We start from the raw sequence: 288358 nt of genomic DNA, 5'->3' as shown, positions 1-288358 counted from the left end.
ACCAGTTACAAATGTTGTGGAAACAAATGGAAAAACTAACAGTCGGATTGGCAGACATGCAAAGAGAGATGCTTCAGATGGCAAGGCAACCAACTTACAACACCGGAGAGTACGGATGGAGGACAGAACGGCGTAGGCCAACTGGGAACCGATGGGACCCTCTGAGAGAGTCCAGCAGGTGCCCCATCGACCAGTTCAAGGGACAGGGATGGCCTATTTATAGGCAGTGCCAAGAGGCCGGTCATGTCGAGAAAAATTGTTACCGCTCAGAGCCTTTAAACACCAATGCCCCGAGGATGGAGATCGAGCCCTGGGGAAGACAACAAGAGTAAGGTCAAACACTGAAGAATGGCGGCCCTACTATGGTAGACAATGCCATACAAAGGCAGACGGGTTAACCCCCAGAGTAAACACTGACACCCCAGTTTGGGCAAGGAAAATTTCTGGGAAGGTCATCTGGTTTCATGTGCGCCGTGGATATGGATTCATCAACCGTGATGACACCAAGGAAGATGTGTTTATTCACTATACGGCCATCAATAAAGACAGCCCAAGAAAATATTATCAAAGCTTGGAGGATTGGGAGACCGTGGAATTTGATGTCATCAAAGGAGCTACAGGCAGGTCTACAGGCAGCAAATGTCACTGGTCCGAGTGGTACTCCAGTTAAGGACAGCCGACATGCAGCAGGTCGCAGGCATTATTGGTGCAGGCCACAATGAAGAGGCTCACCGCAGCACTACTAGGAAAATGGCCAATACTGTGAAATCAGAATAAATCCCAAAGAAAGGGAAGATGTGACTGAAAGCGTTAATCAGCGGTTGATGGATGCGATCATCTGTGTTTTGATACCCAAATGTTGGATGAGTTGTTGAAAAGAACAGCAGAGCTAGAGGGACTGAGTGGATATACGTGGCGTCAGCACCGGCAATAAATCGTCAGACCACCACTTTCTCAGGAACTATCGTCTCAGTGTGAACCTACATTGGACAATACTTACCGCAATCAGGCAACTTCAAGTACAGTTGATCGGAAAAAGGACACCCAGGAAGTGTTCCACATGGTTGCAGCAGGAAGTTTGGGAGTCTCTCCTCAACTGGATGGATCAGTCAGTTATGTCGATGTCTGAACCTCTAGATCCTGTGAAGTCCTCGAGTGAAGCTACAAAGGTTGTGAAATGGCTTTACCCAGAATGGCACCAGCCAGACGAAGAGTATGCCACGATGAGTGGTGTAGATTTCACCTTACTATTGCAGCAGGCATTGAGATGGTCAGAAAGGAGATGCAAAGGGATTTCGGCCCATTAGACCTCCTGTTTCTAGATATGTTGCCTTTTCTTTTGTATATATTGCATACGTTATGTTGATATGTTCACTGTTTATACTATTTACCGTGTCCAATAATGTGTGCTCGTTCACAACATCCTGATGTAAAAAGATATTACGCATATGTGTAGTTAGTTTTCACAAAGACTTGTTCCGGGAGAGACTTGTCGAAAGGATCGCATGCGTAGGGACACGCATGTTTCAAGTAGGCGCAATTGTGGTACCCCAGTCCCATCAGGGACCCCTGCAAGATTGCCCTAGAGACCTCAGAGATTCCCTCAGATTATTCAAAATCCTGATAACACAGGGTTAATGGAACTAGAGGGGCACTAGGACCCAGGGAAGGCAGCCTCAGCTCTGTAAAGTGGAAAAAAAGAAGCCCGCTGTGTTGATACCCCCTGACCTGAGTGAGGAGAGTGTACTGAGCGTGGCAGGAAGGAGTAACAGTGTGGAGAGCGTGCAGGAGAGCCAGTGTGGACACACGTGGCACGGACCAGGAGTGACGCAGCGGCGGTGTTCCCAGAGCGGGACAAGGGGTCAGAGCTGAGTGTGACAATGCATAGCACCCACACTAGCGGGACCTGGGATTGGAGACAGGCAGGCAGCGATCGCTTCCACAGAGACCTAATATGCATAGGCAGCTGTCGTGTGGGTGCGTCTAGACAAGACTACAGTGACCAAGGGATACTGTGTGAGCCAGGGCTCGCAACATCCAGCTGGAGCTGGCAACTAGGGAAGGTACTGGGCACCCTCACAACCACCACAGGTTCGAGCCAGGGACACTGGGCATCAGCACTGCCACCACAGATTTGAACCAGGGCTATTGGGCACCCTCTCAGCCACCGCAGAACTGAGCTAGGACTACTACAAAGACACATGTCTCCCCTTCTCTCCTTCCATATCTCACATTAACACTGGGTTACCTGCCCAAAGGCAGATTCTGCTACCCAGCAAAGGTGAATGAGACAGTGACTGTGGGTGTAAACCCTATTTACAGGAATAGAGACCTAAATCCCTATGGAACATCGGAAAGGGCTGAGAAACCCATGCACTTACCAATCATTTTGGGAAGGTACATGGTTGCTCCACCATGGCTATTAAATGGTTTGTAGGTTTACAATGGATACAAGGCCATTGGCGTAGGAGAGATATATCTACCTAATTAGCCAAAGCTGAAATAAGGACTATACAGTATACGATATGGGGACCCTCCAACCTGGAGGATTAAACTTAGACTTTGAGGTGAAGTGGTTTTTATAGAATTATGATGTCTATGTGTGTATTTGTTTATATATATATATATATATATATATATATATATATATATATAAAACATAGCAAAGTGACAGCACTCAGTAAAAATCAAATAAAATTGACATGGTGGTGCAGGGTCCTGGAAATTGATACAGACACTCACTTTTGCAAAAGAAAAGAAAAAGAGACCAGCACTCAGGTTTTGATGATGAAAAGGAAAAAGGGCTTTATTCCTTACAGAAGAAACATCTGGACATGATCCTAGTAGTACAGCCCGACGGCCGTTTCAACTCTCCGTGGTTTTCATCACGGAGAGTTGAAACGGCCATCGGGCTGTAGTACTATATATATATACACACACTTTTTTTTAACATACTAGGTGACTCATCGCGTCCTACGGGCACTCTTCACACCGTCGCACGGGGCTACGCCCCCTTAACCCTTGCATGCCCTTGGGCCGTGCAATATTTAGATAATATGGAGAATTACCTCCAATCATAATTCTGTGAGTGGTTAAATATTGCATGGACAAAGGGTGTACGATGGTTAAGGGGCCGTATTCCCTTGTGACGGCGTGAACATTGCTCGCAGGGCACGATGAATCACCTAGTAGGTGCTGTGGATGGGGGAGTGGCGGGTGCGGGGGAGACGCAGATGGGGGAGAGAGTCCGGGGGTGCCGTGAGTGGGGAGGGCGTTTGCGGGGGTGCTGCGGGTGGAGGAGGGGCGGTTGCGGTGGAGCAGCGGGTGTGCCCTGGGTGGGGGTGACAGTCAGGAGCCACCACGGGTGGGGGAGCCGTGGGTGGGGAAAGGACGGCTGCAGGGGTGGTGTGGGTGGGGGTGCAGTGTATGTATGTATGTATAGTAATGCAGTGTATGATGTATGTATGTATAGTAATGCAGTGTATGATGTATGTATGTATACATGTATATATATATATATATATATATATATACTGCTCAAAAAAATAAAGGGAACACTTAACGCAATGTAACTCCAAGTCAATCACACTTCTGTGAAATCAAACTGTCCACTTAGGAAGCAGCACTGATTGACAATCAATTTCACATGCTGTTGTGCAAATGGAATAGACAACAGGTGGAAATTATAGGCAATTAGCAAGACACTCCCAATAAAGGAGTTGTTCTGTAGGTGGTGACCACAGACCACTTCTCAGCCCCTATGCTTTCTGGCTGATGTTTTGGTCACTTTTGAAAGCTGGCAGTGCTTTCACTCTAGTGGTAGCATGAGACGGAGTCTACAACCCACACAAGTGGCTCAGGTTGTGCAGCTCATCCAGGATGGCACATCAATGCGAGCTGTGGCAAGAAGGTTTGCTGTGTCCGTCAGCGTAGTGTCCAGAGCATTAAGGGGCTACCAGGAGACAGGCCAGTACATCAGGAGATGTGGAGGAGGCCGTAGGAGGGCAACAACCCAGCAGCAGGACCGCTACCTCTGCCTCTGCCTTTGTGCAAGGAGGAACAGGAGGAGCACTGCCAGAGCCCTGCCAAATGACCTCCAGCAAGCCACAAATGTGCATGTGTCTACTCAAATGATCAGAAACAGACTCCATGAGGGTGGTGTGAGGGACCGACGTCCACAGGTGGGGGTTGTGCTTACAGCCCAACACCATGCAGGACGTTTGGCATTTGCCAGAAAACACCAAGATTGCCAAATTCGCCATTGGCACCCTGTGCTCTTCACAGATGAAAGCAGGTTCTCACTGAGCACATGTGACAGACGTGACAGAGTCTGGAGACGCCAAGGAGAACGTTCTGCTGCCTGCAACATCCTTCAGCATGACCGGTTTGGCAGTGGGTCAGTAATGGTGTGGGGTGGCATTTCTTTGGGGGGCCACACAGCCCTCCATGTGCTCGCCAGAGGTAGCCTGACTGCCATTAGGTACCGAGATGAGATCCTCAGACCCCTTGTGAGACCATATGCTGGTGCGGTTGGCCCTGGGTTCCTCCTAATGCAAGACAATGCTAGATCTCATGTGGCTGGAGTGTGTCAGCAGTTCCTGCAAGACGAAGGCATTGATGCTATGGACTGGCCCGCTCGTTCCCAAGACCTGAATCGAATTGAGCACATCTGGGACATCATGTCTCACTCCATCCACCAATCCCACGTTGCACCACAGACTGTCCAGATCTGGGAGGAGATCCCTCAGGAGACCATCCGCCACCTCATCAGGAGCATGCCCAGGCATTGTAGGGAGGTCATACAGGCACGTGGAGGCCACACACACTACTGAGCCTCATTTTGACTTGTTTTAAGGACATTACATCAAAGTTGAATCAGCCTATAGTGTGTTTTTCCACTTTAAGTTTGAGTGCGACTCCAAATCCAGACCTCCATGGGTTAATAAATTTGATTTCAATTGATAATTTTTGTGTGATTTTGTTGTCAGCACATTCAACTATGTAAAGAACAAAGTATTTAATAAGAATATTTCATTCATTCAGAGCTAGGATGTGTTATTTTAGTGTTATTTTAGTGTTCCCTTTATTTTTTTGAGCAGTGTATATGGTGTGCAGCAGTGCAGTGTATGTATGTAATGTGTGCATGTCACAATCCTGACTGTAGTTCTCATATTTGGTGACTAACCCCTGCCATCTATCCTGGATCCTGCGTCTTTTATGCTCACTGGGTTAAACAGCTTGCCAGTACCATGAGTTTCCTGAGCACTGAGTTCTCTGCCAGGAAGGTAAGAGTTAATGAGCTCCACCTGTCGTGATTAACTTTCTGTGTGAATTCAGCAAGTCTCTGTATTCTGAGCCTACACAGCAATCATTGTTGTCATTCTACTATATGCCTCTCTGATTCCAGGGGTCACCAGATACATTCTCCACTGTGCTTAGCAATCTGGAGTTTAGGCCTAAAAGCCAGCATCCTCTGTTCATTTGTAGAAGTTAAGGCTTCAGTGTTCTTTCGGCCTGCTAGGCCTCACTCCACATCAGAGCCTAATCTAAAGTACTGACGTGACAGGGTCTGATCACCTGACCTGGAGCTATCCAATCCTGTGCCAAACTGAGACTCTCTGAATCACCTGTCTCTGCACACCAATCATCAAGGACCAGGAAGTATACGTCTGGAGACTTTAGTTGCAGACTCTGCCAGTTCCTTGTGTCACACACAGCTCTGTGTGAGCTTAGAAGCTGAGCTCCCTAAAGGTAACACTTGTACTTTGGTTCCTGTAAAACTCTGCTGTTTTGCTACCCAGTCTGGATTACAGTTGTGTTACCATTGATATCCAGTATTTCTCTCGTCTCATCTTAAAGACACAGCTGCCGTATTCTACAGTCTCGTCTTAAAGCCACAGCTGCAGTATTCTACAGTCTCATCTTAAAGCCACAGCTGCAGTATTCTCCAGTCTCATTTTAAAGCCACAGCTGCAGTATTCTCCAGTCTCGTCTTAAAGCCACAGCTGCAGTATTCTCCAGTCTTGTCTTAAAGCCACAACTGCAGTATTCTACAGTCTCGTCTTAAAGCCACAGCTGCAGTATTCTCCAGTCTCATCTTAAAGCCACAGCCGCAGTGTTCTTCAGCCTTGTCTTAAAGTCACAGCCACAGTCATCGTTCTACTTACAGTTGCGTTTCCAGTTATATCCGGTACCAGCCCTGATTACAGTTGCTTTCCAGTATACCGGTACACAGGCTGGTTCACAGCCCAGTTCCAGTCTCACCAGTAACCAGTCTGGTTCTCAATCTCGCTAGTAACCAGCCCAGTTCTGCGCAATTCCAGAGAACCTATTTCATAGTAACCTTGAGTACACAAGCACCTACTCCTGTGACAGTATATCCAGTTCAATCTCACCAATACATTTACCATCCTGCTATCATCACCAAGTCCCTGGTGATCCAGTGGTCAGGATACGGCTTTCTCTGCCAAGGCCCGGGTTCGATCCCCAGTCAGGGATTGCTCCTTCTTCTCACTGATTCCTACAGACCAGCCTAATATACACATAGTCCTCCAGTCACCCGCACAGACTTCACTAACACCGGATTCACAAAAACCACAGTCATGACAGTGCAGTGTATATATGTATGTATAGTAATGCAATAGTAATGCTATGTATGTATGTATAATAGAAGCACAAGCATCTTGTCTCTTTGTTAAGCCCGGAGTGCCGCACCTTAGGGGAGGTATCGTATTGTATGACTTGTGAAGGCACCGGCTGCTATTGTTTAATTTCAAGTGAGTGCCAGTCCTTGGGCTATATATATATATATATATATATATATATATATATGTAATGTGTGCAGTGTATGTATGTATAAATATATATGTAATGTGTGCAGTGTACGTATGTAGTGCAGCAGTGCAGTGTGTGTATATATAGATATGTGTATGTGTGTGTAATGTGTGCAGTGTATGTATGTAGTGCAGTGATGCAGTGTATGTATGTATGTATGTAATGTGTGCAGTGTTTATATGTAGTGCAGTGTATGTATGTATATATATGTAATATGTGCAGTGTATGTATGTAGTGCAGCAGTGTGTGTGTATTAGAGATGTGCACCGAAAATTTTTTGTGTTTTGGTTTTGGATTCGGTTCCACGGCCGTGTTTTGGATTCAGACGCGTTTTGGCAAAACCTCCCTGAAATTTTTTTGCCGGATTCGGGCGTGTTTTGGATTCGGGTGTTTTTTTTTTCAAAAAACCCTCAAAAACAGCTTAAATCATAGAATTTGGGGATAATTTTGATAGTATTATTAACATCAATAACCATCATTTCCACTCATTTCCAGTCTATTCTGAACACCTCACAATATTATTTTTAGTCCTAAAATTTGCACCGAGGTCGCTGGATGACTAAACTAAGCGACCCAAGTGGGCGGCACAAACACCTGGCCCATCTAGGAGTGGCACTGCAGTGTCAGACAGGATGGCACTTAAAAAAATAGTCCCCAAACAGTACATGATGCAAAGAAAAGAGAAAAAGAGGTGCACTGTGGTCGCTGGATGGCTAAGCTAAGCGACACAAGTGGGCAGCACAAACACCTGGCCCTGGCAGTGTCAGACAGGATGGCACTTTAAAAAATTGGCCCCAAACATCACATGATGCAAAGATAAATAAATAAATAAAAAAGGTGCAAGATGGAATTGTCCTTGGGCCCTCCCGCCCACCCTTATGTTGTATAAACAGGACATGCAAACTTTAACAAACTCATCATTTCAGCCACAGGGTCTGCCACACGACTGTGGCTGAAATGACTGGTTGGTTTGGGCCCCCACCAAAAAAAGAAGCAATTAATCTCTGCTTGCTCAAACTGGCTCTACAGAGGCAAGATGTCGACCTCATCATCATCTTCCGATTCCTCACCCCTTTCACTGTGTACATCCCCCTCCCCACAGAGTATTAATTCGTCCCCACTGGAATCCACCATCTCAGGTCCCTGTGTACTTTCTGGAGTCAATTGCTGGTGAATGTCTCCACAGAGGAATTGATTATAATTCATTTTGATGAACATCATCTTCTCCACATTTTGTGGAAGTAACCTTGTACGCCGATCGCTGACAAGGTGACCGGCTGCACTAAACACTCTTTCGGAGTACACACTGGAGGGGGGGCAACTTAAATAAAGCCAGTTTTTGCAAGGGCCTCCAAATTGCCTCTTTTTCCTGCCAGTATACTGTCAAAGTCAGAAAAAAATGTCTCTATGCACACTGCCATATTTGCACCGCACACTGGTCCGCGCTGCGCATGCGTACGCTCTCCCGTGAAGGCGCATACCCGCAATAGCGTGCACTCGCAGGCGCGGTATGCGTATTTACGGTAGAGTTTATGTAGTCGTAGCGTGCGACTCATTCGTTACATATTTTCACAATTAATGTAGTTTATAGATCATGATCCCTTTGATAGTTTCTGAAAGTTTGGTTAATATAGAAGGTCCCTGTTTAAAGGAATCCCTCTTTGTATTGTACGAAGGGTCTAACAGGAATCATACAGCAGTGTTTGGTACCCATCGGAAGAGTATTTAATTAGTAATATTCCGGTGTTGGTTTGGAGCGTATTAATCGCTCGTGCGAATAGTTATGGACATAAGAAGTTTATGTCCATTTCTATTATTTACTCATACTCAGGTATGCGGCGGGAAACCCAGTTTCCCACCCACCTGAGCTGTTGGAAATCGTCACAGCCCACCTGTATGAATCACCCTATGACCTTTTGTTATGATGCAGGGCCGAATTCCTTCGGCCAATGGACAATGGGATTGTAGGGACTATGAGATTGCATTGTGTGTGGGGCATAAATAGGCAGGCCGACCATATCCAACTTCACTCTCTCATCAACGGTTATCTGCTGATAGCCGGGAGCTGGATATCGAGGCGCATGCGATCATACCCTTTGTGCGTAAGTTTTCTCTCCGTAATCATTGTCTTTCTGTGAGCCAATTTCTCTCATCTCTCTCCGTCTCTCTCTCTCTCTCTCTCTCTCTCCTCTTTTCTCTTATATCTCTCATAGTATTGTATTGTATTGCATTTAGGTCAGAGTAGTATTGTCTTTTTGTATTTGTTGTTTAGTTCTGTGGTTAGGAAGTCTCTGTTATATTGTAGTGTATCATTTGTACTGTTATCCCCTTTATACAAGTATATTAGATATAATACAGTTAATAGGCTTTGGACCCTAAACCAGTATCTGTGTATTTTCTATAGTGTTAAGTGTTCACTTGAGCGTCGGTAACGCTCAAGCAGTTTTGTAGTTAGTCAGGTTACACAAGGTTGCACTTACACCCTGTATTCACATTAAGGTATTCTGTGTATTTCATTGGTATAAGGTTTAGACATAAAGGTATAGCATTGTGAGCGTCTGCACCGCTGGTGACCTCCTCGTGGTCTCGAGCGTAAGCTACGCCATAGCAAATCATTACTCTAGTCATAGCCAATAACGTGTCCTGTGATCACTGGGCCGCGAGCGAACGTGACGCCTGAGCGTCTCGCCTACGGCTGAGCGATCGTTACGCAGATAGCGTACCCTTACGGTACTTCTTAAGCAAACAGCGTACAGTGTTCTTAGACTTCATAAAGGGTTGTTTATACGACAAAGGAATTTAGCATTGTCAATTGGGGACTCGTCCGATCCTTCTCATATCTGCACTAGGTAGATCAGCAGACATTATCCCTCCAGCAAAGGGTGGGAGGTTGTCTCGCAGTGCTGACGGGATAAGCGTCTGCTTGCTTCGCTTAGATAAAGAGTGCTGAAGGAATCCGGGAACCGGAAGTAAGAACAAAACGCTTGTGTCTTTTAAAACTGTTTTATTTCTCTTCTGTCTTGCGTATACACGCACGCATACATATATATCTGCATTTCTGTTTCATTTTCGTATATCACTATTCCTGTTTGCCAATTTTATAGTTGATAGAAAGTGCTAAAAGAGATTTGCTGTTATTTCATAGTAAAGGTAATAGTTAAAGTATAGAACAACACACGATTTGTCTAGGAGACAAGGCAGTCAGTGTGGATTGCGGTAGATGATCAGGGATCATTTACATTGATAAAAGTATATATTGTGTTACGGTGGATCTTTGCATTGCGTACACGTGTCGCTAACAAAGACTAGCGTACGCAATCCAAAAGGCAGACGCACGCAGCGTACATTACGCAACGTAGCGTCCGGTTACGCCCACGTAGCTCAAAGTCACGAAAAAGGTGAATTAACGCAAAGGCGATAAGTAACGCACAGCGATAAGTAACGCACAGCGATAAGTAACGCGAAGCGGTAAATAACGCAAATCTATTTTTGGAAAAATCTGAAATTTAGTTTAACAGATCCTGCTCCTAATTGGTAACACTGTTGGACTGAAGACAATTTCTGCGCAGAAATAGATATAGAAACAAAAGTGTACATGTGTTGAGTGAGTGTGTTTTTATACATAAGTTTATACAACTTTAAGGTGGAACCAAAAGGAAAGTCGGGTACTCGTCAAGGGACATACGTGTAAGTGACATATACGGTGGCTAGGGAGGCATCCCTGGTTAAATAATATTTGAGCATTAGAGTATAGCGGACCACAAGGTAACAAGACCAGGAGGTCGTAAGGTACTAAAAAGGTCCGCTATAAAAGTCCAGTGGCACAACCCCTGGGGGCGTTGGTGCAGAACCCATATAGGCCATAAGCTCTTGCTGAAGGAATCGCGGCCGGAAACATCGATTCCATTAAATCTCTCAGTACATAACAGGTAGTGCTTATGTACTGAACGATTGGACCGCACGAAATTGTGTGCAGTAGTTAGTAATCTGACCTAATACCATTAGAGTAAAGTGGTCACAAACGCTATTTGTACATTCTGACGTGATTTGTGTAATTTTTTATTTTTAAAGGGAAGTTCGCTGGTCACTCAGGAACTATCTAGCAACCCCACCTTTACTGGAAAGAGTAAGTGTCCTGAGGGTAACCCTCATATGTTCCAGTAAACAGAAGGTTTTTGGTAGGGCCCTGTATCGAGTACGCCAGCACCACGTCGGTGTGATCAGGTCGTATTGGTCGAGGTGGGCGAGTGAGTGGGGTACTCGGTAAACCGCCACCGCCGGCCTACTGTGGAGTAATTTGGTTGTCTGTAAAGGCTTGCTGAAAACCTTGATACAGAAATCCAAGGAGGACTAAGCAACACCTGCAGACTATGGGGGCCAGTTGCTCAGGTAGGGGGCGATCAACCTTGGTTCAGGTTGATTCTGTGAACCGACCAGTTGGGTCGGCACGATATGTAATGTGTGAAAAATATGGAAGTCACACCGAATCTTTATGTGATGAATGGGAGAGAATGACTGTACAAGACAGGGACAAATTCCCAAGAATAGGTAGCTTTAGTCCAGAAGTGTTACAAAATTTAAGGAGGAGGATATGTCTCGTAAAATCAACAAAGAGACGAATTCAACATCATGATTATTTACAGTTATGGCACCAGGAAGGTGAGATACAGAGAGGTTTGGCTCTGGCGGCAGGATCTGGGGCAGTCAGGAAGCTGATAGCCACAGCTCCTCCTCCACCATACATTGCAGGAGAGAAGTTGATTGCGGAGAGAAACGCACTGGGTTGTAAAACACAAACACTCAGTAACTCTGTAAATGTAAATGATGTTAACCAAGTAACTCATGCAAGTATTAACCCGTGCAAGATGTACCCTGTTTTGAACCTTCCTCAGGAGTGTGATCAAGAAGAAGATTCAGCAACAATTTCAGCTCTCTCTCTTGCAGCCACCATAGCAGAGACCACAGTAGGCACAGCGACACCCACGAGATTAGTGAAAGCCCCTAGCGGAGGGATAGGTGAGGTCGTGTCAACGGGTAAGTACGGCACCATGCACTACACTGAAACAATTGTACCACAACAAGCAGTAGAATCTACACAGGAAGAGGCTGTTAGAATTGCTCCTGTAAGGGTAATAGCAGTTCCCAATGGAAAAACAGATGTGTCTGGAGCCACTCCCATAAGGAACATTGCCATGTACACTCCATTTTCCAGAATGGAATTAAGAACAATAGTGTCCGAATTTCCTGACCCCAGGAAGGACTTAGTTGCTAGCCAAAAATACATCAGGGATCTAGGTAACACTGTAGAACCCAACAACAAGGATTGGCAGATACTGCTAAGAGCTTGTTTACCTTCCAATGTCGACGCAACTCAATTTTTAGCTGACTGTGCATTGGATAAAGATGTACCGCTTACCGACGTGTACAACAAGGACAATGTAAAAAGGATAAATTTACAGCTAAAGGAGTATTTCCCAGCCGTTGTTAAATGGAACAAGATATTTTCCATTAAGCAAAAGGAGTCCGAAACGGCAACAGAATATTTTCACCGGGCACTATTAGAAATGGCAAAGTACACTGGTATAGAAGACATTAAGACCAACCCAAACCATCGAGAAGTAGCAGTATCTGTACTGATGGATGGTTTGAAAGAAACATTAAAAGCTAGGGTACAGACCACACAACCATGTTGGCGAGGTCTGTCAGTGTCCACATTGAGAGAGGCTGCTATTGATCACGACAGAAACATCACTAGGCACAGGGAATCGCAAAGTGATAAGTTGATGTCCGTAAGTATACAGGCGCTGACCACAAGGCAGCCTGCGTATGTACCACCGAATCCTGTGGGTAAGGCAAGTGTAATAACATGTTTTTCTTGTAACAGACCGGGACACTATGCACGAGAATGTAGAACAAAGAGTGTACAAAGATCTTTTCAACCCCCTAGACAACGACACGACACACGACATTGGGAGCAGGGTCCACAGAGGCGGAGTTTTGAGCCACATACAGGGGAAACAAAAAGATATCCCCCGAACAGAGATTGGCATGCCTCTGGTAGTTCCCAGCTAACCCCCGCACAAGTAGTCGCTGCCAGCGGGATTCAGGGAGGTCAGCATACCCAATAGGGGTGTGGCCATACCTGTAATCTGCACCCAGTTAAATTGATTGCCAGTCTTGGAAGCGAACCAGAGATTGCAATCAATGTAGCTGGTAAAACTTTAAACTTTCTTGTAGACACAGGGGCGGCCAAGTCAGTGATAAATTCGACAGTGGGCATGAGAACCACTGGTAGGACAATTCCAGCCATGGGAGTAACAGGGGTAGTCCAGCACTACCCTGTTAGCAAACCAGCCGAGATTACAATAGGGCCTTTGCATACCAAGCATTCCTTTTTGCTGGCTGCATCGGCACCAACTAATCTCCTGGGTAGAGACTTACTATGTAAAATGGGTTGCGTCATTTATTGTACTCCTGAAGGTGTATTCTTGGACATACCTGAGAATCACGCTCAGGAGGTACGAGACATGTTAGACTCCCCATCAAAATTAATGTCACATTCCATTATGACAAATAGGAATCCATCCCAAGTAGAAGAGATGACATCTCAGATACCAGAGTCACTTTGGACAAAAGATGGACAGGACACTGGATTAATGGCAAACGTAGCTCCAGTAGTTGTACAAGTAAAAGATGGTAGGATAGCTCCAAAAATCCCACAGTATCCTCTGAAGCCAGAGGTGGAGTTAGGAGTTTTCCCAGTAATAGAGCGCTTGCTACAACAGGGCATTCTAGTAAGAACGTCCAGCACAGCAAATAGTCCCATCTTCCCTGTTAAAAAGAGTGGGGGGAGGGGTTACAGGCTAGTGCAGGATCTAAGGGGGATTAACAAAATAGTTGAGAGTCAGTTCCCCGTAGTGCCTAATCCAGCTGTCATCCTAATGCAAATTCCTCCCACTGCCAAATTTTTCACTGTTATTGACCTCTGCTCCGCTTTCTTTTCGGTACCTCTGCACCCTGACAGCCAATATTTGTTTGCATTCACATACAGAGGAGTCCAATACACGTGGACTCGGTTACCCCAAGGTTTCATAGATAGTCCAAGTATATTTTCTCAGGCTTTGCATGATTGTTTACAGTCTTTCCAACCGGAGAGTGGATCAGTGTTGATACAGTACGTGGATGATCTACTACTGTGTTCTGATTCATTGGAGGCATCCCTGAAGGATACGAAACAGCTCCTGTTTCATCTTTCAGACACAGGTCACAAGGTTTCCAAAGACAAGTTACAATTATGCCAAACTAAGGTAAAATATTTGGGACACTGTCTAACACAAGGACTGAGACACCTGACCGCTGATAGAATCCAAGCCATTAGAGACATGACACTGCCACAAACCCAGCAACAGATCAGGACGTTTCTAGGAATGTGTGGGTATTGCCGTAATTGGATCCCAGGGTTTTCCATATTGGCGCTACCTCTGCAGGAAATGGTCTCTTCAAACAAACCTGATCGGATTTCGCATACAGACGAATCCGAAACAGCATTTGAGAGACTTAAGCAATGCCTAACGCAGGCACCAGCACTAGGTATGCCAGACTATGGGAAACCCTTTGAACTATACGGAACAGAAAGTGCTGGGTGCGCAGCAGGTGTACTAACACAAAAACACGGTGACGCCAGCAGGCCAATTGCATACTACAGCGCTCAGCTAGACACGGTAGCGCGATCCCTCCCCACATGCTTGCGTAGCGTTGCGGCGATAGCATTGCTAGTGACAAAAAGCGAAGATGTCGTGCTAGGCCACAACCTCACAATCCATACACCGCATGCGGTATCTGCCTTATTGAATTCTGCCCAAACCAGACACGTCTCATCTGCAAGGTTTACAAGATGGGAATTGGCATTAATGGCCCCAGTAAACATCACCATAAGGAGATGCAGTGCATTAAACCCTGCAACATTTCTCCCAGGTGTGCCTAGTCAGACACAAAGGGTGGAAGGTGAGAGTGATGGGGAAGGAGGATTTAATGCAAAGGAAGATACACATGATTGTATGGAATATTTGACCCAAAATTTTACCGCAAGGCCTGACATCAGTGACAATCCACTGGAAGATGCAGAACTCACGTTCTACACGGACGGTAGTTGTCACAGACAGTCAGACTCGGGAGACTTGTGTACTGGATACGCAGTCGTAGATGACCAAGGCACCATAGAAGCGGAACCGCTAGGCCCACCTCACTCAGCCCAGGTTGCTGAACTGGTCGCCCTAACCAGAGCATGTGAATTGGCTAAGGGTAAGTCAGCCAATATCTACACCGATTCTAGATACGCCTTCGGGGTAGTACATGATTTCGGAGCGCTATGGCGGCTCAGAAATTTCATGACGGCGGCTGGTACACCGATAGCGCATGCAGCTCACATAAAAAGGCTTCTAACAGCGATACAGGAACCCGACAGAGTGGCTGTTATCAAATGTAAAGCACATACATATAGCCAAGACCCAGTATCCCTTGGTAACAGCCGAGCAGACGAAGCCGCAAAGCTTGCAGCTGCTACCCCCATACGGACAGACACCACACAACTGATGGTATTTAATACCATCAACACACAGAAGTTGTGTGAGATGCAGAATTTGTGTTCCACACAGGAAAGAGCAGTCTGGAGGGCAAAGGGATATGGCCAGGAGTCCTCAGGGCTCTGGACGGATGGACATGGTAAACCAGTGGCCCCCAGGGCATACCTTCCATGTCTGGCTGAAGCAGCTCACGGGCTGACTCATCTAGGCAAGGAGGGGATGTGCAAATTGGTAAGAGCATACTGGTGCGCCCCAGGATTCTCCTCTCATGCGAGTAAAAGAGCAATGTCATGCCTTACCTGTCTGAGAAAGAATATTGGAAAAGCAATACCTACAGAACCATCCCATATCCCACCTGCCGGTGGCCCTTTCCAGGTAATACAAATTGACTTCATTCAATTACCCCCATGTCGAAATTTGAAATATGTACTTGTTTGTATAGATGTTTTCTCGAATTGGGTCGAAGCTTTTCCAGCAGCTACAAATACCGCTATGTTTACAGCTAAGAAAATTGTGCAGGAATTTGTATGTAGATATGGTATCCCTAGAATCATTGAAAGTGATAGGGGTACCCATTTTACAGGTGATGTCTTTCAAGGAATGTGTAAGTTGATGGGAATTGATAGTAAGCTGCACACTCCGTACCGTCCACAGGCGAGTGCGAAGGTCGAAAGAGTGAACAGCACTATTAAAAATAAATTGAGTAAAGTAATGACAGAGACAGGATTGACGTGGCCAGAAGCTTTACCCATTGTTTTGTATAGCATCAGAACCACTCCCAGGTCCCCTCTTAATCTGTCTCCTTTTGAAATCTTGTTTGGTCGACAACCGCATGTCATGATTAACCCTCAGGATGATTTGAAATGTAACAATGAAGTAACTGTAAAGTACTTGATTAACATGAGTAAGCAGTTGAGGAGTCAAAATGATAATCTGAAGTTGGTGATTCCTGATTTACCAGATAGTAATTGTCATGACATTGAACCTGGGGATTATGTAATGATACGAAATTTTCTACGCTCAGGTTGTCTTATTGATAGATGGGAAGGACCATACCAGGTCTTATTGACTAGCACCACAGCATTGAAGGTTGCTGAGAGAGAGACTTGGGTCCATTCATCCCACTGCAAAAAGGTTGCTGATCCAGAGAAGTCCCGTGATAAGGAACAGACGGTAGAGGTTGTATCACTGGAGTGTCTGTTCCAGGAGGACTGAGGCGGCACCTGAGCCTTGAAGACCGAAAGCAGTTGTCGACTCCCTTCTCCCTTTTATTGTTTTTCTCCACTTCCCAGCCCCTCTCCCTTAAAATTTCTTTTTCCCCCTTCTCATTCTTCTCTATTTCCTCCTCAAAGATGGACTTGCCCCAAGAGACTGTGATCCGGATTTTGATGTTAACCATGATGTTGACCAGAGCAGTCTGTTCCGGCGAGAGTACCATAGAGGTCGAAAGAGGTTCTGGAATGGGTTCCGATTATGATGATGGAGGCGTAGTTTTCCAAGATCAACCAAACCAACAAGCAAAGGCGAGTATCAGAAAACGATCCGATAGAAGAAATTGTGATGGATTGTTAGCTGAAGAAAATTGTATCTGTAGGCTCTGTGATAATCTGGTTGAAGATGGATGCATAAAGAAATGCCAATCCAGTTTTAATATCCATATGGACCGGCATCCATTGAGTGACTATCACTCCTTAGTGGGTAACGTATTAAACCAAACAGATTGTTGGGTATGCTCTCAAGTACCTCAGGGTCACAGCAAATCAGGGCTAGTACCATTTCCTTTAACGTTAGGGGAGGTACTTGAGCTAAGTGGTGGGAGACCGGTGGACCGGAGGTTTAACATCTCCAGCCCTCCTAGTTTGAAGCTCCACCAATACCATGTGGATAGGTCCCTCTTATGTTTTAATATCTCCAATCCCCGTAAGCCGGGAAATTGGGAAGTGTCATGGAGCAACCTTACCATGACCTTTTCACACAGAGCAGATAGAATGCCTACAGATACAGAGCTCGTACGCCACATAGCCAGTAGAGGAAAATCTTTCCGGTATCGATATACCTTAGGAAATAGGATTACTAGAGTTGGAGAGGTATCACCAGGATACTGTGCACATATCGTACAAACCGATACGTGCATTAAGCAGATGGAAGAATTAGGGTCAGGAGATTTCACCTGGAAGGTTTGTAACATGATCATGTCCTTCTCCGTCCCTTATGTTCTCCCCGATGATGCATATTTCATATGCGGGAGAAAGGCGTACAAGTGGCTTGCCCCAAACTCTGAAGGATTGTGTTATATTGGAAAAGTGTTGCCTGAAGTGATGACTGTTACACATGACAAAATGAAGGACATACACCGTGGTGCCCAAGCTCCTTATACTCACACTCATTACGAGCACCGAGTTAAAAGACAACTGTCAGAAAGGTTAGAGCATCCGGCCTCTGATCTTATCCATGAATCCACCGGGATTCAGGTTCTGGTAGCGTTAGATTTCACTCGTACCGCTCGAGGAGTGATGAATTATAGATACATTTCCGCACTCGCCAATTTGTTAGATAATATCACTGAAATGTATGATGACACGTTTAGATACACTGGAAGAGAACTTCAAGCTTACAAAACAGAACTAGTTCAGCATAGGATGGTTCTTAATTATCTTACAGCAGTAACAGGCGGATATTGTGTTACATTGGCAACACAGTACGGCATAAAGTGTTGCACGTATATCACAAATAGCACCGAGGATCCGGTAGAGGTCATAGACCAAAAGATGGACGATATTCTCCAATTGAAGTGGGAATTTCATCGAAAACACAATCTCACCCTTGCTGCTGTAGGTAATGAGCTGACTGGTTGGGTGTCATGGTTGAACCCGCGAAATTGGTTCTCCGGTTTAGGAGACTGGGCTCAAGGAGTCATAATGGATGTTGGAAAGTTTCTACTATGTATCTTGGGTGTCATTATATCGATTGGATTGATATTTAGATGCGGGCAGGCTTTAATGAGGTGCAAACAAAGTACAAAAGTGATGAGCTTGAGGAGTGAGGAAACCGTAATTAACCTGGATTTGATTTATGACCCAATGATAGAAACCAGAATGTGATGAAAATGCGATTATACGGTCCGTTTCTTTCACCTGTTTTTCTGTTTTTCTCCAAGATACAAAGACCCCCTTGGACGAGGAAGCTGACGAGACGAGATGTATACAGACAACAGACAAGCACCAAAGATGAAGTTTTGACAACCTATGATATGGACACTTGATGAACTTTGCCATGGATCCCCAGTTTCCCTAGTACTTTTAAACTCACGCTAGCCCAACATTTTTTTTGTAAATCTGATGGCACTGACAAAGCTTGTTGCTCATGCCTAAGGAGCAAAACAGCGCAAAGAAGACGACTCTCAACAGATACCGAACACAACTTCAACAACAGATGTACATTTCCCTGACATAGAATATCATTGCATTTTTCGTAAGTGTTCTTTATCTTCATCCCTACAACCCTCAGGTAACGACACACATAGACGATAGGGAATACAGGCACAGATATCAGCAACCACATACCTCCCCCATTCATGTATCATCAACTAAAATGTGCATCCCCATTTTGTTACAACTGAAAGCCGAAATGAGCTCGGTAGAGTTTGACAGCCCATCCACAGACCTGTACCACAGGATAAGAAGGAATTCAAATGTATACTTCGCAATACCTCGAAGCTTGATTTACCACACGTACGGCACGATGATACATGACCCTCCAAACATGGACTCATACACACATGCTTCTACTTTCTCACTAGGTCATACCCTTTTCACACCTACTCCTCTCTTCTTCCTTACCCCACCATGGAAATCAATTAACCCCTGACTTACATTTTTCTCCTTAAATATTTTAGAAGGTGGCAGTTATTATTGACTGCCAAAGGGTGGACTGTCAAAGTCAGAAAAAAATGTCTCTATGCACACTGCCATATTTGCACCGCACACTGGTCCGCGCTGCGCATGCGTACGCTCTCCCGTGAAGGCGCATACCCGCAATAGCGTGCACTCGCAGGCGCGGTATGCGTATTTACGGTAGAGTTTATGTAGTCGTAGCGTGCGACTCATTCGTTACATATTTTCACAATTAATGTAGTTTATAGATCATGATCCCTTTGATAGTTTCTGAAAGTTTGGTTAATATAGAAGGTCCCTGTTTAAAGGAATCCCTCTTTGTATTGTACGAAGGGTCTAACAGGAATCATACAGCAGTGTTTGGTACCCATCGGAAGAGTATTTAATTAGTAATATTCCGGTGTTGGTTTGGAGCGTATTAATCGCTCGTGCGAATAGTTATGGACATAAGAAGTTTATGTCCATTTCTATTATTTACTCATACTCAGGTATGCGGCGGGAAACCCAGTTTCCCACCCACCTGAGCTGTTGGAAATCGTCACAGCCCACCTGTATGAATCACCCTATGACCTTTTGTTATGATGCAGGGCCGAATTCCTTCGGCCAATGGACAATGGGATTGTAGGGACTATGAGATTGCATTGTGTGTGGGGCATAAATAGGCAGGCCGACCATATCCAACTTCACTCTCTCATCAACGGTTATCTGCTGATAGCCGGGAGCTGGATATCGAGGCGCATGCGATCATACCCTTTGTGCGTAAGTTTTCTCTCCGTAATCATTGTCTTTCTGTGAGCCAATTTCTCTCATCTCTCTCCGTCTCTCTCTCTCTCTCTCTCTCTCTCTCTCCTCTTTTCTCTTATATCTCTCATAGTATTGTATTGTATTGCATTTAGGTCAGAGTAGTATTGTCTTTTTGTATTTGTTGTTTAGTTCTGTGGTTAGGAAGTCTCTGTTATATTGTAGTGTATCATTTGTACTGTTATCCCCTTTATACAAGTATATTAGATATAATACAGTTAATAGGCTTTGGACCCTAAACCAGTATCTGTGTATTTTCTATAGTGTTAAGTGTTCACTTGAGCGTCGGTAACGCTCAAGCAGTTTTGTAGTTAGTCAGGTTACACAAGGTTGCACTTACACCCTGTATTCACATTAAGGTATTCTGTGTATTTCATTGGTATAAGGTTTAGACATAAAGGTATAGCATTGTGAGCGTCTGCACCGCTGGTGACCTCCTCGTGGTCTCGAGCGTAAGCTACGCCATAGCAAATCATTACTCTAGTCATAGCCAATAACGTGTCCTGTGATCACTGGGCCGCGAGCGAACGTGACGCCTGAGCGTCTCGCCTACGGCTGAGCGATAGTTACGCAGATAGCGTACCCTTACGGTACTTCTTAAGCAAACAGCGTACAGTGTTCTTAGACTTCATAAAGGGTTGTTTATACGACAAAGGAATTTAGCATTGTCAATACGTACGAACTGTCTGACGTGCCTACTTGGATGCTGTCACTCATATAATCCTCCACCATTCTTTCAATGGTGACAGAATCATATGCAGTGACAGTAGACGACATGTCAGTAATCGTTGGCAGGTCCTTCAGTCCGGACCAGATGTCAGCACTCGCTCCAGACTGCCCTGCATCACCGTCAGCGGGTGGGTTCGGAATTCTTAGCCATTTCCTCGCAGCCCCAGTTGCGGGAGAAAGTGAAGGAGGAGCTGTTGACGGGTCACGTTCCGCTTGAGTTGACAAGTGTTTCACCAGCAGGTCTTTGGACCTCTGCAGACTTGTGTCTGCTGGAAAGAGAGATACAATGTAGGCTTTAAACCTAGGATCGAGCATGGTGGCCAAAATGTAGTGCTCCGATTTCAACAGATTGACCACCCGTGAATCCTGGTTAAGCGAATGAAGGGCTCCATCCACAAGTCCCACATGCCTAGAGGAATCGCTTCGTTTTAGCTCCTCCTTCAATCTCTCCAGCTGCTTCTGCAAAAGCCTGATGAGGGGAATGACCTGACTTAGGCTGGCAGTGTCTGTACTGACTTCACGTGTGGCAAGTTCAAATGGTTGGAGAACCTTGCACAACGTTGAAATAATTCTCCACTGCGCTTGAGTCAGGTGCATTCCCCCTCCTTTGCCTATATCGTAGGCAGATGTATAGGCTTGAATGGCCTTTTGCTGCTCCTCCATCCTCTGAAGCATATAGAGGGTTGAATTCCACCTCGTTACCACCTCTTGCTTCAGATGATGGCGGGGCAGGTTCAGGAGTGTTTGCTGGTGCTCCAGTCTTCGGCACGCAAAGGCTGAATGCCGAAAGTGGCCCACAATTCTTCTGGCCACCGACAGCATTTCTTGCACGCCCCTGTCGTTTAAAAAAAAATTCTGCACCATTAAATTCAATGTATGTGCAAAACATGGGACGTGACTTCTGGTGGGTGGGGCATCCTGCATGGCTGCATTTTATCAGACCTCCCGACATGGGGGTAAATTTACTAAGGTCCCGATTTTGACCGAGATGCCGTTTTTTCATCAAAGTGTCATCTCGGTAATTTACTAAGCAATAATCACGGCAGTGATGAGGGCATTCGTAATTTTTTGCAAGTCCAACAAAAAAATTACGAATGAATACACCATCGGTCAAAACGCGGCTGTTTAAGTATGAATCTCGGTAATTTACTAAGAAGTGCAAAGCAAAAAAAAAAAAACACTGCCGTGAAAAATTACAACTCGTAAAAAAGTGCTTAAAAAAAACAGACCTGCTTTTTTTTCCCGTGATTGGATAGGCATGCAGGGATCCATGAGATCCGTGCATGTATATCAGTGGGAAGGGGTGGGAAAGTTGTTATTTTATTAAAAAAAATTGCGTGGGGTCCCCCCTCCTAAGCATAACCAGCCTCGGGCTCTTTGAGCCGATCCTGGTTGCAGAAATATGGGGAAAAAAATGACAGGGGTTCCCCCATATTTAAGTAACCAGCATCGGGCTCTGCGCCTGGTCCTGGTTCCAAAAATACGGGGGACAAAAAGAGTAGGGGTCCCCCGTATTTTTAAAACCAGCACCGGGTTCCACTAGCTGGACAGATAATGCCACAGCCGGGGGTCACTTTGATATAGTGCCCTGCGGCCGTGGCATCAAAAATCCAACTAGTCACCCCTGGCCGGGGTACCCTGGGGGAGTGGGGACCCCTTCAATCAAGGGGTCCCCCCCCCCAGCCACCCAAGGGCCAGGGGTGAAGCCCGAGGCTGTCCCCCCCCCCATCCAATGGGCTGCGGATGGGGAGGCTGATAGCCTTTTGTGATAATGAAAAGATATTGTTTTTAGTAGCAGTACTACAAGGCCCAGCAAGCCTCCCCCGCATGCTGGTACTTGGAGAACCACAAGTACCAGCATGCGACGGAAAAACGGGCCCGCTGGTACCTGTAGTACTACTACTAAAAAAATACCCAAAAAAAGACAAGACACACACACCGTGAAAGTAAAGATTTATTACATACATGCACACAAACATACATACATACTTACCTTATGTTCACACGCAGGTCGGTCCTCTTCTCCAGTAGAATCCAAGGGGTACCTGTTGAATAAATTATACTCACCAGATCGCGGGTCCCAGGAACCTCGGGGCATCCATTTGTAATTCACGTACTTGCATAAAATAAGAAAACGGAAAGCCGAGCCACGAACTGAAAGGGGCCCCATGTTTTCACATGGGACTCCTTTCCCCGAATGCCAGAAACCCACTCTGACTGATGTCTAAGTGGGTTTCTTCAGCCAATCAGGGAGTGCCACGTTGTAGCACCCTCCTGATCGGCTGTGTGCTCCTGTACTGACTGACAGGCGGCACACGGCAGTGTTACAATGTAGCGCCTATGCACTCCATTGTAACCAATGGTGGGAACTTTCTGCCCTGCGGTTGACCTAAAGTGACGTCACCGCTGAGCAGAAAGTTCCCACTATTGGTTACAATGGAGCGCATAGGCGCTACATTGTAACACTGCCGTGTGCCGTCTGTCACTCAGTACAGGAGCACACAGCCGATCAGGAGGGTGCTACAACGTGGCACTCCCTGATTGGCTGAAGAAACCCACTTAGACATCAGTCAGAGTGGGTTTCTGGCATTCAGGGAAAGGAGTCCCATGTGAAAACATGGGGCCCCTTTCAGTTCGTGGCTCGGCTTTCCGTTTTCTTATTTTATGCAAGTACGTGGATTACAAATGGATGCCCCGAGGACCCTGGGACCCGCAATCTGGTGAGTATAATTTATTCAACAGGTACCCCTTGGATTCTACTGGAGAAGAGGACCGACCTGCGTGTGAACATAAGGTAAGTATGTATGTATGTTTGTGTGCATGTATGTAATAAATCTTTACTTTCACGGTGTGTGTGTCTTGTCTTTTTTTGGGTATTTTTTTAGTAGTAGTACTACAGGTACCAGCGGGCCCGTTTTTCCGTCGCATGCTGGTACTTGTGGTTCTCCAAGTACCAGCATGCGGGGGAGGCTTGCTGGGCCTTGTAGTACTGCTACTAAAAACAATATCTTTTCATTATCACAAAAGGCTATCAGCCTCCCCATCCGCAGCCCATTGGATGGGGGGGGGGACAGCCTCGGGCTTCACCCCTGGCCCTTGGGTGGCTGGGGGGGGGGACCCCTTGATTGAAGGTGTCCCCACTCCCCCAGGGTACCCCGGCCAGGGGTGACTAGTTGGATTTTTGATGCCACGGCCGCAGGGCACTATATCAAAGTGACCCCCGGCTGTGGCATTATCTGTCCAGCTAGTGGAACCCGGTGCTGGTTTTAAAAATACGGGGGACCCCTACTCTTTTTGTCCCCCATATTTTTGGAACCAGGACCAGGCGCAGAGCCCGATGCTGGTTACTTAAATATGGGGGAACCCCTGTCATTTTTTCCCCCCATATTTCTGCAACCAGGATCGGCTCAAAGAGCCCGAGGCTGGTTATGCTTAGGAGGGGGGACCCCACGCAATTTTTTTTATGGATTTTACAGTGTTTAATTTTAAAAAAAAAAAAAAAATGAACCCCAGCACGGATCACACAGATCCGGCCGAGATTCATTGTAAAAAAGTCGGCAGTGTTTTGCTAATCACTGCCGTAAAAATAAAAAAAAAACACGAATGACATCGACATCGGAACAAAAGAAAAACCCGAATACGGCAGCTTAGTAAATCCGTCGTAACAAATTCAAAAAGTTGCAGTTTTGCACTTTCGATGTCATTCGTGATTGAACTTTGACCTGAAACTGGAAAATACGAATGTTAGTAAATTTACCCCATGGTCTCCAGCAATCTGCCTCCATCTAACTTCTACTGTGCTATTTAACATCCCTTACCCATCTCATCGGATAGCTTAAGTGGGGTGGACGCCTATGATATATCTACCAGGTCGGGATATTGCTTTTTCATGGAAGTCTGGCCACTGATAGTGGTGAACACCCTGGACGCCATATTTTGGCGCGAATCTCAGCCTAGCTGCTGGAGTGTATGCAGTACCGATCCGTGTGGCTGAGGATCTCTCTGCTTACCCGTGAGCTGATTGAGAGAGCCTCCTTCTTGGTTTCTACTCCTGTGCCATGAATGATCGTGGTGTGCCCACCTGGTAGTGCCGCACCTCATAAGTGAGACTGCTGACACCTGCTTGGAGGAGTGGCTGACTCGTTCCTGGGACGGAGGTGTCTGTCTGGCTGGCGGTCCTGTGCTCTTCGGCTGCTGCTCTGGGACCTGTTTGTGCCTCCGGCGGTGCAGTACTCTTGCCTCCTGTATGCCGGCGGAACTTGGTTGGAACTCTTCCCGCTACTGGGTGGCCCGTGACTTCCCTGTTGGACCCTCTGTACTGTGGCCCGTCGGCTCTCACGACTGCCCTCTAGGTCCGTCTTCTGGCTCTGAGTCTTGGTGCCGCGCTACTGGGCGTCCGTGGAGTCATTGCCCTGATGCTGTGGATGGGTGGAATCCCTGCTGCCTGGCTGCGCACTCTCCTCTGCTGGAAGCGGGTGGACTCCCGTGCTCCCTCCCTGCAAGTTGAGACGCTGGGACCTGGCGGGTGGCCGCCACCTGGAGTGACCCTGGCCGGCAGTATCCCTTGAAGAAATTCTGATTCTCTCTCTTGGCCATTGTGGACTGCTCTCTCTGGACTTCATCTCCTACTAACCCGGTATTTGTTTTTGCCCCTACTAACACCCATTTCCCTTCCTACCTTGTGTTCTGCCCTTCCCCTCAGACCTTCTCTACCCACTCCCTCCTCCATTTTTCCTACTTCGTCCTCCACACACCTCCGGTGGCCTCAATACCGGTATTAGGCTGGGACATTGCACAGGCTGCTTATTTTCATATCATTCTGCAGCTGTAAAGAGCTCACCGAGATCCTTGCTCTGTTTGGGACTGACCTGCTACTGGCCCTGCATGTGTGACATTTATCCCATTTAATTTATGCTTATTATTATGTTTCACAGTTTCTTCTACTGTGGATATATTTTCAGTGTCCACGCTTATTATTTTCTATAATATTTAGCCTGTTCTTCATGGTATTGTGATAGGGATGTACTGACACTTCTTATAGACTGTGTTGCCGCGGTTCCTGTCGGGGTGCCCGCCGCCTCATCCAGCGCTGTATAGCAGCGGCTGGTGCTATATCGGGACATCACTCTCCCAGATGAGGACTCTGTATAACACTTCCCTGATTACCAAGCTCAAGCTTTGCTTGCTGTACAAGCGATACTATTACACCTGGAAGTTAAGCTAGGGGTTGTGCAGATTACATAGTGCTGCAGCTGAGGGAATAGTGCCACCCAGTGGCTCTTTGTCAGGAGACTTACAAAGTGATTGTATATCTATTCCGTGTCTCCTTGATTATTTTAACCATATTTTTGGCTTTGCTGGCTCCTGAAGTAGCCTACATATACCGTTTGTTGTTTTTCTTATACCATCAAATGTGATATCTTTTGTTTTTCCTCTCCTGATAATTTTTCTTGTGACGTTTGTTATTTTTTACACTCTAAGGATTCTACGTTATATATTTCTATCTTTTTCCTGCTGAGAAATCTTTGTGACGTTTTTTATTTTTCTCACACTAAGGATTCTATGTGGTATATTCTTCTACTTTTCTGTCGCTGAGTACTGTATGTTACGTTTGTTATTTTCATCCAACGATTCTCTTCTATATTGCTTGACATTTCAATGATATAACTTTCTTCTTTTCTTCGTCTGCTGAGAACTGTATATGACGTTTCTTATTTTCATCCAGAAATTCTATTCTGTATTGCTTGACATGTCAATTTGTTTCTAGATATATGTTTTCGCCCCAGCTGAGAACTGCCGTGGCTTTGTTGACGGGGCCGTCCCATGGGCTTTTTCACAGGTTGCGGTATGTTCTAAATAATTAGATCTGGTTCTGCACTTCCGCCCAAGCTTCATATGTAATCACCTCTGTTTTGCTGTCATTGCCTGTACCTGTGGGATCGGTACCTGTGAGAAACACTGACTGTTCCACATCTCATTCCCTGGGGTATGGACAAATACCTCGACAAAGTCATGCCTCCGAAACAATCCAACACCTCTTATAAAGCGGGGAAGGGGAAAGACGTCCCCCCTAAATCAGGTCCACCCTCCCCTGCCGGAAATGGGCCAGAATCACCTAGCTTACCTAGTGATAAGAGATAAGACTCTCTCCCCCCCCCCCCCTCCTGACAGCCAAAGAAATTTCGGACTTTCTTATGCCCTTGCTTGATAAGCGATTTGACGACCTACAGGCCCGCTTAGAAACAGGTTTGGCTCGCATAGATTCTCATGGAAACGAGGTTGGGTGATGCTGAGGACTTAGTCCAATCCTGTCAGGAGGGGGTATCATCCCAATATAAATATATACAACTGCAGGATAAAGTTGAGGACCTGGAAAATAGATCTCGTAGGAATAACCTTAGATTTAAAGGCATTCCAGAGTCCTTCACGGGCTAAGCCCTCTCCTCCTATCTTTCTGTAGACCTCCCGGCCTCGTTGGGAATCATAGATGATATTGAAATCCCACATATCGAAAGAGCTCATAGGCTGGCAGCGATGCAGGACGGTACGCGGAAGCGTTCCCGACCGGTCATCGCTCGCTGCTTAGACTACAGGGCCAAGGAACAGGATCTCACGGCTTACCGTAAAATTAGAGAATTGTTAGTCAAGGGCCACAAGATCTTGATATTTCAAGACTCCTCGGCTGCTGTGGCTCAGAAAAGAAAGGAATTCTCTGACGTTTGTTCCCATTTACATAGTAAAAATATCCGGTTTGCCTTGCTGTACCTGTTATGAGCCACGGCTGTGGCTCATTCCTGTTTTGCATGTCAGTTAGGTATTTTATGTTATTCTTCTGTTCATGTTCCCCGTGGGTGTCATGGGGTGCTCGGAACTCACCCTTAAGGAGGGGATACTGTTATGAACCACAGGTAGTGGTTCATTCCTATTTTATGTTTATAAGTTGTTTCGCAGGCCAGGATTTCCTGTTGCTCTGTTTAAGAGTACTCTTGGTTGCTGCCGCTGGTGAGTCTGTGTAATTGCAGCTTGTTCCCATGTGTTCAGCCTCACCTGGCTGCTAATTGCATCTTGTCAGTTTGGAGTCATGCAACAAGGCAGCTGCATGAGATTATTAATTAGGCCTCTCTGTTATATGCTGGCTCAGTGCTATTCATCACAGACGATGGTGATATTTCTGGGTTTTCAGTCTACTTGAGTTCTGAGCTTGGTTCCTGCGCTTCCTGTGTCGATTCCTGTGTCAGTCCCTGTGTCGATTCCTATGTCTGATCCCGTGTCCTGCCGTGAGGCGTTCCTGTCCTGAGGTCCAGTGCCTTTGCCTATGCCTGGTCAAGTTTCTGGCTTCTTGGTGTCCACCGGTCTGTCGTTTGGGATTCTGCCTGTCCTCCAGTTCTGAGAGTCTGTGTCAGCAGCATTGGGAGTTCCTGTCCGTTTGCCAGTATTCGTACAGGTTCCATGAGTAGCGGCACTGCCGCGTCCGTCGGCCTAGGCCGCTGTATTCCCTTATTATGTCTGTCACTGGTGTTTTGCAGAGGGTTCTGCTTATGCTGTCACCGCCGGTACACAAAAGTATTGTGTCGGCGTGTGGTCAGCATTTCCTTTGTTGTTCTTTTCCTTTGACGGCAAGCCGCACATACTTTGGTTTTAGGTTTGTTAGTAGCCCCTGGCCTTGTTGTTTAATCAGAGGGTCCCTTGTTATCACCCTGTCTCGGTTCACTCTTTGTCTCTCATTAAGACCTGAGGGGGCATCGAAGTGGGGCAGACGTAATCCGCCCTTCAAACGCGGCTGCCATGGGCTCAAGCAACCATAGTCTCGCAAGAGTGTACTGACAGCACGGGCGAGACAACGGAGATAGGGCGCCAGGGGCTATTCCCTTTCCATTCCCCTTTCCCAGCATTACGTTCCAGTGCTCCGGTCCTTGCAATAAGATCTCCTCAGACCAGAGTGCTGGAATCATAACATTATCACCAGCCATACCACAAAAAAGAAATAAAACTTTTTTTCTTTTTTGGCCCAGTCCAGTGTCTAGTCTAGAATCCAGTCCGGTGTTTAGAATCCAGTCCGGTGTTTAGAATCCAGTCCGGTGTTTAGAATCCAGTCCGGTGTTTTAAAAAAGAATCCAGTCCGGTGTTTTAAAAAAGAATCCAGTCCGGTGTTTTTAAAAAAAAATCCAGTCCGGTGTTTAAAAAAAAAAAAAAAAAAATTAGTCTTGTTTTGTCTAGTTTCAAAATTCAGTCTTGCCTTGTTTAGTCTTGCCTTGTCTAGTCTTGCCTTGTCTAGTCTTGCCTTGTCTAGTCTTGCCTTGTCTTGTCTAGTTTTAAATCCTCCTATGTCTACTATGCAAGCCCTGCAGGCATCTCTCTCAGCCCTGAACTCTGCTTTCAGTGCTTTGAGACCAGAGCGACTAGAAGTTTTGCAGCAATCCTTAAAGCAACTGCAAAACCTTCTGACTAAAATCTTGCTCATCTTGCCAGAAGTCGTTGAGAGTACATCTATCTCTAAAGAGACTCTTGTTCACAGTATGGTGACAAGAGAATCCTCTGGTTTAATTAAAGAGAAAAGGTTTAAAAGTTTTCTGCGGCCGAGGCTCTCAGAAGAGGAGCGTCTGCGTCGCAGAAACTTAAACTTATGCCTATATTGTGGGGGTTTAGGCCACTATCTGCAGACCTGTGAGTTGCGCAAGCCAAAGTGTGGTGACGAGTCTTGCCCTCTGGCCAAGTTGAGTCATGATACAAGACCTACTCCTGTCTCTACTGTGGCAGAGGTACTTGTCACACAACCCACACAAAAAAGCTCTCTGTCCTATAATTGGGGTCCTTGGGCAAGGGAGCCCCATTATAGATTTAGGAATCAAAAGAGAATGTTTCTCTCCTCTCTTGAGGTTCCTGTTGAAACAGAGTTGCAGGTTCCTGGAGTGGTGCCCGATGCCCAGGTTCCTGGAGTGGTGCCCGTTGCCCAGGTTCCTGGAGTGGTGCCCGTTGCCCAGGGTCCTGGAGTGGTGCCCGTTGCCCAGGGTCCTGGAGTGGTGCCCGTTGCCCAGGGTCCTGGAGTGGTGCCCGTTGCCCAGGGTCCTGGAGTGGTGCCCGTTGCCCAGGTTCCTGGAGTGGTGCCCATTACCCAGGGTCCTGGAGAGGTGCCCGATGCTCAGGATCTTGGTGCGGTACCCGATGCCCAGAGTGCTGGAGCGGTACCCGATGCCCAGAGTGCTGGAGCGGTACCCGATGCCCAGAGTGCTGGAGCGGTATCCGATGCCCAGAGTGCTGGAGCGGTACCCGATGCCCAGAGTGCTGGAGCGGTACCCGATGCTCTAGCTTATAGAGGGACATCAAATATTTTAGCTCAGATTTCCATACCAGAAGGGGTCTCAGAAGCTGTTACCCCAGGTAGGGACTTGAAGAGCGCAACCCCAGAAAGGGTATCTAAAACCATAGTTCTAGAAGGGAACTCGAGAAGCAAAACCCCAGAAGGGATATTTGAAGTAATATCCTCAAGTGGGGTCTCGAGAGACGCAGCCTCTAAGAAGGGTGTAGAGGTCGCTTCCCCAGGAAAGAACTTAAGAGGCGTAGCATTAGTGGAGGTGCTGAAGGTTATAGCTTCAGCAAAAGTCCCGGAAGTCATAGTCCCGGGAGAAGTTTCCATAATTATCGACTCAGAGAGGGAGGCCTATGGCTCGGTCCCAGTGGGGGAGGCCGACGGCTCGGTCCCAGTAAAAGAATCTGAGGTGCTGACCCCAGCGGGGTTCCCGGAGGCCACTGCCCCAGCGGGGTTCCCGGAGGCCACTGCCCCAGCGGGTTTCCCGGAGGCCACTGCCCCAGCGGGGTTCCCGGAGGCCACTGCCCCGGGTGGGGTTCAGAAAGTCACTGCCCCGGGTGGGGTTCAGAAAGTCACTGCCCCGGGTGGGGTTCAGAGAGTCTCAGCCTCGAGTAAGGTCAATAGTGACCAGGTCCTAGCAAAGCACTCCAGTCAGTCAGATGGGAAGGAAACAGATCCTGACTCTGATATCTCAACATCCATAATCTTTGATGGGGACTTAGCCCAATTTCTGGCACTTTACAAACACTATTACATTATTATGTTGTCTAGACCATTTCTGGGCATCACTTCAGAGAACCTTGTGCTTTATCTGATTTATTCTTTTAGAGGAGAGCCTTTTGAGTGGGCGACCAGCCTAATGAAAGCTGAAGATCCCATTCTTCAGGATCCCCCAGCATTCAGTGATGCAATTATTAAAATATATGGTTCCAAAGAAATTGGTTCAGGTTCCTCTAAGTCACCCGTCTTGTCTGCTGAGAGTCCACCAAATACTGTAAACTCGGCACAAGAGTTCCAGCCCGTTGTTTTGACTGCAGGATGTGCTTTTCTGACTTCTTCTTCTTCTAATAATAGTACTTTGCCAGAAAGTTCAGCTCCAAAGGGTAAGAAACCTGTCTCTGATTTGAACGCAGCCTTGCTGGGTGGTACCATCAGTTCAGACAATGTTTGGGGAATTACCTTGGTCAGACCTAAAGAGCTTTGTAAAAAGAAGAAGAAGAAAAATAAATAATTTTTGACTCTTGCCTTGATATAAAAAAAAAAAAGATTTTTTTTCCTTATCTTGTGTCCAGTGGCCACCGTCAGGGGGAGGGCACTGTTACAAGCTGTGGTTGCAGCTTGTTTCTGTTTTCGTGTCTGTTAGACCAGTGTGTCAGGTTTTTTTTTGTATCCCTTGTTTTGGATAGTCTGTATTTTGGGGTCCTTTGACCCCACCTCAAGGGGGGGGGGGGGGTACTGTTATGAGCCACGGCTGTGGCTCATTCCTGTTTTGCATGTCAGTTAGGTATTTTATGTTATTCTTCTGTTCATGTTCCCCGTGGGTGTCTTGGGGTGCTCGGAACTCACCCTTAAGGAGGGGATACTGTTATGAACTACAGGTAGTGGTTCATTCCTATTTTATGTTTATAAGTTGTTTCGCAGGCCAGGATTTCCCGTTGCTCTGTTTAAGAGTACTCTTGGTTGCTGCCGCTGGTGAGTCTGTGTAATTGCAGCTTGTTCCCATGTGTTCAGCCTCACCTGGCTGCTAATTGCATCTTGTCAGTTTGGAGTCATGCAACAGGGTAGCTGCATGAGATTATTAATTAGGCCTCTCTGTTATATGCTGGCTCAGTGCTATTCACAGACGCTGGTGATATTTCTGGGTTTTCAGTCTGCTTGAGTTCTGAGCTTGGTTCCTGCTAGTTCCTGAGCTTCCTGTGTCGATTCCTGTGTCAGTCCCTGTGTCGATTCCTATGTCTGATACCGTGTCCTGCCGTGAGGCGTTCCTGTCCTGAGGTCCAGTGCCTTTGCCTATACCTGGTCAAGTTTCTGGCTTCTTGGTGTCCACCGGTCTGTCGTTTGGGATTCTGCCTGTCCTCCAGTTCTGAGAGTCTGTGTCAGCAGCATTGGGAGTTCCTGTCCGTTTGCCAGTATTCGTACCGGTTCCGTGAGTAGCGGCACTGCCGCGTCCGTCGGCCTAGGCCGCTGTATTCCCTTATTATTTCTGTCAGTGGTGTTTTGCAGAGGGTTCTGCTTATGCTGTCACCACCGGTACACAAAAGTATTGTGTCGGCGTGTGGTCAGCATTTCCTTTGTTGTTCTTTTCCTTTGGCGGCAAGCCGCACATACTTTGGTTTTAGGTTTGTTAGTAGCCCCTGGCCTTGTTGTTTAGTCAGAGGGTCCCTTGTTATCACCCTGTCTCGGTTCACTCTTTGTCTCTCATTAAGACCTGAGGGGGCATCGAAGTTGGGCAGACGTAATCCGCCCTTCAAACGCGGCTGCCATGGGCTCAAGCAACCATAGTCTCGCAAGAGTGTACTGACAGCACGGGCGAGACAATGGAGATAGGGCGCCAGGGGCTATTCCCTTTCCATTCCCCTTTCCCAGCATTACGTTCCAGTGCTCCGGTCCTTGCAATAAGATCTCCTCAGACCAGAGTGCTGGAATCATAACAGTACCCAGCCAAACTGCGGGTCTTAGAGAATGGAAATCAAATGTTTTGCACAGACCCAGAGGAGGCGAGGTCTCACTTTCTGACTCTCAGATCCCTATCAAGGTTGCCTATTATTTAGGATATCAGTCGATGAGGTGCAATGGGTTGAACGGTTCGGGTACTCCTGCCTCGGGCGGATGTGTGTTAACCTACCTTATGTTTCTTTTCTTTTTTATCTAGTTGATACTGTAATTTACTATAAGTATCCATTCTTACTAATTTTGTAATTATTTTGTTAGTGTTCAGTGTGCGCACCACTAAGCCTAGTTGGTGCCCACCATAGTTTTGGTTGTTAGGAAAATGTTAGAAAATAGAGTTATGAGTCATTATGGTTCACTATTGATATTTCAAATACTAAGACTGTGCTATGCATTTCATGTTACACTGGTGTTTATGCTGTTGAAATCAATGCTATCCTGGGGACCTTGGGTTGGGAGGGGAACCGCCACTGTCCGCTTGAATTTATTGCTTACCTGTCAAATATCTCACTGCTCTGTGGGGTTTGAGTAGCTATGCCGTCTGCAGTGTCTTCCTCGTCTGAGGTAATACCCCCGAAACCAATACAATTCATTTCTTGGAATGTAGAAGGACTTAATTCCCCAGTCAAGCGACGACGTGTGGTCACGCACCTTAAACGCTTTCACCCAGATGTGATTTTCTTACAGGAAACACACTGGCTGACGGGTGAGAAAAATGTATTTAAAGCTCCATGGCTTGGTTCATGTATCGCTGCTCCTTTTCGCACGAAAGCCAGAGGGGTAGCCATACTTTTTCAAAAAAACCTCCCTGTTACTGTTTTGACAGAAATCGTTGATCCCGAAGGCAGATATATCATAATGGACATAGAGCTTTTTCATTCTAAATTCACCCTTGTCAACTTATATGCCCCGAATGTTAATACACACACATTTATTCAGGACATCACCCACATTCTTCTAGGCAGAACTAACTATTCCCTAGTAGTGGGTGGGGACTATAACATGGTGGATGACCCTACAGTTGACAGATCGCCGACTATGTCGAGAACCACTGACTCCCAGAGCAGACACTTGTTGGCATTTCGAGACTCCTTAAACCTCTCTGACCCATGGAGATTGCTACACCCAACCGACAGGACGCACACCCATTTGTCGCTGGCACATGGAACATTGTCTCGTATTGACAAGTTCTTAATTGCCGATGACTTAAAGTCCCAGACTGCTGGGGTGGATATACTTGACATATTGATCTCTGATCATGCCCCCGTCACGCTGGCACTAACCCATCCCCATATGCATTCGACAGATCGTATTTGGCGATTCCCACAATACCTGGCAGACTCAGAGGACTTTAAACTATATCTCACATACCATTGGACCAGTTACGTTGATGATAATATAGATTACTGGGATAGACCCAACATTTTTTGGAATGCCTCTAAGGCAGTGATGAGGGGTCACATTATTAGTTATGTCACCCGGAAAAAAAGGGATTCCAAAATGGAATACACTACGTTAAAAGCATCCATGTCCATGGCCTTCCGAACATATACTTCTAACCCAACGGAGACTACCCTTAATGAATACAAGCAGGCTAGGCGCCTGCTTGAAACCTATTTAGCTACCCAGGCGAAACATTCCTTAGACTTTACCAAAAATAAATTTTATAGCTGGGGCAATAAGGCTGGTAGATTACTGGCGGTCATTTCCCGACCTCCCAAAAAATGACACGTTATAACCGCTATACACCACCCCAGGTTCAGTCGCGTTATCACTAAATCTCAAGAAATAGTGGAACAATTTCAATCCTATTTTCAATCCTTGTTTAGATCGGCACAAATAGATACTGATATACAAACACAGTTGCTCACAGATGAGGTACTGTCCCCCCCCTGACTAGAGACCAGAGAGAAGCTCTTGTGGGACACATAACAGCGGAGGAAATTAACACTGCTATCCCCAATATACCTCATGGTAAATCTCCAGGCCCAGATGGCCTGTCGGGAGATTACTACCGCATGTTACAGGCCCATATTGTCCCCACATTATTGGAATTGTTTCATGCCATACATGAGAGGAGTTCTCCATCTCCTCTCTTTAATGAAGCCTTTATTACACTTATCCCTAAACCTGGTAGAGACACCAATTTTCTTTCCTCATACAGACCAATTAGTCTCTTAAATGTAGACTATAAACTCTTGGCCAAAATAATGGCAATGCGGCTTCAATCCATTCTCCCTGATATCCTCACCACGACACAAATGGGTTTTGTGACTGGCAGACATGCAGTTAAAGCAATCCGCATGGCACTAGCGGCGGTGGCGGCGTCCCAGTCTCCATGTACAGACTCAAATATGCTTCTTAGCCTCGATGCCAATAAGGCCTTTGATATGGTATTATGGCCACATTTGTTTGCTGTGTGGGAGAGAAGGGGGTGTGACTTAGGCTTTATTAACTATATACAATATATCTACAACAATCCATCTGCCTCTCTATTAATTAATGGGATCAGGGGCCAACGGTTCTTTTTAGAAAGGGGCACCCGTCAAGGATGCCCTCTATCGCCGCTGCTATTTAATTTGGCCCCTAGACCCGTTGCTTAGGACATTACAGGATTGGTCTGTTTTTAGGGGTATTAAAGTGGGTGGTCAGGAAATTAAACTATCCGCTTTCGCTGACGATATCCTCCTTTATATATCTGACCCCGAACATTCCCTCACTTTGATCCTAGATAAGATCCAATTATTTGGCCACATTTCGGGTTTTAGTATTAATATGGACAAATCTAAAGCCTTATTGCTATATGGCAATGTGACGTGTCCGAGTTGGACCTCACACTTTCCCTTACACTGGGTGTCCACATATATTATATATTTGGGTATTATGGTGCCACGTTATATTTCTGAACTATACAAACTCAACGTACATAAGGCCATACACACTCTAACTGATGATATTAAGAGATGGGAACATCTTCCACTGTCATATCTACACAGGGCTAACCTGCTAAAAATGGAGGCTATACCACACATAATATACCCATTGCAAACGCTTCCCATACTGCTGACTAAGCAGGACACACAACAGATTAACAAACTTATTAGAACCTTTATATGGAAGGGGGGCCGAGCACGTATTGCTCTGCGTAAACTTGCTCAACCTAAATCCAGTGGAGGTATCAATTTTCCAGATGTAGTGGTCTATAATCATGCTGCACTTCTGAGACATTTAAGGGATTGGCTGCAAAACAGCTCAATCTATACGAATACGTCCCTCGAACAGAGCTTTCTACCGACTGTAGCTTTGACGTGTTTTCTTCACCAACATGACTGGGAAATACCTGACCATGTTAGGTCTAACCCTCTTCTGTGATCTACTGGGAAAATGTGGCACATACTGCATCATGATGCGAAATTGAATCCATACCACTCCTTACACTTACCCCTAATTAAAAACCCAGAATTTTTAGATGGCATGGCTGCCCACCCCTTCAAAATGTGGAGGGAGGATGGAATAACATCGATTTGTTTATTGGTGTCTGTGGAAGACCACCGTCTGCTCATTCTTTCAGAGGTTTCAACGAGACATGCTGTGGTCGCTTCGTCTCCCCTTCCATTTCTGCAAACACAATTCTATGTCAGGCATGTTCTTACACACTTTGCGGAAGGGGACTGGACCAACCCTCTAGATAGCCTCTTAACACACCCTGTACCGAGTCACAAGGCCATCTCCATACACTATACTTTCTTGAGAAAAATACTAGATCACGCTACTGTGACAGGTGGCATGTCCACGTGGTTGACTCACTTTCTTGAACTGACCATATCAACTATGGAAAAAGCACTACTTTACTCCCGAAAGGTCCTCCCAGCAAGTTTGTACACTGAATTATTTCTTAATGTGTATCATAACACTTATCTATCCCCATTGCGACGCTTCCATATGGGAGCGACGGAATTACATTCCTGCCCAAAATGCCACCAGAGTGAGACTGATACTTTTCATTGTTTTTGGGCATGTCCGATTGTGCAATATTTTTGGCATCTAATTAGGAGATACGCGGAGGCTAACTCAATAACCTATGTGCCCTTTACCCCCGAATGGGCAGTTTTGGGTATCCTTGATCCCACTCTCCGCATGCCATCAGAATGTAAAAAAATACCGATAGCCTTAAGTGCGGCAGGAAAAAAGACGATACTACAGGGATGGATAAATAGTACGCCACCACAGATACCATTATTTTTAAATAAACTACACCATATTTTCAGGATGGACTGGGTGGAGGCTATTGTAGATAGGGGTAAAAAAGTGGATCAATTTTTTAATCTCTGGGAATCCTATATCTCCACTTTGCCCCTTAATACGCGACTACACATTCATAACAGCCTCAAGAACACAATGTGGTACCTAACTAGATTGGCTACACAGGACCAACCTATATCTTTGGTCTAAGAGCGGACGATAGTGGCGGCTTTCCTCACGGTCACCTATACTTTGTATAATATCATCAGTGTAATGAATGATTGATTTCTTACAATGCTAATGTCTTTATTGTTGGAAAAAAGGAATTTGATGTACAACTTCCGGTTATAATCCCTTTGTATTATTACATATATATCTATGTACATCTTACCCTATGCTGTGATATTCATGATGTCTTAATAAAAAATTTAAAAAAACAAAAAACAAAACATGGGACGTGCTGGAATTTGCCCACATGTAATGTACGCACAATATTGGTGGCGTTGTCCGATGTCACAAATCCCCAGGAGAGTCCAATTGGGGTAAGCCATTCTGCGATGATGTTCCTCAGTTTCCGTAAGAGGTTGTCAGCTGTGTGCCTCTTATGGAAAGCAGTGATACAAAGCGTAGCCTGCCTAGGAACGAGTTGGCATTTGCAAGATGCTGCTACTGGTGCCGCCGCTGCTGTTCTTGCTGCGGGAGGCAATACATCTACCCAGTGGGCTGTCACAGTCATATAGTCCTGAGTCTGCCCTGCTCCACTTGTCCACATGTCCGTGGTTAAGTGGACATTGGGTACAACTGCATTTTTTAGGACACTGGTGACTCTTTTTCTGATGTCTGTGTACATTCTCGGTATCGCCTGCCTAGAGAAGTGGAACCTAGATGGTATTTGGTACCGGGGACACACTACCTCAAGAAATTCTCTAAGTCCCTGTGAACTAACGCCGGATACTGGACGCACGTCTAACACCAACACAGCTGCCAAGGCCTGAGTTATCCGCTTTGCAACAGGATGACTGCTGTGATATTTCATCTTCCTCGCAAAGGACTATTGGACAGTCAATTGCTTACTGGAAGTAGTACAAGTGGTCTTCCGACTTCCCCTCTAGGATGATGATAGACTCCCAGCAGTAACAACAGCAGCACCAGCAGCAGTAGGCGTTACACTCAAGGATCCATCGGAGGAATCCCAGTCAGGAGAGAACTCGTCAGACTTGCCAGTGACATGGCCTGCAGGACTATTGGTGTTTCTGTCTAAGGAGGAGGAAATTGACACTGAGGGAGTTGGTGGTGTGGTTTGCGGGAGCTTGGGTACAAGAGCAAGAGATTTAGTTGTCAGTGGACAGCTTCCACTGTCACCCAAAGTTTTTGAACTTGTCAATTACTTCTGATGAATGCGCTCCAGGTGACGTATAAGGGAGGATGTTCCTAGGTGGTTAACGTCCTTACCCCTACTTATTACAGCTTGACAAAGGCAACACAAATAGGAGACCACAAATAGGTTGAACTCGATGGACAATTGTCTTTTTTTTAACCTTAGATACTATGTTACTATGTAACACACGGCTTGACACCTGTTGTCCGCATTTCTGTTAAAATAATTCCACACCGAAGAGGAGATTTTTTTTGGTAATTTGACTAGGCATGTCAATGGCAATATTCATCCCACGGACAACAGGTGTCTCCCCGGGTGCCTGACTTAAACAAACCACCTCACCATCAGAATCATCCTTGTCAATTTCCTCCTCAGGGCCAGCAACACCCATATCCTCACCCATATCCTCATCCTGGTGTACTTCAACAGTGACATCTTAAATTTGACTATCAGGAACTGGACTGTGGGTGCTTCTTCCAGCACTTCCAGGGGGCGTGCAAATGGTGGAAGGAGCCACCTCTTCCCGTCCAGTGTTGGGAAGGTCAGGCATCGCAACCGACACAATTGGACTCTCCTTGGGGATTTGTGATTTAGAAGAACGCACAGTTCTTTGCTGTGCTTTTGCCATCTTAACTCTTTTCAGTTTTCTAGCGGGAGGATGAGTGCTTCCATCCTCATGTGAAGCTGAACCACTAGCCATGAACATAGGCCAGGGCCTCAGCCGTTCCTTGCCACTCCGTGTCGTAAATGGCATATTGGCAAGTTTACGCTTCTCCTCAGATGCTTTTAATTTAGATTTTTGGGTCATTTTACTGAACTTTAGTTTTTTGGATTTTACATAATCTCTACTATGACATTGGGCATCGGCTTTGGCAGACGACGTTGATGGCATTGAATTGTCTCGGCCATGACTAGTGGCAGCAGCTTCAGCACTAGGTGGAAGTGGATCTTGATATTTCCCTATTTCACTCTCCACATTATGCCAGTAATATTATTATATCAATAGCAATGACCTACTGTACTGTACAACTATATACTGTTGGTCACCAAAATGCTGAACTGTACTACTATATATACTGCTCACAAAAATGCAGCACAGCTATGGAATGGATACTTGCAGTGACACAGAGCTGCAAGATAGAGCAATGGCCTACTGTACTGTACAACTATATACTGTTGGTCTCCAAAATGCTGCACTGTACTACTGTATATACTGCTCATAAAAATGCAGCACAGATATGGAATGGATACTTGCAGTCACACGGAGCTACAAGATACAGCAATGGCTGGCCTACTGTACTGTACAACTATATACTGTTGGTCACCAAAATGCTGCACTGTACTACTATATATACTGCTCACAAAAATGCAGCACAGATATGGAATGGATACTTGCAGTGACACAGAGCTGCAAGATACAGCAATGGCCTACTGTACTGTACAACTATATACTGTTGGTCACCAAAATGCTACACTGTACTACTATATATACTGCTCACAAAAATGCAGCACAGATATGGAATGGATACTTGCAGTGACACAGAGCTGCAAGATACAGCAATGGCCTACTGTACTGTACAACTATATACTGTTGGTCACCAAAATGCTGCACTGTACTACTATATATACTGCTCACAAAAATGCAGCACAGATATGGAATGGATACTTGCAGTGACACAGAGCTGCAAGATACAGCAATGGCCTACAGTACTGTACAACTATATACTGTTGGTCACCAAAATGCTGCACTGTACTACTATATATACTGCTCACAAAAATGCAGCACAGATATGGAATGGATACTTGCAGTGACACAGAGCTGCAAGATACAGCAATGGCCTACTGTACTGTACAACTATATACTGTTGGTCACCAAAATGCTGCACTGTACTACTATATATACTGCTCACAAAAATGCAGCACAGATATGGAATGGATACTTGCAGTGACACAGAGCTGCAAGATACAGCAATGGCCTACTGTACTGTACAACTATATACTGTTGGTCACCAAAATGCTGCACTGTACTACTATATATACTGCTCACAAAAATGCAGCACAGATATGGAATGGATACTTGCAGTGACACAGAGCTGCAAGATACAGCAATGGCCTACTGTACTGTACAACTATATACTGTTGGTCACCAAAATGCTACACTGTACTACTATATATACTGCTCACAAAAATGCAGCACAGATATGGAATGGATACTTGCAGTGACACAGAGCTGCAAGATACAGCAATGGCCTACTGTACTGTACAACTATATACTGTTGGTCACCAAAATGCTGCACTGTACTACTATATATACTGCTCACAAAAATGCAGCACAGATATGGAATGGATACTTGCAGTGACACAGAGCTGCAAGATACAGCAATGGCCTACTGTACTGTACAACTATATACTGTTGGTCACCAAAATGCTGCACTGTACTACTATATATACTGCTCACAAAAATGCAGCACAGATATGGAATGGATACTTGCAGTGACACAGAGCTGCAAGATACAGCAATGGCCTACAGTACTGTACAACTATATACTGTTGGTCACCAAAATGCTGCACTGTACTACTATATATACTGCTCACAAAAATGCAGCACAGATATGGAATGGATACTTGCAGTGACACAGAGCTGCAAGATACAGCAATGGCCTACTGTACTGTACAACTATATACTGTTGGTCACCAAAATGCTGCACTGTACTACTATATATACTGCTCACAAAAATGCAGCACAGATATGGAATGGATACTTGCAGTGACACAGAGCTGCAAGATACAGCAATGGCCTACTGTACTGTACAACTATATACTGTTGGTCACCAAAATGCTACACTGTACTACTATATATACTGCTCACAAAAATGCAGCACAGATATGGAATGGATACTTGCAGTGACACAGAGCTGCAAGATACAGCAATGGCCTACTGTACTGTACAACTATATACTGTTGGTCACCAAAATGCTGCACTGTACTACTATATATACTGCTCACAAAAATGCAGCACAGATATGGAATGGATACTTGCAGTGACACAGAGCTGCAAGATACAGCAATGGCCTAAAGTACTGTACAACTATATACTGTTGGTCACCAAAATGCTGCACTGTACTACTATATATACTGCTCACAAAAATGCAGCACATATATGGAATGGATACTTGCAGTGACACAGAGCTGCAAGATACAGCAATGGCCTACAGTACTGTACAACTATATACTGTTGGTCACCAAAATGCTGCACTGTACTACTATATATACTGCTCACAAAAATGCAGCACAGATATGGAATGGATATTTGCAGTTACACAGAGCTGCAAGATACAGCAATGGCCTACTGTACTGTACAACTATATACTGTTGGTCACCAAAATGCAGCAACACTGAGCACAGATATGGAGCTTTTCAGGCAGAGAACATAGATATTTGCAGCACACTGAGCACAGATATGGAGTTTTTCAGGCAGAGAACGTAGCCACGTCCTCTCCGTTCAATCTCCAATGCACGGGTGAAAATGGCGGCAACGCGTGGCTCTTTATATAGAATACGAATCTCGCGAGAATCTGACAGCGGGATGATGACGTTCGGCCGCGTTCGGGTTAACCGAGCAAGGCGGGAAGATCCGAGGCTGCCTCGGACCCGTGTAAAATAGGTGAAGTTCGGAGGGGGTTCGAAACGCGATGAACCGAACCCGCTCATCTCTAGTGTGTGTGTGTGTGTGTGTGTGTATATACAGGTGATATATATATAAAAGAAGAAACTGAATTTTTATGGGAGCCAAACCACCTCAGAAAATCAGAACGTTCATAATAAAAATTATTTATTCGTAAAATTAGCAATTAATCTTAGACACTGTTGTGAATGTTTGTGACATCAATAAAAATTTCTTTAAGACCATAAACTCCACATAAACAGAAACATGTCATTTGACAATAAGTTGGAGAATTGAATTCTGTGGTAACAACTGTTGTATGAGATATCAAATCTTCAATTAGATATTCCAGATGTATGGTCTAATTCACATGTACGAAGAAACCCAATGCGTTTCGTCCGTTAGGACTCCATCAGGGGTTATAATCAGATATCAATAATTGTGAAATTCAATACCATATCCAGATTATTAAGTCGTTGAACTAGACAAGATATCAATTTAATTTCACCAACAAATATCAATGAACAGCGTAAAATGGAGTACTGTGAATATTTCCTTTAGAAAGTATCAATTAATCACTTCACAACAATAAGTGAAAGTGATGAATAGAGCAATTCAAGGACAAACAGGTAAGTCCCTTTACAATGCCTCAGGATTCACTTCACACACACACACACACACACACACATATATACACACACACACACACACACACACACACACACACACACACACACACACAATGTGTGCAGTGTATGTATGTAGTACAGCAGTGCAGTGTATGTATGTAATGTGTGCTGCTTCCCGGCCGCCCGCTCTGCGACAACTCCACGCGGACTCAGTGTGCCTGGCTCCAGCCTGTGCATGGTGATATGAGGCGGCCCCTCTCCGCCTGTGCCTGGGAGTCACCGCCAGCCGGGAAGGGAAAGCTGGAGCCGGGGAGAGAGGAGGAGGCAGGGGTGGGAGACACAGCGGGGATGCATACAGCGGCGGTGCTGACTGACTGAGGGGCGCCGTCCTCCTATTGGCCTACCTCTGTGACTCTGACTCCGCCCAGCATTAGCCACACAGTCACAGAGTGACAGATCTAAGTAATTATATAGGAGATACTGTTTCTATATTAGAATAATGTCTCTGTATCCATCCGAAATGAAAACCATCCGTTAATAGATTTGGGATGGCTTATTGGTTTCGATTGTCAAAGTCAGAAAAATATCACTATGCACACTGCCATATTTGCACCTCATGCGTGTCCTCGCTGCGCGTGCATGTGCTCTCCCGTGCGTGCGCATACTCGCTGTTGCGTGCACCCGCAGGCGCACGGTATGCGCATTTACGGTAGAGTTTGTATGCGTCTAGCGTGCGACTCAATCGTTACATATTTTAACCATATAATGTATTTTGTAGATCATGGTCTCTTTGATAGAATCTGAAAATTTAGTTAATGTAGCATGTTCATGGACAAAGAGATCCCTCTTTGTTTGATACGAAGGGTCAGACAAGGGTTATACAGTGGTGTTTAGTATCCATCGGAAGAGTATTTAATTAGCAATATTCCGGTGTTGGTTTGAAGCGGATAACTCGCTCGTGCGAATAGTTATGGACATAAGAAGTTTATGGACTTTTACTATATTTGCACTTTATTATCCATGCGGCGGGAAACCTAGTTTCCCGCCCACCTGAGCAGTTGGAAATAGTCACAGCCCACCTGTATGAATCAACCTATGACCTTTTGTTATAATGCGAAGAGGAATTCCTGTGTCCAATGAACAATAAGAATATAGGGACCATTGTACTGTATTATGTGTAGGGTATAAAAGGACAAGCCGATCTGGGCCAGCTCTCTATTCTCTTCAACGGTTCTCATTGCTGATAATCGGGAGCTGGATATCCAGAAGGCGCATGCGATTGTTTCCCTTGAGCGTAAGTTTCTCCGCAATCATATTGTCTTTCTTGTTATTGTGAGCCATATCTCTCTCTCTCTCTCTCCTCTCCTCTTTCTCTCTCTTTTCCTCTCAAAGTGTTATTGTACTGCTATTGTATTTTACGTGTAGTTACTTGGTTAGATATTCAATGTTATTTTGGTAGTGTATGACTTGTATTGTATTATTCTTTTGAACGTTCATTAATTTCCTTAAAAGGCGTTAGACCCTTAGACCGGTATTGTGTGTTCATTATATTGCAGTGGGTAATAGGAGCGTCTCTATCGCTCAAACAGCTTTAGTGTAAACAAGGTTAAGCAGCGTTATATCGCTATAGTGTTCCAGTACAAGGTTTACAGTATAAGAACATCATTTCTGTGTGTTAAATTCAAGGTCTACTGATTGTTATCTTGTGAGCGTCTGCGCCGCTCGTGATCTCCTCGTGGTCTCGAGCGACCGCTACGCTGATAGCGTAGCATTACGGTAGTCGCTCACCTATAGTGTGCCCGATACCAACAGCGTATTCTCGCGAGCGTTTGTGTCGCTCGAGCGGCTCACTCCCGATACAGCGTCTGCTACGCTAAGAGCGTACCCTTACGGTACCACGTGCGCCAATTGCGTACTGTGTTTCTTAACCTCTTTATAGTGTGTTATATAAGATAAATATTTGGCTTTATCAATTGGGTGCTCGTCCGGGATCTGAACCCGGGACCTCTTGCACTTAGTAACTGTATAAATGTTAAGGATAATATAAGCAAGATGAGTAATGCAAGTATTAACCCGTGCAAGTTGTACCCTGTTTTAAACTTTCCCCAGGAGTGTGATCAAGAGGACGAATCGGCAACAATATCGGCGCTCTCTCTAGCAGCCACCATATCAGAAACAGCAGTAGGCACGTCCCAACCCCTGAGATTAGTATCAAAAGCCCCTAGCGGAGGGACAGGTGAGGTCGTATCAACGGGTAAGTACGGCACCATACACTATGCTGAAACCATATCACCACAGGCTGTAGAATCTACTCAGAATGATGTTATTAAACTTAATCCCGTTAGGGTAATAGCAGTGCCAAATGGGAAAACGGACACTTCAGGAATCACTCCTGTCAGAAACATTGCCATGCACTGCCCATTTTCCCGAATGGAATTAAGAGCAATAGTGTCTGAATTCCCTGACCCTAGAAAAGATCTAGTTGCCAGCCAGAAATACATTAGAGACCTAGGGAATACGGTAGAGCCCAATAACAAAGACTGGCAGATATTGCTGAGGGCATGTTTACCCTCCAATGTCGACTCAGCACAATTCTTAGCTGACTGTAAATTAGATGAGGATGTACCCCTTACGGATGTGTATAACCAAGACATTGTAAAGAGAATAAATTTACAGTTAAAAGAGTATTTCCCAGCTGTTGTCAAATGGAACAAGATTTTCTCCATTAAACAAAAGGAGTCAGAAACAGCTGCTGAGTATTTTCATAGGGCACTACTAGAAATGGCTAAATACACAGGCATTGAAGACATCAAAACAAATGTAAATCATAGAGAAGTAGCAGTATCTGTGTTAATGGATGGTTTAAAAGAAGCATTAAAGACAAGAGTACAGACCACGCAACCATGTTGGCGAGGTCTGTCGGTGGCTACTTTGAGAGAGGCCGCTGTCGATCATGATCGCAATATCACCAGACACAGGGAGTCACAAAGTGATAAGTTAATGGCCGTAAGTATACAGGCCCTGACCACAAGGCAACCTTTGTATAAATCTCCAAACCCTGTGGGTAAGTCAAATGTGGTAACTTGTTATTCCTGTCATAGAGAGGGACATTTTGCACGAGACTGTAAAGTGAAAAACATACAAAAATCATATCAACCCCCTAGACAACGATATGACACACGAAATTGGGATCAGGGACCGCAGAGACGGAGTCATGAGCCACATGCAGGGGAAACAAAAAGGTATCCCCCAAAAAGAGACTGGCAAGTCTCGGGTAGTTCCCATTTACCCCCTTCTCAAGTAGTTGCTGCCAACGCGATTCAGGGAGGTCACCATACCCAATAGGGGTGTGGCCATACCTGTAATCTGCACCCAGTGAAATTGATTGCAAGCCTTGGAAGTGAACCCGAGGTCACAATTGATGTAGCTGGTAAATCATTAAACTTCCTTGTAGATACGGGGGCGGCCAAATCAGTGATAAATTCGACAGTGGGCATGAGAACCACTGGTAAGACAATTCCAGCCATGGGAGTAACGGGAGTAGTCCAGCACTACCCTGTTAGCAAACCAGCAGAGATTACAATAGGGCCTTTGCATACCAAGCATTCCTTTTTGTTGGCAGCATCGGCACCGACTAATCTCCTGGGAAGAGATTTATTGTGCAAAATGGGGTGCGTCATTTATTGCACTCCTGAAGGTGTATTCTTAGACATACCTGAGAATCACGCTCAGGAAGTGCGAGACATGTTAGACTCCCCATCAAAATTAATGTCACATACTGTTATGATAAATAGGAATCCATCCCAGGTAGAAGAAATGACATCCCAAATACCAGAGTCACTGTGGACTAAAGATGGACAAGACACTGGATTAATGGCAAACGTAGCTCCAGTAGTTGTGCAAGTAAAAGATGGTAGGATAGCTCCAAAAATCCCACAATACCCTCTGAAGCCAGAGGTGGAATTAGGAGTATACCCCGTAATAGAGCGCTTGCTACAACAGGGCATTCTGGTAAGAACATCCAGCACTGCCAATAGTCCCATCTTCCCTGTGAAAAAGAGTGGGGGGAGGGGTTACAGGCTAGTACAGGATCTAAGGGGGATTAACAAAATAGTTGAGAGTCAGTTCCCCGTAGTGCCAAATCCAGCTGTCATCCTTATGCAGATCCCTCCCACTGCGAAATTTTTCACTGTTATTGACCTCTGCTCCGCCTTCTTTTCGATACCCCTGCATCCTGACAGCCAATATTTGTTTGCATTTACATACAGAGGAGTCCAATACACATGGACTCGATTACCACAAGGTTTCATAGACAGTCCAAGTATATTTTCACAGGCTTTGCATGATTGTTTACAGTCTTTCCAACCAGAGAGTGGATCAATATTGATACAGTATGTGGATGATTTACTCCTGTGTTCAGATTCACTGGAAGCGTCCCTGAAAGATACGAAACAGCTCCTGTTTCATCTTTCAGACACAGGACACAAGGTTTCCAAAGACAAACTACAATTATGCCAGCCTAAAGTAAAATATCTGGGACACTGTCTAACACAAGGACTGAGACACCTGACCGCTGATAGAATTCAAGCAATTAGAGACATGACTCTGCCACAAACCCAGCAACAGATCAGAACGTTTTTAGGAATGTGTGGGTATTGCCGTAACTGGATCCCAGGGTTTTCCATTCTAGCATTACCTTTGCAGGAGATGGTTTCATCAAACAAACCTGATCGGATTTCGCATACAGACGAATCCGAGAGGGCATTTGAGAGACTCAAACAGTGCCTAACGCAGGCGCCAGCATTAGGTATGCCAGACTATGGGAAACCCTTTGAGCTGTACGGAACAGAAAGTGCTGGTTGCGCGGCAGGCGTCCTAACTCAAAAGCACGGTGATACCAGCAGGCCGGTAGCATACTACAGCGCTCAGTTAGATACGGTAGCGCGATCCCTCCCCACATGCTTGCGAAGTGTCGCTGCAATAGCATTGCTAGTCACAAAAAGCGAAGATGTAGTGCTAGGACACAACCTCACAATTCATACACCACATGCAGTGTCAGCCTTGCTGAATTCTGCCCAAACCAGGCACGTCTCATCAGCGCGGTTTACAAGATGGGAATTGGCATTAATGGCCCCCGTAAACATCACCATAAGGAGATGCAGTGCATTAAATCCTGCAACATATCTCCCAGGTGTGCCTGGACAGGCACAAAGGGTGGAGGACGAGAGTGATGGGGAAGGAGGATTTAATACAAGGGATGACACACATGATTGTATGGAATATTTGACCCAAAATTTCACGGCAAGGCCTGACATCAGTGACAACCCACTGGAAGATGTAGATTTCACTTTCTACACTGACGGTAGTTGTCACAGACAGACGGACTCGGGAGACTTGTGTACTGGATACGCAGTCGTAGATGACCAAGGCACCATAGAAGCAGAACCGCTAGGCCCACCTCACTCAGCCCAGGTTGCTGAACTGGTTGCCCTAACCAGAGCATGTGAATTGGCTAAGGGAAAGTCAGCCAATATCTACACCGATTCTAGATACGCCTTCGGGGTAGTTCATGATTTCGGAGCCCTATGGCGCCTCAGAAATTTAATGACGGCAGCTGGCACACCGATAGCGCATGCAGCTCACATCAAAAGGCTTCTAACAGCGATACAGGAACCTGACAGAGTGGCTGTTATCAAGTGTAAAGCACATACATATAGTCAAGACCCAGTATCACTTGGTAACAGCCGAGCAGACGAAGCTGCTAAGTTAGCAGCTGGTACCCCCAGACAGACAGACACCACACAATTGATGGTATTCAATACCATCAACACACAGAAGTTGTGTGAAATGCAAAATTTGTGTTCCACACAGGAAAAGGCAGTTTGGAGGTCAAAAGGATATGGCCAGGAGTCCTCAGGACTCTGGACAGATGGACAGGGTAAACCAGTGGCACCCAGAGCATACCTTCCATGTTTAGCTGAAGCAGCACATGGGCTGACTCATCTGGGCAAGGAGGGAATGTGCAAGTTGGTAAGAGCATATTGGTGCGCCCCAGGATTCTCATCCCATGCAGGTAAGAGAGCAATGTCATGCCTTACCTGCTTGAGGAAGAATATCGGAAAGGCAATACCAACAGAACCATCTCATATCCCACCTACAAGCGGCCCTTTTCAGGTAATACAGATTGATTTTATACAATTACCCCCTTGTCGAAATTTGAAATCTGTACTTGTTTGTATAGATGTGTTTTCAAATTGGGTCGAAGCATTTCCTGCGGCCACAAATACCGCTATGTTTACTGCTAAGAAAATTGTGCAGGAATTTGTGTGTAGATATGGTATCCCTAGAATAATTGAAAGTGATAGGGGTACCCATTTTACAGGTGATGTCTTTCAAGGAATGTGTAAGTTGATGGGAATTGATAGTAAGCTGCACACTCCATATCGCCCCCAGGCGAGTGCGAAGGTGGAAATAGTGAACAGCACTATTAAAAATAAACTGAGCAAAGTTATGGCAGAAACAGGATTGACATGGCCAGAAGCTTTACCCATTGTACTATACAGCATCAGAACCACTCCCAGGTCCCCTCTTAATCTGTCCCCCTTTGAAATCTTGTTTGGTCGACAACCGCATGTTATGATTAACCCTCAGGATGATTTGAAGTGTAACAATGAAGTGACTGTAAAATACCTGGTTAACATGAGTAAACAGCTAAGGAATCAAAATGACAATCTGAAGTTAGTGATTCCTGATTTGCCAGATAGTAATTGTCATGACATTGAACCTGGGGATTATGTAATGATACGGAATTTTCTACGCTCAGGTTGCCTTATTGACAGATGGGAAGGACCATACCAAGTCTTATTGATTAGCACGACAGCATTGAAGGTTGCCGAGAGAGAGACTTGGGTTCATTCGTCCCATTGTAAGAAGGTTGCTGATCCAGAGAGGTCCCGTGATAAAGAACAGACGGTGGAGGAAGTTGTATCACTGGAGTGTCTGTTTCAGGAGGACTGAGACGGCACCTGAGCATTGAAAATAATAAGATCGGAGGCAGTTGTCGATCCCCTGTTCCCTTTTATTGTTTTTCTCCACTTCCCATCCCATCTCCCTCAATTGTTTCTTCCCCCCTTCTCATCCTTCTCCATTTCCTCCAATAAGATGGACTTGCCCCAAGAGACTGTGATCCGGATTTTCCTGTTGACCATGATGTTGACCAGAGCAGTCTGTTCCGGCGAGAGTACCATGGAGGTCGAGAGAGGTTCTGGAATGGGTTCAGATGACAGAGATGGAGGCGTAGAGTTCCAAGAACAACATAATCACCGAGTAAAGGCGAGTATCAGAAAACGATCTGGTAGCATTGACAACAGAAGAAATTGTGAAGGATTGTTAGCTGAAGAGAACTGTATCTGTAGGCTCTGTGACAGTGTAGTTGAGGATGGGTGTATCAAGAAATGCCAATCTAGTTTTAATATCCACATGGACCGGCATCCATTGAGTGACTATCACTCCTTAGTGGGTAAAGTGTTAAATCAGACAGATTGTTGGGTATGCTCTCAAGTACCTCAAGGCCATAGCAAATCAGGATTAGTTCCCTTCCCTTTAACTATAGGGGAGGTACTTGAGCTAAGTGGTGGGAGGCCGGTGGACAGGAGGTTTAATATCTCCAGTCCTCCTAGTTTGAAGCTCCACCAATATCATGTGGATAGATCCCTAGTATGTATTAACATTTCCAATCCCCGAAAGCCGGGAAATTGGGAAGTGTCATGGAATAACCAAACCATGACCTTTTCATACAGAGCCGATAGAATGCCAACAGATACAGAACTTATACGCCACATAGCCGGTAGTGGAAAATATTTCCGATATAGGTATACCCTAGGAAGTAGGACCATGAGAGTTGGAGAGGTATCACCAGGATACTGTGCACATATCATACAAACTGATACGTGTATTAAACAGATGGGAGAATTAGGGTTAGGAAATTTCATATGGAAAATGTGTAATATGGTTATGTCCTACTCCGTCCCATATGTTCTCCCCGATGATGCATATTTCATATGCGGGAGGAAGGCGTATAAGTGGCTTGCCCCAAATTCAGAAGGGTTATGTTATATTGGAAAAGTACTGCCTGAAGTAATGACTGTATCGCATACCAAAATGAAAGATATTCACCGCAGTGCCCAAGCTCCTTATACTCACACTCATTACGAGCACGTAGTTAAACAGCACCTGATAGAGAGAACAGAGCATCCGGCCTCTGACCTGATCAGTGAATCCACCGGGATTCAATTCCTAATCACGTTAGATATCACTCGTACCGCCAGAGGAGTGATAAATTATAAATATATATCTGCGCTTGCAAATTTATTAGACAACATCACTGAAATGTATGATGACACATTCAGGTATACTGGAAGGGAGCTCCAAGCTTATAAAACAGAACTGGTTCAGCATAGGATGATTCTCAATTATCTCACAGCTGTGACGGGTGGGTATTGTGTCACCCTAGCAACTCAGTATGGAATAAAGTGCTGCACGTATATCACAAACAGTACCGAGGACCCGGTCGAGGTCATAGACCAAAAGATGGACGACATTCTCCAATTAAAATAGGAGTTCCGAAGGAAACACAATCTCACCCTTGCCGCTGTGGGTAATGAGCTGACCAGTTGGGTGTCATGGTTGAACCCGCGAAATTGGTTCTCTGGTTTAGGAGAATGGACCCAAGGTATTATCATGGATGTAGGGAAATTCCTTTTGTGTGTTCTGGGTGTCATCATATTAGTCGGTCTGATATTTAGATGCGTTCGGGTTTTAACAAAGTGCAAACGTAGCGCCCGAGTGATGAGTTTAAGGAGTGAAGATACTGTAATAACAACGACTGATGTGATTTACGACCCAACGATAGAGACACTGTTGTGATGAAAATGTGATTCTACGGTCCGTTTCTTTCACCTGTTTCTCATTTTTCTCCAAGGTAAAAAGACCCGCTTGGAAGAGGAATTTGATGACCCGGTATACAGACGATAGATGGACTAAAGAAGAAGTTTGACAACCTTGTACACAGACATCAGATGGACTATGCCATAGACCCCCATGTCCCTAGTACTTTAATTTTACGCTAGCCCAACACTTTTTGTAAGTCTATGGACATTGATAAAGCTTTGCCTGCGTTTATTGGCAAAAGCACAAAGAGACTACAGTCAACATGTACATCAAGACAAGACACCAGACAAGACTTCAATCGGCGAAATGTAAATTAACCTCACATAATGGTATCTCTACCCCGTAACGACACGTCTTATTTTCACCCCTACAACCTTCAGGTAATGACACACATAGTCGATAGGGAATACAGGCACAGATATCAGCACTCACATATTCCCCCATTCATGTATCATCAACTAAAATGTGCTCCCCCATTTTGTTGCAACCAAAAGCTGAAAAGAGCTCGGTAAAGTTTGACAGCCCATCCACAGACCCGTACCACGGGATAAGAAGGAATTCAAATGTATACTTCGCAATACCTCGAAGCTCGATTTAAAACACGTACGGCACGATGATACATGACCCCCCAAACATGGACTCATACACACATGCTTCTGCTATCTCACTAGGTCATACCCTTTTCTCACCTTCTCCTCTCCTCCCCTACCCAATCATAGAAATGTATTTACACATGACATATATTTTTCTCTTTTTGAAATGTTTTAGAAAGTGGCAGTTATTGGTGACTGCCAAAGGGTGGACTGTCAAAGTCAGAAAAATATCACTATGCACACTGCCATATTTGCACCTCATGCGTGTCCTCGCTGCGCGTGCATGTGCTCTCCCGTGCGTGCGCATACTCGCTGTTGCGTGCACCCGCAGGCGCACGGTATGCGCATTTACGGTAGAGTTTGTATGCGTCTAGCGTGCGACTCAATCGTTACATATTTTAACCATATAATGTATTTTGTAGATCATGGTCTCTTTGATAGAATCTGAAAGTTTAGTTAATGTAGCATGTTCATGGACAAAGAGATCCCTCTTTGTTTGATACGAAGGGTCAGACAAGGGTTATACAGTGGTGTTTAGTATCCACCGGAAGAGTATTTAATTAGCAATATTCCGGTGTTGGTTTGAAGCGGATAACTCGCTCGTGCGAATAGTTATGGACATAAGAAGTTTATGGACTTTTACTATATTTGCACTTTATTATCCATGCGGCGGGAAACCTAGTTTCCCGCCCACCTGAGCAGTTGGAAATAGTCACAGCCCACCTGTATGAATCAACCTATGACCTTTTGTTATAATGCGAAGAGGAATTCCTGTGTCCAATGAACAATAAGAATATAGGGACCATTGTACTGTATTATGTGTAGGGTATAAAAGGACAAGCCGATCTGGGCCAGCTCTCTATTCTCTTCAACGGTTCTCATTGCTGATAATCGGGAGCTGGATATCCAGAAGGCGCATGCGATTGTTTCCCTTGAGCGTAAGTTTCTCCGCAATCATATTGTCTTTCTTGTTATTGTGAGCCATATCTCTCTCTCTCCTCTTTCTCTCTCTTTTCCTCTCAAAGTGTTATTGTACTGCTATTGTATTTTACGTGTAGTTACTTGGTTAGATATTCAATGTTATTTTGGTAGTGTATGACTTGTATTGTATTATTCTTTTGAACGTTCATTCATTTCCTTAAAAGGCGTTAGACCCTTAGACCGGTATTGTGTGTTCATTATATTGCAGTGGGTAATAGGAGCGTCTCTATCGCTCAAACAGCTTTAGTGTAAACAAGGTTAAGCAGCGTTATATCGCTACAGTGTTCCAGTACAAGGTTTACAGTATAAGAATATCATTTCTGTGTGTTAAATTCAAGGTCTACTGATTGTTATCTTGTGAGCGTCTGCGCCGCTCGTGATCTCCTCGTGGTCTCGAGCGACCGCTACGCTGATAGCGTAGCATTACGGTAGTCGCTCACCTATAGTGTGCCCGATACCAACAGCGTATTCTCACGAGCGTTTGTGTCGCTCGAGCGGCTCGCTCCCGATACAGCGTCCGCTACGCTAAGAGCGTACCCTTACGGTACCTCGTGCGCCAATTGCGTACTGTGTTTCTTAACCTCTTTATAGTGTGTTATATAAGATAAATATTTGGCTTTATCACGATGAACACCTGAGAAATACATATATATAGCACCGGCACTTTAATGAAAAAAACGAAGGTTGAGATGTTGAATATGCCTGCACCTAAATATAGGATCCTGCATAACCGGAAGCAACGGAGTCCAGTAACTAAGGAAGCATATTACGTATTGCGCAAGTGTCATGTGATCAGACCTAAACAAGAAAGATGTTGCATGGGTAACTAGGGGAGTGTCTATGACGCAAAGCGCTCGGACCTTGTGACTGGACTGCCACACAGCGCTGATACTATGTAACCGGACGGAGGCTAGACACGTGGACATTAAAGCAAACCAGATGATTGGAGTTTCCATAGTGATGTTTATGTGGGCGGACCTGGCACAGGAGCGTTATGGACAATTAGGAAAATTTGTGTATAGAGACCAGCTGTGCCGGAACCAATAGGAAAGGAGGCAGGGATATTTTAAACTGGTTTATGAAACTGTGAAGGCATTCACCAATGGAGCTTACTTTGAGAAAGACCCAGGCAGGGTTGGAACGCGTGGGTGCCCCATTGGATGACCCTGGGAGGAAAAAGACGTGGTGAACAACATTGCCAATCCAGAGATGTATACTGGAACCGGAAGAAATCCCTTGCTGCAGCCAGGAGGCTCTGCTACCATGGTTGATTCTATTTCGGAGTGGGAGAAGGGACCTTCTGACGTTTCTAGGGGAGGAGACACGTCACCAGGGGGAGGAGCTACGGGCGAACAGGGTACCCGAAAAGTACCCTCGCGGGCTCGCTTCGCTCGCCACGCTTCGGGCTCGGTCGCTCCGCTCGCCACCTGATTACTAAAGGTAATAGTTGGTGGCGTGGATAGTAGAGGAACTATCCCGCTGGCCTAGCTCCTCCCCCTTGTGTCGTAACTCCTCCCCCTTACGGAAAAGGTCCCTTAGCCCACTTGATTCTAGCATCTACCCTGCTACTATTGTGTGCTTTAAGAACTGTCCGTTGTCAGTTCTTGCCTGAATCTGGTAATTAGCTATTGTCCATTCTACACCAGGATATTATCCAATTGTGAATGCCTTGATACTGTGCCTTATATCTATAATTCTTCTTCCTATTCTTTTCTTAGCTTACCCCCAACTCTTATTATCTTATTTAATTTGCACTATATTTTATGTGACTTTTTTTTAAGTGAGACATACCATATAGTTGCACTAGTCCTCATGCCTAATAACTACTTTGCACTTAATATATACTATTAGTATTGTGCAAACTTTTTAAACCTTGATGGCTTTATTACTGACAAAATGTTTCTGGATGGTTGTTGTCATCTTAATTAACATAAAGCTTTAGTCTATGGAGCCAGGTGATTTATACACCCTTCTCTTTATTCAAGAAAGTTGTCATATAACATATACATGTTTTGTTCTATTTTTTTTTATTGTGTACCTGTATGTAATATGCTCATCTGCAGGTTATTAGCAACATATACTACATATTTAATATCAGTTGTGCTTAACAAAAAATCTTTTTTTTTTTTTTTTTTTTTAATGAAAATCTGTATACCGCCTTTATACTGCTGTCTAATCTAGTCCTAAGATAAAAATTAAATAAACCTTATAACTGATACCCGTGGGACTTCATCTATTTGTCTCCGAGTATGTGGCATTAGCCCACTAAGCTACACGAGACACAGTATCGAGGCTGGTTACTATGTATATATGTAGACCTTTTTACATACAAAGCAATACTCTAAACTGATGCCTTTCCAACAAAATGTGTATATCTCTATATATACTTTTATACACTCTTTCCTTGTATAGGTCACATATTACATATATAATAGGTCACATATTATATATATATATATATATATATATATATATATATATATATAAAAAACATATTACATATATATCACATATATTACATACATAATACATCACATATATAATATACCATGATATACGCGATAAACTATATACATTGTGATATATGCAATATACGTTGTCATATACTATATATACCATGATATACACAATATACTATTTACGTTGTGATATATGCGATATACTGTATACGTCATGATATACGCAATAGAATATATACGTTGTGATATACACGATATATGCCGTGAAATACGCGTTATACTATATATGCCGTGATAGACTATATACATCATGTAATACACTATATACTATATACATTGTGATATACGCGATATATATTATTTCACAACGTATATAATATATGTTATGATATACATCGTGATATACTATATACGTGATATATTATATATACGTTATATGTGATATATTGCGATATACTATATACGTGATATGATATACATACTATATACACGTCGTGATATACACAAAATACTATATACGTTGTGATATTCGCGCTATACTATATACATCGTGATATACTATATATGTCATGATATACGCTATGGCCCTCATTCCGAGTTGTTCGCTCGCAAGCTGCTTTTAGCAGCATTGCACACGCTAAGCCACCGCCTACTGGGAGTGAATCTTAGCTTATCAAAATTGCGAACGAAAGATTCGCAATATTGCGAAAAGACTTCTCTGTGCAGTTTCTGAGTAGCTCGAGACTTACTCTTCCAGTGCGATCAGTTCAGTTCCTGGTTTGACGTCACAAACACAGAAAAAACACACGGGCAATGACTGCCCCGTTACATCGGGCGCTAATTAATTAATTAAAGAGAACACCTGATATATAATGGTTAATATAATAGCAGCTCCTACAGGGCAACTGGATGCCAAAGACAAAAATGTATACTTAATGTTCTATAAGAAACATTTAAGGAGCGCTAATATACAATAAAAAACTTTTATTATTAGAGATAGTGGAAAACACTTGTGATGATTAGTTTATAAGTTAAAAACATAAGCAGTGCAAGTGCATATACATGTATAAGAAATCACATTCACTGTAAAAATAGCTTTAAATTCACTGCAGTTGGCCTTTGTGCCAATTATTAGATATTTCAGTCCACAGTCATAGATAAGGCTGGTGGCATCCGTACTGATACAGGGGTAAGTAAATTGACTCCACAAGATAATTAGGATTTACTAATGGATTTATGCAAAGGGGTTGTTATATTTGTAGTATGCTGTTGCTCACCCCTGGCATTAGGATCCGGTTTCTCACTTGTAATTGTAGACGCTGATTCCCGTCAATAGCAAGTAGCGGAGGTGATTCTCGGCAGCCGACAGCGTCTGTAACGGGTTACCCGGCAAGGGAATACCCGAGATGAGGCGGCACCTCAGCAGAACGGGGCTTTTCCAAGCACAGCAACAAGAGTGGAGCAGGATTGGATCCAATAAACGTGATGGAAAGAGACCATACTAATCCCTTAGTAACAGTAACGGATGATCCGTGGAAGTCTCCAGCAGTGGACAAGCAGTTAGAATGACCCTCTACGCGTTTCTCCGCCCACGATATCGGCGGTTTCCTCAGGAAGTGTGTATTCCCATTTTGGCAGGTGTGGATGTATTTAAGTAGGTATCAGCCAACCAGCTTTAGAGTCTGTTTATTCACACCTGGAGATTGTAATTGGGTTTCACACTATATTTGGTCATTTGCACAGGTTGAATTAATTAGTTTTGTTCAGGTGTAGACATTATATAGATTTCAGATAATATAAAGAAATATATATATAAACTAGAGCAACAAGAATAGAAATAATACAAATAAGAATAAGTATGAACATTATATTGTCGCTGTCGGCAAAGGGTGTCGAAAAATGTGTATAGGTGGTCTAATGAATATATATATATATATATGATTTGCTAAGTGTGAAATAAGCTTAGCACTCCCACATTATAGGTTGTAATGAATTTCATATGGGGGATCAAAGTACATTGACTCATTAATAATTTTAGTACATCATGATTGAATTTTGCTTTTTTACTTTATAATAATCAACATTATTTTCGTCACCCTTATATCGAAAAACGACTGATAGTGTGGATATGGCATCCCAGAGTTTAGGCATATAAGAAACTCATACAATTTTCATGGCTGCAATATCCCAGTGGATAGAGAAACGGGCTACGGTCAAGAGGCCACCGGTTCAAGACCGAAGCCAGAGTTGATACCCTTACATTTTATTTTTTATTTTTTTATTATTAGTACATATTTATATATGTGAGGTAGGTATCTATTGTAAAAGGCGGGGAAGAATTATTATGCCGACTTCTATTGATAGGGTAGAGAACGGCTCAAATTAAAACCAAGGGCGCACAGACTATGGAGAATGGTCATCTATAAAGAGAAGAGGCATATTGTTCATAAACAGCAGCAGTTTACAGCTCGTGCCTTATTGTACACCATCATTTGGGCAGAAAAGAATTAATATGCCAACTTCTATTGATAGGGTAAAAAACGGCTCAATTTAAAACCAGAGCCGCACAAACTAAAGAAAAGGTCGTTTATAAAGAAGAGAAGCATGTTGTTCATAAATAGCAACAGTTTACAGCTCGTGCCCTATTATACGCTATCATTTAGCATAATTAGGAATCGGAAGTAAGGCTATAAGGATAATGATGAAAACAATGTTGGTAATGATAACAGTATAATATTAAATATAAAAGAAAAATCGATAGAAAAGACATTTCATTGGAGAGGAAGATCGTACCTATCCTGATAGGGAAGAGTAAGTTAAATTATAGGGAACTAGAGCCAACCCACATAGTAGATGTGTGGGTATCGAAGGAGGGGAACATCTATAGCTAATATGTGTATGGGCCACAGAGGCATCAGATACATCCATATCATCACATGAATATCTAAGCCTATGTGTTCACACACATATATCTGGACCCACAGTGCTCCACAGGGGAAGTAGACTCAGATACCGTTAAGTTCAATATTTTCATTAAGGCCCATAGGATGTAAAGTTTCTAGATTATAAATCCAGTAAGCTTCTCTATTGCAGAGGTGATTGTATCTATCACCGCCTCGTGGGGTTTTATTGATATGTTCTATCCCCTGTAGGGACAAAACCCTGCAGTCTCCATCATGAAGGGAGTTGACGTGTCGTGGTACACTATGTTTCATTGATTTATTGAGGACTAGTCTTCTGTGTTCTAAGAACCTAGTGTTTAATTGTCTGGTGGTTCTCCCCACATATTGTACCCCACAATTGCAGGTAATAAGATATATCACAAATGTCGTTTGACAAGTAATTCGACCCACAATGTTAAAAATCTTCCCAGTTTTGGATGAAGAAAATTGATTGCTCTCACTGATAAATCTGCAAGTCATACATCTGGATCTTTCGCATCTTTGGCATCCCGTTCTTAGTTTCCCATTTCCAAAAGTGGAGGTGGACATCAGCGATCTAGCCCCTGATTTCGAGATGCCAGAGCAAGGGCCCAGGGGATTATTTGATTCAACAAAGTGACTGGGGGACAGAAAATTTTGTAGGTTCCTATTTTTCTTAAAGATAATCTTTATTTCTTCTTCTAGATGGCCTGCCAAGATTTTATCCATTTTTAATATAGGAAGATTTTATTAAGAATTTTCCTTATCAAGTGCGAGGCACTATTGTATTTTGAAACAAAAATAGGTTCACTGTCTCCAAACTCTAGAGGGGAGGGGGTATCGATAGTTTTAATTTTTAGTAAATCTTCTCTGTTTCTTTGTTGTGTTTCAGTAAGAGCTCTATCTAGGACCTCTTGGGGGTAACCTTGATCTAGAAATGACTGAGTTAATTCAATACTCTGTGTTAGATAGTCAATTTCATTCGAACAATTTCTTTTGAGTCTCAAATATTGGCTCTTAGGAATATTCGTTACCCATGGGCGATGATGGCAGCTTGAATAATTTAGGAGGGAGCTACAGTCAACTTTTTTCTTAAAAGTTTTTGTTAGAATTTTTCCTGAGATTGGGTCAGTGTGTAGCGCAATATCCAGGAAATTGATATCAGTGTGATGAATGGTGCTAGTGAAGGACAGGCCAAAGGTATTGGTGTTTAAGTGATCGATAAATGAAGTGACTGAGTGATAATCCCCTTCCCAAATAATAAAAAGATCCTCTATGTAAAAAGCAAAATTCAATCATGATGTACTAAAATTATTAATGAGTCAATGTACTTTGATCCCCCATATGAAATTCATTACAACCTATAATGTGGGAGTGCTAAGCTTATTTCACACTTAGCAAATCATATATATATATATTCATTAGACCACCTATACACATTTTTCGACACCCTTTGCCGACAGCGACAATATAATGTTCATACTTATTCTTATTTGTATTATTTCTATTCTTGTTGCTCTAGTTTATATATATATTTCTTTATATTATCTGAAATCTATATAATGTCTACACCTGAACAAAACTAATTAATTCAACCTGTGCAAATGACCAAATATAGTGTGAAACCCAATTACAATCTCCAGGTGTGAATAAACAGACTCTAAGGCTGGTTTGCTGATACCTACTTAAATACATCCACACCTGCCAAAATGGGAATACACACTTCCTGAGGAAACCGCCGATATCGTGGGCGGAGAAACGCGTAGAGGGTCATTCTAACTGCTTGTCCACTGCTGGTGACGTCACAAACACACCCAGCGTTCGCCCAGACACTCCTCCGTTTCTACAGCCACTCCCGCGGTTTTCCCAGAAATGGTAGCGTTTTTTCACACACTCCCATAAAACGGCCAGTTTCCGCCCAGAAACACCCACTTCCTGTCAATCCCATTACGATCACCAGAACGAAGAAAAAACCTCGTAATGCTGTGAGTAAAATACCTAACTGCATAGCAAATTTACTTGGCGCAGTCGCACTGCGGACATTGCGCATGCGCATTAGCGACTAATCGCTCCGTTGCGGAAAAAAATAACGAGCGATCAACTCGGAATGACCACCTATGTACTATATAGGTCATGATATATGCAATATACTATATATGTTGTGATATATGCAATATACTATAAAAGTCATGATATACGCGATATAAAATATGTCGTGATATACTATGTATGTTGTGATATCTGAGATATACTATAAAAGTCAAAATATACGCAATATAATATATGTCGTGATATACTATATATGTTGTGATATCTGGGATATACCATAAAAGTCATGATATATGCGATATAATATATGTCATGATATACTATATATGTTGTGATATCTGGGATAGACTATAAAAGTAATGATATACGCGATATAATACATGTCGTGATACACTATATATGTCGTGATATACACGATATACTATAAACGTTGTGACACATGGTATATACGTTGTGATAGATGTATTATACTATATACGTTGTGATAGACTAAGTACATTGTGTAATACGCGATAGACTATTTACATTGTGATATATGCGATATACGTTATATACTATACACGTGATATACTGTACTATGGGGGTAATTCCAAGTTGATCGCAGCAGGAAATTTTTTAGCAGTTGGGCAAAACCATGTGCACTGCAGGGGAGGCAGATATAACATGTGCAGAGAGAGTTATATTTGGGTGTGGTGTGATCAATCTGCAATCTAAATTGCAGTGTAAAAATAAAGCAGCCAGTATTTACCCTGCACAGAAACAAAATAACCCACCCAAATCTAACTCTCTCTGCACATGTTATATCTGCCTCCCCTGCAGTGCACATGGTTTTGCCCAACTGCTAAAAAATTTCCTGCTGCGATCAACTTGGAATTACCCCCTATATACGTGATGTGATATACTATATACAGTTGTGCTCATAAGTTGACATACCCTAGCAGAATTTGTGATTTTATGGCCATTTGTCATATGAATGCTAACTCACAAACTTTTCTATCACTCATGGTTAGTGGTTGGGTGAAGCCATTTATTGTCAAACAACTGTGTTTACTCTTTTTAAATCATAATGACAACAGAAACTACCCAAATGACCCTGATCAAAAGTTTACATACCCCAGTTCTTAATACCGTGTATTGCCCCCTTTAACATCAATGACAGCTTGAAGTCTTTTGTGGTAGTTGTGGATGAGGCTCTTTATTTTCTCAGATGATAAAGCTGCCCATTCTTCTTGGCAAAAAGCCTCCAGTTCCTGTAAATTCTTGGGCTGTCTTGCATGAACTGCACGTTTGAGATCTCCCCAGAGTGGCTCAATGATATTGAGGTCAGGAGACTGAGATGGCCACTGCAGAACCTTCACTTTATTCTGCTGTAGCCAATGAAAGGTTGGCTTGGCTTTGTGTTTTGGATCATTGTCATGTTGGAACGTCCAAGTACGTCCCATGTGCAGCTTCCGGGCTGATGAGTGCAAATTTTCCTCCAGTATTTTCTGATAACATGCTGCATTCATCTTGCCATCAATTTTGACCAAGTTTCCAGTGCCTTTGTAGCTCACACATCCCCAAAACATCAGCGATCTACCTCCGTGTTTCACAGTAGGAATGGTGTACCTTTCATCATAGGTAGGGTGCATCAAACGCCCCGACATTCGGAATGCTTGCTGTCCCTATTCTTAAGATGTACCTTTTTAGCATAGAAACTGTGCAATTTTTTTTTTTATGTACGATTTGACTTAGGTGGTCCACCTACATATCCAAAAATTGTCTGTATTGTATTGTACTGTACTGTACTGTATTGTATTATACAAAACAACTAACTTTAGCAAAACGAAGCCAACTTTTGTATGTGTGCCATGAATGCGTATCTTACATTGATTTAAGAACATAACAAAGAAAGGGAACAGCATGAAGCCTCGTGGGCCTATCGTGGCTGTTCCCATCCAAATCATTAATCAAATCATTATTTCTTTTTCAGATAAAATAAATAGAAAGTTATAGAAATAAAATAAAACAAATAGAAAAATAGAAATTAATAGAAATCTTTAATCTTCAGGGGCATGGTGGGTCACATAAATATCATCTCAGATTCTTCAAAATTGGTATGCAATATATCCTTAACAATTCAAAAAAATGTAGCATGGGGACAAATCATTTTTCTTACTTTTAAAAATTCATGGGGCGTTTGATGCACCCTAATCATAGGCCTTGTTGGCTCCTCTCCAAGTATAACGTTTATGGTTGTGGCCAGAAAGTTCAATTTTGGTCTCATCACTCCAAATGACTTTGTTCCAGAAGTTTTGAGGCTTGTCTCTGTGCTGTTTGGAGTATTGTAAGCGGGATGCTTTGTTGCATTTGCGTAGTAATGGCTTTATTCTGGCGACTCGACCATGCAGCCCATTTTTCTTCAAATGCCTCCTTATTTTGCATCTTGAAACAACCACACCACTTATTTTCAGAGAGTCCTGTATTTCAGCTGAAGTTATTTGTGGATTTTTCTTTGCATCCCAAACAATTTTCCTGGCAGTTGTGGCTGATTTTTTTTTATATATGGCATACATGTAACATACATGTGACGTGTCATACATGTAACATGTGACATGCATGTGATATGTCATACACGCAACACATGACATACATGTTTCATGTGACATACATGTTACATGCAACATACATGTGCCATGCATGCTACATACATGTGCCATGCATGTTACATGCACGTGACACATGGTATACATGTGACAAATGCATGGCATACATGTAGCATGTAACATACATGACATACATGTAATATGTCATACATGTAACACATGACATACATGTGGCACATGTAACATGACATACGTGTGACATATAGGCTGTGTGCAACAAATATGCAACATGTGACATACAACTGACATACATGTAATATGTGACATGCATGTGATGTGTAACATACATGTGAAGTGTGGCATACATGTGATGTGAGGCATACATGCTACATGCATGAGGCATACATGAAACATATGGCATAAGTGACATGTAACATACGTGACATGACATATATGTATTATATATAGATATATAATATATATATATATATATACACATGTGATATATCTATCTATCACATATTGCATATATATGTCACATATTGCATATATTATATATATGTCACATATTGCATATATAATGTCACATATTGCATATATAATATGTCACATATTGCATATATAATATCATATATAAATTACATATATAATATATCACATATATAATATACCATGATATATACATACAATTCAGAAATGCCCGGCACTCTGATGTGCTTTGTACATCCGGGTGCCCTCCGAGGCAAAAGGTGCATCAAAATAGAAAACAATGAGGCAGCGGCACTCCGTCAATGAGTAAATCAAACGTGTAATGAATCAAAGCATAACAAACAATGGTCACGGTAAACCAACGTTTCGGGGTCCTTGAACCTCTTTATCAAGGCGTGAACAGTGTGGGAAACAAACCCTCTTACCTAAATAACACCCGGTGAGTCCTGCACGTGAAGGGAAGGCGGGCCAGACGCCGTCAGTCGCGGGAACCGCCGTAAGGCCTCCAGCGTCTCCAGGAAGCGACGTGATGCCAGGTCCGCATCGCGGCTGCCGTAGCAACCAGCGGCGCTTCCCGATACACCCGCGTCGGCCCTGCAAAGAATAAGAGTGTGACAGACAAGAACCTAGTGTAGACCAGTGCACAATAAAAAGTGGTGCAGAGCACAGAATAGTATGCAAGCAAGTTGGGGAAACTAGATGTAATGCGATCGGGTGAGAGACAGGAGTTGTCAAGGCACTGTAGATGCTATGTGGGGGAATATTAAAGCGCAACGGAATTTGCTGCGCTATATAAGAAACTGTTAATAAATAAAATAAAATAGGTTGATGCGCAAATGAGCCTCAAACATTAAAGCAGAATGGACCGCACTGATAGAATGGGGCAGCTGTGAATGAAACTATGCTCCCAGGGGCGCTGGTCTGGAACCTATGTGTGCCGTGAAAAGATGTGCAGAGAAATTAATGGATGCTGGAAAGCAAAAGGCAGATGGGGAGGGGAATGAGGAAGAGTGGAGCCGGGGACAGAGAAACAGACGGGGCAAAGAAAGGAGGTGAGGGAGAGGGACGGGGAGAGGAACCGGGAGGAGGAAGCGGTCCCGCAGGGCCGACGCGGGTGTATCGTGAAGCGCCGCTGGTTGCTACGGCAGCCGCGACGCGGACCTGGCATCACGTCACTTCCTGGAGACGCCGGAGGCCTTCCGGCGGTTCCCGCGACTGACGGCGTCTGGCCCGCCTTCCCTTCACGTGGAGGACTCACCGGGTGCTATTTAGGTAAGAGGGTTTGTTTCCCACACTGTTCACGCCTTGATAAAGGGGTTCAAGGACCCCGAAACGTAGGTTTACCGTGACCATTGTTTGTAATGCTTTGATTCATTACACGTTTGATTTACTTATTGACGGAGTGCGCTGCCTCATTGTTTTCTCTCTCTCTCTCTCTCTATATATATATATATAAAAATAGTGATATATGCTGTATACCTCATGATATACGCAATATGTTGTGATATACTATATTTGTCATGATATACTATATACGCCGTGAATTATGCATTATACTATAATTGTCGTGATAGACTATATACATTGTGAAATAATATATATGTCATGATATACTATATACATTGTGATATACTATATACTTGATATATTATATACGTGATATACATGATATTTTAAATATATTATATATACACGCGATATATTGCGATATACTATAATACATACTATATACACGTCGTGATATATACGTGTAATACTATATTCGTCGTGATATACTATATACATCGTGACATATTATATATGTTGTGATATACTATTTGGGTCATGATATAAATGCTATATATATATATATATATATATATATATATATATATATATATATATATATACTATATATGTCATGATATGCGTGATATGCTATATTAGACGTGATATACACAATATGCTATATATGTTGTTATATACGCGATATATATGTCGCGAAATACTATATATATGTAGTGATATACTATATATGTCGTGATATCTGCAATAAACTATATACGTCGTGATATACTATATACGTCGTGAGATACACAATATACTATAAACGTCGTGATAGACTATATACATTGTGTAATGCACGATAGACTATATACATTGTGATATATGCAATATACTATATACATCGTTATATACTATATACGTTGTCATATATGCAATACTATATACATTATATACTATACCATATACGTGATATACTAAACTATATACGAGATGTTATATACGTGATGTACGATATAGGCGATATATGTGATATATTATATACATGATGTGATATATGTTACATGATATATGTAATATATGATATACTATATATGTGATATACGAGATACGTGATATACTATATACGTGATATGATATACCATATACGCGATATATGATATAGTATATACGTGAGATACGATGTACGTGATATGATATACGTGATATATTTTATACATTATATATGAGATATGATATATTACATACGTTAAATACTATATACGTGATATACTATATATGTGATATATGATATACATGATATATGTGATATACGGGATATAAATTTGTCATATAAAATATATATTACATATAGGTCATATGTCACATATGTCACATCACATATGTCATATATGTCACAACACATATATGCCATATCAGATATGCCATATCAAATATTTGTCATACAGTTTATATTAGATCATATGTGATAATTTATAGATGACATACATGACATGAGACATACATGTGACATACAAATGACATGTAACACACAAGTGACATGTATGTTGCATACAAGTGACATGTGGCATACATGTGACAGACATGTGGCATACATGTGACGGACATGTGGCATAAATAATATGACTGACATGTGACTTGCCATGCATGTGACATACATGCAACACCTGACACACACACACACACACACACACACAACATACACGCGACACATGACATACTCGTGACAGACATGTTACAGACATGAGACAGGTGACAGACACGTGACAGACATGAAACATGTGAGACATGATAAATGTGACAGACATGAGAGATACATTTGACATATCTGTGACATGTGATATACATGTAACAGACATGACAAACATTAAACACATGACATACATGTGAGACATGAGACAGACATGAGACATGTGACATACATGTTACATAAGTGCAACAGACATGCGCCATGTGACAGACATGCGACATACATGGCACATGTGACAGATGGCATGACATATATGTGATATATTATATATGTGATATACTATTTATCACCTATTATATATATATATATATATATATATATATATATATATCTCACATATTTCATATATAATGTATCACATAGTGCATATTTTATAGATGTATTATGTAATATATTTGTAATGTGATATATATGTAACGTGTAATATATTATATACTTCATATCTAATATGTCACATATTACATATCTGTCACACATTACATATATAATATATATCACATATATATATATATATATAACATTACATAGATCATAGGTCACATATATATTACATAATACATATTTAATATATCACACATATTACAAATATAATATATCACATATATCACTTATTTAATATATATGATATACAAGGGGGTTCTGCACTCACATCCAACATAGGAAAATAGTAGGGTGCTCCCAATGTACCTATAGAAATTGGTGCACAGATATATTGCAGAGTCTACAGAGGCTGTGGTGGGCACTCACTAGTCCACACAAATTAAAATATATCAATTCTTTTTATTGTCAGTAGAATAGGTAATAGCAAAAAGTCAACATTTTGTTTCCACAAAGGGATCACTTTCAAGACTGGCTAATATAAGTTCACCAAAGTTCAATGATGGAAAATCATCCAAAAAGTTAAAAAATCTGTGAAAAAAGAAACATATACAAAAACATTAACCTCCCATGTCCTATTTGCCTGCTACAATCAAATAGTCAACAAGATCAAGAATACAACAGGAGACACCTCCAAGTTACAAGACCACTCCCACAGTGTAAAGGTCACATATGTAGTTACACCCTGTGAGACACACCACAGGGTAATACTCTTAAAGAATAATCAGAAAACCTTGAGAAGTTAAGATTATTTCTAATAAATATTTAAAATGCCAGCGTTAATATATGCTGCGGACGCAAGGCGCATCTTATTACCATATACGATAAAAGTGCGCTGTACGTCGCAAACACTATATTCCTTAAGAGAAAACAAGCACTCGCACACATTGTATGAGGTCAAATGCTCAGAGATGTATATATTTGATATTAAAAGGATATGTATACAATATATCACATGTACAGTATATATCATTCAGTTATGTTACAATTACACAAGCAGCAGATAGTTACAAAAGAATCCATTACAGCCAGCATACATACATTGCCCTTTCCCATAGAACATTTCCTCCATCTCTCCCTCTCAGCAAGCAAAAGCAACTAACTCTCTAAGTCCTAGAAACTGCCTATATCAAAACAGTGGGAGTTAACAGGTTGTTGGTTTCAGGCTCCTTCCATTAGCACAGGAGAGGAAGGCATCTCATTCATGATGTGTCATTGGTTAGTTCATATGCAAGCAACGTCCAGCCTTGAATCAGACATCATAGGGGTTTGCCACTGGTTTCCTGCCCACATGCTTTCTTTCAGGAGATTCTTCTTTTGTGGCTTCATTTTCATACATTCAATCATAACCAATTGTTGCAATGAGCTACAACCTACCCACAGCTATCAAATTAATCCACACATTCCCCTGATTATTTTGACACCAAGCATGACATGTTTATCTTGTTTTGTTCCAATAATACATATATATCTGGTTTTACACTCTATTATATAAATACCATATAATACAAGACTGTTGCTGGACATGTTTTATCTATGTGTAATTTATGTGTTGTATGAAATGTGTCTGTGTGCATCTTTATGGTGTTTCTCTGTGATTGCGCCTTTTACCGTATATACACCCACCACGCTCCAATGCGCAAGGCTCGCGAACCAGTGTACGTAGCGTGCATGTATGCGTATGCACGGTGAGAATGCGCATGACCAGTGGCCACTCTGTGTGGCGTTTGCACGTGGAGTGTGTGTGTAATATTTTTGACTTCGACAACCTACACACACTAAGGGGGTCATTCCGAGTTGATCGCTCGCTGCCAATTTTTGCAGCGCAGCGATCAGGTGAAAAAACTGCATTTCTGCGCATGGTATGGGCCGCACTGACGGCCGCAAGAAGATTGACAGGAAGGGGGCGTTACTGGGTGTCAACTTACAGTTTTCAGGGAGTGTTTGCAAAAACGCAGGCGTGTCTGAAAAAATGGAGGCGTGGCCGAACGTTCGCTGGGCGGGTGTATGACGTGAAATCTGGACACGAATAGGCTGAAGTGATCGCAAGCGCTGAGTAGGTTGAGCTACTCTGAAACTGCACAAACTGTTTTTGTAGAGCTCTGTTGCACAAGCGTTCGCACTTCTGAGAAGCTAAAATACACTCCCCAGTGGGCGGCGGCATAGCGTTTGCACGGCTGCTAAAACTAGCCAGCGAGCGATCAACTCGGAATGACCCCCAAAATCCAGGTAAGCAACACTGTCGGTGCCATATCACAGGAGTCACTCATCACCAAATAAATTACTGAAATAAATGCAAATTTGCAAGATACACTAATCTGATATACCATGGAGTATACCATAACAGAACACACAGCCTGAAGTACATAAGGTGCTTTCAAAGATGTATGAAGCTCAAACGCATTTATAAAGTAAATATAGTAAACTTACATGGTATGAGGAAATGAGGCCCATGACAATTACTATAGCTATGCCTCATTTCCCATGTGAAATATGTACTTTTTATACCCATATCTATATGCATTCAATTCGTCTGTTTGTGCATTCTCCATAACATGTCCATTGCTGCTCACCTAATATTGGTGGTTATTCCGAGTTGTTCGCTCGCTGCCGATTTTCGCAGTGCAGCGATTAAGTGAGAAAACGGCAAAAAAGCGCATGCGCATGGTACGCAGTGCGCATGCGCTAAATACTTTCACACAAAACTTTGTAGATTTACACAAGCTCGAGCAACGTTTTTTCATCGATCGAGAGATCGTAGTATGATTGACAGGAAGTGTTTCTGGGCAAATACTGGCCGTTTTCAGGGAGTGTGCTAAAAAACGCAGGCGTGCCAGGTAAAAACGCAGGAGTGGCTGGAGAAACGGGGGAGTGGCTGGCCGAACACAGGGCGTGTTTGTGATGTCAAACCAGGAACTAAACGGACTGAGGTGATCGCAGTCTAATAGTATGGCTGGAGCTACTCAGAAACTGCAGAGAATTATTTAATAGCAGTTCTGCTAATCTTTCGTTCGCTATTCTGCTAAACTAAGCTACACTCCCAGAGGGCGGCGGCCTAGCGTTTGCAATGCTGCTAAAAGCAGCTAGCGAGCAAACAACTCGGAATGAAGGCCATTGTGTTTAAATGAACCTTAATTTTATTAATATCTGGAATTGTGTTATGTCATGTTACCCTTTAGATAATGTATTCATGTCAGAGTTAGTTTCTTATTGTTTACTAACACCACAGTGGACACTCAAAGGGTGAGTCATATAAGGTACCATTGTCCATTTTTGTTTACTTCCTATTGTCCAACAGTGAGCTGACCAGACATGGTGGCTCTCTGGCTGATGTAGTCACCTTGATTAGAATATGTATTGTATTCCAATGCTGTAAGATCCTATGACAAATAAGTCACACATACCCCTGCAATAAGAAGCTTCTGGGAGTATAAGAGCTAACCCGAGTGCTGAAGGAGAGATTCTCTGCTCCAAGACTAAGAAGTAATGTTCGGTCATTGAGGAAGAAGTCTCCATGGTCACCCTACCACCACTCGAGCAACAGAACCTCCAAGTGAATTCCTCAGGTAAGCACTTACCAGTTCTGGCTACTGAGCCATTCCCAGAGTTGTGTTTGGGGGAGATGACCTGAACAGGGATCAGTCAGTCCTGTCCGTTTTTCTGCAGCCACATTGGGAATTACCCACATTGGGAACAGTGGAAGTGGCTTCTGAGGGGGAAGAGTTGAGAGACAAATTGTCGGATTTTGCTACTTCCATGCAGTCTAAATTCAATTTGTCTTTGGCAATAGGACTGGAGCCCCAAAATGTTACTGCCATTGGGCAGATTTTGGGCATGCAATCCGGGGAGGAGAACCCCACAATGTATCTGGAGCCATGGCCGAGTGCTAGCATGTGCCCATCTTTATGCAACTGACAAATTTATGTTTGGGACACATGGATAAAATACCCACTCCTGAAGTGCCAGAGGCGAGGGATGTAATGCACCACCAGGAGGGAAACTGCTCTCAGCCAGCAACCGACTATTTGCTTGTTCTCAGATGGGAGATCATGGAACAAGTGGGAGAGGTACAGGCATTTACAAGTATGTTTTGGGCCCAGAGTTATTTGCTACCAGGGACATGTAATTGGGAATCTGGTGAAGAACTGAACAATTGTGGGTTGCTAATCATAATTTCACCAGACCCAAAAGGCTGGTCATTAGATTCTTCAGGTAACATGGCCCTCAGTCCTTTTGACTCAGGTGGGGCTAAAGTGCCAGCTAGTTTGTACTGCCCAGGCACAGGGCTTAAAAGTGGTGGAGGAACTTCTGAACTGCTAATCACCCTCTCACCAAACCTAAGAAAAGACTTACTGGATTGTCCCAACAGCCTCGCTTGGACATTGAGGACTATACCTACAACTTGCCAGGACATTGGGTCTAAAAAGTGGGAGAGGAATGTGAGGAAATGAGGTCTGTGACAATTAATATAGTTCGTCTTGAGGAAGTCTCCGTTGCTAGGAGACGAAACGCGTTGACGCCCCTTTCTACGAGTGCAGTGCAGTGGATATCAGTTACTCCACAGACGGGCTCCTACCATCTCGGTACTGCTATTCCGGTTCCGTCCACATCTAAGCCAAGTGACCTACAGTAATTATACCTCCGCAGTGAGGTTAAAGGGAGTCCAGCTGCTAACGGCACTTCTACATCAGAATCCCGCTGCGACAAGCTGGATATAGACGGATCTCCGCTGTGAGACCAGTGCGGCGCCAGCCATCAGCGGTTTTGCCGTTCCATGCTGTTACCGATAGCCATACGGATCAGGTCCCTTGCTGGGAAACTCCCTACATGTCATCATCTGACGGTCAACTGACGGCTATTATTACGGAGAATAAATATTCCAACAAGTCTGTCCTTTAATTACCATTGTGGCAGCAACTACAAATCTTTACATTCTCCCCGTGCAAATGCATACAGGACTCTGCATTACATCTCAGGAATCAGCACGAGGGTAACTATTATTACTTGCTTTGCTTCTAATAATTTTATTGTGGAGCCATCTGTGGACATTTTATTTGATTCCACACTGGGACGCCAGTGTTAGAATCGATTGTTGCTCTGTGTATAGAGCCTCTTTCACTTAAGATATCCGATCTGCATTTTAGATACAGTGTATGCTGTTTAAACAGCACGTTTATAAAAGTTAGATACAGTGTTTCTATTTACACTTGCAAGAGGTGAAATACCTCCGGTTTTTATACTGCTATATATATATATATGTATTGTTTGTCTTATTTACTTTGTTTTGTGTCATTAACTGTTTTATAAAATATTTTTCACTATAAAAAAGGTCAAGTTTCATTGAGTCAATCATTCTCCTTGCTAGACTGCACTTAATTAATCAATCAATTCAAAGTGATTTTTGGTGCGCAGAGCATTTCTTTCTCCTTTGTATTTCAATTAGTTGTTCAGCCTAACCAGCTGTTTTTGCTCAGCAGCCCTAGAGATCACAATTTTCACTGATTACCATCTGGTAAATTACTACCATACATTATTTTAGCGCCAGATATATATACAGTTTGAGATTTATCTCTAGCTGTAGGTATATATAAATTAATATAGCTATGCCTCATTTCCCATGTCAAATATGTACTTTTCATACCCATATTAATATACATTCAATTTGTCTGTTTGTTCATTCTCCATAACATGTCCATTGCTGCTCACCTAATATTGTGTTTAAATTAGTCTTAATATTGTTAATATATGCAATTGTGTTATGTTATCTGTTATGCTTTACATAATGTATTCATGTCAGAGTTAGTTTCCTATTGTTTACTAACACCACAGTGGACACTCAAAGGGTGAGTTATATAAATTACCATTGTCCATTTTTGTTTACTCCCTAATGTCCAACAGTGAGCTGACCAGACATGGTGGCTCTCTGGCTGATGTAATTCACCTTGATTAGAATATGTATTGTATTCCAATACTGTAAGATCCTAAGACAAAGAAGTCACACACACCCCTGCAATATGAAGCTTCTGGGGGTATAAGAGCTTACCAGAAAACTGAAGGAGATATTTTCTGCTCCAAGACTAAGAAGTAATGGGGGTCATTCCGAGTTGTTCGCTCGCTAGCAGTTTTTAGCAGCCGTGCAAACACTATGCCGCCGCCCACTGGGAGTGTATTTTAGCTTAGCCGAAGTGCGAACGAATGTATGGAAGAGCGGCTACAAAGTTTTTTTGTGCAGTTTCAGAGTAGCTCAAAACCTACTCAGCGCTTGCGATCACGTCAGACTGTTCAGTTCCTGTTTTGACGTCACAAACCCGCCCAGCCACGCCTGCGGTTTTTCTGGCACGCCTGCATTTTTCCGAACACTCCCTGAAAATGGTCAGTTGACACCCAGAAACGCACACTTCTTGCAAATCACTCTGCGGCCACCAGTGTGACTGAAATGCTTCGCTAGACCCTGTGGAAAACTACATAGTTCGTTGTGCCCATACGACACGCGTACGCATTGCGCCGCATACGCATGAGCAGAACTGCTGTTTTTTTAGCCTGATCGCTGCGAACAAATGCAGCTAGCGATCAATTCGGAATGACCACCAATGTTCTGTCAGGAGTTTGTGGTGGGAATTATCATGAGGAATTGGATTACAGAGGTGTACTGAGCGGTTTATAATCCATACTGTTAAATAAACCACTATTGGTTTTATATATACAACCGTGCCTGAGTGATTTGGAACCCGGTATCTTCACACATGGTTAGCCAGGTTAATACTGGATCATAACGAGATCATAATCCAAAACATGAGAGAAATGCTGGAGCGGCTACTGTACATAGGGAACTAGGGCAGAAGTACACTCTTACACAGGAAGATCTATGCGTTCTATACCAAAATACAACAAGAGTGAAGGTATGAAGTACTCTAAATGCGGGATATATAAAGGGAGCTCGAGCAGCCACCAGGGCAGTCGGTTCAACGGTATCGAGGCACCCTTGTGTAAGCGCTAAGCACAGCTGCCGCAGATTAGTGCAACTGCCAGACGTAGGGTGCGTTCCACCGGCACACACTGTGGAGCGCACACCGTCCTCAGTATAGCCACACGGCAATGGACCTGGAAGGAGGAAGAGGAGCTGCAGACAAAAGAAAAAAAATTAAAAATTAAAAAAAGACGTATACAATATGCAAATGCTCAATATGTATCAAAAACATACTGATGACAGATTATATAAAAAAAATAACAGAAAAACTGAAATAAAGTAACCATACAGCAAAATAAAGAAAATAAAGAATTAAAAAACAATAATAAAAATTAAAAAAAAATAGTAAAATATAAGAAAAAAAAACATTAATAAAATAATAAGAAAAATTAAGAGAAATAAAAAATAAGTAAATAAATAAATAGGATTTTGGTTACATACCGGTAAATCCTTTTCTCGTAGTCCGTAGAGGATGCTGGGGTCCACATTAGTACCATGGGGTATAGACGTGTCCACCAGGAGCCATTGGCACTTCAAGAGTGTGGGCTGGCTCCTCCCTCCATGCCCCTCCCACCAGACTCAGTCTAGAAACTGTGCCCAAGGAGACGGACATCTTCGAGAGAAGGACTTAACACAGATAGTGGCGAGATTCATATCAGCTCACACATACAAGGCACATCAGGCTAACTTGGCCTGAAAACTCAGCAACCGCTGAAAACATTACTTACCAAGTAACAATGCAGTACTTATCTAAAAACAAAGTTGTACTGAACCAGATAACAATTGCAGGAAAACGAAGCGCTGGGCGGGCGCCCAGTATGCTCTACGGACTACGAGAAAAGTATTTACCGGTAGGTAACCAAAATCCTATTTTCTCTTACGTCCTAGAGGATGCTGGGGTCCACATTAGTACCATGGGGATGTACGAAAGCTCCCAGAACGGGAGCGAGAGCGCGAAGGCTCCTACAAAACTGATTGACTGAACTGCAAATGTGTTCGACCCAGACCAAGTCGCAGCACGGCAAAGTTGTAATGCAGAGACACCCCGGGCAGCCACCCAGGAAGACCCCACCTTACGAGTAGAGTGGGCCTTGACAGACGTAGGACACGGCACATGCCTCCAACTCCGACACACGTCTAGCAGAAGCTAAAGCCAACAACGCGACAGCCTTATACGTAAGAAACTTGACCTCGACCTCCTGTAGAGGCTCGAACCAGTCCGATTGAAGGAACTGCAATACCACGTTAATGTCCCAAGGCGCCGTAGGCGGCAAAAAGGGAGGTTGGATGTGCAGAACTCCCTTCAAAAAGGTCTGAACCTCAGGGATGGCAGCTAACTGTCTTTGGAAGAAAATGGATAGGGCAGAAATCTGGACCTTCACAGATCCCAACCTCAGGCCCATATCCACACCAGCTTGTAGGAAGAGGAGAAACCGTCCCAGCTGAAACTCCACTGCAGGAAATTTCTTAGACTTACACCAAGATACATATTTTTTCCAAATTCGATGGTAATGTTTAGATGTTACTCCTTTCCTATCCCTCCATCTTCAAGATAGGGAGACACGTAACCAGCACTTACTGTGTACCTTAATAGGTTGCACAGTACAGATATACAACCTCCCTCCCTTTTACAACCCCTGGTACCGTATAAGATAGCTGGAGTTGATTTGGAGGGACAGCTCTCACTGACCGCGCTTCTGCAGGCAGGAAAATGGCGCTGAATGTTGCTGGGTAGGTGAGAAGCTCCACCCCATTTTATGGCGCTGCTTCCCGCTCTTCTGAAGATTATACTGGCCTAAGGAAAAGTGCTGGCAGCGATCCTGGGGCCCTGACAGGCTTGGAGGTCAGTGTAGGGTGTAGGCGCTGGCTCAGGGCACCCCTCACAGTGCCGCACTATGTACCACTGAGCCCCGGAGCGCAGTTAGTACTGCGCTCCATACCCTGTTGCCGCCATCTTCACACCGGCTACCCGATTGCCAGGGGTGTCGGTGACTAACTTGCCACTGGCTCTGTAAGGGGGTGGCGGCATGCTGCCGGGGTGAGCGATCGCCTGTGGCGGGGAACGTTCAATCCCCTCAGGAGCTTAGTGTCCTGTCAGCGGAGATAGTGGCTCAGACCCCTCAGGGCGGACACATCTCCCGTCCCTCGAAGCAGGGAGGCTGTTGCCAGCAGCCTCCCTGTGCCTAAACTCTATTAAAAATAATAAAACTAAGAGAACTCCTATGGAGCTCCCGTAGCTGTGATAGTCCTGCCATAGACTTATTTTTGACTAAAAAAATTATTAGAATAATGCAAAGAAGATATTCTTTGTGTTTTCATATACTTTATATAGTATAAACTCTGACGTATAAGATCTACACACCACCAGTCAGAAAATACATTTACCTTTTGTTCAAAGAAAACCAGGATGCTACAAATGCAAATACATGGAACCAGGGCATTATTTTAATCACCCCTACACCAGTCACAAGTATAAACATCAGACTAGTCCTAACCTGTACCTCACAATATATCATCCTATGCCCGTGTGGCTTGTTAACATGGGACAAACATCTAAGACACTAAGGGATAGAATTAGGGTGACCAATCCCGGGGGATCAGGATTGGCGGGATCCCGGGATTTAGGGCTAAAATTGTCCAGGATTCAATGCTGGGATTGGAGCTACCAATCCCGGGGATTTCGGGATTAGAAAGCCCCCTTGTTTTTCAATGCCAGGCAGTGTTGAGCCTACTCAGGAGGCTCAGACACTGCCCAGATCCCTCCTCCTGGCTCACCCTGCCCCATGCTGTGCACACTGCGCAGCGTGACGTGAAGTCAGAGGTCAGGCTGCGCAGTCTGATGCTAGTGCCCGGACCGCACCTTGCTGCCCACCACCTGCAGCAAGTGAACCCACCTGCACTCCCAAGGGATGGTGAGTACGTCTGCGGGCTGGTCCGGGAAGGAGGGGGGGGGGGGGGGGTACTGAAGATTTTCATTTTAAAATCTTCAACCCAATCCCGGCTATCCCGGGATTGAGCATTTTTCAATTACGATACAATACCCGGGATTGAAAAAAAAGGCCAAGGGGTGGGGATAGACCTAAAAAAACTCAGTGTGCACCCAAATGGATCTATACTTTCTAGATCCTAGAGGCCTAAATGAAGATATCTCATGGTACAGCTTTCTGTAACTATAACAGTTAGTTCTATATGTAAACTTAGTTATAAACTCTTCATTTCATTTACACATATATAAACATCAGTGAGGCTATATAACTATCAGTGAGGCCTTGTACATATCCCAAATTAGGCACAATTCTGCCACTATTTGCATACTTTATGCATGTAGGTTTTCTTATTATACCGTACCATTTTATAATCTATGAAAGTGTCTATGGATTCCTACATCCAATTATTTAATTAATTAATCTTTCAGCTCTATAGTAATAGTGTATTTTTTTTTTGTCAAACATTTTTTTATTGAGTTTTCAAAGAAATTCTTTTTACATACTAAGAACCAACAGTCCCATATCCATCGCAGAAAGATATAATAAAACATCATAAAGCAAACATTGATAAAACATACAGCGCCACCTAAGGCCTGGAATCAAATAATTTCAAGGCTTATATTTTCGTGCTTCATAAGAGACATGTTGTATATAAGTTACATGTTGAGACATAAGTACAAATAAGAGATTTATGAAAAAAGGGTAAAAGTTAACTCACAGAAGCATAGAAAAAGAAGTAGAATAGAGTAGGAAAAGAAGAAGAAAAGAGAGAGAAAGAAGCAATTTGGGGGGGGGGGGGGGGAGATTGGATCATGAAGATCTTTAATATCAGGCAGTAAAGGTACCTATAGCATTTTACAAGTATCCTATGATGATGCAATGTTGGAGATTTGAAAAGCTGAGGTAAAAGGAGGTACAACCCGTGTCTCACCGGGGACTTCTGTACTAAAATCCTAACTCAGACGGTGGTATATCTCATCGGTTATACAGTAACATAAGGATTCTGAGACATAGGAGGCTAACATATTGTGAAAATAAGCAGTAATTGCCCAACCTCAGCAAGGATCAACTAACACGTAGTATCTGCTCATGTTGAATCCATTCTTTGGACCCAAAGCGTGCAAAAATACGAGACTGCATATCATGTGATAAAGTGGTGATATATGGTTTCCACTTCTTATAGAAGAGCAATATACCTTTCTCCACATTTGGAAGAGTATAGAACCTATCGTAATACAGGATTCTCAACATTTTCTGATGTACTTCTCGTAAGGAAGGAGCATTCTTATAAATCCAATATTTAAGTATAACTTGTTTGGAGATAGTGAACATTAGCGTTAATAACGGATATAAGTGTGTATGTCTCTTATCTAATTTCCAAGGCGTAAAATCTGCTAACAGTAGAGCTTGTGGAAGAAGGGTGGCTCTAATACCATAAGTATGCTTAATATATTGAACTATTTTGTTCCAGAATTTCTTTATAACTCCACACTCCCAGAAGTTGTGGAAGAATGTAGCTAAAGAATGAAAACACTTCAAGCATCTTCCAGATTCTTCCGGAACAAAATGTTTCCTTTGAGCTTGTAAATTGTTTTAATGTGAACTTCTTGTAATGAGGAAGCTTGTAATAATCTTAACGTCCTGTCAAACTGATCAAATATACCTGTTGTGTCACCGATCGTGGGAATAAACGGTGTCCTAGACATCACAACTTGACTTTGTATTTTTTCATTATTCGCAGTTATCAGCTTATGATATAACGGTCTTGTCTTATATGGTCGATTGCCTGCTCTTTGCATAATAGAGAACAAAGGGTCTGAGCATGATAATTTAGTCATATCTATTGACAGTGATGAAATATAATGCCTAATTTGTAAGTATGCGTATAAAGCGGATCTATGTACACCATATCGTTCCTGTACCTCTGTAAAAGAGAGCATAGCACCTCCTGGATCAAACACATCTGCTATTTTTCTTATACCTTTTAGTTGTAGCCGGTAAAAGACCGCATCACCCAGTCCAGGCAGAAACATAGGATTACCCCATAAGGGTAACAAAGTAGAATAGTTACAATTTCTGTTTAACCTTCTGTTTAGAGCCCTCCAGGAGACGTATGTGTCTCGAAACAACAGATTGCTTTGAGTAGTAAGAGGAATTTTTGTTTCGGGCATATGCAATAAAGCCCCTGGGGAAAATGGGGCCATCACAGCACAATCCAAGGGATACAACGTGTAAACACTTCTCTCATACAACCAATCTGATATGTATCGAAAATGGACAGAATGTGAAAATTGCAGGACATCTGGCAAGCCAATCCCGCCCTTTGCACGTGGTAATTTCAGATGTGTATTAGAAATCCTACTTTTCCCTCCTTTCCAAATAAATTTACTAAATAATTTCTCGACAAGGAGAATATCCGCTCTGGATAAACGTATCGGTAACATCTGGATCAGATACGATAGTTGGGGGAAGAGCACAGATTTAATCAATGCGGTCCTTCCCAACATGGACAGCGGCAGAAATCTCCATGTGTGAATTTTTCTCGACATGGCGAGTATTGTAGGGGTGTAGTTGAGTCTATATAAGTCATGCATTTTTACAGGGATCTGAATACCCAAATATTTTATTGCCATAGTGGCTACCCTTAGATTGTGAAGTGGACCTAGTGAGGCCAGATATGTGGGTTTTCCATTTAAAGAAATAAGTTCAGATTTTTGAATGTTTACTTTATAACCTGAGAATTTACCAAAATCGGCAATCAAACTAAATACCACAGGTAATGTTTCATGGGGATTTGAGGCGAATAGTAACATGTCATCTGCGAACAGTGATATGCGAAGATCCACGTCCCCAATCTTGATACCCTGGTATAGGGGTGACTGTCGGATGGCAATAGCTAGGGGCTCCAAAGCCAGCGCGAACAGGAGAGGTGAGAGTGGACATCCCTGCCTGGTGCCCCGATAAATAGAGAACGCTGGTGAGAGATATCCATTGCATAAAACATGGGTATTAGAGTTGTTATACAGTGTTTTGATGAAATTTATAAAGTCCAGAGGGATGCCAAATCTTTGCATTGTGTCGAACAGGTGTTCCCAATGCACCATGTCAAAGGCCTTTTCCGCGTCCAATGACAAAATCACTGCAGGAATCTTGGGCAGCTCACGCTGGGATATATCTATAGCTGTTAACACTTTTCTTATGTTGACCACAGAGGATCTGCCTGCTATAAATCCTGTCTGATCACAATGTATCAGAGTGGGTAACACTGATTTAAGCCTTTCCGCTAATATTTTGGTTAGAATTTTATAATCTAAGTTGAGCAAGGAGATTGGTCTATACGACCCTGGGTCAGATAAGTCTCTTCCCATTTTGGGAAGGACATTAAGCACTGCCAAATTAAAATATAGTGGCATATTCCCGGTGGTCAAGATATTGTTAAACACTTTAGTAAGTAGGGGGATCAGCTTAAGGGCCAGCAATTTATAGTATTCAGATGTAAGGCCATCCGGGCCTGGTGCTTTGCCGGATTTAAGGTTCGCGATGGCCTTGGAGACCTCCGTCTCGGAGATGGTCAGGATCAGCTGTTCACTGTCTTTCTGATAACTGGGGAATTGGTAAATTCTCCCAGAATAATTTCGCATCTGGTTCTGGCGGTGGGGGCTCTGAGTATAAGTCCGCGTAGAACGTCTGCATTATCTGGGAAATCTGAACACTATCCGTTGTGATCGAACCCGTGCCTGTCTTAAGAGGATGTACAAGCATAGGTGACCTTTGTCCTCTCAGTAAACTGGAGAGGAGTTTCCCCGATTTATTGCTAAAGCGGTGAAATTTGGCGTCTTTTTAAAAAGTATGACGGGATTCCATTTGGCAAACAGACTCTCTAATTCCACCCTCGCCTTCGGTGTGTCGAGGATGCAGTCAACCTGGGCCCGCACTACATTCTACAGCACCTAGACATTCCCGGTACCTACGCGAGGGTCCTGTTTGTCGATTTCAGCTCGGCCTTCAATACAATCGTCCCCAGCATCCTCCACCCCAAATTACTTCGCCTAGGGGTCCCAGAAGCTACCTGTTCCTGGATAATAGACTTCCTGACAGATAGGACACAGGTGGTGAAAGCGGGGGAATTCACCTCTCAAGCGCGGTCCATCAGTACAGGGGCCCCTCAGGGCAGTGTCCTCTCACCCCTGCTCTTCTCCCTGTACACAAATGACTGTACCTCAGAGGCGCAATCAGTAAGGATCATCAAATTCGCCGATGACACCACCGTCATCGGCCTCATCAAGGATGGGGACGAATCGGCCTATAGACAGGAAGTAGACCGGCTGGCCCAGTGGTGCATCCACAACAACCTTGACCTCAACCCCCTCAAAACTGTCGAGATGATAGTGGACTTCAGGAAGAAGTCATCTAGTGCACCTCCGCTAACGATTGCTGACAGTGTGGTATCGCTAGTGGACTCCTTCAAGTTTCTAGGGACCACAATCTCCAGGGACCTTAAATGGGGGTCCAACACTGACGCCACTGTTGGGAAAGCGCAGCAGAGGTTGTTCTTCCTCAGGCAACTAAGGAAGTTCAACATCCCACAGAAGCTCCTGCTCCTCTTCTACTCCGCGATTGTGGAGTCGGTACTGTGCTCCTCGATACTCGTATGGTACAGCTCCGCCAGCGCGAGGGACATATGCAGGCTCCAAAAGGTGGTCAGAACCGCAGAGAAGATCATCGGGGCCGACCTTCCCTCAGTCCGGGACCTGTACTTGTCCAGAGCTAAAAAGCGGGCAATGAAGATAGTAAAAGACCAGCTACACCCCGGCCACAGCATGTTTAACTTGCTTCCTTCAGGCAGGCGTTACAGGGCTGCCTGTAACGCCAGATCCACCAGAAGCCTCAAAAGTTTCTTTCCCCAAGCTGTCCGCCTGCTGAACTCCTGAACATTGACTGACTAGACGTACATGTAACTCACTTGTGTCCCTACGGTATACCTATCTGTGTAACTTTACTTGCCGCCCCCCCCTGATTCTGAGTAATTGTCTCTGTTTGTTACTGTCGGGGTAGTTTTATAAGCCTGAAAATTATCTGTTAATGATTGCTGGGCTTGGAGGAAGTCAGTCTGTAATTTTTTATATACTTTAGAGGTATAGGAAATAATTTCACCTCGCCAGACTGTTTTAGAGGCTTGCCAAAAGAGTTGTGGTGATTCTGTTAAAGTACTCTCATTATTAGCCGCGTAAGAATCCCAGGCCTCAGTAAGCATCTCTCTAAAATCAAGAGATAATGCCATTGATGATGGGAACCTCCAAGATCGAAAAGGGCCCCTATCCGTCTGTAATGTCATGTCCATCCATATTACTGCATGATCGGATATCATGATGGGCTCAATACCTACTGTCGTTATATTAGGCATTAATGTTATGGAGGGCAGCAAGTAGTCAATCCTAGATCGCGTGCTGTGCGCCGCCGAGAGGCACGTATAAGCCCTATCTGTTGGATTGAGAGTTCTCCATATATCTAATCAAGTTCATTGATCTTGTAAACCAGGGAACGCCTTTTTTAGGTAGTTTGACCTACCTCCATCTGGGTAGTTGTCGATCTAACAACAAAGAGGACACTGCATTGAGATCGCCCCCCACTATAATGGGAATGTCTGAATAAGGCGTGAGAATCTGCATTACATTTTGCAGGTAGGGTTGCACATTCGTATTTGGGGCATACAAGTTACATAGACAATAGGCATTATTATCCAGAAAAACTTTACAGATCACATATCTACCCTCAGAATCCACTATCGTTTTCTTTATTTCCATCCTAATATGCTCCTTAGCTAGTTTAGCTACACCTCTAGCTTTGGATGTGTATGGGGAGGATGCAATCAGTTTCCACGAGAGGGAGTTTAGTTTGAGCATCTCAGATTCCCTTAAATGAGTTTCCTGTAAATATACTAAATCTATCTTCAATTTATTTAGGTATAACAAAACCTTTTTCCTTTTATGCGGAGAGTTGATCCCTCCAATGTTCCAAGACCCTATTTTTATCGTAGTCATCTAATTATCAGTGTGTAGGTAGGTGGGTGGGTAGAGGTGAGCCTAAAACCATATAAGCAACAAGCATCAAATACATACTTAAACATTGGTACACATTACTCCATCGGGACAGGTCAGTATTTGGGGAGGGGAGAGAGGAGAAAGAAAAGGAGTGAGTTAGAAAGCATAGAAAAGGAAACGTAGAATTGATAATCCACGTATCGTGGCGAAACCGGGAAAGAAGTAGCCATTGCCACCTATCTAGCAGCAAGGCATCGCAATTGCAAATCAGAAAAATAACATTCAAAAAGAACATACTTAACAAAATTAAGTAACTTCCGGGGTTAAACGAGGGAAGTAATAACATAACCATGAAGAAGGAGAAGGAGCTTCTCGCCTATCCCGCCGGATATTAACAAATAGACCTGTACAGCCCGTCCCTCTAGAAGTACATGGTCTCAGCAATAAAGACCTGTTTGTAGCAAGGTATAACAGCCCATTATCATACATAACCCAGTAGAAAGTCTGCCGGTGTCCTGCATCTCTCAAATATAGGGTGTGAAGGCAGCAGTATAGAGCAAAATTGACAGTAGAGAGCCATATCTAAGCAAACAGTCATAATAATCAGGATAAACCCATGTAATGATACTAAGAGAGCACTCCACTTAGCAAAGGAGCATAATTATGAGGGGTTAAATGTCATCAGATGCATCCTCATGCGGTCATACAGAATCTTCTTCCTCATGTAAGAAAGCATCCGCATCTTCTGCCGAGAGGAAGTCTGTAAAGGAGGTGCCTGAGTAAATACGGAGTCTTGCAGGGTATAATAGTGAGAACTTTCTGCCAAGTTGCACTAGCTTAGAACATATTGGGGAGAACGCCTTTCGTGCTTTTGAGAGTTCCACCGAATAGTCCTGGAAAATTAAAACTTTGTGATTCCCACATGAGATTCCGGGTTTTTCGGGATGCTCTCCAAATTTCTTCCTTGTGCAGGAAATTAAGGCATTTAAACAACACCACTCTGGGTCTGGCTCCCTCATAACTTTTCTGGGCACCCTTTCTATAACCATGTCCCGACAGGAGTCAGTGATTTTCAACAGGTCTGGTAGCGTGGTACAGAGAAAAGTATACAGTGCCGCACCCCGAAGGGTTTCGGGGAGCCACACCACCCGTAAATTTGACCTGCGCAACCTGTTTTCCAAGTAGTCTAGCTTATTCCAGATCTGGTGGTGAGAGCGGGTAACATGGGCCATATCTTGTTTAAGCTCAGATATATCTTGAAACATTTCTCCCGCCCTTTGTTCAGTTTGCAGGACACGGTGCGTAAGCTGAGTCAGTTGTTTATTAATATCTTCAGTCTGGGCTTTAATTAGGGGCCCCATAGCCTTACGTATCGCCAGTTACATAGGTAAGTATGTATGCGTCGGCATGTATGAAATAAAGTTTTACTTTTACGGTGTGTGTCTCCTGTTTTTATTTGGGTATTCTATTTCCAGTAGAACTACAGGTACCAGCGGGCCCGTTTTTCCACCAGCATGCTGGTACTTGTGGTTCTCCAAGTACCAGCTTGCGGGGGAGGCTTGCTGGGACTTGTAGTTCTTCTGGAAAAAACAATAGTCTATCATTTTACTCAAGGCTATCAGCCCCCCATCCGCAGCCCTGGGGGAGACAGGGTGACTAGTTGGATATTTAATGCCACGGCCGCAGGGCGCTGTATAAAAATAAAAGTGACCCCCGGCTGTGGCATTATCTGTCCAGCTAGTGGAGCCCGATGCTGGTGTAAAAAATACGGGGGACCCCTACGCTTTTTGTCCCCCGTATTTTTTGCACCAGCACCAGGCGCAGAGCCCGGTGCTGGTTTTAAAAATACGGGGGATCCCATGTCCGTTTCCCCCCCGGATTTTTAGAACCAGGACCGGCTCGAAGAGCCCGAGGCTGGTTATGCTTAGGAGGGGGGACCCCACACTTTTTTTTTCTGATTTTAACCATTCCATTTAAAAAATAAATAAAATAGAATAATAATATTTTTAAAAATATATAAATAATACTTGTGCCTCCAAAATAGACAAACCAAGTACCTAATCCCTTCTAATATAAATAGATATGCTATTACCAATAAAAAAAACACACAAAAAAAACATGTTTTAAATTTTTTTTTATTAGATTCCGCCAGCAAAGTGTGGCGGATTGAAAATGACGAATTTACTGTCTAAAAGCACTGTTGTCGAATTTACAAACTTCAATTGAATATACTTTTGTCGAATTGCCGCATTTGTACCATTGCAGAAATGTCGAATTTGACAAATGTAGAATTTCAAAGAGTCGAATTTGGAAAGTCCGTTTTTTTGACGAAAAGTACTGAATTGCATTGTCGAAATTTTTTTGGGGGCGAAAAAAAGTCCTGTTTTTTCAACATTTTCGTGAATTCGACCGCAATTGCATATACCCCACTATGTACTTATATAAGGTGAAACACATGCACATTATGTTTTTTTGCACTGTTACTCAGGTACTGCATAACCTGATGAAATGTCATCTTTATGGCATGTATATGACTGAATAATACAGTACTTTTACACCAGCCGTGGAGTGCCACCTTATTACTCAATAGATGGAGCTGCAATGCTTCACAGAGGATTCTTTGAGATATATATATATATATATATATATACACACATATATATATACACACATATATATATATATATATATATATATATATATATACATACACATATATATATATATATATACATATATATACACACACACACATACATACATACACACCCTTTTCTTTTGTTTTTTTGGGTTTTTTTTTTTTTTTACATAACAAGAGTATTTTTGGTCCTGCAGACTGATGTTCTCAGCCAGGTGCTGAGAAGGGTGCAGTACTGGTGACCGGCGGTCAGCTTACCGACGCCGGGATCCCGGCGGCGAGGGGAGAGTGCAGCAAGCCCCTTGCGGGCTCGGTGGCGACCTGCGGTCGCCATGTGTTCTATTCCCACTCTATGGGTGTCGTGGACACCCACGAGTGGAAATAGTCCCTGTTGGTCGGCATGCCGACCATCGGGATAGTGAGCCGTCGGGCTGGTGGAGGAGGTCATGTGACTGTCGGTCAGCTGACCGGCGGTCACATGAATACCACCCGCTGAGAATGTGCAACTTGGAATGAACTAGATGGCCTAGTAAGCACGCTTTTGAAAATAAAGAATCAGTGTCCTTGGTAAATGAATGTCCCTTAAACTATTAAATCTAACAGTTCTCCAGTGTTTTGTATACATTTAAAATCTGTAAACTGTGCTTTACACACACACAAAAAACAATTGTAAAAACAGGAGATTTTTAATTATAAAAACAATATTTTCAATTCTCCTAAATAAAAACCATACAACTCCATCATAACATCCATCTGTACACAGTTTTCATATGCAATTTCTTTTTCTGTCAATTACAGACACTTGTTGCGAGGTCATACAAATCTACAAAGGAACGTCAGTCAATCACATTTTACTCTCTAATTTCTAGTAACAAGAGATACTGTATGTCTAAATTAGAAGCTGTGTTGGGACTACAGATTCCATCATGCCATGAGGTCTGGCATACCAGGACTTGCATTCCCACAATAGACAGAAAACCACAGATTACCTCATCGTCGCTAAATGATCCTTAAAGGTTTCCACTTCAAGAAACTAACTCACTACCTTGTGACAGCCATTGTGCATCTTTTACATTGTACAATGTTTTTCATTCTGGCTTCTTCTGTTCTTTTCATTCATTTATGATAAAGTTGGATTTCAAAATAGTGTACAGCTACACAGCACATGAAGAAGCTAGATAGGAAACGTACAGCGTTTAGTAAAAGTTGCACAAGGGCACATCCAAATAAGACAGTAAATTTAGGTTAGCTGGAGGTGAAAAGCTGCTGCTGCAGGAGCTTGAGAATAGACTTTAAAGTTTCTAGAATATCACAGAGCCTTGTTCACCTGTTGATTGCTCCCTGGATATGCCCAAATTATTTTCGCTCTCTCTTTCTTTTTTTTTTTTAACCTCACACACTGTCCAAGGACTATGGAAAATGATGCAGTGGTAATTTTTCTTGAGCATAAGAAGTTCTAAGCATTTATCTTGTTTTATGTTTAGCTTTCCATTCAAGTGAACGGAGGCATGCAAGAGCCTGGACGCTCCAAAGAATGAAAAGAGGGGGAAAAAAACCCCCATCAAAAAGAATATACCGTAAGGCAAACACTGTCCGCAAACTATTTCTTCTCCAAAGTAAACAGTTTACAATCAATGATAAAATACTCTCCGTGCAAAATAATGGCAGTTGTATCAGAGACATCACTGTACAAGAATACAGTCACATCTGCTCAAACGGATAATAGAGCTACACATTCCACACCCTCATACTTATGTACATGTTCTATCAAGAATATCTTCTGGAAGATCCTGCTGGGAAAGAGTGAGAAACCTGGTAATACTGAAATCACTTCTCTTTCCTGATAATAAAAAAAAAAAAAATATATATATATATATATATATATATATATATATATATATATATATATATATATATATCTATATCATTTTTTTTTATGTATTTTCAGTCAAAATAAAACTTTTTGCAATGAACAATAAAAAAAGACATTAAATCACATTACAGAAACAGATTATTATGCAGCAGGACATACGTTCTGTAAGGCAGGAGTGGGGTATACAACACATTACAGTCAGCTAGTGGCATAGGACAACATTCACTTTTAGTGGTCACTCTTTGGCCAAGACATTTTCTAGGGATCCTAAGGCAATCAGCAAGGATTACCATGACCAATCTCATGGAGGATGATATTTGTATAATCTACAATAAACTTGATGGAAATATGAAAACAGAAGCCTGGCTATTCCCATGTAATTTATTATCCCAACACATCCCTTAGGGGTACCTGAGCAATAAATATCTTTACTAAGGGCAAACATCCAAAACCTTCTCATATAAAAGTTTAACAGGTTATTATATAAACTAATCAAAGATGATGATTATTATCATCATATAACTTATATCATCTGGCAGAGTTTGGGCCTTAACACAAAATATCCCACACATCAGAATAAACCAATCACCATGTGTAAATTACTTTGATATTAATACTTAGGGGGATATTCAATTAGCCGCGGCAACACCAAATCTGCACAAAGAAAAAAAAAAAAAAACTTTGCTAATATTAAAAAATAAAAATGGCTGGTTTACTGGAGAGCATAAAGCACTGGCTATCCTTGTGGAGTCATTTCCTTGGGTACAAACTTACTTTCCCTTTTGCGATAAAATATCTTTCTTTGATAAATGATTAAAATAAATAATACATAAGTGAACAGTGATGGGTGTTTACTGCACAGGGTTCCCTTCCTTCCACCACAAATATATTGCAATAATACGCAACTTGTGTACAGCTATAGAAATCTGTCAATTTAGTGGACTGCTGCTCACTGATCAATACACTGCAGTAAGTATCTAAAAATATAACTAAGGTCATGGTAACTATATGGGGCATAGGCGGCCTTGTTACTTATGACCACTTGTAAACCTTAGTTAACTCCTAATTCCTGCAACCCAATGTCATGTTTTATGCTTTCTACATACCAGCAAAGATGCAGACAGGAGACAGATACACGGTTGCTACAAAATACTGCATATCTAATAAGAACTCCATTAAAAAAAAAGTAAAAAAAAAAAAAGTGGAGCAACATAAGAATTATTTACAAATGGTTTACCTACTGATCCTGCTATAGATTTAATACACACTCACCACAGTAACACACACCATGGAAAAACAAAAAGGTAAGGACAGACACAAAAAACTCTGATAAAATGAGTGGAAGAGACACAGAAGACAATCATACGAGGGACAGGAGAGCCTCTCAACTCTGACTTTAATAGGATGCTGGTATACTCTTGTCAATTCCCAAAGACCACAGCACCCAATGAGCTGGCAACAAAAGGCCCCAAAGGCTGGAGTGTAGTTCATGTAAACAAGCATAGTTAGAGTGGAGGGGACTTACAAATGCACTCGCCTTTCATCATTATATCCATTCTGAGATGATCTCCTTAGTGTAAAGAGATGTAAATGTTCTTTCATATCATACGATGAACCTTTTAAGTCTTTTTGTTAAATAAAAGGTGATCCTTGAAACAATGGGAGGGTTGCATGTATCCCATCAACGCACATACCCTTTATTAAAAAAACAAAGAAAAACAAAAAATTTTTTTTTGTAAAAAACCAAAACAAGTCTTTCTCCATCCCTCTCCTACCCTTTAGCAGCATAAAAAATTATTCAAGCAATGGTTAGGGGTCCATTTCACCCCTTCAAAAGGTTGGCTCAGCTTTTATTGAATCATTCGATGTATTTGCCTTCTGAGATTCCCATTCAGATCCTGAGCCAGTAAGATGATACCGACAACCTCATAACACGTAGTTTCTGAACCAATGTTTCAGTAACAGAAGTCCAGTCACGAGACTTCTTCACTCACATCCTACATACTAGAGCAATCTTCTGAATAGATTGCGTGACCATCCATGGATTCAAGGACCTGGATACCAGGTGTGCATCATGACAGACGACAGCTCTCACTGGAGGTAAAATCAGGATTTCCCTTGACTACGTATTCTGGTCACAGACAGAGGTAATCGGTCCAGTCCTTAAGAAAGAAAAAAGAAAAAAAGTTTAACATAGGCAGGGCTGGATAGAAATTATTCGGGGCCCTTAACAATAAAATTGTCATTAAGATATGCTGGCGATGTTACTAAAAAGTATAGTAAGTAAATACTCCAAGAAATGATGTGGCTCACTGACAGCGGGGCATCTGTTACAAGGCAGCCAGGCTGGCTCTCTCTGCCGGTTATAGTTTATGATGTGGTATAAGCTGCTGGTCCGTATTCCAGGTACCCGCACCTCGTGCCTGTGCTGTGGATACTCTGCCTGTCAGAAGTCTAGCTTTGTCTTGCCTGGACTCTTGCCCTGTTCCAGTGTTTGATAACCTCGTTTGTTTTTCCAGTGTTTACCTAGTGCTCAGCTTGCAAGATACCAACTGGACAGTGCTCCTATTCCACCTCACCTTACCTCTTCTGCCTTCGCTGAAGTCCCGGCCCAGTCCTGACCTCAATTTTCCGTGTTCCAGTCTATCCGTTACTCTTGTATATTTCTCCAGACTCCTATCTCGTGGTCTCTAGCCAATTGTGTAAGCCTCTACTGTCAGAGGTATAAGACCTGGTGGCATCTTAAGTACTTAAGTGTGTGTTTCGTACACTAAGGTAACTATGGACGGCTGTTGTAGGTGGAAGACCCTCACTAAGGCTTTAGAGGGCTTACGCAATTGTGGTGGAGTTACATTATACACAATGGGTGTAAAAAATAAGAATTTACTTACCGATAATTCTATTTCTCGGAGTCCGTAGTGGATGCTGGGGTTCCTGAAAGGACCATGGGGAATAGCGGCTCCGCAGGAGACAGGGCACAAAAAAAGTAAAGCTTTTACCAGATCAGGTGGTGTGCACTGGCTCCTCCCCCTATGACCCTCCTCCAGACTCCAGTTAGGTACTGTGCCCGGACGAGCGTACACAATAAGGGAGGCAATTTGAATCCCGGGTAAGACTCATACCAGCCACACCAATCACACCGTACAACTTGTGATCTAAACCCAGTTAACAGTATGATAACAGAAAGAGCCTCTTAAAGATGGCTCCTTAACAATATAACCCGAATTTGTTAACAATAACTATGTACAGTATTGCAGATAATCCGCACTTGGGATGGGCGCCCAGCATCCACTACGGACTCCGAGAAATAGAATTATCGGTAAGTAAATTCTTATTTTCTCTATCGTCCTAAGTGGATGCTGGGGTTCCTGAAAGGACCATGGGGATTATACCAAAGCTCCCAAACGGGCGGGAGAGTGCGGATGACTCTGCAGCACCGAATGAGAGAATTCCAAGTCCTCTTTTGCCAGGGTATCAAATTTGTAGAATTTTACAAACGTGTTTTCCCCCGACCACGTAGCTGCTCGACAGAATTGTAATGCCGAGACCCCTCGGGCAGCCGCCCAAGATGAGCCCACCTTCCTTGTGGAATGGGCCTTAACAGATTTAGGCTGTGGCAGGCCTGCCACAGAATGAGCAAGTTGAATTGTGTTACAAATCCAACGAGCAATCGTCTGCTTAGAAGCAGGGGCACCCAACTTGTTGGGTGCATATAGTATCAACAGCGAGTCAGATTTTCTGACTTCAGCCGTCCTTGAAATGTATATTTTTAAGGCTCTGACAACGTCCAACAACTTGGAGTCCTCCAAGTCGCCAGTGGCCGCAGGCACCACAATAGGTTGGTTCAGGTGAAACGCTGATACCACCTTAGGGAGAAAATGCGGACGAGTCCTCAGTTCTGCCCTATCCGAATGGAAGATTAGATAAGGGCTTTTATAAGATAAAGCCGCCAATTTAGATACTCTCCTGGCGGAAGCCAGGGCCAGTAACATAGTCACTTTCCATGTGAGATATTTAAAATCCACCTTTTTCAATGGTTCAAACCAATGGGATTTGAGGAAATCTAAAACTACATTTAGATCCCACGGTGCCACCGGAGGCACCACAGGAGGCTGTATATGCAGTACTCCTTTAACAAAAGTCTGTACCTCAGGAACTGAGGCCAATTCTTTTTGGAAGAATATTGACAGGGCCGAAATTTGAACCTTAATAGATCTCAATTTGAGACCCATAGACAATCCTGATTGTAGGAAATGTAGGAAACGACCCAGTTGAAATTCCTCCGTCGGAACACTCCGATCCTCGCACCACGCGACATATTTTCGCCAAATGCGGTGATAATGTTTCGCGGTGACTTCCTTCCTTGCCTTAATCAAGGTAGGAATGACTTCTTCTGGAATGCCTTTCCCTTTTAGGATCTGGCGTTCAACCGCCATGCCGTCAAACGCAGCCGCGGTAAGTCTTGAAAGAGACAGGGACCCTGTTGTAGCAGGTCCCTTCTCAGAAGTAGAGGGCACGGGTCGTCCGTGACCAACTCTTGAAGTTCCGGGTACCAAGTCCTTCTTGGCCAATCCGGAGCCACTAGTATTGTTCTTACTCCTCCTCACCGTATAATCTTCAATACCTTTGGTATGAGAGGCAGAGGAGGAAACACATATACTGATTTGTACACCCAAGGTGTTACCAGTGCGTCCACAGCTATTGCCTGTGGATCTCTTGACCTGGCGCAATACTTGTCCAGTTTCTTGTTGAGGCGAGACGCCATCATGTCTACCATTGGTCTTTCCCAACAGTTTATTAGCATGTGGAAGACTTCTGGATGAAGACCCCCCTCTCCCGGGTGAATATCGTGTCTGCTGAGGAAGTCTGCTTCCCAGTTGTCCACGCCCGGGAAGAACACTGCTGACAGTGCTATTACGTGATTCTCCGCCCAGCGAAGAATCTTGGCAGCTTCTGCCATTGCACTCCTGCTTCTTGTGCCGCCCTGTCTGTTTACATGGGCGACCGCCGTGATGTTGTCCGACTGAATCAACACCGGTTTTCCTTGCAGGAGTGGTTCCGCCTGGCTTAGAGCATTTTAGATTGCTCTTAGTACCAGAATGTTTATGTGAAGAGACTTTTCCAGGTTCGTCCATACCCCCTGGAAGTTTCTTCCTTGTGTGACTGCTCCCCAACCTCTCAGGCTGGCGTCCGTGGTCACCAGGATCAAATCCTGTATGCCGAATCTGCGGCCCTCCAATAGATGAGCCTTTTGCAACCACCACAGAAGATATACCCTTGTCCTTGGCGACAGGGTTATTCGCAGGTGCATCTGAGGATGCGACCCTGACCATTTGTCCAACAGATCCCTTTGGAAAATTCTTGCATGGAATCTGCCGAATGGAATTGCTTCGTAAAAAGCCACCATTTTTCCCAGGACTCTTGTGCATTGATGTACAGACACCTTTCCTGGTTTTAGGAGGTTCCTGACAGGTCGGATAACTCCTTGGCTTTTTCCTCGGGAAGAAAAACCTTTTTCTGAACCGTGTCCAGAATCATCCCTAGGAACAGCAGACGTATCGTCGGAAAACAGCTGCGATTCTTGGAATATTTAGAATCCAGTCGTGCCGTCGAAGAACTACTTTAGATAGTGCTCTTCCGACCTCCAACTGTTCTCTGGAACTTGCCCTTTTTAGGTCGTGCAAGTAAGGGATAATTTAGATGCCTTTTTTCTTTGAAGAAACATCTTTTCGGCCATTACCTTGGTAAAAAGGCCCGGGGTGCCGTGGATAATTCAAACGGCATCGTCTGAAACTGATATTGACAGTTCTGTACCACGAACCAGAGGTACCCTTGATGAGAAGGACAAAATTTGGACATGGAGGTAATCCTTGATGTCCAGGGACACCATATAGTCCCCTTTTTTCCGGTTCGCTATCACTGCTCTGAGTGACTTTATCTCGATTTGAACCTTTTATGTAAGTGTTCAAAACATTTTAGATTTAGACTATGTGTCACCAAGCCGTCTGGCTTCAGTACCACAATATAGTGTGGAAAAATAATACCCTTTTCCTTGTCGTAGGAGGGGTACTTTGATTATCACCTGCTGGATATACCGCTTGTGAATTGTTTCCAATGCTGCCTCCCTGTCGGAGGGAGCCGTTGGTAAAGCAGACTTCAGGAACCTGCGAGGAGAAGATGTCTCGACTCTCCAATCTTTACCCCTGGGATAATACTCGTACGATCTAGGGGTCAACTTGCGAGTGATCCCACTGCGCCCTGAGACTCTTGAGACTACCCCCCCACCTTGAGTCCGCTTGCACGGCCCCAGCGTCATGCTGAGGACTTGGCAGACGCGGTGGAGGGCTTCTTTTCCTGGGAAAGGGCTGCCTGCTGCAGTCTACTTCCCTTACCTCTATGTCTGGGCAGATATGACTGGCCTTTTGCCTGCATGCCCTCATGGGAAAGGAAAGATTGAGGCTGAAAAGACGGTGTCTTTTTTAGCTGAGATGTAACTTGGGGTAAAAAAGGTTGGATTTCCCAGCTGTTGCTGTGGTCCCCAGGTCCGATGGACCGACCCCCAAATAACTCCTTCCCTTTATACAGCAATACTTCCATCTGCCGTATGGGATCTGTATCACCTGACCACTGTCGTGTCCCTGACATCTTCTGGGAGATATGGACAACGCACTTATCTTGATGCCAGAGAGCAAATATCCCTCTGTGCATCTCACATACATATATATAGAATGCATCCTATTAAATGCTCTACATGAATAAAATATTTTCAGTCAGGGAATCCGACCAAGCCAACCCAGCACTGCATCTCCAGGCTGATGGCGATCGCTGGTCGCAGTATAACCACCGTATGTGTGTATATACTTTTTAGGATATTTTTCCAGCTTCCTATCAGCTGGCTCCTTGAGGGCGGCCGTATCTGGAGACGGTAACGCCACTTGATAAGCGTGTGAGCGCCTTATCACCCTAAGGGGTGTTTCCCAACGTACCCTAATTTCTGGCGGGAAAGGGTATAACGCCAATATTTGCTATCGGGGTAACCCTACGCATCATCACACACTTCATTTTATTTTATCTGATTCAGGAAAAACTACAGGTAGTTTTTTCCACTCCCACATAATACCCTTTCTTGTGGTACTTGTAGTATCAGAAACACGTAACACCTCCTTCATTGCCCTTAACGTGTGGCCCTAATGAGAAATACGTTTGTTTATTCACCGTCGACACTGTATTCAGTGTCCGTGTCTGTGTCTGTGTCGACCGACTGAGGTAAATGGGCGTTTTTAAAACCCCTGACGGTGTTTCTGAGCCGCCTGGACCGGTCCTAATAGATTGTCGGCCGTCTCATGTCGTCAACCGACCTTGCAGCGTGTTGACATTCTCACGTAATTCTCTAAATAAGCCATCCATTCCGGTGTCGACTCCCTAGAGAGTGACATCACCATTACAGGCAATTTCTCCGCCTCCTCACCAACATCGTCCTCATACATGTCGACACACACGTGCCGACACACAGCACACACACCGGGAATGCTCTGACAGAGGACAGGACCCACTAGCCCTTTGGGGAGACAGAGGGAGAGTCTGCCAGCACACACCAAAAACGCTATAATTATATAGGGACAACCTTATATAAGTGTTTCTCCCTTATAGCATCTTTTATATATATACAATATCGCCAAAATCAGTGCCCCCCCTCTCTGTTTTAACCCTGTTTCTGTAGTGCAGTGCAGGGGAGAGCCTGGGAGCCTTCTCTCCAGCTTTTCTGTGAGAGAAAATGGCGCTGTGTGCTGAGGAGATAGGCCCCGCCCCTTTTACGGCGGGCTCGTCTCCCGCTATTTTTGAAGTTAGGCAGGGGTTAAATATCTCCATATAGCCTCTGTGGGCTATATGTGAGGTATTTTTTGCCTCTAATAAGGTTTTTATTTGCCTCTCAGAGCGCCCCCCCCAGCGCTCTGCACCCTCAGTGACTGTTGTGTGAAGTGTGCTGAGAGGAAAATGGCGCACAGCTGCAGTGCTGTGCGCTACCTTTATGAAGACTCAGGAGTCTTCAGCCGCCGATTTTGGACCTCTTCTCTCTTCAGCGTCTGCAAGGGGGCCGGCGGCGCGGCTCCGGTGACCATCCAGGCTGTACCTGTGATCGTCCCTCTGGAGCTAGTGTCCAGTAGCCAAGCAGCAAATCCACTCTGCACGCAGGTGAGTTCACTACTTCTCCCCTAAGTCCCTCGTTGCAGTGATCCTGTTGCCAGCAGGACTCACTGTAAAGTAAAAAACCTAAGCTAAACTTTCTCTAAGCAGCTCTTTAGGAGAGCCACCTAGATTGCACCCTTCTCGTTCGGGCACAAAATCTAACTGGAGTCTGGAGGAGGGTCATAGGGGGAGGAGCCAGTGCACACCACCTGATCTGGTAAAAGCTTTACTTTTTTTGTGCCCTGTCTCCTGCGGAGCCGCTATTCCCCATGGTCCTTTCAGGAACCCCAGCATCCACTTAGGACGATAGAGAAAATTTCATTGCAGATTTTAGTGGTATTCTTACCAAATGCACGTATGAGCTCAGCTTGTATGGCCCAGGTAAACTTCTTCACTAAGCAAAGTGTGGTTAGGCCAGCGAACAGCACGTTATACAGGAAGATCAGATAAAAGTTCCCCAGCCAGTTAAAGCGCCCAAAGTCACCCAGAAGATCGAATCTTGTGATACCTGAATGTAAAACCAACAAAACTCTAAGACACAGTAGTCACAGACTTATTATATACAGATCTCACGAAGAAGTAATTTATAGCATGTTACATATAGAAAGCTGGAAGTGCGAGCTGCATATCAGCCTTCAGTTTGGGTACTTTAAAAAAAAAAAAAAAAAACCCCAGTAAACATTAGAATTCCACAATTACCTCTGTTAGTTGTCTAAATCCACAGGTAACCTGTTTCTCAATTTGAGTAAAAAACACAGGGCCGCTACTCACTCTTGGCAGAATATCGTGGGTGCATCGGTCGGTGGGTGAGTACCCCCCCCCCCCTCCCCTCCCGGTATGTCTGTGAAGAATGTTGTTCACAAACATAACGTCGGCCCTGCAGCACAGCTGATGACCGATGTATCTGCAGATATATTATCACATCTGGCCGTGTGTACAGGCGATGTGCAGATCGCTCGTACACATGCTGCAGAGGCAGCTGATGACTGATATCACAACTGGGTGGGCGCATGAAAATGCCCGCCAAGTTGCGACGTCAGGCACAACACATTGGGCCGACAATCGATAAGTACGTATTTCTCAATTGTAATTTTACATCTGTGTCGGGTCACAAAATTGCATTGTACTCTAAAATCAGGCTAATAAAAGAAATGTCAATAAAAACATTAATCCTGTTTAAAGACCTAAAAATATACCATCCTACAGCTCAGTGTTTCCATTAATACCAGACTCTCCACCTCTAATGCCTCTCCGCATTAAAAATAAATACATCTTAAATAAATAAATACATAAATAAATCTTACATAACTATCCTTTCAGAGCGCACACACACACACACACACACACACACACACACACACACACACACACACACACACACACACACACACCTAAAGTAACTAGACTCACCCAAAGTTCTGGAGAAGACTGGAAGAGCAGAGCTGAGCACGAGAAGAGAAACACAGTTTCCGATGATCTATCAGAGAATTAGAGAAAGCAGAGATTATTAGTTGCTGTAGTATCACTGTTTGTTGAACAAAATTGGAGGCAATCTAAGAAATGTGAACAAAAACCTTTGCATAAAGCATTGGTGCAATGCAGGAGATATGGCAGCAACGTAGTTAAGGCTATTTATTTCCAAAGCTGCAGCTTGATGCACTAACACCATTTTGTGTAGTAATTTGCATATCTTCACCATTGCACCCATTTATACAGGTAAATACATAAATTAACATGTCTTTTGTGATGGAAGGAGATGGACAGATTAGGGCATCTCTTTCAACAATTGAAGATAGGAGGCAAGCAAAGGCCTAGCACAGAGCAGGGAGAACACATTTCGAGAGGCTGGCCTGTATCTTCATAAAGCTTCGGGACAAAGGAATAACAGTAAGCATAAAAACCCCATCATCTATCCTGCAAACACACCTTCAACAGGGGGAAAAAGGGTAGCTAGGAAGGACTGGCTACCAAAGGTGGCCTCCGGGGATCAGTACAAAATCCCGCCGGACGGGATCCCGGCAGTTGGAATACAGACACCGGAATCCCGACCGACACAATCTCTGCACACTAATTTATTCTCCCTCTATGCATTTGCAGACAGTTAGATTTGGGTGGGTATTTTGTTTCTGTGCAGGGTAAATACAGGATGCTTTATTTTTACACTGAAATTTTGATTTCAGTTTGAACACACCGCACCTAAATCTCTCTGCACGTGTTATATCTGCCCCACCTGCAGTGCACATGGTTTTGCTCATCAGAGAACAATTTTGATGTTGCGATCAGGTCTGAATTAGGCCCCAACTTAGAGATGCAGAATAGGATTGTATGAATGACCTCCTTGAAGACTAGGTATGAAAATGAATCGAAGAACACTGCTAACTCATAGACCCGACTAGCTGACGAGAATACAGAGAAAAATGGCGCTCCATGTAGAACATAGAATAGAGGCTGGAAATTTGCAGCCTGCAGGGCAACATCCAAGTCACACGGTGAAGTAAAAGCTAAGAGAAAAGGAATGGCTGCTGACATGGGCCACTCCTTATAAAAACACCAACATTTGGAAGCAGCTCCAGCTGGTTCCGAGAAACTTGCACTCTGAGAACTCACAGGAAAATCTGTTCTATGCAAACTAAACAGAAGAAACGAGATGCGTCAGCTCTACCCTAAATGTGTACCATCCATTCACCTCAAGGAGTGGCTACACCCAAGTTAAGGTTACCTTATCAATTAGCAGCATCCAACATGGGGTATCCTTGGTAGAACAGAAGTCAGGCCATATTAACCTAAATCATGGACCTCCAGGAACAACTCCAGTGGTGCTTCACCCGGCTTTTTTTTTTTACATGCCACCGAGCACTACTCTGCTCAAGGGCCAAAATCAAAGTTGTGCTGCACTTATGTTACTGTGACAGGCCCAGTAACAGAGATACCTCCCCGTCTTTAAGAGGCAGAGAGGAGTTTGGATGGTGGGGTCATTGTAGAGATGGTAGACTTAAGTTGGGTACACACTAGGTGATGTGTACCCAGCCAGACATCGCTCAGTCTGGGATTCGGCATTGGCTAGTGCATACACACTAGCAGATGTCGTTAGCAACATATCGTTAGTGCAGGCCGATGCTCCATTCAGCAGCATGGACCCGTTAACAATATCAACAGAATGACGAACATGTTCAGCCGACTACAAATGTCGCTGACAAAGTGCGGGAGCACGCATGGTCCATGACATAATGCATACACACTATACAATGTGAACATTTTATCGGTACAAACTGTATCGTAACGATAAACGGTCCATAATATTGCATAGTATATACCCAGCATTACAGTGCAGATGCGCGTTGTGTCTTTGCGTGTTGCTGTGTCCAGCCATCAAGTGGGCGATATCTACATGAGTCATCAAAAATGATATCCCCACCCAGCTACTTCTTAATGCCTCCTGGATGGCAACATTTTCTGGGGAGAACACTGCATAGTACAGACTAAAGCAAAAATGAAGCAACTAGGGACATCTACTAATCCTATCACTAGCTGACGTACCCGGCGTTGCCCGGGATTTAAAGAATGTTTGTTTACAAAAAATAAGAATTTACTTACCGATAATTCTATTTCTCGGAGTCCGTAGTGGATGCTGGGGTTCCTGAAAGGACCATGGGGAATAGCGGCTCCGCAGGAGACAGGGCACAAAAAGTAAAGCTTTAGGATCAGGTGGTGTGCACTGGCTCCTCCCCCCATGACCCTCCTCCAAGCCTCAGTTAGGATACTGTGCCCGGACGAGCGTACACAATAAGGAAGGATTTATGAATCCCGGGTAAGACTCATACCAGCCACACCAATCACACTGTACAACCTGTGATCTGAACCCAGTTAACAGTATGATAACAGCGGAGCCTCTGAAAGATGGCTCACAACAATAATAACCCGATTTTTGTAACTATGTACAAGTATTGCAGATAATCCGCACTTGGGATGGGCGCCCAGCATCCACTACGGACTCCGAGAAATAGAATTATCGGTAAGTAAATTCTTATTTTCTCTATCGTCCTAGTGGATGCTGGGGTTCCTGAAAGGACCATGGGGATTATACCAAAGCTCCCAAACGGGCGGGAGAGTGCGGATGACTCTGCAGCACCGAATGAGAGAACTCCAGGTCCTCCTTAGCCAGGTTATCAAATTTGTAGGATTTTACAAACGTGTTTGCCCCTGACTAAATAGCCGCTCGGCAAAGTTGTAAAGCCGAGACCCCTCGGGCAGCCGCCCAAGATGAGCCCACCTTCCTTGTGGAATGGGCATTTACATATTTTGGCTGTGGCAGGCCTGCCACAGAATGTGCAAGCTGAATTGTATTACACATCCAACTAGCAAAAGTCTGCTTAGAAGCAAGAGCACCCAGTTTGTTGGGTGCATACAGGATAACAGCAAGTCAGTTTTCCTGACTCCAGCCGTCCTGGAACCTATATTTTCAGGGCCCTGACCACATCTAGCAACTTGGAGTCCTCCAAGTCCCTAGTAGGCGCAAGACACCACAATAAGCTGGTTCAGGTGAAACACTGACACCACCTTAGGGAGAGAACTGGGGACGAGTCCGCAGCTCTGCCCTGTCCGAATGGACAAACAGATATGGGCTTTTTTGAGAAAAAAACCACCAATTTGACACTCGCCTGGTCCAGGCCAGGTCCAAGAGCATGTTCACTTTTCATGTGAGATGCTTCAAATCCACAGATTTGACTGGTTTTAAACCAATGTGTTTTGAGGAATCCCAGAACTACGTTGAGATCCCACAGTGCCACTGGAGGCACAAAAGGGGGTTGTATATGCAATACTCCCTTGACAAACTTCTGGACTTCAGGAACTGAAGCCAATTCTTTCTGGAAGAAAAATCGACAGGGCCGAAATTTGAACCTTAATGGACCCCAATTTGAGGCCCATAGACACTCCTGTTTGCAGGAAATGCAGGAATCGACCGAGTTGAAATTTCTTCGTGGGGCCTTCCTGGCCTCACACCACGCAACATATTTTCGCCACATGTGGTGATAATGTTGTGCGGTCACCTCCTTTCTGGCTTTGACCAGGGTAGGAATGACCTCTTCCTGAATGCCTTTTCCCTTAGGATCCGGCGTTCCACCGCCATGCCGTCAAACGCAGCTGCGGTAAGTCTTGGAACAGACATGGTACTTGCTGAAACAAGTCCCTTCTTAGCGGCAGAGGTCATAAGTCCTCTGTGAGCATCTCTTGAAGTTCCGGGTACCAAGTCCTTCTTGGCCAATCCGGAGCCATGAGTATAGTTCTTACTCCTCTACGTCTTATAATTCTCAGTACCTTAGGTATGAAAAGCAGAGGATGGAACACATACACCGACTGGTACACCCACGGTGTTACCAGAACGTCCACAGCTATTGCCTGAGGGTCTCTTAACCTGGCGCAATACCTGTCCCGTTTTTTGTTCAGACGGGACGCCATCATGTCCACCTTTGGTAATTCCCAACGGTTTACAATCATGTGGAAAACTTCCCCATGAAGTTCCCACTCTGCCGGGTGGAGGTCGTGCCTACTGAGGAAGTCTGCTTCCCAGTTTCCATTCCCGGAATGAAACACTGCTGACAGTGCTATCACATGATTTTCCGCCCAGCGAAAAGTCCTTGCAGTTTTTGCCACTGCCCTCCTGCTTCTTGTGCCGCCCTGTCTATTTACGTGGGCGACTGCCGTGATGTTTTATCCCACTGGATCAATACCGGCTGACCTTGAAGCAGAGGTCTTGCTAAGCTTAGAGCATTATAAATTTACCCTTAGCTATATTTATGTGGAGAAAAGTCTCCAGACTTGATCACACTCCCTGGAAATTTTTTCCTTGTGTGACTGCTCCCCAGCCTCTCGGGCTGGCCTCCGTGGTCACCAACATCCAAAACTGAATGCCGAATCTGCGGCCCTCTAGAAGATGAGCACTCTGTAACCACCACAGGAGAGACACCCTTGTCCTTGGATATAGGGTTATCCGCTGATGCATCTGAAGATGCGATCCGGACCATTTGTCCAGCAGATCCCACTGAAAAGTTCTTGCATGAAATCTGCCGACTGGAATTGCTTCGAAGGAAGTCACCATTTTTTTACCATGGCCCTTGTGCAATGATGCACTGATTTTAGGAGGTTCCTGACTAGCTCGGATAACTCCCTGGCTTTCTCTTCCGGGAGAAACACCTTTTTCTGGACTGTGTCCAGAATCATCCCTAAGCACAGGAGACTTGTTGTCGGGATCAGCTGCGATTTTGGAATATTTAGAATCCACCCCTGCTGTTGTAACAGTATCCGAGATAGTGCTACTTTGACCTCCAACTGTTCCCTGGACTTTGCCCTTATCAGGAGATCGTCCAAGTAAGGGATAATTAAGACGCCTTTTCTTCGAAGAAGAACCATCATTTCGGCCATTACCTTGTTAAAGACCCGGGGTGCCGTGGACAATCCAAACGGCAGCGTCTGAAACTGATAGTGACAGTTCTGTACCACGAACCTGAGGTACCCTTAGTGATAAGGGCAAATTTGGGACATGGAGGTAAGCATCCCTGATGTCTCGGGACACCATATAGTCCCCTTCTTCCCGGTTCGTTATCACTGCTCTGAGTGACTCCATCTTGATTTGAACCTTTGTAAGTGTTCAAATTTTTTTAGATTTAGAATAGGTTTCACCTAGCCTTCTGGCTTCAGTACCACAATATAGTGTGGAATAATACCCCTTTTCTTGTTGTAGGAGGGGTAATTTAATTATCACCTGCTGGGAATACAGCTCGTGAATTGTTTCCCATACTGCCTCCTTGTCGGAGGGAGACCTTGGTAAAGCAGACTTCAGGAGCCTGCGCAGGGGAAACGTCTCGACATTCCAATCTGTACCCCTGGGATACTACTTGTAGGATCCAGGGGTCCTGTACGGTCTCAGCGTCATGCTGAGAGCTTGTCAGAAGCGGTGGAACGCTTCTGTTCCTGGGAATGGGCTGCCTGCTGCAGTCTTCTTCCCTTTCCTCTATCCCTGGGCAGATATGACTCTTATAGGGACGAAAGGACTGAAGCTGAAAAGACGGTGTCTTTTTCTGCAGAGATGTGACTTAGGGTAAAAAACGGTGGATTTTCCAGCAGTTGCCGTGGCCACCAGGTCCGATGGACCGACCCCAAATAACTCCTCTTCCTTTATACGGCAATACACCTTTGTGCCGTTTGGAATCTGCATCACCTGACCACTGTCGTGTCCATAAACATCTTCTGGCAGATATGGACATCGCACTTACTCTTGATGCCAGAGTGCAAATATCCCTCTGTGCATCTCGCATATATAGAAATGCATCCTTTAAATGCTCTATAGTCAATAAAATACTGTCCCTGTCAAGGGTATCAATATTTTTAGTCAGGGAATCCGACCAAGCCACCCCAGCTCTGCACATCCAGGCTGAGGCGATCGCTGGTCGCAGTATAACACCAGTATGTGTGTATATACTTTTTATGATATTTTCCAGCCTCCTGTCAGCTGGCTCCTTGAGGACGGCCCTATCTATAGACGGTACCGCCACTTGTTCTGATAAGCGTGTGAGCGCCTTATCCACCCTAAGGGGTGTTTCCCAACGCGCCCTAACTTCTGGCGGGAAAGGGTATACCGCCCATATTTTCTATCGGGGGGAACCCACGCATCATCACACACTTCATTTAATTTATCTGATTCAGGAAAAACTACGGTAGTTTTTTCACATCCCACATAATACCCTCTTTTGTGGTACTTGTAGTATCAGAAATATGTAACACCTCCTTCATTGCCCTTAACGTGTGGCCCTAATAAGGAATACGTTTGTTTATTCACCGTCGACACTGGATTCAGTGTCCCTGTCTGTGTCTGTGTCGACCGACTAAAGTAAACGGGCGTTTTAAAAACCCCTGACGGTGTTTTTGAGACGTCTGGACCGGTACTAATTGTTTGTCGGCCGTCTCATGTCGTCAACCGACCTTGCCGCGTGTTGACATTATCACGTAATTCCCTAAATAAGCCATCCATTCCGGTGTCGACTCCCTAGAGAGTGACATCACCATTACAGGCAATTGCTCCGCCTCCTCACCAACATCGTCCTCATACATGTCGACACACACGTACCGACACACAGCACACACACAGGGAATGCTCTGATAGAGGACAGGACCTACTAGCCCTTTGGAGAGACAGAGGGAGAGTTTGCCAGCACACACCAAAAACGCTATAATTATATAGGGACAACCTTATATAAGTGTTTTCCCTTATAGCATCTTTTTTATATATTTCTAACGCCAAATTAGTGCCCCCCCTCTCTGTTTTAACCCTGTTTCTGTAGTGCAGTGCAGGGGAGAGCCTGGGAGCCTTCCCTCCAGCCTTTCTGTGAGGGAAAATGGCGCTGTGTGCTGAGGAGATAGGCCCAGCCCCTTTTTCGGCGGCCTCGTCTCCCGCTCTTAACGGATTCTGGCAGGGGTTAAATATCTCCATATAGCCCCCGGAGGCTATATGTGAGGTATTTTTAGCCAAAAATAGGTTTTCATTGCCTCCCAGGGCGCCCCCCTTCCAGCGCCCTGCACCCTCAGTGACTGCCGTGTGAAGTGTGCTGAGAGGAAATGGCGCACAGCTGCAGTGCTGTGCGCTACCTTAAGAAGACTGAGGAGTCTTCATGCCGCCGATTCTGGACCTTCTTCTTGTTTCAGCATCTGCAAGGGGGCCGGCGGCGAGGCTCCGGTGACCATCCAGGCTGTACCTGTGATCGTCCCTCTGGAGCTAATGTCCAGTAGCCAAAGAAGCCAATCCATCCTGCACGCAGGTGAGTTCACTTCTTCTCCCCTAAGTCCCTCGTTGCAGTGATCCTGTTGCCAGCAGGACTCACTGTAAAATAAAAAAACCTAAGCTAAACTTTTCTAAGCAGCTCTTTAGGAGAGCCACCTAGATTGCACCCTTCTCGGCCGGGCACAAAAATCTAACTGAGGCTTGGAGGAGGGTCATGGGGGGAGGAGCCAGTGCACACCACCTGATCCTAAAGCTTTACTTTTTGTGCCCTGTCTCCTGCGGAGCCGCTATTCCCCATGGTCCTTTCAGGAACCCCAGCATCCACTAGGACGATAGAGAAATTAATTTAAATATTAAACACACAGTATAAATAACATTAGTATAGATAGATCCTCCTCCCCCAAGCACTCCACAGTTTCTTATATAGCACAGCACATTATGTATCTCCTGATATACGCGGTGCTGCTGGGTGACAGAGCTACTTCCACTATATAACTCTGTGTGTGGGTTCATGCTACCTCCATTCCCCTCCTCGCATCATGTCACTGGCCCTGTCACATGCAGCCCTGTCATCGCTGACATATCATGCATGTCCTGATATAGTCTGTGCTGCTGGCCCACCCCTAGGGGTGCTAGTGGTGTTACCCCCACAGTGTTTGTTCCCAGAGTGTAAGTAATATCTGTAGCAAGTTTGGTGTAAATTGCTCCAGGCATTCCAGAGTTATGCTGTCTGCTAAAATACTCTGTGCTGCTGCCTCAACCCTAGTGGTGGTAGGGGTGCCTTAGCCCCACAGTGTTTGTTCCCAGCTTGTAAGTCATATGTGTACAAAGTTTGTTGTAAATTGGTCTAGCTATTCGGGAGTTATGCTATCTCCTGAAATACCCTGTGCTGCTGTCCCACCACTAGGGGTGCTAGGGGTGTCTAACCCCCACAGAGTTTGTTCCAAGATTTTAAGTCAGATGTTTCCAGAGTGTAAGTCATATGTGTACCAAATTTGTTGTAAATTGCTGCAGGCATTCCAGAGTTATGCTGTCTGCTGAAATACTCAGTGCTGCTGCCTCACCCCTAAGGGTGCTGGGGGTGTCTTCCTCCCACAGTGTTTGTTGCCAGATTGTAAGGCATATGTGTACCAATTTTTGTGTACATTGCTCCAGCAATTCCGGAGTTATGCTGTCTCCTGATATAATCTGTGCTGCTGTCTGCCCCCCTAGGGGTGCTAGGGATTTCAAATTGTTTTAGTTGCCTCCGCCATGTTTTAATACGCTTGTATGTCAAATTTCACGATCTTCGCTTGTAAACTGTGGATTTGTATAGAAAGACAGAATGACAAATTTTCATTTTTATATATTACATTCCTGCCATTTCCACAAGTGTAACAAGACCTTCATCCACCAAACAGAAGTCTCCACCAGAACCCCTGAACACGTCTTCCTGATCTGCAGCACAGCTAGAGATGAGGCTGTTATTAAAACTCTTCTTTAGTAAAACATTGCAGTGCATTCCAGTAATGATAACTTTCCATGACCCAGTCTACACTAGCGCCCAATAGCTGACACTTCTGTCATGGGATGCCTTGAGCAACAACCAGGTACAGTTTATATAGGTTGAATTCTACCAAAAGTAATAAAAGCATCAAAAACTATAAGTGTGCCATATACAAATTTACAGTCCTGTTCCCTAAATTCTTGACCTAAGACCTGATTGAGTGTTGGACAAACAGCATGCTTCTATAGCAAGGGTCTCATTTCTGCACTCTAAGGGGGACATTTACTAAGAAGTGATAAGAGCGGAGAAGTGAGCCAGTGGAGAAGTTGCTCCATCAACCAATCAGCAGCTCTGTATAATTTTACAGTAGGCAAAAATAAGAATTTACTTACCGATAATTCTATTTCTCGTAGTCCGTAGTGGATGCTGGGGACTCCGTCAGGACCATGGGGATTAGCGGCTCCGCAGGAGACAGGGCACAAAAGTAAAAGCTTTAGGATCAGGTGGTGTGCACTGGCTCCTCCCCCTATGACCCTCCTCCAAGCCTCAGTTAGGATACTGTGCCCGGACGAGCGTACACAATAAGGAAGGATTTTGAATCCCGGGTAAGACTCATACCAGCCACACCAATCACACTGTATAACCTGTGATCTGAACCCAGTTAACAGCATGATAACAGCGGAGCCTCTGAAAAGATGGCTCACAACAATAATAACCCGATTTTTGTAACAATAACTATGTACAAGTATTGCAGACAATCCGCACTTGGGATGGGCGCCCAGCATCCACTACGGACTACGAAAAATAGAATTATCGGTAAGTAAATTCTTATTTTCTCTGACGTCCTAAGTGGATGCTGGGGACTCCGTCAGGACCATGGGGATTATACCAAAGCTCCCAAACGGGCGGGAGAGTGCGGATGACTCTGCAGCACCGAGTGAGAGAACTCCAGGTCCTCCTCAGCCAGGGTGTGCCCCTGACCAAGTAGCAGCTCGGCAAAGTTGTAAAGCCGAGACCCCTCGGGCAGCCGCCCTAGATGAGCCCACCTTCCTTGTGGAATGGGCATTTACATATTTTGGCTGTGGCAGGCCTGCCACAGAATGTGCAAGCTGAATTGTACTACACATCCAACTAGCAATCGTCTGCTTAGAAGCAAGAGCACCCAGTTTGTTGGGTGCATACAGGATAACAGCAAGTCAGTTTTCCTGACTCCAGCCGTCCTGGAAACCTATATTTTCAGGGCCCTGACAACATCTAGCAACTTGGAGTCCTCCAAGTCCCTAGTAGCCGCAGGTACCACAATAAGCTGGTTCAGGTGAAACGCTGACACCACCTTAGGGAGAAACTGGGGACGAGTCCGCAGCTCTGCCCTGTCCGAATGGACAATCAGATATGGGCTTTTGTGAGACAAAGCCGCCAATTCTGACACTCGCCTGGCCGAGGCCAGGGCCAACATCATGGTCACTTTCCATGTGAAATATTTCAAATCCACAGATTTGAGCGGTTTAAACCAATGTGATTTGAGGAATCCCAGAACTACGTTGAGATCCCACAGTGCCACTGGAGGCACAAAAGGGGTTGTATATGCAGTACTCCCTTGACAAACTTCTGGACTTCAGGAACTGAAGCCAATTCTTTCTGGAAGAAAATCGGCAGGGCCGAAATTTGAACCTTAATGGACCCCAATTTGAGGCCCATAGACACTCCTGTTTGCAGGAATGCAGGAATCGACCGAGTTGAAATTTCTTCGTGGGGCCTTCCTGGCCTCACACCACGCAACATATTTTTGCCACATGTGGTGATAATGTTGTGCGGTCACCTCCTTCCTGGCTTTGACCAGGGTAGGAATGACCTCTTCCGGAATGCCTTTTTCCCTTAGGATCCGGCGTTCAACCGCCATGCCGTCAAACGCAGCCGCGGTAAGTCTTGGAACAGACATGGTACTTGCTGAAGCAAGTCCCTTCTTAGCGGCAGAGGCCATGAGTCCTCTGTGAGCATCTCTTGAAGTTCCGGGTACCAAGTCCTTCTTGGCCAATCCGGAGCCACGAGTATAGTTCTTACTCCTCTACGTCTTATAATTCTCAGTACCTTAGGTATGAGAAGCAGAGGAGGGAACACATACACCGACTGGTACACCCACGGTGTTACCAGAACGTCCACAGCTATTGCCTGAGGGTCTCTTGACCTGGCGCAATACCTGTCCAGTTTTTTGTTCAGGCGGGACGCCATCATGTCCACCTTTGGTCTTTCCCAACGGTTCACAATCATGTGGAAGACTTCCCGATGAAGTCCCCACTCTCCCGGGTGGAGGTCGTGCTGAGGAAGTCTGCTTTCCAGTTGTCCACTCCCGGAATGAACACTGCTGACAGTGCTAACACATGATTTTCCGCCCAGCGAATAATCCTTGCAGTTTCTGCCATTGCCCTCCTGCTTCTTGTGCCGCCCAGTCTGTTTACGTGGGCGACTGCCGTGATGTTGTCCCACTGGATCAATACCGGCTGACCTTGAAGCAGAGGTCTTGCTAAGCTTAGAGCATTGTAAATTGCTCTTAGCTCCAGTATATTTATGTGGAGAGAAGTCTCCAGACTTGATCACACTCCCTGGAAATTTTTTCCTTGTGTGACTGCTCCCTAGCCGTTCAGGCTGGCATCCGTGGTCACCAGGACCCAGTCCTGAATGCCGAAACTGTGGCCCTTTAGTAGATGAGCACTCTGCAGCCACCACAGAAGAGACACCCTTGTCCTTGGAGATAGGGTTATCCGCTGATGCATCTGAAGATGCGATCCGGACCATTTTTCCAGCAGATCCCACTGAAAAGTTCTTGCGTGAAATCTGCCGAATGGAATCGCTTCGTAAGAAGCCACCATTTTTCCCAGGACCCTTGTGCAATGATGCACTGACACTTTTCCTGGTTTTAGGAGGTTCCTGACTAGCTCGGATAACTCCCTGGCTTTCTCCTCCGGGAGAAACACCTTTTTCTGGACTGTGTCCAGAATCATCCCTAGGAACAGCAGACGTGTCGTCGGAGACAGCTGCGATTTTGGAATATTTAGAATCCACCCGTGCTGTCGTAGAACTACTTGAGATAGTGCTACTCCGACCTCCAACTGTTCTCTGGACCTTGCCCTTATCAGGAGATCGTCCAAGTAAGGGATAATTAAGACGCCTTTTCTTTGAAGAAGAATCATCATTTCGGCCATTACCTTGGTAAAGACCCGGGGTGCCGTGGACAATCCAAACGGCAGCGTCTGAAACTGATAGTGACAGTTTTGTACCACGAACCTGAGGTACCCTTGGTGAGAAGGGCAAATTGGGACATGGAGGTAAGCATCCTTGATGTCCAGGGACACCATATAGTCCCCTTCTTCCTGGTTCGCTATCACTGCTCTGAGTGACTCCATCTTGATTTGAACCTTTGTATGTAAGTGTTCAAATATTTCAGATTTAGAATAGGTCTCACCGAGCCGTCTGGCTTCAGTACCACAATATAGTGTGGAATAATACCCCTTTCCTTGTTGTAGGAGGGGTACTTTGATTATCACCTGCTGGGAATACAGCTTGTGAATTGTTTCCAATACTGCCTCCCTGTCGGAGGGAGACGTTGGTAAAGCAGACTTCAGGAACCTGCGAGGGGGAGACGTCTCGAACTTCCAATCTGTACCCCTGGGATACTACTTGTAGGATCCAGGGGTCCACTTGCGAGTGAGCCCACTGCGCGCTGAAACTCTTGAGACGACCCCCCGCCGCAGCTGAGTCCGCTTGTACGGCTCCAGCGTCATGCTGAGGACTTGGCAAAAGCGGTGGAGGGCTTCTGTTCCTGGGAATGGGCTGCCTGCTGCAGTCTTCTTCCCTTTCCTCTATCCCTGGGCAGATATGACTGGCCTTTTGCCTGCTTGCCCTTATGGGGACGAAAGGACTGAGGCTGAAAAGACGGTGTCTTTTTCTGCTGAGATGTGACTTGGGGTAAAAAAGGTGGATTTTCCAGCTGTTGCCGTGGCCACCAGGTCCGATGGACCGACCCCAAATAACTCCTCCCCTTTATACGGCAATACTTCCGTGTGCCGTTTGGAATCTGCATCACCTGACCACTGTCGTGTCCATAAACATCTTCTGGCAGATATGGACATCGCACTTACTCTTGATGCCAGAGTGCAAATATCCCTCTGTGCATCTCGCATATATAGAAATGCATCCTTTAAATGTTCTATAGTCAATAAAATACTGTCCCTGTCAAGGGTATCAATATTTTCAGTCAGGGAATCCGACCAAACCACCCCAGCGCTGCACATCCAGGCTGAGGCGATCGCTGGTCGCAGTATAACACCAGTATGTGTGTATATACTTTTTAGGATATTTTCCAGCCTCCTATCAGCTGGCTCCTTGAGGGCGGCCGTATCTGGAGACGGTAACGCCACTTGTTTTGATAAGCGTGTGAGCGCCTTATCCACCCTAAGGGGTGTTTCCCAACGCGCCCTAACTTCTGGCGGGAAAGGGTATAACGCCAATAATTTTCTATCGGGGAAAACCCACGCATCATCACACACTTCATTTAATTTATCTGATTCAGGAAAAACTACAGGTAGTTTTTTCACACCCCACATAATACCCTCTTTTGTGGTACTTGTAGTATCAGAAATATGTAACACCTCCTTCATTGCCCTTAACATGTAACGTGTGGCCCAAATGGAAAATACGTTTGTTTCTTCACCGTCGACACTGGAGTCAGTGTCCGTGTCTGTGTCTGTGTCGACCGACTGAGGTAAATGGGCGTTATAAAGCCCCTGACGGTGTTTGAGACGCCTGGACAGGTACTAATTGGTTTGCCGGCCGTCTCATGTCGTCAACCGACCTTGCAGCGTGTTGACATTATCACGTAATTCCCTAAATAAGCCATCCATTCCGGTGTCGACTCCCTAGAGAGTGACATCACCATTACAGGCAATTGCTCCGCCTCCTCACCAACATCGTCCTCATACATGTCGACACACACGTACCGACACACAGCACACACCCAGGGAATGCTCTGATAGAGGACAGGACCCCACTAGCCCTTTGGGGAGACAGAGGGAGAGTTTGCCAGCACACACCAAAACGCTATAATTATACAGGGACAACCTTTATATAAGTGTTTTTCCCTTATAGCATCTTAATATATATAATCATATCGCCAAATAAGTGCCCCCCCTCTCTGTTTTAACCCTGGTTCTGTAGTGCAGTGCAGGGGAGAGCCTGGGAGCCTTCCCACCAGCATTTCTGTGAGGGAAAATGGCGCTGTGTGCTGAGGAGAATAGGCTCCGCCCCCTTTTCGGCGGGCTTCTTCTCCCGTTTTTCTGAGACCTGGCAGGGGTTAAATACATCCATATAGCCCCAGGGGCTATATGTGATGTATCTTTTAGCCAGTATAGGTATTTCATTGCTGCCCAGGGCGCCCCCCCCAGCGCCCTGCACCCTCAGTGACCGCTGGTGTGAAGTGTGCTGACAACAATGGCGCACAGCTGCAGTGCTGTGCGCTACCTCATGAAGACTGAAAAGTCTTCTGCCGCCGATTTCTGGACCTCTTCACTCTTCGGCATCTGCAAGGGGGTCGGCGGCGCGGCTCTGGGACCGGACTCCATGGCTGGGCCTGTGTTCGATCCCTCTGGAGCTAATGGTGTCCAGTAGCCTAAGAAGCCAATCCATCCTGCACGCAGGTGAGTTCACTTCTTCTCCCCTAAGTCCCTCGTAGCAGTGAGCCTGTTGCCAGCAGGACTCACTGAAAATAAAAAACCTAACAAAACTTTTACTCTAAGCAGCTCTTTAGGAGAGCCACCTAGATTGCACCCTTCTCGGCCGGGCACAAAAATCTAACTGAGGCTTGGAGGAGGGTCATAGGGGGAGGAGCCAGTGCACACCACCTGATCCTAAAGCTTTTACTTTTGTGCCCTGTCTCCTGCGGAGCCGCTAATCCCCATGGTCCTGACGGAGTCCCCAGCATCCACTTAGGACGTCAGAGAAATTATAGATGTTATTTCAGTGCTGATTGGTTGCCATGGGCAACTTCTCCGCTCTTATCACTGCTTGGTAAATGTCCTCCCAAGTTATCTGAAAAGACTGAAAACTGGGCATTCTCCTATGTGCAGGTGTATTCAAATTTAGTTTACTCCAGCTTATAATGCAATACATAAATAATCTCAGCTGACAGACCGAGGCATGCCGGAAACCCATGCTTGCATACCACTGTCCATTCTATGCGAATTTGGACAGGTCACAGTCTTGCTGTATCCCAAAGCCGCATTGAGCAGGGAACGTGTAACTGACCAAGTTTTTTGTTTTAAATACAAGCAAGGGTTTTATATTATAGCTGCTCTCTAGTTTTCAAACGAGAAGTAAAAATGAGAACCAATGCTGCAGAGCTTCAAATGAATTATGGCAGAAAGCTTCTTACTTTGGTCATGGTTGTATCGTGTTTCTGGGGAAGGAGTTTTGTAAAGAAAGGAGAGCTGTAAAACCCAACCACAGAGGCGGCCATCAGGTAGCTGGTCTAAGGTTAAGGAATCAAAACAATATAGCAATTCCATAAAAGTGGCTCCCAAAACTATATATGCAAATACACAAACACTGGGAACAGGATGCAGGCTATGCAAGGTTTTCCTTCCTGTGTCATCCTCTCCACTGTGTGATACTATGGAAGATCCCTTCTGTAGGTGAACACGTGATTGCATTCCAAAGTTGATGTTAAAATATATGATTCTTCTTTTTTAGGGCATTTTCTTAAAAACAAAGCTATACAGATATTACATTTACTAATGTCTCTTACACATTTTGCCATTATTTAGTAACTCCATATATAAAAGGATACAAAATAAGAATGACTTGAATAGCTGCTCCAAACGGACCAAAGACAGAGAAAGACACTTTCCCGAGTCGAGAGTCCTGGGAAACAAAGTGACAAATTTATATTACAGACTGCATACTACAAACATCTGTATAATACAGACTGCATACTACAAACATCTGTGTAATACAGACTGCATACTACAAACATCTGTGTAATACAGACTGCATACTACAAGCATCTGTATAATACAGACTGCATACTACAAACATCTGTGTAATACAGACTGCATACTACAAGCATCTGTGTAATACAGACTGCATACTACAAACATCTGTTTAATACAGACTGCATACTACAAGCATCTGTGTAATACAGACTGCATACTACAAGCATCTGTATAATACAGACTGCATACTACAAGCATCTGTATAATACAGACTGCATACTACAAGCATCTGTGTAATACAGACTGCATACTACAAGCATCTGTATAATACAGACTGCATACTACAAGCATCTGTATAATACAGACTGCATACTACAAGCATCTGTGTAATACAGACTGCATACTACAAGCATCTGTGTAATACAGACTGCATACTACAAGCATCTGTGTAATACAGACTGCATACTACAAGCATCTGTATAATACAGACTGCATACTACAAGCATCTGTATAATACAGACTGCATACTACAAGCATCTGTATAATACAGACTGCATACTACAAGCATCTGTATAATACAGACTGCATACTACAAGCATCTGTATAATACAGACTGCATACTACAATCATCTGTATAATACAGACTGCATACTACAAACATCTGTATAATACAGACTGCATACTACAAACATCTGTGTAATACAGACTGCATACTACAAGCATCTGTATAATACAGACTGCATACTACAAGCATCTGTGTAATAGACTGCATACTACAAGCATCTGTATAATACAGACTGCATACTACAAACATCTGTATAATACAGACTGCATACTACAAGCATCTGTGTAATACAGACTGCATACTACAAACATCTGTGTAATACAGACTGCATACTACAAGCATCTGTATAATACAGACTGCATACTACAAACATCTGTGTAATACAGACTGCATACTACAAGCATCTGTATAATACAGACTGCATACTACAAACATCTGTGTAATACAGACTGCATACTACAAGCATCTGTATAATACAGACTGCATACTACAAACATCTGTGTAATACAGACTGCATACTACAAGCATCTGTATAATACAGACTGCATACTACAAACATCTGTGTAATACAGACTGCATACTACAAGCATCTGTATAATACAGACTGCATACTACAAACATCTGTGTAATACAGACTGCATACTACAAGCATCTGTATAATACAGACTGCATACTACAAACATCTGTGTAATACAGACTGCATACTACAAACATCTGTATATTAAACTGTAAGAAATATTGTATGTAATAAAGTAGAACTGCTAAATTACATATGTGCAAAATGTTAGGCATATACCTGCATCCCTTTGGGCATGGCAGAGTCATCAATGAGAAGCTCTAAGACGTGGAAGCAGACAATCAGCACAGAGATGCCCTGGAACAGGTAGGAAATAATCATTCAACACAGGATCGGTATGAATTAATAGGACAGCAGCAGTTTAACTGGAATAAGTTCCCTAGAAATTTGTATAACCATTTAAAAAAAATTCACATTGATTTTATTGCAATTTGTTTTTGCCAGCAGGCAATTTGGGCAGCCACATTCTTTCCTCCACAGCATGCAAATGAACCACTCTCGCATGTACTGTGTGGCTTAGACGTCAGATCGGTACATTTAAGTGGCACGGCATGGAGCGGAGAGCAGAAGCAGGTTGCAGCAGTGGTGGTAGCTAAAGGGAGAAAGGCATGCCACTGAGGAGGCAGTCTTCCTCCAGCCCTCACTATGACCATGAGTTGTGTCATGGTTACTGCTCTCTGCATGGACTCCCACATGAAAGCTAAGTAAGTGTGAGTGTGTGTGTACCAATCTGCAGCACAGTGTGTGAAATCAGGGATATTTGCTCTTGCTCTCAACACTTGCATATAAAAGGTTAGAAAGTAAGTTTCTGTGCGTGTATTGAAGGAGGACAGGAGAGCAGAACAAGACTGGTACAATCAACATCAGGCCTGGCAAACCTGTGGCACCCCAGCTGTTGCCAAACTACACATCCCAGCATGCCGTGCCATCATTTTATCACCATTCCCTAATAGCAAAACTTTGGCAGGGCATGCTGGGACTTGTAGTTTCACAACTGTTGCAGAGCCACATGTTGTCTTGTCTATGTAGATCAGGCCTGGCCATGACCTATGCTGAAAACATTCTCCATATCTAAGAGTGCTGGTAAAGCAATCCAACAGGTGAATAACATGTTTTAGCCACAGAATAAAGTAAGCTGCTCACTGTCCCTAGCACTTCTGGGTTCTATACTACAGAAAACTACCAAAGTGATCATAGTCTGTATCACGTCTTTAAAAATATACAAGATCTTAGAATATCAAACTGAAAATGTGGAGCACATAGCCTACCGTGAGTGCGAGGAGCAGTAGCATGGCCAGGGGGTACACCAAATTGCGTTGCCATGGAGATGCTTTCCTTCTCATCTCTGCAGGAAACAGGAAGAGAGCAGCTTACTTATAGGAAGATACAAACCGTAAACCATTTCTGCTAAACATGACAGCAATAGATTACATGCCCACCTTTTACTGTAGTTTATGTCATTAACTAAAATAGAGAATCAGACTTTTTCAACACTAAAGAGCTTCTGTCCTCTTTTGGACAATGGACCAATAAAAAAATGTTTTACATTTTACTCTCCAACGTGACCCCAAACAGACTAAATTACATAACTAATTTTTGTAAGCATCAGTTAATGAATATGCTATTAGTTCTGTAACTGGATATTTATGGCAATTCAGCGAATTGGTTCTCACCTAATGTAATTCTCTGGCTCTTTATAGCTAGGAGCCTTTTCTGTAGAGCCTCCATGTTCAGGTTCAACCAGCAGGATGCTTTAGCTGTGAAAGGAAACCACAGAAGAAGATGGTGAGGAAGGCAGCCTGAAGCTCATCCCAGGAGAATACACACACCCCACAGCTGAGGTGTCACTTACTGGAGATTTTACGGGATATAGCCGCTTCCTCAAATGCCGTACAGCTCAGATGTTCCTCCAAATTCTCTAGTAGCTGAAGGAAAAAAAAAAAAAGAAAAAAAAAAAAAAAAAAAAGTAGAAAATTGTTTTTGTAACTACCATTAATAGAAAATAAAATCAGTATCCTTATTTTAAGTAATTCCTACCCGAGGTTTGACCAGCAGCTTTCCGGTGACAGAAAACATCCGGGACAGGCCCAAAGGAGTGCACACTGCAAAGTGTACGAAAACAAATCAGCTACTGCGCCATAAACAACGAAACAATCAAGAAAGACAGCAAGGAAGTTCACACGAAGGGATGACAACACAACATCTCTCCAGGTGTGGCGGTTGAGTGTCCTGCAGGACCCTACTGGACTCCGTGTATGTGTGTCTCTGTGTGGTGGCACTGTTCTCTGCCTCAGATAAAGTGCAGGACGCAAATCGATGCTTTCAAAACAGGCGGAGTGCAGCACCCTGCCAATAATGTCTCCCATAAACACTAAAAGTGTGTGTTTCGCACTAATTAACAACACTTTCCAGACACTCACCTCTCATGTTTGTGTAACAATAAAGCAATGCAGCTATAAACATATAATACTAACAAGGTCAAACCAAATCTCTAGGTTGTCTCCAAGCTACAGCTGCTGCAAGTGCTTCGGGGTTTTTTTATTATGTATTTTTTAAATAAAAGTATATTTATTTGAATTTTTTACATATACAAAAAGAACAGGACACACATAAAAGGGGATCACCCAAAAAAAGACAAGCAATTACAGAATAATCAGCAGCGATACACCGGGAACACACATAAAACATGAAAATTAGCAAATGCTTCTTTTTTAGAGTGTGCACATATCTTGAGGCGTGTGACTCTACACATGCGGGCATTTATACACGTTACGTGTATCTTTTCCTTACATAGATGTTCTGAGCAGCCACCTTAATTAACCAAATGATTAACAAAACAGACATGTTGCTATAATAAAATATACTTTTAAGTAGATCTCTAAAATAATTCATTATGATCTGCTCAATATGCAGGTGCTGCACTAAGTCGTATGTTATTACAGAATAATCCTGTGCATTGCTGATGTCACGTGGGAAATCATTTATGTGCTTTTGGCGCCCTAGTCTGTCAGGATGCTATAACTGCACGTTAGCATGAAACTTACATAATAGGAGAAGGACTCCAAGGAGAGAGATGCCAGAATACAGGTACGGTAGGTAGTATTCCCAGAGGTCTGAAAGAGAAATAATACAGATCTAACAGCATACTTCAGTGGCCTCTCCTGCCCTTACACAGGCAGACGTGGTTTTTATAAATAATAATAATAATAATAATAATAATAATAACATATATAAATAGATGCAGACAAATTTGACAACGCAACCTCAAGCTCCCCCATCCCCACAAAACTAAGTTTACTGGTTTAACTGCTGGTCCCAACCCCACATTTCATTATAATACAAGCTTCTGTACGGCAAATATTCTTCAAAGCAATACAGACCACATACCTTACATTAGAACTAACATTTATAATAGTATTATCAAAGAACAATATAAGAGACTTGCAAATACTTTCTTTTTAATTGGAATGAATGATTTCTGTTCACACTCACAGTCAAGAATTACTAATACAGAACATTCAGTGAAGGCAGTAGACCAAAACACTGCTAGTGGTATTACCGCTTGCTGACTGCAGGGGGAGACGTGGGCATGTTACGCGATTCCAACAGTTATTTAATTGCTTGAGGACAGGATTAATATACTTTCAGAGTGAAATTCAACTTTTCATATAGAGATCCTGTTCCTGAATCTTCAAAATGCAGCATTTCTATTTGTTCTCAAAACATTGGGCAATCCTATGTTTGTATTACTACATGCTCATTATAGTTCGTGTATTCACCTTTCCCTACCAGACTAAAAAAAGGCTTACATAGGGCCCGATTCATTATGGATCGCTATTGAGGCTGAGATAGCGATGTTCACAAATCTACTATTGCTAAAATAAGAATTTACTCACCGGTAATTCTATTTCTCGTAGTCCGTAGTGGATGCTGGGGACTCCGTAAGGACCATGGGGAATAGACGGGCTCCGCAGGAGACTGGGCACACTATAAGAAAGATTTGGTACTACCTGGTGTGCACTGGCTCCTCCCTCTATGCCCCTCCTCCAGACCTCAGTTAGGATACTGTGCCCGGAAGAGCTGACACAATAAGGAAGGATTTTGAATCCCGGGTAAGACTCATACCAGCCACACCAATCACACCGTATAACTCGTGATATTAAACCCAGTTAACAGTATAAAATATAACTGAGCCTCTCAACAGATGGCTCAACAATAACCCTTTAGTTAGGCAATAACTATATACAAGTATTGCAGACAATCCGCACTTGGGATGGGCGCCCAGCATCCACTACGGACTACGAGAAATAGAATTACCGGTGAGTAAATTCTTATTTTCTCTGACGTCCTAGTGGATGCTGGGGACTCGGTAAGGACCATGGGGATTATACCAAAGCTCCCAAACGGGCGGGAGAGTGCGGATGACTCTGCAGCACCGAATGAGAGAACTCCAGGTCCTCCTCAGCCAGGGTATCAAATTTGTAGAATTTAGCAAACGTGTTTGCCCCTGACCAAGTTGCAGCTCGGCAAAGTTGTAAAGCCGAGACCCCTCGGGCAGCCGCCCAAGATGAGCCCACCTTCCTCGTGGAATGGGCTTTCACTGATTTAGGATGCGGCAATCCAGCCGCAGAATGCGCCTGCTGAATTGTGCTACAAATCCAGCGAGCAATAGTCTGCTTAGAAGCAGGAGCACCTATTTTGTTGGGTGCATACAGGATAAAAAGCGAGTCAGTTTTCCTGACTCCAGCCGTCCTGGAAACATAAATTTTCAAGGCCCTGACTACGTCCAGTAACTTGGAATCCTCCAAGTCCCTAGTAGCCGAAGGCACCACAATAGGTTGGTTCAAGTGAAAAGCGGATACCACCTTAGGGAGAAACTGGGGACGAGTCCTCAAATCTGCCCTATCCATATGGAAAATCAGATAAGGGCTTTTACATGACAAAGCCGCCAATTCTGACACACGCCTGGCCGAAGCCAAGGCCAATAACATGACCACTTTCCACGTGAGATATTTCAGATCCACGGTTTTAAGTGGTTCAAACCAATGTGATTTTAGGAAACTCACCACATTGAGATCCCAAGGTGCCACAGGAGGCACAAAAGGGGGCTGAATATGAAGCACTCCCTTTACAAAAGTCTGAACTTCAGGCAGTGAAGCCAGTTCTTTCTGGAAGAAAATCGCCAGAGCCGAAATCTGGACCTTAATGGAACCCAATTTTAGGCCCATAGTCACTCCTGACTGTAGGAAGTGCAGAAAACGACCCAGCTGAAATTCCTCTGTAGGGGCCTTCCTGACCTCACACCACGCAACATATTTTCGCCAAATGCGGTGATAATGGTTTGCGGTTACTTCTTTCCTGGCTTTTATCAGCGTAGGAATGACTTCCTCTGGAATGCCCTTTTCCTTTAGGATCCGGAATTCAACCGCCATGCCGTCAAACGCAGCCGCGGTAAGTCTTGGAACAGACAGGGCCCCTGCTGTAGCAGATCCTGTCTGAGCGGTAGAGGCCATGGGTCCTCTGATAACATTTCTTGAAGTTCCGGGTACCAAGCTCTTCATGGCCAATCCGGAACCACGAGTATCGTTCTTACTCCTCGCCTTCTTATTATTCTCAGTACCTTTGGTATGAGAGGCAGAGGAGGGAACACATAAACCGACTGGTACACCCACGGTGTCACTAGAGCGTCCACAGCTATCGCCTGAGGGTCCCTTGACCTGGCGCAATATCTCTTTAGTTTTTTGTTGAGGCGGGACGCCATCATGTCCACCTGTGGCCTTTCCCAACGGTTTATCAACAGTAGGAAGACTTCTGGATGAAGTCCCCACTCTCCCGGGTGTAGGTCGTGTCTGCTGAGGAAGTCTGCTTCCCAGTTGTCCACTCCCGGAATGAACACTGCTGACAGTGCTAGTACGTGATTTTCCGCCCATCGGAGAATCCTTGTGGCTTCTGCCATCGCCACCCTGCTTCTTGTGCCGCCCTGTCTGTTTACATGGGCGACTGCCGTGATGTTGTCTGATTGGATCAGAACCGGCTGGTTTTGAAGCAGGGGCCTTTGCCTGACTTAGGGCATTGTAAATGGCCCTCCGTTCCAGAATGTTTATGTGTAGGGACGACTCCTGACTTGACCAAAGTCCCTGGAAATTTCTTCCCTGTGTGACTGCGCCCCAGCCCCGAAGGCTGGCATCCGTGGTCACCAGGACCCAGTCCTGTATGCCGAATCTGCGGCCCTCTAGAAGATGAGCACTCTGCAGCCACCACAGTAGAGACACCCTGGTTCTTGGAGACAGGGTTATCAGTTGATGCATCTGAAGTTGCGATCCCGACCACTTGTCCAAGAGGTCCCACTGGAAGGTCCGTGCATGGAACCTGCCGAATGGAATTGCTTCGTACGAAGCCACCATTTTTCCCAGGACTCGTGTGCAGTGATGCACCGATACCCGTTTTGGTTTTAGGAGATCTCTGACTAGAGATGACAGCTCCTTGGCTTTCTCCTGCGGGAGAAACACTTTTCTCTGACGTCCTAGTGGATGCTGGGAACTCCGTAAGGACCATGGGGATAGCGGCTCCGCAGGAGACTGGGCACAAAAAGAAAAGCTTTAGGACTACCTGGTGTGCACTGGCTCCTCCCCCTATGACCCTCCTCCAAGCCTCAGTTAGATTTTTGTGCCCGACCGAGCTGGGTGCAATCTAGGAGGCTCTCCTGAGCTTCTTAGGAAAAGTTAGTTTTAGGTTTTTTATTTTCAGTGAGACCTGCTGGCAACAGGCTCACTGCATCGAGGGACTAAGGGGAGAAGAAGCGAACCTGCTTGCTTGCAGCCAGCTTGGGCTTCTTAGGCTACTGGACACCATTAGCTCCAGAGGGACCGAACACAGGCCCAGCCTCGGAGTCCGGTCCCAGAGCCGCGCCGCCGGCCCCCTTACAGAGCCAGAAGCAAGAAGAGGTCCGGAAAATCGGCGGCAGAAGACATCAGTCTTCACCAAGGTAGCGCACAGCACTGCAGCTGTGCGCCATTGCTCCTCATGCACCACACGCTCCGGTCACTGATGGGTGCAGGGCGCTGGGGGGGGGGGGGCGCCCTGAGCAGCAATATAAACACCATGGCTGGCTAAATTACATCACATATAACCCCCAGGGCTATATGGATGTATATTAACCCCTGCCAGATTCCTGAAAAAAGAGGGAGAAAAGTCAGCCGAGAAGGGGGCGGAGACTATCTCCTCAGCACACTGGCGCCATTTTCCCTCACAGCTCCGCTGGAAGGACGTCTCCCTGACTCTCCCCTGCAGTCCTGCACTACAGAAAAGGGTAAAACAAGAGGGGGGGCACTAATTAGGCGCAGTATAATATACACAGCAGCTATAAAGGGAAAAACACTCTGTTTGGTGTTATCCCAACATATATATAGCGCTCTGGTGTGTGCTGGCATACTCTCCCTCTGTCTCCCCAAAGGGCTAGTGGGGTCCTGTCCTCTATCAGAGCATTCCCTGTGTGTGTGCTGTGTGTCGGTACGACTGTGTCGACATGTATGAAGAGGAAAATGATGTGGAGGCGGAGCAATTGCCTGTAATGGTGATGTCACCCCCTAGGGAGTCGACACCTGAGTGGATGAGCTTATGGAAGGATTTACGTGAAAGTGTCAGCTCTTTACAAAAGACGGTTGATGACATGAGACAGCCGGCTACTCAGCTGGTGCCTGTCCAGGCGTCTCAAAGACCATCAGGGGCTCTAAAACGCCCGCTACCTCAGATGGCAGATACAGACGCCGACACGGATACTGACTCCAGTGTCGACGATGAAGAGACGAATGTGACTTCCAGTAGGGCCACACGTTACATGATTGAGGCAATGAAAAATGTTTTACACATTTCTGATAGTACAAGTACCACTAAAAAGGGTATTATGTTTGGTGAGAAAAAACTACCTGTAGTTTTTCCTGCATCTGAGGAATTAAATGAAGTGTGTGATGAAGCGTGGGTTTCTCCCGATAAAAAACTGATAATTCCTAAAAAGTTATTGGCATCATACCCCTTCCCGCCAGAGGATAGGGCACGTTGGGAAACACCTCCTAGGGTGGATAAAGCGCTCACACGCTTGTCAAAACAGGTGGCACTACCGTCTCCGGATACGGCCGCCCTTAAGGAACCTGCTGACAGAAAGCAGGAGAATATCCTAAAATGTATATACACTCACACGGGTGTTATACTGCGACCAGCAATCGCCTCAGCCTGGATGTGCAGTGCTGGGGTGGCTTGGTCGGATTCCCTGACTGAAAATATTGATACCCTGGATAGGGACAGTATATTACTGACTATAGAGCATTTAAAAGATGCATTTTTATATATGCGTGATGCACAGAGGGATATTTGCCGACTGGCATCAAGAGTAAGTGCGCTGTCCATATCTGCCAGAAGAGGGTTATGGACGCGACAGTGGTCAGGTGATGCTGATTCCAAAAGGCATATGGAAGTATTGCCTTATAAAGGGGAGGAATTATTTGGGGTAGGTCTATCGGACCTGGTATCCACGGCAACTGCTGGGAAATCCACATTTTTACCCCAGGTAGCCTCTCAACATAAAAAGACGCCGTATTATCAGGCGCAGTCCTTTCGGGCCCATAAGGGCAAGCGGGCGAAAGGCTCCTCATTTCTGCCCCGTGGCAGAGGGAGAGGAAAAAGGCTGCAGCAAACAGCCAGTTCCCAGGAACAGAAGCCCTCTCCCGCTTCTGCCAAGTCCTCAGCATGACGCTGGGGCTCTACAAGCGGACTCAGGCACGGTGGGGGCCCGTCTCAAGAATTTCAGCGCGCAGTGGGCTCACTCACAAGTGGACCCCTGGATCCTTCAGGTGGTATCTCAGGGGTACAAATTGGAATTCGAGACGTCTCCCCCTCGCTGTTTCCTAAAGTCTGCCTTACCGACGTCTCCCGCCGACAGGGAGGCGGTATTGGAAGCCATTCACAAGCTGTATTCACAGCAGGTGATAATCAAGGTACCCCTCCTGCAACAGGGAAAGGGGTATTATTCCACGCTGTTTGCGGTACCGAAGCCGGATGGCTCGGTGAGACCTATTTTAAATCTAAAATCTTTGAACACTTACATACAGAGGTTCAAATTCAAGATGGAGTCACTCAGAGCGGTGATCGCGAACCTGGAAGAAGGGGATTATATGGTGTCTCTGGACATCAAGGATGCTTACCTCCATGTCCCAATTTACCCTTCTCACCAAGGGTACCTCAGGTTTGTGGTACAGAACTGCCACTATCAGTTTCAGACGCTGCCGTTTGGATTGTCCACGGCGCCCCGGGTCTTTACCAAAGTAATGGCCGAAATGATGATACTCCTTCGAAGGAAGGGAGTTTTAATTATCCCTTACTTGGACGATCTCCTGATAAGGGCAAGATCCAAGGAACAGTTAGTAGTCGGAGTAGCACTATCTCAAGTAGTGCTGCGGCAGCACGGTTGGATTCTCAATATCCCAAAATCGCAGCTGATCCCGACGACACGTCTTCTGTTCCTAGGGATGATCCTGGACACAGTCCAGAAAAAGGTGTTTCTCCCGGAAGAGAAAGCAAGAGAGTTATCCGAGCTAGTCAGAAACCTCCTAAAACCAGGCCAAGTATCAGTGCACCAATGCACAAGGGTCCTGGGAAAAAATGGTAGCTTCCTACGAAGCAATCCCATTCGGCAGATTCCACGCAAGAACATTCCAGTGGGACCTGCTGGACAAATGGTCCGGATCGCATCTTCAGATGCATCAGCGAATAACCCTGTCCCCGAGGACAAGGGTGTCTCTCCTGTGGTGGTTGCAGAGTGCTCATCTTCTAGAGGGCCGCAGATTCGGCATTCCGGACTGGGTTCTGGTGACCACGGATGCCAGCCTGCGAGGCTGGGGAGCAGTCACACAGGGAAGAAACTTCCAGGGCTTGTGGTCAAGCCTGGAGACATCACTTCACATAAATATCCTGGAGTTAAGAGCCATTTACAATGCTCTAAGCCAAGCAAGACCTCTGCTTCAAGGTCAGCCGGTGCTGATCCAGTCGGACAACATCACGGCATTCGCCCACGTAAACAGACAAGGCGGCACAAGAAGCAGGAGGGCAATGGCAGAAGCTGCAAGGATTCTTCGCTGGGCGGAAAATCACGTGATAGCACTGTCGGCAGTGTTCATTCCGGGAGTGGACAACTGGGAAGCAGACTTCCTCAGCAGGCACGACCTCCACCCGGGAGAGTGGGGACTTCACCCAGAAGTCTTCCACATGATGATAAACCGTTGGGAAAAACCAAAAGGTGGACATGATGGCGTCCCGCCTCAACAAAAAACTGGACAGGTATTGCGCCAGGTCAAGGGACCCTCAAGCAATAGCTGTGGACGCTCTGGTAACACCGTGGGTGTACCAGTCAGTGTATGTGTTCCCTCCTCTGCCTCTCATACCCAAGGTGCTGAGAATTATACGGCGGGGAGGAGTAAGATCTATTCTCGTGGCTCCGGATTGGCCAAGAAGGACTTGGTACCCGGAACTTCAAGAGATGCTCACAGAGGACCCGTGGCCTCTACCTCTGAGAAGGGACCTGCTCCAGCAGGGACCCTGTCTGTTCCAAGACTTACCGCGGCTGCTTTTGACGGCATGGCGGTTGAACGCCGGATCCTAAAGGAAAAAGGCATTCCAGACGAAGTCATCCCTACTTTGATAAAAGCCAGAAAGGATGTAACCGCAAAGCATTATCACTGCATCTGGCGGAAATATGTTGCGTGGTGCGAGGCCAAAAAGGCCCCGACGGAGGAATTTCAATTGGGTCGATTCCTACATTTCCTGCAAGCAGGAGTGTCTATGGGCCTAAAATTAGGATCCATTAAGGTCCAGATTTCGGCCCTGTCGATTTTCTTTCAGAGAGAACTGGCTTCAGTGCCTGAAGTCCAGACGTTTGTGAAGGGAGTGCTACATATACAGCCTCCTTTTGTGCCTCCAGTGGCACCCTGGGATCTGAATGTGTTTTGGATTTCCTAAAATCACATTGGTTTGAACCACTCAACACTGTGGAATTAAAATATCTCACATGGAAAGTGGTCATGTTGTTGGCCCTGGCTTCAGCCAGGCGTGTGTCCGAATTGGCGGCTTTATCCTGTAAAAGCCCTTACCTGATTTTTCATACGGACAGGGCAGAATTGAGGACTCGTCCTCAATTTCTCCCAAAGGTGGTTTCAGCGTTTCATCTGAACCAGCCTATTGTGGTACCTGCGGCTACTAAGTACTTGGAGGACTCCAAGTTGCTGGACGTTGTCAGGGCCCTGAAAATATATGTTTCCAGGACGGCTGGAGTCAGAAAATCTGACTCGCCATTTATCCTGTACGCACCCAACAAGCTGGGTGCTCCTGCTTCTAAGCAGACTATTGCTCGCTGGATTTGTAGTACAATTCAGCTTGCGCATTCTGTGGCAGGCCTGCCACAGCCAAAATCTGTAAAAGCCCACTCCACAAGGAAGGTGGGCTCTTCTTGGGCGGCTGCCCGAGGGGTCTCGGCTTTACAACTCTGCCAAGCTGCTACTTGGTCAGGGTCAAATACTTTTGTAAAATTTTACAAATTTGACACTCTGGCTGAGGAGGACCTGGAGTTTTCTCACTCGGTGCTGCAGAGTCATCTGCACTCTCCCGCCCATTTGGGAGCTTTGGTATAATCCCCATGGTCCTTACGGAGTTCCCAGCATCCACTAGGACGTCAGAGAAAATAAGAATTTACTTACCGATAATTCTATTTCTCGTAGTCCGTAGTGGATGCTGGGCGCCCATCCCAAGTGCGGATTATCTGCAATACTTGTACATAGTTATTGTTAACAAATCGGGTTATTGTTGTTGTGAGCCATCTATCCAGAGGCTCCTCTGTTATCATGCTGTTAACTGGGTTTATATCACAAGTTGTACGGTGTGATTGGTGTGGCTGGTATGAGTCTTACCCGGGATTCAAAATCCTTCCTTATTGTGTACGCTCGTCCGGGCACAGTATCCTAACTGAGGCTTGGAGGAGGGTCATAGGGGAAGGAGCCAGTGCACACCAGGTAGTCCTAAAGCTTTTCTTTTTGTGCCCAGTCTCCTGCGGAGCCGCTATCCCCATGGTCCTTACGGAGTTCCCAGCATCCACTACGGACTACGAGAAATAGAATTATCGGTAAGTAAATTCTTATTTTTTCTGTTCTATGTCCAGAATCATCCCCAGGAACAGTAAGCGTGTGGAAGGAACCAGTTGTGACTTTGGAATGTTTAGAATCCAGCCATGCTGTTGTAGCACTTCCCGAGATAGTGCTACTCCGACCAGTAACTGCTCCCTGGACCTCGCCTTTATTAGGAGATCGTCCAAGTACGGGATAATTAAAACTCCCTTTTTTCGAAGGAGTATCATCATTTCTGCCATTACCTTGGTAAACACCCTCGGTGCCGTGGACAGTCCAAACGGTAGTGTCTGGAATTGGTAATGGCAATCCTGTACCACAAATCTGAGGTACTCCTGGTGAGGAAGGTAAATTGGGACATGTAGGTAAGCATCCTTGATGTCCAGGGATACCATGTAATCCCCCTCGTCCAGGCTTGCAATAACCGGAAAAACACCTGGGCGCAGATAGTTAAAAGTTCTGGGATATTTAAATTGTAATAACCTGATCAAGGATTGCTGCTTCACCTAAGAGGTCACTGTTACCTCCAAAAAATGCAGAACAACAAAAAAGGTAAATGAAGCGCTGTCCAGATCAGTATACATTTAAAACATAACACATTTAATAAACATTACACACATAACATACAATAATCACACGGCCTGTGTAATAAAAAAGCCTTTAAAATTATATTTACCCCCGTGGCCACTTATCAATTAATCACTGCAGTATTAATCAACCTAATTCCTCACACTGATATTTGCCAGTTGGAAACAAACAAAGAGCTTAAAGATGTTAGATGATGTTAAAAGCTCCTATATGATCATAGAGCAATATTTAGCTGCCAGTTCATGACATTTGCCAGATGGAAAGCAGGCTCCAAGATGTTAAAAAAGCTCAATTAATGTCATACAGCAATATAGCAATGTAGCAATATTCAGCTGTTAGTTCATAGCATTAGCATGCAGATGGTTAGTGAAAAAAGACGGTAAATGATAGTCTCTGAACGATCTCTTACAGAGAATATATTAGTGCTGAACAGTCCAGCGTGGCCACGCTTATATTTACAACCAACAACACGTGTCTTCAGACCAGGAATCCAATTTGTAGAGTGACGTCTCACTCTTAATAGTTACCACTCCGGTCCTCACGTACAAGTGTTGGATACAACGAGTCTCAGCCGTGATTAGCACTCCTCTTACGCGTTTCTCCGCCTGTGTGCAGATCTGCGGCTTCTTCCAAAGAATAATGAATGACGGTATACTCCTATTAGCCTGCTATTTATACGGAAACCGGCGATATTACTATTTCCTGGTTCCGTACTACGCACATGCGCACACCGTGCGTTCCACTATGCGGTTCATCTCTTCAATCTCAATCGTTGTCAGTTGATTCGTCACACTTACGCAGGCGCCTTATATGCGTTCCATTCATGCGTTTCACTTCATAACATTATGGGGACGCTTCCTAATTATTTTACTCAAGCATATTAATATCCAACTTTATATTGTACCCATCATCATTAGTCATAATAGTGTTCATGTACTTATTTAGACACAATTTAATAATTTAAAAATTTAGAAAACATATATTATATATATCCCAGAACTTTTATTCCCATACCGCTGATATCCACTAACTCAATAATTACTAAATTAATAATTAAATTAATAATCTGTTAATGGTGTATATGCATATCTACCTATATTAATGCAACTATAATATATGTATACGCATACACTACAGAAATAGTGATTAAACAAAATATAATATAATATATAAAACATAATATAATAATAAACATAATAAATAATAAGAATTTACTTACCGATAATTCTATTTCTCGGAGTCCGTAGTGGATGCTGGGGTTCCTGAAAGGACCATGGGGAATAGCGGCTCCGCAGGAGACAGGGCACAAAAAAGTAAAGCTTTACTAGGTCAGGTGGTGTGCACTGGCTCCTCCCCCTATGACCCTCCTCCAGACTCCAGTTAGGTACTGTGCCCGGACGAGCATACACAATAAGGGAGGCATTTTGAATCCCGGGTAAGACTCATACCAGCCACACCAATCACACCGTACAACTTGTGATCTAAACCCAGTTAACAGTATGACAACAGAAAGGGCCTCTTAAAGATGGCTCCTTAACAATAACCCGAATTAGTTAACAATAACTATGTACAAGTATTGCAGATAATCCGCACTTGGGATGGGCGCCCAGCATCCACTACGGACTCCGAGAAATAGAATTATCGGTAAGTAAATTCTTATTTTCTCTATCGTCCTAAGTGGATGCTGGGGTTCCTGAAAGGACCATGGGGATTATACCAAAGCTCCCAAACGGGCGGGAGAGTGCGGATGACTCTGCAGCACCGAATGAGAGAACTCCAGGTCCTCCTTTGCCAGGGTATCAAATTTGTAAAATTTTACAAACGTGTTCTCCCCCGACCACGTAGCTGCTCGGCAGAGTTGTAATGCCGAGACCCCTCGGGCAGCCGCCCAAGATGAGCCCACCTTCCTTGTGGAGTGGGCTTTTACAGTTTTAGGCTGTGGCAGGCCTGCCACAGAATGTGCAAGTTGAATTGTGTTACAAATCCAACGAGCAATCGACTGCTTAGAAGCAGGTGCGCCCAACTTGTTGGGTGCATACAATATAAACAGCGAGTCAGATTTTCTGACTCCAGCCGTCCTTGCAATGTATATTTTTAAGGCTCTGACAACGTCCAACAACTTGGAGTCCTCCAAGTCGCTAGTGGCCGCAGGCACCACAATAGGTTGGTTCAGATGAAATGCTGATACCACTTTAGGGAGAAAATGCGGACGAGTCCGCAGTTCTGCCCTATCCGAATGGAAGATTAGATAAGGACTTTTATAAGATAAAGCCGCCAATTCAGATACTCTCCTGGCAGAGGCCAGGGCTAGTAACATAGTCACTTTCAATGTGAGATATTTCAAATCCACCTTTTTCAATGGTTCAAACCAATGGGATTTGAGGAAATCTAAAACTACATTTAGATCCCACGGTGCCACCGGAGGCACCACAGGAGGCTGTATATGCAGTACTCCCTTGACAAAAGTCTGGACCTCAGGGACAGAGGCCAATTCTTTTTGGAAGAATATTGACAGGGCCGAAATTTGAACCTTAATGGATCCCAATTTGAGACCCATAGATAATCCTGATTGCAGGAAATGTAGGAAACGACCCAGTTGGAATTCCTCCGTCGGAACCTTCCGATCCTCGCACCACGCTACATATTTTCGCCAAATGCGGTGATAATGTTTCACGGTGACTTCCTTCCGTGCCTTAATCAAGGTAGGAATGACTTCTTCTGGAATGCCTTTCCCTTTTAGGATCTGGCGTTCAACCGCCATGCCGTCAAACGCAGCCGCGGTAAGTCTTGAAAAAGACAGGGACCCTGCTGTAGCAGGTCCCTTCTCAGAGGTAGAGGCCACGGTTCGTCCGTGAGCATCTCTTGAAGTTCCGGATACCAAGTCCTTCTCGGCCAATCCGGAACCACTAGTATTGTTCTTACTCTTCTTTGCCGTATGATCTTCAATACCTTTGGTATGAGCGGCAGAGGAGGAAACACATACACTGACTGGTACACCCAAGGAGTTACCAGTGCGTCCACAGCTATTGCCTGTGGATCTCTTGACCTGGCGCAATATTTGTCCAGTTTCTTGTTGAGGCGAGACGCCATCATGTCTACAATTGGTCTTTCCCAACGGTCTATTAACATGTTGAAGACTTCTGGATGTAGACCCCACTCTCCCGGATGAAGATCGTGTCTGCTGAGGAAGTCTGCTTCCCAGTTGTCCACGCCCGGGATGAACACTGCTGACAGTGCTATCACGTGATTCTCCGCCCAGCGAAGAATCTTGGCAGCTTCTGCCATTGCACTCCTGCTTCTTGTTCCGCCCTGCCTGTTTACATGGGCGACCGCCGTGATGTTGTCCGACTGAATCAACACCGGCTTTCCTTGCAGGAGAAGTTCCGCCTGGCTTAGAGCATTGTAGATTGCTCTTAGTTCCAGAATGTTTATGTGAAGAGACTTTTCCAGACTCGTCCATACTCCCTGGAAGTTTCTTCCTTGTGTGACTGCTCCCCAGCCTCTCAGGCTGGCGTCCGTGGTCACCAGGATCCAATCCTGAATGCCGAATCTGCGGCCTTCTAATAGGTGAGCCTTCTGCAACCACCACAGAAGTGACACCCTTGTCTTTGGTGACAGGGTTATTCGCAGGTGCATCTGCAGATGCGACCCTGACCATTTGTCCAACAGATCCCTTTGGAATATTCTTGCATGGAATCTGCCGAATGGAATTGCTTCGTAAGAAGCCACCATTTTTCCCAGGACTCTTGTGCATTGATGTACTGACACTTTTCCTGGTTTTAGGAGGTTCCTGACCAGATCGGATAACTCCTTGGCTTTTTCCTCTGGAAGGAAAACCTTTTTCTGAACCGTGTCCAGAATCATTCCTAGGAACAGCAGACGAGTTGTCGGGATTAAATGGGATTTTGGAATATTCAGAATCCACCCGTGTTGTCTTAGCACCTCTTGAGATAGTGCTAAAGCTGTCTCCAGCTGTTCTCTGGACCTTGCCCTTATTAGGAGATCGTCCAAGTATGGGATAACTAATACGCCTTTTCTTCGAAGAAGAATCATCATCTCGGCCATTACCTTGGTAAAGACCCGAGGCGCCGTGGACAATCCGAACGGCAGCGTCTGAAACTGATAGTGACAGTTTTGAACAATGAACCTGAGGTACCCCTGGTGTGCGGGGTAAATCGGAACGTGTAGATACGCATCCTTGATGTCCAAGGATACCATAAAGTCCCCTTCTTCCAGGTTCGCTATCACTGCTCTGAGTGACTCCATCTTGAACTTGAACTTTTTTATGTAGAGGTTCAAGGACTTCAGATTTAGAATAGGCCTTACCGAGCCATCCGGCTTCGGTACCACAAATAGAGTGGAATAATACCCCTTTCCTTGTTGTAATAGGGGTACTTTGACTATCACCTGCTGAGCGTACAGCTTGTGAATGGCTTCCAACACCCTCTCCCTTTCGGAAGAGACGGTTGGTAAGGCAGACTTCAGGAAACGATGAGGAGGATCCGTCTCTAATTCCAACCTGTACCCCTGAGATATTATCTGCAGGATCCAGGGGTCTACCTGCGAGTGAGCCCACTGCGCGCTGTAATTTTTGAGACGGCCCCCCACTGTCCCCGAGTCCGCTTGAGAGGCCCCAGCGTCATGCTGAGGTTTTTGCAGGAGCCGGGGAGGGCTTCTGTTCCTGGGAAGGAGCTGCCTGTTGGTGTCTCTTCCCTCTTCCTCTGCCTCGTGGCAGGTACGACAAGCCCTTTGCTCTCTTATTTTTGTAGGAGCGAAAAGGCTGCGGTTGAAAGGTCGGTGCCTTTCTCTGTTGGGGAGTGACTTGAGGTAAAAAAGTGGATTTCCCGGCAGTAGCCGTGGCCACCAAGTCTGATAGACCAACTCCAAATAACTCCTCCCCTTTATACGGCAAAACCTCCATGTGACGTTTTGAATCCGCATCGCCTGTCCACTGTCGTGTCCATAAGGCTCTTCTGGCTGAAATGGACATAGCACTCACCCGAGATGCCAGTGTGCAAATATCCCTCTGTGCATCACGCATATAGATAAATGCATCCTTTATTTGTTCTAACGACAGTAAAACATTGTCCCTATCTAGGGTATCAATATTTTCAATCAGGGATTCTGACCAAACTACTCCAGCACTGCACATCCAGGCAGTTGCTATAGCTGGTCGTAGTATAACACCTGCATGTGTGTATATATTCTTTTGAATAACTTCCATCTTTCTATCTGATGGATCCTTAAGTGCGGCCGTCTCAGGAGAGGGTAACGCCACTTGTTTGGATAAGCGTGTGAGCGCCTTGTCCACCTTAGGGGGTGTTTCCCAGCGCGCCCTAACCTCTGGCGGGAAAGGGTATAATGCCAATAACTTTTTTGAAATTATCAACTTTTTATCAGGAGCAACCCACGCTTCATCACACACGTCATTTAATTCTTCTGATTCAGGAAAAACTGTTTGTAGTTTTTTCACACCATACATAATACCCTGTTTTACGGTATCTGTAGTATCAGCTAAATGTAACGTCTCCTTCATTGCCAAAATCATATAACGTGTGGCCCTACTGGAAAATACGTTTGAATTTCTACCGTCGTCACTGGAATCAGTGCCCGTGTCTGGGTCTGTGTCGACCGACTGAGGCAAAGGGCGTTTTACAGCCCCTGACGGTGTTTGAGGCGCCTGGACAGGCATTAATTGATTGTCCGGCCGCCTCATGTCCTCAACTGACTGTTTAAGGGAAGATAAACCATCACGTAATTCCACAAATAAAGGCATCCATTCTGGTGTCGACCCCCTGGGGGGTGACATCTGCATATTTGGCAATTGCTCCGCCTCCACACCAATATCGTCCTCATACATGTCGACACCACGTACCGACACACACCGCAAACTCACAGGGAATGCTCTAATGAAGACAGGACCCACTAGCCCTTTTGGGGAGACAGAGGGAGAGTCTGCCAGCACACACCACAAAGCGCTATATATACAAGGGATATCCTTATATTAAGTGCTCCCTTATAGCTGCTTTAATATATATATATATATAGCCATTAATGTGCCCCCCCTCTCTGTTTTACCCTGTTTCTGTAGTGCAGTGCAGGGGAGAGACCTGGGAGCCGTTCTGACCAGCGGAGCTGTGACAGAAAATGGCGCCGTGTGCTGAGGAGATAGGCCCCGCCCCTTTTTCGGCGGGTTCTTCTCCCGCTATTTTTCCAGTCAGGCAGGGGTTAAATATCTCCATATAGCCCCTATGGGCTATATGTGAGGTATTTTTAGCCTTGTATAAGGTTTATATTTGCCTCTCAGAGCGCCCCCCCCCAGCGCTCTGCACCCTCAGTGACTGCCCAGTGAAGTGTGCTGAGAGGAAAATGGCGCACAGCTGCAGTGCTGTGCGCTACCTTATGAAGACTGAGGAGTCTTCAGCCGCCGGTTTCCGGACCTCTTCACGCTTCAGCATCTGCAAGGGGGTCGGCGGCGCGGCTCCGGGACCGGACTCCACGGCTGGGCCTGTGTTCGATCCCTCTGGAGCTAATGGTGTCCAGTAGCCAAGCAGCAAATCCACTCTGCATGCAGGTGAGTTTACTACTTTCCCCCTAAGTCCCACGTTGCAGTGATCCTGTTGCCAGCAGGACTCACTGTAAAGAAAAAAAACCTAAACTAAACTTTCTCTAAGCAGCTCTTTAGGAGAGCCACCTAGATTGCACCCTTCTCGTTCGGGCACAAAATCTAACTGGAGTCTGGAGGAGGGTCATAGGGGGAGGAGCCAGTGCACACCACCTGACCTAGTAAAGCTTTACTTTTTTGTGCCCTGTCTCCTGCGGAGCCGCTATTCCCCATGGTCCTTTCAGGAACCCCAGCATCCACTTAGGACGATAGAGAAAATATATATCTCTACTATCATATGTTGTTCAATTCAACTGTATCATTCAATCCCTGTGGTTTCAATGTGCATAGTCTAAAGATCCAGAAGGCTTCACGCCTACATAACCTATTAAAACGATCACCGCCTCTCTGTGTGCCACTGATCTGTTCAATACCTATTATTTTAATTTTATCATATGTACTATATGGACAATTAGATACATGGTTTGATAGACAATGTGATTTAACCTTATTATTAATATTCCGTTTATGTTCCATAAACCTTGTATGCAATGACCTTGTGGTGCGTCCTACATATTGTTTTCCGCAACCACAAGATAACACATATATAACGTAACTGGAACTGCAGTTGAGAAAATCCTTTGTCATGCCTCTCCTTCGTAACAAAAGATATAATATCAACTGACTTTTTATCCGCATATTTACAAGTCTCACATCTCTCTTTCCCACATCTGTGGAATCCAACAGGTAACTTGGTGGGTAACCAATTACCCCCTTTACTCTCGTTTTTATAATGAGTCATTGTTCTCTTAAAGTGACTAGGTGCTAGTTTACCTTTTAAGTTATCTGCTCTGCGAAACGTGACACCCCCCTTCAACGTGATACAATCCCCTACATGATGATCTAGCTTCAATAATTGACTATTCTTTCTTATAATGCTTTTGATATCTGATGCATGAGAATTATATTGAGTAATAAAGTTCATTGTCATATCCCTTGGCCCTTTATCAACTTTAAATTCACTTTTACGTCCAGTAAATAAAGTCTCTCTTTCTATTACCTGTACCTCCTTATAAGCCCTATCCACTATGTCTTCTGGATATCCCTGTTCAATAAATGATTTATATAATCTGCATGCTTGCCGCTCAAACCCACTTTGAGACTAACAATTCCTTTTCATGCGTATAAATTGTCCCTTGGGAATATTATCACACCATTTCCTCAGATGATTACTGCGATAATTTAAAAATTTGTGCTGATCCACTTCCTTAACATAAGTTTCTGTAACTATTTTATTATCAATAACAGAGAGCGCTATATCCAAATAAGTAATCCCTTCACAACTAAATTTACTAGTGAACGTGAGACCATAGTGATTGTGATTTAGACTATCTAAAAATGGACTTAAAGGTGCTTGATTTGAATCCCAAATGAAAAATAGATCATCTATAAATCGGCAATAGAGAACCAGGCCCGCCCCAAGCTTACTCCCCCACACATGTTGGGATTCATAGTCCCCCATGTATAGGTTCGCGAAACTCGGGGCGAACCTAGTTCCCATCGCCGTACCCCGTGTTTGTAAATAATAAAGTGAATCAAAAACAAAATAATTGTGATGTAATATGAATTTAATCGAATTCAATATAAACTTGCGGAGGTCATTAGTTATTGATTCATCTCTAGATAGAAATCGTTCAATGACCTGTACACCTTGATCTTGCGGTATATTTGAATACAGTGACTCAACGTCACAGGTGACCATATAATAACCTTCCTTCCACCTTAAACCATTAATCAAATTTAAAAATTGTGTTGTATCTTTTATATAGGACTTCAAATTTTTAACATGACCTTGTAGAAATGAATCAACATAATGTGATAAATTATTAGTTAAAGAGCCCACTCCCGAAATAATAGGTCTCCCAGGGGGTGCAGTGAGGGATTTATGTATTTTGGGTAAATGATAATACGTGGGAACAACGGGGTGTAGTGTAAACAAAAAATTATATGTGTCTTTGGATATAGCTCCCTCTGCCTGGCCCTTCAAGAGCATCTTTTTTAATTTTGATTGAAACAATTCCGTGGGATTCCCCCCCAAATTTTTATAAATTTGAGTATTACTTAACTGTCTTGCTGCTTCCTGTAAATAAATCGGATAGATTTTGCACTACTAATCCCCCCCCTTGTCCGCAGATTTAATGATTATATCTTGGTTTTTGCACAAATCCTTCATAGCTATTCTTTCACTCTGAGATTATCCCTTAGATGTTTTTTATCAGCATTATTACACATAACCCGAAAATCCTCCATAGTTTTCTTGTAGAAACTTTCTATATAGGGGCCTCTGAATTGTAATGGATAAAAATCAGACTTACGTCTGAACTTACTTCTGGTGTTTATATCATACACCTTTTCATATGATGTACCAATCAGACCCGTATCATATCCTGTATCCAATGTTTCCAAAATAGATAAAGCAACTGCATCATTATCATCCAAAATAATGGGTGTGTCAGTGTTGCCCGTCTTAGCCAAATTTTTAATCGCAAAATAACGTTTCCTACTCAATGTTCTAACATATTTATTAAGATCCACGAATAATGTAAATATATTTGGTTTACAGGCTGGAGCAAAATTTAATCCCTTAGAGAGGAGTTTTAATTCATCTCTGGTTAGTTCCTTGGAAGATAAGTTAAATATACCAGTAGGTTCTAATTGAGGCGTACATTTTTTTTTTCCCTCTGTTTCCTCCTTCCTCCTCTACATCCTCTATATTCTGTTCCCTTCTTCTTTTTATGGCTTCGCTCCTTTGGCCTGAATTCCTTGTGAATCTGGGTCTTTGATCTAAAAAAACATTTTGTCTAAAATGTTTTTTTAGATCAAAGACCCAGATTCACAAGGAATTCAGGCCAAAGGAGCGAAGCCATAAAAAGAAGAAGGGAACAGAATATAGAGGATGTAGAGGAGGAAGGAGGAAACAGAGGGAAAAAAAAATGTATGCCTCAATTAGAACCTACTGGTATATTTAACTTATCTTCCAAGGAACTAACCAGAGATGAATTAAAACTCCTCTCTAAGGGATTAAATTTTGCTCCAGCCTGTAAACCAAATATATTTACATTATTCGTGGATCTTAATAAATATGTTAGAACATTGAGTAGGAAACGTTATTTTGCGATTAAAAATTTGGCTAAGACGGGCAACACTGACACACCCATTATTTTGGATGATAATGATGCAGTTGCTTTATCTATTTTGGAAACATTGGATACAGGATATGATACGGGTCTGATTGGTACATCATATGAAAAGGTGTATGATATAAACACCAGAAGTAAGTTCAGACGTAAGTCTGATTTTTATCCATTACAATTCAGAGGCCCCTATATAGAAAGTTTCTACAAGAAAACTATGGAGGATTTTCGGGTTATGTGTAATAATGCTGATAAAAAACATCTAAGGGATAATCTCACTCAGAGTGAAAGAATAGCTATGAAGGATTTGTGCAAAAACCAAGATATAATCATTAAATCTGCGGACAAGGGGGGGGGGGGGGATTAGTAGTGCAAAATCTATCCGATTATTTACAGGAAGCAGCAAGACAGTTAAGTAATACTCAAATTTATAAAAATTTGGGGGGGAATCCCACGGAATTGTTTCAATCAAAATTAAAAAAGATGCTCTTGAAGGGCCAGGCAGAGGGAGCTATATCCAAAGACACATATAATTTTTTGTTTACACTACACCCCGTTGTTCCCACGTATTATCATTTACCCAAAATACATAAATCCCTCACTGCACCCCCTGGGAGACCTATTATTTCGGGAGTGGGCTCTTTAACTAATAATTTATCACATTATGTTGATTCATTTCTACAAGGTCATGTTAAAAATTTGAAGTCCTATATAAAAGATACAACACAATTTTTAAATTTGATTAATGGTTTAAGGTGGAAGGAAGGTTATTATATGGTCACCTGTGACGTTGAGTCACTGTATTCAAATATACCGCAAGATCAAGGTGTACAGGTCATTGAACAATTTCTATCTAGAGATGAATCAATAACTAATGACCTCCGCAAGTTTATATTGAATTCGATTAAATTCATATTACATCACAATTATTTTGTTTTTGATTCACGTTATTATTTACAAACACGGGGTACGGCGATGGGAACCAGGTTCGCCCCGAGTTTTGCGAACCTATACATGGGGGACTATGAATCCCAACATGTGTGGGGGAGTAAGCTTGGGGCGGGCCTGGTTCTCTATTGCCGATTTATAGATGATCTATTTTTCATTTGGGATTCAAATCAAGCACCTTTAAGTCCATTTTTAGATAGTCTAAATCACAATCACTATGGTCTCACGTTCACTAGTAAATTTAGTTGTGAAGGGATTACTTATTTGGATATAGCGCTCTCTGTTATTGATAATAAAATAGTTACAGAAACTTATGTTAAGGAAGTGGATCAGCACAAATTTTTAAATTATCGCAGTAATCATCTGAGGAAATGGTGTGATAATATTCCCAAGGGACAATTTATACGCATGAAAAGGAATTGTTCGTCTCAAAGTGGGTTTGAGCGGCAAGCATGCAGATTATATAAATCATTTATTGAACAGGGATATCCAGAAGACATAGTGGATAGGGCTTATAAGGAGGTACAGGTAATAGAAAGAGACTTTATTTACTGGACGTAAAAGTGAATTTAAAGTTGATAAAGGGCCAAGGGATATGACAATGAACTTTATTACTCAATATAATTCTCATGCATCAGATATCAAAAGCATTATAAGAAAGAATAGTCAATTATTGAAGCTAGATCATCATGTAGGGGATTGTATCACGTTGAAGGGGGGTGTCACGTTTCGCAGAGCAGATAACTTAAAAGGTAAACTAGCACCTAGTCACTTTAAGAGAACAATGACTCATTATAAAAACGAGAGTAAAGGGGGTAATTGGTTACCCACCAAGTTACCTGTTGGATTCCACAGATGTGGGAAAGAGAGATGTGAGACTTGTAAATTTGCGGATAAAAAATCAGTTGATATTATATCTTTTGTTACGAAGGAGAGGCATGACAAAGGATTTTCTCAACTGCAGTTCCAGTTACGTTATATATGTGTTATCTTGTGGTTGCGGAAAACAATATGTAGGACGCACCACAAGGTTATTGCATACAAGGTTTATGGAACATAAACGTAATATTAATAATAAGGTTAAATCACATTGTCTATCAAACCATGTATCTAATTGTCCATATAGTACATATGATAAAATTAAAATAATAGGTATTGAACAGATCAGTGGCACACAGAGAGGCGGTGATCGTTTTAATAGGTTATGTAGGCGTGAAGCCTTCTGGATCTTTAGACTATGCACATTGAAACCACAGGGATTGAATGATACAGTTGAATTGAACAACATATGATAGTAGAGATATATATTATTTATTATGTTTATTATTATATTATGTTTTATATATTATATTATATTTTGTTTAATCACTATTTCTGTAGTGTATGCGTATACATATATTATAGTTGCATTAATATAGGTAGATATGCATATACACCATTAACAGATTATTAATTTAATTATTAATTTAGTAATTATTGAGTTAGTGGATATCAGCGGTATGGGAATAAAAGTTCTGGGATATATATAATATATGTTTTCTAAATTTTTAAATTATTAAATTGTGTCTAAATAAGTACATGAACACTATTATGACTAATGATGATGGGTACAATATAAAGTTGGATATTAATATGCTTGAGTAAAATAATTAGGAAGCGTCCCCATAATGTTATGAAGTGAAACGCATGAATGGAACGCATATAAGGCGCCTGCGTAAGTGTGACGAATCAACTGACAACGATTGAGATTGAAGAGATGAACCGCATAGTGGAACGCACGGTGTGCGCATGTGCGTAGTACGGAACCAGGAAATAGTAATATCGCCGGTTTCCGTATAAATAGCAGGCTAATAGGAGTATACCGTCATTCATTATTCTTTGGAAGAAGCCGCAGATCTGCACACAGGCGGAGAAACGCGTAAGAGGAGTGCTAATCACGGCTGAGACTCGTTGTATCCAACACTTGTACGTGAGGACCGGAGTGGTAACTATTAAGAGTGAGACGTCACTCTACAAATTGGATTCCTGGTCTGAAGACACGTGTTGTTGGTTGTAAATATAAGCGTGGCCACGCTGGACTGTTCAGCACTAATATATTCTCTGTAAGAGATCGTTCAGAGACTATCATTTACCATCTTTTTTCACTAACCATCTGCATGCATGCTAATGCTATGAACTAACAGCTGAATATTGCTACATTGCTATATTGCTGTATGACATTAATTGAGCTTTTTTAACATCTTGGAGCCTGCTTTCCATCTGGCAAATGTCATGAACTGGCAGCTAAATATTGCTCTATGATCATATAGGAGCTTTTAACATCATCTAACATCTTTAAGCTCTTTGTTTGTTTCCAACTGGCAAATATCAGTGTGAGGAATTAGGTTGATTAATACTGCAGTGATTAATTGATAAGTGGCCACGGGGGTAAATATAATTTTAAAGGCTTTTTTATTACACAGGCCGTGTGATTATTGTATGTTATGTGTGTAATGTTTATTAAATGTGTTATGCTTTAAATGTATACTGATCTGGACAGCGCTTCATTGCAATAACCGCCCTGAGCGATTCCATCTTGAACTTGAATCTTTTTATATATGTGTTCAAGGATTTCAAATTTAAAATGGGTCTCACCGAACCGTCCGGTACCACAAACAGTGTGGAATAGTAACCCCGTCCTTGTTGAAGTAGGGGTACTTTGACTATCACCTGCTGGGAATACAGCTTGTGAATTGCCTCTAGTACAGCCTCCCTGCCCGAGGGAGTTGTCGGTAAGGCCAATTTGAGGAAACGGCGGGGGGGAGGCGCCTCGAATTCCAGCTTGTACCCCTGAGATACTACTTGAAGGATCCAGGGATCCACCCGTGAGCGAACCCACTGATCGCTGAAATTTTTGAGGCGGCCCCCCACCGTACCTGGCTCCGCCTGTGGAGCCCCACCGTCATGCGGCGGATTTGGAAGAAGCGGGGGAGGACTTTTGTTCCTGGGAACCTGCTGCGTGGTGCAGCTTTTTTCCCCTTGTCAATATTTTCTGACAGGGAATCTGACCAAGCAGCAGCAGCACTGCACATCCACGCTGAAGCAATAGCTGGTCTCAGTATAACACCAGTGTGTGTATATATAGACTTTAGGATAGCCTCCTGCTTTCTATCAGCAGGTTCCTTTAGGGCGGCCGTATCCGGAGACGGTAGTGCCACCTTTTTAGACAAACGTGTGAGCGCTTTATCCACCCTAGGGGGAGTTTCCCAACGTGACCTATCCTCTGGCGAGAAAGGGAACGCCATTAGTAATTTTTTTGAAATCACCAATTTTTTATCAGGGAAAGCCCACGCTTCTTCACACACTTCATTTAATTCTTCAAATGGGGGAAAAACTATTGGTAGCTTTTTCTCCCCAAACATAATACCCTTTTTTGAGGTACCTGGGTTTATATCAGAAATGTGTAAAACCTCTTTCATTGCCTCAATCATGCAACGAATGGCCCTAGTGGACATTAAATTTGACTCATCGTCGTCGACACTGGTATCAGTATCCGTGTCGACATCTGTGTCTGCCATCTGAGGTAGTGGGCGTTTTAGAGCCCCTGATGGCCTTTGAATTGCCTGGGCAGGCACGAGCTGAGAAGCCGGCTGTCCCGCATTTGGCATGTCGTCAAATTTTTTATGTAAGGAGTCTACACTTGCACGTAATTCCTTCCATAAGTCCATCCACTCAGGTGTCTGCCCCGCAGGGGGATGACATCACATTTATAGGCATCTGCTCCGCCTCCACATAAGTCTCCTCATCAAACATGTCGACACAGCCGTACCGACACACCACACACACACAGGGAATGCTCTTAAAGGAGACAGGACCCCACAAAAGCCCTTTGGGGAGACAGAGAGACAGTATGCCAGCACACACCAGAGCGCTATATAATGCAGGGACTAACTGAATTATGTCCCCTATAGCTGCTATAATATTTATAGCGCCTCAAATTTGTGCCCCCCCTCTCTTTTTTACCCTTTTCTGTAGTGTAGACTGCAGGGGAGAGTCAGGGAGCTTCCTTCCAGCGGAACTGTGAGGGAGAAATGGCGCCAGTGTGCTGAGGGAGATGGCTCCGCCCCTTTTTCGGCTGACTTTTCTCCCGCTTTTTTCTGTATTCTGGCAGGGGTAATTACCACATATATAGCCTCTGGGGCTATATATTGTGGTTATTTTGCCAGCCAAGGTGATTTTATTGCTGCTCAGGGCGCCCCCCCCCCAGCGCCCTGCACCCTCAGTGACCAGAGTGTGAAGTGTGTATGAGGAGCAATGGCGCACAGGTGCAGTGCTGTGCGCTACCTTGGTGAAGACTGAAGTCTTCTGCCGCCGATTTTCCGGACCATCTTCTTGCTTCTGGCTCTGTAAGGGGGACGGCGGCGCGGCTCCGGGAACGAACACCAAGGACGGGTCCTGCGGTCGATCCCTCTGGAGCTAATGGTGTCCAGTAGCCTAAGAAGCCCAAGCTAGCTGCAAGCAGGAAGGTTCGCTTCTTCTCCCCTTAGTCCCTCGTTGCAGTGAGCCTGTTGCCAGCAGGTCTCACTGTAAAATAAAAAACCTAACATATACTTTCTTTCTAGGAGCTCAGGAGAGCCCCTAGTGTGCATCCAGCTCGGCCGGGCACAGAAATCTAACCGAGGTCTGGAGGAGGGGCATAGAGGGAGGAGCCAGTGCACACCAGGTAGTACCAAATCTTTCTTATAGTGTGCCCAGTCTCCTGCGGAGCCCGTCTATTCCCCACGGTCCTTACGGAGTCCCCAGCATCCACTAGGACGTCAGAGAAAATTTGCATGTGAAGAGTCGCTCAGAAAGGATAAGATGCCCACCGATGCATTCACAAATCTGCATAGTTATTAGCAGATTGGCAATGCATACACAAAAAAAGGACACCATCGACACTCATATCAATGACAATGCAATCGCACCAGGCGCCGTTTTTTAACGCAGCGTACGCACATGACATCAGATACACGTCCCATAAATGGCCATGACACGCCTGCGTTTTCCCAGCCACTCCCCACAAATGCCATGTTAGCACCCACAAACAGTCAATTCCTGTCAATCAAAATGCGTTCACTTTACAATTAGGCTGAATACTCATGGTGATCGCTTTTTGCCCTTCGCGCATGCGAAATGTGTTTGCAGATAATTGCTCACTGCGTGCAATCTCACATTTGCAATTGGTAATGAATCAGGCCCATAGCAAACGATCTATAGTTGATATTGCAGATAACCAAATGGCATACCATAAAGAGATTCTCTCCCAGCAGAGTCATCATCAACAATGGCAGATGCCACCCACACAATGCCAAAGACCAGGAGGGTGAGAAGAAGAAGAACTACAGAGGTCTCATATACCCTGGACATGACTCCCTGCAAAGAGGAAACAGAACATTATGAGAGGTGGTAAAAATCTACAACCATTGGCCATTTAGGTCCAGATTTATCAAGCTCACAACCTTCATGCTACAGGCTGCGTTTAAAATGACAGGTAGGAGCTGATTGGCTGGTACTTTATCACTGTGCAGTTTATTACTCTCCAAGGTTTGATAAATCTGGGCCTTAGACTCATAACCCTTGTGTAAGATTCAGAAGGTATCGATTACAGGTAAAGTGAATAGAATCCTGTGCCACAAAGATCACTTCTTCTAGATTTAGGGGGAAGGTTCACTTAAATGAGATGGAAGGGCACATTGCGGCTGGCAACATGCCTAATTTTGCCCTCACATGCTATGGGTGTGGTTCATCAAATCGACAGTATCTAGGTCGACAGTCACTAGGTCGACAGGGTTTCTAGGTCGACAGGTCTAAAGGTCGACATGAGGAAATTTTTTTTTTTTGGGTGTCGTTTTCTTCGTAGAGTGACCGGGATCCCAAATTAGTGCACCGCGTTCGCTCGCCATGCTTCGGGCATGGTGCCTTCGCTTGGCACACTTTACCGTTCCAATCGTAGTCCACGTGGATCGTTAAGTATGAAAAAATTCAAAAAAAGAAAAAAAATGTGAACTCATGTCGACCTTTAGACCTGTCGACCTAGCACGTCGACCTAGAAACCCTGTAGACCTTCCATCCATGTCGACCTAGTGACTGTCGACCTATAGTGGTCGACCTAAACATTGTCGACCTAGATACTGTCGATCTTCAGACCGGATCCCCATGCTATGGGGGTGCGCAGAGAAACGGACAACATTCAGGGTACTGTAATGGGCAAATATAGCATGTCACAGATGTTCAGCAGCACATCACCCTACAGTGACTCAGGCCTTTAACGTTTACTTTTTGCCTAGTCATAGAAAATCTATTCAATATTATGAGGATGCAAACTATCAATTCACTAGGCACTAAGTTGAGGCATGAGGATTTTTGTGCCTCTTGCACCAGTTTAGTCACTAGATCCTTGTTAAATGTTAGACTGAATACAGGCCACAAAAGGATTCTCTTTACATGTTTGACAAGTCATCTTTTGAGGATTTAAGTAACCAATTTAAAAAAAAACAAATCATAGGAATAATTTTAAAAACAGAATATATTGAAAAAAAAAAAAAATCATAATCAATTTGGGACTTTCTACCTTTTTGGATCCTGCAAAGCCTTCCGCTTCTGTGAAGAGATAGGCAAAAGGCATCAGGAACACTAGTGACAGGTTGGAGAAGAGGAACACCAGATTCCACAGGCCTGGAAAGAAAACACAAGGAGACAAAAATAAATAGTTAGTTAAATAGGAGGGTGAACACATTATCAAATGAAACCTATTTATATAACACAATATACTTACGCAAGAGTTTCAAAACATTTGAATACATAATAAGTTTATAAATACACACTATCCTACAGAAAACATATCCTCGGGGGTTGTAGTAAACCGTAATACAACCCTCATACACATAAATTATTACTTTAGCATAGAGAGCCAAATTCAATTAGCTGCGAGTTCCAAACTGTGATCCTTCAGGCTACATTAAGGCTACGGCCACACCTCGCGGCCAAGCAGGTCCCGCACCTGCTGAATCCAACCGCAGCATGGATCTCGTTCTGCGGCATCTGTTTAAAAGGTATGGGCGTGAGTCCAAAAGGCTCCTTCCTGTGAAACAGGAAAAAATGCTATGTGTGGCCCTAGTCTAAGGTTCACTTTGCAGGATGTTTTCATAAAACGTTCTCCCAATACCCTTGCAATTCAATTACAACTAGAAATTGCAGGCACTGTAAGTATTACAGGCCATAGAATGACATCAAATTACTTATTTTTGCAATTTTTTGGAAATAAAGGGTCTACAGAGTGGTTCTCAACCCAAAGTTTCCCACCAATTGGGGAAAAGACAACAATTGCAACTCACATCTAAGTTCAAAACCACTTTTCTCATCAACACATGTAACACACCATTTAACCTTTTAGAGTATAGGTCTTTATTGGCCATATTTTCCTATTTAAAATCCTCCTCATACATTATTATTCATTTTGAGTAATGTCCCAGGGGTACTGCATGGCGTGCTGTCATTTGTACATTAAAGTAAGTATTTGCTTGTCTTTGCACTATATGTATAAGTATTTGTTCGCCTCTATGTTCTACCCAATCAGTGATCTGATGTTTTACACTAATGCTTAACATGCAGTGGATGCTCAAAGCATATATGATATTTATATGTATGTGTTTACTATTTTTTATGTATACCTTGTACAGTGCTGTACGGTATCCGGACTCCAGGTCGACACCAAAAAGGTTGACACCTTAGGTCGACACCAATTGGTTGACATGGACAAAAGGTCATCATGAACAAGGTCGACATGGAAAAAGGTCAACAAGAGATTCACTTTAAAAAAATTTTTTTTTTTTTTAACTTTCTCATACTTTACGATCCACGTAGACTACGATTGGGAACGGTAACCTGTGCAGAGCACCGCAGTAGCGGCGCGAGCACGGCGAGCTAAGCGAGCCATGCGAGGGGACGCGGTGCACTAATTGGGGTTCCTGATCACTCTACGAAGAAAACGACACCTAAAAAACAAACTCGTGTCGACCTTGTTCATGTCAACCTAAGGTGTGTCGAAAAACTGGTGTCAACCTGGAGTCCAAGACCCGTGCTGTACACACCTTGTAGCACATTACAAAGTTAACAATAATTTCACCCTGCTTTTCACCTACTCTGGGGATGTGTATTAATAGCAGCATTAACTCCCACTGAAAACCGTGTTAGCTTGACCTGGATTACTGATTAACCAGCAAAACTTTGCACAACCTAGTTGGTGGCTAATTAGCTCTTTGTAGTCTTTGGGGGCAGATTCAATTAAATAGATACCACCGTCCTTTATCAAGCAACAGTGGGATGAATACAGGCTTAATCTTTTAGACAGTGCCAGCAACCTATTTGGTCATATTGCTAATTTCTTCTGACTACATTTTTTCCCCATGTTATAGATTCAAATGACTTCTACCGCCCCAAACAAGCACTGCTTTGCTCCACACGCTGGGCCGCAGTTACCAGACAAGATCATTTTGCAGCACAATATGTACAGACATTAATTCTACACACTAAAATACAAACTCTGAAAATATCTCATATTTCACAAAATACAAAGTTTAAACAGAAAAAGTCAGATCATGTGCTCAATAGGATATTCTATACTTAGAGCATCTGAAAATGTTGTATGCCCTTTACATACAACACTATACTGTACATCCAGACAGTTCACTATTCAGTATAGAAATCTTTGCATTCCTTATTTAAGGTTTGCAGCTTTGTCTTTAAGTGCTGATGATGACGACATTTTTTAATCTGTTCTAATCTTACATAGAAACCTTGCTGTGTTGGTCACTCACCGTGGATGAGGGATCCATTGAGCCACTGTATGTAGTAATTGTGTGGCACCGAGAGCAGCACTTCATTACTGATGATTGAGAAAGGCAGCAGGAGCACGGCCCCCACGGACTCGGCGAGTGTGAACGTACACATCCAGAGCCTGGGGAGAAAACATGCAATACATTATTTACCAGGGTTGTGTCAGACCAGATGCAGGCCTGAAACATTATTGCACTACCACTTACTAACATTCACTGCTAATAAAAAACAAAAACACAGTGCTGTCATTTAGTGCATACGGAATATGCAAAAGGTTAATAAAGTGTGCAGTACATGCATGTTTGGATTTGTTTATATACACACACACACACACACACACATATATATATATATATATATATATATATATATATATATATATATATATATACACACACACACATACACACACAATATATATATATATATATATATATATATATATATATATATATATATATATATATACATATATACATACATACACACACACACACACACACACACACACACACACACACACACACACACATATATATATATATATACACACTTTTTATTTCTCCCCTACATAATTTTTCGGGCACTCAGCAAAACATCGGAAAAATTGTGTGTGTCAAGTGAAATGATAATTATATCCAGATTGCAGAACAGGACACTGATCCTATGCATTAAGCCAAATGAAAGCTAGAGATGTGTCCTCATACATCTTTGCTGCAATCATGCAAAAAAAACAGACCCACTTGGCACTCGGGCGTCTTTTTTGCTACATTTTTGCCAAAAATGTATTTTAAATCGTAAAGCATTGTGACTAGGACGCACAAGGTCCTGTGCTGATTAATTTGATATTTGACACTTGTATAGTTGTGTGTGACTAAGGTGTATATTTACTAAAGTGCAGGGTTTTTAGAAGTTGAGATGTTGCCCATACCAACCAGACGATAGCTTTTATCTTCTAAAAAGGTGCAAGATAAATGATAAATAGAACCTGATTATTGACATCTCCGTGTCTAGAAAAAAAAACCCCCCTGCACTTTAGTACATATACCCCTAAGGCTGGGTACACACTTGGCGATGTTTACTCAATATATCGTCCGATTCGGCGGATTGGACGATTTAATGTTCATATCGCCATGTGTATATTCACTATATCGTTTACAATGCATGCTCCCGCCGGTAGTTAACAATGTACAATATCTGCAGTTTTCAACTTGAAATCTGAAGATATAGCACGGTGATGGTGAAAGATGGTGAAAGTACCAGCCAACCAGCTCCACACTGCAATGTTACAAACTGGGTTTGAAAAATGACAGTTCGGAGCAGATTGGTTGGTACTTTATCACTGTGCAATTTGCATAACACTCTCCAAGGCTTGAAAAATCTGGGCAATAGTTTCTGAATCTCCATACGTAGTGCTACAATGTAGCAGCTGCAGATTTCTTTTTTACCATACAATTTCTATTCTGTCCGTATACAGACTCACACACACACACACACAAATATACAAGTGTCATATCAAATTAAATCAGTAGTATCCACGTGCTCCCTAGTCGCACTGCGTTGTGATAAAGACGCAGTTTCGAAAAAAAAAAAAAAAAAAAAAGACTCCCTTTGTTAGCAGAGCTCTGTGCGGCGAATTGAGGCTAGATGCAGAACGACACATCTGTATGGAAATGTGTCACCTGGCAAGTATAAAGGAAAATGAGGAAATAGTCAGAAGTGCACGGAAAATAAGATTTTACTTACCGATAAATCTATTTCTCGGAGTCCGTAGTGGATGCTGGGGTTCCTGAAAGGACCATGGGGAATAGCGGCTCCGCAGGAGACAGGGCACAAAAAGTAAAGCTTTTCCGATCAGGTGGTGTGCACTGGCTCCTCCCCCTATGACCCTCCTCCAGACTCCAGTTAGGTACTGTGCCCGGACGAGCGTACACAATAAGGGAGGATTTTGAATCCCGGGTAAGACTCATACCAGCCACACCAATCACACCGTACAACTTGTGATCTAAACCCAGTTAACAGTATGATAACAGCGGAGCCTCTGAAAGATGGCTTCCTTTAACAATAACCCGAATTAGTTAACAATAACTATGTACAACTTATGCAGATAATCCGCACTTGGGATGGGCGCCCAGCATCCACTACGGACTCCGAGAAATAGATTTATCGGTAAGTAAAATCTTATTTTCTCTATCGTCCTAGTGGATGCTGGGGTTCCTGAAAGGACCATGGGGATTATACCAAAGCTCCCAAACGGGCGGGAGAGTGCGGATGACTCTGCAGCACCGAATGAGAGAACTCCAGGTCCTCCTTAGCCAGAGTATCAAATTTGTAAAATTTTACAAACGTGTTCTCCCCTGACCACGTAGCTGCTCGGCAAAGTTGTAATGCCGAGACCCCTCGGGCAGCCGCCCAAGAGGAGCCCACCTTCCTTGTGGAGTGGGCCTTTACAGATTTAGGCTGTGGCAAGCCTGCCACAGAATGTGCAAGTTGGATTGTGCTACAGATCCAACGAGCAATCGTCTGCTTAGACGCAGGAGCACCCATCTTGTTGGGTGCATACAATATAAACAACGAGTCAGATTTTCTGACTCCAGCTGTCCTTGCAATATATATTTTTAATGCTCTGACAACGTCCAGTAACTTGGAGTCCTCCAAGTCACTTGTAGCCGCAGGCACTACAATAGGCTGGTTCAGATGAAATGCTGACACCACCTTAGGGAGAAAATGCGGACGAGTCCGCAGTTCTGCCCTGTCCGAATGGAAAATCAGATATGGGCTTTTGTAAGATAAAGCTGCCAATTCTGACACTCTCCTGGCAGAAGCCAGGGCTAGAAGCATGGTCACTTTCCATGTGAGATATTTCAAATCCACCTTTTTTAGTGGTTCAAACCAATGAGATTTTAGGAAGTCCAAAACCACATTTAGATCCCACGGTGCCACTGGAGGCACCACAGGAGGCTGAATATGCAGCACTCCCTTAACAAAGGTCTGGACTTCAGGGACTGAAGCCAATTCTTTTTGAAAGAAAATTGACAGGGCCGAAATTTGAACCTTAATAGATCCCAATTTGAGACCCATTGACAATCCTGATTGCAGGAAATGTAGGAATCGACCCAGTTGAAATTCCTCCGTCGGAGCACTCCGATCTTCGCACCACGCAACATATTTTCGCCAAATTCGGTGATAATGTTGCACGGTTACTTCCTTCCTTGCTTTAATCAAAGTAGGAATGACTTCTTCCGGCATGCCTCTTTCCTTTAGGATCCGGCGTTCAACCGCCATGCCGTCAAACGCAGCCGCGGTAAGTCTTGAAACAGACAGGGACCCTGCTGAAGCAAGTCCCTCCTTAGAGGTAGAGGCCACGAATCTTCCGTGATCATCTCTTGAAGTTCCGGGTACCAAGTCCTCCTTGGCCAATCCGGAACCACTAGTATCGTTCTTACGCCTCTTTGCCGTATAATTCTCAATACTTTTGGTATGAGAGGCAGAGGAGGAAACACATACACCGACTGGTACACCCAAGGCGTTACCAGCGCGTCCACAGCTATTGCCTGCGGATCTCTTGACCTGGCGCAATACCTGTCCAGTTTTTTGTTGAGGCGAGACGCCATCATGTCCACCATTGGTCTTTCCCAACGGGTTACCAGCATGTGGAAGACTTCTGGATGAAGTCCCCACTCTCCCGGGTGAAGATCGTGTCTGCTGAGGAAGTCTGCTTCCCAGTTGTCCACTCCCGGGATGAACACTGCTGACAGTGCTATCACATGATTCTCTGCCCAGCGAAGAATCCTTGCAGCTTCTGCCATTGCCCTCCTGCTTCTTGTGCCGCCCTGTCTGTTCACATGGGCGACTGCCGTGATGTTGTCCGACTGGATCAATACCGGTTTTCCCTGAAGCAGAGGTTCTGCCTGGTTTAGAGCATTGTATATTGCTCTTAGTTCCAGAATGTTTATGTGAAGAGACGTTTCCAGGCTCGTCCATACTCCCTGGAAGTTTCTTCCTTGTGTGACTGCTCCCCAGCCTCTCAGGCTGGCGTCCGTGGTCACCAGGATCCAATCCTGTATTCCGAATCTGCGGCCCTCCAATAGATGAGCACTCTGCAACCACCACAGAAGAGACACCCTTGTCCTTGGAGACAGGGTTATCCGTAGGTGCATCTGAAGATGCGACCCTGACCATTTGTCCAACAGATCCCTTTGGAAAATTCTTGCGTGGAATCTGCCGAATGGAATCGCTTCGTAAGAAGCCACCATTTTTCCCAGGACTCTTGTGCATTGATGTACAGACACCTTTCCTGGTTTTAGGAGGTTCCTGACAAGCTCGGATAACTCCTTGGCTTTTTCCTCCGGGAGAAAAACCTTTTTCTGAACCGTGTCCAGAATCATCCCTAGGAACAGCAGACGAGTTGTCGGCATTAACTGGGATTTTGGAATATTCAGAATCCACCCGTGCTGTTTTAGCACTTCTTGAGACAGTGCTAATCCCATCTCTAGCTGTTCTCTGGACCTCGCCCTTATTAGGAGATCGTCCAAGTATGGGATAATTAATACGCCCTTTTCTTCGAAGAAGAATCATCATCTCGGCCATTACCTTTGTAAAGATCCGAGGTGCCGTGGACAATCCGAACGGCAGCGTCTGAAACTGATAGTGACAGTTTTGTACAACGAACCTGAGGTACCCCTGGTGTGAGGGGTAAATTGGAACGTGGAGATACGCATCCTTGATGTCCAAGGATACCATAAAGTCCCCCTCTTCCAGGTTCGCTATCACTGCTCTGAGTGACTCCATTTTGAACTTGAACTTCTTTATGTACAGGTTCAAGGACTTCAGATTTAGAATAGGCCTTACCGAGCCATCCGGCTTCGGTACCACAAAAAGAGTGGAATAATACCCCTTCCCTTGTTGCAGAAGAGGTACCTTGACTATCACCTGCTGAGAGTACAGCTTGTGAATGGCTTCCAACACCGTCTCCCTTTCGGAGGGGGACGTTGGTAAAGCAGACCTCAGGAAACGGCGAGGTGGATCTGTCTCTAATTCCAACCTGTATCCCTGAGATATTATCTGCAGGATCCAGGGATCTACTTGCGAGTGAGCCCACTGCGCGCTGTAATTTTTGAGACGACCGCCCACCGTCCCCGAGTCCGCTTGAGAAGCCCCAGCGTCATGCTGAGGCTTTTGTAGAAGCCGGGGAGGGCTTCTGATCCTGGGAAGGAGCTGCGTGTTGCTGTCTCTTCCCTCGACCTTTGCCTCGTGGCAAATATGAATAGCCCTTTGCTCTCTTATTTTTAAAGGAACGAAAGGGCTGCGGTTGAAAAGTCGGTGCCTTTTTCTGTTGGGGAGTGACTTGAGGTAGAAAGGTGGATTTCCCGGCTGTAGCCGTGGCCACCAAATCTGATAGACCGACTCCAAATAACTCCTCCCCCTTATACGGCAAAACTTCCATATGCCGTTTTGAATCCGCATCGCCTGTCCACTGTCGCGTCCATAAAGCTCTTCTGGCCGAAATGGACATAGCACTTACCCGTGATGCCAGTGTGCATATATCCCTCTGTGCATCACGCATATAAAGAAATGCATCCTTTATTTGTTCTAACGACAGTAAAATATTGTCCCTGTCCAGGGTATCAATATTTTCAATCAGGGATTCTGACCAAACTACCCCCGCACTGCCCATCCAGGCAGTTGCTACAGCTGGTCGTAGTATAACACCTGCATGTGTGTATATACTTTTTTGGATATTTTCCATCCTCCTATCTGATGGATCTTTAAGTGCGGCCGTCTCAGGAGAGGGTAACGCCACTTGTTTAGATAAGCGTGTTAGCGCCTTGTCCACCCTAGGAGGTGTTTCCCAGCGCTCCCTAACCTCTGGCGGGAAAGGGTATAATGCCAATAATTTCTTTGAAATTATCAGCTTTTTATCAGGGGCAACCCACGCTTCATTACACACGTCATTTAGTTCTTCTGATTCAGGAAAAACTATAGGTAGTTTTTTCATACCCCACATAATACCCTGTTTAGTGGTACCTGTAGTATCAGCTAAATGTAACGCCTCCTTCATTGCCAAAATCATATAACGTGTGGCCCTACTGGAAAATACGGTTGATTCGTCACCGTCACCACTGGAGTCATCGCCTGTGTCTGGGTCTGTGTCGACCGACTGAGGCAAAGGGCGTTTCACAGCCCCTGACGGTGTTTGAGTCGCCTGGACAGGCACTAATTGATTGTCCGGCCGTCTCATGTCGTCAAACGACTGCTTTAGCGTGTTGACACTATCCCGTAGTTCCATAAATAAAGGCATCCATTCTGGTGTCGACCCCCTAGGAGGTGACATCCCCATATTTGGCAATTGCTCCGCCTCCACACCAATATCGTCCTCATACATGTCGACACACACGTACCGACACACAGCAGACACACAGGGAATGCTCCTAATGAAGACAGGACCCACTAGCCCTTTGGGGAGACAGAGGGAGAGTTTGCCAGCACACACCAAAAGCGCTATATATATATCAGGGATAGCCTTATAATAAGTGCTCCCCTATAGCTGCTTTGTTATATAAAAATATCGCCATAAATTTGCCCCCCCTCTCTGTTTTACCCCGTTTCTGTAGTGCAGTGCAGGGGAGAGACCTGGGAGCCGTCCTGACCAGCGGAGCTGTGAGAGGAAATGGCGCCGTGTGCTGAGGAGATAGGCCCCGCCCCTTTTCCGGCGGGCTCGTCTCCCGCTATTTTGAGAAATCAGGCAGGGGTTAAATATCTCCATATAGCCTCTAGGGCTATATGTGAGGTATTTTTAGCCTTTATAGGTACTATTTTGCCTCCCAGGGCGCCCCCCTCCCAGCGCCCTGCACCCTCAGTGACTGCCGTGTGAAGTGTGCTGAGAGGAAAATGGCGCACAGCTGCAGTGCTGTGCGCTACCTTTAGAAGACTGCAGGAGTCTTCAGCCGCCGATTCTGGACCTCTTCTGTCTTCAGCATCTGCAAGGGGGCCGGCGGCGCGGCTCCGGTGACCATCCAGGCTGTACCTGTGATCGTCCCTCTGGAGCTTGATGTCCAGTAGCCAAGAAGCCAATCCATCCTGCACGCAGGTGAGTTGACTCCTTCTCCCCTCAGTCCCTCGCTGCAGTGATCCTGTTGCCAGCAGGAATCACTGTAACATAAAAAACCTAGCTAAACTTTCTCTAAGCAGCTCTTTAGGAGAGCCACCTAGATTGCACCCTTCTCGGCCGGGCACAAAAATCTAACTGGAGTCTGGAGGAGGGTCATAGGGGGAGGAGCCAGTGCACACCACCTGATCGGAAAAGCTTTACTTTTTGTGCCCTGTCTCCTGCGGAGCCGCTATTCCCCATGGTCCTTTCAGGAACCCCAGCATCCACTAGGACGATAGAGAAAACACATTAAAAATGTACCACTACTAGACTGCATCTCAATTTGTAGCATTCACAAGTTTTATCCATTTTCCAGGTGAATTTGCGTAAACGAGCCCTGGTGTATTTTTATAGTGCAGGCATTAACAGCTTAGATGTGGCAGCACAGATGGTGTAGTGTTCAGCATTACTGCCTTGTAGCTCTGAAGTCATGGGTTCAGTCACCAGTTGTGGTGGGGTCTGTATGTATTCCCTAGGGTTTCCTCTGGTTACTCCACTTTCCTCCGGGAGGTGGTTATTAGATAGACAGTTAAAAGGTTGACACACAGGGTCAAAAGGTTGACAGGTGCCGTGGGAGGCACAAAGCGAGGTTGGATGTGCAGAACACCTTTCAAGAACGTCTGGACCTCAGGGAGAGAAGCCAATTGTTTCTGAAAGAAAATGGACAAGGCCGAAATCTGGACTTTTATGGAGCCCAGACGTAGGCCCACATCCACTCCTGCTTGTAGAAAAAGCAGGAACCGTCCAAGATGGAATTCACCGCATAAAATTTTCTGCTCTCACACCAAGAGACGTATTTCTTCCAAATACAATGGTAATGCTTACACGTTACCCCCTTCCTGGCTTGGATCATAGTCAAGATAACCTTGTTAGGGATCCCTCTCCTGGCTAGAATCAGGCGTTCAACTTCCATGCCGTCAAACGTAGCCGCGGTAAGCCCTGATAGACAAACGGGCCCTGTTGCAGTATATCCTCGCGAAGAGGTAGAGGCCACGGATCTTCGAGGAGCATCTCCAGAAGGTCCGCGTACCAGGCTTTTCTTGGCCAGTCCGGAGCAATTAGAATTGCTTGAACCTTTTCCCTTTTTATTCTCTTTAGAATTCTTGGGATCAGAAGAAGTGGAGGAAACACGTACACCATCTGATAGATCCATGGAGTCGTCAGGGCATTGCCTGTGGGTCTCTCGATCTGGAACAATACCGCTTGAGCTTCTTGTTGAGACGAGAGGCCATCATGTCGATCTATGGGTATCCCCATCGACTTGTCAAGCACCTGAACACTTCCGGGTGAATGCCCCACTCCCCCGAGTGCAGGTCGTGTCTGCTTCCCAGTTGTTTACTCCTGGAATGAAGACCACTGGCAACGCCACAGCATTTCTCTCTGCTCAGAGGAGATTTCTTGACACCTCTGACATTGCTGCTATGCTTTTTTCGTTTCGCCCTGTCGGTTTACGTATGCTACTGCCGTCACATTGTCCGACTGGACCTGAATGGCCCGATCTCAAAGAAGATATGAGGCCTGCAGAAGGGCGTTGTATATGGCCCCGAGTTCCAGAATGTTGATTGGAAGGACGACTTCCTGACTGGACCATCTTCCTTGAAACTGTACCCCCTGAGTGACTACTCCCCAACCTCTGAGGCTTGCGTCTGTGGTTAGCAGAATCCAGTTGTGAATTCCGAACCTCGACGAGGTGAGAAGTCTGTAGCCACCACAGAAGAGAGATCCTGGCTTTTGGCAAGACGGATCCTCTGGTGCATGTGAAGATGCGATCCGGACCATTTGTCCAACAGATCGAGCAGGAAGGGTCTTGCGTGAAAGCATCTGTATTGAAGAGCCTCGTTAAAAGGCCACCATTTTCCCCAGAAGGCGAATGCATAGATGCACAGATATCCAGGTTGGCTTCAGGACATCCCGAAGCATCGACTGGATCACCAATGCCTTTTCCAATGGAAGGAACACCTTCTGCGACTCCGTATCCAGTATCATTCCCAGGAATGGGAGCCTCCGTGTTGGCTCAGAATCCACCCATGATCCTGGAGAAGTTTGGTTGAGAGAGCAATGCTGTCCAGCAACCTTTCCCTGGACGGTGCTTTTATCAGGAGATCGTCCAGGTACGGAATTATGTTCACTCCCTGTTTGCGGAGTAGAAACATCATATCTGCCATCACCTTGATGAACACCCTCGGTGCCGTGGAGAGGCCAAATCACAGGGCCTGGAACTGGTAGCGACAGTCCTGCAGTGCAAACCGTACATAAGCCTGATGAGGCGGCCAGATCGGAATGTGAAGGTACGCATCCTTGATATCCAGAGACACTAGGAATTCCCCCTCCTCCAGACCTGAGATCACCGCTCTGAGAGACTCCATCTTGAATCTGAACACTCGTAAGTACGGGTTCAACGACTTGAGGTTCAAAATTGGTCTTACTTAACCATCCGGTTTCGGTACTACAAACAAGTTGGAAGAGTACCCCTTGTTTAGCTGATGAGGTGGAACTGGAACAATTACATGAGTCTGTACCAGTTTTTGGATGGCATGTTGTGAAGTTATACCTGCCTCTTGTGAAACTGGCAAGCCTGATTTGAAGAATCTGTGAGGTGGGAGCTCTTGGAACTCCAGTCTGTAGCCCTGAGCTCTGTTCCTGAGCACCTGCTGTTGCTGGTTTGCGTGGTTTACCTCTTGCGCCGCTGGAGGACACAAAGCACCTCTGGATTCGCCCTTGAACTTGGTTGTCCGAAAGGACTGTAACTTAGAAGCTGAGTAAGGCTTCTTGGTTGGGGGGGGGGGGGCTGCGGAAGGAAGATACGTAGAGTTACCCGCAGTAGCTGTGGAGATCCATTTGTCTAATTAATCTCCAAACAAGGCTTCTCCTGTGAATCCGCGTCACACCTTTCCTGGAATCCGCGTCAGCAGTCCACTGGCGTAGCCACAAACCCCTGCGTGCAGACACCGCTAAAGCGGTGGTGCGTGCGTTAAGCATGCCTATTTCCTTTATGGCTTCCCCCATAAAGTTCCCAGAGTCCTGTATATGCTGCAGGAGTAAGACAACATCCCCCCTAGATAGGTAACCTAATTGAGGGGTTAGATTCCTTGACCATTTAGCAATGGCTTTAGTGATCCACGCACATGCAATAGTGGGTCTTTGGGCCATCCCAGCAACTGCGTACAATGATTTAAGTGTAGTCTCAATTTTACAATCAGCCGTGTCTTTTAGGAAGGCTGCACGAGGAACAAGCAATACAATTTTACGTGACAGCCTAGAGACTGATGCGTCCACTGTCGGTGGATTTTCCCATTTTTTTCCTATCCTGCAGAGGAAAAAGAAAAGATGAGAGCAACCTTTTAGGGATCTGAAACTTATCAGGATTAACCCGTGGTTCTTCAAACAGGGTATTCATTTCCTTTGACGCAGGGAAAGTGACTGAGGACTTTTTTTTACATTAAAATAAGATTCCTCACACTCCTCTGACACCTTATCAGGAATATGCAGAACACCTCTGATAGCGTCTAAAAGAGCCTCTATTCCCTGTGACAGAGCCGCCCCCCCCCCCTCCTCCCCCCGAGTCCACCTCCCCCATGTCTGACCTGTCAGAGTCGGGTTCACTATGGTATGTCGGCGGTCGGGCTCCCGGCGACCAGCATACCGACGCCGGGAGCCCGACCGCCGGCTTACCGACAGTGTGGCGAGCGCAAATGAGCCCCTTGCGGGCTCACTGCGCTCGCCACGCTACGGGCACGGTGGCGCGCTACGCTATTTTATTCTCCTTCTAGGGGGGTCGTGGACCCCCACGAGGGAGAATAAGTGTCGGTATGCCGACAGCCGGCATACTGAAGACCACCCGTCAGAGTCAGACTGCAGGATATGGGCCAGAGATCGCCTTTGCGGACAAATGGGAGGGGATTTAGAAGCTGTCTTGGGGACTGAGTCTCTATTCATAAACTCACCCACAGTCTGTTTTAAGTATTGCGTCTCTTTCTCATTTCGGGACAATTTTGTAGAAAGAGTTGAGATCATTCCCTTAAGAGAATTAACCCATTCCAGTTGAGCCCCGCTAGTCTGTGAACCCTGAGTACCCAGTAGTGAGCCCCCTGGTGAAGAGGAACACTCTGCGGTACAAGAAACACATTCTTTGCCTGCCATAATGTAAATGTGACAGCGCGCGCGCGCGCACACGCACACACACAGGAAAGGTTAAGCACAATAACCCACAAAGAGCCCTTCGGGGAGACACAGTTGTTTGGAGCCAGCCCCAACGGCGCCCTTATCGCTAATGCAAAGCTTAGCCGGGTCGCAAACCAAGTACCCCGATAGGGGACTTAGTACACTAATAGTCGCTCCCCTCCTACTATGACTCTTGTACCACTAGGGTAATCTGGAGTCACGCTGGAAGAGCTGCGCATCCCTGTCCTGTCAGCGTCCGTGTCCACTGCAGTGGGAAAATGGCGCTGGTGAGCTGCTCCTCTCATAGTGAAGCCCCGCCCCTTCAATGGCACGCGGTCTTCCCACTTTTTCTTTTTACACTGGCTGAGGAATTTGGTGCTTACAATGGAAAGAACCGTTTTAAGGCTGTTGTGCCAGTATGGGTACTGTGTGCAGTGTACTGGGACACAGTTGTGTACTGTGTCCGGAGACGCATTCCGCCCCGTTTAGAAGCCGTGAGTCTCCGTACCCTCATGCCGCCATAATAGCAGTCGCCCAGCTAGCCGGAACACTGGCTCAGTACTCACCACTCTTCATTCTTCTGGCTCTGTTAGGGGCGGCGGCATGCTGCGGAAATGTACGCTCGCCGTGGTGGGGCTTCCGAATAGTTGCTTCAGTAGCTCAGTGTCCTGCCAGCAGGGAACAGGACCATTAACACTTCAAGATGTTGGGCCGTCCCCCTTTACTCCCAAGTCCCACGAAGCAGGCAGGCTGGTGCCAACCAGTCCTGCCTGAAAATAACAAACATATAAAATAAATGCAGAAAACTCTTCAGGAGCTTCCTTCAGCGTGACCGGCTCCTCCGGGCACATTTTCTAAACTGAGGGGTAAATGTATGGAGCAGTGATAAGAGTGGAGAAGTGAGCCAGTGGAGAAGTTGCCCATGGCAACCAATCAGCTTTGAAGTAACATTTCTAATTTGCATGCTCTAAAATTATACAGAGCAGCTGATTGGTTGCCATGGGTAACTTCTCCACTGGCTCACTTCTCCACACTTATCACTGCTTCATACATTTACCCCTGAGTCTGGTAGGAGGGGCATAGAGGGAGGAGCCAGCCCACACTATCAATTTCTTAAAGTGCCCATGGCTCCTAGTGGACCAGTCTATACCCATGGTACTAAATGGACCCCAGTATCATCTAGGACGTAAGAAAGGAAAAAAAAAAACCCTGCTAGATTGTAAACTGGGGCAGGCATTGACGTGAATGACTGAAATATTCACTGCAAAGCACTGCAGAATGTGAGTGCACTATATAAGTGACTTACTGTGGCAATCACCGGCACTAATTTCTGCTCATCGGACCAGGTAGATGACGTCAACGCCATGTGGCGTGGCTTGCAGGATGTGATTGACGTCATCTACCTGGTCTGATGAGCGGGGATTAGTGCCAGTGATTGCCATACACAGCAACGTGGATCGTGCAGCTGGCTGCTATCCGGGGGCACTGGCGGATCGGTTACTATTCTGATGATTGTAATTTAAGATGTATGCAAGTCTTATACTCTTCCTCAGAACTACAAATAGAATTATTATAATTATCAGCCTTGTTCAACCTCTAGAAGGTATAAGCACGTTTTCTCTGTCTGCACATATATCTAACAATGTAGCTTCTCCACAAACATCATATTTGCTGCATGCCACTGAGACTTCTGAACTTCGGATCCAGTCAGAATCGATGCCAATGAGACTGGGTCGATTGCAAGGATATTGCAAAGAAAACACTCCAGGCTCACGCCATGACTGGGAAATTGACGTTCAGATTCCTGGTCTAATCCGGGATTAACTGTGGTGCACGGAATTGGAGAAGCTGAAACTTTCTTATATATAGTGTCCCATGTCCACTAATATTATCTGTAGTCAATGCCAGATTATGGGGGACTTCTAATCCATTACTATGGTACTAGATAATCCAATATTTGCCATAAGAATGTTATTAATATTCCTACAAAATGAAATATGTTTTAATTGAATAAAAGTTGGGTTGTTTTTTTTAAACAATGATTTTTTTGGACTGAGTACAGTTCTTCATTATCTCAGCTGTGTGGTGCACTGCATTTTTCTATTCTTTGCTAGTACATAGCAGTATTTTTCAACTCCAGTCCTCAGGAATCCCTTGTTTTACAGGTCTCCATATCACAAGTGAAATAATTACAACCACCTGTGGATCTTTTAAAATGTGTCAGGCAGTAATGAGTACACCTGTGCACCAATAGGTGATTTGCAAAATATACACTGTTAGGGCTGTAACACACTCGCCGGCTTTTGCGGCTGCCGGGTTGCAGACGGAAATATCCACTGGAAGGTCCGGCTGCCGGGTTGCAGACGGAAATATCCACTGGAAGGTCCGGCTGCCGGGCTGGGGCCGTGCCGTCTTTGAAGACTGAGAACCGTGTGTGTGAATGGGAGCCTTCACACACAACGTTTTTTTTTTCAAGCCGTGTCTGCTGCTGCGCATGCGCAAAGCATTACACACGGCTCAAAGCAGTTGTGTGTGAAAGACTCTGCCGGATGGCAAAAAGCCGGACAAAGTTTGTCTGGCTTTTTGCCATCCGGTATAAACCGGATAGTGTGTTACAGCCCATAAGGGACCCTGATGACCGGAGTTGTGAAACACTGGCAGAAGCTGGCTAAACACCTAATAACAGACGAAAGCGGCCATTCACTCAAGTTTATTAAATCATGCAGATTAACCAACCTGTTTGAACGGGAATTTTTGGTTATTTGCTGGCATTTACGTGACAATTAGTTGGATGTTTGGAAATCAGATGTATGGCCAGCTTTAGCGTTACCCACTCCAATTATACAGCAGCTAATACATGGTAAGTAAATTGATTAAGCAACATGGAGGAGTGTATTTAAGTACCATGGTAAGTAACAGATATAAATCAATATACTCTTGCAATACGGCTTATTAATAAATTCTGCTGTGGATAAAATAATGTGGAATTCAGGAATTAGTCCAATCTGGTTGATTGGGCCATAGATATCTGCCCTTACACACAGTGAGATTCGGGCTATGCCCGATTCTCACTATGTGACAGGGGCTAGGTCGGTACATAGTATCGCAAGCACACTATGGCCCTCATTCCGAGTTGATCGCTCGCTAGCTGCTTTTAGCAGCAGTGCAAACGCTAAGCCGCCGCCCTCTGGGAGTGTATCTTAGCAGAAGTGCGAACGAAAGGTTAGCAGAACAGTGCAGACATTTTTTCAAGCAGTTTCTGAGTAGCTGCAGATCTACTCCTACCTTGCTGTCACTTCAGTCTATTTAGTTCCTGTTTTGACGTCACAAACACGCCCTGCGTCCGGCCAGCCACTCCCCCGTTTTACCAGGCACGCCTGCGTTTTTATATCTGACATACCTGCGTTTTTTAGCACACTCCCGGAAAATGGTCAGTTACCTCCCAGAAATGCCCCATTCCTGTCAATCACTCACCGATCAACAGAGCGACTGAAAAGAGTCGCTCGGCCTTGTGTGAAACTGCATAGTTTGTGAAAGTACGTTGCGCGTGTGCACTGCGCCCTATACGCATGCGCAGAAATGCCGATTTTTAGCCTGATCGCTACGCTGCGAACAACAGCAGCTAGCGAACAACTCGGAATGACCCCCTATGTGCTTGCGATACTGACTATGTGCGATTTTGGCTAAGTGTCAATTTACTATCACAAAATTTACTTGCCTGCACAGTCTATCTATTCTTGCGAATCGGCATCGAATCGGGATCGCAAGGTGACTTTCACCTTGAGATATGCACTAACTTTTCTTACGATTTTGACTAGATTGTCAAAATCTTAAGAAAAAAATCTCACCGTGTGAACACACCATTACATACAGTACATAAGCTGTACTGGCTACCTGACTAATGGGATAGGATCAACCCTGTATAAGTGACCTTAAATCTGCCTTGTGAACGACGCTCTCAAAAGTCACTGAGCAAAAAAAGGAGTCATGGAAGGATTAGCCGAGGGCATGCATCAACTGTAATCCTTCTATCAGCAATTTACTGTCACGGGTGTAGCCATTTCTAGGTCACTCAAGTTATTTATACAATTACTATTAAAGCCTCATTAAGCAGTGACAACGCCACAGTCATAAACACAAGTAACTGGTTACAATTACTCTGTGGATTATCTTCATTAATTAGAAACAAAGTATGGATGCAGGAGCACCAGATGATGTAGTCCCACACTATTCATCTGTACTAGTGCTATAATTATGTACTGTGATATGAAAGGATATTTGAAAACAAACAAGTAAAATACTTCCACATAGGGGACTCCCAACTATATACATACTGAAATATTTTTGTTCTATTTAATGTAAAAGTAGTACTAGACTAATGTACCCATCACAGCCCGAATCACGTGTCCATAAAAAAACCAATCTGCTTGTGTGCCTGTAGCTGTTTGCCTGGACTCCCCCCTCCCCCAAATCTCGCTCTGGCTCTGTCACCCTCACACACCTGAATTTCTATCTACCTCTACCTCCGCTCTCTTTCCATCTACCCCATCTTTTCATACTTCCACCATCCACTGGTAGTGCTGCCGATCAGCCATCTGCTGTGACAGGTCCAGGCTGCATGGAGGAGGTAGGCAGGCCGTAGGGTGCTCCTGCTCACAATGTATACGCATGCCACCATAGGAAGCACAGATTAGCAAGGTTATTTAATAGACGGTCTATAAATGCACTACACAGTCACAAATATCCTTACCACATAAGTAGTTTTGTGTATCATAGAAAACATTAAAAAAAACAAAAAAAAAAACAAAACAAAGTTTACACCATATTACACTACATCAGGGGCGGCCAACCAGTCAGTGACAAAGAGCCCAAAACCTTGTTAGGTACGTCAAAGAGCCGACATCGAGCCGAAGGCGCGCATGCAAAAATGGAATGTGGACTTGTGTCTGCTAGACCACGCCCCTGGTATAAAATACATTGAAAAAGCCAGAACGACATAACATAAAATTTTTTAAAGTCAGATCCATTGAAAAAGCCACTTTCACATAAAATTATTGAAAAAGCCAGATTGACATAATAAACTTAAGTTCCCCCATGTGTCACTCCTGCCAGCTCCCCATGTGACACTCCTGCTTGTACCCTCCTATGTCACTCCAGCCTGCTTCCCATGTGACACTCCTGCTAGCACCCTCCTATGTCACTCCTGCCAGCACCACCCATGTCACTCCAGCTAGCTCTCCCATGTGTCACTCCTGCTACCACCCTCCTATGTCACTCCAGCCAGCTTTCCCATGTGTCACTCCTGCTCCCACCCTGGCAGGAGTGACGTACTGGCTGGAGTGCTACCACCCTCCTATGTCACTCCAGTCAGCTTTCCCACGTGTCTCTCCTGCTACCACCCTGGCAGGAGTGACATACCTATGTCACTCCTACCAGCACCCCCCATGTCACTCCAGCTAGCTCTCCCATGTGTCACTCCTGCTACCACCCTCCTATGTCACTCCAGCCAGCTGTCCCATGTGTCACTCCTGCTACCACCCTGGCAGGAGTGACGTACTGGCTGGAGTGCTACCACCCTCCTATGTCACTCCAGCCAGCTTTCCCATGTGTCTCTCCTGCTACCACCCTGGCAGGAGTGACATACCTATGTCACTCCTACCAGCACCCCCCATGTCACTCCAGCCAGCTCTCCCATGTGTCACTCCTGCTACCACCCTCCTATGTCACTCCAGCCAGCTTTCCCATGTGTCTCTCCTGCTACCACCCTGGCAGGAGTGACATATCTATGTCACTCCTACCAGCACCCCCCATGTCACTCCAGCCAGCTCTCCCATGTGTCACTCCTGCTACCACCCTCCTATGTCACTCCAGCCAGCTTTCCCACGTGTCACTACTTCTAGCACCCTCCTTCATCACTCCAGTCAGCTCCTCAATGTGTCACTCCTGCCAGGACCCTTCTGTGTCACTCCAGCCAGCTTTCCCATGTGTCACTACTTCCAGCACCCTCCTTCATCACTCCAGTCAGCTCCTCCATGTGTCACTCCTGCCAGGACCCTTCTGTGTCACTACAGCCAGCTCCACCTTGTGTCACTCTAGCCCACCCTCATGTGTCACTAAAGTTCCCCCACCAAGTCGTGCCATTGCTGCAGCCCCTAATGTGTTCTCTGTTTGCCAGTGGGTGTCTCACCTCTAGTATCTGGCTCCTTCGATTTTCAGTCCCTGCAGTGCTGCTGTGTGTCTGGCTGGAGTGTAGCAGTTTCTGTATCTGTTGTGCTCACATGATTTAGAGTGTTGGGAGCCACATTTAAATAAAGAAAGAGCCTCATGCGGCTCAAGAGCCACAGGTTGGCCACCGCTGCACTACATTATCTATTTGTACAGACTAAATCCTTAAGTAGTACAGATAAAATCGGGTGTGGTATGTTTCTCCGGCGCCCAGCATACCTGCGCCGGGATCCAGACCGCAGGAATGCCGGCAGTGTGGTGAGCGCAAAAGAGCCCCTTGCGGGCTTGCTGCGATCGCCACGCTGCGGGCACGGTGGTGCACTATGCGCGCCACGCTATTTATTCTCCATCAAGGGGTGTCGAGGGCACCCCAAGAGGGAGAATACTTGTTGATATACCGGTATGGCAAGCGCCGGGACCCCAAAAGCCGGTATATCAAGTGCAACCCAATAAAATCCACAGACAAGAAAATAAACGATGTACGTCTACTATGCCGAGATATGTTATCTTTGTGTATCCATCAAAGGAAATTCCTGAATCTCTTTCCCTACACAGTTCAAAGTGATCTTGTGTCTACATATTAAAAACCTCTTCACGCTCTTTATACCAGCTCTTATTTTTAAAACTTTGCTGGCTGCTTCTGGTAAACATGCCGACAATATCGTCATTGTATGTCTTGGATGGGAAGAGCATGCTATTTACTGCTGAATACAGCTCCATGGTATGTAGGAAGCATGCAGCAAGTGATGACAGAGAGAGTGATGCCTGTTACATACTTGCAGAACCAAGTAAGGAAGCGGAAAGGAGGACAAGCTGCACGTTTGTGTAAATAAGAATTTACTTACCGATAATTCTATTTCTCATAGTCCGTAGTGGATGCTGGGGACTCCGTCAGGACCATGGGGAATAGCGGCTCCGCAGGAGACAGGGCACATCTAAAGAAAGCTTTTAGGATCACATGGTGTGTACTGGCTCCTCCCCCCATGACCCTCCTCCAAGCCTCAGTTAGGTACTGTGCCCGGACGAGCGTACACAATAAGGAAGGATCTTGAATCCCGGGTAAGACTCATACCAGCCACACCAATCACACTGTACAACTTGTGATCTGCACCCAGTTAACAGTATGATAACAAACGAAGTAGCCTCTGAAAAGATGGCTCACAACAATAATAATAACCCGATTTTTGTAACAATAACTATGTACAAGTATTGCAGACAATCCGCACTTGGGATGGGCGCCCAGCATCCACTACGGACTATGAGAAATAGAATTATCGGTAAGTAAATTCTTATTTTCTCTAACGTCCTAGTGGATGCTGGGGACTCCGTCAGGACCATGGGGATTATACCAAAGCTCCCAAACGGGCGGGAGAGTGCGGATGACTCTGCAGCACCGAATGAGAGAACTCCAGGTCCTCCTTAGCCAGAGTATCAAATTTTTTAAATTTTACAAACGTGTTCTCCCCTGACCACGTAGCTGCTCGGCAAAGTTGTAATGCCGAGACCCCTCGGGCAGCCGCCCAAGATGAGCCCACCTTCCTTGTGGAGTGGGCCTTTACAGATTTAGGCTGTGGCAGGCCTGCCACAGAATGTGCAAGTTGGATTGTGCTACAGATCCAACGCGCAATCGTCTGCTTAGACGCAGGAGCACCCATCTTGTTGGGTGCATACAATATAAACAACGAGTCAGATTTTCTGACTCCAGCTGTCCTTGAAATATATATTTTTAATGCTCTGACAACGTCCAGTAACTTGGAGTCCTCCAAGTCGCTAGTAGCCGCAGGCACCACAATAGGCTGGTTCAAGTGAAAAGCCGAAACCACCTTAGGGAGAAAATGAGGACGTGTCCGCAGTTCTGCCCTGTCCGAATGGAAAATCAGATATGGGCTTTTGTACGATAAAGCCGCCAACTCTGAAACTCTCCTGGCTGAAGCCAGGGCCAGTAGCATGGTTACTTTCCATGTAAGATACTTCAAATCTACAGATTTGAGAGGCTCAAACCAATGAGATTTGAGAAAATCCAAAACTAAGTTTAGATCCCACGGTGCCACTGGGGGCACAATCGGGGGCTGTATATGTAGTACACCCTTGACAAAAGTTTGTACTTCAGGCACTGAAGCCAATTCCTTCTGGAAAAAGATTGATAAGGCCGAAATTTGAACTTTAATAGACCCCAATTTGAGGCCCATAGACAATCCTGCCTGCAGGAAATGTAAGAATCGACCCAATTGAAATTCTTCCGTTGGGGCCTTCTTGGCTTCACACCACGCAACATATTTTCTCCAAATGCGGTGATAATGTTGTGCGGTCACTTCCTTCCTAGCCTTAATCAAGGTAGGAATAACTTCCTCTGGAATGCCCTTTTCTTTTAGAATCCGGCGTTCAACCGCCATGCCGTCAAACGCGGTCGCGGTAAGTCTTGGAACATACAAGGTCCCTGCTGAAGCAGATCCCTTCTTAGAGGTAGAGGCCACGGATCCTCCGTGAGCATCTCTTGAAGTTCCGGATACCAAGTTCTTCTTGGCCAATCCGGAGCCACTAGTATTGTTCTTACTCCCCTTTTCCGAATAATTCTCAGTACCTTTGGTATGAGAGGCAGAGGAGGAAACACATACACTGACTGGTACACCCATGGTGTTACCAGAGCGTCCACAGCTATTGCCTGAGGGTCTCTTGACCTGGCGCAATATCTGTCCAGTTTTTTGTTGAGGCGAGACGCCATCATATCCACCTTTGGTTTTTCCCAACGGTTCACAATCATGTGGAAAACTTCCGGATGAAGTCCCCACTCTCCCGGGTGAAGGTCGTGTCTGCTGAGGAAGTCTGCTTCCCAGTTGTCCACTCCCGGGATGAACACTGCTGACAGTGCTATGACATGATTTTCCGCCCAGCGAAGAATCCTTGCAGCTTCTGTCATTGCTCTTCTGCTTCTCGTGCCGCCTTGTCTGTTTACGTGGGCGACTGCCGTGATGTTGTCCGACTGGATCAACACCGGCTGACCCTGAAGCAGCGGTTTTGCCAAGCTTAGAGCATTGTATATCGCTCTTAGCTCCAGTATATTTATGTGAAGAGACGTCTCCAGGTCTGACCATACACCCTGGAAGTTTCTTCCCTGTGTGACTGCTCCCCAGCCCCGTAGGCTGGCATCCGTAGTCACCAGGACCCAGTCCTGTATGCCGAACCTGCGGCCCTCTAACAGATGGGCACTCTGCAACCACCACAGGAGAGACAACCTTGTTCTTGGTGACAGTGTTATCCGCTGATGCATGTGCAGATGCGATCCGGACCATTTGTCCAGCAGATCCCACTGAAATGTTCGTGCATGGAATCTGCCAAATGGAATGGCTTCGTAAGAAGCCACCATCTTTCCCAGGACTCTTGTGCATTGATGTACTGACACAGTTCCTGGTTTTAGGAGGTTCCTGACCAGTTCGGATAACTCCCTTGCTTTCTCCTCCGGGAGAAACACCTTTTTCTGAACCGTGTCCAGAATCATTCCCAGGAACAGCAGACGTGTTGTCGGGGTCAATTGAGATTTTGGAAGATTCAGAATCCACCCGTGTTGCTGAAGCACTACTTGGGTTAGTGCTACACCGACTTCCAGCTGTTCTCTGGACTTTGCCCTTATCAGGAGATCGTCCAAGTAAGGGATAATTAATACGCCTTTTCTTCGTAGAAGAACCATCATTTCGGTCATTACCTTGGTAAAGACCCGAGGGGCCGTGGACAAACCAAACGGCAGCGTTTGAAACTGATAATGACAGTCTTGTATCACGAACCTGAGATACCCTTGGTGTGAGGGGTAAATTGGGACATGCAGATAAGCATCTTTTATGTCCAGGGACACCATGAAGTCCCCTTCTTCCAGATTCGCTATCACTGCTCTGAGTGACTCCATCTTGAACTTGAATTTCTGTATGTACAGGTTCAAGGATTTCAGATTTAGAATAGGTCTTACCGAACCGTCCGGCTTCGGTACCACAAATAGTGTGGAATAATACCCCTTTCCCTGTTGTAGGAGGGGTACCTTGACTATCACCTGCTGAGAATACAGCTTGTGAATGGCTTCCAATACCGTCGTCCTTTCTGAGGGAGACGTTGGTAAAGCAGACTTTAGGAACCGGCGAGGCGGAGACCTTTCGAACTCCAACATGTAACCCTGAGATACTATCTGCAGGATCCACAGGTCCACCTGTGAGCGAGCCCACTGATTGCTGAAAATCTTTAGTCGACCCCCCACCGCTCCTGAGTCCGCTTGTAAAGCCCCAGCGTCATGCTGATGGCTTTGTAGAACCCGGGGCGGGCTTCTGGTCCTGGGCAGGGGCTGCTTGCTGCCCTCTCTTACCCTTTCCTCTGCCTCGCGGCAGATAAGACTGTCCTTTTGCTCGCTTGTTTTTATAGGAGCGAAAGGACTGCGGCTGAAAAGACGGTGTCTTTTTCTGTTGGGAGGGGGTCTGAGGTAAAAAAGTGGATTTGCCGGCAGTTGCCGTGGCCACCAGATCCGATACACCGACGCCAAATAATTCCTCTCCTTTATATGGCAACACTTCCATATGCCTTTTGGAATCCGCATCACCTGACCACTGTCGCGTCCATAAACTTCTTCTGGCAGATATGGACATCGCACTTACTCTTGATGCTAGAGTACAAATATCCCTCTGAGCATCTCGCATATAAAGAAACGCATCCTTTAATTGCTCTAGAGTCAATAAAATACTGTCCCTATCCAGGGTATCAATATTTTCAGTCAGGGAATCCAACCACACTACCCCAGCACTGCACATCCAGGCTGAGGCCTATTGCCGGTCGCAGTATAACACCAGTATGAGTGTATATACTTTTCAGGTTAGTTTCCAGCCTCCTATCCGCTGGATCCTTGAGGGCGGCCGTATCAGGAGACGGCAACGCCACTTGCTTTGATAAACGTGTGAGCGCCTTATCCACCCTAGGGGGTGTTTCCCAGCGCGTCCTAACCTCTGGTGGGAAAGGGTATAATGCCAATAACTTCTTAGAAATTAGCAGTTTTCTATCTGGGTTAACCCACGCTTCATCACACACGTCATTCAATTCCTCTGATTCTGGAAAAGCTACAGGTAGTTTTTTCACCCCCCACATAATACCCCTTTTTGAGGTACCAGCAGTATCAGAGATCTGCAAAGCCTCCTTCATTGCCGTGATCATATAACGTGTGGCCCTGTTGGAAAATACGTTTGTTTCTTCACCGTCGACACTAGATTCATCTGTGTCGGTACCAGTGTCGACTGACTGAGGTAAGGGACGTTTTACAGCCCCTGACGGTGTCTGAGACGCCTGAGCCGGTACTGACTGGTTTTCCGGCCGTCTCATTTCGTCTACTGACTTTTGTAATGTACTAACATTATCACGTAATTCCATAACTAAAGCCATCCATTCCGGTGTCGACTCCCTAGGGGGTGACATCACCATTACCGGCAATTGCTCTGCCTCCACACCAACATCGTCCTCATACATGTCGACACACATGTACCGACACACAGCAGCCACACAGGGAATGCTCTAATCGAAGACAGGACCCCCTTAGCCCTTTGGGGAGATAGAGGGAGAGTTTGCCAGCACACACCAAAAGCGCTATAAATGTATATAAACAACCCTAAAAGGTGTTGTTTTTGTTATAAGCGCTTTTAATATATAAATATCGCCAATTTATGCCCCCCTTCTCTTTGTTACCCTGTTTCTGTAGTGCAGTGCAGGGGAGAGTCCTGGGAGCCTTCCTCACAGCGGAGCTGAGCAGGAAAATGGCGCTGAGTGCTGAGGAGAATAAGCTCCGCCCCTTTTCCGGCGGGCTTTTCTCCCGGGTTTTGAGAAATCTGGCCTGGGTTAAATACATACATATAGCCTTAATGGCTATATGTGATGTATTCCTTGCCACTAAAGGTATTTAATATTGCTGCCCAGGGCGTCCCCAGCAGCGCCCTGCACCCTCCGTGACTGGTCAGTGAGAAGTGTGTAGCAACAATGGCGCACAGCTGCCGTGCTGTGCGCTACCTTCATGAAGACTGAAGAGTCTTCTGCCGCCTGTTTCCAGACCTCCGATCTTCAGCATCTGTAAGGGGGGTCGGCGGCGCGGCTCCGGGACGAACCCCAGGATGACCTGTGTTCCGACTCCCTCTGAAGCTATGTCCAGTAGCCTAAGACTCCAATCCATCCTGCACGCAGGTGAGTTGAAAATCTCTCCCCTAAGTCCCTCGATGCAGTGAGCCTGTTGCCAGCAGGACTCACTGAGATTTAAAACCTTAAAAAAACTTTTTCTAAGCAGCTCTTTAGGAGAGCCACCTAGATTGCACCCTGCTCGGACGGGCACAAAAACCTAACTGAGGCTTGGAGGAGGGTCATGGGGGGAGGAGCCAGTACACACCATGTGATCCTAAAAGCTTTCTTTAGATGTGCCCTGTCTCCTGCGGAGCCGCTATTCCCCATGGTCCTGACGGAGTCCCCAGCATCCACTAGGACGTTAGAGAAAAGGGTGTGACCACTGGAGCCCCAGGGCACATGGAAACATACTATTTCCGTATTGTATCAATCGTAAACAGAAGAAGTTCCAGACATACCAGTAAAAGCAGTTTTGTTTTCAGGATAAAGTTCTGCGCAAGTGATTTCAGCACTACGTTCTGAGAGGCCAAGGCTACATTCCTAACAAAGCTGTATATAAAAGACACCAGACAACCTGTATGCTATGGTAGAGACATAAATATTCTATACTTTGACAGCACTTGAGGTTTCATATATTAAAGCCACAAAGAAAAGAAAAAAGAGAAAGTGCAGTTGCACACTCAATACACTAGGAACACTGGCAATTTGAACTTGAACCTTAGGAATGGCTAACCCATTTCACACCGCACAAATAACCCAGTATCGGCCCGGCATATTGCCGGGTCGACAGGGGTCAGCGTGTGGTGTGAAAGCGCAATAGCCGAAATCCTTGGTCGCACGACACGGCAATTCAACCAGGGAATAAAGCAGTGTTATTCCCAGGTTGAATACCGGGTCAATAGCAGCGTAAACGGGCTCCCGGGTCGATGCGACCCGGCACCCATTCACTACAACAGGGAGAGGCGGCGCGGAGATGATCTCATCTCCCAGCGCCGCCTCCGTAGCCTGCCCTGTCCACCGCCACTATGGCAACCCGCCTGGCATATTGCCGGGTCAGGGAAGCCAGCGCTAGTCTCCAACGCCAGATCCCACCCGGGAAGAACCCATTTCCAATTCCCGGGTGGGATCCTGGGTATTAGAGACCCACCTGATGGCTGTGGTAGATGGACCCATATTTTTTGGCCAACAATTATGCTCAGATAATTATATTCCATGTTAAATTGCAGAGTTTAATATAATTGCTATGATTGCCAGTGTTCTTAATGTTGTGAATGTGCATGAGCACTATTTTCTCTGTGGCACTACAAGTCTCAGCAAAGTAGCACCTCTTATATGTTTATAATTCAGGTGTGCAGTTCAGACCCTCTCCCCAGTATTCATATTTTACAAACATTAGGACACAAAGATTCACATGACCTTAGATTTCTGCATTTAGGTGTTTAACTTGCTGTGCGCCTTACGGACATGCTTCTTGTTTCATCTGCTGTCCAAACAGCATGCATCAAAAATGGCAATTCATTTTAATGATTGTTGTAAATGGAATGTGACTAAGAAGCATTTACATGTGTTTTAGCTTCAAAAAAATCCATTATTAACCCAACAAAGGTATCCAAAATGGTGACTGAATGCACTGGTGCACACATTCTAAATACCAAACTGTTTATGTGCCAAGAAGCAGAACCCCCCCCCCCATAAAACACCAATGTGTATGTGGGGAGAATGTTGTAAACTGGCTCTCTATCTACAATTTTGAACTCAAATACCATAAGCAGTGAGCTTCAATTAGGCTTAAGGTCCATAAACACTGGGCGTTTTTGCCCAGCGTGTATGCACAGCGATGATCGCTGACATCGCTGGGCTGAAAAGCGCTCATTGCATACACACTGAGCGTTCCCCCCCCCTGCCCAGCGATGTCAGCGGGGGCGAGCGGCTATCCATAGCAGGACGCTATGGAAAGCCGCTCACCCCGCCGTTCATCTACTGGTAATACCAGTAAATGAACGACGGCCGCTGGCGATGAAGCGGGAGCGCGCATCAGTGCTCACTGCCCATCGTTTGCTCATACACACTGGCCAGCTTTGAGCTCAACACACCAAAAGTGACCTGCTTTCAGCTCAAAATCACCCAGTGTGTATGGGACTTTAATGCTAAAATTCTGCCGTGTATAGGGAGAAAACCATCCACGTAGAGATTTATCCCAGCCCTGACAAGATACAGTTACATATACATATTTGTATGCAAACATTAAGGAATTTCTTTAAAGAAAACAATTGGAGTGAGTAGGGCTCCAGTGCGACCTGTATTTAATAGTTTTCTAGAACTCAGACTCTCATGGAAATGAATGGTCAGGAAATGTAAAATGTTTACTTACATTCTGCACCCAACAGGACATATGTTTATAGGTGCGGAGCATCAGATTTCCTGACAGATGGTCCGCTTAAAAATGTGCTTAGTGTTCCTAGAAAATTACTTGGATCTCTATAGCATGCATCCAACTGGTAGAGTTACCCTCACAAGCCTCTACCACCGACTCAGATGCCTAATCAAACACTACGTATGTGACAATGGCAGGTAACCTAAAGCAACCCCCATGCGTCACGATTCTATATGCGTCACGATATCTGTAAAACTGGTTTACTGACATAAGAACCATCTACTCTGAAACAGTCACAGATATAACGTATATAAACCAACCACACACTATGGAAGACAAACGCATGGAGAGTAGTTGCTGCAAGTTGCACACTTTATTCCAGTCCAGTGAATACAGGTTGTGGCTGTAGGTTGTGTGTCATATAGCACACTACACTTGTATGCATCAGAATATATTGCAAGGGGAAAAAAAAAAAAAAAAAGCACACACACGCTGTGTTTTACCACCACTCAGCCCACAAATGGAAGAATGCTGTGAGGTGAGGCTACTGATAAAGATTGGCATCTCCACTACACTATGCAAAGTAGAAAGAACAAGCTGAAGAAATATTCTAAGTCTAGCAAACACCCTGCTGAAAACAGGTTATTGCACATACTCCAGTTATAGTGGGTTAAAGTTCATAGAGCATCTCCACATGAGTAATGCAGGTCATATCAATAGAGAGCAGTTACCATTAATGTAGGCTTGTTATACAAAGCGAGTGGTGAAATCCTTAATGGCGCTTCACACGAACCGATTGCTGCCTTCTGAATCCAACAATGGACTTATCCCGGATAGTCCAAAAAGTAAAACAATGGAAATAGTGGTGGCGTGGACTAGATGGCGCTAACGTTCAAGCAGTGATGGTGAATATGAGAGTGCTAGGGAAAATACTTAGCTGGGTTGTCTCCAGACGAAAGATCAGGTGCAATTTAGGTCCAGTTGCTGATGGAGAGCTCAGCCATATTAAGAAAAGAACAAAAAAAAAATATATATATATATGTGGCGGTATCGTTTGCAATAGGCAAAATGTAAAAATGTTTTAACAAGGATTATTTCGTCAGTGAGGACTGGGGATTTTCACTAGGTGATATGAATAGTCAGAAAATAAGAATTTACTTACCGATAATTCTATTTCTCGGAGTCCGTAGTGGATGCTGGGGTTCCTGAAAGGACCATGGGGAATAGCGGCTCCGCAGGAGACAGGGCACAAAAAAGTAAAGCTTTACTAGGTCAGGTGGTGTGCACTGGCTCCTCCCCCTATGACCCTCCTCCAGACTCCAGTTAGGTACTGTGCCCGGACGAGCATACACAATAAGGGAGGCATTTTGAATCCCGGGTAAGACTCATACCAGCCACACCAATCACACCGTACAACTTGTGATCTAAACCCAGTTAACAGTATGACAACAGAAAGGGCCTCTTAAAGATGGCTCCTTAACAATAACCCGAATTAGTTAACAATAACTATGTACAAGTATTGCAGATAATCCGCACTTGGGATGGGCGCCCAGCATCCACTACGGACTCCGAGAAATAGAATTATCGGTAAGTAAATTCTTATTTTCTCTATCGTCCTAAGTGGATGCTGGGGTTCCTGAAAGGACCATGGGGATTATACCAAAGCTCCCAAACGGGCGGGAGAGTGCGGATGACTCTGCAGCACCGAATGAGAGAACTCCAGGTCCTCCTTTGCCAGGGTATCAAATTTGTAAAATTTTACAAACGTGTTCTCCCCCGACCACGTAGCTGCTCGGCAGAGTTGTAATGCCGAGACCCCTCGGGCAGCCGCCCAAGATGAGCCCACCTTCCTTGTGGAGTGGGCTTTTACAGTTTTAGGCTGTGGCAGGCCTGCCACAGAATGTGCAAGTTGAATTGTGTTACAAATCCAACGAGCAATCGACTGCTTAGAAGCAGGTGCGCCCAACTTGTTGGGTGCATACAATATAAACAGCGAGTCAGATTTTCTGACTCCAGCCGTCCTTGCAATGTATATTTTTAAGGCTCTGACAACGTCCAACAACTTGGAGTCCTCCAAGTCGCTAGTGGCCGCAGGCACCACAATAGGTTGGTTCAGATGAAATGCTGATACCACTTTAGGGAGAAAATGCGGACGAGTCCGCAGTTCTGCCCTATCCGAATGGAAGATTAGATAAGGACTTTTATAAGATAAAGCCGCCAATTCAGATACTCTCCTGGCAGAGGCCAGGGCTAGTAACATAGTCACTTTCAATGTGAGATATTTCAAATCCACCTTTTTCAATGGTTCAAACCAATGGGATTTGAGGAAATCTAAAACTACATTTAGATCCCACGGTGCCACCGGAGGCACCACAGGAGGCTGTATATGCAGTACTCCCTTGACAAAAGTCTGGACCTCAGGGACAGAGGCCAATTCTTTTTGGAAGAATATTGACAGGGCCGAAATTTGAACCTTAATGGATCCCAATTTGAGACCCATAGATAATCCTGATTGCAGGAAATGTAGGAAACGACCCAGTTGGAATTCCTCCGTCGGAACCCTCCGATCCTCGCACCACGCTACATATTTTCGCCAAATGCGGTGATAATGTTTCACGGTGACTTCCTTCCGTGCCTTAATCAAGGTAGGAATGACTTCTTCTGGAATGCCTTTCCCTTTTAGGATCTGGCGTTCAACCGCCATGCCGTCAAACGCAGCCGCGGTAAGTCTTGAAAAAGACAGGGACCCTGCTGTAGCAGGTCCCTTCTCAGAGGTAGAGGCCACGGTTCGTCCGTGAGCATCTCTTGAAGTTCCGGATACCAAGTCCTTCTCGGCCAATCCGGAACCACTAGTATTGTTCTTACTCTTCTTTGCCGTATGATCTTCAATACCTTTGGTATGAGCGGCAGAGGAGGAAACACATACACTGACTGGTACACCCAAGGAGTTACCAGTGCGTCCACAGCTATTGCCTGTGGATCTCTTGACCTGGCGCAATATTTGTCCAGTTTCTTGTTGAGGCGAGACGCCATCATGTCTACAATTGGTCTTTCCCAACGGTCTATTAACATGTTGAAGACTTCTGGATGTAGACCCCACTCTCCCGGATGAAGATCGTGTCTGCTGAGGAAGTCTGCTTCCCAGTTGTCCACGCCCGGGATGAACACTGCTGACAGTGCTATCACGTGATTCTCCGCCCAGCGAAGAATCTTGGCAGCTTCTGCCATTGCACTCCTGCTTCTTGTGCCGCCCTGCCTGTTTACATGGGCGACCGCCGTGATGTTGTCCGACTGAATCAACACCGGCTTTCCTTGCAGGAGAAGTTCCGCCTGGCTTAGAGCATTGTAGATTGCTCTTAGTTCCAGAATGTTTATGTGAAGAGACTTTTCCAGACTCGTCCATACTCCCTGGAAGTTTCTTCCTTGTGTGACTGCTCCCCAGCCTCTCAGGCTGGCGTCCGTGGTCACCAGGATCCAATCCTGAATGCCGAATCTGCGGCCTTCTAATAGGTGAGCCTTCTGCAACCACCACAGAAGTGACACCCTTGTCTTTGGTGACAGGGTTATTCGCAGGTGCATCTGCAGATGCGACCCTGACCATTTGTCCAACAGATCCCTTTGGAATATTCTTGCATGGAATCTGCCGAATGGAATTGCTTCGTAAGAAGCCACCATTTTTCCCAGGACTCTTGTGCATTGATGTACTGACACTTTTCCTGGTTTTAGGAGGTTCCTGACCAGATCGGATAACTCCTTGGCTTTTTCCTCTGGAAGGAAAACCTTTTTCTGAACCGTGTCCAGAATCATTCCTAGGAACAGCAGACGAGTTGTCGGGATTAAATGGGATTTTGGAATATTCAGAATCCACCCGTGTTGTCTTAGCACCTCTTGAGATAGTGCTAAAGCTGTCTCCAGCTGTTCTCTGGACCTTGCCCTTATTAGGAGATCGTCCAAGTATGGGATAACTAATACGCCTTTTCTTCGAAGAAGAATCATCATCTCGGCCATTACCTTGGTAAAGACCCGAGGCGCCGTGGACAATCCGAACGGCAGCGTCTGAAACTGATAGTGACAGTTTTGAACAATGAACCTGAGGTACCCCTGGTGTGCGGGGTAAATCGGAACGTGTAGATACGCATCCTTGATGTCCAAGGATACCATAAAGTCCCCTTCTTCCAGGTTCGCTATCACTGCTCTGAGTGACTCCATCTTGAACTTGAACTTTTTTATGTAGAGGTTCAAGGACTTCAGATTTAGAATAGGCCTTACCGAGCCATCCGGCTTCGGTACCACAAATAGAGTGGAATAATACCCCTTTCCTTGTTGTAATAGGGGTACTTTGACTATCACCTGCTGAGCGTACAGCTTGTGAATGGCTTCCAACACCCTCTCCCTTTCGGAAGAGACGGTTGGTAAGGCAGACTTCAGGAAACGATGAGGAGGATCCGTCTCTAATTCCAACCTGTACCCCTGAGATATTATCTGCAGGATCCAGGGGTCTACCTGCGAGTGAGCCCACTGCGCGCTGTAATTTTTGAGACGGCCCCCCACTGTCCCCGAGTCCGCTTGAGAGGCCCCAGCGTCATGCTGAGGTTTTTGCAGGAGCCGGGGAGGGCTTCTGTTCCTGGGAAGGAGCTGCCTGTTGGTGTCTCTTCCCTCTTCCTCTGCCTCGTGGCAGGTACGACAAGCCCTTTGCTCTCTTATTTTTGTAGGAGCGAAAAGGCTGCGGTTGAAAGGTCGGTGCCTTTCTCTGTTGGGGAGTGACTTGAGGTAAAAAAGTGGATTTCCCGGCAGTAGCCGTGGCCACCAAGTCTGATAGACCAACTCCAAATAACTCCTCCCCTTTATACGGCAAAACCTCCATGTGACGTTTTGAATCCGCATCGCCTGTCCACTGTCGTGTCCATAAGGCTCTTCTGGCTGAAATGGACATAGCACTCACCCGAGATGCCAGTGTGCAAATATCCCTCTGTGCATCACGCATATAGATAAATGCATCCTTTATTTGTTCTAACGACAGTAAAACATTGTCCCTATCTAGGGTATCAATATTTTCAATCAGGGATTCTGACCAAACTACTCCAGCACTGCACATCCAGGCAGTTGCTATAGCTGGTCGTAGTATAACACCTGCATGTGTGTATATATTCTTTTGAATAACTTCCATCTTTCTATCTGATGGATCCTTAAGTGCGGCCGTCTCAGGAGAGGGTAACGCCACTTGTTTGGATAAGCGTGTGAGCGCCTTGTCCACCTTAGGGGGTGTTTCCCAGCGCGCCCTAACCTCTGGCGGGAAAGGGTATAATGCCAATAACTTTTTTGAAATTATCAACTTTTTATCAGGAGCAACCCACGCTTCATCACACACGTCATTTAATTCTTCTGATTCAGGAAAAACTGTTTGTAGTTTTTTCACACCATACATAATACCCTGTTTTACGGTATCTGTAGTATCAGCTAAATGTAACGTCTCCTTCATTGCCAAAATCATATAACGTGTGGCCCTACTGGAAAATACGTTTGAATTTCTACCGTCGTCACTGGAATCAGTGCCCGTGTCTGGGTCTGTGTCGACCGACTGAGGCAAAGGGCGTTTTACAGCCCCTGACGGTGTTTGAGGCGCCTGGACAGGCATTAATTGATTGTCCGGCCGCCTCATGTCCTCAACTGACTGTTTAAGGGAAGATAAACCATCACGTAATTCCACAAATAAAGGCATCCATTCTGGTGTCGACCCCCTGGGGGGTGACATCTGCATATTTGGCAATTGCTCCGCCTCCACACCAATATCGTCCTCATACATGTCGACACCACGTACCGACACACACCGCAAACTCACAGGGAATGCTCTAATGAAGACAGGACCCACTAGCCCTTTTGGGGAGACAGAGGGAGAGTCTGCCAGCACACACCACAAAGCGCTATATATACAAGGGATATCCTTATATTAAGTGCTCCCTTATAGCTGCTTTAATATATATATATATATATATAGCCATTAATGTGCCCCCCCTCTCTGTTTTACCCTGTTTCTGTAGTGCAGTGCAGGGGAGAGACCTGGGAGCCGTTCTGACCAGCGGAGCTGTGACAGAAAATGGCGCCGTGTGCTGAGGAGATAGGCCCCGCCCCTTTTTCGGCGGGTTCTTCTCCCGCTATTTTTCCAGTCAGGCAGGGGTTAAATATCTCCATATAGCCCCTATGGGCTATATGTGAGGTATTTTTAGCCTTGTATAAGGTTTATATTTGCCTCTCAGAGCGCCCCCCCCCAGCGCTCTGCACCCTCAGTGACTGCCCAGTGAAGTGTGCTGAGAGGAAAATGGCGCACAGCTGCAGTGCTGTGCGCTACCTTATGAAGACTGAGGAGTCTTCAGCCGCCGGTTTCCGGACCTCTTCACGCTTCAGCATCTGCAAGGGGGTCGGCGGCGCGGCTCCGGGACCGGACTCCACGGCTGGGCCTGTGTTCGATCCCTCTGGAGCTAATGGTGTCCAGTAGCCAAGCAGCAAATCCACTCTGCATGCAGGTGAGTTTACTACTTTCCCCCTAAGTCCCACGTTGCAGTGATCCTGTTGCCAGCAGGACTCACTGTAAAGAAAAAAAAAACCTAAACTAAACTTTCTCTAAGCAGCTCTTTAGGAGAGCCACCTAGATTGCACCCTTCTCGTTCGGGCACAAAATCTAACTGGAGTCTGGAGGAGGGTCATAGGGGGAGGAGCCAGTGCACACCACCTGACCTAGTAAAGCTTTACTTTTTTGTGCCCTGTCTCCTGCGGAGCCGCTATTCCCCATGGTCCTTTCAGGAACCCCAGCATCCACTTAGGACGATAGAGAAAATAGATAGTCTTTTAAATCCGAACATTCAGAGACAGTATCCTCATATGAACACACCTGACTTACTCAAAGACAGGTGGTGACAGGTCCATAAAGGTATCTTTTTAAAGATGTAATGTGCTCTTTATCAATAGGTGGTTTAAGTGAGCGTACCTAACACTCACGTGAAGGACAGTAGATATCTTCATATAGCGGTCATCATTCCACAGAGATTGCCGTGATAGTTCAATGTTCAATGATGGAGTGCTCGATCATATATGGAATGTGAAACATAGACACACAATATGTAGTATGTTCAAGATACGCAAGATATCCTAGAAGCTATATATAGGCGTACCTAGGTATCTTTCTAGGTTACAAATGCAAACATGAGATTCTTATAAACACACCTGACTTACATAAAGACAAGTGTCTGGATGCCCATAACGGTATCTTTCAAAAAATATGCGGTTCTCTATCAGTCGCTAGTCAGTAACCAATTTTATAATGGTAGGAGAGGCGTACCTCACACTCACATGTGGAACGGTCGATGTCCTCATATAGCGGTACAAGATATCTTACGTATCTTGAACATACTACATATTGTGTGTCTATGTTTCACATTCCATATATGATCGAGCACTCCATCATTGATCATTGAACATTGAACTATCACGGCAATCTCTGCGGAATGATGTCATAGAAAGAAACCGCTATATGAAGATATCTACTGTCCTTCACGTGAGTGTTAGGTACGCTCACTTAAACCACCTATTGATAAAGAGCACATTACATCTTTAAAAAGATACCTTTATGGACCTGTCACCACCTGTCTTTGAGTAAGTCAGGTGTGTTCATATGAGGATACTGTCTCTGAATGTTGGGATTTAAAAGACTATCTATTTTCTGACTATTCATATCACCTAGTGAAAATCCCCAGTCCTCACTGACGAAATAATCCTTGTTAAAACATTTTTACATTTTGCCTATTGCAAACGATACCGCCACACATATATATATATATATATATATATATATATATTTTTTTTTTTTTTTTTCTGTTCTTTTCTTAATATGGCTGAGCTCTCCATCAGCAACTGGACCTAAATTGCACCTGATCTTTCGTCTGGAGACAACCCAGCTAAGTATTTTCCCTAGCACTCTCATATTCACCATCACTGCTTGAACGTTAGCGCCATCTAGTCCACGCCACCACTATTTCCATTGTTATACAAAGCGTAAAACAGAAAATACCCACCTGTATGTGAGCAAGAGAGAAATCACACAGACCATACAGTAAGTAACCAGGACTCTTACCCTTTATATTATTCTTTAATGCAAGAAGGACACAGGATGGGTATGGGTCATAGGGTCGATATGCATTAAGTCGACAGTCATTAGGTCGACCACTATTGCTCGACAGTGTCTAGGTCGACACAGTCATTAGGTCGACATGAGTTTATTTACTTTTTTTGTGTCGTTTTCATCGTAAAGTGATGGGAAACCCCAATTAGTGCACAGTGTTCGCTCGCCATGCTTCGGGCAAGGTGCCTCGCAGCTCTTTGCACAGGTTACTTATTCCCAATCGTAGTCCACGTGGATCATACAGTATGAAAAAGTTTAGAAAAAAAAATCCTGTGAAATACGCATGTCAACCTTTTTCCATGACGACCTAGTGACCATGTCGACTTAATAACCATATCCCCACAGGACGTGACCACATTTCAAAGAGATCCTCACAAAGAAGATGTGAAGGATTGGCTTCAAACACAGGGAGAGTGATAAATAGCACGGTGATAAAGTACCAGCCAATCACCACCTAACTGACATGTCACAGGCTGTGTTTGAAAAATGACAGTTAGGAGCTGATTGGCTGGTACTTTATCACCGTGCAATTTATCACTCTCCAAGGCTTGATAAATGTGGGCCAGAGCGAGCGACTGTATATAGGGGTGTATTACAGAACAAAGAAGCTACACAAATAAACTTGGCGACTTTCACATCTACTCTTAAAAATATGGCAGGACTAATTGTTTTCCATCTGACCTTTATTCCTTCTTTATTCCATATTTCCTTAGATTTACAGTACAATAATAAAGAATTTATATGCCTGAAGTACACATTTTTTTGCAAACTCAGCATGAACTACTGCCACATAGCCGTTGTGTCTGAGAGACAGAGCACAAGAGGTACATACGGGGTTAAAGTGGAAGCAGCTGGCTATGACATAAGAGGGAACTGAAATTGCCACAGCAGCATGTTTAAAGTCTAAAGACAACATATCTGTGCACAGGGCCTAGGACAGCGTGGCAGAGCAAAGGACAGTCACTTTGGAAAAGCTCAAACACTATGACACAGTACAATCACCTTGGTCAAATAACAGTATCAAATGAGTTATTCATCCCCAAGTAGGGTATACAAGGTATACCAGGTGAATGCTGTGATCACAGCTATATTTTGTGTAATAACTGTGTACTATCACTGTTGTATGGGCTCACTGATAAATGCAAGAATACGAGGTTCCCATTATAAGAAACTATACACACTGTAGTGCTGGAAGTATTTCCTAGTAACACAAAAATTATATATATATATATTTTTTTTTTTTATTATTATTTTTTATTAGTGTGTGTGTGTGTGTGTGTGTGTGTGTGTGTGTGTGTGTGTGTGTGTACGTACATAACTCTGCAATGCCTGGTGCAATTGCCCGAACTTGGTACACCTATGACTTACAATCTGGAAAAAAATCCACAGTTTTCAGGACGCGGAGATGAATAGTGACACTCCCGATGCTGTTTAAATCCAAGTTCAGACACCATCAGCATGGGGGGTGAGATGGGGTGAAAAATAAAATGTCCAAAATGACAGACAGTGTCAAATCCATAGTTTTCAGGGTTGCTAAGCTGATCGCATTTTGAATGAAACAATGCCAAACCTATTTTGACTCTTAAAGAAAAAGCTTGATAGTCAGAAACTGCTTATCTGCTGTGTAAAGTGTACCGACAGCTCAACCAGTAATCTTAAGTGTTGTGCAAAAATCTTTACCTTTTTACCTCAAAGGAGCCCTAAGGAGAGCAAGTAGTTAAGCAAGGAGACTTAGGGCCCTTTGGAATAGTCAGCATATCCCTGCAAACCTTACATATTTAACATACAGTGGGCGGAGCTTGGCCTGTCGTCCCAGCAGATGCATCACTGAGCAGGGCAACATCAGAGGCTGGACGGGGCAAAGAAGGAGGCAGATTATTCTCCTCAGCGCAAGCCTTTGACAGCATCAATCCGGGTAAAGCCCACCTGGAGGTGCGGCCTGACAAAGATTGGCAGCGGTGGGCGGAGCATGTCCTGTTGTAAGTGTAATTACTTTACCAGGAAGTCCTTCAAAATGAAAGTTATACGCATAGAAATACTTGAAATTCCGAAGCGAAGCACGGGTATTCATCTAGTTAAGAATAGAATTGCAAGATTGTATTGTACACACACCCCAACCCACCCCCCCCCCCCAAAAGAAAAAAAACCCCCCACCTAAGTATAAAAACCAGCAACCCATGACAATCGATGTACTTGTAGCCCTAAGAAACTGTAGCCGACTAGTGCTGCTACTTGATGCGACAACATAAATATGTCCTACTCTTATATAGAACCAGGTTCTTCGCATCAATCCATATTAGCAGCGGTCTAAGGGGGACCAATGGAGAGCATCCCAGTGCTCAAACAAACAGACAATATCTGCCTCTCCGCTCCTATAAGCCCTACTCTGGCTCCCCTTCCCCTTCAGAACCCAATTCAAGTGTCTCACTTTCACTTCAGCTATGTACACATTAGAACGATATCGCTCTGATGCAATATCGTCTGCAATGGGACCCGACATCGGCAAGTGCATACACACTTGCCGATGTTGGAAGCGACGTATCGAAGGCCTGGAGGGGGGTTAGGGGGCCACGCTGCATTCAGCAGCATGGCTCTCGCAGGCGATGTCGCCCGTCAGACCTTCATGCAGAATGATGACCCTGGCGCCACACTATAGCGCACAGTCAGGGAAATTGTGCATACACACTTGCAGATATCGCGAACGATGTGTCCGTATCTGGCACACTGTTCCGATATCGTTCTGGAGTGTACGCACTTTTAAAAAGCTCTCACAAATTACTGTCCCATTTACAACTCTGACCTTATCTCGCTTAACACTTCCGCCCACCCTCTTCGCTCTAATAATGAATGCCGCCTCTCCTGCCTACTGAATACTTCCTCCTATTTCCACCCCCAAGATTTTATCCGTGCTGCTCCCTACCACTGCAATTCTCTCAAACTCTCCACATAACTTGAAATGGGCTCTTAAGACTCACTTCTTCATCAAACCCAGCCATCTCTCATCCTAACGCTCTGTTCCATTCTTACAGTCTACCACTCCCCTTTAGAACTTAAGCTCTCACAAGTAGGGCACTCTTTCCTCATGTGCCTTGGGCTCCCTTACTCTTACTATCATCTAATACTTCCTTTTAACAGCACCTAACCCTTGGTTTCTATGACCCTGCTACTTATTTAAGTGTTAAGACCACTGTTGCAGTAGTGTTGTGTGTGTGTGTGTGTGTGTGTGTGTGTGTGTGTGTGTGTGTGTGTGTGTGTGTGTGTGTGTGTGTGTGTCCATCCTCACTCACTGACTCAGCACTTTTTCTCTTCCTCCTCGATATGTTAGGAAGCTGAAATTCAACATAGGTATTCTTCAGGTGGGAAAGAGGAAAACTACGTAATTAGAATTTTAATAAACCTCCCCATAGGGGATGAAAAAATAAGAATTTACTCACCGGTAATTCTATTTCTCGTAGTCCGTAGTGGATGCTGGGAACACCGTAAGGACCATGGGGAATAGCGGGCTCCGAAGGAGGCTGGGCACTCTAGAAAGATTTATGACTACCTGGTGTGCACTGGCTCCTCCCACTATGACCCTCCTCCAAGCCTCAGTTAGGACACTGTGCCCGGACGAGCAGACATAATAAGGAAGGATTTAGAATCCCGGGTAAGACTCTTACCAGCCACACCAATCACACCGTACAACTCGTGATACTATATCCAGTTTGACAGTATGAAAACAACTGAGCCTCTCAACAGATGGCTCAACAATAACCCTTCAGTTAACAATAACTATTTACAAGTATTGCAGACAATCCGCACTTGGGATGGGCGCCCAGCATCCACTACGGACTACGAGAAATAGAATTACCGGTGAGTAAATTCTTATTTTCTCTGACGTCCTAGTGGATGCTGGGAACTCCGTAAGGACCATGGGGATTATACCAAAGCTCCCAAACGGGCGGGAGAGTGCGGATGACTCTGTAGCACCGAATGAGAGAACTCCAGGTCCTCCTCAGCCAGGGTATCAAATTTGTAGAATTTTGCAAACGTGTTTGCCCCTGACCAAGTAGCTGCTCGGCAAAGTTGTAAAGCCGAGACCCCTCGGGCAGCCGCCCAAGATGAGCCCACCTTCCTTGAGGAATGGGCATTTACAGATTATGGCTGTGGTATGCCTGCCACAGAATGTGCAAGCTGAATTGTACTACAAATCCAGCGAGCAATAGACTGCTTAGAAGCAGGAGCACCCAGCTTGTTGGGTGCATACAGGATAAACAGCGAGTCAGAGTTTCTGACTCCAGCCGTCCTGGAAACATATATTTTCAGGGCCCTGACAACGTCTAGCAACTTGGAGTCCTCCAATTCACTAATAGCCGCCGGCCCCACAATAGGCTGGTTCAGGTGAAAAGCTGATACCACCTTAGGGAGAAATTGGGGACGAGTCCTCAATTCTGCCCTATCCATATGGAAAATCAGATAAGGGCTTTTACATGATAAAGCCGCCAATTCTGACACTCGCCTGGCTGAAGCCAAGGCCAATAACATGACCACTTTCCACGTGAGATATTTTAGATCCACGGTTTTTAGTGGCTCAAACCAATGTGATTTTAAGAAAAAAACTCAACACCACGTTGAGATCCCAAGGTGCCACAGGGGGCACAAACGGGGGCTGAATATGCAGCACTCCATTCACAATGTCTGAACTTCAGGTACTGAAGCTAGTTCTTTTTGAAAGAAAATCGACAGAGCCGAGATCTGTACTTTAATGGAGCCTAGATTTAGGCCCATATTCACTCCTGCTTGCAGGAAATGTAGAACTCGACCTAGTGGAAATTCCTCTGTTGGGGCCTTTTTGGCATCGCACCATGCAACATATTTCCGCCATATGCGGTGATAATGCTTTGCCGTAACATCTTTCCTGGCTTTAATAAGCGTAGGAATAACTTCTTCCGGAATACCCTTTTCCTTCAGGATCCGGCGTTCAATCGCCATGCCGTCAAACGCAGCCGCGGTAAGTCTTGGAACAGACAGGGCCCCTGCTGAAGCAGGTCCTGTCTGAGCGACAGAGGCCATGGGTCCTCTGATATCATTTCCTGAAGTTCCGGGTACCAAGCCCTTCTTGGCCAATCCGGAACCACAAGTATCGTTCTTACTCCTCGCCATCTTATTATTCTCAGTACCCTTGGTATGAGAGGCAGAGGAGGGAACACATAAACCGACTGGTACACCCACGGTGTCACTAGAGCGTCCACAGCTATCGCCTGAGGGTCCCTGACCTGGCGCAATATCTCTTTAGCTTTTTGTTGAGGCGGGACGCCATCATGTCCACCTGTGGCCCTTCCTAACGGTTTACCAACAGCAGGAAGACTTCTGGATGAAGTCCCCACTCTCCCGGGTGTAGGTCGTGTCTGCTGAGGAAGTCTGCTTCCCAGTTGTCCACTCCCGGAATGAACACTGCTGACAGTGCTAGTACGTGATTTTCCGCCCATCGGAGAATCCTTGTGGCTTCTGCCATTGCCATCCTGCTTCTTGTGCCGCCCTGTCGGTTCACATGGGCGACTGCCGTGATGTTGTCTGACTGTATCAGTACCGGCTGGTTTTGAAGCAGGGGTCTTGCCTGACTTAGGGCATTGTAAATGGCCCTCAGTTCCAGAATTTATATGTAGGGAAGTCTCCTGACTTGACCATAGGCCCTGGAAGTTTCTTCCCTGTGTGACTGCTCCCCAGCCTCGAAGGCTGGCATCCGTGGTCACCAGGACCCAGTCCTGTATGCCGAAACTGCGGCCCTCTAGAAGATGAGCACCCTGCAGCCACCACAGTAGAGACACCCTGGTCCTTGGAGACAGGGTTATCATTTGATGCATTTGAAGATGCGATCCCGACCACTTATCCAAGAGGTCCCACTGGAAGGTCCTCGCATGGAACCTGCCGAATGGAATTGCTTCGTATGAAGCCACCATTTTTCCCAGGACTCGTGTGCAACGATGCACCGATACCCTTTTTGGTTTTAGGAGGTCTCTGACTAGAGATGACAGCTCCTTGGCTTTCTCCTGCGGGAGAAACACTTTTTTCTGTTCTGTATCCAAAATCATCCCCAGGAACAGTAAGCGAGTGGAAGGAACCAGCTGTGACTTAGGAATGTTCAGAATCCAGCCATGCTGTTGTAGCACCTCCTGAGATAGTGCTACTCCGACCAGTAACTGCTCTCTGGACCTTGCCTTTATAAGGAGATCGTCCAGGTATGGGATAAATAATAAGATTTTACTTACCGATAAATCTATTTCTCGTAGTCCGTAGTGGATGCTGGGACTCCGTAAGGACCATGGGGGATAGCGGCTCCGCAGGAGACAGGGCACAAAAAAAAAGCTTAAAGATCAGGTGGTGTGCACTGGCTCCTCCCCCTATGACCCTCCTCCAAGCCTCAGTTAGGATACTGTGCCCGGACGAGCGTACATAATAAGGAAGGATATTGAATCCCGGGTAAGACTCATACCAGCCACACCAATCACACCGTACAACTTGTGATCTGAACCCAGTTAACAGTATGATAAACGCAAAGGAGCCTCTGAAAAGATGGCTCACAACAATAATAACCCGAATTTTTGTAACAATAACTATATACAAGTATTGCAGACAATCCGCACTAGGGATGGGCGCCCAGCATCCACTACGGACTACGAGAAATAGATTTATCGGTAAGTAAAATCTTATTTTCTCTGACGTCCTAGTGGATGCTGGGACTCCGTAAGGACCATGGGGATTATACCAAAGCTCCCAAACGGGCGGGAGAGTGCGGATGACTCTGCAGCACCGAATGAGAGAACTCCAGGTCCTCCTCAGCCAGGGTATCAAATTTGTAGAATTTAGCAAACGTGTTTGCCCCTGACCAAGTAGCTGCTCGGCAAAGTTGTAAAGCCGAGACCCCTCGGGCAGCCGCCCAAGATGAGCCCACTTTCCTTGTGGAATGGGCTTTTACTGATTTTGGCTGTGGCAATCCTGCCACAGAATGTGCAAGCTGAATTGTACTACAAATCAACGAGCAATCGTCTGCTTAGAAGCAGGAGCACCCAGCTTGTTAGGTGCATACAGGATAAACAGCGAGTCAGATTTTCTGACTCCAGCCGTCCTGGAAACATATATTTTCAAGGCCCTGACAACGTCAAGCAACTTAGAGTCCTCTAAGTCCCTGGTAGCCGCAGGTACCACAATAGGTTGGTTCATGTGAAATGCAGAAACCACCTTAGGTAGAAATTGAGGACGAGTCCTCAATTCCGCCCTGTCAGAATGAAAAATTAAGTAAGGGCTTTTATATGATAAAGCCGCCAATTCTGACACACGCCTGGCTGAAGCCAAGGCTAACAGCATCGACACCTTCCATGTGAGATATTTTAAGTCCACAGTGGAAAGTGGTTCAAACCAATGTGACTTTAGAAAACTCAACACCACATTGAGATCCCAAGGTGCCACTGGAGGCACAAAAGGAGGCTGTATGTGCAGCACCCCTTTTACAAATGTCTGAACTTCAGGTACTGAAGCCAGTTCTTTCTGGAAGAAAATCGACAGGGCCGAAATTTGAACCTTAATGGACCCTAATTTTAGGCCCATAGACATTCCTGTTTGCAGGAAATGAAGGAAACGACCCAGTTGAAATTCCTCTGTAGGGGCCTTCTTGGCCTCACACCACGCAACATATTTACGCCAAATGCGGTGATAATGTTTTGCGGTTACGTCCTTCCTGGCTTTGACCAGAGTAGGGATGACTTCTTCTGGAATGCCTTTTTCCCTCAGGATCCGGCGTTCAACCGCCATGCCGTCAAACGCAGCCGCGGTAAGTCTTGGAACAGACAAGGCCCCTGCAGTAGCAGGTCCTTTCTTAGAGGTAGAGGCCACGGTTCGTCCGTGAGCATCTCTTGAAGTTCCGGGTACCAAGTCCGTCTTGGCCAATCCGGAACCACGAGTATAGTTCTTACTCCTCTCCTTCTTATGATTCTCAGTACTTTTGGTATGAGAGGCAGAGGAGGGAACACATACACTGACTGGTACCCCCACGGCGTTACCAGAGCGTCCACTGCTATTGCCTGAGGGTCCCTTGACCTGGCGCAATATCTGTCCAGTTTTTTGTTTAGACGTGACGCCATCATGTCCACCTTTGGTTTTTCCCAACGGTTTACAATTAGGTGGAAGACTTCTGGGTGAAGTCCCCACTCTCCCGGGTGAAGGTCGTGTCTGCTGAGGAAGTCTGCTTCCCAGTTGTCCACTCCCGGAATGAATACTGCCGACAGTGCTATCACATGATTTTCCGCCCAGCGAAGAATCCTTGCAGCTTCTGCCATTGCCCTCCTGCTTCTCGTGCCGCCCTGTCTGTTTACGTGGGCGACTGACGTGATGTTGTCCGATTGGATCAACACCGCCTGACCCTGAAGCAGAGGTTTTGCTTGACTTAGGGCATTGTAAATGGCCCTTAGTTCCAGAATGTTTATATGAAGAGATGTTTCCATGCTTGACCACAAGCCCTGGAAATTCCTTCCCTGTGTGACTGCTCCCCAGCCTCTCAGGCTGGCATCCGTGGTTACCAGGATCCAATCCTGAATGCCAAATCTGCGGCCCTCTAGTAGATGAGCACTCTGCAGCCACCACAGGAGAGACACCCTTGTCCTTGGCGACAGGGTTATCCGCTGATGCATCTGCAGATGCGATCCGGACCATTTGTCCAGTAGATCCCACTGAAATGTTCTTGCATGGAATCTTCCGAATGGAATCGCTTCGTAAGAAGCCACCATTTTCCCCAGGACCCTCGTGCACTGATGCACTGAGACCTGTCCTGGTTTTAGGAGGTTCCTGACTAGCTCGGATAACTCCCTGGCCTTCTCCTCCGGGAGAAACACCTTCTTCTGGACTGTGTCCAGAATCATTCCTAGGAACAGTAGACGTGTCGTTGGAATCAGCTGCGATTTTGGAATATTTAGAATCCACCCGTGCTGACGTAACACTACCTGAGATAGTGCTACTCCGGCTTCTAACTGTTCCCTGGATCTTGCCCTTATCAGGAGATCGTCCAAGTAAGGGATAATTAAAATGCCTTTTCTTCGTAGAAGAATCATCATTTCGGCCATTACCTTGGTAAAGACCCGAGGTGCCGTGGACAATCCAAACGGCAGCGTCTGAAACTGATAATGACAGTTTTGTACTACAAACCTGAGGTACCCTTGGTGAGAAGGGTATATCGGGACGTGGAGATAAGCATCTTTGATGTCCAGAGACACCATATAGTCCCCTTCTTCCAGGTTCGCTATCACTGCTCTGAGTGACTCCATCTTGAATTTGAACCTTTTTATGTAAGTGTTCAAGGATTTCAGATTTAAAATTGGTCTCACCGAGCCGTCCGGCTTCGGTACCACAAACAGCGTGGAATAATACCCCTTTCCTTGTTGCAGGAGGGGTACCTTGATTATCACCTGCTGGGAATACAGCTTGTGAATGGCTTCCAAAACTGCCTCCCTGTCGGAGGGAGACTTTGGTAAAGCAGACTTCAGGAAACGACGAGGGGGAAACGCCTCGAATTCCAGTTTGTACCCCTGCGATACTACCTGTAGAATCCAGGGATCCACTTGCGAGTGAGCCCACTGCGCGTTGAAATTCTTGAGACGGGCCCCCACCATATCTGAGTCTGCTTGTAAAGCCCCAGCGTCATGCTGAAGACTTGGCAGAAGCAGGGGAGGGCTTCTGCTCCTGTGAAGCGGCTGCATGGTGCAGTCTTTTTCCTCTTCCTCTGCCCCGGGGCAGAAAAGAGTGGCCTTTTGCTCGCTTGTACTTATGGGAACGAAAGGACTGAGTTTGAAAAGACGGTGTCTTTTTCTGCTGATGTGGAGTGACCTGGGGTAAAAAGGTGGATTTTCCAGCCGTTGCCGTGGCCACCAGGTCCGATAGACCAGCCCCAAATAACTCCTCCCCTTTATACGGCAATACTTCCATGTGCCGTTTGGAATCCGCATCCCCTGACCACTGTCGCGTCCATAACGCTCTTCTGGCAGAGATGGACATAGCACTTACTCTTGATGCCAGGGTGCAAATATCCCTCTGTGCATCACGCATATATAGTAATGCATCCTTTAAATGTTCTATAGTTAACAAAATATTGTCCCTATCCAGGGTATCAATATTCTCGGTCAGGGAATCCGACCATGCGACTCCAGCACTGCACATCCAGGCTGAGGCGATTGCTGGTCGCAGTATAACACCAGTATGTGTGTATATACTTTTTAGGATATTTTCCAGCCTTCTATCAGCTGGTTCTTTGAGGGTAGCCGTATCAGGAGACGGTAACGCTACTTGTTTAGATAAACGTGTGAGCGCCTTATCTACCCTAGGGGGTGTTTCCCAACGCGCCCTAACCTCTGGCGGGAAAGGATATAATGCTAATAATTTTTTAGAAATTAGCTGTTTTTTATCGGGGGAAACCCACGCTTTTTCACACACCTCATTTATTTCCTCTGACTCAGGAAAAAATATTGGTAGTTTTTTCTCACCCTACATAATACCCTTCTTTGTGGTACTTGTAGTGTCAGAAAGGTTCAATGCCTCTTTCATTGCCGTGATCATGTAACGTGTGGCCCTACTGGACATTACGTTTGTCTCGTCACCGTCGACACTAGACTCAGTATCTGTGTCAGGGTCTGTGTCGACCCACTGAGGTAACGGGCGTTTTAGCGCCCCTGACGGTGTCTGAGACGCCTGGACAGGTACTAATTGATTTGCCGGCTGTCTCATGTCGTCAACAGTTTTTTGCAAATTGCTGACATTATCACTTAATTGTTTAAATACAATCATCCAGTCAGGTGTCGACTCCCTAGGGGGTGACATCACCAACACAGGCAACTGCTCCGCCTCCACATAATTTTCCTCCTCATACATGTCGACACACGCGTACCGACACACAGCACACACACCGGGAATGCTCTGATAGAGGACAGGACCCCACTTAGCCCTTTGGAGAGACAGAGGGAGAGTCTGCCAGCACACACCCAGCGCTATATATATATACAGGGATAACCTTATATAAGTGTTATTCCCTTATAGCTGCTGTTATTATCGTTATTTGCTGCCAAAAATGCCCCCCCTTCTCTTTTTTACCCTGATTCTGAAGCAGGACTGCAGGGGAGAGTCAGGGAGCCGTCCTTCCAGCGGAGCTGTGAGGGAAAATGGCGCTTGTGTGCTGAGGAGATAGGCTCCGCCCCTTCACGACGTCCTTATCTCCCGCTTTTTTGTGTAAAATGGCAGGGGATTAAAATACATCCATATAGCCCAGGAGCTATATGTGATGTATTCTGTTTTGCCACCTAAGGTATTCTGTTATATTGCGTCTCAGGGCGCTCCCCCCCCAGCGCCCTGCACCCTCAGTGACCGGAGTGTGAAGTGTGCTGAGAGCAATGGCGCACAGCTGCGGTGCTGTGCGCTACCTTAGACTGAAGACAGGATGTCTTCTGCCGCCGATTTCACCGGACCTCTTCGTCTCTTCTGGCTCTGTAAGGGGGACGGCGGCGCGGCTCCGGTGACCCATCCAGGCTGAACCTGTGATCGTCCCTCTGGAGCTAGTGTCCAGTAGCCTAAGAAACCCGATCCACTCTGCACTCAGGTGAGTCCGTTTCTTCTCCCCTTAGTCCCACGATGCAGTGAGCCTGTTGCCAGCAGGACTCACTGAAAATAAAAAAACCTAAACTTTTATTCTAAGCAGCTCAGGAGAGCCACCTAGATTGCACCCTTCTCGGCCGGGCACAAAAATCTAACTGAGGCTTGGAGGAGGGTCATAGGGGGAGGAGCCAGTGCACACCACCTGATCTTTAAGCTTTTATTTTGTGCCCTGTCTCCTGCGGAGCCGCTATCCCCCATGGTCCTTACGGAGTCCCAGCATCCACTAGGACGTCAGAGAAAAAAACTCCCTTTTTTTGAAGGAGTATCATCATTTCTGCCATTACCTAGGTAAACACCCTCGGTGCCGTGGACAGTCCAAACGGTAGTGTCTGGAATTGGTAATGGCAATCCTGTACCACAATCTGAGGTACTCCTGGTGAGGAAGGTAAATAGGGACATGCAGGTAAGCATCCTTGATGTCCAGGGATACCATGTAATCCCCCTCGTCCAGGCTTGCAATAACTGCCCTGAGCGATTCCATCTTGAATTTTGTTATGTAAGTGTTCAAGGATTTCCATTTTAAAATGGGTCTCACCGAACCGGCTGGTTTCGGTACCACAAACAGTGTGGAATAGTAACCCCGTCCTTGTTGAAGTAGGGGCACCTTGACTATCACCTGCTGGGAATACAGCTTGTGAATTGCCTCTAGTACAGCCTCCCTGCCTGAGGGAGTTGTCGGCAAGGCAGATTTGAGTAAACGGCGGGGGGGGAGACGCCTCGACTTCCAGCTTGTACCCCTGAGATACTACTTGAAGGATCCAGGGATCCACCTGTGAGCGAGCCCACTGATCGCTGAAATTTTTGAGGCGGCCCCCCACCGTACCTGGCTACGCCTGTGGAGCCCCCGCGTCATGCGGTGGACTCAGAGGAAGCAGGGGAAGAATTTTGATTCTGGGAACTGGCTGCTGGTGCAGCTTTTTCCCTCTTCCCTCGTTTGACCCGCCTGCTTTTTTGAAGCCGAAAGGACTGTACCTGATAATACAGTGCTTTTCTTAGGCTGTGAGGAAACCTGAGGTAAAATATTTTCATCCCAGCTGTTGCTGTGGATACGAGGTCCCAGAGACCATCCCCAACCAATTCCTCACCCTTATAAGGCTCTATGTGCCTTTTAAAGTCAGCATCACCTGTCCAGTGTCGGGTCTCCAATACCCTCCTGACAGAATGGACATTGCAATAATTCAGGATGCCAGCCGGCAAAATATTCCTCTGTGCATCCCTCATATATAAGACGACGTCTTCTGTTCGCAAAATAGTATCCCTGTTTGAAAGGGGTACAGACCACGCTGCAGCAGTCTGCAGGTCTCAGTCTAGTACCTGAGTGTGTAAATACAGACTTCAGGATAGCCTCCTGCTATTTATCAGCAGGTACCTTCAAAGTGGCCGTATCCTAAGACGGCAGTGCCACCTTGACAAACGTGTGAGCGCCTTATCCACCCTAGGGGATATCTCCCAGCGTAACTAATCCTCTGGCGGGAAAGGGTACGCCATCAGTAACTTGTTAGAAATTACCAGTTTCTTATCGGGGAAACCCACGCTTTTTCACACTTCATTCACTCATTTGATGGGGGAACAAAACACTGCCTGCTTTTTCTCCCCACACATCAAACCCTTTGTTTTTAGTGGTACTTGGGTTAATGTCAGAAATGTGTAACACATTTTATATTGCCGGGATCATGTAACGGATGTTCCTAGTGGATTGTGTATATGTCTCAACCTCGTCGACACTGGAGTCAGACTCCGTGTCGACATCTGTGTCTGCCATCTGAGGGAGCGTTGATGGCCTTTTATACGTCTGGGCAGGCGCGGGCTGAGAAGCCGGCTGTCCCATAGCTGTTACGTCATCCAGCCTTTTATGTAAGGAGTTGACACTGTCGGTTAATACCTTCCACCTATCCATCCACTCTGGTGTCGGCCCACAGGGGCGACATCTCATTTATCGGCATCTGCTCCGCCTCCACATAAGTCTCCTCATCAAACATGTCGACACAGCCGTACCGACACACCGCACACACACAAGGAATGCTCCAATGAGGACAGGACCCACAAAAGCCCTTTGGGGGGACAGAGTGAGAGTATGCCAGCACACACCAGAGCGCTATATAATGCAGGGACTAACTGAGTTATGTTCCCTATAGCTGCTTTTATATAATTTATACTGCGCCTAAATTTAGTGCCCCCCCTCTCTGTTTTTACCCTGTTCTGTAGTGTAGACTGCAGGGGAGAGCCAGGGAGCTTCCTTCCAGCGGATCTGTGAAGGAGAAATGGCGCCAGTGTGCTGTGGGAGATAGCTCCGCCCCTTTTCCGCGGACTATTCTCCCGCTTTTTTCTGGATTCTGGCAGGGGTATTTTCCACATATATAGCCTCTGGGGCTATATATTGTGGTATTTTTGCCAGCCAAGGTGTTATTATTGCTTCTCAGGGCGCCCCCCCCCAGCGCCCTGCACCCTCAGTGACCGGAGTGTGAAGTGTGTATGAGGAGCAATGGCGCACAGCTGCAGTGCTGTGCGCTACCTTGGTGAAGACTGATGTCTTCTGCTGCCGATTTTCCGGACCTCTTCTTGCTTCTGGCTCTGTAAGGGGGACGGCGGCGCGGCTCCGGGACCGAACACCAAGGACTGGGCCTGCGGTCGATCCCTCTGGAGCTAATGGTGTCCAGTAGCCTAAGAAGCCCAATCCGGCTGCAAGCAGGCGAGTTCGCTTCTTCTCCCCTTAGTCCCTCGCTGCAGTGAGCCTGTTGCCAGCAGGTCTCACTGAAAATAAAAAACCTAAGTCTATACTTTCTTTCTAAGGGCTCAGGAGAGCCCCTAGTGTGCATCCAACCTCGGCCGGGCACAAGATCTAACTGAGGCTTGGAGGAGGGTCATAGTGGGAGGAGCCAGTGCACACCAGGTAGTCATAAATCTTTCTAGAGTGCCCAGCCTCCTTCGGAGCCCGCTATTCCCCATGGTCCTTACGGAGTTCCCAGCATCCACTAGGACGTCAGAGAAAGGGGGTTGACATAATGACGTCATTACAGATGCTTGGCTTGCGTTGCGTGAACGATAACGACCAAATAGACAATCAGATCAAAATTTGGATTGCACCTCCTGTGTGTAGAATTTCATAAACTCCAAAAATGGTCCGGTCACCTTTTACCGTATCTGCTATGGGTGCTCTTTGGGTAATGCCAAGAACCATCTCCTATATAATAGCCCAGATCTGCGACTCTGTGACTGTGTGTATAACGCTGGGCATGGCTAGGAGCTCTCATTGGGTTAGCAGCAGGTCTTTCACACCCAGTCCACAGCTGATTGGGCGAGAAACGCCCTCCCACACAGGTTACATCCAATGGGAGGCTCTACTCTTTGGCTGCTGTGTGTTCCCAGAGCAGGATTAACAATGGGGCTGATGGAGCTGCAGCTCCAGGCCCAATCCCTAAAATAGGCCCACTGCATCTGCAGGAACATACCCTCCAACAATTTACACATAAAAATTGGTACAAATTCGAAAAGGGGGCATGGTCACGGGTTAACCTTTTCCTATACTTTCAGTGGAAGTTTGGAAAGCCAAAAATCGGTACAGACCAAAAAAAAAAAAAAGGCACCTGCCAAAAAGGTACAGTTGAGTTGGAGGGTATACCACTGCACCTGCAGCAAGTCTCTACGCAGTAGCTAGGGAAAACAAAAAATCCTTTCACTGCAGCGTCCTATGTCCCACTGCCAGTCCGTCTGCCCCCTCCGGCATCAACAATCCCCACTCCCTAGCCACTGCGCAGGTGGAACAAAAGCTGCTGCGGCATCGGTGTGTATGAAAGTGGCGCAGCGGAAGGCTTTCATAGCCCTCCCTGCGCCGCATACTCTCTGAGCCCCGAAGTCTCCTCATTGCGTGATGTCACAGAAATGCCTCCCCGCCACAGCAGTGCCCAGATCCCCAGAGGCCCTGACTCCGCAACACAGCACCTGGGCTGCTGGCCTGGAAGCCCCAAGATGGCTAATGTAACAGATAGAGTGGGTGAAATCGCGGAGGGTAATGTCTGAACGCTGAATCAATGTAAAAGGTGACAGTGCTGTGCAGTGAGTGTGCAGTGTTACTGACACTGCACAGCACTCACCTTTTACATTGATTCAGCGACCCAGTTCTGCCAGCCAGTCACTATTGTTCGCGTCGGTGTCCCAACGTTCCACATTACAGGGAAGTACACTAAATAAACTACTGCTCCCAGCAGCCCTTAGCGCCGAAGCATTCCGGCACTTAGGGCTACTGGGAGCTGTAGTTTATTGAGTGCGTCTTCCCTGTAATGCGACGCGTTGGGACACCGGCGCTAACAATAGTGACTGGCTGCTTGGCTGCTGTGCAAGTCTCCGGGAGAGCCACTTCCAAAAGGGAGGACAGCAGCTTAGCTGCTTCCAGGAGGAGAAGCATTAGCCGCCCCTCCCCCACCCACGGCATCCCCACAACCGCTCCTCCCACACCTGCGGTGGTTCCGGACCCCCTTCCCCACTCGTGGCACCCCTACAACCACCGCTCCCCCACCCGCTGCACCCCCAGTCCCCCCCCATCCACGTCTCCCCCGCACCCACCACTCCACCCAACCACAGCACCTACTAGGTGATTCATCAGGTCCTGCGTGCGCTGTTCATGCCGTTGCAAGGAGCTACGACCCCTTAACTATTGCACGTCCTTTGACCGTGCAATATTTAACCACTCACACAATTATGACTGGAGGTAATACTCCATATAATTAAAATATTGCAAAGGGCGTAGAAGGGTTAAGCCCCTTACGACAGTGTGAAGAATCACCTAGTGGATTAATATTTACTTATATTAAGACGTCTCAAATTGACATCTCTAGATTTACCAAATTTTTAACACTCATTTATATTTACAACCGTGAAAATCAGAAACTCCCGTGCGAAGAACAGGTAGAACAGCTAGTAAACCATATACTTGTCCTGCAATGTCTTGTAATTGAAGTCACTGTTTTCTTGTATGCCCATTGGTTTATGTACTTTGTTAGGCGCTGCAGAACCCTTGTAGCGCCATAAAAATCAAGGATAATATTTAACTTTTATTTGTATTACCCTTTCTACAGTACATCACAACTGAATATATGTTATGAAATCATATCGTGAGTCACCTTTTTATACAATTTGGGTTTATGGATAAATATTTATAAATTTAGGAAGAGGTCTAAAGGCCCATACACACTTGACGATGCACACATCGTTAACGACCGTCATTAACGACTTCCCTTGAACTTCCCTTGAACAGCTGAGCAAACGACATGAGCATACACACTACCAACGACCAAAGACGAAAGATGAAAGACCAAAGACCAAAGACGAAAGACCAAAGACGAAAGACCAAAGACGAAAGACCATAGACCATTCATCATTAAAGCATTCAAGCTGAACAGTTTATTAAAATAATGAGCTGGTGAACAGTGGCTTGGTCGTTGGTCTTTCACACCATACACATTCAACGACGTCTCTGGTCGGTAACGACCATAGTGGAAATTGAGCATACATGCTCCACAGATGAACGATGGACGTTAACGTCCCGCGGGGCCGCGCATCGTTGGTCGTTGGATGCATACACACTTGACGATATAATGAACGACGTCGTTCATGAGGGCTGAAATGAACGACATCGTTCATTTTATCGTCAAGTGTGTATGGGCCTTTAATTCTAGATCTATCTTTTACCATATTATTTTAAAGGGCAATACAAAATATAACATTTTAATATTACAATCATTTCAATTCACAAGTGTGTCCTACAGGAGTCTTCTCGCTCTTGTTCATGTCTTTTGCAAAATAGTACGCTTTGTTTGATACTGGGGGAATATGTTCTGTGCACTCAATAAGAGAGCAACTAATGCTTAAATGCATTCAGTTCTGCATTAGGGCCATAATGTATTTAGGTGAATAATAGTTTTCAATGGGTGGTTGAACGCGCTATATTATTTAATAAATTGTTTTCATTGCCAATACTTTTTTTTTTCAAATTTCTTTTTAAAAATGTAGAACTGTGGTAGAGGGAAAACTGCTCTAAGAGTTTTTGAAGGCAGCTGATATGTATAAACATAAATCTACTTATATATTTTGGATCCTAGGAGTCCCTCTTTTTAACATGCAGATTGCAACGCTCCCCTCCCCACCACTGAGGGGGATGGGGGGGGGACAACTACTGCCTCAATTTTTGCTATAGTTTTGTTTCTAAAATTGGATCACACCTTTTATTATCAACAGCGTGCCAAAAATAAGAATTTACTTACCGATAATTCTATTTCTCGGAGTCCGTAGTGGATGCTGGGGTTCCTGAAAGGACCATGGGGAATAGCGGCTCCGCAGGAGACAGGGCACAAAAGTAAAGCTTTCCGATCAGGTGGTGTGCACTGGCTCCTCCCCCTATGACCCTCCTCCAAGCCAGTTAGGTACTGTGCCCGGACGAGCGTACACAATAAGGGAGGAATTTTGAATCCCGGGTAAGACTCATACCAGCCACACCAATCACACCGTACAACTTGTGATCTAAACCCAGTTAACAGTATGATAACAGCGGAGCCTCCGAAAAGATGGCTCACAACAATAATAACCCGATTTTTGTAACTATGTACAAGTATTGCAGATAATCCGCACTTGGGATGGGCGCCCAGCATCCACTACGGACTCCGAGAAATAGAATTATCGGTAAGTAAATTCTTATTTTCTCTATCGTCCTAGTGGATGCTGGGGTTCCTGAAAGGACCATGGGGATTATACCAAAGCTCCCAAACGGGCGGGAGAGTGCGGATGACTCTGCAGCACCGAATGAGAGAACTCCAGGTCCTCCTTAGCCAGGGTATCAAATTTGTAGGATTTTACAAACGTGTTTGCCCCTGACTAAATAACCGCTCGGCAAAGTTGTAAAGCCGAGACCCCTCGGGCAGCCGCCCAAGATGAGCCCACCTTCCTTGTGGAATGGGCATTTACATATTTTGGTTGTGGCAGGCCTGCCACAGAATGTGCAAGCTGAATTGTATTACACATCCAACTAGCAATAGTCTGCTTAAAAGCAAGAGCACCCAGTTTGTTGGGTGCATACAGGATAACAGCAAGTCAGTTTTCCTGACTCCAGCCGTCCTGGAACCTATATTTTCAGGGCCCTGACAACATCTAGCAACTTGGAGTCCTCCAAGTCCCTAGTAGGTGCAAGGCACCACAATAAGCTGGTTCAGGTGAAACACTGACACCACCTTAGGGAGAGAACTGGGGACGAGTCCGCAGCTCTGCCCTGTCCGAATGGACAAACAAATATGGGCTTTTTTGAGAAAAAAACCACCAATTTGACACTCGCCTGGTCCAGGCCAGGGCCAAGAACATGGTCACTTTTCATGTGAGATGCTTCAAATCCACAGATTTGACTGGTTTTAAACCAATGTGATTTGAAGAATCCCAGAACTACGTTGAGATCCCACAGTGCCACTGGAGGCACAAAAGAGGGTTGTATATGCAATACTCCCTTGACAAAGTTCTGGACTTCAGGAACTGAAGCCAATTCTTTCTGGAAGAAAATTGACAGGGCCGAAATTTGAACCTTAATGGACCCCAATTTGAGGCCCATAGACACTCCTGTTTGCAGGAAATGCAGGAATCGACCGAGTTGAAATTTCTTTGTGGGGCCTTCCTGGCCTCACACCACGCAACATATTTTCGCCACATGTGGTGATAATGTTGTGCGGTCACCTCCTTTCTGGCTTTGACCAGGGTAGGAATGACCTCTTCCGGAATGCCTTTTTCCCTTAGGATCCGGCGTTCCACCGCCATGCCAACAAACGCAGCTGCGGTAAGTCTTGGAACAGACATGGTACTTGCTGAAGCAAGTCCCTTCTTAGCGGCAGAGGCCATAAGACCTCTGTAAACATCTCTTGAAGTTCCGGGTACCAAGTCCTTCTTGGCCAATCCGGAGCCATGAGTATAGTTCTTACTCCTCTACGTCTTATAATTCTCAGCACCTTAGGTATGAGAAGCAGAGGAGGGAACACATACACCGACTGGTACACCCACGGTGTTACCAGAACGTCCACAGCTATTGCCTGAGGGTCTCTTGACCTGGCGCAATACCTGTCCCGTTTTTTGTTCAGACGGGACGCCATCATGTCCACCTTTGGTATTTCCCAACGGTTTACAATCATGTGGAAAAAACTTCCCGATGAAGTTTCCACTCTCCCGGGTGGAGGTCGTGCCTGCTGAGGAAGTCTGCTTCCCAGTTTCCATTCCCGGGATGAAACACTGCTGACAGTGCTATCACATGATTTTCCGCCCAGCGAAAAGTCCTTGCAGTTTTTGCCATTGCCCTCCTGCTTCTTGTGTCGCCCTGTCTGTTTACGTGGGCGACTGCCGTGATGTTTTTCCCACTGGATCAATACCGGCTGACCTTGAAGCAGAGGTCTTGCTAAGCTTAGAGCATTATAAATTTACCCTTAGCTCCAGTATATTTATGTGGAGAAAAGTCTCCAGACTTGATCACACTCCCTGGAAATTTTTTCCTTGTGTGACTGCTCCCCAGCCTCTCGGGCTGGGCTCCGTGGTCACCAGCATCCAATCCTGAATGCCGAATCTGCGGCCCTCTAGAAGATGAGCACTCTATAACCACCACAGGAGAGACACCCTTGTCCTTGGATATAGGGTTATCCGCTGATGCATCTGAAGATGCGATCCGGACCATTTGTCCAGCAGATCCCACTGAAAAGTTCTTGCGTGAAATCTGCCGAATGGAATTGCTTCGTAGGAAGCCACCATTTTCTACCAGGACCCTTGTGCAATGATGCACTGTTTTTAGGAGGTTCCTGACTAGCTCGGATAACTCCCTGGCTTTCTCTTTCGGGAGAAACACCTTTTTCTGGACTGTGTCCAGAATCATCCCTAGGCACAGCAGACGTGTCGTCGGGATCAGCTGCGATTTTGGAATATTTAGAATCCACCCGTGCTGTTGTAGCAGTATCCGAGATAGTGCTACTCCTACCTCCAACTGTTCCCTGGACTATGCCCTTATCAGGAGATCGTCCAAGTAAGGGATAATTAAGACGCCTTTTCTTCGAAGAAGAATCATCATTTCGGCCATTACCTTAGTAAAGACCCGGGGTGCCGTGGACAATCCAAACGGCAGCGTCTGAAACTGATAGTGACAGTTCTGCACCACGAACCTGAGGTACCCTTAGTGAGAAGGGCAAATTTGGGACATAGAGGTAAGCATCCCTGATGTCCCGGGACACTATATAGTCCCCTTCTTCCTGTTCGTTATCACTGCTCTGAGTGACTCCATCTTGATTTGAACCTTTGTAAGTGTTCAAAAAAATTTTTTTTTTTAGATTTAGAATAAGTCTCACCTAGCCTTCTGGCTTCAGTACCACAATATAGTGTGGAATAATACCCCTTTTCTTGTAGTAGGAGGGGTAATTTAATTATCACCTGCTGGGAATACAGCTTGTGAATTTTTTCCCATACTGCCTCCTTGTCGGAGGGAGACCTTGGTAAAGCAGACTTCAGGAGCCTGCGAAGGGGAAACGTCTCGACATTCCAATCTGTACCCCTGGGATACTACTTGTAGGATCCAGGGGTCCTGTACGGTCTCAGCGCCATGCTGAGAACTTGTCAGAAGCGGTGGAACGCTTCTGTTCCTGGGAATGGGCTGCCTGCTGCAGTCTTCTTCCCTTTCCTCTATCCCTGGGCAGATATGATCTTATAGGGACGAAAGGACTGAGGCTGAAAAGACGGTGTCTTTTTCTGCAGAGATGTGACTTAGGGTAAAAACGGTGGATTTTCCAGCAGTTGCCGTGGCCACCAGGTCCGATGGACCGACCCCAAATAACTCCTCTTCCTTTATACGGCAATACACCTTTGTGCCGTTTGGAATCTGCATCACCTGACCACCGTCGTGTCCATAACATCTTCTGGCAGTTATGGACATCGCATTTACTCTTGATGCCAGAGTGCAAATATCCCTCTGTGCATCTCGCATATATAGAAATGCATCCTTTAAATGCTCTATAGTCAATAAAATACTGTCCCTGTCAAGGGTATCAATATTTTTAGTCAGGGAATCCGACCAAGCCACCCCAGCTCTGCACATCCAGGCTGAGGCGATCGCTGGTCGCAGTATAACACCAGTATGTGTGTATATACTTTTTATGATATTTTCCAGCCTCCTGTCAGCTGGTCCTTGAGGACGGCCCTATCTATAGACGGTACCGCCACTTGTTTTGATAAGCGTGTGAGCGCCTTATCCACCCTAAGGGGTGTTTCCCAACGCGCCCTAACTTCTGGCGGGAAAGGGTATACCGCCCATAATTTTCTATCGGGGGGAACCCACGCATCATCACACACTTTATTTAATTTATCTGATTCAGGAAAAACTATGGTAGTTTTTTCACATCCCACATAATACCCTCTTTTGTGGTACTTGTAGTATCAGAAATATGTAACACCTCCTTCATTGCCTTTAACGTGTGGCCCTAATAAGGAATACGTTTGTTTATTCACCGTCGACACTGGATTCAGTGTCCCTGTCTGTGTCTGTGTCGACCGACTAAAGTAAACGGGCGTTTTAAAACCCCTGACGGTGTTTTTGAGACGTCTGGACCGGTACTAATTGTTTGTCGGCCGTCTCATGTCGTCAACCGACCTTGCAGCGTGTTGACATTATCACGTAATTCCCTAAATAAGCCATCCATTCCGGTGTCGACTCCCTAGAGAGTGACATCACCATTACAGGCAATTGCTCCGCCTCCTCACCAACATCGTCCTCCTACATGTCGACACACACGTACCGACACACAGCACACACACAGGGAATGCTCTGATATAGGACAGGACCCACTAGCCCTTTGGAGAGACAGAGGGAGAGTTTGCCAGCACACACCAAAAACGCTATAATTATATAGGGACAACCTTATATAAGTGTTTTCCCTTATAGCATCTTTTTTATATATTTCTAACGCCAAATTAGTGCCCCCCCTCTCTGTTTTAACCCTGTTTCTGTAGTGCAGTGCAGGGGAGAGCCTGGGAGCCTTCCCTCCAGCCTTTCTGTGAGGGAAAATGGCGCTGTGTGCTGAGGAGATAGGCCCCGCCCCTTTTTCGGCGGCCTCGTCTCCCGCTCTTAACGGATTCTGGCAGGGGTTAAATACCTCACATATAGCCTCCGGAGGCTATATGTGAGGTATTTTTAGCCAAAATAGGTTTTCATTTGCCTCCCAGGGCGCCCCCCTCCCAGCGCCCTGCACCCTCAGTGACTGCCGTGTGAAGTGTGCTGAGAGGAAAATGGCGCACAGCTGCAGTGCTGTGCGCTACCTTTAGAAGACTGAGGAGTCTTCTGCCGCCGATTCTGGACCTCTTCTTATTTCAGCATCTGCAAGGGGGCCGGCGGCAAGGCTCCGGTGACCATCCAGGCTGTACCTGTGATCGTCCCTCTGGAGCTGATGTCCAGTAGCCAAGAAGCCAATCCATCCTGCACGCAGGTGAGTTCACTTCTTCTCCCCTAAGTCCCTCGTTGCAGTGATCCTGTTGCCAGCAGGACTCACTGTAAAATAAAAAACCTAAGCTAAACTTTTCTAAGCAGCTCTTTAGGAGAGCCACCTAGATTGCACCCTTCTCGGCCGGGCACAAAAATCTAACTGGCTTGGAGGAGGGTCATAGGGGGAGGAGCCAGTGCACACCACCTGATCGGAAAGCTTTACTTTTGTGCCCTGTCTCCTGCGGAGCCGCTATTCCCCATGGTCCTTTCAGGAACCCCAGCATCCACTAGGACGATAGAGAAATATACACAGATGAGTCTTGAAAAATGGCAGCCCTTTATTAAACCACACAGACACCAGGTTAGTAAATATTTGATCAGAGTTAAAGCATTTCACATTAGTTGTTAAGGCTGGAAGGTTCTGTTAAAGTACATGTTTAACACTTCAATCTCAAAGAAAAGAAAAAAGTACTTACGCAATTCTGTTAACAGCGGCATCTTCAACATCGACTGAAAAAGATAGAAAAATAGCGCTGATTAGTTGTAAGGAAGAACTGACATCACAGATGCAGCTAAATTCTGTTTTTGACAGTCCAGGTAGCCAGATGCTTTTGAATTACCTAGTGATGTTGAATTAGGCATTACAAAAAAAGTAAATTTCATAGGCAAAACGACCCAAAATAATTAAATAGGTTAATTTCATTTAAACACAACATCCCTTCTAGACAGTAAAGCCATGAAGTACATGCAGATCACAAGAATTCACCAGTACAGGAGCTCTAGATGTTTACAGTCCAAATTCTGGAAATAGGTAACAACTTAAACCCAAGCAGTGCTGTATCTGTGTAACACAGGCACTGATTGGACAGTGACTGTTACAAAATGACACATGGCTGTTGGAAGTTTGTGTGTGTTGAAGGGTTACTGCACCAGAAGGTGTGAATTCTCCTAAATAGTGGGAATCCCAAAAAATGTTAGTTTACATGTTACTATACTTTAAGTATTAATATTACTGTGATAACTCCAATTTCTATAAATAAAGATATTTATTTATTTTTTGTTTAAACTGCAAATATATAACTTGCCAATTGAACACTATGCAATACTGTTTTGGTGTAGCTGCCTAGTGTCCTATTTATAGTAAAGTCCTGAGTGCATGGGCCATCCATTTGTCAACAGGTAGCAATAATCCAAATAAACCAGATACCTGCATCCACAAACCCAAGTTACAGGGCACTGAAATGAAATCTGACAGATCTAGCCCACTGCTTATCTATATATAGCACTGCTGCAGAGGCCTGAAAGTAGAACATAATATTACACCAGCATAGGGGGAGGAAGGAAAACTCAGATTTGGATGCAGTAAGAATAGTTCAGGCAGTTACTAGCCATGGCATGGCTGCTTTGAATACAAGAATTATTGTGAAAATGATGTCGATCCAATACAGAATAAATATAATAAGAAGGAAGAATGCTCAGACATTGAATTAGGTACAATTTTAGTGACACAGTGTAAGCAATCTGGGAGTAGGAAATGTGGACTGGGAAAGAACAATGGTAATCTTATTTAAGTAGCTATTCTATACCCATTCATAAGGTTAATGATTAGAGCACAGATTCCTAAAGGTCTTTTCTAGTGTCCAGGTTAAGTGAATGTGGACGCAAGGCTATGTGTGATCTGTAAAGAATACTGTAAGGGCCCAGCAGGTCAGGGTACAGATGCCAATAAAGATTCCAGAGAAAGATGATCACGCGTCGTCCTGTGTCAGGGACTTTGGTACGCCTCTAATCCTCAGATTGCTTCTCCTCGTCTATTCTCAAGGCCTTCGCATCTGTCAGAGCGGATGATCATTTAGCTATGGAGGTAGCAGATATCACAGTCTGGATTGAATTAATGTTAATTTAACAAACTGTGTCGACCACAGGTTCTCAAACTCGGTCCTCAGGACCCGACACGGTGCATGTTTTGCAGGTCTCCTCACAGAATCACAAGTGACATAATTAACTCCACCTGTGGACCTTTTAAAATGTGTCAGTGATTAATTAATACACCTGTGTCCCTGCTGGGTTACCTGCAAAACATGCACTGTGTGGGGTCCTGAGGACAGAGTTTGAGAACCACTGCTCTAGACCATAAGTCTGCAAACTTGGTCATCATTACCCCACACAGTGCATGTTTTGCAGGCCTCCTCACAGAATCGCAAGTGAAATAATTAACTCCACCTACGGACCTTTGAAAATGTGTCTGAGTAAATTAATACACCTGTGCACCTCCTGGGTTACCTGCAAAACATGCACTGTGTGGGGTAATGAGGACCGAGTTTACAGACCTATGCTCTAGAGTCTAGACCCTTGGTCCATGTACTTTAATGCCAAATACTGAATAACCATCTGGTTGCAGTTGATATGACTACTTCAACAGATATAGCAGGTTGGTGGGAGTAGTCAGACTCAGGTGGTAAGATGACCTGCACAGCTCAACCTTTCTTGAGTGCTTATTTAGGGGTTTATTCCGAGTTGATCGCACGTTGCAACTTTTTGCAGCCCGTGCGATCAACTTGACACCACCTACGGGGGGAGTGTTTTTTTGCATAGCAAGGCTGTGATCACTTGTGCAGCCCTGCTATGCAAAAAAAGTTTTGTGCAGAACAAGACCAGGGTAAGAGTTACTTCCCCTGTGCGATTAATCCAGCGTTGAAGGTCCCGGAAATTGACGTCCGACATCCGCCCTCCAAACCCCGGGACACACCTGCGTTTGCCGCACCACTCCCAGAAAACAAGTCAGTTGACGCCCCGGAACGCCTTCCTCCTGTCAATCTTCTTGCGATCGTGGCAGTGATCGCTTTCTTCGTTCTGCTTGTCGTTACCCAGCGACAGTCATCGCTGGGCAACGACGCGGCCGACACGCATGCGCAGAACAGACCCGTTCGCAATGCTGCGAAAAACAGCAGCGTGCGAACGGGTCGGAATGACCCCCTTAGCCTTCTGTGAAGGGCTTATTGGCAATCTGTGCATATAAGTATCCTACTACCTGTACCTCTATAGATACAAGTAATATGAATGTGGCATAACTGAATAGGCTGGGAAATTGCTCAATGTCCAAGCAACTTTCACTAATGACTCTAGGCCACAATCTTCATGAATATTTAAATTTGTACCAATTTCTTTCTTTTCATATTAGTGAATTGCAGAAAGGGTTTGGAATATTTATCTGTATTTGACATGGCGTTCAATGCTTTATGGATGAGTGCCGAAAAAGCCTACGTCAATCTTCTTCAAATAAGTGCAACAACAAACTGAAGAAGGTGTTGGGGGTTCAATCATTTTTTCAAAGCCCTACATCGTACGGAATTATGACGCATAGTATTAAACTATCTGCACTTTACAAGCTTTAGCAATGCACTATGTAACCCTTAGGAAATAGCTATGAAACTGCACATATTAACGCAGCATATTTGGTAGACAGTAGAGGTGATCTAGAAAACAGCACAGTATACATGTTACAGAGGTTCTGTTGTGGATCATACTGCCATTTCTATGGAAAAAAGGCATAGATGCTGCATTTTTAGTAGGATGATCCAATGTGTGCAAACTGAACAGTGTGTAAAATATTGATGATTCGGGTGTTTAGCATACAGGAAAGTAATGAAGCAGGTCAGATGCTTTCTGTATAACTGTCACGAGCCGCTGCGGACCGCGACTCCGACAGGGTCTGGTCGTTGCTAAGCGACCAGATGCTTGTGAGCTTCCGCTCTCCAGCCGCCACTTCCTTGCTTGTAGCTCCCCGGCTGCCAGCTCCCTAGCAACCAGGGATGCTGGCGGAAGGTGGTTTGCACTGCTCCTGTGTGCAGTGGGGCAGCTGCACGCAGTTTATTATTTAGGGAGGCTTGGCTGTTCCTGGCAGCCTATTGGCTTATGCCTATTTTATACTCTGTTCCTGCCACCCTCTCCGTGCTGGTCATAGTAACTAGTTGCAGCGGGAGCCCTTGTCTCTTGAAGCTATTCTAGTCTGTTGATATCTCCCCGTTCTTGTCTGTGTCTAAGTTCTGGCAGCGTTCCTGTGTCCAGCCCAGGTTTTGCATTATAGTTTAAAGTGGTAATTAGTGCAAAATATTTTTATTTTCTTTATACTTATTTCTCTGCTTTACACTTGTGCACTAGTAGATAATAGTTCTTAATTGTTCCTCTTTTTCTGGAGGTAATCCCCTGTTTTGGGACACCCCATGCGTATTGTCTCTGTTATTTCTCTGACTTGTTTGTTAATTTCTTTCCTCGCTCCCCAGTATCCTCCTGGTCTTCATTGTTTGCCTTCCCTTTGCCCGTCCTTCTCTTTTCTTCTCGTGTTACTTCGTGTTTTCACCTACCAGCACTGATTCAGGTCACTCCTGGTTGAACTTGTACTACCTTCAGTGTGGCAAGTCCTGGTGGCATCCCAATACCGGTAGGCACATTGCGCTTTAAGGGAAAAGCGGCAATTATGGGTTAGAAGACCAGCTGGTGAGTTCTACAAGTCTCAACCTGGAGTGTACAAGGATGGGGTCATTCTGACCCAATCGCACGATGCCGTTCATTGCAGTGATCAGGTCAGAAGTGCGCACGCACCGGCGCCGCAGTGCTCCGGCATATGGCTGACAGCCGACGGCTGTCGTTGCCTAGTGATCGCCTCTGTTGATTGACAGGCAGAGAAGGTCGCTGGGTGGAAGAGGGCGGCGCGGCTGCGTTTAGCCGCTGTTTTTTGGGAGCGGTCCGGCCAAACCAGGCATGGCTGGAACTGTGGGGGGAGGCGGGCCGCATCGGCTGCGTGACGTCACACGCAGCCGCCGCGACCCAGGTAGCAATGAGTAGCTCCCGGCCAGCACGCAAAAGCTGCGCTGGCCGGGAGCTACTCCTGAAGTGCAGAAAACATAGCCGCTGCGCGATGCTTTAATACTTCTGCGGGAGGAGGAGGGGCGGGCTCAGATGTGGGGCAGACTAGCCCTGGGCTGAGCCGAGCTAGCCCTGAGCTTTGGCCTTCTTGGGAAGAGAACCGTCGACCACTGAACCATCAATATCCGGCATAACAGTCACCAGGCAGTAATGGACAGAAGAGGAGGTATCACAAAAACTCTTTATTTAAAAAGGAGCAACAAAATTCCCAAACTGCTACACATATCCTAGGACTTAACAATAATGTACTCTCTCAAAGATAAATTACATTTTAAAAAAAACAGTTATACAATTGTCACGTAAAGCTAATAAAGTGGCATCCCTGCCTGCCCCCAAATGTAATTATACAAAAATCTTTGTTTAAAAAATTTATGAAAAATATGTCAAATTATTCATGAACTTGATGCGTTAAATGTTATCCTTTTTTGGCTACACTTGCATTTTACGGAAGTCCCAATTTACTAAGATAGTGCAGAACATACCATATTGGTCACTAAAGGATCACTGATAGTTCTCTAACATTAATGCTTCATGTGCATTACCCTCCATATAGCAAAAAATCAAAACAAAAACCACAAAAAGATAGCGCACTCACCGGTTGTAAAATCAGCATGCTTCTTGAATTTGGTGATTATCATGTACGAAAGTAGGTAAAGAACGGAGAACAGCAAGCTGCAGATCTGCCAAAATAATAAGAATAAAACTGTGACTTTGTTTTCCTGTCTCCAATGCCAAACATCTCTATGGCAAAATAATGTAATATGTAAGTAAAGATACAACAAAAAAGTATTTCCTTGTAATTCCTGTTTTGTTGTTAATCTCTCACTCTAATATTATTTCCTTTAGTACCTATTATGCAACGGCACAAAAAAGCGCTCAATAGTAGGTAGGACCAGACTTTGGTCGACAGTGTCTAGGTCGACCACTATTGGTTGACAGTAAGGTCGACATGTACTAGGTGAGAGAAGGTGGACATGAGTTTTTTTTTTTTTTACTTTTTTGGTGTCGTTTTTTCCATACAGTGACCGAGAACCGCAATTAGTGCACCGTGTCCCCTCGCTATGCTTCGGGCAAGGTGCCTCACTCCCCTACCGCAGCACTCGGCACAGGTTACCATTCCCAATTGTAGTCCACGTGGATCGTAAAGTATGAAAAGGGTAAAAAAAAAAAAAAAAAAAAAAAGGAGGATTGGAAAAGCTCATATCAACCTTTTGTCATGTCAACCTAGAGTCCCTGTCGACCAATAGTGGTCGACCTAGAGACCGGATACCATACAAGTATACTGGAAGAAAACTATTGCATGTTTTCATACTTCCATGGATTGTGTTGTGATCAGTACAGCCTAATATACACGAGAAATAGAGCACTGTTACATTTTTAAATGCAATACAAATTTTTTAAAATACAGAAGGCGTGAACTGTAATTTATATTACCCACTGTTAGTGCACTTTTCATTAATTACCACGTAAAAAGCAAAAAAAAAAAAACCCAACAAACATACATATAGGTGGTTGTATACCCAAAAGAGGGAAAATACCAAACATAGTCCATAGGATGTATGTGCAGACAGCCCGTCATAATTACACTCAGCATGACAGAAATGTAAACACACATACTGTAGGCTGACGTGCAGTGCTCTGAAGGAATCTGCAGTTGTTGGTAACTTTTACGACACTTAAAAAGGTGCATACGCACTTGGCATTTTTGCCCAGCGACGATCGCCGACATCGCTGGGCTGAAAATCGCTCAGTGCACACACACAGAGATTTTTCCCCCTGCCCAGCGATGTCAGCTGGGGTGAAAGGCTTTCCATAGTAGGACGCTATGGAAAGCAGTCCACCCCACCGTTCATTTGCTGGTAATAGCAGCAGATGAACGGCGGCCGCGCATCAGCGCTCATCGCTGAAAGCTCAAAATCGCCCAGTGTGTATGGGCCTTTACTGGAAAAAACAGATACATCTGTTGTGTGTGCAGCCAGCAGAGACATCCTGTATAATTAGCAGGATATTAAATGCAGTGATTGAATCAAGGATTTCGAATATGTTAAATTTCCCTGACCAACCCCCCCACAAACCATGCATTGAAAGAATGGGGATTTAGGTCCAAATACTCGTTGCACAGCAATTTAATGTACACAGTATAAGCATGAAAGCCATTGTTACAAACTAATCCCATTTTAAAACACACCCGTGACTCATAATAAAAGTCATACATCAGAGATCAAGCAGCCAAAACCAGCTTTTGACAGAAGCATTAGCTAATAGAGAAAAAGAAAACAGACACAAAATAGATCATGGTTATCAAAATAGGAAATCTAGACAAGGACATTCAGAGAACACACTAGTCACAGAAAAATAAGATTTTACTTACCGGTAAATCTATTTCTCGTAGTCCGCAGTGGATGCTGGGGACTCCGTAAGGACCATGGGGATAGACTGGCTCCGCAGGAGACATGGGCACTTTAAGAATTTAGATTCTGGTGTGCTCTGGCTTCTCCCTCTATGTCCCTTCTCCAGACCTCAGTTAGAGAAACTGTGCCCGGAAGAGCTGACAGTACAAGGAAAGGATTTTGGTAATCCAGGGCAAGATTCATACCAGCCACACCAATCACACCGTATAACTTGAGATAAACATACCCAGTCAACAGTATGAACAACAACAGAGCAACAGGTCAACCCTGATGCAACCATAACATAACCCTTATTTAAGCAATAACTATATACAAGCATTGCAGAAGAAGTCCGCACTTGGGACGGGCGCCCAGCATCCACTACGGACTACGAGAAATAGATTTACCGGTAAGTAAAATCTTATTTTCTCTAACGTCCTAGTGGATGCTGGGGACTCCGTAAGGACCATGGGGATTATACCAAAGCTCCCAAACGGGCGGGAGAATGCGGATGACTCTGCAGCACCGATTGAGCAAACACAAGGTCCTCCTCGGCCAGGGTATCAAACTTGTAGAACTTTGCAAAAAAGTGTTCGAACCTGACCAAGTAGCCGCTCGGCAAAGCTGTAATGTCGAGACCCCTCGGGCAGCCGCCCAAGAAGAGCCCACCTTCCTAGTGGAATGGGCCATAACTGATTTTGGCAGCGGCAATCCAGCCGCAGAATGAGCCTGCTGAATCGTGTTACAGATCCAGCGAGCAATAGTCTGCTTTGAAGCAGGAGCACCAAGCTTGTTGGAAGCATACAGGATAAACAAAGACTCTGTTTTCCTCACCCTAGCCGTTCTGGCTACATAAACCTTCAAAGCCCTGACTACATCGAGCAACTCTGAATCCTCCAAGTCAGTAGTAGCCACAGGCACCACAATAGGTTGGTTTATATGAAAGGATGAAACCACTTTCGGCAGAAATTGTGGACAGGTCCGCAATTCTGCTCTATCCGCATGGAAAACCAGATAGGGGCTTTTATGTGACAAAGCCGCCAACTCTGACACCTGCCTAGCCGAAGCCAAGGCTAACAGCATGACCACCTTCCACGTGAGATATTTGAACTCCACCGTTTTGAGTGGTTCAAACCAGTGGGATTTCAGGAAACTCAACACCACGTTAAGATCCCAAGGTGCCATTGGAGGCACAAAAGGGGGCTGAATATGCAGCACTCCCTTTACAAACGTCTGAACTTCAGGTAGAGAAGTCAACTCCTTTTGAAAGAAAATGGATAGGGCCGAAATCTGGACCTTAATGGAACCCAATTTTAGGCCCAAATTCACTCCTGACTGTAGGAAGTGAAGGAAACGGCCCAGCTGGAATTCCTCCGTAGGGGCATTCCTGGCCTCACACCAAGCAACATATTTTCGCCATATACGGTGATAATGTTGAGCTGTCACGTCCTTCCTAGCCTTTATAAAGCGTAGGAATGACCTCATCCGGAATGCCTTTCTCCGCTAGGATCCGGCGTTAAACCGCCATGCCGTCAAACGCAGCCGCGGTAATTCTTGGAACAGACAGGGCCCCTGTTGCAACAAGTCCTGTCATAGAGGAAGAGGCCACGGGTCCTCTGTGAGCATTTCTTGCAGATCTGGATACCAAGTCCTTCGTGGCCAATCTGGAACAATGAGTATCGTTCTCACTCCTCTTTTTCTGATTATTCTCAGCACCTTGGGTATGAGAGGAAGAGGAGGAAATACATAGACCGACTGGAACACCCACGGTGTCACCAGGGCATCTACAGCTATCGCCTGAGGGTCTCTTGACCTGGCGCAATACCTCTGTAGCTTTTTTGTTGAGGCGGGATGCCATCATGTCCACCTGTGGCAGTACCCACCGGACTTGCAGTCTGTGCGAAGACTTCCTGATGAAGTCCCCACTCTCCCGGGTGGAGGTCGTGTCTGCTGAGGAAGTCTGCTTCCCAGTTGTCCACTCCCGGGATGAACACTGCTGACAGTGCGCTTACGTGATTTTCCGCCCAGCGAAGAATTCTGGTGGCTTCCGCCATCGCTACCCTGCTCCTTGTGCCGCCTTGTCGGTTTACATGAGCCACTGCGGTGATGGTGTCTGAATGAATCAGAACCGGTTGGTCGCGAAGCAGGGTCTCCGCTTGACGTAGGGCATTGTATACGGCCCTTAGTTCCAGGATGTTGATGTGACGGCAAGTCTCCTGACTTGACCACAGACCTTGGAAATGTCTTCCCTGTGTGACTGCTCCCCACCCTCGGAGGCTTGCATCCGTGGTTACCAGGACCCAGTCCTGAATGCTGAATCTGCGGCCCTCGAGAAGGTGAGCACTCTGCAGCCACCACAGGAGATACACCCTGGCCCTGGGGGATAGGGTGATTAACCGATGCATCTGAAGATGTGATCCGGACCACTTGTCCAGTAAGTCCCATTGAAAGGTCCTCGCATGGAACCTGCCAAAGTGAATGGCCTCGTATGATGCCACCATCCTTCCCAGGACTCGAGTGCAGTGATGCACTGACACCTGTTTTGGTTTTAATAGGTTCCTGACCAGTGTCATGAGCTCCTGAGCTCTATCGGGAGATAAACCCTTTTCTGGTCTGTGTCTAGAATCATGCCTAGGAAAGGCAGACTAGCCGTAGGAACCAACTGCGACTTTGGAATATTTAGAATCCAGCCGTGTTGCCGTTACACTTCCAGAGAAAGTGCTACGCTGATCAGCAACTGCTCTCTTGATCCCGCTTTTATGAGGAGATCGTCCAAGTATGTGATAATTGCGACCCCTTGCTTCCACAGGAGTACCATCATTTCCGCCATTACCTTGGTAAATATTCTCGGTGCCGTGGAGAGACCAAACGGCAACGTCTGAAATTGGTAATGACAATCCTGTACCACAAATCTGAGGTACGCCTGATGAGGTGGATAAATGGGGACATGAAGGTATGCATCCTTTATGTCCAGAGACACCATAAAATCCCCCCCTTCCGGGCTTGCGACGACCGCTCTCAGCGATTCCATCTTGAACTTGAACCTTTTCAGGTATATGTTCAGGGATTTTAAATTCAATATGGGTCTGACCGAACCGTCCGGTTTCGGGACTACAACATAATAACTAGTGATGAGCGGGTTCGGTTCCTCGGAAACCGAACCCCCCCGAACTTCACCCATTTTACACGGGTCCGAGGCATACTCAGAATCTCCCGTATGGCTCGGTTAATCCGAGCGCGCCCGAACGTCATCATCCCGCTGTCGGATTCTCGCGAGATTCGGATTCTATATAAGCAGCCGCGCGTCGCCGCCATTTTCACTCGTGCATTGGAAATGTTAGGGAGAGGACGTGGCTGGCGTCCTCTCCGTTTATTAACAATATTTGTGCTTATTGCTTAATTGTGGGGACTGGGGAGCAGCTGCATTATATAGGAGGAGTACAGTGCAGAGTTTTGCTGACAGTGACCACCAGTATACGTTGTCTGCCTGAAAAACACTCCATATCTGTGCTCAGTGTGCTGCATATATCTGTGCTCACACTGCTTAATTGTGGGGACTGGGGAGCAGCTGCATTATATAGGAGGAGTACAGTGCAGAGTTTTGCTGACAGTGACCACCAGTATACGTTGTCTGCCTGAAAAACACTCCATATCTGTGCTCCGTGTGCTGCATATATCTGTGCTCACACTGCTTTATTGTGGGCACTGGGTACCACCAGTATATTATATAGGAGGAGTACAGTGCAGAGTTTTGCTGACCAGTGACCACCAGTTGATATAGCAGTACGGTACGGAAGGCCACTGCTCTACCTACCTCTCTGTGTCGTCAAGTATACTATCCATCCATACCTGTGGTGCATTTCAGTTGTGCGCAGTATATATAGTAGTAGGCCATTGCTATTGATACTGGCATATAATTCCACACATTAAAAAAATGGAGAACAAAAATGTGGAGGTTAAAATAGGGAAAGATCAAGATCCACTTCCACCTCGTGCTGAAGCTGCTGCCACTAGTCATGGCCGAGACGATGAAAAGCCATCAACGTCGTCTGCCAAGGCCGATGCCCAATGCCATAGTAGAGAGCATGTAAAATCCAAAAAACAAAAGTTCAGTAAAATGACCCAAAAATCAAAATTGAAAAGCGTCTGATGAGAAGCGTAAACTTGCCAATATGCCATTTACGACACGGAGTGGCAAGGAACGGCTGAGGCCCTGGCCTATGTTCATGGCTAGTGGTTCAGCTTCACATGAGGATGGAAGCACTCATCCTCTTGCTAGAAAAATTAAAAGACTTAAGCTGGCTAAAGCACAGCAAAGAACTGTGCGTTCTTCTAAATCCCAAATCCCAAGGAGAGTCCAATTGTGTCGGTTGCGATGCCTGACCTTCCCAACACTGGACGGGAAGAGCTTGCGCCTTCCACCATTTGCACGCCCCCTGCAAGTGCTGGAAGGAGCACCCGCAGTCCAGTTCCTGATAGTCAAATTGAAGATGTCACTGTTGAAGTACACCAGGAGGAGGATATGGGTGTTGCTGGCGCTGGGGAGGAAATTGACAAGGAGGATTCTGATGGTGAGGTGGTTTGTTTAAGTCAGGCACCCGGGGAAATACCTGTTGTCCGTGGGACGAATATGGCCATTGACATGCCTGGTCAAAATACAAAAAAAAAAAAAAATCACCTCTTCGGTGTGGAATTATTTCAACACAAATGCGGACAACAGGTGTCAAGCCGTGTGTTGCCTTTGTCAAGCTGTAATAAGTAGGGGTAAGGACGTTAACCACCTCGGAACATCCTCCCTTATACGTCACCTGGTCCACATTCATCATAAGTCAGTGACAAGTTCAAAAACTTTGGATGACAGCGGAAGCAGTCCACTGACCACTAAATCCCTTCCTCTTGTAACCAAGCTCCTGCAAACCACACCACCAACTCCCTCAGTGTCAATTTCCACCTTACACAGGAAAGCCAATAGTCCTGCAGGCCATGTCACTGGCAAGTCTGACGAGTCCTCTCCTGCCTGGGATTCCTCTGATGCATCCTTGAGTGTAACGCCTACTGCTGCTGGCGCTGCTGTTGTTGCTGCTGGGAGTCGATCGTCATCCCAGAGGGGAAGTCGGAAGACCACTTGTACTACTTCCAGTAAGCAATTGACTGTCCAACAGTCCTTTGCGAGGAAGATGAAATATCACAGCAGTCATCCTGCTGCAAAGCGGATAACTCAGGCCTTGGCAGCCTGGGTGGTGATTAACGTGGTTCCGGTATCCACCGTTAATTCACAGGCAACTAGAGACTTGATTGAGGTACTGTGTCCCCGGTATCAAATACCATCTAGGTTCCATTTCTCTAGGCAGGCGATACCGAAAATGTACACACAGACGTCAGAAAGAGTCACCAGTGTCCTAAAAAATGCAGTTGTACCCAATGTCCACTTAACCACGGACATGTGGACAAGTGGAGCAGGGCAGACTCAGGACTATATGACTGTGACAGCCCACTGGGTAGATGTATTGCCTCCCGCAGCAAGAACAGCAGCGGCGGCACCAGTAGCAGCAGCTCGCAAACGAAACTCGTTCCTAGGCAGGCTACGCTTTGTATCACCGCTTTCCAGAAGAGGCACACAACTCTTACGGAAACTGAGGAACATCATCGCAGAATGGCTTACCCCAAATGGACTCTCCTGGGGATTTGTGACATCGGACAACGCCAGCAATATTGTGCGTGCATTACACCTGGGCAAATTCCAGCACGTCCCATGTTTTGCACATACATTGAATTTGGTGGTGCAGAATTATTTTAAAAACGACAGGGGCGTGCAAGAGATGCTGTCGGTGGCCCGAAGAATTGCGGGCCACTTTCGGCATTCAGCCACCGCGTGCCGAAGACTGGAGCACCACCAAACCGTCCTGAACCTGCCCTGCCATCATCTGAAGCAAGAGGTGGTAACGAGGTGGAATTCAACCCTCTATATGCTTCAGAGGATGGAGGAGCAGCAAAAGGCCATTCAAGCCTATACATCTGCCCACGATATAGGCAAAGGAGGGGGAATGCACCTGACTCAAGCGCAGTGGAGAATGATTTCAACGTTGTGCAAGGTTCTGCAACCCTTTGAACTTGCCACACGTGAAGTCAGTTCAGACACTGCCAGCCTGAGTCAGGTCATTCCCCTCATCAGGCTTTTGCAGAAGAAGCTGGAGACATTGAAGGAGGAGCTAAAACAGAGCGATTCCGCTAGGCATGTGGGATTTGTGGATGGAGCCCTTAATTCGCTTAACCAGGATTCACGGGTGGTCAATCTGTTGAAATCAGAGCACTACATTTTGGCCACCGTGCTCGATCCTAGATTTAAAACCTACGTTGTATCTCTTTCCAGCAGACACAAGTCTGCAGAGGTTCAAAGACCTGCTGGTGAGCAAATTGTCAAGTCAAGCGGAACGTGACCCGTCAACAGCTCCTCCTTCACATTCTCCCGCAACTGGGGGTGCAAGGAAAAGGCTAAGAATTCCGAGCCCACCCGCTGGCGGTGATGCAGAGCAGTCTGGAGCGAGTGTTGACATCTGGTCCGGACTGAAGGACCTGCCAACGATTACTGACATGTCGTCTACTGTCACTGCATATGATTCTCTCACCATTGAAAGAATGGTGGAGGATTATATGAGTGACCACATCCAAGTAGGCACGTCAGACAGTCCGTACGTATACTGGCAGGAAAAAGGCAATTTGGAGGCCCTTGCACAAACTGGCTGTATTTTACCTAAGTTGCCCACCCTCCAGTGTGTACTCCAAAAGAGTGTTTAGTGCAGCCGCTCACCTTGTCAGCAATCGGCGTACGAGGTTACTTTCAGAAAATGTGGAGATGATGATGTTCATCAAAATGAATTATAATCAATTCCTCCGTGGAGACATTCACCAGCAATTGCCTCCAGAAAGTACACAGGGACCTGAGATAGTGGATTCCAGTGGGGACGAATTAATAATCTGTGAGGAGGGGGATGTACACAGTGAAAGGGGTGAGGAATCGGAGGATGATGATGAGGAGGACATCTTGCCTCTGTAGAGCCAGTTTGTGCAAGGAGAGATTGATTGCTTCTTTTTGGTGGGGGCCCAAACCAACCAGTCATTTCAGTCACAGTCGTGTGGCAGACCCTGTCGCTGAAATGATGGGTTCGTTAAAGTGTGCATGTCCTGTTTATACTACATAAGGGTGGGTGGGAGGATCCAAGGACAATTCCATCTTGCACCTCTTTTTTCTTTCATTTTTCTTTGCATCATGTGCTGTTTGGGGACAATTTTTTGGAAGTGCCATCCTGCCTGACACTGCAGTGCCACTCCTAGATGGGCAAGGTGTTTGTGACGGCCACTTGTGTCGCTTAGCTTAGTCACACAGCGACCTTGGTGCGCCTCTTTTTTTCTTTGCATCATGTGCTGTTTGGGGACAATTTTTTGGAAGTGCCATCCTGCCTGACACTGCAGTGCCACTCCTAGATGGGCCAGGTGTTTGTGTCGGCCACTTGTGTCGCTTAGCTTAGCCATCCAGTGACCTCGGTGCAAATTTTAGGACTAAAAATAATATTGTGAGGTGTTCAGAATAGACTGAAAATGAGTGGAAATTATGGTTATTGAGGTTAATAATACTATGGGATCAAAATGACCCCCAAATTCTATGATTTAAGCTGTTTTTAAGGGTTTTTTGTAAAAAAACACCCGAATCCAAAACACACTCGAATCAGACAAAAAATTTTCAGGGAGGTTTTGCCAAAACGCGTCCGAATCCAAAACACGGCCGCGGAACCGAATCCAAAACCCGAAAAATTTCCGGTGCACATCACTAATAATAACCCCCTCCTTGTTGAAGGAGGGGAACCTTGACCACCACCTGTTGAAGATACAATTTGTTAATTGCAGTTAACACTATTTCCCTCTCGTGGGGGGAAGCCGGCAGGGCCGTCGGTGAAGGGGCATCTCCTCGAAGTCCAGCTTGTATCCCTGAGACACAATATCTATTGCCTAGGGATCCAACAGGGAGTGAACCCATTTGTGGCTGAAATTTCGAAGACATGCCCCCACCGGGACTAGCTCCGCCTGTGGAGCCCCAGCGACATGCGGTGGATTTTGTAGAGGCCGGGGAGGACTTCTGTTCCTGGGAACTAGCTGTGTTGTGCAGCTTCTTTCCTCTGCCCCTGCCTCTGGCAAGAAAGGAAGCACCTCGGACTTTGTTTCTTTGTGATCGAAAGGACTGCATTTGATAATGTCGTGCTTTCCTAGGCTGTGCTGGAATATAAGGCAAAAGATCAGAATTACCAGCTATAGCTGTGGAGACCAGGTCCGAGATCCCTTCTCCACACAATCCTCAGCCTTGTAAGGTAAACCTTCCATATGCCTCTTAAGTCGGCATCACCTGTCCATTGCATGTTCCACAGGACACGTCAAGCAGAAATCGACATGGCGTCGACTCTAGAACCCAGTAGACTAAGGTCTCTTTGGGAATTAGATAGATAAACCGACTGGTACACCCACGGTGTTACTAGAGCGTCCACAGCGATCGCCTGGGGGTCCCTTGACCTGGCGCAATATCTTTTTAGCTTTTTGTTGAGGCGGGACGCCATCATGTCCACCTGTGGTCTTACCCACCGGTTTACCAGCATTTGGAAGACTTCTGGATGAAGTCCCCATTCTCCCGGGTGGAGGTCGTGCCTGCTGAGGAAGTCTGCTTCCCAGTTGTCCACTCCCGGAATGAACACTGCTGTCAGTTCTAACACATGATTTTCCGCCCATCGGAGAATCCTTGTGGCTTCTGCCATTTCCCTCCTGCTTCTTGTGCCGCCCTGTCTGTTTACATGGGCGACCGCCGTGATGTTGTCCGATTGGATCAGTACCGGCTGGTTCTGAAGCAGGGGCCTTGCTTGGCTTAGGGCATTGTAAATGGCCCTTAGCTCTAGAATATTTATGTGAAGCGAAATCTCCTGATTTGACCACAGGCCTTGGAAATTTCTTCCCTGTGTGACTGCGCCCCAGCCCCGAAGGCTGGCATCCGTGGTCACCAGGACCCAGTCCTGTATTCCGAATCTGCGGCCCTCTAGTAGAGGAGCCCTCTGCAGCCACCACAGCAGCGACACCCTGGTCCTTGCCGACAGGGTTATCCGCTGTTGCATCTGGAGATGGGACCCGGACCATTTGTCCAACAGGTCCTACTGGAAAGTCCTTGCGTGGAACCTTCCGAATGGAATCGCTTCGTACGAAGCTACCATTTTTCCCAGGACTCGTGTGCATTGATGTACCAACACCTGTCCTGGTTTTAGGAGGTCTCTGACTAGAGATGACAACTCCTCGGCTTTTTCCACTGGAAGAAACACTTTTTTTCTGGTCTGTGTCCAGAATCATTCCCAGGAACAGAAGACGTGTCGTCGGGACCAGCTGTGACTTTGGAATATTGAGAATCCAGCCGTGCTGTTGTAGCACTTCCCGAGAAAGTGCTACCCCCACTACCAACTGTTCCTTGGACCTCGCCTTTATCAGGAGATCGTCCAAGTACGGGATAAGTAAAACTCCCTTCTTGCGAAGGAGTATCATCATTTCGGCCATTACCTTGGTAAAGACCCTCGGTGCCGTGGATAACCCAAACGGCAGCGTCTGGAACTGATAGTGACAGTCCTGTACCACAAATCTGAGGTACTCCTGGTGAGGAGGGTAAATGGGGACATGCAGGTACGCATCCTTGATGTCCAGGGAGACCATGTAATCCCCCTCGTCCAGGCTCGCAATAACCACCCTGAGCGATTCCATCTTGAACTTGAACCTTTTGATATAAGTGTTCAAGGATTTTTAATTTAAGATGGGTCTCACCGAACCGTCCGGTTTCGGTACCACAAACATTGTGGAATAGTAACCCTTCCCTTGCTGAAGGAGGGGTACCTTGACAATCACTTGCTGTGAATACAGTTTTTGGATAGCCACCAACACTGCCTCCCTGGCAGAGGGAGTTGCTGGTAAGGCAGATTTTAGAAAACGGCGGGGGGGGGGGGGGACGTCTCGAATTCCAGCCTGTACCCCTGAGATACTACTTGAAGGGCCCAGGGATCCACCTGTGAGAGAGCCCACTGTGTGCTGAAATTTCCGAGACGGGCCCCCACCGTACCCGGATCCGCCTGTGAAGCCCCGGCGTCATGCTGTGGACTTACCGGACGCGGGGGAGGACTTTTGCTCTTGGGAACTGGCTGTATGCTGCAGCTTTTTCCCTCTACCGTTGCCTCTCGGCAGAAAGGATGCGCCTCGAGCCCTCTTGTGTTTATGGGGCCGAAAGGACTGTACTTGATAATACGGTGCCTTCTTTTGCTGTGGGGTAGCCTGTGGCAAAAATGTCGATTTCCCAGCCGTAGCTGTGGAAACGAGGTCTGAAAGACCATCCCCAAACCGTTCCACCCCCTTATAAGGCAAAACTTCCATGTGCCTTTTTGAATCGGCATCACCTGACCACTGCCGAGTCCATAACCCCCTTCTGGCGGCAATGGACATTGCGCTTATTTTTGATGCCTGCCGGCAAATATCCCTCTGTGCATCACGCATGTATAAGACAGCGTCCTTTATATGCTCTACTGTCAGCAAAATAGTGTCCCTATCCAGGGTATCAATATTATCCGACAGGGAATCTGACCACGCAGCAGCAGCACTGCACATCCATGCTGATGCAATCGCTGGTCGCAATATAATGCCCGTGTGTGTATATATAGCTTTTAGGGTAGCCTCCTGCTTTCTATCAGCAGGATCCTTTAGGGCGGCCGTATCCGGAGACGGTAGTGCCATCTGTTTTGATAAACGTGTAAGCGCTTTATCTACCCTAGGGGACGTTTCCCAACGTGACCTATCCTCTGGCGGGAAAGGGTACGCTGCCAATAACCGTTTAGAAATTATCAATTTCTTATCGGGGGAAGTCCAGGCTTCCTCACACACACCTCATTTAATTCCTCAGATGCAGGAAAAACTACTGGTAGTTTTCTCACCGAACATAATACCCTTTTTTGTGGTACCTGGGGTACTATCAGAAATGTGTAATACATTTTTCATTGCCTTAATCATGTAGCGGGTGGACCTATCGGAGGGTACACTAGTCTCATCGTCGTCGACACTGGAGTCGGTATCCGTGTCGACATCTGTGTCTGCCATCTGAGGTAGCGGGCGTTTTAAAGCCCCGGATGACATTTGAGACGCTGGAACAGTCACAAGCTGAGTAGCCGGCTGTCCTATGTCGTCAAACCTTTTATGTAAGGAGCTGACACTGTCACGTAATTCCTTCCATAAGTCCATCCACACAGGTGTCGACCCCTCAGGGGGTGACAACACATTTACAGGCATTTGCTCTGCCTCCACATCATTTTCCTCATCATACATGTCGACACAGCGGTACCGACACACAGCACACACAGGGAATGCTCTGACAGAGGACAGGACTACACAAAGCCCTTTGGGGAGACAGAGGGAGAGTATGCCAGCACACACCAGAGCGCTATATACCACAGGGATATCACCTATAAAGAGTGTTTTATCTTATAGCTGCATATATATATTATACTGCGCCTAAATTTGTGCCCCCCCTCTCTTTTTTACCCTTTCTGTAGTGCAGGACTACAGGGGAGAGCCAGGGAGCGATCATTCCAGCGGAGCTGTGAGGGAAAATGGCGCCAGTGTGCCGAGGGAGATGGCTCCGCCCCTTTTTCGGCGGGCTTTCTCCTGCTTTTTGTGTTATTCTGGCAGGGGCAATTTACACCTATATAGCCTCTGGGGCTATATATGGTGTCAGTTTTGCCAGCCAAGGTGTTAATATTGCTGCTCAGGGCGCCCCCCCCCACCCCCCCATCAGTGACCGAAGTGTGTGGTGTGCATGAGGAGCAATGGCGCACAGCTGCAGTGCTGTGCGCTACCTTGGAGAAGACAGAAGTCTTCAGCCGCCGATTTTCCGGACCTTCTTGCTTCTGGCTCTGTAAGGGGGGCGGCGGCGCGGCTCCGGGAACGGACAACGAGGTCGGGTCCTGTGTGCGATCCCTCTGGAGCTAATGGTGTCCAGTAGCCTAAGAAGCCCAAGCTACCACCACTTAGGTAGGTTCGCTTCTTCTCCCCTTAGTCCCTCGCTGCAGTGAGCCTGTTGCCAGCAGGTCTCACTGTAAAATAAAAAACCTAAACTATACTTTCTTTCTAGGAGCTCAGGAGAGCCCCTAGTGTGCATCCAGCTCGGCCGGGCACAGATATCTAACTGAGGCTTGGAGGAGGGTCATAGGGGGAGGAGCCAGTGCACACCAGATGGACCTAAATCTTTCTTTAGATGTTCCCAGTCTCCTGCGGAGCCCGTCTATTCCCCATGGTCCTTACGGAGTCCCCAGCATCCACTAGGATGTCAGAGAAATTTAATGTTTAGGGGTAAAAAGCAAGCATGTTTAAGTGTTGCAGGGGTGACTACTAATATTTGGATGGATTCATATTATAAGGATTACGCTATAAAATACATTTTTAGGTGGGTATACATCAAAGCTTGGAGAGAGAGAGAAAATTGTGGGAGATCAAGTACCAATCAGCTCCATAACGCAGCCTGTACAATGGACAAGATTCAGGTTGGATCGCAGTACGCGATCCACCCACAAAAATTGCTAAAAAGATGTGGGCGCATGCGCAGTGGCACGAATGGGGGCGTGTTTGGGGCAGATGCGTGATGTCACATGCAGCCGATGCGATCAGAAAGATACGCTGGCTGGAGGCAACTCTAATTTCTGCAATCAAGCACAAATAGTGTGATCGCAATTTCTCCTTGATCAAGGGCAAGAGCCGGGGGAGCGGCGGTCAGCATGCTGGACGGCCCAGCCCTGAGATGGGCGGTCCCCAGCATGCAATCACAAGGACTGCAAATTCTGCTACTTAGCAGAATTTGCAATCCAACCTGAATCAGGCCCAATGAGCGATAGAAGCTGATTGGTTAGTGCTTTCTCTCTCCCCATGCTTTTATAAATACTGGTCGCTCATATTAGAACCCCTATGTGCTCTGCCACACAAGTGATTTAGACTCTCCAATCCCATAATTAAGTCACCTTGCATGAGTTTGAGGTGATTAATCCTATCCATAGAGCTTAATGTGAAATTACACAATCCAGACATTTTGCAGGAAAGCTTCATTGAAATAAAGAAAACAGGAAGGTTTGTATTTTCCTTTGAGGGATTCTTTTTTATGAAAGGAATTGCAAAAAACGGTGTTGTGCATTTTCATTTTCAGTCAGATCAGATTCAATTGCAGATACTAAAAGTTTTCCCTATAGCGCTAGCTTAAGCCAGGTGTTTTTCCAGTTTTCGACGTGGACAGAGTCTCAACATGAAATACAAAAAAAAAAAAAAAAAAAGAAGAAGAAGAAGGAAACAGATGTTTGTTCGGTTAAAGTTAGTTTGAAGTGTCTGACAGCACTGACTGTCTGGCAAACACAATTTGTTGCATATGTAAGGAAAAGATTGTGCAGAAATGAAAAATAAAAATTTACTTACCGATAATTCTATTTCTCGTAGTCCGTAGTGGATGCTGGGGACTCCGTAAGGACCATGGGGAATAGCGGCTCCGCAGGAGACTGGGCACATCTAAAGAAAGCTTTAGGACTAACTGGTGTGCACTGGCTCCTCCCCCTATGACCCTCCTCCAAGCCTCAGTTAGGAAACTGTGCCCGGACGAGCGTACACAATAAGGAAGGATTTTGAATCCCGGGTAAGACTCATACCAGCCACACCAATCACACCGTATAACTTGTGATCTGAACCCAGTTAACAGTATGATAACAGAGGAGCCTCTGAAAAGATGGCTCCCAACAATAATAACCCAATTTTTGTAACAATAACTATGTACAAGTATTGCAGACAATCCGCACTTGGGATGGGCGCCCAGCATCCACTACGGACTACGAGAAATAGAATTATCGGTAAGTAAATTCTTATTTTCTCTAACGTCCTAAGTGGATGCTGGGGACTCCGTAAGGACCATGGGGATTATACCAAAGCTCCCAAACGGGCGGGAGAGTGCGGATGACTCTGCAGCACCGAATGAGAGAACTCCAGGTCCTCCTCAGCCAGGGTATCAAATTTGTAGAATTTAGCAAACGTGTTTGCCCCTGACCAAGTAGCTGCTCGGCAAAGTTGTAAAGCCGAGACCCCTCGGGCAGCCGCCCAAGATGAGCCCACTTTCCTTGTGGAACGGGCTTTTACAGATTTTAGCTGTGGCAAGCCTGCCACAGAATGTGCAAGCTGAATTGTACTACAAATCCAACGAGCAATAGTCTGCTTAGAAGCAGGAGCATCCAGCATGTTGGGTGCATACAGGATAAACAGCGAGTCAGATTTCCTGACTCCAGCCGACCTGGAACATATTTTCAGGGCCCTGACAACATCCAGCAACTTGGATTCCTCCAAGTCCCTAGTAGCCGCAGGCACCACAATAGGTTGGCTCAGGTGAAAACGCTGGAACCACCTTAGGGAGAAACGGAGGACGAGTCCTCAATTCCGCCCTGTCCGAATGGAACATCAGATAAGGGCTATTTCAGGATAAAGCCGCCAATTCTGACACGCGCCTGGCCCAGGCCAGGGCCAACAGCATGACCACTTTCCATGTGAGATATTTTAACTCCACAGATTTAAGTGGTTCAAACCAATGTGACTTTTGGAACCCAAACTACATTGAGATCCCAAATTGCCACTGGAGGCACAAAAGGAGGCTGTATATGCAGTACCCCTTTTACAAACATCTAAACTTCAGGGACTGAAGCTAGTTCTTTTTTGGAAGAAAATTGACAGAGCCGAAATCTGAACCTTAATGGACCCCAATTTCAGGCCCATAGACACTCCTGTTTGCAGGAAATGTAGGAATCGACCCAGTTGAATTTCCTCCGTCGGGTCTTACTGGCCTCGCACTACGCAACATATTTTCGCCAATTGCGGTGATAATGTTTTTGCGGTTACATCCTTCCTGGCTTTTGATCAGGATAGGGATGACTTCATCCGGAATGCCTTTTTTCCTTCAGGATCCGGTGTTCAACCGCCATGCCGTCAAACGCAGCCGCGGTAAGTCTTGGAACAGACAGGGTCCTTGCTGGAGCAGGTCCCTTCTTAGAGGTAGAGGCCACGGATCCTCCGTGAGCCTCTCTTGAAGTTCCGGTTACCAAGTCCTTTTTGGCCCATCCGGAGCCACGAATATAGTGCTTACTCCTCTCCATCTTATCAATCTCAGTACCTTGGGTATGAGAGGCAGATGAGGGAACACATACACTGACTGGTACACCCACGGTGTTACCAGAGCGTCTACAACTATTGCCTGAGGGTCTCTTGACCTGGCGCAATACCTGTCGAGTTTTTTTAATCATGTGGACGACTTCTGGGTGAAGTCCCCACTCTCCCGGGTGGAGGTCGTGTTGAGGAAGTCTGCTTCCCAGTTGTCCACTCCCGGAATGAATACTGTTGACAGTGCTATTACATGATTTTCCGCCCAGCGGAGAATCCTTGCAGCTTCTGCCATTGCCCTCCTGCTTCTTGTGCCACCCTGTCTGTTTACGTGGGTGACTGCCATGATGTTGTCCGACTGGATCAACACCGGCTGACCTTGAAGCAGAGGTCTCGCTAAGCTTAGAGCATTGTAAATGGCCCTTAGCTTCAGGATATTTATGTGAAGTGATGTATCCAGGCTTGACCCTAAGCCCTGGATATTCCTTCCCTGTGTGACTGCTCCCCAGCCTCGCAGGCTGGCATCCGTGGTCACCAGGACCCAGTCCTGAATGCCGAATCTGCGGCCCTCTAGAAGATGAGCACTCTGCAACCACCACAGGATGGATACCCTTGTCCTTGGTGACAGGGTTATCCGCTGATGCATCTGAAAATGCGACCCGGACCATTTGTCCAGTAGGTTCCACTGGAAAGTTCTTGCGTGGAATCTAACGAATGGGATTGCTTCGTAGGAAGCCACCATTTTTTTCCAGAACCCTTGTGCATTGATGCACTGAGACTTGGTTCGGTTTTAGGAGGTTCCTGATTAGCTCGGATAACTCCCTGGCTTTCTCTTCCGGGAGAAACACCTTTTTTCTGGACTGTGTCCAGGATCATCCCTAGGAAACAGAAGACAAGTCGTCGGAACCAGCTGCGATTTTGGAATATTGAGAACCCAATCGTGCTGCCGCAACACTACCTGAGATAGTGCTACACCGACCTCCAACTGTTCCCTGGATCTTACCCTTATCAGGGAATTGTCCAAGTAAGGGATAACTAAAATTTCCTTCCTTCGAAGGGATATCATTTCGTCCATTACCTTGGTAAAGACCCGGGGTGCCGTGGACCATCCCTACGGCAGCGTCTGAACTGATAGTGACAGTTCTGTACCATAACCTGAGGTACCCTTGGTGAGAAGGGTAATTTTTGACATGAAGGTAAGCATCCTTGATGTCCCGAGACATCATGTAGTCCCCTTCTTCCAGGTTCGCAATCACTGCTCTGAGTGACTCAATCTTGAATTTGAACCTCTGTATGTAAGTGTTCAAAGATTTTAGATTTTAGAATCGGTCTCACCGAGCCGTCTGGCTTCGGTACCACAATAGTGTGGAATAATACCCCGTTCCCTGTTGCAGGAGGGGTACCTTGATTATCACCTGCTGGGAATACAGCTTGTGAATGGCTTCCAAAACTGCCTCCCTGTCAGAGGGAGACGTCGGTAAAGTCGACTTTTGGAAACGGCGAGGGGGAGACGTCTCGAATTCCAATATGTACCCCTGAGATATTACCTGAAGGATCCAGGGGTCTACTTGCGAGTGAGCCCACTGCGCACTGAAATTCATTGAGAACGGGCCCCCACCGTGCCTGAGCTTGTAAAGCCCTAGCGTCATACTGAGGGCTTGGCAGAGGCGGGAAAGGGTTTCTGTTCCTGGGAACTGGCTGATCTCTGTAGCCTTTTTCCTCTCCCTCTGTCACGAGCAGAAAAGAGGAACCTTTTGTCCGCTTGCCAACAAAGGACTGCGCCTGATAATACGGCGTCTTATTTTGAGAGGCGACCTGGGGTACAAACGTGGATTTCCCAGCTGTTGCCGTGGCCACCAGGTCTAAAAGACCGACCCCAAATGTCCCCTTTCAAAGGCAATACTTCCAAATGCCGTTTGGAATCCGCATCACCTGACCATTTTACTGGTAGAATTGGGCAACGCACTTATACTTGATGCCAGTCGGCAATTATTCCGCTGTGCATCATGCATATATAGAAATGCATCTTTTAAATGCTCTATAGGCAATAATATACTATCCTTATCTAGGATATCAATATTTCCAGTCAGGGAATCCGACCATGCCAACCCAGCACTGCACCTCCAGGCTGAGGCGATAGCTGGTCGCAGTATAACACCAGTATGTGTGTAAATACCTTTTTTGGATACCCTTCCTGCTTTCTATCAGCAGGATCCTTAAGGGCGGCCATCTCATGAGAGGGTAGAGCCCTTGTTCTTACAAGCGTGTGAGCGCCTTATCCCCCCCTAGGGGGTGTTTCCCAATGCATCCTAACCTCTGGCGGGAAAGGGTATGCAGCCAATACTTTTTAAGAAATTATTAATTGTTATCGGGGGGAAACCCACGCATCATCACACACCTCATTTTGTTTCTCAGATTCAGGAAAACTACAGGTAGTTTTTCCCTCACCGAACATAATACCCCTTTTTTGGTGGTACTCGTATTATCAGAAATGTATAAAACATTTTCCATTGTCTCAATCATGTAACGTGTGGCCCTACTGGAAATCACGGTCGTCTCTTCACCGTCGACACAGGAGTCAGTATCCGTGTCGGCGTCTGTATCTGCCATCTGAGGTAACGGCCGTATGAGACGTCTGGACAGGCACAAGCTGAGTAGCCGGCTGTCTCATGTCAACCACTGTTTTTTTATGTAGAGCTGACACTGTCACGTAATTTTCAACAGTACATCCACTCAGGTGTCGACCCCCTAGGGGGTGACATCACTGTTACAGACACTCTGCTCCGTCTCCACATCATTTTTCTCCTCATACATGTCGACACAAACGTACCGACACACAGCACACACACAGGGAATGCTCTGATAGAGGACAGGACCCCACTAGCCCTTTGGGGAGACAGAGGGAGAGTATGCCAGCACACACCAGAGCGCTATATATATACAGGGATAACCTTATATAAGTGTTTTTCCCCTTATAGCTGCTGTATGTTTTAATACTGCGCCTAATTAGTGCCCCCCTCTCTTTTTTTTAACCCTTTCTGTCTGCAGGGAAGAGCCAGGGAGCTTCCCTCCAACTGAGCTGTGAGGGAAAATGGCGCCAGTGTGCTGAGGAGATAAGGCCGCCGAAAAGGGGGCGGAGCCTATCTCCCGTTTTTTTGTATATTCTGGCAGGGGTTAAATGCATCCATATAGCCCAGGAGCTATATGTGATGCATTTTTTGCCATGTAAGGTATTTCTGTAATGTTTTATTGCGTCTCAGGGCGCCCCCCCCCAGCGCCCTGCACCCTCAGTGACCGGAGTATGAAGTGTGCTGAGAGCAATGGCGCACAGCTGCAGTGCTGTGCGCTACCTTATTGAAGACCGGAACGTCTTCTGCCGCCGATTTTCCCGGACCTCTTCGCTCTTCTGGCTCTGTAAGGGGGCCGGCGGTGCGGCTCCGGGACCCATCCAGGCTGGACCTGTGATCGTCCCTCTGGAGCTAATGTCCAGTAGCCAAGAAGCCCAATCCACTCTGCACGCAGGTGAGTTCGCTTCTTCTCCCCTTAGTCCCTCGATGCAGTGAGCCTGTTGCCAGCAGGTCTCACTGAAAATAACAAACCTAAACTAAAACTTTCACTAAGAAGCTCAGGAGAGCCCCTAGTGTGCACCCTTCTCGTCGGGCACAGAAATCTAACTGAGGCTTGGAGGAGGGTCATAGGGGGAGGAGCCAGTGCACACCAGTTAGTCCTAAAGCTTTCTTTAGATGTGCCCAGTCTCCTGCGGAGCCGCTATTCCCCATGGTCCTTACGGAGTCCCCAGCATCCACTTAGGACGTTAGAGAAACAAATGTTACATACAAATTCCTGAGGTAGAATACATTGATCAGTGTTACACCAACATTGCCCTGCAGTTCTCTTCAAAAGTAAAGTATTCTTTCTACAGAAAGCAGAAGTGCCGCTGACATTGCTAGAGCCCTGTCCTTATGGCATAGGATGCAGGTCAAAGAGCTAAAATCTGCATATTGTACATGTGAGTAGCTCCATTACCACTGGCCCTGCCCCTGTGTATGAGTCCACCAATCTAAACCCTGCATTCCTGCAAAGTAAGCCAACCTAGCAGCCGGTCATTGCCAGCGACTCCTTCCTGATTTGCTGTAGAGGTATATTAAAGTACATGGGAACTATAGTCATGTAGAAACATTATCAATAAAATATTTTTTATAAAGTAAAATCATTCAAATTATTTAATGTATAATTTTCAGTTAACTAGAGTTTGTAAATATAGATAGAAATTAACAGACCGCATCAGCGATAAGAGGAAATAAATAAGAATTTACTCACCGGTAATTCTATTTCTCGTAGTCCGTAGTGGATGCTGGGGACTCCGTAAGGACCATGGGGAATAGCGGCTCCGCAGGAGACTGGGCACAACTGTAAAGAAAGCTTTAGACTACTGGTGTGCACTGGCTCCTCCCACTATGACCCTCCTCCAGACTTCAGTTAGGATACTGTGCCCGGAAGAGCTGACACAATAAGGAAGGATTTTGAATCCCGGGTAAGACTCATACCAGCCACACCAATCACACCGTATAACTCGTGATACAATACCCAGTTAACAGTATGATAACTGAGCCTCTCAACAGATGGCTCAACAATAACCCTTTAGTTAAGCAATAACTATATACAAGTATTGCAGACAATCCGCACTTGGGATGGGCGCCCAGCATCCACTACAGACTACGAGAAATAGAATTACCGGCGAGTAAATTCTTATTTTCTCTAACGTCCTAGTGGATGCTGGGGACTCCGTAAGGACCATGGGGATTATACCAAAGCTCCCAAACGGGCGGGAGAGTGCGGATGACTCTGCAGCACCGAATGGGCAAACTCTAGGTCCTCCTCAGCCAGGGTGTCAAACTTGTAGAATTTAGCAAACGTGTTTGACCCCGACCAAGTAGCTGCTCGGCAAAGTTGAAGAGCCGAGACCCCTCGGGCAGCCGCCCAAGAAGAGCCCACCTTCCTCGTGGAATGGGCTTTCACTGATTTAGGATGCTGCAGTCCAGCCGCAGAATGTGCAAGCTGAATCGTGCTACAGATCCAGCGAGCAATAGTCTGCTTTGAAGCAGGTGCACCCAACTTGTTGGGCGCATACAGGATAAAGAGCGAGTCAGTCTTTCTGACTCCAGCTGTCCTGGAAACATAGATTTTCAGGGCCCTGACTACGTCCAACAACTTGGAAGCCTCCAAGTCATTTGTAGCCGCAGGCACCACGATAGGTTGGTTCAGATGAAAAGCTGATACCACCTTAGGGAGAAAATGGGGACGAGTCCTCAATTCTGCCCTATCCATATGGAAAATCAGATAAGGGCTTTTGCATGACAAAGCCGCCAATTCTGATACACGCCTGGCCGAAGCCAAGGCCAACAACATCACCACTTTCCACGTGAGATACTTCAATTCCACGGTTTTAAGTGGCTCAAACCAATGTGACTTTAGGAAATCCAACACCACGTTGAGATCCCAAGGTGCCACAGGAGGCACAAAAGGGGGCTGAATATGCAGCACTCCCTTAACAAAAGTTTGAACTTCAGGTAGTGAAGCCAGTTCTTTCTGGAAGAAAATCGATAGAGCCGAAATCTGGACCTTAATGGAACCCAATTTTAGGCCCATAGTCACCCCTGACTGTAGGAAGTGCAGGAAACGGCCCAGCTGAAATTCCTCTGTTGGGGCCTTCCTGGCCTCACACCACGCAACATATTTTCGCCATATGCGGTGATAATGGTTTGCGGTTACCTCTTTCCTAGCCTTAATCAGCATAGGAATGACTTCCTCCGGAATGCCCTTTTCCTTCAGGATCCGGTGTTCAACCGCCATGCCGCCAAACGCAGCCGCGGTAAGTCTTGGAACAGACAGGGCCCCTGCTGCAGCAGGTCCTGTCTGAGCGGCAGAGGCCATGGGTCCTCTGACATCATTTCTTGAAGTTCCGGGTACCAAGCTCTTCTTGGCCAATCCGGAACAATGAGTAAAGTTCTTACTCCTCTTCTCCTTATTATCCTCAGTACCTTTGGTATGAGAGGAAGAGGAGGGAACACATAAACAGACCGGTACACCCACGGTGTCACTAGAGCGTCCACAGCTATCGCCTGCGGGTCTCTCAACCTGGCGCAATATCTTTCTAGCTTTTTGTTTAGGCGGGACGCCATCATGTCCACCTGTGGCTTTTCCCAACGGTTTACAATCAGTTGGAAGACTTCTGGATGTAGTCCCCACTCTCCCGGGTGGAGGTCGTGCCTGCTGAGGAAGTCTGCTTCCCAGTTGTCCACTCCCAGAATGAACACTGCTGACAGTGCTAACACGTGATTTTCCACCCATCGGAGAATCCTTGTGGCTTCTGCCATTGCCGCCCTGCTTCTCGTGCCGCCCTGTCGGTTTACATGGGCGACCGCCGTGATGTTGTCTGACTCGATCAGTACCGGCTGGTTTTGAAGCAGGGGTTTTGCCTGACTTAGGGCATTGTAAATGGCCCTCAGTTCCAGAATATTTATGTGTAGGGAAGTCTCCTGACTTGACCATAGTCCTTGGAAGTTTCTTCCCTGTGTGACTGCCCCCCAGCCTCGAAGGCTGGCATCCGTGGTCACCAGGACCCAGTCCTGTATGCCGAATCTGCGGCCCTCTTGAAGATGAGCACTCTGCAGCCACCACAGCAGAGACACCCTTGTCCTTGGAGACAGGCTTATCAGCCGATGCATCTGAAGATGCGATCCGGACCACTTGTCCAACAGGTCCCACTGAAAGGTTCTTGCATGAAACCTGCCGAATGGAATTGCTTCGTAGGAAGCTACCATCTTTCCCAGGATCCGCGTGCAGTGATGCAGACACCTGTTTTGGTTTTAGGAGGCCTCTGACTAGAGATGACAGCTCCTTGGCCTTCTCCTCCGGGAGAAACACTTTTTTCTGTTCTGTGTCCAGAACCATCCCCAGGAACAGTAGACGTGTCGTAAGGACCAGCTGTGACTTTGGAATGTTTAGAATCCAGCCGTGCTGTTGTAGCACCTCCCGAGATAGTGCTACCCCGGCCAACAACTGCTCTCTGGACCTCGCCTTTATCAGGAGATCGTCCAAGTACGGGATAATTAAAACTCCCTTCTTTCGAAGGAGTATCATCATTTCGGCCATTACCTTGGTAAAGACCCTCGGAGCCGTGGATAGACCGAACGGCAACGTCTGGAATTGGTAATGACAATCCTGTACCACAAATCTGAGGTACTCCTGGTGAGGATGGTAAATGGGGACATGCAGGTAAGCATCCTTGATGTCCAGTGCTACCATGTAATCCCCCTCGTCCAGGCTTGCAATAACCGCCCTGAGCAATTCCATGTTGAACTTGAATTTTTTTATATATGTGTTCAAGGATTTCAAATTTAAAATGGGTCTCACCGAACCGTCCGGTTTCGGTACCACAAACATTGTGGAATAGTAACCCCGTCCTTGTTGAAGTAGGGGTACCTTCACTATCACCTGTTGTGAATACAGCTTGTGAATTGCCTGCAACAATGCCTCCCTGCCTGAGGGAGTGGTTGGCAAGGCAGATTTGAGGAAACGGCGGGGGGGAGACGTCTCGAATTCCAGCTTGTACCCCTGAGATACTATCTGAAAAATCCAGGGATCCACCCGTGAGCGAGCCCACTGATTGCTGAAATATTTGAGACGGGCCCCCACCGTACCTGGCTCCGCCTGTGGAGCCCCAGCGTCATGCTGTGGACTTAGAGGAAGCGGGGGAGGACTTTTGCTCCTGGGAACTGGCTGTATGCTGCAGCTTTTTTCCCCTACCTCTGCCTCTGGGCAGAAAGGACGCCCCTTTAACCCGCTTGCCCCTATTGGGCCGAAAGGACTGTACCTGATAATACTGTGCTTTCTTTGGCTGTGAGGGAGCATAGGGTAAAAATGTAGACTTCCCAGCTGTTGCTGTGGAAACGAGGTCCGAGAGACCAACCCCGAACAACTCCTCACCCTTATAAGGCAGAACTTCCATGTGCCTTTTGGAATCTGCATCTCCTGTCCACTGCCGAGTCCATAACCCTCTCCTGGCAGAAATGGACATTGCACTAATTTTGGATGCCAGCCGGCAAATATCCCTCTGTGCATCCCTCATGTATAAAAGTGTGTCTTTTACATGCTCTACGGTTAGCAATATAGTGTCCCTGTCTAGGGTATCAATATTTTCTGACAGACAATCTGACCATGCAGCTGCAGCACTGCACATCCATGCTGAAGCAATAGCTGGTCTCAGTATAACACCTGTGTGTGTATATATAGATTTCAGGATAGCCTCCTGCTTTCTATCAGCAGATTCCTTCAGGGCGGCCGTACCCGGAGATGGTAGTGCCACCTTCTTTGACAAGCGTGTGAGCGCTTTATCCACTCTAGGGGATGTTTCCCAACGTGACCTATCCTCTGGCGGGAAAGGGTACGCCATTAGTAACCTCTTAGAAATTACCAGCTTCTTATCAGGGGAAGCCCACGCTTCTTCACACACTTCATTTAACTCCTCAGATGGAGGAAAAGCTACTGGTAGTTTATTCTCTCCAAACATAATACCTTTTTTTGTGGTACCGGGGGTAACATCAGAAATGTGCAACACATTTTTCATTGCCTCAATCATGTAACGTGTGGCCCTACTGGAAGTTACATTAGTCTCATCGTCGTCGACACTGGAGTCAGTATCCGTGTCGACATCTGTGTCTGCCATCTGAGGTAGCGGGCGTTTTAGAGCCCCTGATGGCTTTTGAGACGCCTGGGCAGGCACAGGCTGAGAAGCCGGCTGTCCCACATTTGGTATGTCGTCAAACCTTTTATGCAAGGAGTCGACACTGTCGCGTAATTCCTTCCACAGCACCATCCACTCAGGTGTCGACCCCGCAGGGGGTGACATCACATTTACAGGCATCTGCTCCGCCTCCACATAAGCCTCCTCATCAAACATGTCGACACAGCCATACCGACACACCGCAAACACACAGGGAATGCTCTGACAGAGGACAGGACCTCACAAAGCCCTTTGGGGAGACAGAGGGAGAGTATGCCAGCACACACCAGAGCGCTATATACCACAGGGATATCACCTATAAAGAGTGTTTTATCTTATAGCTGCATATATATATATATTATACTGCGCCTAAATTTGTGCCCCCCCTCTCTTTTTTACCCTTTCTGTAGTGCAGGACTACAGGGGAGAGCCAGGGAGCGATCATTCCAGCGGAGCGGTGAGGGAAAATGGCGCCAGTGTGCTGAGGGAGATGGCTCCGCCCCTTTTTCGGCGGGCTTTCTCCTGCTTTTTGTGTTATTCTGGCAGGGGTAATTTACACCTGTATAGCCAGCACACAGAGAGTATGCCAGCACACACCAGAGCGCTATATAACACAGGGATCCCACTATAAATGAGTGTTTTCCCTTATAGCTGCTATATATATATATATATATATATATATATATATATATATATATATATATATATATATATATATATATATCCTGCGCCTAAATTTAGTGCCCCCCCTCTCTTTTTTACCCTTCTGTAGCTTGCAGACTGCAGGGGAGAGCCAGGGAGCTTCCTTCCAGCGGAGCGGTGAGGGAAAAATGGCGCCAGTGTGCTGAGGGAGATGTCCCCGCCCCTTTTTCGTCGGACTTCTCCCGCTTTTTCTGGAATACTGGCAGGGGTATTTTTACATCTATATAGCCTCTAGGACTATATATGATGTAGATTTGCCAGCCAAGGTGTCTTATATTGCCCTCAGGGCGCCCCCCCCCAGCGCCCTGCACCCATCAGTGACCGGAGTGTGAGGTGTACATGAGGAGCAATGGCGCACAGCTGCAGTGCTGTGCGCTACCTTGGTGAAGACCGAAGTCTTCTGCCGCCGATTTTCCGGACCTCTTCACGCTTCTGGCTCTGTAAGGGGGACGGCGGCGCGGCTCCGGGAACGAACACCAAGGTCGGGTCCTGCGGTCGATCCCTCTGGAGCTAATGGTGTCCAGTAGCCTAAGAAGCCCAAACTACCACCTGTTAGGTAGGTTCGCTTCTTCTCCCCTTAGTCCCTCGCTGCAGTGAGTCGGTTGCCAGCAGATCTCACTGAAAATAAATAACCTAAATATACTTTCTTTCTAGGAGCTCAGGAGAGCCCCTAGTGTGCATCCAGCTCAGCCGGGCACAGGATTCTAACTGAAGTCTGGAGGAGGGTCATAGTGGGAGGAGCCAGTGCACACCAGTAGTCTAAAGCTTTCTTTATAGTTGTGCCCAGTCTCCTGCGGAGCCGCTATTCCCCATGGTCCTTACGGAGTCCCCAGCATCCACTAGGACGTTAGAGAAAAAACAGGTACTGTACTTAGAGATTACAACCTGAGAGATCAGCTTTAAAAAAAAAAAAAAAAAAAAAAGGAAGACTTGAAACAGGTGCTGTTGTGTGGAATAACATCTCACAGAAAGGTCTCATTCTTGGAGTGCGTGGGATATTTTTCTATACACTACATACCAGTAAAAAAATAAAATATGCTTTTTTTTGTGGTGGGGGGGGGATAAATATTTAATCTGCTTATTATAGTAATACTGAAAAACATTGCCATGTATTATAATCCTTCATCAATCATTTTTAATGCTCTCTGACATTAACAATACGAAGTTATTGAGGCCCATACACACTGGGCGATTTTGAGCTGAAAGCAGCTCACTTTTGGTGTGTTGAGCGGCTTTCAGCTCAAAGCCGCCCAGTGTGTATGTCCCGGCGATGAGCACTGATGCGCGCCCCCGCTACATGGTCGGCGGCTGCCGTTCATCTGCTGATATTACCAGCAGATGAGCGGCGAGGTGGTGAACGGCTTTCCATAGTGTCCTGCTATGGAAAGCCACTCACCCCCGCTGACATCGCTGGGCAGAGGGGAAAAGCACTCAGTATGCACTGAGCGCTTTTCAGCCCAGCGATGTCAGCTATCATTGCTGTGCATACACGCTGGGCAAAAACGCTTTTGGCTTTGGTATGATTTATTTTACATCATTCAATAAAACCAATTTTTTACAGCTCATCAATCTGAATATGTCCCAACACCAGAGTCCTCATTTCTCTTTGTTGTTTGACTATACTGTACATCTGAATATATGTAGATTAAACATATTCAAATACAAAGTACACTCAGATATAGATGAAACTGAAACTAAAAACAAGTTGATGTTAAGCATTAGTCCTACTTATTACTTATAAATTAAATAAATATGAATATTAATACAAAAAAAACCACTTTACACACACACACACACACACACACACCCCTCCCAAACCCAAAGTGGTTTAAACCAGCCAACACTGCTACATACACAATTTTATTTATTTTTTACAAATAGTGGCTTCACTTTGGCTTATGTATGCAAATGTTTTTCTACCTAGCTAATATGCATGTGGAGAAACAGTAAATGTCTCCATATAGGGTTGGCTGGTTTAAGCCCTGGTTTAAACCAAATGCTGTTTGTTTTTTTAAACCACTTAAAAAAAAAAAAAATATATATATATATATATATATATATATATATATATATATATATAATAAATAAGAATTTACTCACCGGTAATACTATTTCTCGTAGTCCGTAGTGGATGCTGGGCACTCCGTAAGGACCATGGGGAATAGCGGGCTCCGAAGGAGGCTGGGCACTCTAGAAATATCTTAGACTACCTGGTGTGCACTGGCTCCTCCCACTATGACCCTCCTCCAAGCCTCAGTTAGGTACTGTGCCCGGACGAGCGTACACAATAAGGAAGGATTTTGAATCCCGGGTAAGACTCATACCAGCCACACCAATCACACCGTACAACTCGTGATATGAAACACAGTTAACAGTATGAAACAATAGAGCCTCTCAACAGATGGCTCAACAATAACCCGATTTAGTTAACAATAACTATGTACAAGTATTGCAGATAAACCGCACTTGGGATGGGCGCCCAGCATCCACTACGGACTACGAGAAATAGAATTACCGGTGAGTAAATTCTTATTTTCTCTAACGTCCTAGTGGATGCTGGGAACTCCGTAAGGACCATGGGGATTATACCAAAGCTCCCAAACGGGCGGGAGAGTGCGGATGACTCTGCAGCACTGAATGAGAGAACTCCAGGTCCTCCTCAGCCAGGGTATCAAATTTGTAGAATTTTGCAAACGTGTTTGCCCCTGACCAAGTAGCTGCTCGGCAAAGTTGTAAAGCCGAGACCTCTCGGGCAGCCGCCCAAGATGAGCCCACCTTCCTTGTGGAATGGGCATTGACAGATTTTGGCTGTGGCAGGCCTGCCACAGTATGTGCAAGCTGAATTGTACTACAAATCCAACGAGCAATAGTCTGCTTAGAAGCAGGAGCACCCAGCTTGTTAGGTGCATATAGGATAAACAGCGAGTCAGATTTTCTGACTCTAGCCGTTCTGGAAACATATATTTTCAGTGCCCTGACAACGTCTAGCAACTTGGAGTCCTCCAAGTCCCTAGTAGCCTAGGCACCACAATAGGCTGGTTCAGGTGAAACGCTGACACCACCTTTGGGAGAAACTGGGGACGAGTCCTCAATTCTGCCCTATCCATATGGAAAATCAAATAAGGGCTTTTACAAGACAAAGCCGCCAACTTTGATACTCGCCTGGCAGAAGCCAAGGCCAATAACATAACCACCTCCCACGTGAGATATTTCAGATCCACGGTTTTTAGTGGTTCAAACCAATGTGATTTTAAGAAACTCAACACCACGTTGAGATCCCAAGGTGCCACAGGAGGCACAAACGGGGGCTGACTCTGCAGCACTCCTTTTTTAAATGTCTGAACTTCAGGTACTGAAGCTAGTTCTTTTTGAAAGAAAATCGACAGAGCCGAGATCTGTACCTTAATGGAACCCAATTTAAGGCCCATAGTCACTCCTGCTTGCAGGAAATGCAGGAATCGACCTAGTTGAAATTCCTCTGTTGGGGCCCTTTCGGCCTCACACCATGCAACATATTTTCGCCATATGCGGTGATAATGAGTTGCTGTAACCTCTTTCCTGGCTTTAGTAAGCGTAGGAATGACTTCCTCCGGAATGCCCTTTTCCTTCAGGATCCGGCGTTCAACCGCCATGCCGACAAACGCAGCCGCGGTAAGTCTTGGAACAGACAGGGCCCCTGCTGCCGCAGGTCCTGTCTGAGTGGCAGAGGCCATGGGTCCTCTGATATAATTCTTGAAGTTCTGGGTACCAAGCTCTTCTTGGCCATCCACGAGTATCGTTCTTACTCCTCGCCTTCTTATTATTCTCAGTACCTTTGGTATGAGAGGCAGAGGGGAGAACACATAAACCGACTGGTACACCCACGGTGTTACCAGAGCGTCCATAGCTATCGCCTGAGGGTCCCTTGACCCGGTGCAATATCTTTTATAGCTTTTTGTTGAGGCGGGACGCCATCATGTCCACCTGTGGCTTTTCCCAATGGTGTACTATCCTATTGGAAGACTTCTGGAGGAAGTCCCCATTCTCCCGGGTGGAGGTCGTGTCTGTTGAGAAGATCTGCTTCCCAGTTGTCCACTCCGGGAATGAACACTGCTGACAGTGCTAACACATGATTTTCCGCCTATCGGAGAATCCTTGTGGCTTCTGCCATCGCCATCCTGCTTCTTGTGCCGCCCTGTTGGTTTACATGGGCGACTGCCGTGATGTTGTCTGATTGGATCAGTACCGGCTGGTTTTGAAGCAGAGGCCTTGCCGGCCTCAGGGCATTGTAAATGGCCCTCAGGTCCAGAATATTTATGAGTAGGGAAATAACCTGACTTGACCAAAGTCCCTGGAAATTTCTTCCCTGTGTGACTGCCTCCCAGCCTCACAGGCTGGAATCCATGGTCACTAGGACCTAGTCCTGTATGCCGAACCTGCGGCCCTCTTGAAGATGGGCACTCTGCAGCCACCACAGTAGAGATACCCTGGTCCTTGGAGACAGGGTTATCAGCCTATGCATCGGAAGATGCGATCCGGACCACTTGTCCAACAGGTCCCTCTGAAAAGTTCTTGTATGGAACCTGCCTAATGGGATTGCTTCGTAGGAAGCTACCATTTTTCCCAGGACTCGCGTGCAATGATGCACCGCTACCTATTTTGGCTTCAGGAGGTCTCTGACTAGAGATGACAACTCCTTGGCTTTCTCCTCCGGGAGAAACACTATTTCTGGTTTATGTCCAGAACCATCCCCAGGAACAGTAGACGTGTCATAGGAACCAGCTGTGACTTTGGACTGTTTAGAATCCAACCATGCTGTTGTAGCACTTTCCAAAGTAGTGCTACCCCGACTACCAACTGCTCCTTGGACCTCGCCCTTATAACGAGATTGTCCAAGTACGGGATAATTACAACTCCCTTTTTTTGAAGGAGTATCAACATTTCGGCCATTACCTTGATAAAGCACCCTCGGTGCCATGTACAGCCAAACGGCAGTGTCTGGACTTGGTAATGGTAATCCTGTACCACAAATCTGAGGTACTCCTGGCGAGGATGGTAAATGGGGACATGCAGGTAAGCATCCTTGATGTCCCAGGATACCATGTAATCCCCCTCGTCCAGGCTTGGAATAACCGCCCTGAGCGATTCCATCTTGAACTTGAATTTTTGTGTTCAAAGATTTTAAATATAAAATGGGTCACACCGAACCATGCGGTTTCGGTACCCCAACCCGTGTGGAATAGTAACCCCGTCCTTGTTGAAGTAGGGGCACCTTGAGTATTACCTGCTGGGAATACCGCTTATTAATTGCCTCTAGCACAGCCTCCCTGCCTGAGGGAGTTGTCAGCAAGGCATATTTTAGGAAACGGCTGGGGGGAGACATCTCGAATTCCAGCTTATACCCCTGAAATACTACTTGAAAGAAACAGGGATCCACCTGTGAGCGAGCCCACTAATTGCTGAAATTTTTGAGACGGCCCCCCACCGTACCTGGCTACACCTGTGGAGCACCCGCGTCATGGTGTGGCCTCACAGGAGGCGGGGGAAGAATCTTGATTCTGGGAACAGGCTGACTGGTGCAGCTTTTTTCCCTCTACCCTTGTCTCTGTACAGAAAGGAAGCGCCATTTGACCCGCTTGCTTTTCTGAAGCCGAAAGGACTGTACCTTTGTCTGTGAGGAAACCTGAGGTAAAATTATTTCTTCCCAGCAGTTGCTGTGGATACGAGGTCCCAGAGACCATCCCCAAATAATTCCTCACCCTTATAAGGCTCTCTATGCGCTTTTTAAGTCAGCATCACCTGTCCAGTGACAGGTCTCTAATACCCTCCTGACAGAATGGACATTACATTTATTTTGGATGCCAGTCAGCAAAATATCCCTCTGTGCATCCCCCATATATAAGACGACGTCTTTAATATGTTTTTATGTTTGCCAACTAGTATCCCTGTTTGACAGGGTCACCGACCACGCTGCAGCAGCACTATCTGCAGGTCTCAGTCTAGTACCTGAGTGTGTAAATACAGACTTCAGGATAGCCTCCTGTTTTTTATCAACAGGTACCTATTAAAGTGGCCGTATCCTAAGACGGCAGTGCCACCTTTTTTGACAAACGTGTGAGCGCCTTATCCACCCTAGGGGATATCTCCCAGCGTAACTTATCCACCTGGCGGGAAAGGGTACGCCATCAGTAACTTTTTATAAATTACCAGTTTCTTAACGGGGGAACCCACGCTTTCACACACTTCATTTATTCATCTGATGGGGGAACAAAACACTGCCTGTTTTTTCTCCCCAACCTAAAACCCATTTTTAGAGGTGCTTGGGTTAAAGTCAGAAATGTATAACACATTTTTTATTGCCGGGATCACGTCACGGATGTTCCTAGTGGATTGTGTATATGTCTCCACCTTGTCGACACTGGAGTCAGACTCCGTGTCGACATCTGTGTCTGCCATCTGAGAGAGCGGGCGTTTTTGAGCCCCTGATGGCCTTTGAGACGCCTGGGCAGGCGCGGGCTGCGAAGCCGGCTGTCCCACAGCTGTTACGTCATCCACCCTTTTATGTAAGGAGTTGACACTGTCGGTTAATACCTTTCACCTATCCATCCACTCTGGTGTCGGCCCCACAGGGGGCGACATCACATATATCGGCCTCTGTTCTGTCACCATATAAGCCTCCTCATTCAACATGTCGACACAGCCGTACCGACACACCGCAGACACACAGGGAATGCTCTAAACGAGGACAGGACCCACAAAAGCCCTTTGGGGGGACAGAGTAAGAGTATGCCAGCACACACCAGAGCGCTATATATATATATATATATATATATACAGGGACTAACTGAGTTATGTCCCTAATAGCTTTTATATAATATACTGTATACAGTGCCAATTTTAATGCCCCCCCTCTCTTTTCCCTCTTACTGTACTGTAGAATTGCAGGGAAGAGCCAGGGAGCTTCCCTCCAGCCGAGCTGTGAGGGAAAAATGGCGCCAGTGTGCTGAGGAGATAGGCTCCGCCCCTTTTTCGCGGCCTATTCTCCCGTTTTTTATGGAATTCTGGCAGGAGTATTTACCTCATATATAGCCCCTGGGGCCATATATTGAGGTATTTTAGCCAGCCAAGGTGTTTTTATTGCTGCCTCAGGGCGCCCCCCCCAGCGCCCTGCACCCTCAGTGACCGGAGTGTGAAGTGTGTGAGAGGAGCAATGGCGCACAGCTGCAGTGCTGTGCGCTACCTTGGTGAAGACAGAGTCTTCATGCCGCCGATTTTCCGGACCATCTTCTTGCTTCTGGCTCTGTAAGGGGGACGGCGGCGCGGCTTCGGGACCGAACATCAAGGCTGGGCCTGCGGTCGATCCCTCTGGAGCTAATGGTGTCCAGTAGCCTAAGAAGCCCAATCCGGCTGCAAGCAGGCGAGTTCGCTTCTTCTCCCCTTAGTCCCTCGCTGCAGTGAGCCTGTTGCCAGCAGGTCTCACTGAAAATAACAAATTCTAAGACTATAACTTTCTAAGAGCTCAGGAGAGCCCCTAGTGTGCATCCAACCTCGGCCGGGCACGAAATCTAACTGAGGCTTGGAGGAGGGTCATAGTGGGAGGAGCCAGTGCACACCAGGTAGTCTAAGATCTTTCTAGAGTGCCCAGCCTCCTTCGGAGCCCGCTATTCCCCATGGTCCTTACGGAGTTCCCAGCATCCACTAGGACGTTAGAGAAATAATAATAATAATAATAATAATAATAATAATAATAATAATAATAATCTCCTATATAATAGCCCAGATCTGTGACTTTGTGACTCATTTGCTAACGCTGGGCGGAGTCACAACACTGGGCGGAGTTAGTCAAATGAGTCACAGATCTGGGCAAATCTATAGGAGACTAGGAGCAGAAGCAGATAGTATGGGCATGGCACAGGCAGGGGGGCATATCTCCCAGCTTTCTTCAGGCAGAAGGAGGGACACACACATGGCGAAAAGGGGGCGTGGCTTCACGGGAGGGCCCCCGTTTTCGTCAGTGAGGGGGCATGCCCAGCGCTCTGTGAGCTGCTGGCATGCCTCCAGGGGCGGATTATGAGTCCGGGGGGCCCAGGGCACTTGAGACAGGGGAGCCCTATCTCATTGCTGTGCCTGCTGTGGGTTGGGGGCGTGGCCTAATCGCGGGGACGCGTGGTCACGCCCCCTTATGCAAATTCCGGGATTTTTTTTTTTATATGGAATTTTGGCCCCTCAGCTAGGGCTAACTCCAGAGGAGGTGGTCGGTCGCTCCCCCCTACACACCCGCACAGGCAGAAGAAAGCAGGGAGACTGCTGCCTCCCTGCAAGACCACAGACCTGCCAACACGCAGCAGCGTGTGCTGACTGTAGCTCAATGCTGCCGCTGTTGCTGGCAGGACGGGGGAGCTTCTGAGCTGGGACAGAGCTACTCCAGCCGGGGGGCCCCCTAAACTGTGGGGCCCATGGTACGTACCCCCTGCCCCCCCCCCCCCCCCTTAATCCGGCTCTGCTGCCGGAACCCCGGGCAGTTGGGAGGTATGGGGGGTGTGTGAGGGGGTTTGCCGTACAGACAGACTGGCACCGGCTCACTGTGTGCTTGACACCCCACATCAGCATACTCAGCAGGGTCTCTCTGGCGCGGAGGAGCGTCACTTTCTAGCACACTCCACGCTTCTTAGCTGCAGTTTTGTAGGGCACCTGCTGCTGTGCAGTTTCTGTACTGCCTCTTATCTCCAGCACCGGAAACCCCACCGCTAGCTGCAGCGCTGCCGCACGCAGTGAGGTGCGCCCAGCTCCTTCACACACTTTAGCCAGCGGGTAGCGCTGCATAAGTCCGAGCTGCTTGCAGGCTCCGACCCCCTCCTCCCTCCAGCCGCAGCGTCTCCTGGGAGCTAACCAGTCACTCCCAGTCTCCCCTTACCACAGTGCCCGGCAGCCGCGAGGTCCGCGCCGCGTGCATGCTATGACCCCCTCCTCCCTCCAGTCGTAGCATCTCCTGGGGGCTAACCAGTCACTCCCAGTCTCCCCTTTCCACAGTGCCTGGCAGCTGCGCGAGGTCTGCGGTGTGTGACTGAGAGGGGGGAGGGATGCTGACAGGCAGAGGAAGCAGGACTCCAGCCTGAGAGAGTCAGCCACGTCAAGTCTCCATCAGCAGCAGATCCCAACAGGTTGGAGTGGAACAGCAGCAGCCAGCAGCAGTGACTCCGGTAAGACACATCTGTCTGTCACCCCTGGCCTTGCCCTGTCACCCTAATCCTGGCCCTTTCACCCTTATGCTGGCCCTGTCACCCCTATCCTGTCCCTGTCATTTCTGTCCTAGCCCCGTCACCCCTGTCCTGGCCCCGTCACCCCTGTCCTGGCCCAGTCACCCCTGTCCTGGCCCAGTCACCCCTATTCTGACCCTGTCACTCCTGTCCTGGCCATGTTACTGCATGCCCTCCAACTGCCTTTTTGGCAGGTACAGTACCCGCAGCGCCTCCAGACCCCCCCTCAATGCACCACACCTCCGCACCTTCCCCTCCACCACATGCGGCACTCCACCCCTCCCCCACACGCTGTGCCTCCAGACCCCCTACACCACCCGTGGCTCCCACTCCTATGCCCCTCCACCACCCACAGCACCTCCAGACCCCCTCCACCATCCACCCCCCATATATGTCTCCCCCCACACCTGCCCCCCTCCACCCGCAGCATCTGCATTCCCCCCCTCACCCACCCCTCCCCCACCCATGGCACCCCCGCACCTGACGTGCCTCTGGACACCCTGCCCCCCAACCCGCCGCACCACCCGTATCTGCCCCTCCCCACGGTGCCTCCAGACCCCCTACCCCACCCCTGGCACCCCCACCCCTTCCCATCCCACAGCACCTACGGAACCCTTCACCCATCCGCAACATCCCCGCACCTGCCCCTCTCCCACCCGTGGCACCCCTGCCACTCCCCCACCTACAGTGCCTCCGGACCCCTCCCCATCTGCAGCCCCCACTCCTCTGCCCCGCCCCCACCCGCAGCACCTCCTGACCCTTCCCCATCGGGCCCCCCCCCCCCGCTTCCGCCCCCCCTCCACCCGCAGCATCTACAGACACGCTTCCCCCATCCGCAGTCCCCCCCACACCCGCTACATTCTGTACATCGTGCCCTGCAGGTGCTGTTCACGCCATTGCAAGGGGCTGCGCCTCCTTCACCATCGCACGCCCTTTCATTGTGCAATATTTAACCACCAACAAAGAAATGCAGGTAATACTCCATATAATACAAATATTGAACCCCAGAAAGGTATGCAAGGGTTAAGGGGGCATAGCCCCTTGCGACGGTGTGAAGAGCGCCCGTAGGGCGCGATGAAGCACCTAGTAATAATAATAATAATAATAATAATAATAATAATAATAATAATAATAATGTTGTGACTATAGGCACAACACTGGTACTTCTTAAAAAAGCCTATTGTAAGGGAATCCCTGGTATTATTACACATTCTTGTTGCTTGTGGTTCTCATCTAAGTAAGCTGAACCAATGCAGTAAACCTCCCCCCCCCCCCCAAAAAAAAAAAAAAAAAAAAAAAAAAAAAGGATATAGGGAGGTGAATCAGGAGGTGCTAAATCTGCCAAGCATCAAGCTTCTCCCCCAACATTCCCATAGGGCAGACAAAAACCACAGGTAAACACTCAGTCTTAAAGAGTAAACAACAACAACAAATTAAACAAGCAATACACAGAAAATCACCTCATGGTTTAATCTTCATGTTTACTTCAATTCAAAACCTAATGTATTTCCCATTATTGAACAACTTCTGACTGCTCAATCATCTTCAGCTAGTGTAGAAAAAATGTTTTCTACTTTTGGTTTAGTTTATTCGAAGCTTCTAAACAGACTGGGAACTGAAAATGCATCTAAACTAATATTTTTTTATTCAAAATGTTTAATGCTAGAGACCTATCCAGTGCTAATGCTCCTTTTTTGGGGTTTGTGCATTTCTCTGAAAAGTACTTTGCATGTTTTAATTATATTTAGTCTAAATTTGGTTTTATTGAAAGATTTCAAATAAATCATATCAAAGCCTAATAAGTTTGGAATGTTAATGTTAGAAAACGTTAAAACATGATTGATCCAGGTTTCTAATACATAGCAGTGTTTCACAGTATTATAACAAACAAGATTACTTTTTATTTTCATTAAAACGTTAATGCAACAAAAAATTTGGTAAAAAAAAACCAAAACAAAAAAAAGGTTGAAAAAAATAAAACACGTTTATTTTAAACTGTTTTTTTCCCCCAACCCTGTCTCCATACTAAGAGGACATCCACACATGTAGTTACTGTGCATTCAACTTGTCCCTCTCCACAACACAGCTCCCCAGCTGACTGAACATTGTGCACATTTTACTAGTGATGAGCGGGTTCGGTTCCTCGGAAACCGAAATCCCCCGAACTTCACCTATTTTACACGGGTCCGAGGCATACTCGGATTGTCCCGTATGGCTCGGTTAACCCGAGCGCGCCCGAACGTCCTCATCCCGCTGTCTGATTCTCGCGAGATTCGGATTCTATATAAGCAGCCGCGCGTCGCCGCCATTTTCACTTGTGCATTGGCAATGTTAGGTAGAGGACGTGGCTCCGTTTATTAATCTTGAATTCTTGATGCAAGAATATTTGTGCTTATTGCTTAATTGTGGGGACTGGGGAGCAGCTGTATTATATAGGAGGAGTACAGTGCAGAGTTTTGCGGACAGTGACCACCAGTATACGTTGTCTGCCTGAAAAACACTCCATATCTGTGCTCAGTGTGCTGCATATATCTGTGCTCACACTGCTTTATTGTGGAGACTGGGGACCAGCAGTATTATATAGGAAGAGTACAGTGCAGAGTTTTGCTGACAGTGACCAACAGTATATATATAGCAGTACGGTACGGAAGGCCACTGCTCTACCTACCTCTGTGTTGTCAAGTATACTATCCATCCATACCTGTGGTGCATTTCAGTTGTGCGCAGTATATATAGTAGTAGGCCATTGCTATTGATACTGGCATATAATTCCACACATTAAAAAATGGCGAACAAAAATGTGGAGGTTAAAATAGGGAAAGATCAAGATCCACTTCCACCTCGTGCTGAAGCTGCTGCCACTAGTCATGGCCGAGACGATGAAATGCCATCAACGTCGTCTGCCAAGGCCGATGCCCAATGTCATAGTAGAGAGCATGTAAAATCCAAAAAACAAAAGTTCAGTAAAATGACCCAAAAATCAAAATTGAAAGCGTCTGATGAGAAGCGTAAACTTGCCAATATGCCATTTACGACACGGAGTGGCAAGGAACGGCTGAGGCCCTGGCCTATGTTCATGGCTAGTGGTTCAGATTCACATGAGGATGGAAGCACTCATCCTCTCGCTAGAAAAATGAAAAGACTTAAGCTGGCAAAAGCACAGCAAAGAACTGTGCGTTCTTCTAAATCACAAATCCCCAAGGAGAGTCCAATTGTGCCGGTTGCGATGCCTGACCTTCCCAAAACTGGACGGGAAGAGCTTGCGCCTTCCACCATTTGCACGCCCCCTGCAAGTGCTGGAAGGAGCACCCGCAGTCCAGTTCCTGATAGTCAAATTGAAGAGGTCACTGTTGAAGTACACCAGGATGAGGATATGGGTGTTGCTGGCGCTGGGGAGGAAATTGACAAGGAGGATTCTGATGGTGAGGTGGTTTGTTTAAGTCAGGCACCCGGGGAGACACCTGTTGTCCGTGGGACGAATATGGCCATTGACATGCCTGGTCAAAATACAAAAAAAAAAAAAAAAAAAAATCAGCTCTTCGGTGTGGAATTATTTCAACACAAATGCGGACAACAGGTGTCAAGCCGTGTGTTGCCTTTGTCAAGCTGTAATAAGTAGGGGTAAGAACGTTAACCACCTAGGAACATCCTCCCTTATACGTCACCTGGTCCGCATTCATCAGAAGTCAGTGACAAGTTCAAAAACTTTGGATGACAGCGGAAGCAGTCCACTGACCACTAAATCCCTTCCTCTTGTAACCAAGCTCCTGCAAACCACACCACCAACTCCCTCAGTGTCAATTTCCACCTTACACAGGAAAGCCAATAGTCCTGCAGGCCATGTCACTGGCAAGTCTGACGAGTCCTCTCCTGCCTGGGATTCCTCCGATGCATCCTTGAGTGTAACGCCTACTGCTGCTGGCGCTGCTGTTGTTGCTGCTGGGAGTCGATCGTCATCCCAGAGGGGAAGTCGGAAGACCACTTGTACTACTTCCAGTAAGCAATTGACTGTCCAACAGTCCTTTGCGAGGAAGATGAAATATCACAGCCCAGGGATCCACCTGGAAGTGAACCCACTTGTGGCTGAAATTTCGGAGACGCGCCCCCACCGGGCCTAGCTCCGCCTGTGGAGCCCCAGCGTCATGCGGTGGATTTAGTGGAAGCCGGGGAGGACTTCTGTTCCTGGGAACTAGCTGTATTGTGCAGCTTCTTTCCTCTACCCCTGCCTCTGGCAAGAAAGGACGCACCTCGGACTTTCTTGCCTTTTTGTGATCGAAAGGACTGCATTTGGTAATACGGTGCTTTCTTAGGTTGTGAGGGAATATATGGCAAAAAATTTGACTTTCCAGCCGTAGCTGTGGAGACCAGGTCCGAGAGACCGTCCCCAAACAATTCCTCACCCTTGTAAGGTAAAACCTCCATGTGCCTTTTTGAGTCGGCATCGCCTGTCCATTGCCGAGTCCACAGGACCCTTCTGGCAGAAATCGACATTGCATTTATTCTAGAGCCCAGTAGGCTAATTTCTCTTTGAGCATCTCTCATATATAGGACAGCGTCTTTTATATGCCCCAGGGTCAGTACTATAGTATCCTTGTCCAAGGTATCAAGTTCCTCAGATAAGGTATCTGTCCATGCTGCTACAGCACTACACATCCAGGCCGACGCAATCGCCGGCCTTAGTAGGGTACCTGAATGTGTATAAATGGACTTCAGGATACCCTCCTGCTTTCTATCCGCAGCATCTTTTAGGGTGGCCGTATCCTGTGACGGTAGGGCTACCCTCTTGGATAAGCGTGTTAAAGCTTTGTCTACCCTCGGGGAGGATTCCCAGCGTAACCTGTCCGTTGGCGGGAAAGGATACGCCATAAGCATCCGTTTGGAAATCTGCAGTTTTCTATATGGAGATTCCCAAGCCTTTTCACATAACTCATTTAACTCATGTGAAGGGGGAAAGGTCACCTCTTGCCTTTTTCCCCCATACATATAAACCCTCTTGTCAGGGACTGGGGTTTCCTCTGTGATGTGCAACACATCTTTCATTGCTATAATCATGTAACGGATGGCTTTAGCCATTTTAGGCTGTAACTTTGCATCATCGCCATCGACACTGGAGTCAGAATCCGTGTCGACATCTGTGTCAACAATTTGGGATAGTGGGCGCTTCTGAGACCCTGACGGCCTCTGCGACATAGGATCAGGCATGAGCTGAGACGCCGGCTGTCCCAAGGCTTCAGCTTTATCCAACCTTTTATGCAAGGAAGTAACATTATCATTTAAAACCTTCCACATATCCATCCAATCGGGTGTCGGCGGCGACCCCACATTCATTTGTTCCCGCTCTGTTTCCACATAGCCTTCCTCGTCAAACATGCCGACACAAGCGTACCGACACCACACACACAGGGGATGCTCTATTTGAAGACAGTTCCCCCACAAGGCCTTTTGGAGAGACAGAGAGAGAGAGTATGCCAGCACACACCCCAGCGCTATATGTCCCAGGAGTCACACAGTAACTTAGTATTAACCCAGTTGCTGCTGTATATACTGTTTTTGCGCCAAATTTATGTGCCCCCCCCCCCCCTCTTTTTTTACCCTCTTCTACCGTGATTCTGCAGGGGAGAGCCTGGGGAGCTTCCTCTCAGCGGAGCTGTGGAGAGAAAATGGCGCTGGTGAGTGCTGAGGAAGCCCCGCCCCCTCAGCGGCAGGCTTCTGTCCCGCGTTTGTGTAAAAATATGGCGGGGGCCCATGAACATATACAGTGCCCAACTGTATATATGCCCACTTTTGCCAAGAGGTCTCTAATTGCTGCCCAGGGCGCCCCCCCCTGCGCCCTGCACCCTACAGTGACCGGAGTATGTGGGTTAGTGTGGGAGCAATGGCGCACAGCTGCAGTGCTGTGCGCTACCTCATATGAAGACTGGAGTCTTCTGCCGCCGATTTCGAAGTCTTCTTGCTTCTGTCACCGGCTTCTGTCTTCCGGCTCTGCGAGGGGGACGGCGGCGCGGCTCCGGGATCGGACGACCAAGGGTGCGATCCTGTGTACGATCCCTCTGGAGCTAATGGTGTCCAGTAGCCTAAGAAGCAGGACCTATCTTCAGTGAGTAGGGCTGCTTCTCTCCCCTCAGTCCCACGTAGCAGAGTCTGTTGCCAGCAGATCTCTCTGAAAATAAAAAAAACCTAACAAAATACTTTCTTTTTAGCAAGCTCAGGAGAGCTCACTAAGTAGCACCCAGCTCGTCTGGGCACAGATTTAAACTGAGGTCTGGAGGAGGGACATAGAGGGAGGAGCCAGAGCACACCAGTATCCAAATTCTTTCTTAAAGTGCCCTGTCTCCTGCGGAGCCCGTCTATTCCCCATGGTCCTTACGGAGTACCCAGCATCCACTGGGACGTTAGAGAAATTATGGTTATTGAGGTTAATACTATGGGATCAAAATGACCCCCAAATTCTATGATTTAAGCTGTTTTTGAGGGGTTTTTGTAAAAAACACCCGAATCCAAAACACACCCTAATCAGACAAAAAAAATTCAGGGAGGTTTTGCCAAAACGCGTCTGAATCCAAAACACGGCCTCGGAACCAAATCCAAAACCCGAAAAATTTCCGGTGCACATCACTACATTTAACCCTTCCAGATAAAGGGTATATTTAAAGGACTAATGGAACCGCAATGTAGATACACTTATCTATATACAGAATTGCAGTCTGACGTATGCAAGCCAATATCAGAGTCACAGCAAACGCAACTGTAACCTGTAGTGTTAAGGCCCATATAGACGGGCCGATCCGGGGAGATGTGTGCTGAGCGAACCGCTCAGCACACATCTTTCTTGCCGCTCAGCACAGCGCGATCTGTGCTGAGCGTGCGGGGGGAGACGGGGGGGGCGCTCACTTCACCCACTGGGTGAAGTGAGCGACCCGCTAGATTGGCCTGCACGGCAGGCCAATCTAGCAGCAGTGATAGCGATGCGCGGGGCTGCGCATCGCTATCACTGTAAGGGTGTGTACACACGGTGAGATATTTTCTTTCGATTTTGACTATATAGTCAAAATCGCAAGAAAAGTTAGTGCAGATCGCAAGGTGAAAGTCACCTTGTGAACCCGATGTGCGGTCCCGCCAGGTCGGCATCGCAAGAAAAGATAGACCGTGCAGGCAAGTCAATCCTTGCTAGATCGGTGTACTATCTAGTTCATCTCACATGTCAATGACATCTCACATAAGCCAAAATCGTAAGCACACAGTCCATATCTCAAGAAAAGTTAGTCAAAATCGGTGGTGCTGGGCTCCGGGAGTTCAAGGGAAATTGCAAGTGAAAATCAGGCATAGCAAGGATCTCACCGTGTGTACACACCCTAAGTGCTACACACGGAGCGATCAGGCTTATATTCTAAGCAATCTAGTCAGATTGCTTAGAATATCGCTCCGTGAGTACCCCCCTTTAGGGTGTGTACACACGGCGAGATCCTTGCTATGCCCGATTTTCACTTGCGATTTCCCCTGAACTCCACGGAGCCCAGCACCACCGATTTTGACTAACTTTTCTTGAGATATGGACTATGGGGTATATGCAATTGCGGTCGAATTCCCGAAATTGTCGAAAAACGGGACATTTTCGCCCCAAAAAAAATTTCAACAATACAATTCAGTACTTGTCGTAAAAAAAAGACGGACTTTCATAATTCGACATTTGTCAAAATTCGACACTTCTGCAATGGTACAAATGCGGCAATTCGACAAAAGTATATTCAATTGAAGATTGTAAATTCGACAACAGTGCTTTTAGACAGTAAATTCGTCATTTTCAATCCGCCACACTTTGCTGGCGGAATCTAATAAAAAAATTTAAAAACATGTTTTTTTTGTGTGTTTTTTTATTGGTAATAGCATATCTATGTATATTAGAAGGGATTAGGTACTTGGTTTGTCTATTTTGGAGGCACAAGTATTATTTATATATTTTTAAAAATATTATTTATTTATTATTTTTTTAAATGGAATGGTAAAAATCTGAAAAAAGTCGGCGGGTCAACATAGGTAAGTATGTATGTGTCGGCATGTATGAAATAAAGTTTTACTTTCACGGTGTGTGTCTCCTGTTTTTATTTGGGTATTTTTTTCCAGAGAACTACAGGTACCAGCGGGCCCGTTTTTCCACCCGCATGCTGGTACTTGTGGTTCTCCAAGTACCAGCTTGCGGGGGAGGCTTGCTGGGACTTGTAGTTCTTCTGGAAAAAACAATATTCTATCATTTTACTCAAGGCTATCAGCCCCCCCATCCGTAGCCCTTGGATGGGGGGGGGGGGGAGAGAGACAGCCTCGGGCTTCACCCCTGGCCCTTGGGTGGCTGGGGGGGGACCCCTTGATTGAAGGGGTCCCCACTCCCCCAGGGTACCCCGGCCAGGGGTGACTAGTTGGATATTTAATGCCACGGCCGCAGGGCGCTGTATAAAAGTGACCCCCGGCTGTGGCATTATCTGTCCAGCTAGTGGAGCCCGATGCTGGTGTAAAAAATACGGGGGACCCCTACGCTTTTTGTCCCCCGTATTTTTTGCACCAGCACCAGGCACAGAGCCCGGTGCTGGTTTTAAAAATACGGGGGATCTCCTGTCAGTTTTCCCCCCGGATTTTCAGAACCAGGACCGGCTCGAAGAGCCAGAGGCTGGTTATGCTTAGGAGGGAGGACCCCACGCAATTTTTTTTCGGGGTTTTTACCTTTTTTTTTACATTTTTACAAGTCTAACCAAAATCCGTCAAGTCGGCCGTTTTTCGACAGCGGGACTGTCGAATCCGTTTTTTATTGAATATGTTAAATTCCGGCACCCACCTGCCGGAATTAGACGGTCGAATTGTGTCGAATTAAAAAACGGGCGAAAAATTGCCGCGATTCGCCGGCAATTGCATATACCCCTATGTGTGCTTACGATTTTGGCTTATGTGAGATGTCATTGACATGCGAGATGAACTAGATAGTACACCGATCTAGCAAGGATTGACTTGCCTGCACAGTCTATCTTTTCTTGCGATGCCAACCTGGCGGGACCGCGCATCGGGATCGCAAGGTGACTTTCACCTTGCGATCTGCACTAACTTTTCTTGCGATTTTGACTATATAGTCAAAATCTAAAGGAAATATCTCACTGTGTGTACACACCCTTAGCCATATGTAGACAAGCAATAGCCAATGCTTTTAATTATAAACAATATTTCCTAATTACCTTATTGTTGCTAGTAAGTATTCAAAAGGTTTATACACATATAAAGTAAAATCAGCTACAGCAGTGTTTGAAATAATGCAGATTTATAATTCTAAAAACTAGTGCTTTCAATAAAGTGTAACGTCTTCAGAGGCCACTCAGTATGCTCAAATACTGTAGCATTTCATACAAACCTTTGCTTCGAGGTAAAATCATTAAAATTCCGGCCTCATCACAAACTGTTCGGGGGGTGTGCACGTTTCAGGGGGATTACAGCACAGACAGAGAAGTACTAGGAATGCTATGACCTCTAGCTGTCTGAGCACAGAACACAGCAATGCAGCAACACATAGACCAATGAGAAAATGCACAGCTCCCAACCCCGTCTCACTGCCATCCAGTGTGATTACTCTGTTCTCTTCTTCTTGATAGCAACCAACTACTTCATGAGCTTATATAAAATTCTGGTTAAGTGTAGTTATTACTCTTTATGGCATCCAAACATAAACCAATTATACCCTTATTGATACAAGAACTGTTTAAAACAGTAAAATAAAAAATCCAATCAGAAGACTTGGGAATCCTATACACAGAATCATTTATAATGTAAAATGGTTAATTTTATATACAGACGCCGACGATGAGGAACTATACAAGGGTCTGGTGGTTTAGAAAAATAGAACATAATGCAAAAGGTATTTAGAGAATCTGGAAATCAGGACAATTTCCTGCATGAAACTGCAATCTAATTCTAACGCAGTGCAAGGAACAACCATTGGAGGAGTATTAAATGGGAGCATATACGAAAAGGTGTCCTGCTTACTGTACATCGTGTTTCAGCACCAATAGACAAGACTACATGTCATGCAAGCGTTCTGAGCCGTCTGGTAAATAACACTGGCACTACCTCAGTTATCACTGCCAGTTGCTTGCTTCATATTACAGAACACGTTCGAAGGGGGCCTAAAAGCAAAGCAAATGTATTCATCTTTCACAGCATTCAGTACCAATATAAAACATAATTAGGATAGCACAGGGCAAGTACAAGCCTTATCCACCACCTACATAATTACGATACATTTATTGTCATTATCAAAAAAATTTGACAACGAAATTCAGTTTGTAATTATGGAGTTAGCAGTGACCTTAAGGCACCAGTGCAATGAGAGGTAGGGAGAAGTTTGGTCACCATGCACAATCCAGCAGTTCATTTAATACAGAATGTATTGCACAGCCAACAGAAAAATATCAGGTTGTTTATTAACCCTGATTTGGTACCATGAAAAAAAAGTTACGCTGACAGTACGATGGGGTCAAATTGACTTCATGGTAAAAAAAAAAAAAACTTACTATATCACAGAATAAAAACACTGTTTATTACAATATTTTTTCTCACCAAATAATATTAATAAACAAATATTTGTACTCAAATCTCGACAAACAGAGGCGTATTTGTCTTAGGAACTTTCAAATAGCCTATATAGAAGCATATACAGAAAATGTATTACAAAACTCTAAATAACATTGCACACCACTTCATGTGTGAGTTTCTGATTCTTTTACATCACTGTAGGCCTAACTTTTACTGCTACCATTGGTTGTACAACCAATTGCAGTGCTCTTCACACACAAACTTATTGCACTCATTACAGATGAATTCGGTTTTCTTGTCCTTTGATCTGAACTAATGTAGTAGCATCACTTAGGTTGCCTAAAATCGCCAGAAAGTCCGCCCTTGATAATCCCTGTCGTTTCACCATTGTTACGCTGTGCACGTGACAGAACCTCGAAAAAAGTGAAAAATATTTATATTACATGGAAGATATTTTTAGGTCAATTTGACCCCAAACGGAAATAAATAGAAAAACAGGAAAACTAGCGAACGTGTGCCACATTGTCAGGAAGGCCTTGTGAAATTTTTTTTGAAAGGTGAGGTCACTACATGTGACCGTTTTAAAAAGAGCATGGGTCAAGGAGGTGTGGGGTCACAGAGACCCCATGGTACCACATAAGAGTTAATTATTCCACTATAGAAAAATGGAAAAAGTCTTCTAACAGACCTTTTTAGGTCCTTTATAGACCTTGTTCCTGTATGTCAGATATTTGAAATGTCATTTGTAGTTTCTAGATATATAAGGAAATAGCATTTGTTAATTATATCATTATAAATTGCAAACAAAGATAAAAAAACAAACAAAAAAACAAAAAAAAAAAACACAGTTCTTTGAATACCCATAGCAAAAAAATGGGCACTGTAGACCAGGATTGTGCCTATAACACCAACTTCCTCCCCCCAAAAAGATGGGTATGGGCCATAGGGTCGACCACTATTGGTCGACAGTAAGTAGGTCAACACCTGAAAGGCACACACGTCTACCTTTTTCCATGTCAACCTAGTATATGTCGACCTAATGACCGTATCCCGAAAAGCCGATTTAGCACACCAAGCATAAAAGGTTCAAAAGGACAGAGCACCAGGACAATCAGCTCACTAACAGATTACATTGAAGGATGCTAGAATAAAGGTTCATCTTAAACTACACTATCAAAAAGCAAAGGTAACTGCGCAGAGTCTTTAGGAAGCACCAGGCAGAATCATGCAGCTTATCTATTTAAATTGGTCCAGGAAATGCACAGAATTATTTGACACAATCCCACAGGTCTACGATGTTAGGAAGCAAAGCAAAAAAAACAAAAACAAACCACAAGCAACAGGGCGAAAGCCATGTTGCACTGCTTTTATGACCAATAAACACGGTGCTGGCGCAAGAGCTACTGCAGCCAACTGGTTGTGGTATAGAAGATCTAAATTCATTAGGGCTACAGTCATTAGGTCAACCCCATATGATTGACATGGACAAAAGGTCAACACTTTTTTTTGCATTTTTTGGGTTAGTGTGGCAGGGACCAACATTTGTAGAAACGCTTTGGGCACGGTGCCACAAGGTTATGATTTGGGACATGGATTGTTAAGGAAGGAAAAGGTCCAAAAACATGATAAAACCCCCCAACAAACGTGTCGACCATTGTCCTGTCAACCTTTTCCAGTGTGGACGTTTCATATGACGACCTTTTGTTCATGTTGACCTTGTATCTGTTGACCATATGGGGGTCAACCTAATGAGTGGCGACCTATAGTCCGGATCTTTAACCGAGTGCACTCTCACAAGCACTCCTGCCTGCCTAAGACCGAATACGCACTGGAGCGATCTCAGCCTGACATGTTTTCTACCGAATCCTGGGCCAGATCGTTTAGTGTGTACACCCAATCTGGGCGCTCCCACAGTTGCAAGCAATATCTTCCAGTCGGACGTGCAGGGAGGAATCGTTCCAGCCTTCAGATGATGTCACTGCGCCAGCAAATTTACCCTATCTGCGTTAATGACAATTAAAGCTAGGTACACACTATACAATTATCTGGCAGATAATCTGCCAGATTTCGCTGGTTGGAATAAAAATCTGGTAATGTATGAGAGCAAATGGCAATCAACTACTAGCTCCCAAAAATGGCAAAATGAACAAAAAATAAGATTTTACTCACCGGTAAATCTATTTCTCGTAGTCCGTAGTGGATGCTGGGGACTCCGTAAGGACCATGGGGAATAGACGGCTCCGCAGGAGACTGGGCACACTAAAAGAAAGATTTGGTACTACCTGGTGTGCACTGGCTCCTCCCTCTATGCCCCTCCTCCAGACCTTAGTTAGGATACTGTGCCCGGAAGAGCTGACACAATAAGGAAGGATTTTGAATCCCGGGTAAGACTCATACCAGCCACACCAATCACACCGTATAACTCGTGATATTTAACCCAGTTAACAGTATGAAATATAACTGAGCCTCTCAACAGATGGCTCAACAATAACCCTTTAGTTAGGCAATAACTATATACAAGTATTGCAGACAATCCGCACTTAGGATGGGCGCCCAGCATCCACTACGGACTACGAGAAATAGATTTACCGGTGAGTAAAATCTTATTTTCTCTGACGTCCTAGTGGATGCTGGGGACTCCGTAAGGACCATGGGGATTATACCAAAGCTCCCAAACGGGCGGGAGAGTGCGGATGACTCTGCAGCACCGAATGAGAGAACTCAAGGTCCTCCTCAGCCAGGGTATCAAATTTGTAGAATTTAGCAAACGTGTTTGCCCCTGACCAAGTAGCAGCTCGGCAAAGTTGTAAAGCAGAGACCCCTCGGGCAGCCGCCCAAGATGAGCCCACCTTCCTCGTGGAATGGGCTTTCACTGATTTAGGATGCGGCAATCCAGCCGCAGAATGCGCCAGCTGAATTGTGCTACAAATCCAGCGAGCAATAGTCTGCTTAGAAGCAGGAGCACCTATTTTGTTGGGTGCATACAGGATAAAAAGCGAGTCAGTTTTCCTGACTCCAGCCGTCCTGGAAACATAAATTTTCAAGGCCCTGACTACGTCCAGTAACTTGGAATCCTCCAAGTCCTTAGTAGCCGCAGGCACTACAATAGGTTGGTTCAAGTGAAAAGCTGATACCTCCTTAGGGAGAAACTGGGGACGAGTCCTCAATTCTGCCCTATCCATATGGAAAATCAGATAAGGGCTTTTACATGACAAAGCCGCCAATTCTGACACACGCCTGGCCGAAGCCAAGGCCAATAACATGACCACTTTCCACGTGAGATATTTGAGATCCACGGTTTTAAGTGGTTCAAACCAATGTGATTTTAGGAAACTCAACACCACATTGAGATCCCAAGGTGCCACAGGAGGCACAAAAGGGGGTTGAATATGAAGCACTCCCTTTACAAAAGTCTGAACTTCAGGCAGTGAAGCCAGTTCTTTCTGGAAGAAAATCGCCAGAGCCGAAATCTGGACCTTAATGGAACCCAATTTTAGGCCCATAGTCACTCCTGACTGTAGGAAGTGCAGAAAACGACCCAGCTGAAATTCCTCTGTAGGGGCCTTCCTGGCCTCACACCACGCAACATATTTTCGCCAAATGCGGTGATAATGGTTTGCGGTTACTTCTTTCCTGGCTTTTATCAGCGTAGGAATGACTTCCTCCGGAATGCCCTTTTCCTTTAGGATCCGGAATTCAACCGCCATGCCGTCAAACGCCGCCGCGGGAAGTCTTGGAACAGACAGGGCCCCTGCTGTAGCAGATCCTGTCTGAGCGGTAGAGGCCATGGGACCTCTGATATCATTTCTTGAAGCTCTGGGTACCAAGCTCTTCTTGGCCAATCCGGAACCACGAGTATCGTTCTTACTCCTCGCCTTCTTATTGGTATGAGAGGCAGAGAAGGGAACACATAAACCGACTGGTACACCCACGGTGTCACTAGAGCGTCCACAGCTATCGCCTGAGGGTCCCTTGACCTGGCGCAATATCTCTTTAGCTTTTTGTTGAGGCGGGACGCCATCATGTCCACCTGTGGCCTTTCCCAACGGTTTACCAACAGTTTGAAGACTTCTGGATGAAGTCCCCACTCTCCCGGGTGTAGGTCGTGTCTGCTGAGGAAGTCTGCTTCCCAGTTGTCCACTCCCGGAATGAACACTGCTGACAGTGCTAAGACGTGATTTTCCGCCCATCGGAGAATCCTTGTGGCTTCTGCCACGCCATCCTGCTTCTTGTGCCGCCCTGTCGGTTTACATGGGCGACTGCCGTGATGTTGTCTGATTGGATCAGTACCGGCTGGTTTTGAAGCAGGGGTCTTGCCTGACTTAGGGCATTGTAAATGGCCCTCAGTTCCAGAATATTTATGTGTAGGGACGACTCCTGACCTGACCAAAGTCCTTGGAAATTTCTTCCCTGTGTGACTGCCCCCCAGCCTCGAAGGCTGGCATCCGTGGTCACCAGGACCCAGTCCTGTATGCCGAATCTGCGGCCCTCTAGAAGATGAGCACTCTGCAGCCACCACAGCAGAGACACCCTGGTCCTTGGAGACAGGGTTATCAGCCGATGCATCTGAAGATGCGATCCCGTCCAAGAGGTCCCACTGAAAAGTTCTTGCATGGAACCTGCCGAATGGAATTGCTTCGTAGGAAGCTACCAATTTTCCCAGGACTCGCGTGCAGTGATGCACCGACACCTGTTTTGGTTTCAGGAGGCCTCTGACTAGAGATGACAGCTCCTTGGCTTTCTCCTGCGGGAGAAACACTTTTTTCTGTTCTGTGTCCAGAACCATCCCCAGGAACAGTAGATGCGTCGTAGGAACCAGCTGCGACTTTGGAATATTCAGAATCCAGCCGTGCTGTTGTATCACTTCCCGAGATAGTGCTACTCTGACAAACAACTGCTCCCTGGACCTCGCCTTTATAAAGGAGATTGTCCAAGTACTGGATAATTCTTTCGGCCATTACCTTGGTAAATACCCTCGGTGCCGGGGACAGACCAACGGCAACGTATGGAATTGGTAATGACAATCCTGTACCACAATTTTGAGGTACTCCTGGTGAGGAGGTTAAATAGGGACATGCAGGTAAGCATCCTTGATGTCCAGTGATACCCTGAAATTCTCCAGGCTTGCAATAATCGCCCTGAGCGATTCCATTTTGAACTTGAACCTTCTTATATAAGTGTTCAAAGATTTCAATTTTAGAATGGGTCTCACCGAACCGTCTGGTTTCGGTACCACAACATTTTTGGAATAGTAACCCCGGCCTTGTTGAAGGAGGGGTACCTTAATTTCACCTGCTGGAAGTACAGCTTGTGAATTGCCGCCAGTACTAACTCCCTATATCCGAGGGCAGCAGGCAAGGCTGATGTGAGGTAACGGCGAGGGGGAGTCACCTCGAACTCCAGCTTGTATCCCTGTGATACTACTTGCAGAACCCAGTGATTCACCTGTGGGCAAGCCCACTGGTCCCTGAAGTTCCCGAGACGCGCCCCCACCGCACCTGTCTGTGGAGCCCCAGCGTCATGCTGTGGACTCAGAGGAAGCGGGGGAAGATTTTTGATCCTGGGAACTGGCTGTCTGTGCAGCTTTTTCCTTCTTCCCTTGTGCAGAAAGGAAGCGCCTTTGGCCCCCTTGCTTTTCTGAACCTGAAAGGACTGTACCCGATAATACATTGCTTCCTTAGGGTGTGAGGAAACCTGAGGTAGAAATTTTTCTTCCCAGCTGTTGCTGTGGATACGAGGTCCCAGAGACCATCCCCAAACAATTCCTCACCCTTATAAGGCAGAATCTCCATGTGCCTTTTAAAGTCAGCATCACCTGTCCACTGCCGGGTCTCTAATACCCTCCTGGCAGAATGGACCTTGCATTAATTCTGGACACCAGCCGGCAAATATCCCTCTGTGCATCCCTCATATATAAGACTACGTCTTTAATATGCTCTATGTTAGCACCATATTCTCCCTGTCTAGGGTATTAATATTATCTGACAGGGTATCAGACCCTGCTGCAGCAGCACTATTCATGCTGAGGCAATTGCAGGTCTCAGTATAATACCTGAGTGTGTATATACAGACTTCAGGATAGCCTCCTGCTTTTTATCAGCAGGCTCCTTCAAAGTGGCCGTATCCTAAGACGGCAGTGCCACCTTTTATGACAAACGTGTGAGCGCCTTATCCACCCTAGGGGATATCTCCCAACGTGACCTATCCTCTGGCGGGAAAGGGTACGCCAGCAGTAATTTTTTTATCGGGGGAACCCACGCTTCTTCACACACTTCATTCACTCATCTGATGGGGGAACAAAACACCGGCTGCTTTTTCTCCCCAAACATAAAACCCCTTTTATGTGGTACTTGGGTTTATGTCAGAAATGTGTAACACAATTTTTATTGCCGAGATCATGCAATGGATGTTCCTAGTGGATTGTGTATATGTCTCAACCTCGTCGACACTGGAGTCAGACTCCGTGTCGACATCTGTGTCTGCCATCTGAGGTAACAGGCGTTTTTTGAACCCCTGATGGCCTTTGAGACGCCTGGGCAGGCGCGGGCTGAGAAGCCGGCTGTCCCACAGCTGTTACGTCATCCAGCCTTTTATGTAAGGAGTTGACACTGTCGGTTAATACCTTCCACCTATCCATCCACTCTGGTGTCGGCCCCACAGGGGGCGACATCACATTTATCGGCATCTGCTCCGCCTCCACATAAGTCTCCTCATCAAACATGTCGACACAGCCGTACCGACACACCGCACACACACAGGGAATGCTCTGACTGAGGACAGGACCCCACACAGCCCTTTGGGGAGACAGAGAGAGAGTATGCCAGCACACACCAGAGCGCTATATAATGTAGGGATAAACACTATCACTGAGTGAATTTTTCCCAATAGCTGCTTGTATAAACAATATTGCGCCTAAATTTAGTGCCCCCCCTCTCTTTTTAACCCTTTGAGCCTGAAAACTACAGGGGAGAGCCTTGGGAGCTGTCTTCCAGCTGCACTGTGAAGAGAAAATGGCGCCCAGTTTGCCGAGGGAGATAGCTCCGCCCCTTTTTTGCGGACTTTTCTCCCGCTTTTTTATGGATTCTGGCAGGGGTAATTATCACATATATAGCCTCTGGGGCTATATATTGTGATTATTTTGCCAGCCAAGGTGTTTTTATTGCTGCTCAGGGCGCCCCCCCCCCAGCGCCCTGCACCCTCAGTGACCAGAGTGTGAAGTGTGTATGAGGAGCAATGGCGCACAGCTGCAGTGCTGTGCGCTACCTTGGTGAAGACTGAAGTCTTCTGCCGCCGATTTTCCGGACCATCTTCATGCTTCTGGCTCTGTAAGGGGGACGGCGGCGCGGCTCCGGGAACGAACACCAAGGACGGGTCCTGCGGTCGATCCCTCTGGAGCTAATGGTGTCCAGTAGCCTAAGAAGCCCAAGCTAGCTGCAAGCAGGTAGGTTCGCTTCTTCTCCCCTTAGTCCCTCGTTGCAGTGAGCCTGTTGCCAGCAGGTCTCACTGTAAAATAAAAAACCTAACATATACTTTCTTTCTAGGAGCTCAGGAGAGCCCCTAGTGTGCATCCAGCTCGGCTGGGCACAGAAATCTAACTGAGGTCTGGAGGAGGGGCATAGAGGGAGGAGCCAGTGCACCCCAGGTAGTACCAAATCTTTCTTTTAGTGTGCCCAGTCTCCTGCGGAGCCGTCTATTCCCCATGGTCCTTACGGAGTCCCCAGCATCCACTAGGACGTCAGAGAAACAGTCATTCATCTAAGTTGGTTAGACTTGTGTTTAACCAATTTGTATGAACGACAGGTTTTGTTAGTTTTCCAGTGTTTGGGAACAAATGATCATTGTCATTTGCTCTCAACCATTACCAGATTTTCCATGTCAACTAGCTAGATCTGGCAGATTATCTGCCAGATAATTGTATAGTGTGTACCTAACTTAAGTCCAAGTCCTGATGTGTACTGCGGACTGTGTACATAAGATATGTCAGCCCGTTGGCAAATCATACAGGTAAACATAATTCTAGTGTACCCAAGGCTGCGTACACACCTGAACGATTTATCTGCAGATCAAACACACTAACCAACCATTGTTACTATCAGAATCTAGATCTGTTCTGAGGATATTGGGCAATTAATCTTTTACTCTGTTACCCGATTACGCCGTGGTCGGCCTGTGATCCGTACACAGTGGCAAATGTACAGATACATCTAAAAGATATATGGTCATCGGCTGTACAGCAGGGCAGACCTGATATGCCTGAACTACGTGATTCTTCAGCTAATTCAATGATATATCGCATTGTGCGTTCCCAGCCTAAGATCCGCCATATAAAGAAACACCACGCTCATTAATCTACACTGTTACCATACAGTTATTCCAGCTACAGAGACTCTAGAGCCTTTATTGGACTGGTGGGGAGTAGATGTTAAGCAGCACATGAATCTACGGCATCCAAAATGTTGACATGTTCATAAAGCCAACATTTCACAGGTTGACAGTACATACTATTAGCGCTATATTTAGGTTTAACTTAGGCTAGGCTAAAATAGTAAAAACAAAAATGTTATATTGACATGAGAAATGTTGACATTTGTGGATGTTGTAATTTTGCCCATGTTGACATTCTGAATGTCTGCACATCATACCACACACAAAGATATTGTATCATAGGCTATACAATCATTGTGAGCTGCCTGTTTTATAGGAGTATTGGGTTTATTGTTTATGATAACACAAACAAATGATTTGGCTAGGTGCATACACGCTTTGCCGAGAAAATGAACTTCGCTCATTTTCACCTTTCCTGAGCGATGTTGTTCACTTTCAAGGCAAGTGTGTATGCAGCAGCCGACGAGTGATGCGTGGCCCCGCGGATCGCTAACGACCCTCACTGTTGGCCTTGCATGCAGCTCAATTTGGACTTTCGTCCAAGAGCTGCCTGCACGGCCCGGCTGCTGCGTGACATCACTGAGTGATATGGTCGTCATATCGCTCAGTGTGTATGCCCTGCCGCTGACTGCCCCGAGAGGGAAACACTAGGCGACGTCGCTCATAGAGCACGTCGCCTAGTGTGTACCCACCTCCTCTGTATGCATACACTATAGTGCAGTGGTTCCCAAACACAACTCTCAAGGCACCCTAACAGTCCAGGTTTTAAGGCTATCCATGCTTAGGCACAGGTGACTTAATTAGTACTTCAGTAACTTTGATTATACCACCTGTGCACAAGCAGGGATATCCCTAAAACCTGGACTGTTAAGGTGCCTTGAGGACTGCATTTGAGAAACAATATAAGAACGAACATAACAGTTCAAAGGTATGGCCGAGTGACGTACATAGAATATCCTTCAGCTGCTGGGTGCACCAACAGCATAGTAATGAGGACAGAATAAGAATGTAGGTATATAATAATGTGTAGATTATTATTAACCTTTATAGCACTATTATATTACACAGTGCTTTACAAAAAAAGTGATTAATCATTCACATCAGTCCATGACCACAATGGAGCTTATAGTTAAAATTGTTTAACACACACAAAAAGAAATAGATATTGTAAAGTTTGCATTTACATGGGAGACAAGTAAATTTGTCATTGTATTCATTGGTCACCTGTAAAATATAACTCAAATATGCCCATACGCCATGCATGGTTATTAGAATGAAATAAATACCTGGGGCCGGGATGCGGTCAATTTACCTACAATCAAAACCCCGACTGTCAAAATATGGCAACCATTGAATGATGGTCAAAATACAGACAAGGTCGAAATGCAGACATTAAAAATGTTGACACGGTCAAAATACTGACATGTAAAATGTCGACAGGTCAAAAAATCAACATGAGTTTTTCATTGAAACCGACTTGTTCATACTTTACCATCCCAGTAGATGTGGAGGGGGGATATCATAGTGTGCCAAACGCAGCAAAGCACCGTGATCGAATGCAAGCCATGCGAGGGGATGCGGTTCACTTATACGGTGTCCATGTCGACATACACACCAATTATTTTTTACCCTAACTCGTGTCTACTTTTTGACCATGTCAACATTTTACATGTTGGTATTTTGACCTTCTCAGTATTTTGCCCATCGGTCAATTGTTTGTGGTATTTTGACCGGGATCCGGTCTGAAGATCGACAGTGTCTAGGTCGACAATGTTTAGGTCGACCACTATAGGTCGACAGTCACTAGGTCGACATGGATGGAAGGTCGACAGGGTTTCTAGGTCGACAGGTCTAAAGGTCGACATGAGTTTCACATTTTTTTTGGGGGGGGGGGGGATTTTTTCATACTTAACGATCCACGTGGACTACGATTGGAACGGTAAAGTGTGCCGAGCGAAGCGGTAGCGGAGCGAAGGCACCATGCCCGAAGCATGGCGAGCGAAGCGGTGCACTAATTTGGGATCCCGGTCACTCTACGAAGAAAAAGACACCAAAAAAAAAAAAAAAAATCCCTCATGTCGACCTAGAAACCCTGTCGACCTTCCATCCGTGTCGACCTAGTGACTGTCGACCTATAGTGGTCGACCTAAACATTGTCGACTTAGATACTGTCGATAAAACGAACCACACCCATTTTGACCATCGGGATTTTTATTGTAGGTAAATCATACTGATCCCCCCCTGGGGCCTAGTGCACATAAAGCAGGTTATGCTACCAAGAAAAGCATTTCTCCAACACAAGAAACTGACATTATGCACACCATGACAAACTACAAAAGCACCACCAGCAGTGTTCTATAGAGATAAGTATTACTGTATTGTGTTATGTACATACTAATGCTGCAACCTTTTTTAACCTCTGAATGGTGAACGTCAGAGATATTTGTCTAAGCCTGATTGCGTAAGTAGGAGTATCTAGCTGTCAAACTAACTTCTCACACTTATGTGGTGGCATGGCTCAATGCAGGATGCCGATAAAGACACCATAACAAGTGAACGGAAATAGGACAGTGTATGCTGAATGCAGAGACGACGGGAGAATAATGCACAACTGTAGTTTAGCTGCCATCTGTGTATATGAGCACATATTTCAGTTACAGTGCATCATTCCAAATTCCATACTGAATCTTTGGAAATTGTAATACCAAACATTCCAGGGCACAAATGTTATAAACCCAGCTTGCTAAAACTAGCGTTAACAAAAACAAAGAGAAGAAAGAGAAGAAAGACTCGTTGTTGGGGCACACTTGAACAATTGAATTATGTAAAAATTTAACTTTTAATAATGTTACATATAATGTAATGTAATATTTTATATGTAACATTATTAAAAGTTACATTTTAACATAATTCAATTGTTCAAGTGTGCCCCAACAACAAGTCTTTCTTCCCTTTGTTTTTGTTCTCATACACAATACTGACTGGGAGCACCACCAATAAAAGATTGAGGATACCCTTAGCAGGGATCATTTATGCAATACTGTTGGTTTTTTTCAGAGGAATCAAACAAGTGAATCTCTGAATTTGCAGTCCTGTGCGTAACCACCCCTTCCACACGCTAAAACTAGCGTTACACAGAAGTTGACTATTTATTATTTGTTCTCACTTTTACATAAGTAGTGATGATGGTAAACACAGATCATGGTTAAGGTGCATACACACTGTAAGATTTGGGCTAACCCCGAATCTCACCGTGCGATAGGGACTAGGTTGTTATCGCTAGCATATAATGACTCTGCTTGCGATACTGACTATGTATGATTTTGGCTAAGTGTCAATTTTGACTACCTTTACTTCAAGATAGACTGTGCAGGCAAGTCAATTTTGACTATCTAGGCTTCCGATGCCGACCGCGGATCGGTATCACATGGTGACTTCCACCTTGCGATTTGCACCAACTTTTCTTATGATTTTGACTATATAGTCAAAGTCGTAAGAAAAAAAATCTCACCGTGTGTACATACCTTTACAGTAGTGAATCATAAGCAGAAAACATTTTCATGTACAGTAAAAGCTGTGCATACTACTTGTAATAGAGATGTATGTAACGAACATTGGGGGTAATTCAGAGTTGATCGCAGCAGCAAATTTGTTAGCAGTTGGGCAAAACTATGGGGGTCATTCCGAGTTGATCGTAGCTGTGCTAAATTTAGCACAGCTATGATCATGTTACCTGACATGCGGGGGGACGTCCTGCACAGGGCTAGCCCGCCCCGCATGTCAGTGCCGGCCCCACCGCAGAAGTGCAAAGGCATCGCACAGCGGCGATGCCTTTGCACTTCAGGAGTAGCTCAGCTACTCCTCACTCCCCGGCCCGCAGCGGCCCGTCCCCCCCCCCTTTTGGTCCGGCCACGCCTGCGTTGGCCGGACCGCGCCTACGAAACGGTGGCCAAACGCCGTTTCGCTCCCTCCCGCCCATCAATCGCCTCTGTCTGTCAATCAGGCAGAGGCGATCGCTGTCCTGCTTCGGCCTTTGGCATGCGCATTACGGCGCATGCGCAGCAGGGACTCGTTCGCTCTGCTGCGTTAAAACGCAGCGAGCGGGTCGGAATGACCCCCTATGTGCACTGCAGATATAACATGTGCAGAGAGAATTAGATTTGGGTGGGTTATATTGTTTCTGTGCAGGGTAAATACTGGCTGCTCTATTTTTACACTGCAATTTAGATTTCAGTTTGAACACACCCCACCCAAATCTAACTCTCTCTGCACATGTTATATCTGCCCCCCCTGCAGTGCACATGGTTTTGCACAACTGCTAACAAATTTGCTGCTACGATCAACTCTGAATTAGGCCCACAGTCATGTAACCTAGCAGGTATATTTGCAGCAGGAGCCACGTCACGTATGCCCGATTGCTGTATAAAGGGGGGTACTCACGGAGCGATCGCTGCTTAAAATCTAAGCAATCTGACTAGATTGCTTAGATTTTAAGCAGCGAACACTGTGTGTACCCCTCACAGCGATAGCGATGCGCAGCCCCGCGCATCGCTATAGCTGGTGCTAGATTGGCCTTCCCCGTCTCTCCGCGCACGCATCACGCTGTTTTGAGCAGGGGGGGAGGCAGGGGGGGGGGGGAAGAGATCATCTCTCCTCTGATCTGCCGTGAGGACTGGCCTTAACAGGAGGATTGCATGCGAGAGTGCTCAAGCTGCACTGGCCTGAGGCTGTATCTCACTCTTGACAGTGCAGCACTTCCCCCACCTCACATTCTGGGAACTGCAGGGAAAGGGAGTAAATCCTACAGACCCTGGGGCTGGATCCACCCTTTAACACTATAGTCAGTCCCCAGCCCACCATATAATACTATAGTCTGTCCCTGGACTATAAAGCTGGGCTCATTCTAATACTAGTAGTCAGTCTCTGGACTATTGGGCTGGGCTCATCCTATAATACTATAGTCAGTCCCCAGACTCTGGGGCAGGGATCACCATATAACCCTGTATAGTCAGTCCCCAGTCCACCCCATAACACTACAATCAGTCCCTAGACTCTGGGGCTGGGATCACCCTTTAATAATAATAATTTTATTTATATAGCACTCTCTTTCTCCAACAGGACTCAAGACACTTTACATACATCAAAAACAATGTACATAACACTAGTCAGTCCCTACACTCCGGGGCTGGGATCACCCTGTAACAATGATCAGTCCCTGGACTCCGGGGCTGGGATCACCCTATAGTCAGTCCCTGGACTCCGGGGCTGGGATCACCCTATAGTCAGTCCCTGGACTCCGGGGCTGGGATCACCCTATAGTCAGTCCCTGGACTCCGGGGCTGGGATCACCCTATAGTCAGTCCCTGGACTCCGGGGCTGGGATCACCCTATAGTCAGTCCCTGGACTCCGGGGCTGGGATCACCCTATAGTCAGTCCCTGGACTCCGGGGCTGGGATCACCCTATAGTCAGTCCCTGGACTCCGGGGCTGGGATCACCCTATAGTCAGTCCCTGGACTCCGGGGCTGGGATCACCCTATAGTCAGTCCCTGGACTCCGGGGCTGGGATCACCCTGTAACAATGATCAGTCCCTGTAACACTAGCAGCAGCATTGAGCATAACCACCAACTTCAGCTACTTGGTTAGCTCTGTAGACCATGGCCGGAGAGTTAAAGCCACATCGCATAGCAGTGTATAGCACAACCCATATTTACCCACGTGTACTACAAGTCTCAGGATGCTCTATCACTGGGCATCAGCTGGGGAGTTATGGGATGCGTTACTCTGCACTACGGCAACACAGTGGTTAATCTCCAAGCGCCACTCCCGCCCCCACACACCAGTGACCCGCATCACCAACTCAGCCCCAATCCCGTTTCCTGAGCCTCACTGGTTATCCCGTAGCCAGCCAGCCAGGGTCACCCGCATATAACGGCCGCACTCACAATGCATTCCCGGATCCACTCGTGGAAAAGCTGCTCTTTAAGCGACACATCTTGATCCGCTTCCATTCTCCGGCAGCATGGCGCCCTCCGAGCTGGTGTCACACCTGAGGGAGAACGGATACGGGTGACCCAGTGTTGCCCTCGGGTGCCTCAATAATCCCACTACTGCTGCGCCTCTCGGACCCTGCTCTGTATCTGGTTACATGCCAGCCTCTGCTCCCGGCACACAGGCCCGCCCACTCCTCCGCCTATGGGATTGCCCGGAGAGGGGGGCTTCAATGTGATTGGTGGACGGTGCAGTGACGCACGCAGTAACGGTTGGCATTTGTGTCTGAGGGGCTGGAAAAAGAAGTGTCTATTTCTTTACACTGTTTACAGATGCTTGCCTAGTACCTACCTATGCACGTAATGTATTTGTATGCATTTGTCACAGAACGTGTTGTGTTTTCTTTACATTTCAAGATAAGTTCCATTTAAACATGAATCAGATAAACATTTTTCTTAACTATACTGACAGCAATCTTTATCACTTTTTCAAAATCTCTCCTGTTGGCAAACAAAATGGCCACCATACACAGACTTTGTGCAGGCTCAAAAGAAGGATATCACAGTGCATGCAGCACAGATTTGTGTTCCAAAGCCTCTTACTACATCATCACGAGCTTATGGGGCATCCTAGGCGCAGTGCATACGCGCAAGCACTGTACTGTACGTTACGTGCACGCATACTTGCCTACCTGACCCTCTCCATGAGGGAGAAAATGCTCTGTTCCTGGACTTTCCTGCTAATGTATGATTGCCATCACCTGTGGTGAGCTAGTTAATTGATAAGAAAGGTGTTTCACCACAGGTGATGGCAATCATACATTACCAGGAAAGTCCAGGAACAGAGCATTTTCTCCCTCATGGAGAGGGTCAGGTAGGCAAGTACGCGTGCACGGCCACTGAATGCGTTCGGGGTCGCAGCGGGTATGAACGCCTCTGCCTGATTGACAGACAGAGGCATTAGCAGGGGGGGGCGGCTACATAGCATTGCAGGGGCGGCGCGGGGAAGATTGAGGCGGAGCGGCTGCGTTTTCGGGGCGGCTGTGTGAAGTCACAAGCATCAGCTCCGACGGGTAAAATGGCGGCTGACCAGCTGCGGCTGCAGGGGGTCCTCCACAATTGCTGCAATTACAATGTAAATCGTGGTCCCAGCTGGTGGCCGCCATTTAGCATACTGGGTGGCCTTGCCCTGCAATGGCAGGCCCCCAGCATGCGAAAGAATGGATTGCAAATTCTGCTTTTTAGCAGAATTTGCAATACGTACTGAATAACTCCCTATTGTGACTGTGGATGTCGTAGTCCAGAAACATAAATCATTTTCATAGGTCAATTTGTTGTCAATACTAATTAATCTAGATTTACCATACTATCCCTTTAAACTGGGACACTAATGAATTACACAGGTTCTGTGGCAGGCTGAATCAAGCCTGCATTTCAACTGGTTTTAATTGGCCACAGAACTTGTGTAATCCATGAGTGTCCCGGGTTTAAAGGGACAGTATGGTAATCCTTATTCATTATTTTGAAAACTTAGCCCCATTGCAACACATCATGGAGTAAATTTACTAAAGATCAATGTAAAATCATTCTAAAATCGATCAACAAAATAAAAGAACAAAATTCCATGTATACTAAAAGATTTTAAACCCACCTCTGGATTACGTAATATATAGAGTATTTGGAAAGATTCCACACCAAATTTTCGGGCTCATTTATCAACAAGTGGTAAAATGTGTTGTGAATTATTCAATTTGTTGCGTATGGTGCTGTCATTTTTCAAACACATGACAGGAGATGATTGGCTTGAGCACCATTTATCATACGCAATGTGTTTTATCAATCACAATGTGTTTTATCACTCATTGATAAATGGGCCCTTTTGTGTATAAAACATGTTGAAAGAGGAATACGCTATTATGTGCACTACAGTCTTCCTGTTCTCCAGGGAGGCTTCATGCCCTATCCCAAGATAGCCACAGAGATCACTATTGAGCATGTGCAGGAGTTATCTTGTCTTTATTGTGTAGAGTGACATGGTGGTACACAGACAGAGCCGGATTAAGGGGGGGGGCCCTGGGGGTCAGTACCCCAGGCCCCCCTTTCTAAAAGGGCCCCCCCGCCACAGGTCGGATCTGTCACTGATCCGATCTGTTGCGCTGCGTCTCCCTATAGGTTGCCCTGGCAACCTAAACCGCGCCGCCGGCACCGCATAGCAGTATAGGACAGCGTCAGCTCAGCTGTCCAATGCTGTATGAAGCAGCAGCCTGCGGCTGGGCGCGCAGGCTGCAGGAGAGAAGGGTGGAGCCTGCGGAAGGTACGTGATGCCTGGGGAGCAGTGGCAGGGCCGCAGCCACACTGCACTTATGCATATAAAGTGGCCGGGAGAGGGAGGCATACAGACTGTACTCCCGGTTGCTCTACGCCTGACACCCGCTGCAGTGAGGACGGAAGGAGTGAGTCCGGCGTCATTCAGATGATAATGCAGAGCTTTGGGGACGGAGCAGTTGAGTCAGGGCTACACGGCTGATCTGCTGTCCGGGATTATTGGAGGCGGAGCCAGATTCTTTTAGCCACTGTTTGGCTTTACCCGTGACTGGCCTCTCACCTGGGACCAGCCATCAATGAGCTGAGCTCCTTTCAGGCTGGCCCTTCTTCTCCTGTCTCCCGACCTCCTCTCTCCTATAGCACTGGTCTCCACTCTCCTGCCGTTTGGCTCAGTGACAGTGTCCATCCTGCTTCTTATCCTCTCCACCCTTTCATAAATCAGGTAAGTATCTGGGGTGATTTTTACTGTGAAGCAGATACACTTTGAAAGGGGGTGTTCTTTACAATATGGTCGTGTTGACTAAGTGTGTGTGTGTGTGTGTGTGTGTGTGTAACTGTAAATATATATGTACATATCTGTATGCATGTACTGTATGTGTATCTACTTATCTATCTGTGCTCTTGTGGTGTCAGACTGCAGACATCGTGGCTCCGTCCCAACAACCCTGTACCCATTGCAGTTCCATCTCAACAATCCCCCCCCAGCGCTCTGATACTTACCCCGGAGACCGGTCATTGGGACTCGCACTTTAAGTAGATGGGTCAGCCTGGCACAGTTATTATGTGCATTTATCATTTTTGGGGAGATTTTATACAGTATATAGGAAGAGAAGCCCAGCACTCCATCCTCTTATGAACATCTACTTGCTCCAGTGCCCTCCATTGGTGTATGAGAATGTAAATATGGAGGGGTTAAGGTGGCACTCAGAAGACGTTGATATTTAATATGTATTTTTTGTATCCGACATATGTTTCAGGTTGAAGCCCGTCATCAGGGATGAAAGTAAATAGCAGCGCTATTGTATTGTACATTCATCCCTGACGATGGGCTGCTGCCCGAAACATGTCGGATGCATTGTCCTTCGAGTGCCGCCTCAACACCCCTCTCTCTTTATATAAATATATATCTCCTTGAGAAAGTCAGTTTGACGGAACAGGTTGGATTAGAGAGTATTTTTATATACTCTTTTATGTTTCAAAGCCTGCACGGGTGAAGACAGTTCAAGGCTGATGCTTGGTACTAGGGCTGCACTTATCAGACCATGTTGATGTTAGTGTGCTCCAGCTCAGTCGGGAGCCGTCCACCACAGTGCAGGCCTTGGTGTTTCACCAGCGGATTGAACATGGGCACACCACTAATAAGTGGTGAAGTTGTGAAATAATAACTACAGCGTCCAGTATGAACTGCATATAGCGGGTTTTTACGCTACATGATGAGCTTGATTGTGACTTCCCCGCATTGGAATGTGGTTACCAGGGACCCTCACAAGGTGCAAATACAGAACTGAGGGATATGAAGCAGCAATTTGGGGGATGTGGTCTCAGCGCATGTTATGTGCACTGATACTGCTTCCCCCCTTCTTGCTATGCGGTACAGATCGGGGGAATCTGGATTTTTAAATATGTTTAATATTCCCAATCCCTTGCGACCTCTGAGGGATCGGGGAATTGCCCCAATCCATCGCTGGTGTATGGAGGGGCTTTAGTAAGATAGGGCTGGTAGGTAATGGATTTGTTTATAGCTCTTTGTCATAACAATGTTTTTAATATTTAATTAGCTGTTTAAACCACACATTACACAAACCACATCACTAACATTATTGTAACACTCATTTTCACATTGCTAGCTGGGCCACTTCCTTGTGTCTGCCACCCAGGCTGAAAGTTGCCAGCCAGCCCCTGCTGGGGAGACACAGTTGTATATTCAATTGTCGGAACTTCCAACAAGTCGAAAAACACATGAATGAGCGGAATCCATGTGTTTTTGACCACGCCGCAGTCATTTATTTTCGCCCATAATAGAGGGCGGAAATGCATGGTCGGAATGGGAGGGGAAACGGGCGGAAACGGCCCGCAATTGAATACTAACATGTCAGATCCTCTCCGTCGGAGAGGATCCGACTGTAATTGAATATACCCCACAGAGAGGAATGAGCGTGTCACCAGCAGCAGAGTAAAAAGTAAGCTGGTTGAATTGCTTTTTTGTTTTTCATCTATTTTATTCCATTCCTATCTAAAATTTGAATTTTTGGCTCTGGGTCGTGTGTGTGCGTGTGTATATCTAATGTGCGTAATTCATCTGCCTGCATTTGTATTAGGGGCCCTACTGTTTGAAGTGCCCCGGGCCCCCCATAGCCTTAATCCAGCTCTGTACACAGACATCTGCTTAGCTCCAGTGTACATGTAACAGTGAGTACAGCTATACCTGCTATCTATCAATAAACCAACACCACTGGTTAAGTTATACCCCTTTTCCACCTATGAGCACGGGTCGCAGCCGGGAGCCTGATACGGAAGCTGCCCGGCTGCAACCCGTGCTCAGCCCCTTTTCCATCAGCAGTCACCAACCCGGCATATTGCCGGGTTAGTGACGCTGCTAGTGATGCAGCAGGGGCGGCGCTGGGAGATCACATGATCTCCCAGCGCCGCCCTTCCATACAGTGTAAACGGGAGCCGCGTCGCATCCACACGGCTCCCGTTTACACTACAACCCTACTCGGATCATTCCCGTGTCCTACCCAGGTAGATAGCCGGGTAGGATTCACGGGTCACTTGATCCGGGTTTTTGCGGGGGACCCTTTTCCACTTGCAAAAAACACGGGTAAATGCGCACCCCCGTACATTTACTCGTTGATAGAGTCCAATTAATTTCTTATAAATATTTAAAATGCCAGCGCTAATATATGTTGCTGACGCCAGGCGCATCTTATTACCATATACGATAAAAGTGCGTTGTACATTGCAAACACTACATCCTTTAAGAGCAAAACAAGTACACGCACACATTTCTGAGTTCCAAAGCTCATTGATGTATATATTTGTTATTAAAAGGGTATGCATACACTGTAACACATGTACAATATATATATATATATATATATATATAGAGAGAGAGAGAGTTACGGAGTACAATTACATAAAAAGCAAGAATTCATCCAATTACGGCCAGCATACAATTACCATCTCCCTCAATGCACTTTATGCACTAATCGCTCCATTTCCTCCATCTTTAGCTCTCCCTCCTCACAGCAGCAGAGTATTAGCAAAACACAGCATCTCGATCAGCACCCAGGAAAAACAGTTAGCTCTTCTGTGTGGGATCAGCTATACACTGTATATATTGGGGGAGTATAGGTCTGGGACTGGGTCTTCTGTTATTGGTCCAGGGGTGGGAACTCTCATTCATGATGAGTCATTGGTCAGTTCATATGCAAGCCTTGAAGACATCAAAAGGGTTGGCCTCTGGTTTCCGCCCACACATGCTTCAAATGGAATGTTCTTTTGTTGTCATTAGAATTGTGGCTTTATATTCTGTCAAAGTCGAAAAATATCGTTATTCTCATGCCTTGTACTAACCCCATGCGCTTGCCCGCTGCACGTGCACATTCTCTCCCGTGCGTGCCCATATTCGCACTTGCGTGATGGCGCCTCCACGGTCGTGCGCTCGGGCGCGTGGTATGTGCATTTACGGTAGAGTTTGTGTGCGTCTGGCGGGCGACTCGATCGTCACATAGTTAATCCAAATAGTGTATTTTATAGGTTATGGTCCTCTTAATAATATCAGTGAGTTTGTTTAGTGTAACTGGTTCATGGACAGAGAGATCCCTCTTTACATGATACGAAGGGTCAGACAGGTTTTGAGCAGTTGTGTTTAGTATGCAACGGTAGAGTATATTATTAGAAACATTCCGGTATTGGTTTGAAAGAGATTAATCGCTCCTGCGAATAGTTATGTTTATAAGAAGTTTATGGACATTTACTGTATTTGCAGTTCATTATCCATGCGGCGGGAATCCTGAGATTCCCTCCCACCTGAGCAGTATGAAATAGTCACAGCCCACCTGTTCGAATCAACCTATGACCTTTTGTTATAATGTGAAGACAGATTCCTGTGTCCAATGAACAATGAGATTGTAGGCCCCTTTGTAGTGTACTGTATGTAGTGTATATAAGGCAGCCAGTCTGGGCCAGCTCAGTCTACTCTCCACAAAAGGTTTTCATCACTGACTAACTTGAGAGCTGGTACCAGGACTGCGCAGCGATCATTCCCCAGTGTGTAAGTTTTTCTCTGTAACCAACTTATTCTCTGTTTGTATTTGCCATACTCTCTCTCTCTCTCTGTTATTGTTACGCTGTTGTATATTGTATATTTTCAGTTATTCTGTGTAGGTGTTTTATGTTAGTGCTGTAGTGTATAAGCTGTAACTGTTTTCCCCTTTTACATACTAAAATCATCTAGATAAAGGTTTTGGAACCTTACAAGGTATTGTGTGTTTATCATTACATTGCTAAGGGTAATCGGAGTGTCTCAATCGCTCAAGCGGCTTTTACATAACGGAGGTTAATCAGCGTTACATTGTGTTGCATACAAGGTTTACTGTGTGTCATCCTGTGAGCGTCTGCGCCGCTCGTGTTCCTCTTGTGGGCACAGCGTCCGCTACGCTAGTAGCGTAGCATTACGGTACTCGGACCGCCTATAGCGTGCTCGATACCCAGCGTAAGCCTTGAGCGAACGTGCTGCTCGTGCGTCTCGACCACGGCCTAGCGTCTGCTACGCTAAGTGCGTACCCTTACGGTACCCCGTACGCCCATTGCGTACTGAGTCTCTTACCAGTATATAGTGAATGTTATAAGATAAATAATTCGCTTTATCAATTGGCGGCTCGTCCGTCCTCCACATATCCGCTCTAGCGAACACAAGCAGACTTTATCTGTCAGCAAAGGGCGGGAAGGCGTATCCCTTCGTATCCGTGTTGGTGGTGAGGGATACGGTAGTGCTGACTAGATAAGCGTCTGCATCGCTACGCTGTTGGGTGGAATCCGGAACCGGAAGGTAGGAACAGTACGCTATTGTCTTTTCTCCGACGTCCTAAGTGGATGCTGGGACTCCGTAAGGACCATGGGGAATAGCGGCTCCGCAGGAGACTGGGCACAACTAAAGAAAGCTTTAGGACTACCTGGTGTGCACTGGCTCCTCCCACTATGACCCTCCTCCAGACCTCAGTTAGAATCTTGTGCCCGGCTGAGCTGGATGCACACTAGGGGCTCTCCTGAGCTCCTAGAAAGAAAGTATATTTAGGTTTTTTATTTTACAGTGAGATCTGCTGGCAACAGACTCACTGCAGCGAGGGACTAAGGGGAGAAGAAGCGAACCTACCTAACAGGTGGTAGTTTGGGCTTCTTAGGCTACTGGACACCATTAGCTCCAGAGGGATCGACCGCAGGACCCGACCTTGGTGTTCGTTCCCGGAGCCGCGCCGCCGGCCCCCTTACAGAGCCAGAAGCAAGAAGTGTTCCGGAAAATCGGCGGCAGAAGACTTCTGTCTTCAACAAGGTAGCGCACAGCACTGCAGCTGTGCGCCATTGCTCCTCATGCAGACCTCACACTCCGGTCACTGATGGGCGCTGGGTGGGGGGGGCGCCCAGAGGGCAATATAAGACACCTTGGCTGGCAAATCATCACAATATATAGTCCCAGGGCTATATATGTGATAAATTACCCCTGCCAGAATCCATAAAAAAGCGGGAGAAAAGTCCGCCGAAAAAGGGGCGGGGCTATCTCCCTCAGCACACTGGCACCATTTTTTCTTCACAGTGCAGCTGGAAGACCGCTCCCCAGGCTCTCCCCTGTAGTTTTCAGGCTCAAAGGGTTAAAAAGAGAGGGGGGGCACTAAATTTAGGCGCAATATATGTATACAAGCAGCTATTGGGGGGAAAATCACTCAGTTATAGTGTTAATCCCTGCATTATATAGCGCTCTGGTGTGTACTGGCATACTCTCTCTCTGTCTCCCCAAAGGACTTTGTGGGGTCCTGTCCTCGGTCAGAGCATTCCCTGTGTGTGTGCGGTGTGTCGGTACGGCTGTGTCGACATGTTGGATGAGGAAGGTTACGTGGAGGCGTAGCAGAGGCCGATAAATGGGATGTCGCCCCCTGTGGGGCCGACAACAGAGTGGATGGATAGGTGGAAGGTATTAACCGACAATGTCAACTCCTTACATAAAAGGCTGGATGACGTAAAAGCTGTGGGACAGCCGGCTTCTCAGCCCGCACCTGCCCAGGCGTCTCAAAGGCCATCAGGGGCTCAAAAAACGCCCGTTACCTCAGATGGCAGACACAGATGTCGACACGGAGTCTGACTCCAGTGTCGACGAGGTTGAGATATATATACACAATCCACTAGGAACATCCGTTACATGATCTCAGCAATGAAAAATGTGTTACACATTTCTGACAGGAACCCAAGTACCACATAAAATAAGAATTTACTTACCGATAATTCTATTTCTCATAGTCCGTAGTGGATGCTGGGGACTCCGAAAGGACCATGGGGAATAGCGGCTCCGCAGGAGACTGGGCACAAAGTAAAAGCTTTAGGACTAGCTGGTGTGCACTGGCTCCTCCCCCTATGACCCTCCTCCAAGCCTCAGTTAGGATACTGTGCCCGGACGAGCGTACACAATAAGGAAGGATTTTGAATCCCGGGTAAGACTCATACCAGCCACACCAATCACACCGTACAACTTGTGATCTGAACCCAGTTAACAGCATGATAACAGAAGGAGCCTCTGAAAAGATGGCTCACAACAACAATAACCCGATTTTTGTAACAATAACTATGTACAAGTAATGCAGACAATCCGCACTTGGGATGGGCGCCCAGCATCCACTACGGACTATGAGAAATAGAATTATCGGTAAGTAAATTCTTATTTTCTCTAACGTCCTAGTGGATGCTGGGGACTCCGAAAGGACCATGGGGATTATACCAAAGCTCCCAAACGGGCGGGAGAGTGCGGATGACTCTGCAGCACCGAATGAGAGAACTCCAGGTCCTCCTCAGCCAGGGTATCAAATTTGTAGAATTTAGCAAACGTGTTTGCCCCTGACCAAGTAGCTGCTCTGCAAAGTTGTAAAGCCGAGACCCCTCGGGCAGCCGCCCAAGATGAGCCCACTTTCCGTGTGGAATGGGCTTTTACAGATTTTGGCTGTGGCAGGCCTGCCACAGAATGTGCAAGCTGAATTGTACTACAAATCCAACGAGCAATCGTCTGCTTAGAAGCAGGAGCACCCAGCTTGCTGGGTGCATACAGGATAAACAGCGAATCAGATTTTCTGACTCCAGCCGTCCTGGAAACATATATTTTCAGGGCCCTGACTACGTCCAGCAACTTGGAATCCTCCAAGTCCCTAGTAGCCGCAGGCACCACAATAGGCTGGTTTAAGTGAAATGCTGAAACCACCTTAGGAAGAAATTGAGGACGAGTTCTCAATTCTGCCCTGTCCGTATGAAAAATTAGGTAAGGGCTTTTATAGGATAAAGCCGCCAATTCTGAGACACGCCTGGCTGAAGCCAGGGCTAACAGCATTACCACTTTCCATGTGAGATATTTTAAGTCCACAGTGGTGAGTGGTTCAAACCAATGTGATTTTAGGAATCCCAAAACTACATTGAGATCCCAAGGTGCCACTGGAGGCACAAAAGGAGGCTGTATATGCAGTACTCCCTTGACAAACGTCTGAACTTCAGGAACAGAAGCCAGTTCTCTTTGGAAGAATATTGACAGGGCCGAAATTTGAACCTTAATGGACCCTAATTTGAGGCCCATAGACAGTCCTGTTTGCAGGAAACGACCAAGTTGAAATTCCTCTGTAGGGGCCTTCCTGGCCTCGCACCACGCAACATATTTACGCCAAATACGGTGATAATGTTGTATGGTTACATCCTTCCTGGCTTTGATCAGGGTAGGGATGACTTCATTCGGAATGCCTTTTTCCTTCAGGATCCGGCGTTCAACCGCCATGCCGTCAAACGCAGCCGCGGTAAGTCTTGGAACAGACATGGTCCCTGCTGGAGCAGGTCCTTTCTTAGAGGTAGAGGCCACGGGTCTTCCGTGAGCATCTCTTGAATTTCCGGTTACCAAGTCCTTCTTGGCCAATCCGGAGCCACGAGTATAGTCTTTACTCCTCTCCTTCTTATGATTCTCAGTACTTTTGGTATGAGAGGAAGAGGAGGGAACACATACACTGACTGGTACACCCACGGTGTTACCAGAGCATCCACAGCTATTGCCTGAGGGTCCCTTGACCTGGCGCAATATCTGTCCAGTTTTTTGTTGAGGCGGGACGCCATCATGTCCACCTTTGGTTTTTCCCAACGGTTCACAATCATGTGGAAGACTTCTGGGTGAAGTCCCCACTCCCCCGGGTGAAGATCGTGTCTGCTGAGGAAGTCTGCTTCCCAGTTGTCCACTCCCGGAATGAACACTGCTGACAGTGCTATCACATGATTCTCCGCCCAGCGAAGAATCCTTGCCACTTCCATCATTGCCCTCCTGCTTCTTGTGCCGCCCTGTCTGTTTACGTGGGCGACTGCCGTGATGTTGTCCGACTGGATCAACACCGGCTGACCCTGAAGCAGTGGTCTTGCCTGACTTAGGGCATTGTAAATGGCCCTTAGTTCCAGGATATTTATGTGAAGTGACGTTTCCATGCTTGACCACAAGCCCTGGAAATTTCTTCCCTGTGTGACTGCTCCCCAGCTTCTCAGGCTGGCATCCGTGGTCACCAGGACCCAATCCTGAATGCCGAATCTGCGGCCCTCTAGGAGATGAGCACTCTGTAACCACCACAGGAGAGACACCCTTGTCCTTGGAGACAGGGTTATCCGCTGATGCATTTGAAGATGCGATCCGGACCATTTGTCCAGCAGATCTCACTGAAAAGTTCTTGCGTGGAATCTGCCGAATGGAATCGCTTCGTAAGAAGCCACCATCTTTCCCAGGACCCTTGTGCATTGATGTACTGACACTTGGCCTGGGCTTAGGAGGTTCCTGACTAGGTCGGATAACTCCTTGGCTTTCTCCTCCGGGAGAAACACCTTTTTCTGTACTGTGTCCAGAATCATCCCTAGGAACAGCAGACGTGTCGTCGGAATCAGCTGTGATTTTGGAATATTTAGAATCCATCCGTGCTGTCGTAGTACTACTTGAGATAGTGCTACTCCGACCTCTAACTGTTCTCTGGACCTTGCCCTTATCAGGAGATCGTCCAAGTAAGGGATAATTAAGACGCCTTTTCTTCGAAGAAGAATCATCATTTCGGCCATTACCTTGGTAAAGACCCGGGGTGCCGTGGACAATCCAAACGGCAGCGTCTGAAACTGATAGTGACAGTTCTGTACCACAAACCTGAGGTACCCTTGGTGAGAAGGGCAAATTGGGACATGGAGGTAAGCATCCTTGATGTCCAGAGACACCATATAGTCCCCTTCTTCCAGGTTCGCTATCACTGCTCTGAGTGACTCCATCTTGAACTTGAACCTTTTTATGTAAGTGTTCAAGGATTTCAGATTTAAAATGGGTCTCACCGAGCCGTCCGGCTTCGGTACCAGAAACAGCGTGGAATAATACCCCTTTCCCTGTTGTAGGAGGGGTACCTTGATTATCACCTGCTGGGAATACAGCTTGTGAATGGCTTCCAATACCACCTCCCTGTCGGGGGGAGACGTTGGTAAAGCAGACTTCAGGAACCGGCGAGGGGGAGACGTCTCGAATTCCAATTTGTACCCCTGAGATACTACCTGCAGGATCCAGGGGTCCACTTGCGAGTGTGCACACTGCGCGCTGAAATTCTTGAGACGGGCCCCCACGGTGCCTGAGTCCGCTTGTAAGGCCCCAGCGTCATGCTGAGGACTTGGCAGAAGCGGGGGAGGGCTTCTGTTCGTGGGAAGAGGCTGTTTGCTGCAGTCTTTTTCCCCTTCCTCTGCCCCGGGGCAGATATGAGTGGCCTTTTGCCCGCTTGCCCTTATGGGGACGAAAGGACTGAGCCTGAAAAGACGGTATCTTTTTCTGCTGCGAGGTGACTTGGGGTAAAAAGGTGGATTTTCCAGCCGTTGCCGTGGCCACCAGGTCCGATAGACCGACCCCAAATAACTCCTCCCCTTTATACGGCAATACTTCCATATGCCGTTTGGAATCCGCATCCCCTGACCACTGTCGCGTCCATAATCCTCTTCTGGCAGAAATGGACATCGCACTTACTCTTGATGCCAGAGTGCAAATATCCCTCTGTGCATCTCGCATATATAGAAATGCATCCTTTAAATGCTCTATAGTCAATAATATATTGTCCCTGTCCAGGGTATCAATATTTTCAGTCAGGGAATCCGACCAAGCCACCCCAGCACTGCACATCCAGGCTGAGGCGATTGCTGGTCGCAGTTTAATACCAGTATGTGTGTATATACTTTTAAGGATATTTTCCAGCTTCCTATCAGCTGGTTCCTTGAGGGCGGCCGTATCAGGGGACGGTAACGCCACTTGTTTTGATAAGCGTGTGAGCGCCTTATCTACGCTAGGGGGTGTTTCCCAACGCGCCCTAACCTCTGGTGGGAAAGGGTATAATGCCAATAATTTTTTAGAAATTAGCAGTTTTTTATCGGGGGAAACCCACGCTTCATCACACACCTCATTTAATTCATCTGATTCAGGAAAAACTACGGGTAGTTTTTTCACACCCCACATAATACCCTTTTTTGTGGTACTTGTAGTATCAGAAATGTTCAAAACCTCCTTCATTGCCGTGATCATGTAACGTGTGGCCCTACTGGAAAATACGTTTGTTTCCTCACCGTCGACACTGGAGTCGGTGTCCGTGTCAGTGTTTGTATCGACCTGAGGTAACGGGCGTTTTATAGCCCCTGACGGTGTTTGAGACGCCTGTACAGGTATTAACTGATTTGCCGGCTGTCTCATGTCGTCAACAGTCTTTTGTAAAGTGCCGACACTATCACGTAATTCTTTCCATAAGACCATCCAGTCAGGTGTCGACTCCCTAGGGGGTGACATCACTAACACAGGCAATTGCTCCGCCTCCACACCATTTTCCTCCTCATACATGTCGACACAGCGTACCGACACACAGCACACACACAGGGAATGCTCTGATAGAGGACAGGACCCCACTAGCCCTTTGGGGAGACAGAGGGAGAGTTTGCCAGCACACACCAGAGCGCTATATATATACAGGGATAACCTTATATAAGTGTTTTTCACTAATATAGCTGCTGTATATATTAATATGCCAATTTAGTGCCCCCCCTCTCTTGTTTTACCCTGTTTCTGTTGTGCAGGACTGCAGGGGAGAGTCAGGGAGCCTTCCTCCAACGGAGCTGTGAGGAAAAAATGGCGCTTGTGTGCTGAGGAGATAGGCTCCGCCCCTTTTTCGGCGGCCTTTCTCCCGCTTTTTTGTGGAAAACTGGCAGGGGTTAAATACATCCATATAGCCCAGGAGCTATATGTGATGTATTTTTAGCCATTTAAGGTATTTTCATTGCGTCCCAGGGCGCCCCCCCCCAGCGCCCTGCACCCTCAGTGACCGGAGTGTGAAGTGTGCTGAGAGCAATGGCGCACAGCTGCGGTGCTGTGCGCTACCTTATTGAAGACAGGACGTCTTCTGCCGCCGATTTTCCGGACCTCTTCACTCTTCTGGCTCTGTAAGGGGGCCGGCGGCGCGGCTCCGGGACCCATTAATGGCTGGGCCTGTGATCGTCCCTCTGGAGCTAATGTCCAGTAGCCTAAGAAGCCCAATCCACTCTGCACGCAGGTGAGTTCGCTTCTTCTCCCCTTAGTCCCTCGATGCAGTGAGCCTGTTGCCAGCAGGTCTCACTGAAAATAAAAAAAACCTATTTAAACTTTTACTCTAAGCAGCTCAGGAGAGCCACCTAGATTGCACCCTTCTCGTTCGGGCACAAAATCTTAACTGAGGCTTGGAGGAGGGTCATAGGGGGAGGAGCCAGTGCACACCAGCTAGTCCTAAAGCTTTTACTTTGTGCCCAGTCTCCTGCGGAGCCGCTATTCCCCATGGTCCTTTCGGAGTCCCCAGCATCCACTAGGACGTTAGAGAAAAGGGGTTACATTTTTGGGGAGAAAAAGCAGCCAGTGTTTTGTTCCCCCATCAGATGAGTGAATGAAGTGTGTAAAGAAGCGTGGGTTCCCCCGATAAGAAACTGGTAATTTCTAAAAAGTTACTGATGGCGTACCCTTTCCCGCCAGAGGATAGGTCAAGTTGGGAGAAATCCCCTAGGGTGGATAAGGCGCTCACACGTTTGTCAAAAAAGGTGGCACTGCCGTCTTAGGATACGGCCACCTTGAAGTAGCCTGCTGATAAAAAGCAGGAGGCTATCCTGAAGTCTGTATATACACACTCAGGTTCTATACTGAGACCTGCAATTGCCTCAGCATAAATAGTGCTGCTGCAGCGTGGTCTGATACCCTGTCAGATAATATTAATACCCTAGACAGGGATAATATTTTGCTAACATAGAGCATATTAAAGACGTCGTCTTATATATGAAGGATGCACAGAGGGATATTTGCCGGCTGGCATCCAGAATTAATGCAAGGTCCATTCTGCCAGGAGGGTATTAGAAACCCGGCAGTGGACAGGTGATGCTGCCTTTAAAAGGCACATGGAGATTCTGCCTTATAAGGGTGAGGAATTGTTTGGGGATGGTCTCTGGGACCTCGTATCCACAGCAACAGCTGGGAAGAAAATTTTTTACCTCAGGTTTCCTCACAGCCTAAGAAAGCACCGTATTTTCAGGTACAGTCCTTTCGGCTTCAGAAAAGCAAGCGGGTCAAAGGCGCTTCCTTTCTGCACAGAGACAAGGGAAGAAGGAAAAAGCTGCACCAGACAGCCAGTTCCCAGGATCAAAAATCTTCCCCCGCTTCCTCTGAGTCCACCGCATGACGCGGGGGCTCCACAGGTGGAGACAGGTGCGGTGGGGGCGCGTCTCGGGAACTTCAGGGACCAGTGGGCTTGCCCACAGGTGGATCCCTAGGTTCTGCAAGTAGTATCACAGGGATACAGGCTGGAGTTCGAGGCGACTCCCCCTCGCCGTTACCTCACATCAGCCTTGCCTGCTGCCCTCGGAGAAAGGTAGTACTGGCGGCAATTCAAAGGTACCCCTCCTTCAACAAGGCCGGGGTTACTATTCCAAAATGTTGTGGTACCGAAACCAGACGGTTCGGTGAGACCCATTCTAAAATTGAAATCCTTGAACACTTATATACGAAGGTTCAAGTTCAAAATGGAATCGCTCAGGGCGATTATTGCAAGCCTGGAGAATTTCATGGTATCACTGGACATCAAGGATGCTTACCTGCATGTCCCTATTTACCCTCTTCACCAGGAGTACCTCAAAATTGTGGTACAGGATTGTCATTACCAATTCCAGACGTTGCCGCTGGTCTGTCCCCGGCACCGAGGTATTTACCAAGGTAATGGCCGAAATAATTATCCCGTACTTGGACGATCTCCTTATAAAGGCGAGGTCCAGGGAGCAGTTGTTCGTCGGAGTAGCACTATCTCGGGAAGTGCTACAACAGCACGGCTGGATTCTGAATATTCCAAAGTCGCAGCTGGTTCCTACGACGCGTCTACTGTTCCTGGGTATGGTTCTGGACACAGAACAGGATAAAAAGGGTTTCTCCCGGAGGAGAAGTCCAAGGAGTTGTCGTCTCTAGACAGAGACCTCCTAATACAAATACAGGTGTCGGTGCATCAATGCACGCGAGCCCTGGGAAAGATGGTAGCTTCTTACGAAGAAATTCCATTCGCCAGGTCCCATGCAAGGATCTTCCAGTGGGATCTGTTGGACAAGTGGTCCGGGTCGCATCTTCAGATGCATCGGCGGATAACCCTGTCTCCAAGGGCCAAGGTGTCGCTGTTGTGGTGGCTGCAGAGTGCTCATCTTCTAGGGGGCCGCAGATTCGGCATACAGGACTGGGTCCTGGTGACCACGGATGCCAGCCTTCGAGGCTGGGGGGCAGTCACACAGGGAAGAAACTTCCAAGGCTATGGAAAAGTCAGGAGACTTCCCTACACATAAATATTCTGGAACTAAGGGCCATTTACATTGCCCTAAGTCAGGCTAGACCCCTGCTTAAACACCGGCCGGTGCTGATCCAGTCAGACAACATCACGGCGGTCGCTCATGTAAACCGACAGGGCGGCACAAGAAGCAGGATGGCGATGGCAGAAGCCACAAGGATTCTCCGATGGGCGGAAAATCATGTGTTAGCACTGTCAGCAGTGTTCATTCCCGTAGTGGACAACTGAGAAGCAGACTTTCTCAGAAGACACGACCTCCACCCGGGAGAGTGGGGACTTCATCCAGAAGTCTTCCAAATGATTGTACACCATTGGGAAAGGCCACAGGTGGACATGATGGCGTCCCGCCTCAACAAAAAGCTACAAAGATATTGCGCCAGGTCAAGGGACCCTCAGGCGATAGCTGTGGACGCTCTGGTAACACCGTGGGTGTACCAGTCGGTGTATGTGTTCCCTTCTCTGCCTCTCTTACCCAGGGTAATGAGAATAATAAGAAGGAGAGGAGTAAGAACTATACTCATTGTTCCGGTTTGGCCAAGAAGAGCTTGGTACCCAGAACTCCAAGAAATGATCTCAGAGGACCCATGGCCTCTGCTGCTCAGACAGGACCTGCTGCAGCAGGGGGCCTGTCTGTTCCAAGACGTACCGCGGCTGCGTTTGACGGCATGGCGGTTGAACGCCGGATCCTGAAGGAAAAGGGCATTCCGGAGGAAGTTATCCCTACGCTATTTAAAGCTAAGAAAGAAGTGAACGCAAACCATTATCACCGCATATGGCGGAAATATGTTGCGTGCTGTGACGCCAGGAAGGCCCCAAAGGAGGAATTTCAGCTAGGTCGATTTCTGCACTTCCTACAGTCAGAGGTGACTATGGGCCTAAAATTGGGTTCCATTAAGGTCCAGATTTCGGCTCTATCGATTTTCTTCCAAAATAGAACTGGCTTCACTGCCTGAAGTTCAGACTTTTGTTAAGGGAGTGCTGCATAGTCAGCCCCCGTTTGTGCCTCCAGTGGCACCGTGGGATCTCAACGTGGTGTTGGATTTCCTGAAGTCGCATTGGGTTGAGCCACTTAAATCCGTGGAGCTACAATACCTCACGTGGAAAGTGGTCATGCTGTGGGCCTTGGCGTCGGCCAGGCGTGTATCAGAATTGGCGGCTTTGTCATACAAAAGCCCTTATCTGTATTTTATATGGATAAGGCGGAATTGAGGACTCGTTCCCAATTCCTTCCTAAGGTGGTATCAGTTTTTCATGTGAACCAACCTATTGTGGTGCCTGCGGCTACTTGGGACTTGGAGGATTCCAAGTTACTGGACGTAGTCAGGGCCCTGAAAAGTATATGTTTCCAGGACGGCTGGAGTCAGGAAAACTGACTCGCTATTTATCCTGTATGCACCCAACAAGCTGGGTGCTCCTGCTTCTAAGCAGACTATTGCTCGCTGGATCTGTAGCACGATTCAACTTGCACATTCTGCGGCTGGACTGCCGCACCCTAAATCTGGAAAAGCACATTCCACGAGGAAAGTGGGCTCTTCTTGGGCGGCTGCCCGAGGGGTCTCGGCTTTACAACTTTGCCGAGCTGTTACTTGGTCGGGTTCAAACATTTTGGCAAGAGTCTACAAGTTTGATACCCTGGCTGAGGAGGACTTAGAGTTTGCTCATTCGGTGCTGCAGAGTCATCCGCACTCTCCCGCCCGTTTGGGAGCTTTGGTTTAATCCCCATGGTCCTTACGGAGTCCCAGCATCCACTTAGGACGTCAGAGAAAATAAGATTTTACTCAC

General features: G+C 45.9%; 1 protein-coding gene across 3 annotated transcripts; it reads right to left on the bottom strand.

The window, feature by feature from the left end:
* Positions 1-86446: 86446 nt before the first annotated feature.
* On the bottom strand, positions 86447-270383 carry LMBR1L (limb development membrane protein 1 like). 3 transcript variants are annotated; one of them, XM_063952689.1, is made up of 17 exons: positions 270093-270383; positions 209451-209535; positions 204406-204439; positions 146559-146698; positions 144314-144417; positions 142989-143115; positions 117268-117336; positions 116261-116325; positions 116076-116148; positions 115897-115980; positions 115492-115568; positions 114443-114520; positions 112937-113010; positions 112523-112613; positions 97250-97316; positions 96186-96347; positions 86447-89814 (listed from the first exon to the last, which is right to left on the bottom strand). In XM_063952689.1, exons 1-17 carry the CDS (start codon positions 270156-270158, stop codon positions 89759-89761), a joined length of 1452 nt encoding a protein of 483 aa, XP_063808759.1. In that variant the 5' UTR covers positions 270159-270383; the 3' UTR covers positions 86447-89758. The 3 variants fall into 3 exon arrangements, with proteins under 3 accessions (XP_063808759.1, XP_063808760.1, XP_063808761.1); XM_063952690.1 differs by lacking the exon at positions 270093-270383 and adding an exon at positions 269862-269984; XM_063952691.1 differs by lacking the exons at positions 116261-116325; positions 144314-144417; positions 146559-146698; ... (1 more) ...; positions 209451-209535; positions 270093-270383 and having other exon boundaries at positions 142989-143109.
* Between the last annotated feature and the right edge of the window lie 17975 nt (positions 270384-288358).

Source organism: Pseudophryne corroboree, chromosome 2, assembly GCF_028390025.1.
Source record: "Pseudophryne corroboree isolate aPseCor3 chromosome 2, aPseCor3.hap2, whole genome shotgun sequence".
NCBI classification, from domain to species: Eukaryota; Metazoa; Chordata; class Amphibia; order Anura; family Myobatrachidae; genus Pseudophryne; species Pseudophryne corroboree.
Note: the sequence above shows the minus strand (reverse complement) of the source record. Positions and strands in the feature narration are given on the sequence as shown.

What these genes read in the sequence shown, in the direction of transcription:
- LMBR1L (XM_063952689.1), bottom strand. Translation starts at nt 270,158, where the DNA reads ATGGAAGCGGATCAAGATGTGTCGCTTAAAGAGCAGCTTTTCCACGAG. An exon ending in GCATGCTGATTTTACAACCG is followed by an intron (nt 204,440 to 209,450) that starts GTGAGTGCGCTA and finishes TATCTTTTTCAG; the next exon opens with TCGATGTTGAAGATGCCGCT. An exon ending in GCTTTGCAGGATCCAAAAAG is followed by an intron (nt 143,116 to 144,313) that starts GTAGAAAGTCCC and finishes TCCTCTTTGCAG; the next exon opens with GGAGTCATGTCCAGGGTATA.